Source organism: Tachypleus tridentatus, chromosome 10, assembly GCF_004210375.1.
Source record: "Tachypleus tridentatus isolate NWPU-2018 chromosome 10, ASM421037v1, whole genome shotgun sequence".
Taxonomy (NCBI): Eukaryota; Metazoa; Arthropoda; class Merostomata; order Xiphosura; family Limulidae; genus Tachypleus; species Tachypleus tridentatus.
Window position 1 is genome coordinate 106,431,921 of NC_134834.1, and position 268,110 is coordinate 106,700,030.

At 34.2% G+C, this 268,110-nt stretch overlaps 3 protein-coding genes and 1 long non-coding RNA gene across 8 annotated transcripts; 2 read left to right on the top strand and 2 right to left on the bottom strand.

Annotated features, from left to right (window-relative positions):
* Window positions 1–17,708: 17,708 nt before the first annotated feature.
* Window positions 17,709–62,090, top strand: LOC143228435 (glutamate receptor-like). The gene is made up of 10 exons (XM_076459696.1): window positions 17,709–17,892; window positions 19,448–19,620; window positions 22,149–22,286; window positions 40,208–40,272; window positions 45,037–45,127; window positions 46,355–46,513; window positions 53,877–54,039; window positions 59,066–59,280; window positions 60,110–60,378; window positions 61,709–62,090. Exons 1-10 carry the CDS (start codon window positions 17,709–17,711, stop codon window positions 61,977–61,979), a joined length of 1,728 nt encoding a protein of 575 aa, XP_076315811.1. The 3' UTR covers window positions 61,980–62,090.
* A 23,462-nt stretch (window positions 62,091–85,552) lies between these two features.
* Window positions 85,553–200,599, top strand: LOC143230043 (sushi, von Willebrand factor type A, EGF and pentraxin domain-containing protein 1-like). 3 transcript variants are annotated; one of them, XM_076463000.1, is made up of 22 exons: window positions 85,553–85,857; window positions 132,891–133,008; window positions 144,402–144,460; window positions 149,232–149,441; window positions 154,500–154,592; window positions 157,172–157,294; window positions 159,801–160,085; window positions 161,053–161,202; window positions 165,580–165,756; window positions 168,343–168,522; window positions 171,540–171,713; window positions 173,035–173,214; window positions 173,861–174,037; window positions 174,663–174,842; window positions 175,670–175,867; window positions 176,180–176,359; window positions 177,039–177,215; window positions 180,074–180,253; window positions 180,961–181,008; window positions 181,742–181,783; window positions 192,184–192,256; window positions 198,063–200,599. In XM_076463000.1, exons 1-22 carry the CDS (start codon window positions 85,785–85,787, stop codon window positions 198,352–198,354), a joined length of 3,369 nt encoding a protein of 1,122 aa, XP_076319115.1. In that variant the 5' UTR covers window positions 85,553–85,784; the 3' UTR covers window positions 198,355–200,599. The 3 variants fall into 3 exon arrangements, with proteins under 3 accessions (XP_076319115.1, XP_076319118.1, XP_076319117.1); XM_076463003.1 differs by lacking the exon at window positions 132,891–133,008; XM_076463002.1 differs by lacking the exons at window positions 85,553–85,857; window positions 132,891–133,008 and adding an exon at window positions 141,448–141,687.
* Window positions 196,600–229,417, bottom strand: LOC143230044 (uncharacterized). 2 transcript variants are annotated; one of them, XR_013016200.1, is made up of 3 exons: window positions 229,363–229,417; window positions 221,124–221,175; window positions 196,600–197,856 (listed from the first exon to the last, which is right to left on the bottom strand). It is a non-coding gene; the product is annotated as an uncharacterized LOC143230044 (long non-coding RNA). The 2 variants fall into 2 exon arrangements; XR_013016201.1 differs by lacking the exons at window positions 196,600–197,856; window positions 229,363–229,417 and adding an exon at window positions 226,557–226,796 and having other exon boundaries at window positions 219,739–221,175.
* Window positions 229,418–253,656: 24,239 nt separating this feature from the next.
* LOC143230045 (RNA-binding protein Rsf1-like) lies at window positions 253,657–263,268 on the bottom strand. Of its 2 annotated transcripts, none has more exons than XM_076463005.1 (3): window positions 263,131–263,268; window positions 259,240–259,681; window positions 253,657–254,129 (listed from the first exon to the last, which is right to left on the bottom strand). In XM_076463005.1, exons 2-3 carry the CDS (start codon window positions 259,670–259,672, stop codon window positions 254,116–254,118), a joined length of 447 nt encoding a protein of 148 aa, XP_076319120.1. In that variant the 5' UTR covers window positions 259,673–259,681; window positions 263,131–263,268; the 3' UTR covers window positions 253,657–254,115. The 2 variants fall into 2 exon arrangements, with proteins under 2 accessions (XP_076319120.1, XP_076319119.1); XM_076463004.1 differs by having other exon boundaries at window positions 259,217–259,681.
* Window positions 263,269–268,110: the final 4,842 nt, after the last annotated feature.

The window sequence follows — 268,110 nt, forward strand, 5'->3', positions numbered from 1 at the left end:
AACAGTGGACCAAGATGAGGGAATATATTGAAGGAGACCAAGATGATGGAATATACTGAAGGAGAAGAACAAAAAGACCAAGATGAGGGAATCTATTGAAGGAGAAGAACAAAACAGTGAACCAAGATGAGGGAATATACTGAAGGAGAAGAACAAAACAGTGGACCAAGATGAGGGAATATACTGAAGGAGAAGAACAAAACAGTGGACTAAGATGAGGGAATATACAGAAGGAGAAGAACAAAACAGTGGACCAAGATGAGGGAATATACTGAAGGAGAAGAACAAAACAGTGGACCAAGATGAGGGAATATACTGAAGGAGAAGAACAAAACAGTGGAATATAAAACAGAATATAAAGAACAAGGGAGTTCTTAATATATAAAGCTCTGGAAAAAGAACCAAGATGGAGAAAGTAAAATGAAAAACAAGAAAATATGTTACTCGGCATGTACGAACGTTATATTTGCCTTACTAGACAACGTGAAAGGATTTCAAATTGTGATCAGAAGATTAGAGAAACGGTTGAAAAGGAAACAGTTGTAGTGAAATCAAAGACGCGATTTCGAAAAGAAGTTTAGAAGATAAAAAGTTAAATTAAAAGATGATGAAATTGACTAAATGTTTTATATTTGTATTTTTTAGAAAGATAATGGAACTTGAATTATTTGTTCAAAAACTCAAGTAGAGTTGGATGTGTTACAGAAAATAGAAGAAAGAGCATTTACAATATACCATTGTTCTTTCAACTCTGAACAACATGTTTGATCCAATTGTTAAAACAATATTAGTGAATAAGTCAATAAATCAGGCGTATGGGGTAGATAAATCATGAGGAATTAAAAAAAGAAACAGAACTGAGAGGGACAGAAATGTATGACGGGTTCCATAAAAATGGTGGTTGTAGTGCCATCTGGTAAACTTGATATCTACTCTTCCAGACGAGTGGAATCATTAAATTTGATACCCGATATTTGTAGATATATTGAATGGAACGTTCAAGATAATTTCTAGTTTTCACACTTTTATAGATCAACTAGTTTGGTTATTAGTTTTATGTGTTTGATATAACTTTGTGTTATTTATTAGGAGTTATAGTTAAAAGTAAATAATAAATTATAACGACATAATATCTAGTGTTAACGAGGCTCAACATTTTGGGGTCAATATATTTTAGACTAGCTATCCGAATAATTTGTCTAATATCAGCTACAACAAATGCGTTATCACAAACTAAACATTGACAATTTATTTTTAATAAAAAAAAAGGCCTCCCAAAAATCTAAATATGTAATTCCTCATGATTTATCTTCCCCATACGCCTGATTTGTTGATTTTTAAATATATTGTTTCAACTAGCTGTAACGCTAGTTGATTAAAATTTGACTATCTGAGTATAATGTTTAAACACCTACTAATCAGTCACTCAGAAGCTTTATAAAAAAACAGAGTTGGTGTAAAAATTACGATAGTAAACATTTACTAACTGAGACGTAACTGTATTTTTCGCTGATGAAGTGAAAGAACATGTGATGTCAGAATTTAGTACCAAACTAGCACACTAGGTGACAGCAGTTAACCATTACTGTTTTTATTCATTACCGATAGTTAATTTTGCTTCGGGATTAAGTAAACATGGGCTGTTTACTAGAATTATCTGAGCTAGCCATTTTTAATTTTGAAGTGATATGTTAGATGGAACACAGCTAATTAATACCACTCACCGCCAACTCTTGGGCTACTCTTTTGCCAATGAATAGTGAGGTTAATCGTCACATTATAATGTTCTCACAGCTGAAATTGACAAGCATATTCATAACGAGATTCGAGCCTGCGACCACCAACCACTCTTAGGCCTAGGTAAGTAGGACTAACTGATCAGGTATGTGTTTATAGTCAAAAACGTTTTCAATTCTCTACAGCAGCGGAGAGCGAAAAGTACATTTAAATAAAATCAAATAATTACTTTTTTCTTTCTCTTTTGATGTAGCCAATATTTTAATGCTTTAATTTTGTGTTGGATAAAGGGTTCATCACATTGAGATAAAAGAATTGCTAGAATATTCTAGATAATGTCACAAAAACCTAATGGCTTTGATGAACATCTAGAAGTAAGACATAACATATGAATACTAGTTGGCTTTTTGTTTGTTTGTTTGGAAATTTCGCACAAAGCTACTCGAGGGCTATCTGTGCTAGCCGTCCCTAATTTAGCAGTGTAAGACTAGAGGGAAGGCAGCTAGTCATCACCACCCACCGCCAACTCTTGGGCTACTCTTTTACCAACGAAAAGTGGGATTGACCGTCACATTATAACGCCCCCACGGCTGGGAGGGCGAGCATGTTTGGCGTGACGGGGATGCGAACCCGCGACCCTCAGATTACGAAGCGCACTCCTTAACGCGCAAGGCCATGCCAGGCCCAAAGGTTTTATTAACTGGATGACAAAAATGGCCAAAGCGTGTGCCAATACTTGTACTCAGGTCAAGATACAGTATCGAAAAAGCTTTATATATAAACTACAAAACGTATGTATGTATTTTCTTAAAGCAAAGTCACATGGACTGTCAACTGTGTTCACCGAGGGCAGTTGAACCCATAATTTTAGTAGTGTTAACTCAAAGACTTAGCACTGTCCCAGCAGGGAAAGAGACACGAAAATATGTCTGTTTGTGCATTGTCTAGGCTGTTGGGCCACTCTCAACCAGACTTCATGGTTTGTAACAAGGGGCATGTTATTGTGTGGGAAGTCGGGGGAGAGATAATCACAACTTCCTCAGCCGCTGACGTTGTTGTTATTGAATATTTATTATCTTTGACGTAAGATAACATTAGTTACATTCATAAATGGCGTAACATCCTCACACCAATAACATTAAATTTCCTATAACATAACATACACGATATGGGAAGGTCACACAAAAGTCTTATGTATCTCAGAGTGAGCACAAGTAGTCTTCATGGAAGGTTTCGATAAAAAAATATTGTCACCACTATTACAATGAAACATAAACTCAGCTGGAGTATTTATTCTAAGAGTTCTCAAAAGGCTCATAAGAAAAGCCATCTCTTAAGTTGTACATACTTCTTACTTTGACTTGTGACTCTTCCATTTTGACTCGTAAAACACTTCTGTGATCAGTTGCCGCCATTTAATTAATTACTTGAAAATCTGAGGAGGGGTACTAATAGCTGGGTGTTGAAAGAGGGTGACAGTAAGCACTAGGAGGGACTCTAATAGCTGGGTGTTGAAAGAGGGTGACAGTAAGCACTAGGAGGGACTCTAATAGCTGGGTGTTGAAAGAGGGTAACAGTAACCACTAGGAGGGATTTTAATAGCTGGGTGTTGAAAGAGGGTAACAGTAAGCACTGAGAGGGACTCTAATAGCTGGGTGTTGAAAGAGGGTAACAGTAAGCACTAGGAGGGACTCTAATAGCTGGGTGTTGAAAGAGGGTAACAGTAACCACTAGGAGGGTCTCTAATAGCTGGGTGTTGAAAGAGGGTAACAGTAACCACTAGGAGGGTCTCTCATAGCTGGGTGTTGAAAGAGGGTAACAGTCAGCACTGAGAGGGACTCTAATAGCTGGGTGTTGAAAGAGGGTAACAGTAAGCACTAAGAGGGACTCTAATAGCTGGGTGTTGAAAGAGGGTAACAGTAAGCACTAGGAGGGATTCTAATAGTTGGGTGTTGAAAGAGGGTAACAGTAAGCACTAGGAGGGATTCTAATAGTTGGGTGTTGAAAGAGGGTGACAGTAAGCACTGGGAGGGACTCTAATAGCTGGGTGTTGAAAGAGGGTAACAGTAAGCACTAGGAGGGACTCTAATAGCTGGGTGTTGAAAGAGGGTAACAGTAACCACTAGGAGGGTCTCTCATAGCTGGGTGTTGAAAGAGGGTAACAGTCAGCACTGAGAGGGACTCTAATAGCTGGGTGTTGAAAGAGGGTAACAGTAAGCACTAAGAGGGACTCTAATAGCTGGGTGTTGAAAGAGGGTAACAGTAAGCACTAGGAGGGATTCTAATAGTTGGGTGTTGAAAGAGGGTGACAGTAAGCACTGGGAGGGACTCTAATAGCTGGGTGTTGAAATAGGGTAACAGTAAGCACTCGTACTGCCACTACTTCCTCCAGAGTCACTGTGACCATCGCACAGTGTACAACATGTTTTAAATATACACATAGTGATTTCTAAAGACTTAACCCACCTTAACATACGTGAACTTCATTTTGAATTGTTTTTTTGTGACTAAAATTCGTTTCTGTTTTCGGTACTTAGGACAACTTTTTCGTCTTCCATGCAATTTCTAAGTTGTTTTTATAGATATTACTTAGCTTATACATGTAACGATTTTTTAAAATAACAACAGGATGTTATGAGAAAATTCGTATATCTCTTAGACATGGAAAATGTTCAGTCTATGTGTATTAAAACTGTAAGTTAATGTTATTACTTGCGTGTTACTAATATTGATAGATCACATTTTATTGTACGTTATTGGTTAATCATCGCAACTTTATCATTGTTATTCGTGACAGTAGCTGTAGCAAACCTCTGTACGGAATACAATAAATACTTAGTAAACCCAGCTGTTACTTAAAATTTAATTGTTGTAGCGTGACGTTTCGTTCGTGTCGAGGGAATTACCAGTATAGAACAATTCATGAAATGCAGTTTTCGAAAAATTAAAGTTCACCTCTTGTGCATAAATACTGAGTAAATACATGAAACTAAATCACTTGTGAAATGAATGACATTTGTGTTTTCCATGTAAATGTCTGAAGTGTAATGGAAGAGCCACTGATAAGTGTAACCATACTTGTTTAGTTTTACTTTACAGAAGGCCCGGCATGGCCAGGTGGTTGAGGCGTTGGCCTCGTAATCTGGAGGTCACGGGTTCGAATCCCGGTCGCACCAAACATTAAAGTTCACCTCTTGTGCATAAATACTGAGTAAATACATGAAACTAAATCACTTGTGAAATGAATGACATTTGTGTTTTCCATGTAAATGTCTGAAGTGTAATGGAAGAGCCACTGATAAGTGTAACCATACTTGTTTAGTTTTACTTTACAGAAGGCCCGGCATGGCCAGGTGGTTAAGGCGTTGGTCTCGTAATCTGGAGGTCACGGGTTCGAATCCCGGTCGCACCAAACATGTTCGTCCTTTCAGCCGTGGGAGCATTATAATGTGACGGTCAATCCCATTATTCGTTGGTAAAAGAGTAGCCCAAGAGATGGCGGTGGGTGGTGGTGACTAGCTGCCTTCCCTATAGTCTTACATTGCAAAATTATGGACGGCTACCGCAGATAGCCCTCGTATAGCTTTGCGCGAAACCCAAAAACTAAGACATCTCGTGAGTGACTTTGATCACAGTTTAATAACATAAACAGACTAGTAGGAACGTTACAAAAAATTACTTTAGTCGAAACACAAACATACTTTTGCGTGATAGCATCGTACCACATATAAACTAATTCTACGTTAAACACGCTCACGAACTCACCTTATACTAATTTTGTTGTGTAGACAAACATTCTTATCGTTTAACAACTACAACACACTGAAAAGTGGAATCTAATACGACTTTCAATATTCTCTCTGAAACATATACATTTTAAGTTAGGTTGGAATAACTTAAGTACATTACCTTATCACGACATGAATACTACCACTAAAACTAATGGCTAGAAAATAATCCCTTAACTTTTGAACTTTCTTAACTGTATATCATTCCGCGCTATGAAACTCAGAACATTATCATAATTAGTATGATTTAATTAATTAATTATAATAAATGAGGTACACATCCTTTGTTCAAATTATAAATTTTAAAACAATGGATGTTATGATAGACAACAGTATGTGACATACTTATAACATAGTATACAATGGGTGATATACTTATAACATAGTATACAATGGGTGATTTACTTATAACATAGTATACAATGTGGGATGTGCTATATACTTATAACATAGTATACAATGTGTCATATACTTATAACATAGGATACAATGTGCAACATACTTATAACATAGTAAGCAATGTGCTAAATACTTATAATATAGTATACAATGTGTCATAAACTTATAACATAGGATACAATGTGCAATATACTTATAACACAGTATACAATGTGTCATATACTTATACCATAGTATAAAATGTGTGAAATAACCGATCAAAAATAATTGGGAAAGTACTACCCCCCAAGCTCATGTTTCATAGATAACTTAAAATAAATACATTTTGGAATTCTGGATTGACCAATAAAGATACAGGAAAGTGATGTTGAAGCAGATAGATGTCGCTCAATTCTTTTGTGAGCCAATCAAAATTAAGATCATAATGAAATGAATTCGTGGCTTATTCATAGAATAATTATTGGTAACAATTAGATACGTTAACTTAATTTAGTCTCCGTTCATTGAAGAGGTTTTTGATATAACATAAAATAACTGGATTCAGAAACGATTTATCTTTGATACTGAATCGAAAACTTGTACTTCCATGATATATTTTATAATTTTGGTTATAGACTAGAGGATTCCACATTACATCTTTACTTTAGATTTATTATACCAGCACTTGCTGTCTCCCGCTGGTACAGCGATAAGTCTATGGATTAACAACGCTAGAATCAGTGGTTCGATTTCTCTCAGTGAATACTGCAGATAGCCCGATGTGGCTCTGCTGAAAGAAAAACACAAACACACAACACTTACTACACTTATAAGGTTTCACAGCACCCTTCTCACCTCCTTGTTGCACCCCTGTCACTAAAATCGAAATGTACAGCCAGCAATTGAACTGTACAGCCAGTAATTTGGTAAATGTAATTTAGCTTTAATGATACCTCCTATTTCGAAATATCAAGAGAAATCGAGCGTGCCGTGACGTGACACACGCATACAGAATTCTTTTTATAAAGGTTAGACAGGCTAAGCACGTGTCTTTTGTCCGGGTTATGAACTTAAAAAAATGGGAGGTGATGATATGATAATTAACACAGAAATTTCACACATATTATTACAGTGTTCACTATCACCTCACCCAGAGTTTTCTAAAAGCTTTGAAAACTCACAATGTATGTAGTTAAAACATGGTATACGCTGAACGATGGCCAGAGTGTCTTTGTATGAAGAGGTATCAGAAAGGTAGTGGCCGTATGGGTGATTTCTGTTACCTGCTTTAAACACCCAACTCTTACTGTTCATCCCCAGTGCCTTACGAGATTACTTAACCGACGTTCGTTCGCAGCAAGTGTTTTTCGGGCCGAAGTTGAAAGGTCATAAGTCAAAGTATCAAGTAGATATAACTCAACAAATCGCCCTTCATATCAGCCCTACAGCGACTCTTAGAATAGATACTTCAACTGTGTTTATAATGGTAGTAATATTTTCATTTCAGATTACTAGTGCTCTTTCTGAAATATAAAAGATCCTCCCAATACCATGTGTATGTTGTGTTATTAAAATGTAACTCTCTGAAATATAAAACATTCTCCTAATACCATGTGTATGTTGTGTTATTAAATGTAACTCTCTGAAATATAAAAGATCCTCCCAATACCATGTGTATGTTGTGTTATTAAAATGTAACTCTCTGAAATATAAAAGATCCTCCTAATACCATGTGTATGTTGTGTTATTAAATGTAACTCTCTGAAATATAAAAGATTCTCCCAATACCATGTGTATGTTGTGTTATTAAAATGTAAATCTCTGAAATATAGAAGATCCTCCTAATACCATGTGTATGTTGTGTTATTAAAATATAGTAATTTGTTTTCTGTAAGAATGTTACTCCATCTAACGTTAAATTGTGTCAAAGATAATAAATGTTCAATAACATTTGTAATGGAGTTTTATGGGTTTGTGATTCCCTCATCAACATATCCTCTGCTCCGAACTATCATCCCCAAATGTTTGGTTGAGATTGGCCCAGCAACCTAGAAGTAGTTAGGTAGCGAATAAACAGACAGACACAGAGATTTTATGCTTAAGAAAGACAAATTAGACATTACTATTAGCTCTATTATATTTTTAACATTGTGATCTTTTTTATAGTCCACTGGAAATTTTAAAGAACTGTAAAAGTGTATAGTAATAGTATTTAACAAAATTCTATTCGCCATATTCAATGCCGATGACGCGTTTTGCTTATTACAGAACTGATCAAGTTGAATGGGACACAAAAGATACAATAGTTTATCACAACAACAATTATTATGGTGTGCACAACTTTTCCAAGCTAGTGAAGCATAGTCATATAGATATGGCGCACATAATATGGTTGAAATACTATTATGATACTATTATTATATACTATTATTATATACTGTTATAATGAAGAATGCAGTGTTTAAAACATATTTAGATTAATTATAACAAGTATAATTAATTATAATCATGTTTTTATCAGCTTGTAAAATGTGCTCACACTATTATAACACAGGTGTATGATGTTTTTATTGTCTTAAAATTTTTATATGTTCAACAGTAATTTCTGTACGATAATTCTGAAAGTGATATCCATTTTTCTCTATGACATACAGATAGTTCATAAAATATCTTATGTACCTTTACATAAGTAGATCATTTTCACTGAAATCGGGTCGCATTTTGTTATGCCTAAAGTGTTGACAACCACTGACTATAGATTTCTCTCGACCAATCGCGATGTGGAACTCTTATCGATCGTTCTAGAACCCAAACATAACAAACGTTATAATAAAAACAATTTTCATTTTGTTCAATGGTTTGTTTGTTTTGTTGTTGTTTTTTGGAATTTCGCACAAAACTACTCGAGGGCTATCTGTGCTAGCCGTCCCTAATTTAGCAGTGTAAGACTAGAGGGAAGGCGGCTAGTCATCACCACCCACCGCCAACTCTTGGGCTACTCTTTTACCAACGAATAGTGGGATTGACCGTCACATTATAACGCCCCCACGGTTGGGAGGGCGAGCATGTTTGGCGCGACGCGGGCGCGAAACCGCGACCCTCGGATTACGAGTCGCACGCCTTACGCGCTTGGCCATGGCAGGCCTCTGTTCAATGGAATAATAACTTCTTGTAAGTAACAGTTTTTCGTCCCGATGCGGCCTAGCATGGAAAGGTGGTTGAGGGCTCTTCTCGCCATCTGGGGGTCACACGTTCAAATTCTGGTCACACCAAACTTTCTCACTCATTCAGCCGTAGGGGCATTATAAAGTCACGCTCAATCTCACTATTCGTTGGCAAAAGAGTAGCCCAAGAGTTGGCTGTGGGTGGTGATAATTAGCTGAGCTCCATCTTCTCTTATACTGCTAAATTAGGGACGGCTAGCACAGATAGCCCTCGAGTAGCTTTGTGCGAAATTCAAAAACAAAAAACAAAACAAACTTTAATGTTTCTTTCATTAACAGTATTGGTCCGAGTTTTCAATATAACTGTTTCTATTATCTTTAATTTTATTAATATTATGTGTCTTGTAATAACGATTATTTTAGATTGTTAGCTTAGTATAATGACTTAGAATTCATCTAAATCTTTTAAGCTGGGAGCAGGTGTGAGATGTTCCCTTGTGGCTCAGCGGAAAGTCAGTGCTAATAATCGGGTCTCCGTATTCGTGGTGGGCACAGCACGTATACCCCATTGTATAATTTGTCCGTAATAAAAAACAACAACATTGAAATGTTATTGGTATTACTGCTGAAAATATCACTAATGGCACAGGAACACTACTTCCGTCATTTATAGTTGTTACCGAATTAACATTTAGCTACGATAAATCCAGGTAAATTCTGCGATCTTGTAATGCTAAAAGTAGGATCTGGATACCTGCAGAGGGGCAAAGTACAAATAGCCCCTATTTGGCGTTGCGCTTAACAACAAACAAACGTTATGACATATGTAGGTAACTTGCTGTGATGACAAGTTAATGTTAATTACTATTCCAATGAGTCTTCAAAACATAAACTTTTAGATGTATTAGGCACGTGCTTGTCTTCAAATGATGTGCATCAAGATGTTATTGTAGTAAACAGATGCTGCTGGTTTTTGCATCAATGATTTTCGCAACTGACATCATCTGAAGACATAATGGAAATTACTTTCTCTACTTTAGATATTTTCAAAAGATATAAGTTAAAACTTTTTCTCTGAATCAAAATATCAACATAATAAAAAACGGAAACTGCGTCTTGGCATAAAACACGTTTCGATAATTTATCAGAATAAAATTATGTTCCTACTTTAAAATCATTCCGATAACATTATCACATTAATTAAAATTGTGTTCGTGACATACGATCGTTCCGTTTCTAGAATCGGGTCAAAATTTCTTTCTGAATGTATTCCAATAATATAATCAAATTGTGAGATCATGACTCAAACTCCAAACTCCCTCTGGTGGCTCAGGTGGAATATTATGGAATTGCAATGTTATAATCCGAGATATGATTCTCCATAGTGTGCAAAACGCAGATAACCCATTGTGTAGCTTTGCGCTGAAAGAACAATGACGCCAAATCGGATATATTTTTTGTTTTAACTATTTTTGCATGAACTAACGTTTGATAATGTATTTTAGAAAATCCTTTCTTATTAAATTGCTACAATGAGTGTCCTTAATATTACATGGAATATATCTGAAGAGTCTCTTGCTGAGCTTACAAAATAATTTGTTTAAATGTCGCTGTTGAATATATTGGAATTAGCGAAATTGTGCAACAATGACTGTAAATTCTCTGTAATATCTGGGCCGAGCATGGCTTTGTGGTTAGCGTGCAGGCCTGCGTACCGGTAGGTCCTAGGTTCAGGCCGCAATATGCCACTGAATACATTGTGGGCTTTCAGCTGTGAAGGCGTTATTAATAATAATAGGCTGTAGTCAATTGTAACTAGTTACTCACCTGTTGATTAATAATTATAAATAAAGGATGAGAAATTACTGATTGTTATCGGTCTTTAAGGTGATCCTTTAAGCTATTTGATAAATCACTGGTATTTTCCACAATAAAAAATATTGCATTTTAGAAAATATGGTACAAACTTTACTATCTACTTTTAATTTCTAGAATCACGATTTTTGCTGTTGGTGTGTTGTTTGTTTGTTTATCACTAAACACAAAGTTACATTCACGATTACAGAAACTCAATATTTGGTATGAAAAGCCCTCTAACGCTGAGACATCTGGGTGTGTGTGTGTGGAAAGACACAATGTTTTCAGAACATATGTAATCTAACACTGCTTGATTGCAAATGTGCTATGAATGTATTATTTTGAAAATAAAGCATTGACTTGAAATATTAATTCCGTTGTGTTTTTTTTATACTTTTTATAGCAACTAAACGTTAAAAACAAAGCAGAACACTAAACGAAATGTAATTATTATGATGTTTATTGTGGATTATATAGTATAGTAACGAGAGTAAACAAGATATGTCAAGTCTTTATGAATATTCAGAGTCAACAGGAGTTTTCAGGATGGTGACTGAGCAAACTGAAGCGATTATTTGCATAGTCAGTAATTAAATGTGTAATGTGTTATAGATGGTCAGTTCCAGGTCAATTTTTATTTTTCTTTAATTTTGATCAAATACGCACTGGTTATTTGCTGTGTTCATCACGCGGGAATGAACCCCAAATTTTAGCGTTGTAAATGTGTAGAGTTATTGCTGCTACACCGAGATATTCCAGGTTAACACTCCTACGAAAAGTGGGGCCTAATAGGCCCCAGAGCAACTTGAAAGGTTATTAATATTAGGCTAATAAATTTGTATTTAAATGAAATTGACATTTCATTTGATAAAATCAAATGTGGCCTATTAGGCCCCACTTTTCGTAGGAGTGTTAAAAAGAAACTCAAAAAGTAAAGAATTCAAGATCAAGTGCGAATATAGCCTTCAAAGTACCACATAGTGGGCTTATAACCTCAAAAAAACAACATCAGATGATCATATAATCTGATAAGTATACCACATCAAGTATGAGATAACCTCATGAGACTACAAAGTAAGTACATACAAGTCAAAAGACAAGATGAGGTGTAACTTTGAGACTAAATTTGTCAGGTTTTCGTCAAGTATAGTTTCAAACTATGTTTTCAGAGCTTTTAATAGGAAAACTGGTGTTGTTTTCAAACCCAGGATTTTATAAATTATATTATACATATATAAAATGTAACTTTTGGTTACATTTCTAGAGCTTTCGCTGCAATTTTTAAAATAAATTTAAATTCCCAGAAGGTTTATTTTAACTTCAGTAGATGCTAAAGTGTAAAATAAAAGCTAATTCATATCACGATTTAGCAGATATTCTAAAATGATTTGAGATTAAATAACAAATGTATATGTTTCTTTATGACTCTACTTCCTTAGACTTACGAAAATAAAGTTTAATTCAAACGTCAAACATGCTCGCCCTTTCAGCCGTGGGAACATTATAATGTGACGATCAATCCCACTATTCGTTTGTAAAAAAAGAGTAGCCCAAGCGTTGGCGATTGGTGGTGACGAATAGTTGCCTTCCCTCTAGTCTTACATTGCTAAATTAAGGACGGCTGACGCAGATTCTCCTTGTGTAGCTTTGCATGAAATTCAAAAGAAAACAAACGAAAAACATTTCGTATCTAAAATTTACACTAGGTGTCACTCTTGTAGAACTTCATCTTTTCTTCCTCATTAAGTTTAGATTTTTTCTTTTAAAACTGAATAAAAACTTTAAATAAAGTAGCAACTTCTTTGTACAAAAGGATACTACATTCTGTGTGAATACGAGACCATTATTTCTTTTATCTTTTACCAATACAAGAGTTTAAAGTTTTTAAAAAAGCACTCCCGACATAAACTTCTTCGCCTAAAGGTTTCTTCACATTATTTTTGTATATTAAGTATTTTGAAGTGCATTAAAAATAAATGCGTGGAATTTATACCAACAAACATACAAAAAACAAACGCCTTGTGTGTATTTTACAACATACATGTTTGTAAGTTTGACACGAGCTTCTAACGTAAATTGCTCGGTATGGCCATGTGGTTAAATCGCTTGACTAGTAATCGGGATGGTGTTGCGGGTTCAAATCCTTATCGCACCAAACATGTGACGGTCCGTCCCACTATTCGTTGATAAAAGAGTAGCCCAAGAGTTGGCAGTGGAATGTGATGACTAGCTGCCTTTTCTCTAGTCTTATACTGCTAAATAAGGGACGGCTAGAGCAGATAATCCTCGTGTAGCTTTGCGCGAAATTCAAAACAAACCAATGTTAAACCTTTTAGTCCAGACAGTTGGTGCAGGACTGTGCTTGGCACGATAATATTAATTAATTTGAAATTTTTAGAGCTTCAGTCTTGTTTTTGTTTTGGAATTTCGCACAAAGCTACTCTGGGGCTATCTGTGCTAGCCGTCCCTAATTTAGCAGTGTAAGACTAGAGGGAAGGCAGCTAGTCATCACCACCCACCGCCAACTCTCGGGCTACTCTTTTACCAACGAATAGTGGGATTGACCGTCACATTATAACGCCTCCACGGCTGAAAGGGCGAGCATGTTTGGCGCAACGGGGATGCGAACCCGCGATCCTCGGATTACAAGTCGCACGCCTTAACACGCTTGGCCATGCCGGGCCGAGCTTCAGTCATCTATTTAAAGCGACATAAAGTTTAAAGTATTACCACTTTTCAGTGGTCGTAAATACCATAGTTATAATAAACGTACACATCAACAGAATGGTTTTATACCTGAAAACAGAAGTGACCATCATATTATCAAAAAGAGCAGTGGCTTTACGATGTTAAAAAGTAGTTTTGTTACATCTAAATTACAATGTCACGCCAGAGTTCAGTAGAATAAAATGGTGACAATAAGAAACACATGTTTCATAACATGGGGTTTGAAACAAATATATAAATATATGTTCGTTACACCTCAATAAGAAACACATGTTTCATAACATGGGGTTTGAAACAAATATATAAATATACGTTCGTTACACCTCAATAAGAAACACATGTTTCATAACATGGGGTTTGAAACAAATACACGTTGATTACATCTCTATAAGAAACATATACTTTGATTACATCTCTATAAAAAACATATACTTTGATTACATCTCTATAAGAAACATATACTTTGATTACATCTCTATAAGAAACATATACTTAGATTACACTCCAGTAAGAAACATATACTTTGATTACATCTCTATAAAAAACATATACTTTGATTACATCTCTATAAAAAACATATACATTGATTACATCTCTATAAGAAACATATACTTTGATTACATCTCTACAAGAAACATATACTTTGCTTACACTCCAGTAAGAAACATATACTTTGATTACATCTCTATAAGAAACATATACTTAGATTACACTCCAGTAAGAAACATATACTTTGATTACACTCCAGTAACAAACATATACTTTGATTACACTCCAGTAACAAACATATACTTTGATTACATCTGTATAAGAAACATACACTTTGATTACATCTCTATAAGAAACATATACTTTGATTACATCTCTACAAGAAACATATACTTTGATTACACTCCAGTAAGAAACATATACTTTGATTACATCTCTATAAGAAACATATACTTATATTACATCTCTACAAGAAACATATACTTTGATTACACTCCAGTAAGAAACATATACTTTGATTACATCTCTACAAGAAACATATACTTTGCTTACACTCCAGTAAGAAACATATACTTTGATTACATCTCTATAAGAAACATATACTTAGATTACACTCCAGTAAGAAACATATACTTTGATTACACTCCAGTAACAAACATATACTTTGATTACATCTGTATAAGAAACATACACTTTGATTACATCTCTATAAGAAACATATACTTTGATTACACTACAGTAAGAAACATATACTTTGATTACATCTCTATAAGAAACATATACTTTGATTACACTACAGTAAGAAACATATACTTTGATTACATCTCTATAAGAAACATATACTTAGATTACACTCCAGTAAGAAACATATACTTTGATTACACTCCACTAAGAAACATATACTTTGATTACATCTCTATAAGAAACATATACTTTGATTACATCTCTATAAGAAACGTATACTTTGATTACATTCTAGTAAGAAACATATACTTTGATTACATCTTAATAAGAAACATATACTTAGATTACGCTCCAGTAAGAAACATATACTTTGATTACACTTCAGTAACAAACATATACTTTGATTACACTCCAGTAACAAACATATACTTTGATTACATCTGTATAAGAAACATACACTTTGATTACATCTTTATAAGAAACATGTACTTTGATTACATCTCTATAAGAAACATATACTTTGATTACATCTCTATAAGAAACATATACTTAGATTACACTCCAGTAAGAAACATATACTTTGATTACACTCCAGTAAGAAACATATACTTTGATTACATCTCTATAAGAAACATATACTTTGATTACATCTCTATAAGAAACGTATACTTTGATTACATTCCAGTTAGAAACATATACTTTGATTACACTCCAGTAACAAACATATACTTTGATTACATCTGTATAAGAAACATACACTTTGATTACACTACAGTAAGAAACATATACTTTGATTACATCTCTATAAGAAACATATACTTAGATTACACTCCAGTAAGAAACATATACTTTGATTACACTCCACTAAGAAACATATACTTTGATTACATCTCTATAAGAAACATATACTTTGATTACATCTCTATAAGAAACGTATACTTTGATTACATTCTAGTAAGAAACATATACTTTGATTACATCTCTATAAGAAACATATACTTTGATTACATCTTAATAAGAAACATATACTTAGATTACGCTCCAGTAAGAAACATATACTTTGATTACACTCCAGTAACAAACATATACTTTGATTACACTCCAGTAACAAACATATACTTTGATTACATCTGTATAAGAAACATACACTTTGATTACATCTTTATAAGAAACATGTACTTTGATTACATCTCTATAAGAAACATATACTTTGATTACACTCCAGTAAGAAACATATACTTTGATTACATCTCTATAAGAAACATATACTTAGATTACACTCCTGTAAGAAACATATACTTTGATTACATCTCTATAAGAAACATATACTTTGATTACATCTCTATAAGAAACGTATACTTTGATTACATCTCTATAAGAAACGTATACTTTGATTACATTCCAGTTAGAAACATATACTTTGATTACATCTCTATAAGAAACATATACTTTGATTACATCTCTATAAGAAACATATACTTTGATTACATCTTAATAAGAAACATATACTTAGATTACACTCCAGTAAGAAACATATACTTTGATTACACTCCAGTAACAAACATATACTTTGATTACACTCCAGTAACAAACATATACTTTGATTACATCTGTATAAGAAACATACACTTTGATTACATCTTTATAAGAAACATGTACTTTGATTACATCTCTATAAGAAACATATACTTTGATTACACTCCAGTAAGAAACATATACTTTGATTACATCTCTATAAGAAACATATACTTAGATTACACTCCAGTAAGAAACATATACTTTGATTACACTCCAGTAAGAAACATATACTTTGATTACATCTCTATAAGAAACATATACTTTGATTACATCTCTATAAGGAACGTATACTTTGATTACATTCCAGTTAGAAACATATACTTTGATTACATCTCTATAAGAAACATATACTTTGATTACATCTCTATAAGAAACATATACTTTGATTACATCTTAATAAGAAACATATACTTAGATTACACTCCAGTAAGAAATGCGTACACATACGTTGATCATACCTTAATAACACACATATACACATACGCTTATTACGCCCAATAAGAAACATATGCGTAAATGTTGAATACACAAAGGCAAGTCACGACGTTTTCAAGGCATGATGATATTATGGTGAGGTATTTGTACAATGTTTTTTATATAATCATAATAACGTTGTATTTATTTATTTCACACATGAACCGTGTCGCAGTGTAAAAGTGTTCATTTTCATGAAAGCCAAGCACGAATTAAAATATATTCACTTTAGGTGTAACATCTCTGTTCTACTAAGTACAACAATGTGAGTGTACTTTTTGTTTGATCAGCGCTCCGAAGTCTGTTTCACACTTATATATCAGAAAGACTACATCAAAATCAAACTAATTTTATGTCCAGACAGCTCCATGTTCTATTTCAATGGGCTTCTATGTAAATATCGATATTAAAGAAGCCCACGGCTGCTGTATTCTTAAGCTAAACTAATCTAACTCAACACGTCATTTTTAACAGGGTCTAGTCGTCTTCCTAATGTTATTTACCCCTTCTGTGTGTATGTACACAAATATCAGGGTGAATCGTAGTTTATCTAATTTAATAGAAAACCTAATGTTTGAATTGTATATATCAAACTAAAGTAAGAATCTGTCATTGAAAACGCAAGTATTCTGTCCAACTGGACAAAATAGTTGTAAGTCCATAAGCATATTGCTGGTCTATCTACCAGCGGAACTTGTATACGTAGAAATAATAATAATCTTCAACATATTGACTGACTTCTGAAGCATGCTCATTAAGCGTTGGTTTGCAGTCACGACCTGATGTTTCCTGCTTTATAAAGACTGCCTTAAGTAACGGAGGAGAAGTAACCATGCTGCGAATTGAAATCTGGTCATGTTTCTTGAATGTATTTCTATATCTGTGTATTGGAGATCTTCTCAAAGATGATGGCGCCTCATGTCAGAATGATCATGCATTACGTCAAGTTGTTTCAGATATAGTAGAAAATCTTCACGTTCGACACGTCGAGGTTATTCATGGAGGAGAAAGTAAAAGTAGGTATTGGTGTCCTTGTGTGAAAGATAAAATAAACGTTTCTTGAATAGATGTATGGTGAAGCAGAAGTCGTTTTGAAAATATGTATAATCGTAATTAATCGGAGAAAATTCTGAAAACAAAAAAGTTGAAATATTCCGATTGAAATTAATTAATAGAATACAGGTTCTATAAACTACTGTAGTTATGGTAAGGAACAGAATACAGGTTCTATAAACTACTGTAGTTATGGTAAGGAACAGAATACAGGTTCTATAAACTACTGTAGTTATGGTAAGGAACAGAATACAGGTTTTATAAACTACTGTATTTATGGTAAGGAACAGAATACAGGTTCTATAAACTACCGTAGTTATGGTGAAAAGAACATTGCAGAATGAATTTATGAATACTTAACAAATTACACAAGTGATTCGGACTCTGATTTATGGGTACTTGATCAATTACACAAGTGGTTCGGACTCTAATTTATGGGTACTTGATCAATTACACAAGTAATTCATCCCCTGATTTCTGAGAAAAGTTCTTCAGATTTGCTTGCGTATAATAAAGAAGAGTTTCGCAGAGATGTAACCAGAGTTTGTTTTGGTTCTGACTCTGCTCTGGTGGTCACTTCTTCACTGAACTCAAGCTCTTCAGAGTAAGTTCCGTATTAGCGACTTGATTATGCTACTGGTTGAGTCAACCGTTTACCACTAAACCATCATTGTTTCTGGAATCATTGATGTCGGTCGTTAATAAAGATATTTTTGACGTCTCCTGTATAAGTTTTTTCTTTTTGCTCTGCTCAAAATTCTAATTCATATAATGTATTTCATCATCTGTATAGTGCCTAATCTCTCATTCGCAAGAGGATTTATAGTGCAAATATGTTTCACTTGTGTAAAGAAATACAAAAAGTAAGAACATTAAACAATATTAAGAAGTTAAAAATATCTGAAACTGAATAACACAATTTATACCTTGTTCATTATATTAAAATATCGGGCTCGCTGTATGGCAACAAATATTGGTCTTAAGACTAATTTGGTAATCCAATTCAAAACCGCACACAGCTTATCAGTTAAAAAACGAACAGTTATTTTTAACTAGTCTCAACTGTTGTTGTTTTTTTTCATGTACACCTACAGCCTGAAAAGAATATAATATTACATTGGCCCTACTATAGCACAAACTTAGTTTCTAGTGAACCCTTTTATATCTTTCAATGGTTATTTTGAAATCTGAGTTTTGTCTGTATGTACAGTTTTGTACAGGTTTAAGTACCTAACTTTGGATTATGAATGTTTTGTGAAAAATACTCTATAAGCCTAATATAAATTTGTATTTGTTTAGAATTAGTTTAAATACAATTATATTAATAATAACATTAATAATAGAACGTTAACCAGAATAAAATAATATTTACATTTGAAGTGTAACCAAACCTATATTTTACAACACGAACTAATAACTAAAAGAATGGAATAGTTTAGTTTAATTTAGGTTTCCTATGGAGTGCGCTAATGTAATGGAATATTTGATTTAATGATATTTGGTCTTCTAAAACACAAGGATCTAAGTTTATCTTGCAAAATCTTCACGAAAACGGAATAACAACGTCCTTGTTCAACGTGGATTCTTCTGATCCCTTGATTCCAAGTCATCATACAGGTCTCTACTGGCCAAACCAGCGTGTAATTCTTGGAGTCTTCGACAAGGAAACAGTTACTGCTTCTCTATGTAAGGTAAGAATAATCTGTTTGAAAAGTTCCAAACTAGGGAAACACTTTACACCAAAGGTATGTTTGGAAAGTAAGTTACACCAAACACTATATATATATATTTGAAAAGTATGTTACACCAAACACTCTCCACGTTTGAAGAGTACAATGCATCCGACATCTCGGAAAATGTAGCACCAAACACCGCCTGATTGTGAAAAACACAAACCTATAGTCTCACTTTCTGCGAACGAGTTGCATATGCTTATGCCTTGGTGTACTGCAGCAAATATCTTTAACAGATTTAAAATTTATCATGGGTAAACTTATGATTTATCGAATATGTCGTAGCAATTTCTGGAAAGGATAATGGTATAAAAGCAGAGAATACAACGTTTGGATGAAAGAAGCTTTAATATTCTCCATGAAAACGAAAATCCTCACAAAGTAGAACGTCTGAAACAGAACTAGACTCCGGAAGAACATCTCAATTCAATTTGGAGTAACATTTTCATCCACGAAAATATCCTTTTCACCCAAAAGTCATTGCAATCAATGGTATAAGACATACATTTTTAGAACAATTAACGACGTAATACTATAAAAATGAAATAGAAGAAGGCTCCTAAGTGAAATGTCTACATGATTCCAGCCAGCTACGTCTCCAAATTAACGGCTGAATGAAAACTAAAATTATAGAAGTTTCATTTGCCATCTATCCAATTTCCCTGTGTCATCAATAGTCGTTATATGTTTGGTCTGCTTAAACGTAGCTTTGAAGGCTGAAGTTCGTGAATCAATGGATGTTTTATCTAAGAATGACCTCATATTGTAAATGGAAGTGTCGAATTTTGTAATCATGCTCATCAGAACGAGTGTCATAGATGACAGAAGAAATAAATAATGATTCCGAAGACATCATGGATCTTGGAACGTTCTTGCTACAAGTTTCGATTAACCTCTCTATGTTGCTTAAAATATTTCCATACTAATGGTAGCATTTACCTGCTATTTATTTATTATATAGAGCTTGCATTCTAGCATGCCATTAGTGTACATCTTCAAAACAGGTAAATGTCTCGTCATCTAACGGGAAAGTTGCTTGTCGTCTTAAGATCTTTTATCGTGTCGCAATCGTCTAAAATCATGACAGTTTAGGAGTCGTGCGGCCCGGCATGGCCAAGCGTGTTAAGGCGTGCGACTCGTAATCTGAGGGTCGCGGGTTCGTATCCCCGTCGCACCAAACATGCTCGCCCTTTCAGCCGTGGAGGCGTTATAATGTGATGGTCAATCCCACTATTCGTTGGTAAAAGAGTAGCCCTAGATTTGGCGGTGGGTGGTGATGACTAGCTGCCTTCCCTCTAGTCTTACACTGCTAAATTAGGGACGGCTAACACAGATAGCCCTCGAGTAGCTTTGTGCGAAATTCAAAAACAAACTTAGGAGTCGTGTTGATCATGGGTTCTTCCTGCGACCTTCTTTACACAGAAATTGTACGCATCTTCTAAACTCAGTGTTAAAAAAAATCTCTGTATTCAAGTTTTCTTCAGTAGTTTCATTCACGAATATTCCTTTTATAACTGTGGCAAAATTTGTTCACTTTTTCAAATCTTATTTTGTATTCTCTAGTTTGTATTCACTATTGAAAATTACGTCACGTGTTGAGAAATGATGAAGAACAGTAAGGTAATATGTGTCGTAATTACTTGTTTCATTTTGCAATGTAGGAAATTTGAACAGACCGTGTGGAATCAACTGCAAAATAACAGGTGAAATAAAATTGTTCAACACAAACTTAGAAAGTCCCTGAGTCGGTAGCCACCTACCGATTGTGCTGGCTGAATATTATATAATTAAATTAATATGAAGCATACGTGTCACGTACAAAGTTTAAAATGTGGTATCAGTTATTTCTCTAAACCCGTTAAACCCATACTCAGCCACTCACCTAACGAATCTATATATTGAATACCTTATCAATACTTTGTATTTAATGAGCTGCCTCTACCACGTTCCAGTGGCTACCTGGAGGAAATGTCTTCCAGGTTGGGAAACCCGGCGTCAGGCAAAAACGAATGAGCATATTATCGGTATTGCTTAGCTGCATATAACATTATATATTAGGAAGCTAACGAACGAGTGAAAGATTGTGGATCCACACGAAACATTATCACCAATAACATAAATGTTTTATATCAAACCCAACTGAACTTATGATCCAATAACATAAATGTTTCATATCAAACCTAACTGAACGTATTACCCACTAAAATAAATGTTTCATATCAACCCAACTGAACGTATTACCCACTAAAATAAATGTTTCATATCAAACCCAACTGAATTTATCATCCACTAATATAAATGTTTTATATCAAACCCACCTGGACTTATCATCCAATAACATAAAGGTTTTATATCAAACCCAACTGAAATTATCTTCAACTAACATTAATACTTTTATTTCAAGTTTAAACAAAATCATTTAGTTAGCTTACAGTTATAACATAAATACTTTGAAATAAATATTATTTTAAACAAATTTTATATAGCTAAAACAGAAGTCAATTTTGTCAAGCAAAACCAAAATGGTGCTCATTACAAATGATGGTCTTCAAGGAACAATCAAAGACGTCGTGACAGAAGGGGATAAACTCCTCCTTGTGTCAGAAGAACCCCGAAAGAGATCGGTAAGTATAATAATTAATCCTTATTAAGTTTCAGTGATAAAAAAAGAACGCAAAAAGTTTGTCCTTGAAGTATTGTAAGTGTAACCATTTCTACCGATCAAATATGGTGTCCACAAAAGTTCTGTTATTACCGTCTTATTTATAATTCATAATCGATGTCTTAAAGTTCGATTTTTTAAAATTAGGCTTAAGAACAACTAAAGCTGTATTTTGAATGTTATCGTAAAGTATCTGTATACTAATACAGGGCCTACTCGTTTAAAATATTTATAACAAAGTATTTGTGTTGTCTTAACATCATATTGCACTTGTTCTTTTATGATAAAATATTTATACGGTTTTAATAATTTTATTATTTGTAAAATAAGGTACCTATACAGTTTTATTATCACATATTGTGCTTGTTATTTTTATTTTATCTTTTACTTTACGAGAAAATATTTATGTAGTCTTAACTTCATATTCAGCTTGTAAGTTATTGACTCTTTAAAACAGTTTGGGATGCACTTTATTTGAGTTCCAGTCTCGTATTTCTATTGACTATCAAATTTATGCTGTTCCAAAGTTTGTTTGGTTTTTTCGTAGTTACTCATACGTTAAATGGACATTTAATGTTTGAAAGACAAGCTTATATGCTTGCAATATGAGTGTTTTAGAACTGGAAGCTGTTCTAAGGGACTAAACAACATATGAGTGTTTTAGAACTGGAAGCTGTTCTAAGGGACTAAACAACATATGAGTGTTTTAGAACTGGAAGCTGTTCTAAGGGACTAAACAACATATGAGTGTTTTAGAACTGGAAGCTGTTCTAAGGGACTAAACAACATATGAGTGTTTTAGAACTGGAAGCTGTTCTAAGGGACTAAACAACATATGAGTGTTTTAGAACTGGAAGCTGTTCTAAGGGACTAAACAACATATGAGTGTTTTAGAACTGGAAGCTGTTCTAAGGGACTAAACAACATATGAGTGTTTTAGAACTGGAAGCTATTCTAAGGGACTAAACAACATATGAGTGTTTTAGAACTGGAAGCTATTCTAAGGGACTAAACAACATATGAGTGTTTTAGAACTGGAAGCTATTCTAAGGGACTAAACAACATATGAGTGTTTTAGAACTGGAAGCTATTCTAAGGGACTAAACAACATATGAGTGTTTTAGAACTGGAAGCTATTCTAAGGGACTAAACAACATATGAGTGTTTTAGAACTGGAAGCTATTCTAAGGGACTAAACAACATATGAGTGTTTTAGAACTGGAAGCTATTCTAAGGGACTAAACAACATATGAGTGTTTTAGAACTGGAAGCTATTCTAAGGGACTAAACAACATATGAGTGTTTTAGAACTGGAAGCTATTCTAAGGGACTAAACAACATATGAGTGTTTTAGAACTGGAAGCTATTCTAAGGGACTAAACAACATATGAGTGTTTTAGAACTGGAAGCTATTCTAAGGGACTAAACAACATATGAGTGTTTTAGAACTGGAAGCTATTCTAAGGGACTAAACAACATATGAGTGTTTTAGAACTGGAAGCTATTCTAAGGGACTAAACAACATATGAGTGTTTTAGAACTGGAAGCTATTCTAAGGGACTAAACAACATATGAGTGTTTTAGAACTGGAAGCTATTCTAAGGGACTAAACAACATATGAGTGTTTTAGAACTGGAAGCTATTCTAAGGGACTAAACAACATATGAGTGTTTTAGAACTGGAAGCTATTCTAAGGGACTAAACAACATATGAGTGTTTTAGAACTGGAAGCTATTCTAAGGGACTAAACAACATATGAGTGTTTTAGAACTGGAAGCTATTCTAAGGGACTAAACAACATATGAGTGTTTTAGAACTGGAAGCTATTCTAAGGGACTAAACAACATATGAGTGTTTTAGAACTGGAAGCTGTTCTAAGGGACTAAACAACATTTGAGTGTTTTAGAACTGGAAGCTATTCTAAGGGACTAAACAACATATGAGTGTTTTAGAACTGGAAGCTGTTCTAAGGGACTAAACAACATATGAGTGTTTTAGAACTGGAAGCTATTCTAAGGGACTAAACAACATATGAGTGTTTTAGAACTGGAAGCTATTCTAAGGGACTAAACAACATATGAGTGTTTTAGAACTGGAAGCTATTCTAAGGGACTAAACAACATATGAGTGTTTTAGAACTGGAAGCTATTCTAAGGGACTAAACAACATATGAGTGTTTTAGAACTGGAAGCTATTCTAAGGGACTAAACAACATATGAGTGTTTTAGAACTGGAAGCTGTTCTAAGGGACTAAACAACATATGAGTGTTTTAGAACTGGAAGCTATTCTAAGGGACTAAACAACATATGAGTGTTTTAGAACTGGAAGCTATTCTAAGGGACTAAACAACATATGAGTGTTTTAGAACTGGAAGCTATTCTAAGGGACTAAACAACATATGAGTGTTTTAGAACTGGAAGCTATTCTAAGGGACTAAACAACATATGAGTGTTTTAGAACTGGAAGCTGTTCTAAGGGACTAAACAACATATGAGTGTTTTAGAACTGGAAGCTATTCTAAGGGACTAAACAACATATGAGTGTTTTAGAACTGGAAGCTATTCTAAGGGACTAAACAACATATGAGTGTTTTAGAACTGGAAGCTATTCTAAGGGACTAAACAACATATGAGTGTTTTAGAACTGGAAGCTATTCTAAGGGACTAAACAACATATGAGTGTTTTAGAACTGGAAGCTGTTCTAAGGGACTAAACAACATATGAGTGTTTTAGAACTGGAAGCTGTTCTAAGGGACTAAACAACATTCCTTAAGTCTTTGGTACTTATTTTGTATATCGAGAAATAACTTATGTTAGTATGTTATTTATGGCTGGATAGACTTCCTTTAAGAATCACAGATTCACATACATCACCGATATGTGTTTTAGAATTAACCTCTTCTTGGTTGATCACCTGTATCTGTTTTAATCTCTTCTTGGTTGACCACCTGAATCTGTTTTAACCTCTTCTTGGTTGATCACCTGTCTGTTTTCAGTAAAAATATGTTTTAATGCAAGTGATATTTATAAAACAGATGAAAGTTTTTTGTTTGTTTGTTTGTTTTTTTGAATTTCGCACAAAGCTACTCGAGGACTATCTGTGTTAGCCGTCCCTAATTTAGCAGTGTAAGACTAGGGGGAAGGCAGCTAGTCATCACCACCCACCGCCAACTCTTGGGCTACTCTTTTACCAACGAATAGTGGAATTGACCGTCACTTTATAACGCCCCCACGGCTGAAAGGGCGAGCATGTTTGGCGCGACGGGGATGCGAACCCGCGACCCTCAGATTACGAGTCGCACGCCTTAACACGCTTGGCTATGGTTATATTATAACCATAAATTTTTAAGCCATAAACAAAACACATTAAAATTAAACAAAACATGCTGCATATTATTAAAAACGATCCTAGGGTACAAGCTACAACGTGGGAATATAAAATGTGTAGTAGGTTTTGGAGGTGACTGCGGAAGAAGGGCCCACATTGCGGTGGGGATACACTGTCTATCAGTCTTAACCTCCAATCAGAAATTGATTTAAAAAATTAGAAATTTAGAAATTAGGAGAGCAAGATATGGGTGTTCAAGCCCACAACGTCCTATATCTATATCACCCTTCACTGCATGCAGACAGTTGTTGGAAGGTAACTGCTCTCTCAAGTTAAAATAATAAGAAAAAATAAATATGAAAAGATAAAAAATAAAAACTGAAAATAAAGTACTACCATTTGGGGTTAAGTAAGATAAAACTTACCTCTTGAAGTTAGTGTTCCTGACCCAAATATGGTAGAGGCACTAATTAGCACGTCAACAGTAAAGTGATAGTTTACTGTGACTGTTGTGCTTTTATAAGCGGCTCAAGGTGTACATCCGCATTAAATAGTATAAAGTTCTTAAATGACCTTATTTTTTACTTCAAGTTTCTAATCTTCTTATGTTAGACTAGCGAACTGGAGGTTAAGACTGATAGAATGTGTATCCCCATCGCAATGTGGGTCGTATTTATCAGTTACCTCCAAAACCTACGATAAATCTGATAATTTCACGTTGTAGCTTTTCCCCGAGGATCTTTTTTAATAGTATGCAGCGTATTTTGTATAACTTTAATGTGTTTTGTTTATGGCTTAAAATTTTATGGTTATATTATATATATATCAGCACGAAACCTTTGTTGTTACTAAAACATCATGTGAAAAGTGGAGGTCAGTGTGGTATGTACAAAATATGCAGTATATAAAATAAATATGGAGTCAGAGGATAAAATGGTTGTAAAAGGCAAACTGTATTATATAAATATCTACAAACATAAGCTCGGTGCATTATAACAGAAAACACGCAAAGAGCATCGATATTTGGTATGTGACCTCTTTACTTGGACCAGAAACCGTCCAAGTTGTTTGGTGACCGGTTTCAGCGTCCATGTAATCCCGTGTGGCTTTGTTGATGTTCATGTCAGGGCTCCGGAAGGCCACGCACGATACTTTTCTCAGTGTTCAGTCACCTTCTTTAAGTTAGAAATAGGTTTTCACTGTACTGACTGTATTATTTTCTTGTGAAAAGACGAAATCGTTCTCAAATAGAAGCAATTCGAATGGAATGACCTGGTAAATCAGAACCTGCCTCTGTCTGTCGGGGGTCAAAGTACCATTATAAGTGGGCCTGGCATGGCCGAGCGCGTAAGGCGTGCGACTCGTAATCCGAGGGTCGCGGGTTCGCGCCCGCGTCGCGCTAAACATGCTCGCCCTCCCAGCCGTGGGGGTGTATAATGTGACGGTCAATCCCACTATTCGTTGGTAAAAGAGTAGCCCAAGAGTTGGCGGTGGGTGGTGATGACTAGCTGCCTTCCCTCTAGTCTTACACTGCTAAATTAGGGACGGCTAGCACAGATAGCCCTCGAGTAGCTTTGTGCGAAATTCCAAAACAAACAAACAAAACCATTATAAGTCTCCGACTCCTTCAGCTGAAATAAAAAAAAAACGTTTTTTCTTGGTTCCATCATCCTACTGTTGTCCATTTCACTCTTTTGTTTTATTGCCTCTTCTCATCAAAAGGTTTCCATCAGCTATACCCTTACTGTGACAGTGTTGGGGTGACGTGTATTCTACTGTTCAAATTCTATAGTGATGTAGCTGCCGCTTTTATAGGTCTTGCGCTGATTTAGAAATTTCAGACTGGTGGCTGAGAACCCAGTTAAATTGTTTCACGTTAAAGTGACACTGCATGAAAAATTATCTCATTTGTACATAAAATATATTATTCTCTCATTTGTATTATATGGTCACTTTGTCCTCTGTTTCCATAATTATTTCTAATACTGTATCTTGATATTATTACAATATTACAATATCAATACATCATTCCTTCAATGTCTTGTTATACAGTGTTTACAGCCTCTCAAGGCCTTTTCTAGATATATAAACTGTTTGTTTGTTTCAAATACTAAACAAGCCTCTGATTTTCCTATGTCAACAAAAACGTTTGGTTACAAACCTATAACAATACTACTTTTCCAATACAGTCGGTGATATAGTAATTTATAAATATCATTTTTTTTTTGTCTTTCAGAACTGCAACAGATTTTCCATCAAATCTTTGGTGTGGAAAGCAGACGGCAGCGCTATTTTTACTAATGTTTGTACCCTTCCAACGCATAGAAGCTGCAGAGCACAAATGTTCTTTCCACCAACTACTAGAAACTTTCGAGGGCGTGTCTTCACCGCCACTCGTTTAGTACGTTTCTGGAATATAACACTAAATGTTCATTTACCACCACGTATTTAGTAACTTTGTAGAATATAACACTAGATGTTCATTTACCACCACTTATTTAGTAACTTTGTGGAATATAACACTAAATGCTCATTTACCACCACTTATTTAATAATTTTGTGGAATATAACACTAAATGTTCATTCACCACCATTTATTTAGTAATTTTGTGAAATATAACACTAAATGCTCATTTACCACCACTTAGAATATAACATTAAATGCTCATTTACCACCACTTAGAATATAACATTAAATGCTCATTTACCACCACTTATTTAATAATTTTGTGGAATATAACACTAAATGTTCATTTACCACCATTTATTTAGTAATTTTGTGAAATATAACACTAAATGCTCATTTACCACCACTTAGAATATAACATTAAATGCTCATTTACCACCACTTATTTAGTAATTTTGTGGAATATAACACTAAATGTTCATTCACCACCATTTATTTAGTAATTTTGTGAAATATAACACTAAATGCTCATTTACCACCACTTAGAATATAACATTAAATGCTCATTTACCACCACTTATTTAGTAATTTTGTGGAATATAACACTAAATGTTCATTCACCACCATTTATTTAGTAATTTTGTGAAATATAACACTAAATGCTCATTTACCACCATTTTTAGAATATAACACTAAATGCTCATTTACCACCACTTATTTAATAATTTTGTGGAATATAACACTAAATGTTCATTCACCACCATTTATTTAGTAATTTTGTGAAATATAACACTAAATGCTCATTTACCACCACTTAGAATATAACATTAAATGCTCATTTACCACCACTTATTTAGTAATTTTGTGGAATATAACACTAAATGCTCATTTACCACCACTTATTTAGTAATTTTGTGGAATATAACACTAAATGTTCATTTACCACCACTTATTTAGTAATTTTGTAGAATATAACACTAAATGCTCATTTATCACCACTTATTTAGTAACTTTGTAGAATATAACACTAGATGCTCATTTACCACCACTTATTTAGTAACTTTGTGGAATATAAGACTAAATGCTCATTTACCACCACTTATTTAGTAATTTTGTGGAATATAACACTAAATGTTCATTTACCACCACCTATTTAGTAATTTTTGTGGAATATAACACTAAATGCTCATTGACCACCATTTATTTAGTAATTTTGTGGAATATAACACTAAATGTTCATTCACCACCATTTATTTAGTAATTTTGTGAAATATAACACTAAATGCTCATTTACCACCACTTAGAATATAACATTAAATGCTCATTTACCACCACTTAGAATATAACATTAAATGCTCATTTACCACCACTTATTTAGTAATCTTGTGGAATATAACACTAAATGCTCATTTACCACCACTTATTTAGTAATTTTGTGGAATATAACACTAAATGTTCATTCACCACCATTTATTTAGTAATTTTGTGAAATATAACACTAAATGCTCATTTACCACCACTTATTTAGTAATTTTGTGGAATATAACACTAAATGCTCATTTACCACCACTTATTTAGTAATTTTGTGGAATATAACACTAAATGTTCATTTACCACCACTTATTTAGTAATTTTGTAGAATATAACACTAAATGCTCATTTATCACCACTTATTTAGTAACTTTGTAGAATATAACACTAAATGCTCATTTACCACCACTTATTTAGTAATTTTGTGGAATATAACACTAAATGTTCATTTACCACCACCTATTTAGTAATTTTTGTGGAATATAACACTAAATGCTCATTTACCACCACTTATTTAGTAACTTTGTGGAATATAACACTAAATGCTCATTTACCACCACTTATTTAGTAATTTTGTGGAATATAACACTAAATGTTCATTTACCACCACCTATTTAGTAATTTTGTGGAATATAACACTAAATGTTCATTTACCACCACTTATTTAGTAATTTTGTGGAATATAACACTAAATGTTCATTTACCACCACCTATTTAGTAATTTTGTGGAATATAACACTAAATGTTCATTTACCACCACTTATTTAGTAATTTTGTGGAATATAACACTAAATGTTCATTTACCACCACTTATTTAGTAATTTTGTGGAATATAACACTAAATGTTCATTTACCACCACCTATTTAGTAATTTTGTGGAATATAACACTAAATGTTCATTTACCACCACTTATTTAGTAATTTTGTGGAATATAACACTAAATGCTCATTTACCACCACTTATTTAGTAATTTTGTGGAATATAACACTAAATGTTCATTTACCACCACTTATTTAGTAATTTTGTGGAATATAACACTAAATGTTCATTTACCACCACTTATTTAGTAATTTTGTAGAATATAACACTAAATGCTCATTTACCACCACTTATTTAGTAATTTTGTAGAATATAACACTAAATGCTCATTTACCACCACTTATTTAGTAATTTTGTGGAATATAACACTAAATGCTCATTTACCACCACTTATTTAGTAATTTTGTGGAATATAACACTAAATGTTCATTTACCACCACCTATTTAGTAATTTTTTTGTGGAATATAACACTAAATGCTCATTGACCACCATTTATTTAGTAATTTTGTGGAATATAACACTAAATGTTCATTCACCACCATTTATTTAGTAATTTTGTGAAATATAACACTAAATGCTCATTTACCACCACTTAGAATATAACATTAAATGCTCATTTACCACCACTTATTTAGTAATTTTGTAGAATATAACATTAAATGCTCATTTACCACCACTTATTTAGTAATTTTGTGGAATATAACACTAAATGTTCATTCACCACCATTTATTTAGTAATTTTGTGAAATATAACACTAAATGCTCATTTACCACCACTTAGAATATAACATTAAATGCTCATTTACCACCACTTAGAATATAACATTAAATGCTCATTTACCACCACTTATTTAGTAATTTTGTGGAATATAACACTAAATGTTCATTCACCACCATTTATTTAGTAATTTTGTGAAATATAACACTAAATGCTCATTTACCACCACTTAGAATATAACATTAAATGCTCATTTACCACCACTTATTTAGTAATTTTGTGGAATATAACACTAAATGTTCATTCACCACCATTTATTTAGTAATTTTGTGAAATATAACACTAAATGCTCATTTACCACCACTTAGAGTAATATAACACTAAATGCTCATTTACCACCACTTATTTAGTAATTTTGTGGAATATAACACTAAATGTTCATTCACCACCATTTATTTAGTAATTTTGTGAAATATAACACTAAATGCTCATTTACCACCACTTAGAATATAACATTAAATGCTCATTTACCACCACTTATTTAGTAATTTTGTGGAATATAACACTAAATGCTCATTTACCACCACTTATTTAGTAATTTTGTGGAATATAACACTAAATGTTCATTTACCACCACTTATTTAGTAATTTTGTGGAATATAACACTAAATGCTCATTTACCACCACTTATTTAGTAACTTTTGTAGAATATAACACTAAATGCTCATTTACCACCACTTATTTAGTAACTTTGTGGAATATAAGACTAAATGCTCATTTACCACCACTTATTTAGTAATTTTGTGGAATATAACACTAAATGTTCATTTACCACCACTTATTTAGTAATTTTGTGGAATATAACACTAAATGCTCATTGACCACCATTTATTTAGTAATTTTGTGGAATATAACACTAAATGTTCATTCACCACCATTTATTTAGTAATTTTGTGAAATATAACACTAAATGCTCATTTACCACCACTTAGAATATAACATTAAATGCTCATTTACCACCACTTAGAATATAACATTAAATGCTCATTTACCACCACTTATTTAGTAATCTTGAGGAATATAACACTAAATGCTCATTTACCACCACTTATTTAGTAATTTTGTGGAATATAACACTAAATGTTCATTCACCACCATTTATTTAGTAATTTTGTGAAATATAACACTAAATGCTCATTTACCACCACTTATTTAGTAATTTTGTGGAATATAACACTAAATGCTCATTTACCACCACTTATTTAGTAATTTTGTGGAATATAACACTAAATGTTCATTTACCACCACTTATTTAGTAATTTTGTAGAATATAACACTAAATGCTCATTTATCACCACTTATTTAGTAACTTTGTAGAATATAACACTAAATGCTCATTTACCACCACTTATTTAGTAATTTTGTGGAATATAACACTAAATGTTCATTTACCACCACTTATTTAGTAATTTTGTGGAATATAACACTAAATGCTCATTTACCACCACTTATTTAGTAACTTTGTGGAATATAACACTAAATGCTCATTTACCACCACTTATTTAGTAATTTTGTGGAATATAACACTAAATGTTCATTTACCACCACCTATTTAGTAATTTTGTGGAATATAACACTAAATGTTCATTTACCACCACTTATTTAGTAATTTTGTGGAATATAACACTAAATGTTCATTTACCACCACTTATTTAGTAATTTTGTGGAATATAACACTAAATGTTCATTTACCACCACTTATTTAGTAATTTTGTAGAATATAACACTAAATGTTCATTTACCACCACTTATTTAGTAATTTTGTGGAATATAACACTAAATGTTCATTTACCACCACCTATTTAGTAATTTTTGTGGAATATAACACTAAATGTTCATTTACCACCACCTATTTAGTAATTTTTGTGGAATATAACACTAAATGCTCATTTGCCACCACTTATTTAGTAATTTTGTGGAATATAACACTAAATGTTCATTTACCACCACTTATTTAGTAATTTTGTGGAATATAACACTAAATGTTCATTTACCACCACTTATTTAGTAATTTTGTAGAATATAACACTAAATGCTCATTTACCACCACTTATTTAGTAACTTTGTAGAATATAACACTAGATGCTCATTTACCACCACTTATTTAGTAATTTTGTGGAATATAACACTAAATGCTCATTTACCACCACTTATTTAGTAATTTTGTGGAATATAACACTAAATGTTCATTTACCACCACCTATTTAGTAATTTTTGTGGAATATAACACTAAATGCTCATTGACCACCATTTATTTAGTAATTTTGTGGAATATAACACTAAATGTTCATTCACCACCATTTATTTAGTAATTTTGTGAAATATAACACTAAATGCTCATTTACCACCACTTAGAATATAACATTAAATGCTCATTTACCACCACTTATTTAGTAATCTTGAGGAATATAACACCAAATGCTCATTTACCACCACTTATTTAGTAATTTTGTGGAATATAACACTAAATGTTCATTCACCACCATTTATTTAGTAATTTTGTGAAATATAACACTAAATGCTCATTTACCACCACTTATTTAGTAATTTTGTGGAATATAACACTAAATGCTCATTTACCACCACTTATTTAGTAATTTTGTGGTATATAACACTAAATGTTCATTTACCACCACTTATTTAGTAATTTTGTAGAATATAACACTAAATGCTCATTTATCACCACTTATTTAGTAACTTTTGTGGAATATAACACTAAATGCTCATTTACCACCACTTATTTAGTAATTTTGTGGAATATAACACTAAATGTTCATTTACCACCACTTATTTAGTAATTTTGTGGAATATAACACTAAATGCTCATTTACCACCACTTATTTAGTAACTTTGTGGAATATAACACTAAATGCTCATTTACCACCACTTATTTAGTAATTTTGTGGAATATAACACTAAATGTTCATTTACCACCACTTATTTAGTAATTTTGTGGAATATAACACTAAATGTTCATTTACCACCACTTATTTAGTAATTTTGTGGAATATAACACTAAATGTTCATTTACCACCACTTATTTAGTAATTTTGTGGAATATAACACTAAATGTTCATTTACCACCACTTATTTAGTAATTTTTGTAGAATATAACACTAAATGTTCATTTACCACCACTTATTTAGTAATTTTGTGGAATATAACACTAAATGTTCATTTACCACCACTTATTTAGTAATTTTTGTGGAATATAACACTAAATGTTCATTTACCACCCTTATTTAGTAATTTTTGTGGAATATAACACTAAATGCTCATTTGCCACCACTTATTTAGTAGTTTTGTGGAATATAACACTAAATGTTCATTTGCCACCACTTATTTATTAATTTTGTGGAATATAACACTAAATGTTCATTTACCACCACTTATTTAGTAATTTTGTAGAATATAACACTAAATGCTCATTTACCACCACTTATTTAGTAACTTTGTGGAATATAACACTAAATGCTCATTTACCACCACTTATTTAGTAACTTTGTGGAATATAAGACTAAATGCTCATTTACCACCACTTATTTAGTAATTTTGTGGAATATAACACTAAATGTTCATTTACCACCACCTATTTAGTAATTTTGTGGAATATAACACTAAATGCTCATTGACCACCATTTATTTAGTAATTTTGTGGAATATAACACTAAATGTTCATTCACCACCATTTATTTAGTAATTTTGTGAAATATAACACTAAATGCTCATTTACCACCACTTAGAATATAACATTAAATGCTCATTTACCACCACTTAGAATATAACATTAAATGCTCATTTACCACCACTTATTTAATAATTTTGTGGAATATAACACTAAATGTTCATTCACCACCATTTATTTAGTAATTTTGTGAAATATAACACTAAATGCTCATTTACCACCACTTAGAATATAACATTAAATGCTCATTTACCACCACTTAGAATATAACATTAAATGCTCATTTACCACCACTTATTTAGTAATTTTGTGGAATATAACACTAAATGTTCATTCACCACCATTTATTTAGTAATTTTGTGAAATATAACACTAAATGCTCATTTACCACCACTTAGAATATAACATTAAATGCTCATTTACCACCACTTATTTAGTAATTTTGTGGAATATAACACTAAATGTTCATTTACCACCATTTATTTAGTAATTTTGTGAAATATAACACTAAATGCTCATTTACCACCACTTAGAATATAACACTAAATGCTCATTTACCACCACTTATTTAATAATTTTGTGGAATATAACACTAAATGTTCATTCACCACCATTTATTTAGTAATTTTGTGAAATATAACACTAAATGCTCATTTACCACCACTTAGTAAATATAACATTAAATGCTCATTTACCACCACTTATTTAGTAATTTTGTGGAATATAACACTAAATGCTCATTTACCACCACTTATTAAGTAATTTTGTGGAATATAACACTAAATGTTCATTTACCACCACTTATTTAGTAATTTTGTAGAATATAACACTAAATGCTCATTTATCACCACTTATTTAGTAACTTTGTAGAATATAACACTAGATGCTCATTTACCACCACTTATTTAGTAACTTTGTGGAATATAAGACTAAATGCTCATTTACCACCACTTATTTAGTAATTTTGTGGAATATAACACTAAATGTTCATTTACCACCACCTATTTAGTAATTTTTGTGGAATATAACACTAAATGCTCATTGACCACCATTTATTTAGTAATTTTGTGGAATATAACACTAAATGTTCATTCACCACCATTTATTTAGTAATTTTGTGAAATATAACACTAAATGCTCATTTACCACCACTTAGAATATAACATTAAATGCTCATTTACCACCACTTAGAATATAACATTAAATGCTCATTTACCACCACTTATTTAGTAATCTTGAGGAATATAACACCAAATGCTCATTTACCACCACTTATTTAGTAATTTTGTGGAATATAACACTAAATGTTCATTCACCACCATTTATTTAGTAATTTTGTGAAATATAACACTAAATGCTCATTTACCACCACTTATTTAGTAATTTTGTGGAATATAACACTAAATGCTCATTTACCACCACTTATTTAGTAATTTTGTGGTATATAACACTAAATGTTCATTTACCACCACTTATTTAGTAATTTTGTAGAATATAACACTAATTGCTCATTTATCACCACTTATTTAGTAACTTTGTAGAATATAACACTAAATGCTCATTTACCACCACTTATTTAGTAATTTTGTGGAATATAACACTAAATGTTCATTTACCACCACCTATTTAGTAATTTTTGTGGAATATAACACTAAATGCTCATTTACCACCACTTATTTAGTAACTTTGTGGAATATAAGACTAAATGCTCATTTACCACCTCTTATTTAGTAATTTTGTGGAATATAACACTAAATGTTCATTTACCACCACCTATTTAGTAATTTGTGTGGAATATAACACTAAATGTTCATTTACCACCACCTATTTAGTAATTTTTGTGGAATATAACACTAAATGTTCATTTACCACCACCTATTTAGTAATTTTTGTGGAATATAACACTAAATGTTCATTTACCACCACCTATTTAGTAATTTTTGTAGAATATAACACTAAATGTTCATTTACCACCACTTATTTAGTAATTTTGTGGAATATAACACTAAATGTTCATTTACCACCACCTATTTAGTAATTTTTGTGGAATATAACACTAAATGTTCATTTACCACCACCTATTTAGTAATTTTTGTGGAATATAACACTAAATGCTCATTTGCCACCACTTATTTAGTAGTTTTGTGGAATATAACACTAAATGTTCATTTGCCACCACTTATTTATTAATTTTGTGGAATATAACACTCAATGTTCATTTACCACCACTTATTTAGTAATTTTGTAGAATATAACACTAAATGCTCATTTATCACCACTTATTTAGTAACTTTGTAGAATATAACACTAGATGCTCATTTACCACCACTTATTTAGTAATTTTGTGGAATATAACACTAAATGCTCATTTACCACCACTTATTTAGTAATTTTGTGGAATATAACACTAAATGTTCATTTACCACCACCTATTTAGTAATTTTTGTGGAATATAACACTAAATGCTCATTGACCACCATTTATTTAGTAATTTTGTGGAATATAACACTAAATGTTCATTCACCACCATTTATTTAGTAATTTTGTGAAATATAACACTAAATGCTCATTTACCACCACTTAGAATATAACATTAAATGCTCATTTACCACCACTTATTTAGTAATCTTGAGGAATATAACATTAAATGCTCATTTACCACCACTTATTTAGTAATTTTGTGGAATATAACACTAAATGTTCATTCACCACCATTTATTTAGTAATTTTGTGGAATATAACACTAAATGCTCATTTACCACCACTTATTTAGTAATTTTGTGGAATATAACACTAAATGCTCATTTACCACCACTTATTTAGTAATTTTGTGGTATATAACACTAAATGTTCATTTACCACCACTTATTTAGTAATTTTGTGGAATATAACACTAAATGCTCATTTATCACCACTTATTTAGTAATTTTGTGGAATATAACACTAAATGCTCATTTACCACCACTTATTTAGTAATTTTGTGGAATATAACACTAAATGTTCATTTACCACCACCTATTTAGTAATTTTTGTGGAATATAACACTAAATGCTCATTTACCACCACTTATTTAGTAACTTTGTGGAATATAAGACTAAATGCTCATTTACCACCACTTATTTAGTAATTTTGTGGAATATAACACTAAATGTTCATTTACCACCACCTATTTAGTAATTTTTGTGGAATATAACACTAAATGTTCATTTACCACCACTTATTTAGTAATTTTTGTGGAATATAACACTAAATGTTCATTTACCACCACCTATTTAGTAATTTTTGTGGAATATAACACTAAATGTTCATTTACCACCACCTATTAAGTAATTTTTGTAGAATATAACACTAAATGTTCATTTACCACCACCTATTTAGTAATTTTTGTGGAATATAACACTAAATGTTCATTTACCACCACCTATTTAGTAATTTTTGTGGAATATAACACTAAATGTTCATTTACCACCACTTATTTAGTAATTTTGTGGAATATAACACTAAATGCTCATTTGCCACCACTTATTTAGTAGTTTTGTGGAATATAACACTAAATGTTCATTTGCCACCACTTATTTATTAATTTTGTGGAATATAACACTAAATGTTCATTTACCACCACTTATTTAGTAATTTTGTAGAATATAACACTAGATGCTCATTTACCACCACTTATTTAGTAACTTTGTGGAATATAACACTAGATGCTCATTTACCACCACTTATTTAGTAATTTTGTGGAATATAACACTAAATGCTCATTTATCACCACTTATTTAGTAATTTTGTGGAATATAACACTAAATGCTCATTTACCACCACTTATTTAGTAATTTTGTAGAATATAACACTAGATGCTCATTTACCACCACTTATTTAGTAACTTTGTAGAATATAACACTAGATGCTCATTTACCACCACTTATTTAGTAACTTTGTGGAATATAACACTAAATGTTCATTTACCACCACTTATTTAGTAACTTTGTGGAATATAACACTAAATGTTCATTTACCACCACTTATTTAGTAACTTTGTGGAATATAACACTAAATGTTCATTTACCACCACTTATTTAGTAATTTTGTGGAATATAACACTAAATGTTCATTTACCACCACTTATTTAGTAATTTTGTGGAATATAACACTAAATGTTCATTTACCACCACTTATTTAGTAATTTTGTAGAATATAACACTAAATGCTCATTTATCACCACTTATTTAGTAACTTTGTAGAATATAACACTAAATGCTCATTTACCACCACCTATTTAGTAATTTTTGTGGAATATAACACTAAATGCTCATTTACCACCACGTATTTAGTAACTTTGTGGAATATAACACTAAATGCTCATTTACCACCACTTATTTAGTAACTTTGTGGAATATAACACTAAATGCTCATTGACCACCATTTATTTAGTAATTTTGTGGAATATAACACTAAATGCTCATTTACCACCACTTATTTAGTAACTTTGTGGAATATAACACTAAATGCTCATTTACCACCACTTATTTAGTAATTTTGTGGAATATAACACTAAATGTTCATTTACCACCACCTATTTAGTAATTTTTGTGAAATATAACACTAAATGCTCATTTACCACCACCTATTTAGTAATTTTTGTGGAATATAACACTAAATGCTCATTTACCACCACTTATTTAGTAACTTTGTGGAATATAACACTAAATGTTCATCTATCGCCAGTTATTCAGAATCTTTGTGTAGTTTAACACTAAATATTCCTATAGTATTTATCGCTCGCATACGAGATGGAAATAATATTTTTCTCTCTCACAAAATGTCATGAGTTTGACGTAGGTTTCCTGCGAATTGGGAAGAAATAATAATTTTTTTTTAAGAATTAAGTAATTGTTATTGAATTTTAAACATGCAAGACACGTGTTTGCAAATCGAAAATCAATCAGAAGATATATTCTATTGAGATCCTCGTGAAAAAATGCTAAAAGTTTCAAAATTTAATGACTGTTTATATACTTAAGTGTGATAGCGTCTTATTCTAATATTATTATACATTTGTTACAACGATGTATAAGCTTATGCTTTATATTGGTGGGACATACTACATGCTTCAACAGAACATTGGTCTGTGTTCTTTCCGATATCTCAAGAGAGATCGACGTTCTGTTGAAACGTGAAGTAGGAATTCACCGCTCCTCAAACAAATATATTTATGTTTCTTACAAATCATTGTTTGCCAAATTATTAACGACTGTTTATGTCACTAAATGCAATAAAATATCACAGCTATCTACTGAAAATTCAAGGCTTGTGCCCCTTTGTTATTTATTTCTTAACATTATGGAATATTGGTTAATGTCGGTTTGTACGAACTAAAACAAACAAATGCTTAGAAGACGAACCTATATTTTGCTAACAAATATGAGTTGGTTTAAGCCATCAGATGTATTGTTTACAGTTTGACTATCTCGTAAATTTTAGAATTATTTAAAAACTGAGAAACTGTTTTCTTAAAATAAATACATTACGACAGTTTGTTTGTTTTTCAACAGAAAAGTTACACAGAAACATTAACTATCCAAGTGCTTAAGGTTCTATCAGAAGTACTGGACTTCAGGCAAGTTTTCCCTACCTTTAGTTTGAATAATAATATCTTCGTAACTATCTTGAATTTATACAAACTGGATATTTTAAGTTTGGAATAAACTAATGGAATTTATACAAACAAAATATTTTAAGTTTGGAATAAACAAAGTGAATGCATACAAACTGGATATTTTAAGTTTCAGATAACCTAATTTTGTTTGTTTGTTTGTTTTGGAATTTCGCACAAAGCTACTCGAGGGCTATCTGTGCTAGCCGTCCCTTATTTAGCAGTGTAAGACTAGAGGGAAGGCAGCTAGTCATCACCATTCACCCTTGGGCTACTATTTTACCAACGAATAGTGGGATTGACCGTAACTTTATAACGCCTCAACGGCTGAAAGGACGAGCATGTTTGACGCGATAGGGATGCGAAACCGCGACCCTCAGATTACGAGTCGCACGCCTTAACACGCTTGGCCATGCCGGGCCTCTAAACTAAGTGAATTTATACAAACTAGATATTTAAGTCTGAAATAAACTACGTGAATTTATGCAAACTGGATATTTTAAGTCTAGAACAAGATAAGTTAATTTATACAAATTGGATATTTTAAGTCTGGAACAACGTAAGTAAGTGAATTTATACAAACTGGATATTTTAAGTCTGGAACAACGCCAGTGAATTTATACAAATTGGATATTTTAAGTCTGGAATACATTAAGTGAATTTCTACAAATTGGATATTTTAAATCTAGAATAAACTAAGTGAATTTATACAAACTGGATATTTTGAGTATGGAACAAATTAAGTGAATTTATACAAACTGGATATTTTAAGTCTGGAACAACGTAAGTGAATTTATATAAATTGGATATTTTAAGTCTGGAATAAATTAAGTGAATTTCTACAAATTGGATATTTTAAATCTAGAATAAACTAAGTGAATTTATACAAACTGGATATTTTAAGTCTGGAACAACGTAAGTGAATTTATACAAACTGGATATTTTAAGTCTGGAACAACGTAAGTAAGTGAATTTATACAAATTAGATATTTTAAGTCTAGAATAAATTAAGTGAATTTCTACAAATTGGATATTAAAAGTCTGGAATAAACTGAGTGAATTTATACAAACTGGATATTTTAAGTCTGGGACAAGGTGAGTTAATTTATAGAAACTGGATATTTTAAGTCTGGGACAAGGTAAGCTAATTTATAGAAACTGGATATTTTAAGTCTAGAACAAGGTAAGTTAATTTATAGAAACTGGATATTTTAAGTCTAGAACAAGGTAAGTTAATTTATAGAAACTGGATATTTTAAGTCTAGAACAAGGTAAGTTAATTTATAGAAACTGAATATTTAAGTCTGGAACAAGGTAAGTTCAAGCACTACTTATTACATTAAACTGTTATTCTGTTTTGAAAGTATTCTTGTAAACTTTGCAATTTTAAGGCACGTTATTACAGAATAATTATCAAACAAATATTAAAATATAAAAACATAAACAAGATAGTATAATTGTTATTAGAATTAAAATCAGTTTCGAACACGTTAACCAGAGGGCCTTTAATACCCCACCCTGTTCCCAGTATTTTACACCATATTCACTAACAGGTTTTAACACAAACACAGGTAGCTCATAACAAAACAAGCTAAACCTAATAATACTACTGAAAGTTCTACTCTTAAACTTTAATTTGCGACTCTTTATTATGAATAAAGGTTTACACTTTGTCCAGAATATTAGTCTCTGTTTTGTTTGTCATAACTGACATTCGAATTTTAGTAACTGTTTCTCACATTTACTAGGTCACGAAATTCAAAAACCTTAATGCAATGTTAGTATGTTTACTTATTTCAAAAGATTCTGCTAACAATGAAGAAATATCCTCTCCAAAGTTAAAGGTACATAAGCAGCAACGTATTATACATATTAATGTAAATGTCATTTGTTAAAACTACCAGAATAAACACTTTTTTTTTCCAGTTTTTAGAACCACGAACTATCCTGCGTTTTATATAATACTCATACTTTTGTGAAATGAATTCTTAAGAAATATAAACATTTCCCTAAACCAGTCAATAAATTATTATATTTCTACTTGGCGTTTTGTAAGAGGAAACAAAGGTTTCTAGGAACAATAAATAATATTCACTTAATACATCAGTGGGTGTAAGGATTTACACTACAAAACATTAGTAATATTAATGCGCATTTATAACACTTAGACATGGCTAGATGGTTAGACACTTGTCTCGTAATCTGAAGGTCGTGGGTATGAATACCTGTCACACCACATACCCTCGTTCTTTCAGCCGTGAGGGCGTTATAATGTCACTGTCAATCCTACTATTCGTTGGTAAAAGAGTAGCCCCAAATGCAATTAAATGAAATATTACATTCGGCCCATTTCCTGTTATTAATACTGTTAACATTATTATCACTTTTCGATAATTCAGATTTGGAAAAAAACAAAACAGGTTATTTTCAATTATATAACCACAAGAAGTCTGAAGCATTAAACAAAAACAACGTTAAAAGTCGTCAATACGTAAGTAAGTTCCTTCCCGGAAATTAAAGTACGACACCCAACCTTCAGTGGAATCTCTGTTCAGGTTCTTACAGCTTCTTCCTAAAATATCCTTTCAAAGACTAGCTGAAGATGAGTGGTATTTTTTTATCATTATTACAATAACCAGTAAACTGAAAATTCAAATACATATATTGAAAGGATGATCAAAGTTGACTTACTGCTAATGGGTAGAATAAAGACGGGTATGTGGAATTTGAAAAACGCACCCTGCCCCAAACTATCAAATTTCTACAAATATGGTAAGAAAATCTTTTTTAATTGTTGCTACGTATTATACTTTATTTCGACAAGTCTTCGATTTATTACGTTACGTATTTTAACGCATTACTATTTCAAATAACCTGAAATTTGAATTTCAATTTAGTAACCAATTAAACGTTAATATACATTAAATTTATGGTATTTGCCAACAAGATTGAAAAAGATAATTTTTTTTAACACAAATATATTTTAATATACAATCATTAAAACAATACAATTTATAATAACGGTTACTACTAGTAGTTATTACAAATGATGTTTTATATTCAACAGTTTTAAAAACTTACACACAACACTGATTTTTATCAATGGTCCACAACAAATAAATTAATTCTGAGTTGATATACATCTCGCTTAAACAAGCTAGTTCGGTTGGCCTCACACCGGTTGCTAGTTCACTTCTTAACGAGAGAAATATTTAATGTCTTCGTAGAAATAATAACGTTCGAAGTAATTCACCGAAGTTGAAAGGTTTGTAATGTTCGAAATCTACAAACGTTCCTGGTCAAATTATGTATTTTTCCCATTAATAGGCATAAGTCACAATTATAGTTTCCTAGGCCTATGGCACACTGATGAATAATAATACTAATAATATCTAGTTTTGGAGCGTTGCTTTTATACAAATTACGTGAGTTTCTCGAAAGTTCTCTTGGCAGTGGTACTGAATTGTTTACAAGTTTCGAGAACAAGCGTTAGCACTAAAATAAATATTCAACGGTAAATCTGTTACATTATTAATCAACATTTGAAAAAATGCTGTTGTTGTTTTAACGCAAAGCTAAACAAGGAGGGTCTTGTACACCATAGAAAATAGAGGAATCCCCAGATTTTAATTTGTAAGTCGGTAAACAAAACGCTTATCCGTCAGGGGTCGTAAAATAAAGACTACTTCCGCTAAAATCAAAATAATGGATCATTCCTTTCTCACTGACAAGCAATGTATGAAAGGAGAGCTTTATTATTCAGCCGGGAGGAATAAGTTATTGAAAGTTAATACTGGAGGCTAGTGAGGTTTTGTTAATGGAAAATACCCCTGGCAAATGTCATATGTTTATTTATTTGTTTACTTTTATAAATGCAAAAATAACATATAACTGTTTACTTGGTATTAAACAACAACGGCATCAACCCCCTCCTGATGATTTAGCTGACATGAATTCAATATTATATATAAAGTAATTCATGATGACAATAAACCAATGTTAAGTAAAATGTATTCTATAGACGGCTGGTATGAGGAACCTGAAGATGATCTAAGAAGGTCGAAACGTTGTTCTGTACTTCATTCTAATTAAAATTTTAGTACCTATGCCAGCCGTCTTTAGAATACGTAAGATTGAAAGGACCACCCTACATTTTTTACCACACTTGTTAGAGTATCTGGTAAGTTAACCAGCCTAAAAAGTAAGGACTTTTCGTTGAGTTCCCAACCCCTGTATTCTAAAAACATAATATATTACAATAACACAAGTAGTTTGTCAGAGTCAATGCTATCTTAAAGTGTTGACAGCATTCTAGGTCCGGGTTTATCAATGGAAGAAAATGAAAACGTAAACTTTGATTATCTGCTTTCTCGTATATCGTAACTTTTAAAATCTTCAGTGAAGACTGAGTGAGACACCTGTTTTATGTGATTCATATACAGTTCATTTTTATGAAAATGTTTCATTGTCTTGGCCTATGCCTGGTAAAGGAGAGGTCATGTACCCTTTGAGTATGTTTCAGAACTGTACGTGCGGCATTAACCTATCAAATTACTAAACGTATTCTTCTATCTTTATTTATACCCCCAATATATTTTCGTATACTCTGAATACTATAACTACTTCAGAACAAAAACAACAGAGACACAGTAATTAGCTCTTAAAAAACTTAAGAAATGCCTGTAAGTCGCACCTATTTGATAATAATTATAAATTTTCTGTTCACAGCATTGTCTTTCCAGACCCCTTAGCTGATTCCCATGGAACTAAAGGTAGTGCAGGTGTGTGGGGAGGCGCTGTCGGACAATTAGCTCGTAAGGTAAGCTAAGCCAATGATGCTAGGGTACACGTTTTAATGAAACATAAAGATTTATTAGTACTGCAGACTGTTTTTATTTATTTCTTTGATCGTTCTATTTTACCACTTAATTATTACGTGTAAGAGTATTATACAAATCATCCTCTTTCCAAAACATGTATTTGAAATTCGAGTGTTAAAGTACGTGCAGTTGTGAAAGTAAAGTGGTAAAATTGAACTGGATATGATTCCCTGAGGAAATATTTTGTTACTCTTCTGAAAAATTATTTGCAATTTATGAGAACCGTGTTACATGTTACAGCTTTTGTGATGCCTTTTGAATTACTTCCTTTTATCTTCAACTCTGCTTATTCCAATAGACATGATTAGGCACCGCCCTCCAACAAAATTTTCGTGTTAACAATCTTCTGCGAAATATGTTGAGGCATCTTTTCTATCATATGTTTTGACAAATCATTCATAAACATTCAATTGCACGTGGACTTCGGCTTCCAAAGCAAATTTTAAACAAACCAAATGCATAGAAGCCCATAAGTATGCAGTCTGGCGAGTTTATAGTATTCACACGTGCCACACGTTTTCTTATACAAATTTAGAATTTTGAAAAAAAAATTTTTTGTTTATCTTAAGTGCATGTCGTTTTTTGTTTTTATTTAACATTAAGTTGGTCAAGTTGTAGCTTGATTGTGTTTCTCTGTTATTTTTGGATATAATAAAAACACAGCCAAGAAAGCTAAATTCGAGTTATTATGCTACACGAACCTTCTGTTAAAGGGAATCTACATAATACACGTGTGAAAAACAATTTCAACTGATAACACCAAACCTGGACGGCCAATTTATGTACTATGGCAACATTAATAGTAAGATTATAACATGTTTAATTGGTTTTTTATAGCCTTAAATGTGTGTGTTGATCTTTCCTTACACATGTTATTTGCCACGTTCCATATAGTCGTATTTGAAATTGGTGTACCCTAGAACTGACATAATTTTACTCTATAAATATCCTTTTGCTAAAATGGATATGACACACTCCTCTAGATAAATATATATCTGTAGTAAAACTACACTGTTGAATGAGGGAGAATATTTTCTCAACAACTACTGGCTTCTGGCAAACTTCTTACACTATTCAAGTAGATTCCATTATAATAAAGGTTTCCATAAAGGAGGCTTAACGCATGCAAAAGGTATATAACTAATCATTTCATGTTTTTTTTACAGGAACGTGATATCGCTGGCGTCCAGTTGTCGTGGACTCCACAACGAAATGAAGTTATCGATTTTACTGAGTTTTACCAGCTTGCTGGACTGACATTTGGAAGTAGAGCTCCACGACAGATTTCACAATCTGGTGCATTGTTTCGTCTATTTCGTTTCGAGGTAATCTCTAAGTTCATGCATTGTATAAAAAAGTGACTTAAATAAAGTACATCACATATTAAAAAAAAATAAACTAGAAGCAGGTACTGTATTTTCTGTATTGGTTTAAACATGAGCTAATAAAATTCAACAGTCCAGTCAAACATTTCTTACAAAACAGAAATCTAACCGTGAATTACTTAGGTAGTGAGTTTATATCTCAATAAATCTCACTACTGGCACTACTTTTCTGTTTAAGGCCCAGCATTTCCTGGTGTTTATGGCGTTCAACTTCCCGTCACACTAAACATTCTCGTTTTGTCAATGCGTCATAGTGTTCCGATCCATCTCTCTATTAATTTTTAAAAGAATAGCCCAAGAGTTAGCGGTGGGTGATGATGACTAGCTGCTTTTCCTCTAGTCTTACGTTGCTAAATTAGGAAAGGCTAGTGCAGATAACTCTCGTGTAACTTTGCACGAAATTAAAAACAAACAAACAAATAGCCAGTCCCATTGTTCGTTGGTAAACTAGTATCCCAAGAGCTGGTGGCGGTTGGTGATAACTAGCTGCCTTCTCACTGCTCAATTAGGAACGGCTAGAGCACATAACCTTTGTTTACGTTTTTACGAATTAAAAGAGGAACCAAACTTCAGTTCGAATTTACTTTTAAACTAAGGGGACGAGCGCGGATATTTGGGGGCCTCCATATATTTGTTATGTTAATTGTGACTATTAAGTTTCAAATTGACTCTTGAAAGTTACACACAAAAAATTCTACTGTCCCTTCGAAAGGGTACTCGCTTCCGTGTCAAAATCGAGGACACGTGCTGTCCATTGGCACCCGGTTCTGTCACCTATGATAACAACATTCACAAGGCCCGGCATGGCCAGGTGGGCTAAGGCGTTCGACTCGTAATCCGAGGGTCTCGGGTTCGAATCCCACTCACACCAAACATGTTCTTCCTTTTAGCCATGGGGACGTCATAATGCGACTGTCAATCCCATTATTCGTTGGTAAAAGAGTTACCCAAGAGTTGGTGGTGGGTGGTGATGACTAGCTGCCTTCCCTCTAGTCTTACACTTCTTAATTAGGGACAACTAGCGCAGATAGCACTCGTGTAGCTTTGCGCGAAATTCAAAAACAAACAAACTCTCCTGGATTCTTGGTTTGGTTCGTGAGTGTCGCAAACGAATACCACGTTAATTTTTTAGTAGAATTCGGCCTGCTAATTTTGTTGTAGATAGTGCGGGCTATGTATTTGTTTGTATATGTGATGTGTTTTGTTTGTTCCTTATATCATATAGGTTTGTTTTGATACGTTTATATTTTCTGCATCATTTATAACTAACACCGATATTTGCATTACAACTACGCTATTTGGTTTGTTCGTGTGTTTCAGAACATTGTTTTATATTGTGGTTTGGAACACAACGCATCTTAGCCGTGATTCACAAATCGCCGCTGCGTCACCGTAGTGTTGACAGTTGTAGTATTGTGTTATTGTTAGAGTTGCATTTCTTCGACATATGTCTTTGGTACCATAATACGATGTATGTTGTGGGTGTTTTCTGTGAATACTTTTATAAAGCGTGTTGAAGCTTGTGTCCGATGTGAAATGATTCTTCTGTATGTGGAATGTTAATGTCGGTCAATGTCTCTTTGTCATCTTCCGTGTCTATTACATTTAAACATTCTGATTGTTTCTGGGTAAGTATATATTTAAACATTCTGATTGTTTCTGGGTAAGTATATATTTAAACATTCTGATTGTTTCTGGGTAAGTATATATTTAATCATTCTGATTGTTTCTGGGTAAGTATATATATAAACATTCTGATTGTTTCTGGGTAAGTACATATTTAAACATTCTGATTGTTTCTGGGTAAGTATATATTTAAACATTCTGATTGTTTCTGGGTAAGTACATATTTAAACATTCTGATTGTTTCTGGGTAAGTATATATTTAAACATTCTGATTGTTTCTAGGTAAGTATATATTTAAACATTCTGATTGTTTCTGGGTAAGTACATATTTAAACATTCTGATTGTTTCTGGGTAAGTATATATTTAAACATTCTGATTGTTTCTGGGTAAGTACATATTTAAACATTCTGATTGTTTCTGGGGTATTCTGAGTATATATTTAAACATTCTGATTGTTTCTGGGTAAGTATATATTTAAACATTCTGATTGTTTCTGGGTAAGTATATATTTAAACATTCTGATTGTTTCTGGGTAAGTATATATTTAAACATTCTGATTGTTTCTGGGTAAGTATATATTTAAACATTCTGATTGTTTCTGGGTAAGTATATATTTAAACATTCTGATTGGGATTGTTTCTTGGTAAGTATGTATTTAAACATTCTGATTGGGATTGTTTCTGGGTAATTATATATTTAAACATTCTGATTGGGATTGTTTCCAGGTAAGTATGTATTTACGTTTTCTGGTTGGAAGGCATCCTTGAGCTATTCTTACAGCGCGGTGTTGAGATCTTCAGAATCAGTGCTCTTTATTAGGATACCGTCCTCCGCTAGTCGTTTCATTTGTACAATGTAACTTAATGAATGTACAGTAGTCGCCTTAAATTATAATAGCATTTTTCGGTGGTGTTAATTGTCTATGTTAATATGTAATTGTTGTTTTTGTTTTCTTGTGACAGTGATGAAATTAGATTGATCTTTATTTACGTTTTCGTGTTTCCCTTTCTTTGGAAACTGTCATTATCCTTATTTTCAACATTTTCCTATAGTTTCTCCGGTGATTTGCTTACGTTATATATTTATTGTGGTTTATTTTTATGGACAGAGTTCATTCCGAGTGGGGAAATCTTAAGTGGAACCCGGAATGTTTATTAGGGCCTCGTCAATCAGTTTCGTTTTGACTGCACTCAGTGAGAGATGACAGATTAAGTGATATTTGATTATCACTATTGATGAATTCACAGTATAAATTTAAACACTACATAAGATCATATTTACCTGATCCCTTTCAGAGCAGTGTCCACGTAGGTACTTACATTTATATCTGTGTGAATAAATGCATTTTCTCTTTATTGGATGTTGCAAAGTCCTGCACATGGCGGGAAGTTCCATGCATATCTATCACATTAAATTAGTTTTAACACGTATCGAGGGTATTTGCACCATGGCCAGGTGGTTAAGGCACTCGACTCGTAATCCGAGGGTTGCGGGTTCAAATTCCCGTCACACCGAACATGCTCGCCCTTTATGCCGTGGAGGCGATATAATGTGACGGTCATCCCTCTATTTGTTGGTAAAAGAGTAGCCGAAGAGTTGGCGGTGGGTGGTTATGACCAGCTGCCTTCCTTTTAGTCTTACACTGCTAGATTAGGGACGGCTAGCGCAGATAGACCTCTTGTAGCTTTGCGCGAAGTTTAAAAAAACAAAACAAACATGTTCTGTTTGTTACGTCATTTACCTTTATTCCAATTTAGTTTCGAATAAGGCCCGGCATGGCCAAGCGTGTTAAGGGGTGCGACTCGTAATCTGAGAGTCGCGGGTTCGCATCCCGGTCGCGCCAAACATGCTCGCCCTTTCAGCTGTGGGGACTTTATAATGTGACCGTCAGTCCCATTATTCGTTGGTAAAAGAGTAGCCCAAGAGTTGGCGGTGGGTGGTGACGACTAGCTGCCTTCCCTCTAGTCTTACACTGCTAATTTAGAGACGGCTAGCACAGATAGCCCTCGAGTAGCTTTGTGCGAAATTCAAAACAAACAAACAAACAAAACAAAGTTTCGAATAATATATAAGTCCTTAGATTTTTGCTAATGTGCTATTCTGGAATTGTGCTCCTTGTAGGTATAGTATTGGTGGGTGTTTTAGTTGATTTGTGAAGACAAGTGTTTGTGAAATGTTTTTTTAATCCTGTATGTTATTTGTTGCTGTGGTTGTATGTTATTTGTTGCTGTAGTTGTAAGTTATTTGTTGCTGTAGTTGTATGCTATTTGTTGCTGTTGTTGTAAGCTATTTGTTGCTGTTGTTGATACCAGTGAACTTTTTTAGATTGCTACGTCATTCGCGACTTGCAAAGCGAACCCTTCGTCTGGTTCGTTTAGGGGCATGTTGCTGACATACATGATGAAAAGTATTGGGCTAACCATCCCTCACTGTGGGACACCTGCCTCAGGAGTAAAATACTTCGAGTAGATTCTCTCTATATTAATTCTACGTTTTCTATCTCCCAAAAGTTGGATAATCAATTAATAATACCACGTGGTTCCAATTCATTTATAAGAAACCGAAATCCATTATTATGCAGAGTGTCGAATGTCTTCTTGATATCGATGAGGCAAGCAACAGTACATTAATTTTTGGTAAAGCTATCAATAAACATTTCTGCTAATACTACCAAGAAATATGTTACTTGTATTGATTTTCGGAATCAGTTTTGTATATTAGGTAATTTACCTGTTATTTATCAATATGTTGTTAATCTATTGCTTACTATACCTTCAAGAATCTTTCCAACACAACTGGTCTGGCTGATAGGACAGCAGCTGGTTTATTCACTGATTTTTTTCTTCCTTGTGGAACATCAGAGTGTTACCTTTCTTCCAAGAGGTCGGGAAGTATCCTGTTTCAAGTAGTAAATTATATAATGTTGTTAGGCCTGGCATGGCCGAGCGTGTAAGGCGTGCGACTCGTAATCCGAGGGTCGCGGGTTCGCGCCCGCGTCGCGCTAAACATGCTTGCCCTCTCAGCCGTGGGGGTGTATAATGTGACGGTCAATCCCACTATTCGTTGGCAAAAGAGTAGCCCAAGAGTTGGCGGTGGGTGGTGATGACTAGCTGCCTTCCCTCTAGTCTTACACTGCTAAATTAGGGACGGCTAGCACAGATAGCCCTCGAGTAGCTTTGTGCGAAATTCCAAAACAAGCAAACATATAATGTTGTTACGTGGCTGAAAACTAGTTGTGTGTCTTTTTTTTCCAGGAGTATAACTTGTATTTGGTTTTCCCCTTAGTGCTTAAGTGTTGTGATTTTATAACGTGTACTAGTTCTTCCATGGTGATATCTCGTGTTATTTGGCCTATGTTCATATTATGTTGACATTATGATATCTGCTTTGGTTTTGTTAATGATCTTTGATTTCGTGCCTCTTGGAAGTAAGGTTATTAGGTTTCTGTGTTATAGCAGACTACCAGTTTTAGGCGCAGTGGTGTTTTTTGAATTTCGAGGGATATTTAGACCGTTCCATTCACTAAATTAATCTATACAATAAAAAGTGTGTTTTTGTTTTTGAATTTCGCACAAAGCTACTCGAGGGCTATTTGCGCTAGCCGTCCCCAATTTAGCAGTGTAAGACTAGAGGGAAGGCAGCTAGTCATCACCACCCACCGCCAACTCTTGGGCTACTCTTTTACCAACGAATAGTGGGATTGGGATTGACTGTAACATTATAACGCCCCCACGGCTGAAAGGGCGAGCATGTTTGGCGCGATGGGGATGCGAACCCGCGAACCTCGGATTACGAGTCGAACGCCTTAACACGCTTGGCGTACAATAAAAATAAAACTGTAAAACCCAAACTTTATCTTTCTAATATTTATGAAGTTTCCTCTTCTCCCTAAGGTAAATGGCGCAAGAATGAACACAGTCCTCCAAATAAATGACCTATACAGTGGCATTCTAACCTCTTCAAGCTTACATTCAGTATTTCTGTAGTACAGCTTAAGATCGTATTTGCTCTGTTACTAGCAACGTTACATTGTTTGGACGAATCTCTGTTTCACTAAATATGCTCGATCTTTCAGCTGTATGATCGTTATAATGTTACGATCAATCCCACCATTCGTTGGGAAAAGAGTATCCCAAGAGTTGGAAGTGGGTGGTGATGACAATCTGCCTTCCCTCTTGTCTTTAACTGCTAAAGAAGGGATGGTCATTGCAGACAACCCTCGTATATCGTTGCTCAAAATTACAAACAAACAAGTCAACAATAATCGAACATGTTTTTTCTGTATAATCCCTCAAATGCTCTTCTCAAATATATTTTAATTACCCTTAATATATTTAAAGAAATCCTTATAATTAATTTTCTAAATTTTTGAACAACCTTTTATCATATAGTTTTTTGAATTCTTAATTTTTTCTTTGATCAACTAACTCTCTTGATTTTTTGTAATTTTCTAAATCTCCGCTCATCGGATCACCGTAGTTAGTTTCAGCTTTGTATATGTATATATATACACCTCCACCCATTCTTTTCTTTGTGTATAAAAACATGCCTATCTTGAATATTTAAGAATTTATTTAAGATAATTTTCGAAGTGTGGTTAGTACCTACAATTAATTCAGATAATCATCTTACCTTTTCAAAATTTGTTTCTTTTTTTCAAACTTGGAAAAACATAAATTTCCTTATTTCTTATCTGCATGTACAGTAAAACACTAAGTCTAATTGAGAAATGACCACTTTTGTTCAAATGCCCACCCATTCATAGCCATATCAACCATTTCTTCATCAGAAATTAACAATAAATCTAAAGTAGTATTGTTCCAGTAGGTTCTCTTACAAACTTGAGTTGTTTCCCTGTATCCCTCATTGTTTAACCTACCATTCCCTATTCTATTTGTCTGAAAATCAAATCTTCCTTTTCACCTGATTAACAGCTGAATTCCTTTTTCGTTTCAGAGTTTCTCATCTAGAGGTTTCTAACATATTCCAACTAAAACCAGTTTGCCCCTGAAGAAGAAAGGTCCATCTTTCCAAAGTGCTGGGGTCATAGTTTTTTTATTCATTTTAACTAAACTCCTATTTGTTTTATAACTACTAATAGAAACCTCTAAAGATTCAACCTCATTTCTATTAGTTTTGATATCATGAAGTTGAAACCGTTGTAACTTATGGTTTTACGTACAATGCTAAAATTAGGAGATCGATTCCCTTCTGTGAGTCTCCCGTTAGTACAGCGTACGTCTACGGAGTTACAATGTTAAAATCAGGGGTTTGATTCTCCTCGGTGTGCTCAGCAGATAGCCCGATGTGGCTTTGCTATAAAAACACACACACACACACCCCTTTCGGTGGACACCGCAGATAGCCTGATGTGACTTTGCTATCACAAATCACCCACGAATTAAAACTAAGTTTAACCGTCATATTACAATACCATATTATCTTCTCACGTGTGAAGGGATGTGCTTAATGACAGGATTGTGAGTCAAGTGCCAAAACTAGCTGACAATACCAGACATTCAGCGATATTAATTCATTAAAAACATTTTAGTTTTATTTAGAAAATCATTCGCTGCGTGACCTCTTCCTGATAATCTAATATTATTCGTATGATGTACTGATATTTTTTATAATAAATTAAATAATGAACATAACAGATTTTAAATTTTTTTGTAGGTGTGGATAACGTACTTTTTGTGCAGCTTAGTCGCTGGAGGAGTGGCAGCAGTAACTTGGATATTTTATGAAGTCAAACTCAATCCGACAGATGGCAGCACTTCGCGTTTCTCAATTCTTCGACTGTCGTTGGAAGCTACGTTGAAGATCTCTGTGTGGCAGGGTATCGTAACTCTTATAAATGTTTGTCTGCTTGTTAAACTTTAAATATCGCTCAAAGCTACTCGAAAGCTGTCTGATCTTTCTTTTTCCACTTTTAAAGTGGTAGACTGGAGAGAAAGTGGCTTTCGTGCAACACTTGCCAGATCGAATAGTGGGATTTGACTGTCACTTCTATCACGCACTAACAATTCCAAATACAGAGTGCGATTTTAAACTTTTTTTGAGTCACACACGCTAGACATAGTGACTGCAATAACATCACCATTACTGTATTTGTGTCAGGTTAAAAAACTCGTTAAATGTTCTACGCAATTCTTAGCTGTGATGTGGTACTGTACAGAAGTGTTAAAACAAAGTCAAAAAGTTAGATTTCAGGCTACTTTGAAAGAACAATGGAAGGTAAATCACAGGTGAAACATTAAATGTTATTAATCATTAGTACATTAGAAACTCAGTGGAAGTGCTTAAGTTCAACAAACAGTGAATATGTTGTGTCACCCTTTTGCTTTAGTAACTGTAGACAGTTCTTCAGACATTCTTAACATATTTAATCAAAGTGACCTTTGGGATTTTACTCCAAGTGTCACTAATACACTCCCATAAAGTTTCTCTGGAAGTAACTTTTGACTTTTTAAGATTTTGATCCAGCAAATCTCAAATCTGCTGCTTTTGGTTGAGATCAGGGCTCTGTGTGGTCCATTGTATTATTTGAATGACTCCAGCAGCTTCTTTCTTAGCTAAGTAATTTCTGCATAGGTTGGATGAGTGTTGGGGTCATTATCCTCTTGGTAGTAGAATAATTTACTGATAATACACAAACCACTGGCGATACCATGACAGATCAGTATCTGATAGTACTTGAGCTGGGCCATTATTCCATTTATTTTGCAAATATCTACTGTCACCTCAGCAGACAAAAACATAACCAAATCATCACACTGCTTCCCTCCATGCTCCATGGTAGATGCTATGCATTAAAATAACCACCTTACCAAATCATCACACTGCTTCCCTCCATGCTCCATGGTAGTTGCTATGTATTAAAATAACCACCTTACCAAATCATCACACTGCTTCCCTCCATGCTCCATGGTAGATGCTATGCATTAAAATAACTATCTCTTTTTCACCTGATGTACAATCTACGCTTTGAACCAAATATTTCAAACTTGGACTCATCCATGCATAACATACTTTTTCCATTCATTAACCGTCCAGGTTTTTGTATGTTTTATCAAAGTTAAGTCTTTTTGACAATATTTCGAAATCGAAGTAAAGGTTTAATAACTAGTACACGACTAAATAATCCATTCTTGAGTCTTCTTAATACTGTAGTTATCTTTGGTACATGATCGTTTATCTCATGTTTGAAATCAATGAGCAATGGAGTCTTCCTCCTGTCCTGAAGGCTGCATAAACAAAGATACTTAACATCAGCGTCTTTGAGTTGAGGTATTCTGCCTCTTCCTTTCCTATTTTTACATTTACCTGCTTCAGTCTCACTATCTATGGTAAACTTAAAAATATTTGTCGAGCATTTCAAGTTTGCAGCCATTTGGAAAGCCCAACCAGCATTGCATAAAGCTTCTTTGCGAATTCTTTGCTCTACTGACAATTCTCTACGCTTTTTGGGCCGTTGCATGACAACAAAACATAATGTATGATGTTAAACATTGTGTTTGTCAAGTATAATACTATTGAATTGATTTCTCCTAAACATACAGGTACCATATATCTAGCTTCTTTCCATATAGTTAAGACACTGCATAGAGTACCATGACAGTTATTTCAGACCCTTTAATTTGATCAGTATGTTCAATCAAGCAGAACCCTTATGACATATCCTTGAAACATGTATATGGGAATTCTAAAACATGACAATTATTTTCACTGTGACTCATTCACTTGTCAACAGGGATCAGAGAAGCATTAACATAAGGTTGAAATTTCATTATGTAATGGTATGGAAGAATTAGCATCATAAAATATAAATAAAGAGAAAATATTCTCTTGTTCTAACACTTTTTCACAGTACTGTAATCTCCAAGATTGGGCTATCCCTTGTACTTAAAGACATTGAGAAACATAACAGTATGTATCAACTTCAAGCACCAGGACCATCCAGAAAGAGACTTGCAATAATTCATAACTTAGTTATGGTAAGCAAAGTCGAACATCTTGTAACACATGATAATCCACCAACCAGCCCTAAGCTGCAATATAATTAAAAAGGATCTCCATCTGGAAACGAGGTCAACAGGGTATGTGTTCACCAAGGTAGGACTTCCAATCATACTTTTCGTTTAACCATTGCAGACCTCAAGTAGTAGAGCGAATGAAATAAATATTCATGTTATTACACAAAAACGCATAACAGTGATGTTGTCAGGTGCACTGTGTATGGCTTTCCATGCGACTAGGCCAACTATTTAAATGAGCGCTGGGAAACTAACGCCCTGCTGAAACTAACGAATTGTATACAACCAAAGAGAAGAGCAGTGATCTTTGGACATAACATCCTTGCGCCAAATCCTTTTACAGTAGAAAGTGCTTAATAACAAACAAGAACAAGTAACGTAGTCAATACTTTATAGCAGCAGTAATGCGTCAGTTCACAGTCGGTTTTTGTATAGTTTTCATATATATATTTATTTATTTATGTATTTATTTAATATTATGCTGTTCTATTGTTATGCATGAAATCATACATTATTTTACCTCTTCCTTCGTTAAGAGTTACATGATAAATAAATTCAATACTATGTTAATGAATTTCCCATAAACCTGTGCCAGAAAGTTTGTCGTTTTTCACACATACAGGCGTTTGTGCAGTTTTTATATCAAAGTATACCTCAATTTTCACTCATTTCTTACTGGTTAGATAATGATTGGTTTAACTATTTTGGTTATTATGTATATACGTATTAAAGATGTTAGCTTATATGCTATTTAATCATTTTCTAATTTATAACCAAAAATCTTAGCATCAATTATATTCCACACTTTTCGGGCATTTTTTGTGCTTACTAACCAAATGTCGGCATTCATTTACGTAAATGATAGGTTTCACTAGTGAGTCGGTGCTTGAAATGAAGAGGGATGAGGCAGAATGCCGTCCTGTTTCTTTTCAGGAGAGCCCAAAACCATCTTGCTACACTTTACTAAACAGTCACCATCACGGAATGGAAAGGCTTATTATAAAATGCAATAAATGTTTACAGTGCCAAGGGACTGGGGAAAAAACTATATTTCTTTCTTGAAATTTTCTGGTAAGACCAAGGCAAAAATGAAACAAAATAGCACACAGATGAAAGGAATGAATCCTATCGCTACTGGTTCGGTCGTTGTGACCGAGTTCGTGACCACAAAGTAATCATCAGAGCTTTTTTACTATAAGTTGTTACAGTATACACCTGTTTACAGTTGAATTTTTTGACCTTTACACTGTGTTTAACTAATAATCCTGTCATATAAACTGTAAATCACTCGACGAATGTGCAGCTCACTTTACCGTGACCCAGCATGGCCAGGTGGTTAAGAAACTCGACTAGTACTCTGAGGATCGTGGGCTCGAATCCCCATCGCACCAAACATGCTCGCTCTTTTAGCCGTGGGGGCGTTATAATGTGACGGTGAATCCAACTATTCGTTGGTAAAAGAGTAGCCGAAGAGTTGGCAGTGAGTGGTGATGACTAGCTGCCTTTCCCTTAGTCTTACACTTCTAAATTAGGGACGGCTAGCGCAAATAACCCTCGTGTACCATTGCGCGAAATTCAAAAACAAACAAACAAGCTATGCGTGAAATTGAAAACAAACTAAACCAAACCTCTTGAAGAATTATTATTATTCACTATCCTACCAAATATAACCACTTCTCAACCTAATAAGTTTGAGTTTTTACATTTTAGTTACTTTTATAATAATAAATAAAGAATACACGTGACACACAAGAAATATAGTACCCAGCTTCAAACATTTCACAAATCTACCCAGTTCCTCTTTTCCTTTACTTTAAGCACTGCTCGTGACTTACCTAAAACGCTGATAACATCTGTAGAAATGCCTTAGAAAAAATACTGACAGATGTGTCTTAGTATTCTTTGTAATAAAACAATTAAATCTTGGAAAACATAAAAATAGCAGCTTGCTTAACTCTGGACGGATTTAAGTGGGGCTATATGGGCTGTAAACTCCATAAAAAAGGCCGTTATAATTAGTTTTTGTTTACCGTAATTTTCAGTCATGATCATAAGAGACCCGACATAAAACTTCAGGCCCAGGTCCTTTGGATCCTTAATCTGAGAGTTATTCACTGCTTGTTTCAAAATATGTGAATAAATGAACTGAATTTTTAAGTAAAGGAGGTGTTATTTTTTTTTCTATCTTGAAATTAAACATTAATTGATTCAAACACAGATACTGCATCCCCAAGTGGCACAGTGGAATGTCTGTAGACCTATAGCTAGTCCGTTATGTATCTTTGTGCTTAACTTAAACAAACAAATACCGTATATAGCTTAGCTTGTTGACAAATGAAAACCTGTGTTTATACTTTACCAAAATTACTTTAATAGATACGACGATATATTAACAGGAATTTCTTTTGGATATGTTATACATTCATCAGGTTATTAGTTCAAAACTAGAACTGAGTCGTAACTTTTGGATATGTTATACATTCATCAGGTTATTAGTTCAAAACTAGAACTGAGTCGTAACTTTTGGATATGTTATACATTCATCAGGTTATTAGTTCAAAACTAGAACTGAGTCGTAACTTTTGGATATGTTATACATTCATCAGGTTATCAGTTCAAAACTAGAACTGAATCGTAACTTTTGGATATGTTATACATTCATCAGGTTATTAGTTCAAAACTAGAACTGAATCGTAACTTCAGTCACAGAACTCGCAAGAAATATGTTCCACAAAAAACACAATAATGAATTTTATAAGTATTTCTACCGGAGATATTCATTATAGTAATTCACGTTGTATAATATTTGTTTGTTTTTTGCTTATATAGGAGTACAGAAGCTCCCAAAGAAGACAGCTCCTAAAATAGTATTTCTCTCCTGGACAATAGTTTGTTTGATTCTTCTGAACGTATACTGTGGTAATATCCTCGCATTTCTCAGTATCAAAGAAAGTGAAATACCTTTGGACACAGTTTCTCAAGTTCTTCATAGAAACGTTTCAGCATATTATTATCCTGGCACTTCAACTGAATCATTTTTACGGGTAAAATTAGTTGTGGTCCTTGCATTCCACCTTTCATTAACTGCTTGTGACTCTTGCATTACACCTTTCATTAACTGCTTGTGACTCTTGCATTACATCTTTCATTAACTGCTTGTGACTCTTGCATTACACCTTTCATTAACTGCTTGTGACTCTTGCATTACACCTTTCATTAACTGCTTGTGACTCTTGCATTACATCTTTCATTAACTGCTAGTGACTCTTGCATTACATTTTTCATTAACTGCTTGTGACTCTTGCATTACATCTTTCATTAACTGCTTGTGACTCTTGCATTACACCTTTCATTAACTGCTTGTGACTCTTGCATTACATCTTTCATTAACTGCTTGTGACTCTTGCATTACACCTTCCATTAACTGCTTGTGACTCTTGCATTACACCTTTCATTAACTGCTTGTGACTCTTGCATTACACCTTTCATTAACTGCTTGTAACTCTTGCATTACACCTTTCATTAACTGCTTGTGACTCTTGCATTACATCTTTCATTAACTGCTTGTGACTCTTGCATTACATCTTTCATTAACTGCTTGTGACTCTTGTGCATCTGTTTTTGTTGTTGTTGTTAATTGATTGTGACTTTACGTTACGATTTCTAACTGACTGCTTGTAATTCTCACTACATAAATGTTGTTACTGGATTGGAATATACTACTTTTCTATTGTAATTTGCTTAACAACGAAGCACACAGCCGTCTGTTATGAATGTGTGTGTGTTGTGTTTAAAGTTAGCGTAAAATACCATATTGGAAATGGTATGATCTTTTCTTGTAATACGACTGGTCATCTAATTATACTTATGCAGGAAACACCCTCTACTGTTGTTCGTGAACTATGGAAAATAAACAGAAATAATAATAAGGAAATACGAACTCTTCATCAATACCTGGAGCTCGTGACTTATGGAGGTATATTTTTTGCAAGCAACATCAACCTACAAATGATATTTCAATCATTTGGTAATCAATCCGGAGGTTTCTGTCCATTTTATCTTGCAAGAGAAATTTTAAAAGAGGACTTTATATGCTTTGGACTTCAGAAGAACAGTCCTCTTCTTGAGCCAATGAATTATGGGTAAGCACTAAGGAAAATAGTTATACTTTGAACTTTAACTGTAGTTGTTTATTCAACTATCTGAACGTGTCGCTTCTCTAGTGCAACTTGTAGACAGTTGTTTCCCTTTCGTATAGTTCTTCAGCAGGTACGTTGTTATTAATCATTGTTATCAGCTGTTGAACAACATTGTTATTAATCATTGTTATCAGCTGTTGAACAACATTGTTATTAATCATTGTTATCAGCTGTTGAACAACATTGTTATTAATCGTTGTTATCAGCTGTTGAACAACATTGTTATTAATCGTTGTTATCAGCTGTTGAACAACATTGTTATACATCATTGTTATCAGCTGTTGAACAACATTGTTATACATCATTGTTATCAGCTGTTGAACATCATTGTTATCAGCTGTTGAACAACATTGTTATTAATCATTGTTATCAGCTGTTGAACAACATTGTTATTAATCATTGTTATCAGCTGTTGAACGACATTGTTATTAATCGTTGTTATCAGCTGTTGAGCGACATTGTTATTAATCGTTGTTATCAGCTGTTGAACGACATTGTTATTAATCGTTGTTATCAGCTGTTGAACAACATTGTTATTAATCGTTGTGATCAGCTGTTGAACAACATTGTTATACATTATTGTTATCAGCTGTTGAACAACATTGTTATTAATCATTGTTATCAGCTGTTGAACAACATTGTTATACATCATTGTTATCAGCTGTTGAACAACATTGTTATACATCATTGTTATCAGCTGTTGAACAACATTGTTATTAATCATTGTTATCAGATGTTGAACAACATTGTTATTAATCGTTGTTATCAGCTGTTGAACGACATTGTTATTAATCGTTGTTATCAGCTGTTGAACGACATTGTTATTAATCGTTGTTATCAGCTGTTGAACGACATTGTTATTAATCGTTGTTATCAGCTGTTGAACAACATTGTTATTAATCGTTGTTATCAGCTGTTGAACAACATTGTTATTAATCATTGTTATCAGCTGTTGAACAACATTGTTATTAATCATTGTTATCAGCTGTTGAACATCATTGTTATTAATCATTGTTATCAGCTGTTGAACATCATTGTTATTAATCATTGTTATCAGCTGTTGAACAACATTGTTATTAATCATTGTTATCAGCTGTTGAACACAGGAATTTCTAAAGCTTAAATTAAGAACATTTACCTTTCATTACAATAAATTATTTTATAAGTTACACTGTGTAAGTTGTTGGTATAAAGACTATTTTTTTTGGGGGAGACTAGTGTGTATATATACAGAGATGGAAACTAACTAAAATTTTCACATCATTCCATATAGAATTCAATCCTTAAAAAAAGGAGGAATAATCCAGTTTTGGCAGAAGAAGATAATGGACAAGAATATAATCAAACAGGGATTGTGTGATCCCAGACATAGTGGTGTTCAAACCCAAACAAACGACTTAGTGCCTCTCTTATTGAATGATGTGTTTGTAGCTTTTGAAATTCTCCTGTTTGGCTATGCTGTCTCAGTAACAGTTTTCTGTATAAGCTGTTTGATTGAAGGTTATCGAAAATATGTTTTCAAAATATTAAGACGTCTTAACTGATCGTTAAAAAAAGCACTACATATTTTAAGGTAAATAAATACCGGTGAAACTTAAAAATAACTGTAGCACTTATAGGAATACACTTAGCTGCGTATGCGCAAGAACACTTCTACAAATACACTTGTCTTGTACGTTAAACTTTTATATATGTTGCATAAAATGAATGTATGACTTGATTTTTACACTGTTTGTTGCATATTTTGTCAATTTATTTATATTACCTGGTACAAAAAATGTAAGCAAAAAATTATTGTCGTATTGGACAGGTGGTGGTTTATCTTATGCAAATAAATGTTTGTGTTTCAGTGTGGTTCCAGCGACGCACAAATATCAGTTGTAATGCATATAATGTAACAGCATAAAACCACAAGCAAGGTAAAAACCAATAGAATTGATTTAAATATATATGTAAAAACGGCTGGTATGGGTAGAGAAAACTCTATGTAGAGGAGCGAACAAGTTTCGACTTTCTTCGGTAATCGTTAGCTCCTCTACACAGTGTTTTCTCTACCCATACCAGCCGTTTTACATATATATTTTCTCTACAATTGGGTTTTCTCGTCATCACAGATGTAGTTTTCTTCTTTCCGTTGTATATAAATGTTGATTAATTTGCCCAATTCGGTCCAAAACGTATGGCTATCTTCGCTTTTGAGACTGTCGACTGTCTACTTTTTGGTCGTCATTACAGATGCTGTGGCAGTAGAAAACGAGTAGCCAATGAATATACATAATAATGTAAATATTTATGAATGTTGTGTTATATATGGTGGCCGAACTGTCAAAACTAAAAGTATATAATTAAATAAAGTAAAATCAAATTACATTTGTCTCTAGAACGTTTCCACAACCTCCTTATTGATGTTCATCTTGTGATTCATCCACATCTGGCACAAACTGTTACCCAAAATACGAAGCTGGAATCTTTTGGTACATTTGGCCTAATCTCAACGTTCTACATCCTGTTGTTGGCGTTTTACTTACAGCTCTAGAGAATGAAACTGTATTTTGAAATAGGTGCAAAATTATTGTTTTGTTACGTTGTTTGTATGGACATTATAAGATTCTTTAAGTTGAGAAAAAGAATCAAATAATATAGCCCTTGCATATAAACACACATATTCTGATATTGTTTGTCACCATAGGTGCTAAGTCAAACAGCTACAACCGGCGTACTAGAATAAATAAATCTGAATGTTAATATAATATTTCTATTATATAAAATCAAATATATTCATATATTTAGGTTTGTAACACGTTTTTGTCATATTTTAAACATTTTATGTACTTTTTTTAATTAATTATTGAAACCCTGTAAGTTCAAAAAGTCCTGAGTCGGGTAATTACAAATCCATCAGGTAACCAGGTTTTCAAGTATCCGTGCTGACCCCTGCATATTCCTCACGCCTCAACACACTTCCCTTACAAGACCTAGAATTTTTAGGATTCGATTTCTTGACACATACATAAACACTATAAAAAGACACAATTTTTATGGATTTTTTTCAGTGCTCTTAATTAATTTAAGAGCGAATAATGTTAAAAAGTAGCACCTATCATTATTCGATATTATCTGGCGAACCAACTGTTTAATAATTATATATATATATATGTATATATGCTAACAGATTTATTTTCCGTTTTTATCGAGGGTAAAATAAAAAAAGAGACTCAATGACGTAGAGGCTTAATGCTGATCAAAACTACGTTGTTGAACCTTGAATAGGCTTAACTGCAATCCTCAGCACAGGGTACAGCTAATGAAAGAATATGTTAGGCCTCTACAAACTAGGTTCTCTTTTCTATTTTCCGTTAATTAAAAAACAACAACATTAGCACACATATAGATGCTAAGTTTATAATTCTAACACGGCAGACTCGCCTAAAGGTTATACCGTTATATGTAAGTGTATCCATTCCATATTTGTTACACTCTATTACGTAGTATAATAATACATTACGTTGAGATTAAAGAAAACGTTAAAAATAAAAAAGAAAATAAAAAATACACCTTCATATAACAGTCTCCGTCACACCAAACATGCTCGCCCTTTCAGCCGTGGGGACGTTATGATGTGAAGGTCAATCCCACTATTCGTTGGTAAAAGAGTAGCCTAAGAATTGGCGGTGGGTAGTTACGACTAGCTGCCTTCCCTCTAGCCTTACACTGTTAAATTATAGACGGCTATCGCAAATATCCCTCGTGTAGCTTTGCGCAAATTCAAACCAAACCATACAACAAAGCAACGCATAACTCCAGTGTTATTCTTGTGAATGGCAAACAGCGAGCCATTGTTAAGACTAAAAGTATTGTGCTAATAATAGTATGCCTAGCATGGCAAGGTGGTACTGGTTCAAACATGAGCTAATAAAATTCAACAGTCTAACCAAACATTTGTTACAAAACAGAAGTTTAAGAGTGAATTATTTAGGTAGTGAGTTTATATCTTAATAAATCTCACTACTGGCACTACTTTTCTGTTTAAGGTTTGGCATGTCCTAGTAGTTTTGGCATTCCAATCGTAATATAAGGGTTGCGGGTTCGAATTCCCTTCACGCCAAACGTGCTTACCCTTTCAGCCTTGTGACTGTTACAATGTAACGGTTAATCCCACTATTCGTTGATAAAACAGTGACCCAAGATTTGGCGCTGGTTGGTGATAATTAGCTGGATTTTCTCTAGTCTTTTACTGCGACGCTAGAGACGATTAGTGCAGTTAGCCCTTGTGTAGCTTTGCGCGAAATTCTAACAAAACACATAGTTGTGTCAAGTTCGGCTTGAAGCATTTATAATGAGTGACCTGTTTTTTATTGGCTAAACAAGTAGCTTCGATAGAAAAACGTTCTTACTGATTGAGACACAATCTTTTAAAATCCACAACAAGTCAGACTGATTAACAAATCATCAACATTACAAATCGAGACCCATAAATTTCAACGTCCCTAATCACCTGATCATGCTGGACCGTAATTTTGTATATACTATAATGCCTTCAGTATTCAATGGGGATCTGTTTACTCTCATTCAGCAATACTCTTACCTTTAAAAATTCAGTAAGCAGGTGTTTACCAATGCCCCATCTTTAAAATATTAAGAGTATCAGAATACACGTTTTCATCAATACTACTATTCTCAAGGCCAAGCGTGTTAAGGCGTGCGACTCGTAATCTGAGGGTCGCGGGTTCGCATCCCCGTCGCGTCAAACATGCCTGCCCTTTCAGCCGTGGGGGCATTATAATGTGACGGTCAATCCCACTATTCATTGGTAAAAGAGTAGCCCAAGAGTTGGCGGTGGGTGGTGATGACTGGCTGGCTTCCCTCTAGGCTTACACTGCTAAATTAGGGACGGTTAACACAGATAGCCCTCGAGTAGCTTTGTGCGAAATTCAAAAACAAACAAACAAACAAAACTATTTTCAAATATCTGTACACTTCAGTGTACTCGTGTTTAATATCACTCATATCTTTAAAAATCCAGAGGCTTCCATATACTCCTCTTTAACAATGTTATTACTGTCATTGTACTATTGTTTTATTCAGGGGTATTAGAAAAATCATGTTTACAAATGCTACTATCTTTTAAAACCCAAGAATTTCTTTATACTCTTGTTTATCGATGCTATTATATTTAAAAATGTATTGGTATCAATGTTCTGTTATTTATCAATGTTGCTATCTTTAAAAATGTATGGGTGTCAATGTTCTGTTATTTATCAATGTTGTTATTTTTAAAAATGTATGGGTGTCAATGTTCTGTTATTTATCAATGTTGTTATCTTTAAAAATGTATGGGTGTCAATGTTATGTTGTTTATCAATGTTGCTATCTTTAAAAATGTATTGGTATCAATGTTCTGTTATTTATCAATGTTGTTATCTTTAAAAATGTATGGGTGTCAATGTTGTGTTGTTTATCAATGTTGTTATTTTTAAAAATGTGTGTGTGTCAATGTTGTGTTGTTTATCAATGTTGTTATTTTTAAAAATGTATGAGTGTCAATGTTGTGTTATTTATCAATGTTGCTATCTTTAAAAATGTATGGGTGTCAATGTTCTGTTATTTATCAATGTTGCTATCTTTAAAAATGTATGGGTGTCAATGTTGTGTTGTTTATCAATGTTGTTATTTTTAAAAATGTATTGGTATCAATGTTGTGTTGTTTATCAATGTTGCTATCTTTAAAAATGTATTGGTATCAATGTTCTGTTATTTATCAATGTTGCTATCTTTAAAAATGTATGGGTGTCAATGTTCTGTTATTTATCAATGTTGCTATCTTTAAAAATGTATTGGTATCAATGTTCTGTTATTTACCAATGTTGCTATCTTTAAAAATGTATTGGTATCAATGTTCTGTTATTTATCAATGTTGCTATCTTTAAAAATGTATGGGTGTCAATGTTGTGTTGTTTATCAATGTTGTTATTTTTAAAAATGTATTGGTATCAATGTTGTGTTGTTTATCAATGTTGCTATCTTTAAAAATGTATTGGTATCAATGTTCTGTTATTTACCAATGTTGCTATCTTTAAAAATGTATTGGTATCAATGTTCTGTTATTTATCAATGTTGCTATCTTTAAAAATGTATGGGTGTCAATGTTGTGTTGTTTATCAATGTTGTTATTTTTAAAAATGTATGGGTGTCAATGTTGTGTTGTTTACCAATGATTTAACAATGTACGGGTGTCAATGTTATGTTGTTTACCAATGCTCATATCCTTAAAAGCCCAAAGATATTAGCGTAATTTTGCTTATAAAGCTACTTTGTTTAAATATTTTCGTGTATTAGTATGATCCTGTTTGATAATGCTACTGTATTTTAAATTCAATAGATACCAATGTACTCATTTTAAAAATGCAAGGCATCAGTGTGTGTTCTTAAATGACTATTTTGAACACTACATATATTGAGTTTAACAATGTGCTGTTGTTAATGGATGTATTCAGTGACGATTCTGCTGTTCTATCGATGCCACTATTCTAAAAAAAAGTCGATAGATGTCAGTGTAATCTTGCTTTTTAAATTCAAAAGATACCAATGTAACACTGCTTAACTTGTTGACGATTATATGCAAAATCGTATGGCTGAGTTAGTATAGTATTCGAGTAACGTTTCGACCTTCTTCGGTCATCGTCAGGTTAACGTTTTAATGGAAGCTGACCACATGTTTGAAGGGGTTGTGTAACTGTGTGTCGAAATGTAGAGGGCGGTATTAGATGTTTGAATATATAATTTTATTTATTATATTAATATAGGTATAAAGGCGTTCCTTTATATTGGTTTATTTTGGGTTTAAGTTGTTGTATAAGTAAGGCTTCTTTAATTTTACGTTTGTTTATGTTTGTTTCTTTATTTAGTATTTGAGTGTTTTCTATGGTTATGTTGTGTTTATTTGACTTGCAGTGTTCGAAAACGTGTGAAGGTGACTTTTTATGTTCTTTGAATCTGGTTTCCATTTTTCTACTTGTTTCTCCAATATAGAACTGTTCGTATCTATATCTTAAAAGATATATGGGTATCCGTGTACACTTGTTTAACTAGAGTAATATTGTTATCTGAGTTAGCAGTGAAAGATTAGAGAGAAGGCATCTAGTCGTCATCAGCCGCGGGGGCGCTATAAGTGACGATAAATCACACTATTCTATGGTAAAAGAGTAGTCTAAGAGTTGGCGACGGGTGATGACGACTAGAAAAAAAACAACATAGTTTTATATTAACAAGCTATTGGCCCAACACGTCCAGTTAGTTAGGCCAATAGCTTGTTAATATTAAACTATGTTGTTTTTTCTTTCAGCTGTAGTTCATGCTGGACAGAGGGAGAATAGTGTTGTAAATAAACACGTGAATCTTGTTTCTATAAATAGTTCATAAACAGTAATAGTTAAACTTGTGTAACTAACTAGAAAACATAGGTCACATTTTAATATCAGCCACGTTTATGTTGGTTTTAGAATAATCATTTGAGAAGTAAAGTACTTTTGTTGATTTTAAAAATATTATTTTGTTCGTTATTGAATCCCAAACCACAAAACGGGCTGTTTTTGATCTGCCCATCGCGAGTATCGTATCCCAATTTTTAACATTATAAGCCCTCAGACTTACCTCTGAGTCATCAGTTGGCTACATATAAATTTACATTTATAAGTCAATTACTTCAGAAAGTGACTGTAAATGAAACAAATATATATGCTGACACAAAGATGTGTGTGTGTGTGGTGTTTTTATAGCAAAGCCACAACAGGCTATCTACTTTGTCTTGTGCGAGGAATCGAAACTCTGATTTTAACGTTGCAATTCGGTAGGCTTACCTTTGTCCCAACAGGGGACCACAGGGTTTAATAACCAAAACTTTGCAAATTTCTAAACAATTGAGAATCACTTTTATTTACCTTGTCACTTTGAACACGGTTCTAATTTTAACAGCTTTCCACAGACTATAAAACGACCAAGTCTGTTTACTGGGAACTTTTACTGTCGGGCAGAGATCTGACTTCAGGTACTTTGGATGTATATCACACCAACATTTAGTTACTGTTGAGTGATGCCTGACTCTCATCGATTAATACATGTTTAGATTGGTTTGGTTTGTTTTTTTAAATTTCGCGGAAAGCTACAGGAGGTCTATCTGCGCTAGCCGTCCCTAATTTTGCAGTGTAAGATTAGAGGGAAGGCAGCCAGTCATCACCATCCACCGCCACCTCTTGGGCTACACTTTTGCCAACGAATAGTGGGATTGACCGTAACATTGTAACGCCCCCACGGCTGAAAGGGCACATATTTAGATAAAAAATGTACAAAAAACTTATCTGGCCAGTTGTATATGTTTAATCACCCTATAACCGAGTTGTAACCCATAAATCTGAAATGAATCTCATTCAATATGTATAAAGACAAAATTTGTTTTTGTTCGCACTCCAACTCCTCTAAGCCTATTATACCAGTCTCAACCAAACATTTTATATGAACACTATGAACTATGGAGAATGTGCTAGGGGGGAGGCAAAATTGAACTTAACCCAATTTCTGATTTTTGAAGCCTGTTGATTAATTATTCAAAGCCTATTGAGTCAATAAAATAATCTCAACAGGTTTATGTTTTAGACAATGTTGACTGTACTAAAGGGATTCAAGGCCAAAAGGCTAAAATCATGTTTTTATACTCTCAGTGAGCAGAGTACAGTTATCTTATAATTATATAAATAATGTTAATTAAATGATTGTCACACTCCATCTTTTGGGGGATCGTCTAATAAACAGCCCTTGCTTGTGAATAAATAGTTTGTTTAATACGGACTGACAGCAGAATTATTCTACATTCCTCTTACTTTTAGGGCTAGTTGGTTAAGGCATTAGGCTCGCAATGTGAGGGTTGCTGGTTCGAATCCCCTTCACATCAAATATGCTTGCCCTTTTAGCCGTGGGGGCGTTATAATGTGAAGGTCATTCCCACTATTCGTTGGTAAAAGAGTTGACGGTGAGTAGTGATATCTACAGTTAACACAGAAAGTGTTCGTATCACTGCGTCCTGAGTAGTTTTTTGCTCATAAATTAAAAACTATCAAGATTAGGCTAATACACGTATAATGTATTATACTAACACGCATCTATTTAATTTTTTTTATGTAAATTAAACGACAAATAAACTGTTTATAAACAAATAACCAAAAATTGGAGGAGCAGAAAGTATTCGTACATTTCAGAACGTGTTAAAAAAACTGATATTCGCGTAAAAATTTTGTTTAGTTTGGCGAATAAACTACATCATACCATTCCAGAACTAGACACTGGGTTCATAATTATTGGAATTTAGCCAGCAAAAAATTTACTTCCGGCAATTTAGCGCCGTCTCCATCATTATCTGCTTGGTCAGAAGATCATCATTATCTCTATCTTATGTAAATGCTACAATGACTCCACCCCACAGCATTAATTGAACACTTTAATTAAACTCCCTTCTGAGCGTGGCACGAGTTGATAATACTTTACGTTTCTTTACCTAAAATAATTCAAACATACTCAAAGTGACGTAGTGGTATATCCAGGTTAAAATGAATTAAATTCAGAGTTAGATCGGACAGATACCCCAGATAACAGGAGATATGCTTAGGATATTAATTACAGGTTTTTTTCGACCATTTATTATGTGAAACCTGTACGTAATCGGAACAAAAAATGAATTCAGGATAAATAAGATAAAAAGATAGAAATCCAAGGTATATTCATATACCAGAGCTAATTGCCCACCAATTGTGATGCTTGGCATGACTTTGTGGTTAAGTGATTCGACCTGCAATCTGATGCTGGAGGGAAGTCAAACACTGAAGTGGTTGGTATGCAATTTTAATAATTTTTAAGAGCTATTCATTGTGGTATAAGTATTTTTTCAAGATGAAACGCCATGTTAAACTGCAACATTGACTTATTTTTACATTAACTACATAAACTGTAATATTCACCTTCTTGTAATATAACGTCAATAACAAAAAGAGGCTCAGATAGCCTAGTTGCTTCGCACCACAAAAAGCCAAACCAACCAACCAACCAATAAGAAAAGAAAGAAGAAAACTAGTGCAAACCTAAATAACTCTTATTCATAGGCGGGATTACGGATGGCAAGGGGGAAGAAGTTGCTCCCAGTTTTTCCTATGGGAAATAGGGACACAAGACGTGAACAATTATCGAATCAACCTTCTTCCCTCCTCTTCCTCTACATTTTAGTCACAAGTCCCGCAACCTTCTTCCCTCCTCTTCCTCTACATTTTAGTCACAAGTCGAAACCTTTTTAGTCACATTTTAGTCACAACCTTCTTCCCTCCTCTTCCTTTGCATTTTAGTCACAAGTCTCGCAACCTTCTTCCCTCCTCTTCCTCTACATTTTAGTCACAAGTCCCGCAACCTTCTTCCCTCCTCTTCCTCTACATTTTAGTCACAAGTCCCGCCTTTACTTCCAATAAGAAGAAAACTTGAAAATTATGGATTGTTATGATGGAACTTATTTATAAAATGAGTTAGTATTAAAAGTTATGGAACTCTTTTAACGGTCGTTGAAAATTAAGATAACTATTGTAACAGGCTATCCTATCGTAGAAGCTGGGGTAACAGTAGTTACAAAAGATTTATTTAAAAACTCAGCGCATGCAATGATGAGAGAGAACACAAGTCAACCAACCCAGGAAAATTTCAAGTAAAACAAGGAATAAATGATTCCAATTCTACATCAAAATGATATATACTTTATTAACATTCATTAAAACAAAATATGAAGGCTTATAATGAATGAAAAGTAGTAACATCAATTATATAAAAGTTTATACTTTCAGTGACTTGGATTAGACCCGTAATGTCTCTAACCCTATCAACATTACTAATTTAACTTTAACGACTTTTGCATTATACGTCATATTTCCACTTTGTAATATTATTAGTTAAAGGACAATTTAAACTTACATGAAGTTAGTGTAGTGCAAGTCTTGCACTTATGGACAAACTAACACTTTTCGTCTGTATGTTTCAAAAACTTAGCTAAAAGAACTTGAGCAACTGGAAAGTCTGGAACCTTCTGGAGCAACCTTGAGGTTTGGAACAATCCTGATTTGGGGGTGACCACACTATCGGTCCAGAGACATCCTTTTTTATATTCGGCAGCATAATCCATTCTAACTCATAAGGATAGACTTTGAGGTGATTTGTCCAGCAATTAAAGCGGACCTCTCTTAGATCAGTGATTGGTGCCCAGTGACCAACGGATGTCAAATAACGTTAAAGGTTACTGGTAAAATTACCTGTGTATACAGTTTTTCATCCTCAAAACTTTGTCTTAAATAAACATTATCTTCCAACAAAGTAGCATCAGATTATATTTCACATTCGTGAACACAGTCGTTTAAACTTACATATTCGTCTAGTTAAAATCACTTTACGTGAGAAACCTCTCCATTATCACTGATATGCAGACAATGGTACTTCTTCTTGACAGGTGTGGTCAACGTTCGTCTTTAATTAGCATTTCATAACTATTATCTTGCAACATGTCAACAGTCCATAGTTTACCTTGGTCAATACACGTGTTTATTGTAAAGTGACAGACAGGTCGGTTCGTGAGAAAGAAAGCTAAAACGTTGTTTAACATTTTGCAACAAAACCATAAGTTCAAAGACTGTATTTAATCCGTGAAAAAGTATAGTTGAACTATTTGGGGCTATTTTAAGGTGCTTCTCTGCATTTATTGGGCGAAATATAGAAAGCCAAGATAATATCTACTCACCCCTATATCAAGGACACATCATGTATTGTGTCCCCCAGAGGTACATAAGTCTGTCTGTGTAGACTTAAATCGTTAGAATGCAGGCTTCAATACTCATGGTGGGCAGAACACGGATAGCCCATTGTATTGCTTTGTGCTTAACTTCAAATAAACAAAAAAAAAAAAAAACGAGACGAGTTTTAGTTATGGACCATATGACACATCGGTGGGACACAGACAATCATGTTTCAGTGTCAAATGTTTTTTCTAGAATATGAGTTTGGGACACTGCGACTGTCCCTCAGCAACTCTCGCGTGTTTTTTTTTTTTATATATATACTTATTTTATTATGTGGCAGACAAAGTATCAAATATTGTTGACAGATTTCTACTAATTTCAGCACATCTACAAATTCACAACTAATTTCATAGATAAATCTATTTGTGTAGTGCTTGCTATTACAATGTTTGTTTAGCGAATCCTTTATCTTTCGTCGATGTTTTTCTGTTTTGTCCCATATTCTTATAAGCTGAATGTTATTTTCTCTATATTTAATATTTTAAATTTACTTTAAAAGTTTAAAGATTATTTGGAGCTCTATAATCCAATCAAGATGTTTCACCATATAAACAAAAATATTTTCGATGAACTTTGAGAACAACACTGACGATATATTTCACTGCAATTCACTTTCTAAACATACAAAAATCTATAAGCAATAAATCTGTTACAATACGAGCTTGGTTGAACTGGAGAAACTTTGAAAGAACAAGTAAAAACTGGTAAGGTGAGTCAATGGCTTAAATGATACAATCAACAATTTAAAGAAATAGAGTCGACGTTTAATAAAGCACAATAAATATACTCTTCAAAAAAAGAAACGCAAAAGGCAAAATTTGAGACATATTGTTAACAAGTTTATTCCGGGTAGTTCTGTATGACATGTGTGAAACTTTACACATTCACTGCTGAACATCCAAAGTCTGCAAAGGCGAAGTCCACGCTTACTAGTTGAAGTTTAACGTCACTCAACGTCAATAACGAGTATCCCCCCGTGAGCATCAATAACTGCTTGGCATTTCCTGCCCATGGAAGCAATGAGATGACGAATCACATCCTGTGGAATGGCTGTCAACTCAGCCTGCAAAGCTGCTGCAAGCTGGGGTAGAATCTGCGGTTGAGGTTGTCGCCGTCGCAGACGTCGATCCAACTCGTCCCAAAGATGTTCGATGGGGTTTAAATCTGGTGATCTGGAGGACCAGGGAAGAACGTTGATGTTGTGGTGCCTCAAGAAGACAGTGGCGAGTCGGGCTGTGTGCGAGGACGGGCGTTGTCATGTTGAAAACCGTCGTTGACGTTCACCATAATGGGTTGCACATGGGGCCTAAGAATCTCGTCGACATATCGTTGAGCCGCAGGATTCCCTCGAATGTGCAAAAGGTCTGTTCTTGCATTGTAGGCGATGGCAGCCCACATCATGACGCTGCCACCACCAAATCTGTCAGCATCCTGCACACAGTGCACTGCAAAACGTTCACCTCGGCGACGGTAAACACGGGTCCTTCCATCCTGCCTACGACGCATAAAACGTGATTCATCGCTGAACCAAAGATGCCTCCATCGTCGATGAGGCCATACCCGATGTGCCCGAGTCCACTGCAGCCGTGCTTGACGATGTTGCTAGGTGAGGATGACGCCTCTGACTGGACGTCGAGGTCGGAATCCTGCATCTCGTAGACGGTTGCGTACGGTCTGATCGGAAATCCTACGCAGCCCTGGTATGGTTGAGGCAGTAGACATCGCAGTGGTGGTCCTATCCCGAATGTGACGTAATCGGATGTAGCGATCTTGTGTGGGCGTGGTCACACGAGGTCTGCCAGATTGTGGACGGTCACGAGTTGATCCATGTTGTTGGTGACGATTCCATAGCCTTGTGATGGTGCTTGAGTGGACATTCACAGCTCTGGCAATATCTGATCGAATTTCGCCTGCTTCCAGCCACCAATGGCGTTGTTGCGTTGTGCTTCAGTCAGTCTTGGCGTAACTGTATTGCGTGTCGGTGGCTTAACACTGAGCTATGGAAACCGAGAACCCGTCACTTTTATAGGGATTTTGCACATGTTGCACTTGCAGAACATGCAGATCTCTTAAACAAATTTATTGGACACGCATGCGTTTTGGCGAAAAATCCGATGTTTTCCTCCGTTTTCAAAGTGCACAACTTTTATTGTCATTGTGGTCTGACAATCAGTGCCTTAACACGTGTAACATCACATACTCTGAGCTTGTAACGTTATTACATATATTTCTCTTTAAAATAACAAAAATATCCGTTTTGCGTTTCTTGTTTTGAAGAGTATATTTAAAAATAAATTGCTTGAGTCTGAAAATATTACGAATATTATTTCATTTAATAATTTTACTGCACAAATATAAAACAGCGTGGCACTAAAAACACTCTCACATACATCTTACTATCGCTTCCTTACGAATACAATCTTTCGCACCACTTATAAGACCTTTAAATAGGCACAAAAATCACGTGATTACATTTACAGACATCTTTACGAATCTCTCGCCACCTGTTAACAGCATTTTCCTCTGGTTCTTCATCCTCATCTAATACTTTAAAATTATGTCATTACATTTAATTATTTTAGTAGATATTATTACCATTAATGTTTGCAGGTTGTGATAAAATATTTTTAGTTTTTTTTTCTTCTGTTGAATCAAGTGTATAATTTCAATTTTATGACATAAAAATATTGGCTAGTTATGACACAAGTTGAAACACAAGCAATTAACACAGCATTACATCCACCACTATACTGGTGCAGATATGTAGATGACACGGTTGCGGGATTCAAATCTACAGAACACATACTTAATTTTTTCAATCACATTAACTCTACACATCCCAACATTAACTTCACATGTGAACAGGAAGAAAGCAATCAAATATCATTTCTTAACCTCAAAATTACAAGAACTGACACACAATTCAAAACAGAAATCCACCGAAAAATCACCCATACTGGACTATACATTCCTTGGGACTCAGCACATGAAACAAAACAAAAACTCAACATACAAAAACTCCATATAAAATAATACGACTCTGGTATAAGAATTTTAAATATTTTGGCGTTTAAAAGTAACTCAATTTTCCTGTTATATTTTTTAGTATAAAACAAAACTGGTTTTAGTTAAATGTTGCAAAGTAAAATAATGCATTTAACATACTTTAGTGGAAGTACGAAGTAAACCGGTGACTGATTAGTCAGGGTTTCGTCATAATTCAAAGGAATTATGCTTGTTGTTTGCTTAAAAAGTTAAAACCCAGTTTGCTTGATAGAGAGATTAAAATAACTAAAGCCAGAGTAAACTAGAGTGCTCAAAAGTGCCCCAGTTTTACAATGCAAAATTATCTTACAGACTTGTGAAGCACGATTATTATTTGGACAAAGACTGAGCGGGTCCTAGTAAATTACCAGTTCATGGTTCTTAAAGTTTCCCATACACAGGATTGTAATTTCTGAAATGATTTGAGGAAAGGCAGCTAGTCATCACCACCCACCGCCAACTCTATGGCTACTCTTGTTACCAATGAATAGTGGGATTGACCGTCACATTATAACACCCCCACGGTTAAAAGGGGCGAGCATATTTAGTGCGACCGGGACCCTCGAATTATGAGTCGAACGCCTTAACAAGTTTGGCCATGCCCGAAATAAATGTAAAACCCAAGTTATAAGTAACTGCTAACTATGCATTAAATTAAAACTAAGCACAAGTTTATAAAATATTTAAACCTTAATGAAAGCACACAAATCATTCTGTAAAGTGAAAATAAAACCTTAGAATTAAACCAACTCAATTTATTCAATTCTGTTTCTTTAATAAAAAAAACCACAACTAAATATATCTGGAATATCCTTTTAATAGGTAAAATCTTGTATACTGGCAAACATCGTTTTGTGTACAAAAGCAAACACACACAAAGTTCCGGTTTGCGCACAAAATGCACACGAAATCAATGTCCGGTGAGAGTCAGTCTCTATGTTCTTCTTTGTGGGTATTTGGATATGTTTAATTTTTAAAATACCCAGGAGGGTCAGGTGCACAAGACCTCTTCCTCCATCTCTAACTTTCATGTCGGCTACTAGTAGGAATTTGTTGTTGTTGTAGATTTTGGACCAGAGTATCCCACAGTACTCCGGCCCTTTTCAGGGCAATGTCCATGTATTGTTGTTGTTGCAGATTTTGGGCCAGAGTATCCCACAGTACTCCGGCCCTTTTCAGGGCAATGTTCATGTATTGTTGTTGTTGTAGATTTTGGGCCAGAGTAATCCACAGTACTTCGGCCCTTTTCAGGGCAATGTCCATGTATTGTCTTGATTTGCCCTTTTTTTACTTTATCTATTTATTTTATTATTTTTTAATTCTTTTATTTCTCTTCCTTTTTTAAATATTTTCTATTCGTTTATATATATATATATATATATATATATATATAATTATATATTTTCCCTTTTCCCGTATATATTTATCGGAAAAATTAAAAATATCAATAATAAAAACGAAATAAAAGAAAGAAAATAATAATAATAATAAATTATAAAGATAAATTTACAAAGATAAACGCGCCTCTAACGGACAGTTGTAGAGTTACGACATGTTGAAATACATGGAATTCACTGGTAAGTTACAGTACAACTGAGTGTATTTTCAAAATCTTCTCGTAGGTAGGTGTTTCTATACAGACCTATAGCCAAAATGTATATTTAAATTTAACAAAATAACTATTGAAATGGAACAGTCTTAAAACGCATAATATAATATTATAATTGATAAGAAAATACAAATGTGTTACAATATAGTTTTAGAACTTGCTATATAACACAGGACTGCTGTTTTTCATTTTGGCCTTGTATCTTAAAACAGTTTATTTAACGTATTAAAAAACGCAACTTTTTTATTTTTCTGAACAATATTTGACCATTGCTATAAAGAATAATAGAAAATTACTTCATGAAAGTTAGTAAGAATTAATTGAACTCTACAATATAGCTATGTCAATACGCAAAACAAAAATTTAGTGATTAAGTCAGTGTTGCTCTTCACATGCATAAGTTTGTATTTATACGCCAATAAAAGAGTTCTTGCAGTTTGTCAGATTGAAACAAAGATGTAAATATTCACCCTGTATATAATAATGGTTGCTGAACAAATAACAATGAAAAAGTGCATTTCTCATTGTTCTAAAGTGGATCAGATCAGAGATAAGTATTCAGCTATTTCAACATAACTTCTAGTGTATATATTTTTTGCACAAGTGTTAAACCGGCAGAGCATAAAGTATCAACAAAATTACAACCAATATAATAATATTGTTGAAGAATGTTAATCACTCCTTGTCATAGTTAGTAATCCTGAAATTAATTTTAAAAACAAATAGACACGGTATAAAATAATAATAAAAAACATAAGTAATTAATGTTGCCTGACATTTTGTAAAGTTTTTATTTCGCAACATACAATGGAAAATCATTTGACGCAAGTTTGAGACGCAAAGAAAAAATATTTAAACTGAAGTTTTGATAAATGGTATAATTCATACTCTAACAACCGTGAGTCTTAACAATAGCCTACGAAGTAGTTTCCATTGTAAAAAAACTCAATCATAAGGCTGTCACGTCCAAAGAACACTACTCTTCTATTTAGCTGTCTATAATCCATCATATGAAGATAACTAATTGAAACATTCTAACGATTAACATCTTTTCAAGTATATAATTCAAAAACTTTAATCTGAAACCATTGATGGTCCCAAAATAGACACTCTGTGAGTAGTCATAAGTATAAACTTAAAATTAGTGCAAAACTTATATATATACACACGCACAAATACACAAGCCAATGGTCATGTGACTACTTAGTTCATATAATGAACTTTATGGAGTCCACGCCATCTACATATTTCTGACTTGCTAATCTTCCTTCATTATTTAAAATACGGTAAATATTTTAGTATATTTCATTATTTCTACAATTTCTCAGATAATTCTACCTGTCTTACGGTTTGTTTCAACCAAAACAACATTTTTTCCACTTAGCAGCAAGAAAGAAAATAGTAAAGGTTTTTAATTGTGTTCTTACAAAACTTTGATCATTTTAGTATTCTAATTATTAATATCTACTCAAGCGTCTTGAAATTTTACTTTTCAATACTGTGATAATAACTGTTTTCCAGCGTCTGTTTCAAGAGTTCTTTAGTACAGAAGTTCATGGGCGTTGTGTCTGACAATTTTCCTGGTACGTTTTTGTGTAGAATAGAATGAGTACCCGTTTCATTCTGGAGCTGCTTGAGGCATGTGACTATTGAACTGGAGTGTCAAGGGAACAACTTGGGTGTTGGTGATTTGTCTCACCTTTTTACACAAAGATCATTTTAAATTATGTTTATGTTGTATATTGTTGCCTGGTGCACGTCGATGGCTTTTGCCAGTGACATTCGTGTTCGAGAATTCTCACCTGTTCCAAGACAGCGCACTTAGTCTATGGTGGTTGCCTTGTTTCAAGTACCTTTCCTGGTGGTCCTGAATTCCCAATTTGATCCACTTTACTTTGTTTTCCAATGCTATTAAATACAAGAGATACCCCACGTTGTAAATCTAAAAATCCCTTATCTGAACAACTTTTATGATTTGGGTATATGAATATCTTGCACCAGAAAGAGTGTTATACGCTTTTTTCCAAAACATTTAATTTTTACTGACATCACACAAATTAAGAATATCAAATAATGTTAAAATGTAGTTCTGATACATCCCGTTCCATCATAATATTTTGCGTCAGGGAGGTTTGTTACATGCTTTTTCCAAAAGCAACCAATTTTTAATAACATCACACAACTTAAAAACGTAAATCAATGTCGAAACGTAGTTTTGATACATTCTGTTCCACTTCAACTTTATATTAGCTGTAATTGTAACGTGACTTGTTGATTTGCGTATTCGAAATACACTTTAATATAACGTACTCAATCCTCTGTAAAAAAAAACAAAAACATTTGGGATGGATTTTGTGAAGTAATAAAGTGCTCGTGATGGCGTTTCTTAAGAGAATATCAAAGTATTTGAGAAATTTTCTGACACTATACGAAAAGAACTTCGATGAAATTTGCAAAACACAATAACAAATTACTTTTGATGATCTTACTGATTTTGCAAATGTAAGATGGTTAAGTAGAGGAAAAGTCTTGGAACGATTTACCTCCTTATTTCCTCAAATAAAAGAGTATCTTGTTGAAAAAGGTAAGATTGAAAACTTCCCTGAAATTGAAACTTTGTCATAGCAGTGTGATTTGTACTTTCTGTGCGACATGATGGGTCACTTGAATGATTTGAATACGAAGCTTCAGGGAAGAGGTAAAATAATAAGCAAGCAATCACAGTCCATTCATGAATTTCAATTAAAGCTAAACATCCTTGCGGAACAATTACAAAAGAATGATTTGACCCATTGTGCAAAGTTGAATAGGTTTCTAGAAAATAATAAGGACTATGATTTCTCTGATGCTAAAGATGATCTCTATGTAAACTGGATCAAAAATCTATCTCAAGAATTTGAATCACGGTTTTCCGAATTTAAAAATTTGAAATTGATATTTGAATTTTTGCATGATCCATTTCATATTGACTTAGGAAATTTCAGTAAGGCAATTACGTCTTTATTGTCTTTGGATAAGTGTGGATTTGAAGACGAGATGCTTACCCTGCAAAGTGTAGAACAAAAATGTTCTATCAGAGAGATGTGGCTCACTATTCTGATAAATAAGTCTTTCAAATTTGAAGATAACAATTTCAAAATTATTTTCCATGTTTGGATCCAGGTTAGCATGTAAGTCAAAATTTTCTTGGCTAGATTTCCTCAAGTCCAGATGTAGATCTCGGCCTACTGACATAAATTTAAAGGCAGAACTAAGATGCTCATTGAATATAGATATTATGCCAAATTTCACGAAAGTTGATGAAAACCCCCATCAATTTTCACACTCAAGGTTTGTTGAAAGGCAATTATTTTGATTAAAGCAATATCTTTATTTTCTTCATTTTTATAATAGCGTAGCTAACGTTGTTTTCATTAGCCACAGTTGTAGCCACTATGAACAAGAAGTTACCTTCCCTGCGAAATATTATTGTCGAGTTAGTATTTATAACAGCAAACAACTTGAAACATCTGTTAGGGTGTAAATTAGGTTAAGTTGAGAAAATGTAAGTTTATTTTAATTTTTTACTCAGTTTATAACATATCGAAAGAGGGAAATAATTTATAGACTTGTATTAATTGTTTATTTTAACACCGTATTTTATTAATTAATATCTTCTTAAATTTATCTGCTCAAAAGCTTATCTGTTTCATGGGACGGGAGGGGGGGGGGTCAGGAAACCACGACGTCATCAGAAGACTATATCAGAATTTAATAATAACAATTGCTGAATCTCTGTTTTCACATATTTCACCTATCACAGTAAGCCTACGTTTAAAACCTTAAATGTATATAAATGTAAACGGGAAGATGAAATATATATATATTGGTTTCGACCAGCTTAAGGATATGTATTTGTTGCAAATAAAGTGTCAAAACGTAGCATTTAGTATCAAGAAAAAGATCAAATAAATAATGGTTAAGTTGGATATATAATGTTCATGGTTACGTTCTCAGATTGTTTGGACTTCTTTGTTTTAGGCTAGTTTTTGCTGTTCCCACCGCCGGGAACATAAACTGAATTTAACATTATAAGCCCTCAAGCATTCCTAGTGCATGTTTTGAGTTACCGTACTTCATCAGTCATAATAAAAGTCTCTTAAAATTTTAAACCTTTACAATAAAAGGACTGTCATATAATTTAGAAAAGAACCGTTGTTCCAACCTCTAAAAATTGTTCTATTGTGTCAAATTTTAAGGAAGAAACGACACAATTAATTATATTCCCTGGAAACTATTGGGTATACGAGCAGTAGAACACATAGAAACATGGAAAGGAATCCAATTGTCCCCACAAGCGCATGGAATTTATCACTACGCACGTATAGACAGTTTATCTCTGATCTGTGTCTTACAACAAAAGCTTACCGTTATAATTACATGTATATGATAGATATCGCTATAAAAACATTATAATTTAAAATATGCACACTAACAATAGGTTAACGAACGCATCACAATGCAAAACATGCCTGTTCACATGAGTTGTGTGTAGGAATTCCATATTTATTACAAGTGCATAAAAACTATGTACTTTCATAACATAACACACTAACACAATGTTTTGAACAACGAGGAACCTATTGGTTCATCTTGGGTGTCCTATCTTCTAAACCAAAATATCAAATAGATAACTTTTTTAAAAAAATCTTAAAGCCATCCCTTATCATTCACCTAGTTATCAAGTTTTCTCTTAAACTCACTTAAAATAGATGTTTGATAAGTACTGGCTTGACAATAAAGTTAAGTTGGGTTTTCTGAAGGTGTTAAACAGAAGAATATTATTCTCAAAACTCTTTACATATAGGCTGTAAGTACTTCTGCAGGTTATAAACAGAAGAATCTTATTATTAACATTTATTACAGATCTACTATAACTACTGCTGGAGGTAATAAACAGAAGAAACTTATTCTCCACACTCATTACAGGTCTGTTATAAGTACTTCTAGAGGTTATAAACAGAAGAATCTTATTCTCAACACTCTTTACAGATCTGCTATAAGTACTTATGGAGGTTATAAACAGAAGAATCTTATTCTCAACACTCTTTACAGATCTGCTATAAGTACTTCTGGAGGTTATAAACAGAAGAATCTTATTCTCAACATTCTTTACAGATGTGTTATATGTACTTCTGGAGGTTATAAACAGACGAATCTTATTCTCAACATTCTTTACAGATGTGTTATAAGTACTTCTGGAGGTTATAAACAGAAGAATCTTATTCTCAACATTCTTTACAGATGTGTTATATGTACTTCTGGAGGTTATAAACAGAAGAATCTTATTCTCAACATTCTTTACAGATGTGTTATAAGTACTTCTGGAGGTTATAAACAGAAGAATCTTATTCTCAACACTCTTTACAGATGTGTTATATGTACTTCTGGAGGTTATAAACAGAAGAATCTTATTCTCAACATTCTTTACAGATGTGTTATATGTACTTATGGAGGTTATAAACAGAACAATGTTATTCTCAACATTCTTTACAGATGTGTTATATGTACTTCTGGAGGTTATAAACAGAAGAATCTTATTCTCAACATTCTTTACAGATGTGTTATATGTACTTCTGGAGGTTATAAACAGAAGAATATTATTCTCAACATTCTTTACAGATGTGTTATATGTACTTCTGGAGGTTATAAACAGAAGAATATTATTCTCAACATTCTTTACAGATGTGTTATATGTACTTATGGAGGTTATAAACAGAAGAATCTTATTCTCAACATTCTTTACAGATGTGTTATATGTACTTCTGGAGGTTATAAACAGAAGAATCTTATTCTCAACATTCTTTACAGATGTGTTATATGTACTTCTGGAGGTTATAAACAGAAGAATCTTATTCTCAACATTCTTTACAGATGTGTTATAAGTACTTCTGGAGGTTATAAACAGAAGAATCTTATTCTCAACACTCATTACAGATGTGTTATATGTACTTCTGGAGGTTATAAACAGAAGAATCTTATTCTCAACATTCTTTACAGATGTGTTATATGTACTTCTGGAGGTTATAAACAGAAGAATCTTATTCTCAACATTCTTTACAGATGTGTTATATGTACTTCTGGAGGTTATAAACAGAAGAATCTTATTCTCAACATTCTTTACAGATGTGTTATGTGTACTTCTGGAGGTTATAAACAGAAGAATCTTATTCTCAACATTCTTTACAGATGTGTTATGTGTACTTATGGAGGTTATAAACAGAAGAATCTTATTCTCAACATTCTTTACAGATGTGTTATGTGTACTTATGGAGGTTATAAACAGAAGAATCTTATTCTCAACACTCTTTACAGATGTGTTATAAGTACTTCTGGAGGTTATAAACAGAAGAATCTTATTCTCAACATTCTTTACAGATGTGTTATATGTACTTCTGGAGGTTATAAACAGAAGAATCTTATTCTCAACACTCTTTACAGATGTGTTATATGTACTTCTGGAGGTTATAAACAGAAGAATCTTATTCTCAACAATCTTTACAGATGTGTTATATGTACTTCTGGAGGTTATAAACAGAAGAATCTTATTCTCAACATTCTTTACAGATGTGTTATATGTACTTCTGGAGGTTATAAACAGAAGAATCTTATTCTCAACATTCTTTACAGATGTGTTATATGTACTTCTGGAGGTTATAAACAGAAGAATCTTATTCTCAACATTCTTTACAGATGTGTTATATGTACTTATGGAGGTTATAAACAGAAGAATCTTATTCTCAACATTCTTTATAGATGTGTTATATGTACTTATGAAGGTTATAAACAGAAGAATCTTATTCTCAACACTCTTTACAGATGTGTTATATGTACTTCTGGAGGTTATAAACAGAAGAAACTTATTCTCAACACTCTTTACAGATGTGTTATATGTACTTCTAGAGGTTATAAACAGAAGAATCTTATTCTCAACATTCTTTACAGATGTGTTATATGTACTTCTGGAGGTTATAAACAGAAGAATCTTATTCTCAACATTCTTTACAGATGTGTTATATGTACTTCTGGAGGTTATAAACAGAAGAATCTTATTCTCAACACTCTTTTCAGATGTGTTATAAGTACTTCTGGAGGTTATAAACAGAAGAATCTTATTCTCAACATTCTTTACAGATGTGTTATATGTACTTCTGGAGGTTATAAACAGAAGAATCTTATTCTCAATATTCTTTACAGATGTGTTATATGTATTTCTGGAGGTTATAAACAGAAGACTCTTATTCTCAACACTCTTTACAGATGTGTTATAAGTACTTCTGGAGGTTATAAACAGAAGAATCTTATTCTCAACATTCTTTACAGATGTGTTATATGTACTTCTGGAGGTTATGAACAGAAGAATCTTATTCTCAACACTCTTTACAGATGTGTTATATGTACTTATGGAGGTTATAAACAGAAGAATCTTATTCTCAACATTCTTTACAGATGTGTTATATGTACTTATGGAGGTTATAAACAGAATAATCTTATTCTCAACACTCTTTACAGATGTGTTATATGTACTTATGGAGGTTATAAACAGAAGAATCTTATTCTCAAGAATCTTTACAGATGTGTTATATGTACTTCTGGAGGTTATAAACAGAAGAAACTTATTCTCAACACTCTTTACAGATGTGTTATAAGTACTTCTGGAGGTTATAAACAGAAGAATCTTATTCTCAACATTCTTTACAGATGTGTTATATGTACTTCTGGAGGTTATAAACAGAAGAATCTTATTCTCAACATTCTTTACAGATGTGTTATATGTACTTCTGGAGGTTATAAACAGAAGAATATTATTCTCAACATTCTTTACAGATGTGTTAGATGTACTTATGGAGGTTATAAACAGAACAATGTTATTCTCAACATTCTTTACAGATGTGTTATATGTACTTATGGAGGTTATAAACAGAAGAATCTTATTCTCAACATTCTTTACAGATGTGTTATATGTACTTCTGGAGGTTATAAACAGAAGAATCTTATTCTCAACATTCTTTACAGATGTGTTAGATGTACTTATGGAGGTTATAAACAGAACAATGTTATTCTCAACATTCTTTACAGATGTGTTATATGTACTTCTGGAGGTTATAAACAGAAGAATCTTATTCTCAACACTCTTTACAGATGTGTTATATGTACTTCTGGAGGTTATAAACAGAAGAATCTTATTCTCAACACTTTATCAAAGTATAAGTACTGATACCCTGCAGTAAAAGTAAAAGCAGAAGTATTTTACTTTACATCAGTCGAATGTATGAAACCCTTAAATAAATAAATAGAAGCTGGAATATAAGCTTTGTCATACAGTAATAACAATGATATCCAATCTTCGGATTTTAGAGTTGGAAGATTTCTGTTTGTTACTCACAATCAGTTAAATGACGTTTTTTTCCTGTTAGATTTTATTAAAAACGTTACGCGTATATACCGTAAACCAAACAACGCTTCGTGTTCCCTTCACTTTTGTCCAGAGCGCGTGTCACGTGATCGACTTTCTTCTTCACATGACTTGCGTGTTCTACCAACCTTAACACCTCACCAGTCCCATTCCCAGCCAGGTACTCGGTCAGGTAAGAAGTCTAATTGTACCAGCCCTGGTGTTCCTCGTGTTCGTGTTGTGCTGGCGGTAACACGCGTGAAGTACTGCGTTTATCTTTAGTGCCTTCCGCGTTCATTGTTCTGTACAAGTGAAAAGTAAAGACATATTGTAGCACTGTTTCATTCATACCTTAACTTATTTACACTTTTTGTTCAGTATTCTAACTGATATGGATATCAGTCTACTGCATAGCATCATCTTTCATATTATTCTGGGATGTTTATTCTACCAATCAGCGTGCGGTAAGTATAGTGAAATGTTAATATTTTATACTATTTGACCAATTAAAGTTGGAATATGTTATTAATATTGTCATTATTAAACTTAGTTGGACAGCTAAATAAATAAGGTATGTTATTAATTAGGCTACCTTTTAATTCTGATCTTCACATAGCTTTCATTTATGAGGAGTCGCTTTATATAACTTGAATACTTACATATATAACTGGTATCAGATAAACAAATATTAAAATAGGATATGTGAAAGTTTGCTGACCTCTTACGCCACACATCCTACAATATTTGAAAAAGCTTTATTTTAAATTGATTTTGTGAACACTACTTCATTTGAGCTACACAAAGGGCTATCTGAGTTCTGCCCTCCACGGGTATTGAAACCCGGTCCCTCGCAGTATCAGTCCACAGACATACCGCTGTGTCACTGAAGAACCAATCGCTGTGAGCTAACCAAACAAGACAGAAGTGTATTGGCTGAGGCACGATCTTTTTAAAACTTTATACACGTATTTAAAGTGTGATTTCAAAACAGTGAATTCAGTTGAACATCGCACATTATTTATGTCGTTAGGTTACGTAAAATATTTGTATTTAAAGGCGTACAACCAGGATTTTTAAGATGGGAAGTTAATCTTCAGTACACCAATATATAAATGAAATATTATAGTTGATAAAAACTAACATAGTATTTATGTGACAGATTAAAATACTTAATTTTAAAGTTGTTAATATAATATTATAAGAGACTGTTTTTTTATTTGAGTTACTTTTCTATAATTATGTATTTTATGTATCTTTGACATGAAGAGGACAAGGTTTTATATCTTTCACGGGCACAGCATCGCCAAGTGGTTAAGTCACTCGACTCGTAATCCGAGGGTTGTGAGTTTGAATCCCCTTTCCACCAAACATGCTCGCCTTTTAACTGTAGGGGTGTTATAATTTGACTATCAATCCCATTATTCGCTGGTAAAAGAGTAGCCCAAGAGTTGGCGGTGGGTGGTGGTAACTAGCTGCCCTTCCCTCTTGTCTTACACTGCTAAATTAGAGACGACTAGCGCAAATTGTCCTCGTGTAACCTTGCGCGAAATTCAAAAACAACCAATCCTTTACGTAATATTTAGCTATTATTCTAAAACATGCATAAAGATAATTTAGTGAAAATGAACCAAAATCACTCGAGCTTGATTGGTATTTTAGCTATACCAGTCAGCAGAGTAGGCTGGTTATATGCACCAAATGAACACTACTCACACTTTGAGAGATTGAAGCAAACCTGTAGATGTTTTCCGTGTATATTATATTGGTTAGCCAGCGAATCGCAAAGAAAGTTCATTTTTTATTGTACGAAAGTAGTTCAGATCAGAGATAAGTATTCACCTATTTGAATCTGACTTTTCCTAGTCTGTATTGTTGTACTCAAATTTTCAGGTCTTTTGACTAAGGGATGTTAGAAGCCCACGCATTCGTTAGAGTGCAACTACGTTCTAATCCAGCATATGTTTGAGGAACACGACAATTATCATGTTTATGTTCTAATGTATCTCGATACGGCTGGTATGGGTATTAAAACTTTTATTAAAATAAAGTAGATAACAGCGTTTCTACCTTCTTAAGTTATCTTCGGGCTAACAAAGTGTTAATACCCATACCAGCAGTCTTGAGATGCGTTTTTACTTCAAGTGAGTTTCTCGTCATTACGAATGTTTGTTTGTGTTCGTTTAGAATACGAGAATCTTTCTTTGTTTTTTTACGATGTACAAAGAGTAAGGTTTCTCGAGTGATCCTAACCCTTTTTAGTCTTTGGAATTTTCATATTTATGTTGAGTTGTAGTTATTTTATTTATGGGGTTTTCATTATGGTTTTCCAACTCTTTGGCACATTTTGATGCAATTACCCAAATAAAACAAAATTCAAATCACAAGAAACTGACGGAAATTTGGAAAAGGACTTGTGTATAGCCATTGAGATTAAAGTTTTTATCCATTGTTTCATTAAAGGAGGTTCTAGATTATGTTGGCACCAGAAGTGTGAAAACCTGTTAAGAACAAAGTTATTTCAGCCAACTGTAAATTAGCAAAGAAAGAAAGAAACTGGATGTTTTAAAATTCGGACAAGAAATGGGCTTAATAACTCCAGTTTGGAATCGATCGACCACTGGAGTTTTTGTTTAAAGTTGAAGAACTACTTGCTGTTTAAGCCATCTGTTTTCATAAAGTGTAGTAACACCAATCTGCACTGTTTTAGCCATCTGTTTTCATAAAGTGTAGTAACACCAATCTGCACTGTTTCAGCCATCTGTTTTCATAAAGTGTAGTAACACCAATCTGCACTGTTACAGCCATCTGTTTTCATAAAGTGTAGTAACACCAATCTGCACTGTTACAGCCATCTGTTTTCATAAAGTGTAGTAACACCAATCTGCAGTCTATTAAGAAACTAAAGGCCTTTACCATTTCTATGGCATTTTTGATGTTAATAAAGCTATCGATTATTTTGTTATTAGCAAAATAATATCTTACTGATTTTGTCACTTTAGTTTATGATATAATAACTCACCTTTCGTTAGCATAATACGAGAATGTTTTACTGAGTATCTTATGATAACAAAATAGTGATTCATCGATTCTATTACATATTTTAACGAAAGGTGGATTAATGAATTTGTTACTTGTTATTACGAAGGTAATGCGTTATTTACTACGTTTCTTTTTGTGAACCAAGTAATGTCTTACCGATTCTTGCTGTGAGAAAAACACATTGAATCTTTTACTTGCTGTATAATAATAGCAATAACTTACATATTCTGTTACTTGTTAACAAACTAATAACATACATATTGTGTTACTTGTTAACAAAGTACTAACTTACACATTCCTTTACTTATTAACAAACTAATAAGATACATATTCTGTTACTTGTTAACAAAGTACTAACTTACACATTCCTTTATTTATTAACAAACTAATAAGATACATATTCTGTTACTTGTTAACAAAGTACTAACTTACACATTCCTTTACTTATTAACAAACTAATAAGATACATATTCTGTTACTTGTTAACAAAGTACTAACTTACACATTCCTTTACTTATTAACAAACTAATAAGATACATATTCTGTTACTTGTTAACAAAGTACTAACTTACACATTCCTTTACTTATTAACAAACTAATAAGATACATATTCTGTTACTTGTTAACAAAGTACTAACTTACACATTCCTTTCCTTATTAACAAACTAATAAGATACATATTCTGTTACTTGTTAACAAAGTACTAACTTACACATTCCTTTCCTTATTAACAAACTAATAAGATACCTATTCTGTTACTTGTTAACAAAGTACTAACTTACACATTCCTTTCCTTATTAACAAACTAATAAGATACATATTCTGTTACTTGTTAACAAATTACTAACTTACACATTCCTTTACTTATTAACAAACTAATAAGATACATATTCTGTTACTTGTTAACAAAGTACTAACTTACACATTCCTTTCCTTATTAACAAACTAATAAGATACATATTCTGTTACTTGTTAACAAATTACTAACTTACACATTCCTTTACTTATTAACAAACTAATAAGATACATATTCTGTTACTTGTTAACAAAGTTCTAACTTACACATTCCTTTATTTATTAACAAACTAATAAGATACATATTCTGTTACTTGTTAACAAATTACTAACTTACACATTCCTTTACTTATTAACAAACTAATAAGATACATATTCTGTTATTTGTTAACAAAGTTCTAACTTACACATTCCTTTCCTTATTAACAAACTAATAAGATACATATTCTGTTACTTGTTAACAAAGTTCTAACTTACACATTCCTTTCCTTATTAACAAACTAATAAGATAATATTCTGTTACTTGTTAACAAAGTACTAACTTACACATTCCTTTACTTATTAACAAACTAATAAGATACGTATTCTGTTACTTGTTAACAAAGTACTAACTTACACATTCCTTTACTTATTAACAAACTAATAAGATACATATTCTGTTACTTGTTAACAAAGTACTAACTTACACATTCCTTTTCTTATTAACAAACTAATAAGATACGTATTCTGTTACTTGTTAACAAAGTACTAACTTACACATTCCTTTACTTATTAACAAACTAATAAGATACGTATTCTGTTACTTGTTAACAAAGTACTAACTTACACATTCCTTTACTTATTAACAAACTAATAAGATACATATTCTGTTACTTGTTAACAAAGTACTAACTTACACATTCCTTTTCTTATTAACAAACTAATAAGATACCTATTCTGTTACTTGTTAACAAAGTACTAACTTACACATTCCTTTACTTATTAACAAACTAATAAGATACGTATTCTGTTACTTGTTAACAAAGTACTAACTTACACATTCCTTTACTTATTAACAAACTAATAAGATACATATTCTGTTACTTGTTAACAAAGTACTAACTTACACATTCCTTTTCTTATTAACAAACTAATAAGATACCTATTCTGTTACTTGTTAACAAAGTACTAACTTACACATTCCTTTACTTATTAACAAACTAATAAGATACATATTCTGTTACTTGTTAACAAAGTGCTAACTTACACATTCCTTTACTTATTAACAAACTAATAAGATACCTATTCTGTTACTTGTTAACAAAGTACTAACTTACACATTCCTTTACTTATTAACAAAGTAATAAGATACATATTCTGTTACTTGTTAACAAAGTACTAACTTACACATTCCTTTACTTATTAACAAACTAATAAGATACCTATTCTGTTACTTGTTAACAAAGTACTAACTTACACATTCCTTTACTTATTAACAAAGTAATAAGATACATATTCTGTTACTTGTTAACAAAGTACTAACTTACACATTCCTTTCCTTATTAACAAACTAATAAGATACATATTCTGTTACTTGTTAACAAAGTACTAACTTACACATTCCTTTACTTATTAACAAACTAATAAGATACATATTCTGTTACTTGTTAACAAAGTACTAACTTACACATTCCTTTACTTATTAGCAAACTAATAAGATACATATTCTGTTACTTGTTAACAAAGTACTAACTTACACATTCCTTTACTTATTAACAAACTAATAAGATACATATTCTGTTACTTGTTAACAGTACTAACTTACACATTCCTTTACTTATTAACAAAGTAATAAGATACGTATTCTTTTAGTTGTTAACAAAGTACTAACTTACACATTCCTTTCCTTATTAACAAAGTAATAAGATACGTATTCTTTTAGTTGTTAACAAAGTACTAACTGACATATTCTTAACAAAGTTCTGGCATACTGAATGTATTTCTTGTTGTTAACAATGTTCTAAATTATAGAATCCGTTTCATGTTGTTAACAAAGTTACGGTTTACTGAATCAGTTTCTTGTTTTTAACAAATTTATGGTTTACTAAATCCGTCTGTTGTTGTTAACAAACGTACGGTTTACTGAATTCGTTTCGAAAAAAAATATATCATGTCTTTAATTATAAGTAAATATAAATACATATTTTTTTTCAAAAGCGTAATTTCGTACAGGTCAATATGTATGAGTTGTGTAGCACGGAAATCATATCTTTGTTGTTATTGTTAGCAAAGTATAGGACTGTTGAGACCGATTTAATATAGTAATACAGCAGCAATTAGCTTTAATAAGGTTGAAGAAATGATTCTAGTTTCTTCAACAGCATGTTCAATACGGTGAGAGTAAATACGATAGTCAACCCACATGGGGCAAGTACGTCGTAATTGCTGAGAATTCGTAAACAAATACTTTGGTTTGTAGGTCACGAAAGAACTTTGAACTGAAGTTATTTTAGGAAGGTCTGTTTACTTTTCTGAATGAAATTTTGAAAATACGTCCCGGTGAGAAGCTGACAGGTACAAGGCTTAGAGTAAAACGGTTTAAATAAACAGACGCCAAATAGTGTTTAATTGAAAGACAAACACAATTAATTCTGAATAAACGATTCACGCGAAATGTTTAAAATCTGTGCATTGTTTTAACTAACTTAATATTTTGTGATCATGTAATGGTAATTCTTAACAATAACATAAGTAGACATCTGTTCTATCCGTGTATATAATCTGAATAAAACATTACAGTTTCAAATAAACTTTTTTATTTTAATTCTACTTTTAAAAATCATTGGAGATAAAGGGGTAGAAATGGTAAAGTTTGAGAAATATATCGTCTCCAGAAATCTTACACAAGATAGATACGTAGAAATAATAATAATTGGTCTGTTGTGTTTGCATATAATATCGAAGTTGGGGGAACTCTCAATAGTTAACATTGTTTAATCTCGATCTGGTCTTGATAGTTTGGTGAAAATGTCATGCAAATTATTCTTGTTGACAAGTTGAAACTACATTTATCACAGTCTGTACTTTTTACTACCGTTAAAACATCCTATAAGTTATTTGTTCGTGTCAGTTTAGGATATATTAATTACATTTTGGACTTTTCATAGATGTTAAAATACCATTTAAGTTATTATTTTATCTAGTTAAAGTTATATGAAACCCTATTTTAACTGTACTAGAATTAATAAGTACTGTTGACATGGTGTCAAAATAGAGGTTTATAGCTTAAGAAAATAGTGTAGATACTATTTCGAACCTAGGTTGTTTACGCTTTATTAGAGTTCTTAGTTGTAGGCTTGGAAATATAATCATTGTGTTCAACTTGTTTTTGTACTTTTTTGATGGTCCCTCTTTCTTTTTTTTTTAATTAAGGATTTTTAATTATCTTGCAGTAAATAGACGTATTCTAAGTTAATGGAGGAACTTTGCTTAATAATCCAGTTCTGTTAGCTTGTTAAAATTCAAGGTGTTATGTGCCTGTTTTGAAGGTCATAACGTTTACTATGGTGATCATAGCGAGAAGTTCTGTACTACTGTATGAAATCACCCTCCAATTACAAATAATTGTATTCGCTCCATATCGATGGAAAACACTGGTAACATTCTGCTATTGTTTCACACGCGATCTTAGCGTGATAGTTTAGGACTGATTCCAACAGGAGAAAGAGTTAGTACAGGACACATAACCAAAATCTGGAATTTATTAAAACTCATCAGTAATTATATCCTTTAGTCGCAACAAACGCGCTAAAACATTTGGAATCCTAAATGTGTTATAAGTGTAAGAGTCAACTATTTGATAAGACAGGAGTAGCCCAAGAGGTCGCGTGTTTTGTTTTATCCACCATTGTGCCCAAGATTGAACAAAAAAAAATGCAATCTTGCAAACTAATAACTGAATATTTTCTACAAAATTATTATCAGTGCTATAAGTGTAGCTGTCAGTTTGGCCACTCAATCCTTTTCTTGGCTGAACCTTTTTCTTCACACCCAAAGGGCCCGGCATGGCCAGGTGGGTTAAGGCGTTCGACTCGTAATCCGAGGGTTGCGGGTTCGAATCCCCGTCACACCAAACATGCTCGCCCTTTCAGTCAATCGCACTATTCGTTGGTAAAAGAGTAGTCCAAGAGTTGGCGGTGGGTAGTGATGACTAACTATCTACCCTCTAGTCTTACACTGCTAAATTAGGGACGGCTAGCACAGATAGCCCTTGTGTAGCTTTACGCGAAATTCAAAACAAACAAACAAATACACCGAAAGTGTTTTTTATCAGATTGTCTGTCAGTTCGAAACTAGGAACTACTATAAGCAGATAAACTTTTTTTGTGTAGCTTAACGTAATTATCCTAAACAAGCAAAAATTGTAACCTGGGTTAGAGGTTTTCTAAACTGACTCAATTTTAAGTTCATAATTTGTGTCAATTACTTTTGTCCATAACAATTTAAGTTAGTAAGGAAACTACGTCTGTCACGAATGCTTACAAACGAATATGTAACAGCAAAAATGATTACTGTGTGTGAACATTTTATCTTCTAGTAAACTTTCTATTCCATCCACAATACAATAAAGACCTTAGAAATTCCAATTCCATTTGTTATTTATTAACAGCTTTAAACGGGTTGCAAAGTGTTGTTGTGACAATGTGTATTTGTATTGTTGTAACAATATGCACTATATATCCTTTCTTTATGCTTCTAATTTCAATATTATTCAGGTTTGAGGAAACAATGCACTGTAACTAATTATATTTGTCATATGACATTAGCGTTAGGCCTATTATATTTTTAACAGCGAATTTTTGTAATCGTCCCTTAAGGATTTTCGAGAATAAAAAAAACTACAATAATAATATTCTCACCATACTATATTCTTCATATTCATTGCCAATGACCTGTATAGCTTAATTAAGATTTCAATAGGCTGCCTGAACCACAAAAACATAATAGTGGTCGTAACACTATTTATATAAGCCATTTTGTTACTGTTATTATGATGTGGACACTTTTTCCAAGCTACCGACGTCAATAATGGATATAACGAACACAGTGTAGTTGGAGTAGTATTGTTACGCATTCTGCTAATTATTAAAAAAAACGCTAAAAATCTAGGTAAATAGTATAGTGTTAAAAATTTTGTTTTATGGCAAGTAAAATTAATTATAATCATGCTTCGCCTGCTTGACAAAATAATTTACATAGTATAAATTACATAGTATTAATCTCCTTATAAGTAAAAACAAAATAAAATATATTTGGTAAAATATGATGATAACTGGATTGATTTTTACTTCTTATATAAGAAGACATTTTACTTTGATCACAGACTGCTATTCATGATTCAGGAGGTTAAGTACTTAATTTGAAAATAAATATACTGTTTTTGTTGCATCATAACAATTTTGAGTTTACAAAAATGGCCGCTAGTTATTTATTATAATTTATTTATCTCCTTATTTCTCACACGCTTCTTAATGGTCTGCCAAGAGCTATACTACTTACGACATATAGCGAAATCTGTTACAAAGAAAATAAGTCGACCAGCTATTTATTGAAGGCCATCCACTTACACGTACATCTCGTAGGCAAGATCGTCACCATAGCGACCAAACTTGGTGAGAAAGTAGAGCGCCCTCAGGTGATAGATACGAGGGAGAGGAAGGGTTCGCTTATCGACTAAAGAATTTGTACAATGCACATTAAACGGAAATCCCACATTGTTAACTATATGTTACCGGCACATGAATAAAAAGTAGTATTAATAATACTATAAACTGATAACTGTTAACCTCAACAATGATGTTATTCTTTCATCTCAAACGTAGCGTTATATTCTCCGATGCTAACAATGAAAACAAAGCAATAGTGCATTAATAGACTACAACTAAGTTTATGCCATATGCATTCTTTATCGCGTAATCAGTTTAAAAACGTTCAACATAAACTATCCGATCTTGGAAAGTTAGCAAACACGTACAACAATATTTTCACCCATTCCAACGACCATAATACTGAGAGAATGGGGTGTGTATGTGCCTGTATGTTGGTTTAACCTTTTGTTATCACGAGGAAGAATAGGGCACAACTACAGAAACTAGTATATTAACCCTTCAATGTGTATTCTAGAAATGGGTTAAATTTTTTTGGGTCAGAATCTCAAGTAAAGTTCAACATTTCCAACAGTAATTTAGCAAGTATGTAGTAATCTGTGAAATTCTTATAGATTGAATTATACATTCGGATAAAAAAAATAGAAAGAAATAAAAACATTAAATTGTTAAGAATTTGTAAACGTGATTATAAAGAAATCGGCCCAGCATGGCCAGGTGGTTAGGGAGCTCGACTCATAATCAAGGGGTCGCGGGCTCGAACCCCCGTCACAACAAACATGCTCGCCCCTTTTAGCCGTGGGAGCGTTATAAAGTACGGTCAATCCCACTATTCGTTGGTAAAAGAGTAACCCAAGAGTTGGTGATGACTAGCTGCCTTCCCTCTAGTCTTACACTGCTAAATTAAGGACGGCTAGCGCAGATAACCGTCGACTAGCTTTGCGTGAAATGCAAAAAAGCAAACAAACAAACTAAAAACACTTGTATAAATATTTTACGACAAATGAAGGACCTTTGCTTGATTTTTATTTCAGCGAAGAGTTGACAGTAAAAAAAATACATTAACGTTTGCTCAATTAGGAAGTGTAATTGAACGACTTTTATCTTGGAAAGTGTTTCACTAAATTTATTTTACATATATGTGAATAATTTAATGAAATAAGGTAACACTTTTTTTAAGGACCAATTAACAAACATCAAAAACAATATTAACATTCATAATAAAGTCAGCTACATTTGTTTCTAAAATAGGCTGGGTTGTGGTAAACAGATAGAAGAGTGGTTATTGTTCATTCCAGAAACATATGGTTCAAGTACTTATTTAACGTTGTTGTGTAGAAACTTAAATATTAGTTCTGGTATGATCTTACAAACGCTGTTTACAACGATTGTTGGAAGAGGTAACAACATATTATCCACTGTGTTCGAAGTACTGGTAGTGAAAACATTTCAAACAAATCAGTAATTAAAGGGTTAAGAATGTTCCTTATAACCAGCAGGGATTGAACAAAAACATTGGAAAAGTTTCTCCCTTTTTAAAAAACTCTTAAGTTCTGGTCTTTAAAATGGAAAACAAACAATGTGATTTTAGTAATTTAATGGTGCATAAAACTATTCTGTATCATGATCTTGTCTGTATAGGAATATTGTATTATTGTTTTGTTTGTTGTTTTTTTCAGAGAGAGATTCTAAACTTGACCCGGCATGGCCAAGCGTGTTAAGGCGTGCGACTCGTAATCTGAGGGTCGCGGGTTCGCGCCAAACATGCTCGCCCTTTCAGCCGTGGGGGCGTTATAATGTGACGGTCAATCCCATTATTCGTTGGTAAAAAGAGTAGCCCAAGAGTTAGCGGTGGGTGGTGATGACTAGCTGCCTTCCCTCTAGTCTTACACTGCTAAATTAGGGACGGCTAGCACAGATAGCCCTCGAGTAGCTTTGTGCGAAATTCAAAAACAAACAAAAGATTCTAAATTATCGGTCTCTAAATATTGGTCAGATTCTCAAAGACGCATTTTGTTTGATGTTATATTTAAATAAGATAGGTCAATTTGAGGGAAATGAGCGAGGACCGTTAAGCGACACCACCCGAGTCTAATGCAATGTGAGAAACTTCTAATTTGATAACATTGTTTTAACTATCTTACAAAAACTGAGTTGTAAAACACACGTGTAATCAGGTGTACTTCCGCAATGTCTTCAAGTGTGGTTTCAAGAGTAATATAACCAAAATTAAAAGTAATAAATATTTTTTATTTCTTACTTTTAAAATCCATATGTCGTAATGTGTTATAGCCCACAGAGTGAATAATTCTTACCGTGATTCGTGGCATACGCACGTTTTACTGTCGTCAAGACAGTATAAATTATAACGTTAAGCGTCTCTTATAGAACGTCATTTTAGTGTCTACTAACTAACTAACGGACAACATACTACTGTATTATGGTGTGAGTGGTTAAAACAGGTCACCCTTACAAGCGTATTTCGGCCCCCTTTCGAGAAAATACGTTTACTGATTAAGGTTACCATATCAAAATACACACGGTATTTATCTTTAACTACATGGTTATTAACTGGTGTTACCATATCAAAATACACACGGTATTTATCTTTGACTACATGGTTATTAACTGGTGTTACCATATCAATATACACACGGTATTTATCTTTAACTACATGGTTATTAACTGGTGTTACCATATCAATATACACACGGTATTTATCTTTAACTACATGGTTATTAACTGGTGTTACCATATCAATATACACAGTTTTTATCTTTAACTACGTGTTTAATGACCATTGTCTTCTTGTCATCATGGGGTTCTTGAAGATAATTGAAGTGAAAAGACGTAAATACGTTCGCTGATCGTATTTATGGTGTATTGTTCAGAACTTGTGCATTGTATTTTGACTTGATTTCCACATATGTTTATACACACACGTATGCTTTGTTCATTTTCTTGTTATTAAAGTCTTAGAACAAATTAGTAGGACACGTCACCAACTCTTTATCCCTTGAAGTTACATAAAAACCCCTGTTACCAGTGTGAGCCGGATAGACGTAGTATTCTGATCAGGTTTCGTGGCTCATATCTAGCCCGCGGGCCATAATTTCTCTGTCTCTGATATAAAGCAATCTTGACAATTATCCAAATACGTGTTAGGTACCTGAACAGGAGCTTATGCTAAGAGGCAAGAACATAATCTTGAATATTGTCCAAATAAAGGTAAAATGAGAATGTTATCCAAAATGATAAAGGTAATATCGAAGATAATGGATTTTTAAATAGTGTCTAATATTATTTTAATATGATGTAAAATAGAGTTGAAAGTTGTTCAAAGGATGTTAAATGGTTAGTGTTGAAGGATACGATGTAATATATTATTTAAAAAGATGTTAAATGATCAGTGTTAAAGGATACGATGTAATATATTATTTAAAAAGATGTTAAATGGTTAGTGTTGAAGGATACGATGTAATATATTATTTAAAAAGATGTTAAATGGTTAGTGTTGAAGGATACGATCTAATACATTACTTAAAAAGATGTTAAATGGTCAGTGTTAAAGGATACGATCTAATACATTACTTAAAAAGATGTTAAATGGTCAGTGTTAAAGGATACGATCTAATACATTACTTAAAAAGATGTTAAATGGTCAGTGTTAAAGGATACGATGTAATATATTATTTAAAAGGATGTTAAATGGTTAGTGTTAAAGGATACGATGTAATATATTACTTAAAAAGATGTTAAATGGTTAGTGTTGAAGGATACGATGTAATATATTACTTAAAAAGATGTTAAATGGTTAGTGTTGAAGGATACGATGTAATATATTACTTAAAAAGATGTAAAATAATGTTAATAGATATTCAAACTAATAGAAAACAGCCCCTCTTCAGTGGCATAGCGGTATATTTGCGGACTCACACCATTAGAAACCGGGTTTGGACACCAGTGGTGGGGAGAGCACAGATCATCTTTTGTGCAGCCTCGTGCTTAACTTGAAATAAACAAATAAAAATAGAAAGTAGTATTGAAGGTTATTTGAAAGGTTGTAAAGTAATCTCGTGAGTTATTGAAAAGAATAAAAATAATATTATCAAATATTATCTTATAGAATATTCTTCAAACAGCTTGTGCTCGTGAGTCGTGTTTTGTATAAGAGATCCAGTAATCGAATAATACACCAAAAGGATATGTTAAAAATGGTTTTAAAGTAGTGTAAACCCATGCCAAAAAGTATCCAAAATTAAATGAATAATAAATACCAACCAGAAATAGAGACAAAGTATAGTTGAAGAATACCAGTATAGGTAAAAACAAGCCTTCTGAACCAACTAGTTGATGGTTCGAATGATATGATAAATAAAACAGTGTGAAGCGAATGAGTTTCGTTGAGATGGATTTGTGGTCACTCCTAGTTATTAACAAACAACACCAATTTCACTTCGAACATAAAACTTCTTGACGGCCACAATAGACCAGCGTGATCTCGCTCTGTGCCTCGGGTTTGAATTACCCGTACCCGGTAATGCAGTTCTCAAGTTCTTACAATAAACAGGTTTAACAAGTCGTGACTAAATGTAGGCCGTTGTTGAGTTCAAGCCTGTAGGCCTTCCTTGAGAACCTAACGGTTGTTTGTTCGAACGAAGGGCAGTGCCCCTAGATGTCGCTTTCTCTATTATTGTGTTTGTGTGTGTGTTTTCTTATAGCAAAGCCAAAAAGGGCTATCTGCTCAGCCCACCGAGAGGAATCGAACCCCTGATTTTAGCGTTGTAAATCCGGATACATACCGCTGTACTGGCGGGGGCTTCTCTATTATTACAAGTGATTGAAAACAAAAAGATGCGAAAGTTAACCCATTAAACAAATTATTTATGGGAATAAAACGATACCAGTTGTTTTGCTTACAACTTGTTTTTAGATATTTAGTTATTTTAATACCGAAACACGTTTTACTGCACTTACAAATATAGGATTGTAAATTGTTATTCGATTCAGTTGATATCTTTTAGCCTTAAGAGTTTCATTTCTTATATTTAAAAAACCAAAAGGTGTATGATATTTATCAGTTATATTTTATCTTCCATAAGACTGACCTCAGATACCTACGTTAATATAAATACAGTTTAGCGTGTATAAAACGGTCATTCATTTTATGTGTAAATAATTTCTTATTTACATGGGTGTTTAAATTTTTCGGCTTTACCATTTTTAATATTTTGATTCAAACTACTGAATTATGAAATATTTTATTATTTAATATATTAAACAAGATAAGCAGTTTGTGTTTATGACAAAGGGTTTTGAGAACTTCCAAGTGAATAATCGCAAGAGAGCGTATGCCATTTATTTTAGAACACATTATACACGTATGTCTAATTCACAATAAATCATTGTGTTTGTGTTATTTTATGTGAAAAATTGTGACCTGATTTACGTTGGAATTTGTGTATTTTTATATATATTTCTATCTGTCGGTTCGTTTACGCGTGTTGGTTGCTTTATCCATTGGTCTCCTATTTAAAGATAAGTGTTTCTCATAAATCGCAGAACTTGTGATGTCTAAGTCAATTTCTTTAATAAAATATATTAATCCAGTTATAATATGTATCTCTTAAAAATAACCTGAGATCTGTATCTTTTTATTATATTTTTTGATAAAAGATGTTGTTGTTTTGAACTTAGCACAAAGCTACACAATGGGCTATCTGGGTTGTGTCCACCACGGGTACCAAAACCCGGTTTTTAGTATTGTAAGTCCACAGACATACCGCTGATCCACTGGTGGAGGCTCGTTAACCGAATATACTATAAACTGATAATCAGAATCTTCCAACAGGATGCAAAGTTATATCAAACACTACTTTAAAAATAATGTTTACTTTATATTTGTTTGGAAAACTGTTATCTTGAAATTTATTCAAAAGGCTATAACGCAATATTGAAGATTATTCAAAAGGATATAATGTAACATTGAAGATTATACAAAAGGATATAATGTAATATTGAAGATTATTCAAAAGGATATAATGTAACATTGAAGATTATACAAAAGGATATAATGTAACATTGAAGATTATTCAAAAGGATATAATGTAATATTGAAGATTATTCAAAAAGATATAATGTAACATTGAAGATTATTCAAAAGGATATAATGTAACATTGAAGATTATTCAAAAGGATATAATGTAACATTGAAGATTATACAAAAGGATATAATGTAACATTGAAGATTATTCAAAAGGATATAATGTAATATTGAAGATTATTCAAAAAGATATAATGTAACATTGAAGATTATTCAAAAGGATATAATGTAACATTGAAGATTATACAAAAGGATATAATGTAACATTGAAGATTATTCAAAAGGATATAATGTAATATTGAAGATTATTCAAAAAGATATAATGTAATATTGAAGATTATACAAAAGGATATAATGTAATATTGAAGATTATTCAAAAGGATATAATGTAATATTGAAGATTATTCAAACGATCATAAACTAATCTTGAAGATTATTTAAAAGGATATAGAGTAATTTTGGAAATTATTCAATAGGATATAAGGTAATCTTGAAGAGTGTAAAAAAAATATACACTCTTATATGCGTGATTTCTCCAAGCACGTTCCCTTTGCTGTGGTTTCGCTAGATAATAGATAGGTACAGTGGGAAACGTATGGTAAATAAAGATTTTTTTACCGAAATCTTTGTTTTGGTTTGTAGATTCCTTTAATTAATTATTTGAATTTTTAATAGTTACACAAGTTTTATTATTTAAATATCGGTACATTGCGTTTCTTCAAGATCCGAGTTCTTTATTTTGTTTGATGGTAATTGTTTTTCTAAAATGTGATCCGTAAGTTTCTTACGTCAGAGCCCACCCAGTATTCATCTTTAAACCATGAACTGTGAGTTATGAGTTACTTCAGTGTCCACATATTTCTTTATTCCAGGGCCCGGCATGGCCAAGCGCGTAAGGGTGCGACTCGTAATCCGAGGGTCGCGGGTTCGTGCCCGCGTCGCGCCAAACATGCTCGTCCTCCCAGCCGTGGGGGCGTTATAATGTTACGGTCAATCCCACTATTCGTTGGTAAAAGAGTAGCCCAAGAGTTGGCGGTGGGTGGTGATGACTAGCTGCCTTCCCTCTAGTCTTACACTGCTAAATTAGGGACGGCTAGCACAGATAGCCCATTGTGTAGGTTTGTGATTAACAACAAACACAACTAAATCTTTCACTTCGGTACCTGTGTGTTTCATTACCTCAGGATCTTAACGTTTCTTTTACTTCCGGGATTTGAACGTTTATTTTACTTTGACGTCTCTGCATTTCTTTAATTCAAAATCTGAGTGTTTCAAATTCCGTGCTCATTTCGTGGTATTTTATAAACATCTCCCAGTGTTTACGGTTCATGCGATGAAGTTAGTACGTACGATATTGATAATTTATTTGTATGGTATGTATGGTCGTTTTCGTTTCCTTTGTAGTTAGAAAACGTGAACGTTCTTTACTTGCGAACGAGGTCAAAGCTCTTGTAGCTTATTGAAAGGGTTTCAAAGAATGAAACACTTCCACATCACCCTCGAGTGAACAAACTTTGCTTGTTATCCTATCCATATACATATATTCAAATATTCTTGACGAATCAGATGCTGAATGAGTGTTTCAGTGGCACATTGTATGCGAAGTTTCTTAACCGTCTATAACAAGCGTGCATTGTTCTATTGAAGTAAAACGAACAGGTATTACTCCTATTTGTTTTTTAAATTAGGTTTTTGTGAGTATATATGTATATGTCAACAAAGTCGTATTTTAAACAATGCAGAAGATCCTTGTTCGCGATATGTTTTCTCGTGTATTGTTGGGGTTGTTTATGACCGTGACAATTCTGAGCTACTGCTTTGTTAAACTCCCATTTAAAATCCTGCTTTCTTCTTCCTCTGATGATCTTCGTGCCCTCTATGAGCTGCTCTAGTAACCTTTTTTTTCAGCTTTTGAACAGATTAAAAACAAACTCGTGTAGACAGAAAGTACAAAGTCCTTAATCTTTTTACATCTGGTTTTATTATTAGGATATTCTAAGCTGTATAGAGAAGAAACGTTCTATATTATTTTCTAAAGGTTTGTGTCATAAACATATATAATTTGTTAAACTTTTCTATTTCCTTGTTTTTTTTTCATTCAGTTCTCACTCACCACTTTCTTTGTTGAATTTCGTGCACAGCACCGCTGTCTGCCCCTAATTTAGAAGCGATAAACTAAAAGAAGAGCAGCTAGTCAACACCAGCCACCACCAGTTCTTGACTACTTTTTACCAACGGCTGACAGGGCGGCCATGTTAAGTGGCAGGATTCGAACCAGCAATCTGCAGATTGAAGTCAAATGCAAACTTAGGTCTCCACTTGATAACAGTGCAGATTTATCAATGTCACAAATACTTCTTGCGTTGATACTGCTAGTGTAGAGGCAGCATCTGTAATAACGTGTCAGTGCAGTCTTCATAGACAATAACATATTATCAAGGAATCATCACTTGTTCTGACGTGTCATGTGGATGGAATCTGCACTGGCAACAATGTGTCATGTGGAGTCATAACTGGTACCAACTTTTGACTTCATAGTTTGTTTAAAAAGAGTATTAATGTACAATATATACGAAATATATGTATACAAAACTTTCCTATCATAAACGTAGTAGAAGACAGGTCCACGAGTCATGCCCTTCTGAAGCGAAGTCATGCTCATTCCAAGGGGTTATACAAACTTGTACCAGCTAGTATGATTTGGGTTTATCTCCCTGCAATATGTAATTGGAATGTTCTCTGACGTAAGCAATGCCAGAAATGTGAAATACAGCACCGCAACGCTGATCCAACTTGATATTGTAGAACCATTTTGACCCTGGTCACTACCCTTTTTACTTCCAACCAGCTGTCCTGCCCTAACCAAAGAACATCGTAACTGGCCATTTGAGAGAAGACCCAGACTCACACTGTTAGCATTCGAAAGTATTGTTTATATGTTTGTTTGTTTAGAATTTCGCGCAAAGCTACACGAGGGCTAGCTTGCGATAGGCATATCTACTTTAGCAGTATAAAACTAGAGGGAAGGCAGCTAGTCATCACCACCCACCGCCAATTCTTGGGCTACTCTTTAACCAACGAATAGTGAGATTAACCGTCACATTATATCGCCCCCACGGCTGAAAGGGCGAGCGTGTGTGGTGAGACGGGGATTTGCACTCGCGATCCTCAAATTACGAGTCGAGCGCTTTAACCACTTGGCCATGCCGGACCTTTGAAGGTATTGTCTGCAGAACGTTTCCGGAGCGTACTGTATGACGGATACTTGATTTTGGACATTAGAGATCCTGAATACGAAACACACAATTAGCTACGTTTCATCAGAAGAGAGAGTAAACAATACACTTACAATTAGCTACGTTTCATCAGAAGAGAGAGTAAACAATATACTTACAGTTAGCTACGTTTCATCAGAAGAGAGAGTAAACAATATACTTACAATTAGCTACGTTTCATCAGAAGAGAGAGTAAACAATATACTTACAATTAGCTACGTTTCATCAGAAGAGAGAGTAAACAATATACTTACAATTAGCTACGTTTCATCGGAAGAGAGAGTAAACAATATACTTACAATTAGCTACGTTTCATCGGAAGAGAGAGTAAACAATATACTTACAATTAGCTACGTTTCATCAGAAGAGAGAGTAAACAATATACTTACAATTAGCTACGTTTCATCAGAAGAGAGAGTAAACAATATACTTACAATTAGCTACGTTTCATCAGAGAGAGTAAACAATATACTTACAATTAGCTACGTTTCATCAGAGAGAGAGTAAACAATATACTTACAATTAGCTACGTTTCATCGGAAGAGAGAGTAAACAATATACTTACAATTAGCTACGTTTCATCAGAAGAGAGAGTAAACAATATACTTGCTGGCTTCTTGGTGAATTAAGAACGTGATCTATAAGAATTGGGTATGAAACAATGAAGAGACCGAGGGTTGGGTTTGTGAATAAAGGTGAGATAGATGAATGGAATCTAAGTTTAAAAAGTAAGTTAAGATTGTAGTGAATCGCATATTTACCTCAATAGCTAACAATTCTTACCTTTGCTTGTTTTTATAACCCTAACTGTATTGTCATAAATGTTCCTTAAACCGGTCTTCCAGTCGGTGGTTAGTTTGAGCTACTTTAAGGCAACTCACTGAAAGAAACACAATATAGAAGAAATACAGAATCCAAAACAGTGACATTCCACTTCTTCGGGTTTTTTTTTTTTTGTTGTTGTTGTTGTGCTGCACATCGTACATTCACATTTGTGAAGAATTGTTTTTTCATTCTTGTCTCTCTCCCAATAACATTTCTTACTTTTTCAGAACCATGTCAAACATTTAAATCACAGAATTACTGCTCTGTACGTAATTGTGCTTCGAAAGCATTTTTGTGATCACGTAGTAATGCTTGAGTAGCCTACCAGTAACACAATGATAAGACATTTAGAACCAGTTTCAGTTTTAATCGTAGACCAAGACTCTTGTCCGTATTCTTCATTGCTTTCAGACGTTTTCCCAAAAGTTTATAATTTTCAGAAGAACGACATTTGTATGTATGATGTTTTGAGATCTTGGTGGATCTTCACCAAATCTGGTCTCGAGGAACACTAGATTTATCGGAAAATGCATACATATAGTTCGTTTTTACAGTTATATATAAAGGAAACAACTTTTCATGTCTTCAGATAACTTTAATAAACCATAGGATGGGTACTCCAGCTAGTTTGTACGTTTTTGAATTTCGCGCAAAACTACTCTGCGCTAGCCGTCCCTAATTTAGCAGTGTAAGACTAGAGGGAAGGCAGCTTGTCGTCACCACTCACCGCTAACTCTTGGGCTACTCTTTTCCCAACGAATAGTGGCATTGATCGTCACATTATAACGCTCCCACGGCTGAAAGGGCTAGCATGTTTGGTGTGACGAGGATTCGAACCCGTGACCCTCGGATTACGAGTCGAGTGCCTTAACCACCGTGCCACTCCAGTTAGTAGAGAATATAAAGCAAAAGTACAAAGAATGTTGCGTAATATTCTATCAACACTGTAAGTTAAATAGTTTCACAAGCATACAAGATAAGATAGAAGAAACTGATAAATATGGATCCCTTGTCCAGTTTACATTGGTCGAACGTGTAGAAAGTTGATAATCAGGGTCAAGGAATATAAAAAATGCGGTAATAAAAAATACAAAGTGCATAAATCTGTATCAGCAAAACATGGGGCGGAAACATTTCATGTTATAGAGTGGAGAAACACCAAGTGGGTAAATCAGGTTGAATCTATAAGTGGATTAATTATCAGAGAAACTACTAAAATCTTAGAAAATAAGATATCGTAGTAGAAAGAGAAGTTGTTCCAGATCTAGATATAATAAAGTACTGTTTTGTAATTCTTAGAAGTTTAAGCCTAGGTGGCGCTATAGGAATGTAAATTACTAAGTGAATATATAGATCCCAACCACGCCTTTACCATTACTGTTGAAGATAATGTTATAAGATAACGAAATATGTATTTTTAGGACATGCCTCTGCTTTAATAACTGTTTATTGTGTTAATTTTAACGTTGTATTCTTTTTAGTTACAAATATAGATGTTTTTCACAAGTGTTGTTTAAATTATTTACGTTTTCTACTGCTTATATTACACTACCTGCAAACAATAATAAGCTATCTTCATCTTATATCAAGAAACATGCGTGTGTGTGTATATTGCGGCTAAAAACACAACCTGCAGAACACACTTTGCGTTTTTAACAGGAGTGATAGTCTTGCGATTTCCCACCCTCTGTAGCTTGGACTGCTTATTTGTTTATTTTTCATTTCACGCAAAGCTACACGAGGACAATCTGCGCTAGCCATCTTTAGTTTAGCAGTGAAGCAGGGAAGGCAGCTAGTCATCATCATCCACACTAACTCTTGAGCTACACGTTTACCAGCGAATAGTGGGATTCACCGTACCATTATAGTGCCCCCACTGCTGAAAGGGCTAGCATATTTAGTATAACGAAGATTCAAACCCGCGACCCTCAGATTACGAGTCAAGCGCCCTAACCACTTGGCTATACCAAACCAGCTCGGCCTCTTGTAAATCAAACTACCAAATATTTTCAATGCATATGCTCTATTGGACTTTTTCTTATTTTCAATGCATATGCTCTATTGGACTTTTTCTTTACATACCAAATTTCAAGACAATCGATTAAGATATGCCTGAAATATAACATATCCAAGTTTATAGAGTTTCTTCATTGTTATGGAAGCTTTATTTGATATAATAACATGCTTAACTTTATGTATGCTTTTTTAAACTTGGAAAACTGACACTACTTAACATTAAAGATTAATTTATAAATATGCAGTATATTACTCAAGCGTACCACACCTTTAACGAGAAAATGGAGGCTTCAGAGTCCAGATAAATAGTTTTCTAACCCTTATCAAGTTCTCATAAGTTGCTGTTTACTGAGAGTTTGTACCTCAGATTCCTCCACTGTCTTGTTCTTTATAAAACCTGACCTATAGATTGCACATGAACATGTTAAATATCCTATAACCCCTGGTACATTTATAGTTTTATCACTGAACTATTCTATTTAGAAGGTTGTGGATTCTGCATTATACTTCAGAAAAAAAGGAAATTATTATAAGTAGTGATTTTTGATAGTTGTATTTGTAGTGGTTCGGATAAGGGGTTTAAGGCCAGACGTGATCGAAATCAAATTATTTCTCTTCGACCTGCTCATGATATATGAAGAGTGCTTTACGAAGGGAAAAGAAAATACGAGAATCCATATGTCTAATACTGAGGAATGTTTGGTGGGGATCGACAGATCCAAAGAGGAAAAGAAAATACGAGAATCCATAAGTCTAACACTGAAAAATGTTTGGTGGGGATTTATAGATCCAAGAAGAAAAAGAAAATACGAGAATCCTTAAGTCTAACACTGAAGAATGTTTGGTGGGGATTGATAGATCCAAAGAGAAAAAGAAAATACGAGAATCCATAAGTCTAACACTGAAGAATGTTTGGTGGGGATTGATAGATCCAAAGAGGAAAAGAAAATACGAGAATCCATAAGTCTAACACTGAAGAATGTTTGGTGGGGATTTATAGATCCAAGAAGAAAAAGAAAATACGAGAATCCATAAGTCTAACACTGAAGAATGTTTGGTGGGGATTTATAGATCCAAGAAGAAAAAGAAAATACGAGAATCCATATGTCTAACACTGAAGAATGTTTGGTGGGGATCGACAGATCCAAAGAGGAAAAGAAAATACGAGAATCCATATGTCTAACACTGAAGAATGTGAGGTGGGGATCGACAGATCCAAAGAGGAAAAGAAAATACGAGAATCCATAAGTCTAACACTGAAGAATGTTTGGTGGGGATTTATAGATCCAAGAAGAAAAAGAAAATACGAGAATCCATATGTCTAACACTGAAGAATGTTTGGTGGGGATTGATAGATCCAAGGAGAAAAAGAAAATACGAGAATCCATATGTCTAACACTGAAGAATGTGAGGTGGGGATCGACAGATCCAAAGAGGAAAAGAAAATACGAGAATCCATAAGTCTAACACTGAAGAATGTTTGGTGGGGATTGATAGATCCAAGGAGAAAAAGAAAATACGAGAATCCATATGTCTAACACTGAAGAATGTGAGGTGGGGATCGACAGACCCAAAGACAAACAGAAAGTCTGGGGGGAGGGTACCTATATGAAAAAGTGCGTATATTTACAAGCCCAAAAAAAAAACCAGTTTCTTAGTAATTACACGTTGGATGTTTTGTGAACTTGACGATGGGGACGTTGGCCCTCTCATAATGAGCTTTATTGCGTATCGCATGAAAAGTGTCGTTTCGTTGAATGGTTTCACGTTATTTTACAGAGAGCAGGACCAAATTTGGCTTATAATTAGTGTGCTGAACTATGGATTTGCAAATACAGTGTTCGTGTCTCGCTACAGCAAAATATCACGCTCAGAATATTTTGGGAGCCGTGGGTCCTTTATAAGGCTGACGATCAAATTTCCGTTAGTCGGACAGACCAGATTAGCCCATGAATTGGCATTGGATCTGTCAGTTCAATATTGGGAAAGGCTATCACAGAGAGCCAAAAGTAGCTATTGGTCGAAATCTATGAAGTAACCTCTACGCCGATGACCAATGGGAAACTAAAATGTTTTGATCTTCATAATTAATGAAGAAAAGGAGTTTTTACAAAAATCGTTGTTTATGATCCACCAAGGAAACTGTTGAAGCTTTTATACCAATTATGAGCTTTGTTTAATTAATTGTGCTATTTTGAGTGCGTGGGAACATGATTTTTTACTTGTTTTTACATGTTATATGTAAACGTGAGCATTTGCGTATTGTGGCTCATAGGTTGTAGTTTATTTTCCTCCTGCTATCTGTATTTTAAAGTTGCTATCATTTTGCGAAAGAAACTTTCTGATGGTCAATTTTTTGTGAAATATTTGATTTTGTAAATTTTGAAATGTAACAAACGGGCATGGATAGTGTTATCGGATAGATAAATTAGGCATCCGTTCCAAGCAACAAACTATGAGAAGTGCAAAATCAGTATAATTATACGATTGAATTTAATTTTCAAAATCAATGTTAATAATTTCACGTCTCTTGGTATCTTCTTCTACTTAATCGCATGCGCTGTGGATAGCCAATGGAAGAGCGGCTACTGGTCGTTCAGTTTCTTTTCGATACAATAGAAATTTCTCGTTAAAACATTAATAATTTATAAGTGGTTGAAATGCCCATACAAAAATATGTCTGATGGAAAGCACCATCTTTCTCTTGCTCGGTATTGGAAAGGAATGTTGCCAAAAGAAGTACAGTTCGAAAACAATTTGAAGCGAAAACAATTGCTGCCAACATACAAAGTTTTAAATTTGTTGAAAATATTGCTGTAAAAGTGAGCCTTGTCAGCAAGCAGCTGCAAGGTAGTGACTTGACCATGTCTTGAATTATTCTTCAATTACCAAAACAGATTCCTTCACCAAACTGGTTTCATGAAGGCTTTACAATTGTATTAGTGGTCGTTTGCAAGATAATTACTTTGCTATGTCTCGAATTATTCTTCAATTAAAAAAAATATTCCTTCACCAAACTGGTTTCATGAAGCGTTTGCACGTATATTGGTGTTCGCAGGGAAACTAGCATAATAAATAGAAATTAATGGAAAAATATATAAGAGAAGCACATTTGCCACTAGAACAAGACACAGTATTTTTACATAAGTTGTGATGAACCTATTTATGAACCCCAGTAACAAACAAATATTCTTACAAAAGTTGTGGTGAATATGTTAATGAACCACATTATACTTAATGAAGTTCTGATAAGCTCATATACGAACCATAGTAAAACTATTTTTATGGAAGTTGTGAAGGACCTATGATTGATCCACAATAAAATCTCAAATTCAATTTTTTTTCACTAAAACCATCAATACAGCCATTTAATCTCTGGAAGACAGGCTTTAGCAACCTTACAAGACACCAGACACAATTCCTCGTTTGGTTTCCTGCACTGTAACGCTGACTTATCAAAAATTAGTTCAAATGACTTGCTGACACAGTGTCTTCCACGTCAACAGATTGCAAAGCAAGTGGTTTCGATGCAACAGAACTGTGTGACGAATTTAGGGCCCTCTTAAGGAAAATTACTCAAACGAATTGGAAAGAAACAAGTAGAATTATTATTTACAAACATATTTGTCGCACTAACACTTCTGCTTACTTTACTGATCCAAGTTTATTAGAGACAAACCATAACAAAACACAAGACTGAGTGGAGAGAAATCAATATCGATTGAACAGGAAAACTGGTTTGAAGCCAGAAACATGCATGAATTAATCACAGTTGTAAAACTCTGAATTAACACAATAATCACTTGTTAAGTGTTGTTGTAACATTTCATCTTATTTTAATGAATAGATAAATAAATTTGGTTTTATCTTTAGTCTTATCTTTGAATTATTTAACCATTAACTCTGAGGTCTAATAACGACAAAACTTGGCTTTTGGTGCTTAAGGTGAGCACACCAAAAATATCCCATTGTGTAACTTTGTGCTTAATAAAATAAAACAGACGTTTGTACTCTAACGATTTTGTAACACAAATGAAAGTTATTTTTGTTTGTTTTATAGTTTCAAAATATTTTTGTGGGAACAATAGTAGTAATAATAGTGGCCAATGACACTTTTTGTTCACGTACTCATTGCATAGGTTTATCTCATAGTAATTACAGCTAGTAGCAATAATAGTGGCCAATGACACTATTTGTTCACGTACTCATTGCATAGGTTTATCTCATAGTAATTACAGCTAGTAGTAATAATAGTGGCCAATGACACTTTTTGTTCACGTACTCATTGCATAGGTTTATCTCATAGTAATTACAGCTAGTAGTAATAATAGTGGCCAATGACAATATTTGTTCACGTACTCATTGCATAGATTTCTCTCATAGTAATTACAGCTAGTAGTAATAATAGTGGCCAATGACACTTTTTGTTCACGTACTCATTGCATAGGTTTATCTCATAGTAATTACAGCTAGAAGTAATAATAGTGGCCAATGACACTTTTTGTTCACGTACTCATTGCATAGGTTTATCTCATAGTAATTACAGCTAGTAGTAATAATAGTGGCCAATGACACTATTTGATCACGTACTCATTGCATAGGTTTATCTCATAGTAATTACAGCTAGTAGCAATAATAGTGGCCAATGACACTATTTGATCACGTACTCATTGCATAGGTTTATCTCATAGTAATTACAGCTAGTAGCAATAATAGTGGCCAATGACACTATTTGATCACGTACTCATTGCATAGGTTTATCTCATAGTAATTACAGCTAGTAGCAATAAAATTGGCCAATGACACTATTTGATCACGTACTCATTGCATAGGTTTATCTCATAGTAATTACAGCTAGTAGTAATAATAATGGCCAATGACACTATTTGATCACGCACACATTGCATAGGTTTATCTCATAGTAATTACAGCTAGTAGCAATAAAATTGGCCAATGACACTATTTGATCACGTACTCATTGCATAGGTTTATCTCATAGTAATTACAGCTAGTAGCAATAAAATTGGCCAATGACACTATTTGATCACGTACTCATTGCATAGGTTTATCTCATAGTAATTACAGCTAGTAGTAATAATAATGGCCAATGACACTATTTGATCACGTACTCATTGCATAGGTTTATCTCATAGTAATTATGAATAATTTATGTCTGTGTACGTGCGCAGCACTAGCTATATTCAAACACACTGTCAGTGTGAACATGCTTACTATAAAATAATTGTGAGAAAAAGTAAGTTGTCATTATTTTGTTATTCATATTGCTCACCCTGCACACAATAATGATATATCAACTATTTCTCAGACTGATCTCACAGTAAACAATAATCACTTATCTACTTCTTACAATTATTGTAAATAGTACTTACTTACCTACTGTTTGTTTCCCACATTATTCTCACGGTAAAAAAGTAGTTACTTACCTACTGTTTGTTTCTCACATTATTCTCATTGTAAACAGTAGTTACTTACCTACTGTTTGTTTCTCACATTATTCTTACTGTAAACAGTAGTTACTTATCTACTGTTTGTTTCTCACATTATTCTATTGTAAACAGTAGTTACTTACCTACTGTTTGTTTCTCACATTATTCTATTGTAAACAGTAGTTACTTACCTACTGTTTATTTCTCACATTATTCTCATTGTAAACAGTAGTTACTTACCTACTGTTTGTTTCTCACATTATTCTCATTGTAAACAGTAGTTACTTACCTACTGTTTGTTTCTCACATTATTCTCATTGTAAACAGTAGTTACTTACCTACTGTTTGTTTCTCACATTATTCTCACTGTAAACAGTAGTTACTTACATACTGTTTGTTTCTCACATTATTCTCACTGTGAACAGTAGTTACTTACCTACTGTTTGTTTCTCACATTATTCTCACTGTAAACAGTAGTTACTTACCTACTGTTTGTTTCTCACATTATTCTCACTGTAAACAGTAGTTACTTACCTACTGTTTGTTTCTCACATTATTCTCATTGTAAACAGTAGTTACTTACCTACTGTTTGTTTCTCACATTATTCTCACTGTAAACAGTAGATACTTACCTACTGTTTGTTCCTACATTATTCTCATTGTAAACAGTAGATACTTACCTACTGTTTGTTTCTCACATTATTCTCACTGCAAACACTAGTTACTTACCTACTGTTTGTTTCTCACATTATTCTCACTGTAAACAGTAGTTACTTACCTACTGTTTGTTCCTACATTATTCTCACTGTAAACAGTAGTTACTTACCTACTGTTTGTTTCTCACATTATTCTCACTGTAAACAGCAGTTAATTACCTACTGTTTGTTTCTCACATTATTCTCACTATAAACAGTAGTTACTTACCTACTGTTTGTTTCTCACATTATTCTCACTGTAAACAGTAGTTACTTACCTACTGTTTGTTTCTCACATTATTCTCACTACAAACAGTAGTTACTTACCTACTGTTTGTTTCTCACATTATTCTCACTGTAAACAGTAGTTACTTACCTACTGTTTGTTTCTCACATTATTCTCACTGTAAACAGCAGTTATTTACCTACTGTTTGTTTCTCACATTATTCTCACTGTAAACAGTAGTTACTTACCTACTGTTTGTTTCTCACATTATTCTCACTGTAAACAGTAGTTACTTACCTACTGTTTGTTTCTCACATTATTCTCACTGTAAACAGTAGTTACTTACCTACTGTTTGTTTCTCACATTATTCTCACTATAAACAGCAGTTACTTAACTACTGTTTGTTTCTCACATTATTCTCATTGTAAACAGTAGATACTTACCTACTGTTTGTTTCTCACATTATTCTCACTGCAAACACTAGTTACTTACCTACTGTTTGTTTCTCACATTATTCTCACTGTAAACAGTAGTTACTTACCTACTGTTTGTTGCTACATTATTCTCACTGTAAACAGTAGTTACTTACCTACTGTTTGTTTCTCACATTATTCTCACTGTAAACAGCAGTTACTTACCTACTGTTTGTTTCTCACATTATTCTCACTGTAAACAGCAGTTACTTACCTACTGTTTGTTTCTCATATTATTCTCACTGTAAACAGCAGTTACTTACCTACTGTTTGTTTCTCACATTATTCTCACTGTAAACAGTAGTTACTTACCTACTGTTTGTTTCTCACATTATTCTCACTGTAAACAGTAGTTACTTACCTACTGTTTGTTTCTCACATTATTCTCACTGTAAACAGCAGTTACTTACCTACTGTTTGTTTCTCACATTATTCTCACTGTAAACAGCAGTTACTTACCTACTGTTTGTTTCTCACATTATTCTCACTGTAAACAGCAGTTACTTACCTACTGTTTGTTTCTCATATTATTCTCACTGTAAACAGCAGTTACTTACCTACTGTTTGTTTCCCACATTATTCTCACTGTAAAAAAGTAGTTACTTACCTACTGTTTGTTTCTCACATTATTCTCATTGTAAACAGTAGTTACTTACCTACTGTTTGTTTCTCACATTATTCTTACTGTAAACAGTAGTTACTTATCTACTGTTTGTTTCTCACATTATTCTATTGTAAACAGTAGTTACTTACCTACTGTTTGTTTCTCACATTATTCTCACTGTAAACAGCAGTTACTTACCTACTGTTTGTTTCTCACATTATTCTCACTGTAAACAGCAGTTACTTACCTACTGTTTGTTTCTCACATTATTCTCACTGTAAACAGCAGTTACTTACCTACTGTTTGTTTCTCATATTATTCTCACTGTAAACAGCAGTTACTTACCTACTGTTTGTTTATCACATTATTTTCACTGTAAACAGTAGTTACTTACCTAGTGTTTGTTTCTCACATTATTCTCACTGTAAACAGCAGTTACTTAACTACTGTTTGTTTCTCACATTATTCTCACTGTAAACAGTAGATACTTACCTACTGTTTGTTCCTCACATTATTTTCACTGTAAACAGTAGTTACTTACCTACTGTTTGTTTCTCACATTATTCTCATTGTAAACAGTAGTTACTTACCTACTGTTTGTTCCTCACATTATTCTCACTGTAAACAGCAGTTACTTACCTACTGTTTGTTTCTCACATTATTCTCACTGTAAACAGTAGTTACTTACCTACTGTTTGTTTCTCACATTATTCTCATTGTAAACAGTAGTTACTTACCTACTGTTTGTTTCTCACATTATTCTCATTGTAAACAGTAGTTACTTACCTACTGTTTGTTTCTCACATTATTCTCACTGTAAACAGTAGTTACTTACCTACTGTTTGTTTCTCACATTATTCTCACTGTAAACAGCAGTTACTTAACAACTGTTTGTTTCTCACATTATTCTCATTGTTAACAGTAGTTACTTACCTACTGTTTGTTTCTCACATTATTCTCACTGTAAACAGTAGTTACTTACCTACTGTTTGTTTCTCACATTATTCTCACTGTAAACAGCAGTTACTTAACAACTGTTTGTTTCTCACATTATTCTCACTGTAAACAGTAGGTACTTACCTACTGTTTGTTTCTCACATTATTCTCACTGTAAACAGTAGATACTTACCTACTGTTTGTTTCTCACATTATTCTCACTGTAAACAGTAATTACGTATATATTACTTCTCACATTATTTTTGCTGTAAACAGTAGTCACTTATTTTCTATTTATCACATTATCCTTATTATAAAGACTTGAATGCTAACATCAGGAGTTATTTTTTCATTCCCTGTAGTTAGATTGTCAGTAACCTGTTTTAATTTACTTTTATAATCCTGCAAAATCAGAAACGTTACCTATCTACAGTTACAGGCAGTGAACATGCATTGTAGTTTCTGATGTGGAACTTGTGGTCTGGAGAACACACGGCTGATGTTCCTCTTGTTCAGCGTGTGTGTCCAGTAAATAAACAACGTATTTCTACAACCCTGCACGTGTCCTGGCCCCCTCCCCAGATGCCTTTTATAGTTTGTACATTATACTTGTATCTTTTACGTACAACGGTTTTTGATCTTGGCCTTACATAATTTGAATTTGCTTGTGTACTCCCTCACATTATACGCAGAACTGTAACAGGGTTAACATAAAACATACAGTAAAGTATTTGATTTCAGACTTTCTTGGAAACTAGTGGGGGTCAAAAATAAAAGCTAAGTCAATCTAACATAGTTGTTAACAATAGGGTATATAGCTAACTGCAAAAATTAGTGAGCACGTGTCTCTTCTGTTGCTAGACGAATCTAGGAGATGCAGACAAGGGTAAAAACGATACTGGTAAAAAAATAATTAACTTACATAAATAGGTAAGCAAGTCAAAATGTATCTTGTCAATAAAAGCTAAGGTAAAATTTAAGCCGATTGTTGAAACCATGTGAACCAACTGAAGTAATAATAAAGCTATCAGTAAAATGGTTTTCTAATCGATGACTTTCCCATTATTGTTCAACACTTCCTATTAAACCCTATAGACTTAGTATTGTTGTTCTACATTTGCTATTATACTCTATAGACTACCATTATTGTTAAACACTTGCTATTATACTCTGTATACTTCCTCGTTATTGTTAAAACCTGTGTCCCCCAGTGGCACAGTGGTATGTTTACGAACTTATACTGCTAGAAACTGGGTTTCGATACCCATGATGGGCAGAGCAAAGATAGCATTTTGTGTAGCTTTGTTCGTAATAACAATATATATCAACAAGTTAAATCTTGCTACGAAACTCTATAAACTTACCATTATGGTTCAACACTTGCTACTAAACTGTATATACTTACCACTATTGTTCAACACTTGCTGTTGACAATAGAGCGTATGGATATCAGCATATAACTGAACTTACGTAACTACATGAAATTTGGATTCTGATGATGAATATCTTTATTATGAATGGTTTAATTTGTTATAGAATATCTTTATAACAATAGCATACTTATGTTAGACTGGACATTATAGCTTGTGAAAGAATACCTGTACAACTGTAGCATATTTACTGACTATTAATTCATAACAGTATGTGATAATAAACAAATAAAATTCGTATTTCAGAATTTGTTACTTCGTTCCATTCATAAAATACACCACGTTTTGTTTTACTTTTTACCTGTTCGTGCAAAATTCTTTGTCTTTTTCTTTCGAAGGAAATGACTTCTTTTTTCCGTTGTATTTTTCGCCTTTGTCTTTATTACTGCCACACGTGCTTGGCACCTCGTGCAATGTCTATAGACGTAAGTTCCACTGGTCTTAACACACTCGGTTTCTTCAAGGATTAGGGGTTTACATCTATTCTGTAGTGAATAGCATTCCAAGGAAAGCGGGTAACCAGTTAATATTATTTTTGTGTTAATGTTTTGTCATGTCAGGTTGTCAATAGAACAAACAAAAGACATGTCTAATTATTCTTTCGGTATTTCATAGATTCTTTGCAGTAGTTGCAAAAATGTCAATCAATATATCTCATGAGCCCGGCATGGCCAAGCCTGTTAAGGCGTTCGACTCGTAATCCGAGAGTCGTGGGTTCGAATCCCGGTCGCACCAAACATGCTCGTCCTTTCAGCCGTGGGGACGTTATAATGTTACGGTCAATCCCACTATTCGTTGGTAAAAGAGTAGCCCAAGAGTTGGCGGTGGGTGGTGATGACTAGCTGCCTTCCTTCTTGTCTTACACTGCTAAATTAGGGACGGCTAGCGCAGATAGCCCTCGAGTAGCTTTGGGCGAAAATCAAAAACAAAAACAAACAATATATCTCTTGTGTTTTATCTCTAATCAGATATTGTTTTGAAGTAAGAAAACCTCTTACTCCACTAATTAAAATCAGTATTTTGGTCTTCTTTCCAGTACAGACTCTGGCTACACCTACTCACTGGTCACATTCTGGAAAACTTTTGCTTGAGTGTGTTCACGTGATACACCACAAGACATACATGGTGTTTCTATACTACAGTCACTTACTTTTTTAATTTGCTTTTGTTTTACTTTTTTTGCTTTCACTCGCAAAAATCCAGTTTTATGTACAAATTTAGAAGTCTTCGTCATGTGTTAATATATTGAATCTTAAGTTGAGCCAATGGTTCTTAGGGTCAATGGGCTTCAAGACTCTATAGAAGTCCCTAGGAATTTACGTAAAATTAATTAATAGGAAACATAAATTAAACATACGTAATTTGTAGAAAAACTTGAGTGACAAGTAAAACAGAAAAATCACAGGATTTTTGGTTTTAAGAACAAGCCATAAAAAAATATGAAATACAAATTAGTTTGACATATATATATATATATATTTCCAACGCGAGTTTTTACCTTTTGAACAAGTACGTGAATTCGTATTTGGAAATAAACCATCTATGAAAGCAAAGGAAAATATGTTATAATATATCAACCACACTACACATTCTATATCCAGTACCAACAAGGCCTTTTATATAATAGCGGGTTTCTTCAGGCTGGCTGGAGGTACAACAGACATAGTAATGGTTTGGGCAGTTTTTACGAACAACCACTGTTGGAGTGTAAACCAGATAGTGCAAGTGAATGGTAATTATTATCACTTATGTCACAACAAATATCAGTATTAAAGTATTCTAAAGACAACTGGTATGGATATTAAAACTGTAATAAAGTACAGAACAACGTTTCGACATTCTTAGGTTATCCTCAGGTTGACAAATATAGTTTGTTCTGTACATTATTGTAATAAAAGTGTTAATACCCATACCAGACGTCTTTAGAATATATTTTTACTTCCAGCGAGTTTCTTGTAATCATGAAACACTAGTGCTGTGTTCAGTTTTGTTTGTTTTTTGAATTTCGCGCAAAGCTACTCGAGGGCTATCTGCGATAGCCGTCCCTAATTTAGCACTGTAAGACTAGAGGGAAGGTAGCTAGTAATCACCACCCACCGCCAACTCAAGCGATACTCTTTTACCAACGAATAGTGGGACTGACCGTCACTATATAACGCTCTCACAGCTGAAAGGACGAGCATATTTGGTGCGACCGAGATTCGAACCCGCGACCCTCAGATTACGAGTCGAACGCCTTAACCCACATGGCCATGCCGGGCCACTGTGTTCAGAGCCTGAATATTTGTTTGTTTTTGCATTTCGCGCAAAGCTACACGAGGGCTATCTGCGCTAGCTATCCCTAGTTCTGCAGTGTAAGACTAAAGGGAAAGCAGCTAGTCATCACCATCCTCTGCCAACTCTTGAGCTACTCTTTTACCAACGAATAGTGGGATTTATCGTATCATTATAACGCCTCCAAGGCTGAAAGGGTGAACATGTTTGGTGGCCTGAAGATCAACTTTGGACGAGGCGGCCAGACTAAAATTAAAACTAAATAATGTATATTATTTTCGCGCTTAATATTTCTGGAAGCACAGACCGATGTAAAGTATTTTCTTCCAATAGACAATCAGATGCCCAGTTACTGATATTTGTCTTTATGACCGTTCATCTCCCACCCCTCTTGTGACTTTCATTTGGAGCCAGCTCACGTCTAAGAGCCAATGAGATTTGACGATATAAGTATATGTATATAGTGTAGAAGTCAGTTACGTCCCGCGTCCACCTGGCTCGAATTTCCTGCCAATTAGCTTGCCAGCTGTGCTAAGTTGCGCAATAAATTAAGATCTTATCGGTTTTTGTAACATCCGACGGTTACTTTCAAACTCTCCTATGTTTTAATATGGAAATACATTTTATGTTAACATGTAATAGCATAATCCTTAACCCTTGAGAGTACATTCCGTTTAAGTGTGTAAGGCGCGATTTCACGAACAAAATGTATCCACATTTATAAATTCAAACGAAACGGAAAAAAAAAAAACAACTTTCGATTCTGTGAAATTTTTTATGTGCTTGTCGTCTATTGTGCAAAATAGTGTTAATTCAAAAATAAGTTAAATAATGGATGCATAGCCTTTTCTTCGTATTTTATCTTTTTCTCATCTTTTTAGCCACGGCATTCTAGCTCATAGAATGGCTCTGAGTTTTACAAGTACAAACTTTTATCTCATAACTGCATTATCTCTTGACCGATATTAGATCTAATTTTAGACTCAGGAGGTGAAACTCTTTCGGTTGGTGTATTTATTATGAGGTTATGCTGGTAGAACTACTTATGAGTAATAAAATCTAATTGGGCTGTTGGTCAAAATATTATATAGGAAAAAAACAGTGTTTTGTGAATCTAAACAGTGTACCTTCCAAGTGTTCTAACCATCAATTTTATTGTTGTTATTGTTTGTTTGGTTTGGTTCTTGATTAATTAGTATACTGATTAATCACGTGCTGTCCACTCTTGTGAAAACTAAAGCTTTTAATATCAGTATCATATTATTGACCTCTAAGCAATAGCTAAGTTATTGGTCCGGCATACCCAGATGGTTGCGCCACTTTACTCTTAATCTGAGAGTTGCGGGTTCGAATCCTCGTCACGTCAAAGATGCTCGCCCTTTCAGCCGTTAGAATTTTTAATGTGATGGTCAATCCCACTATTTGTTGGTAACAGCTCGGCATGGCCAGGTGGGTTAAGACGTGCAACTCGTAATCTGAGGGTCGCGGGTTCGCATCCCCGTCGCGCCAAACATGCTCGCCCTTTCAGCCGTGGGGGCGTTATAATGTGACTGTCAATCCCACTATTCGTTGGTAAAAGAGTAGCCCAAGAGTTGGCGGTGGGTGGTGATGACTAGCTGCCATCCCTCTTGTCTTACACTGCAAAATTATGGACGGATAGCGCAGATAGCCCTCGCGTAGTTCTGCGCGAAATTCCAAAACCATGGGATATTTTCACATAATAATGGTTCCCACAAAGAGTAATAAGATAGGTCCAATGAATAACGGGAGATTCATCAAAATATTTACTGCGAATTAATTCTCCACTCTATAACTGAGTTTGCGAGAAATAGAGGTATATGAATCCAAATGTACAATCACAAAAAACAATCTCTATTCAAATAAACACAGCGAAGTCAACGCTTTGTTTGCCACAATGGACAGCTTGCGATACTGAAAAGTTAGTATTGAAGTCGTCTCTAACTTACTCAGATGAGTTCTGTTGAGATCCTGTTCTAGACTAACTAAATCTTATGTTACCTACTGAACTCGTGACCTATTCGAAAGAACTACTGACTGGTCATCCACACTGATCTCCGGAAATCTTGCGAGTGTCAGTAAGTGTCAAAGTTCATATATTGCGGCCATGGGAAGATAAAAGATTTTAGGTAAACAACACAAACCTGTAGATGACTAGAACAACAATAACTTAATTGCATTCTTGAACAATGTGTGTTGTGGAAAGCGCACACATCTTCATGAATAACACAAGTGTGTGTTTTTCTTATAGCAAAGCCACATCGGGCTATCTGCTCAGCCCACCGAGGGGAATCGAACCCCTTATTTTAGCGTTGTAAATCCGGAGACCTACCGCTGTACTAGCGGGGGGCAAGAATAACAAAACTTCCAAAAATTATTTTAATCACACAAGTAAGTAGAAAATCTGCTTCTCTTCAAGCCAATACCTTTAAAGCCACTACTATAATTCACATATGCATATTGGTCAAGGAGTATTGTAGGATAATTTACTTTTAACACCATGCTTTAAGCAAAAATAAAGATAGAAACTAAAAGGAACATATCAAATATGACATATCACATGAAGATATGAAAATATGACCAAACTCTTTAATAGAATATATATTTAGTTGCATATGGAAAAACCAAAACCCTTGATTTAACAATGATAGTTAAAATAATTTGAATGCCATCAAGACCTTTTATTTATAATACATGTTATTTAACTCTCTTTTTAAAGTACTCTTTCAGTGCACAACAGTTCTCTTTAATCAGTTTATCTCTTCCTCTTATTGTGACTGTTGCTTTAACTGTCTCTGCAGCCAGTCCTCTTCATGGTTATGTATGGTCTCCATCCACTTTGTTGCTTATTCCTATCAATACATATGGTACACTTGGTTTAATGATGACTTACTGATTATCACTGTTGTAAGTATGGTTAGGAGCTCTATTCTCAGATGTTTCTTAGACAAATCATAAGACTTCTTAATTGGTGGTGGTCTCGTAATGGTAGACTGCCAAAACTCTTGCTACAGATAAAATGGTCATTGCTTCACTGGTTCCACTTTGGAGAGACGTGCTAGTCATGTGGTCAACCCTTGGGAAAACCTTACCTTTGGAAAGATCTTTTTAGGTCTCAGTATGTAGTGGATCCACTGAACTTCTACACCCTTGTACAAATTAATTGAAACAAGACTGATAATTACGATTTTTTCATATTTTTTTTGCGTTTTATTTCTGAGAATCCAAAAATTACTCACAAATTAATACATGATATGACCGCCTTTATTTTTCAGAAGGTCATTAATCCGCTTTGGCATCGAGTCCACGAATTGACTGCAATCTTTAATTTTTGGATCGCGGTACCACACCTCAATTATGGCCTCAATTAGCTTATCTTTCGTAGTACAGTCTTTTCTCCGAAGTCTTTCTTTACAAATCGCCCAAAGATTTCCAATAGGATTTAAATCTGGAGAGTTTCTAGGCTAGTCCAGCACCTTTATTCGCGTTGTAGTCATAAAATTCTTCACAAGTTTCGATGTGTGTCACGGAGCCAGATCTTGCTGAAAAATGCCAGATCCATCTGGAAATATTTTTTTTTTAATTCTGGAACGACTCTTCTCTGCAAAACTTCAATGTACAGTAGTCCTCGCATCATACCTTCTACGATATGTAACCCTCCGACGCCATAGTAGCTGAAAAAACCCCAAAACATCTTCTTCAAGGGATGTTTTACGAACTGATTGATGTTAGATTCTTGAAGTTTCTCACTTGGAGATCTGCGAACATGCAGACTTCTTTGACCCTGTACGAAGAAATGAGTCTCGTCACTGAATAACACTTTCCTCCATTGCACTTGCGCCCAGTTCTTATATTTCAGACCCCATTGATACCGTTTTCTCTTCATTGAGTTGGTAAGAAGTTGTTTTTCACTGGTCTCCTTGCCCTTCTAACGCAATTTCGAATAACGTAATATTCCTCAAACTTTCGTCATATATCGCAAAAATAGATCGACCGTACTGCAAAACACAGCTATTGACGCCGTCTGTGTGAAAAAAATGACTATTAAAGGAAATAAGAGGGACCAGCGAGTCTACACCGGCCGCCATGCTGAAAATATTGTAAAATGACCATTTGTTTCAATTAATTTGCACAAGGGTGTAGTACTTATTTGATGCCTATGGTGTTTTATTGATGCAACTCATCTGATGGAGGACCTTACTAGCTAGAATTATTATATCACTGATGGCTCTGCTGCATCCTCTTTAACTCTCACAAGAGTTGTCCATGGTATGAGACATGAAGTTTAGTTATCTGAACTCTAGGTTCATCCAAAGTAGAACTGTGGCAGTAGGGTTCTTGGTTGGAAGCCTGAACTGCTCATACTCAATTTTAGCCTTTGGAGATGCTTAGCCTCTGGAGATTTGAGAGCTAGCCCATCAATGCTTACTAGGTATTCCTAGTATCTGATATGTTGCCCAACAGTGTATCATCATTCATCACTTCTGCCAATCCAAGAACTCTGCTAGCTCCAAATTTCTTGAAGACCTTCATGACATGGTCTCCACAATATCTTATTGTGCAGGTGTATGGTCAATTGAAAGCTCAGACACACAAATGAAGTATAACTCGTTAGTTAAAAAACAAGATAGTTAGCAAGTTCAATAATTTGATCTTATATGGCAAATATTAAAACTGAAAACATAAGTTCCAACAAATTAATATTGGCTAGAAGTTCTGCTAGGTGAGTAGGTTCTCAAATAGTGTGATTATCTATTAATATGTTCCAAAAATTACGTTTCAAACAGAGTAATTAAATGTCTATCTTGGTCACAACATTTATGCAGGCTTAACACCATTGAATGGCTTCATCCACAAGCTTTCATTGTACATAAACTTGGCCAACACAATTATCCGTGTTGCCTTTTGCTACAATTCCTTTGGAAACAACTAACACAGATTACCATGCAATCCAGCCTCATTCCTTTCATGAGATATGATTGTTACAAAAACAGAGCTTGGGGTTCCAATAGGAAAGAAATGGAGTTTGAGACAGCAGAAATTGGTTCTCACACATAGGTTAGCAGACACTAACCACTAACTTTTACCTTTGAAAATCAACTCACACTTACGTCATCTTTACCTCGCAATTTCTCCAAGGTACAGGGTTACTACTATCTAGGTGCAATTACAAGTTTCACCAGATGGACGTTGCTATATGCTACCCAGTAACACACTCACAGCCTGCATCTTTATGCACTTTTACTGATATTTTGTATGCTTATAAAATCTTTCAATTTCCATGTCTTAAAACATTCTATCATAACTGAATAAATTAATTTTATTGAGGCTACTTTCTGTGAATTTCAAGTATTATGATACATTCACTTACTCATAAATTTTTAGTTTTGATCCAATTCAAATATCTTGCACTACTCCCAACACTGTTTCAACATATTATGATTTTTTTTGTTACTCATATCTAGGAGAATTTAACTAAACTGAAACTTTTCAGCTAAAACTATGATCAGCCAGATATAAAATTTGTTGTTGTTTGGTATTAAGCACAAAGCTAGACAAAGGATTATCTGTGTTCTGTCCTCCACGGGTATCAAAACCTGGTTTCTGACGTTATAATTCTGCAGCCATACCACTGTGTCACTGGAAGGAAGGGTGATTTAACATCTGTATATATATATATATATATATCTCCTGTTCTGAAACTGTTTGAGAGCTTGGAAAGCTAGTGTTGCTAAACCCTTTCAGACCCATCAGTCCCATGAACATTCACTTCATCTTATGATAATTAAGTAGCTATGAAATACCTTGCAAACATTTATCAAAACATTCTGCTAAAATGCTACGAAAGCACAAGTTTCCGGCCTTCAAATAATTATATTCAGTTCACTGATGTTCTTGGTACAACATGTACTCAGTCTAGCCATTATAAGTTGTGACAATAAAGTGACACATAAAGTGTAGTCCACACAATTTGTCAGACAACATCACCTAAAAGCTTAAAAAGCAAGGATTACTACTTTATTTCAATAAGTGATCCTACAGTTGATGACTGTCTATCTTTATATGATTGGATTTAATCCTAACCACATCAATCAGGGCACTGGAGGCAACAGTTGCAGCTGCCTCTTGTCTTTTCATCTGTTGCATTATCATATAATTCATAATAAACAACTAAATACGTGCTTTCGGCTCTGTTCTTCTCAACCTCTGAGACCAAGAAAAAAACATACTATTTTCACTCTTCTCTGACTCGTCAGTCTCTCTCTCTGATTTCTGACCAAGCCGGTGTACAAGACGATCATGGGTAACTCATGTATGCAGATGGTTTATGTGGATTACATGATTTTGTACATTTCTCGACAACTGTTACTTATATATTAACGGACAACTTCCGTGGATCACAAAAATTATTTTCCAGACAGAAATTGTCTTCTTTCATCCTTACAAAATCATGTCCAGTCTCCTAGCTGATATCCATCCTTCGCTCTTTTCTTGTAGCAAATTTCTTGATATTTAGCAGCTTTTCCTAGTTGTAGGCACGCAAACTCACATGTGTCATCCAGAATGTTGAAACTCTAAATATTTTTACAAACAGTGTGGAACACTTGCTCTTGGAGGACAGAAATGTATATAACATCTACACAGAGAAATATTTCTCACCCAGACATAGGCATATTCAGAAAACAACCTGTTGTTTTCTGTTCAGTCGATCTGTGTGCCTTCATGATTCGATTATGGTAAAGAAAGTTGGCAGTCACATACCTTATGATCTGAATTATTCATTTTTTAAAACTATCATACTTCTGTTTATAAGGTGAAACTTTAATAGCAACACAGCTTCTTGCACTATTGTTCATACAAGTGCCACAGGTTACCTGCATCTGATCCCCAGTCTGAACTTTACCTCACATTGCATCTCAAAGAGCACCCATGTTATATCTGGATCCTTTACTTGCTTTTTCAGAGATCCTGAGGTGTTGAATTTGTTCGTTAGAGGGATCACCTACTGTATTCTATGATGCCATCACGACAGAAATTATTTTGACTCCAATATAATGTCTAAGTCCAGGATATTCAATGAAAGGAATGGCTCTCATCATGTAGTGCCATAATTTATAGGTATTTCGTTGGTGTGTTCCTAATCTGAAGCACTCCAGGACATGGTTTAGATGTTCTTATCCTATACCGTTTAACGCTGCGAACATAGCTTACTTTGCTTCAATTATAAGGTCCCATGTTTGTAGCCAAATCCCCAGCTGTCAACCAACAAATGTGTCATTGACATCGTGGGGACAGAGTTTCAGGGGTCCCAACTTTTCGATAATTTATTAGCTCCTGCCAGCCTGGCAGAACAAATAGTTGCACTTAGCGTGTCATCCATCTACCCTGCTCAGTCCTATGTTTTTTCGAAATCCGTAGCCACTCTAGGAGGAAACTTTCCATCTTGAAGAGAGACACTCTCTTTCTCTGCTTCTTGGATCACAATGTTTACCAATATGTACTCACCTGCCAGTAAGATATATTATGTACTAATTATGTCGATAACTATCATCTTTAAAACTTATCTGAAATCAAATAAATCAATATTTATCGAGGATTTTAATTATTGTAATAAATATGAGCATACGAAGTTGTCTATGTTTGATATATTTTCTAAGAACAGATTGCAAGAAGAAGAATACACCTCATTTGGTGGAGATACTTAGAAAATCTTGAAAGACTTCAAGTTAAAATGTTAGAAACCCTGGTCTACAGAGTTGTTCTGTTTGACTAAAATTAACTAATTTAACCCGATCGATAGGTCTGAGTGTTTTTTTTTTTTTGTGTTTGAATTTCGCACAAAGCTACTCGAGGGCTATCTGCGCTAGCCGTCTCTAATTTAGTAGTGTAAGACTAGAGAGAATGCATCTAGTCATCACCACCCACCACCAACTCTTGGACTACTCTTTTACCAACGAATAGTGGGATTGACCGTAACATTATAACGTTCCCACGGCTGAAAGGGCGAGCATGTTTGGCGCAACGGGGATACGAACCCGCGACCCTCAGATTACAAGTCCTGTGCCTTAACACGCTTGGCCATGCCCGCCGTCTGGAGAATCCAACAGATTCTACCTTTTTACCTGTTGTGTCCTCAAAGAGCCAATAGATATATTAAAACAGCACTATTAATGATTATGTAACGACTTTCTAAAATGTTTGCGATACTTTAAAGTATCATCAAAACATAAGTGATTGAGTTATTAAGCGAAAAAAGCATTACATAAATTAACTTTCAACTCTGTGAAGCTTGTTCGAGGGTTTCTCAGTTTGTTTTAAGATCATAAGGCTACATCTGGTGCCCGTGAATGAATATATCTAGACAATGTTTTTACCGTATATGAAAACCAGTTTAAATTAATATACTATATATAAGGTAATATAAGCAGTTCTTTTCTTTAAGGAACAATTAATCACGTTATGAACGTAGGTCTGCATAACAACACTGATATAAGGTACCAAAACAACACTCCTAGAACAAGATTAGACCAAGGTTAACAAGTTAACGTCGAAGAATAATACGATGAATTTCTAATTAGATGTTTGATACTAGATGGCAATAGTGTATAAGCACGTCTGAAATACTTATTGAAATGTTTTAACTTTACAAACATGTATACACTGTATGTACATATATACGTAATATATATATATGTGTGTGTAATCTTGACGTCACAAGTTGTTGAAAGTAGCTAGCTGAGCCGATTTTGATGATACTTGGTAGAGGTACTTACATGAACTCACCAAAGATTGGTTTTGAACGGATAAGAAAATGAGCGAAAAATGCAAGTTTGGTAACATTTCTTTAGCGTAACCACTTTGGCACTATAATTAGCACTGGCCACTAGTTCACAAAACGATATCTTATTCTTATTTAGCTTGGTAATCATTTAATATAGTGAAGCAGATACGTTTTAGGGTTTAGCTCCAATATATAACATAACCTAATGTCTGAGATTCAAAACTGGATTTCATTTATAAATTTAAACCTTAGGGATCAGGACAAGCCTAATGTTTAGTAGATTATGTTACTTAATAACATTGTTGCCGTCTATTGGTCTTTAACGACCCATTTGTTTCAGAACATTCGATAAAGCAACAGCGGATTCTTAACTTTCACAGTACCTAGAAATTTCCTAACAACAACATCAACCAAGAAATTCATAGAAGATTCCATAACGTTACAGTATTCAAGATAATTTCATGATCCACTAATTAATTAATTAAAAAAAAATATCCCCCATTACACCCGAGTAATATTAACAAGAGACGTATAACTAACGAAACCTGAAGTCAAGATAACCATGCTAGTATAAAGCCTCGTCAGTTTTTTAAAGATTATTCATAAAAATATTTAGTAAATAAATAAAATTTTCGGTCCATCTCATTCCTCAGGCAATGTCAGTACATTTATTAAATGAGTTTACCATTAGTTGCTTTCTAAAAACATGTACTTCCCGTGACGTGTTTTTAGGAGGTTTTTTCCCCCATGAAATGATGACGTAATATGCATGTAAAATGTGTAAAACGATCTCAAGGAAAGTTTCTTTATGTATCTTAAAGCGTAACTGTGAACAAAGAATACAAATATGATAACAATACCTCTGCATTGGTTTACAATCTAATGTCAGTACACTAACACGAGAAGAACATTAACACAATAATAACACCATTTATTGTTCTTTTTCTAAAAACGTTACAGTTTGCTGTGCAAGCAAAGAAATGCATTTTTGTTTGATTTCACTTTGATATTTGTGATTTTTCGTAATAGACTTTTAAAAATTTCTTTGAAGGCAATATATAATTAACGGGCTACGCCTAAAAACCATTTAGTTTGACTCAAATCTTAAAAAAAAAAAAAAAAACACTAATGTGGTAGATAAAAGTCCGTGATACAGTTAGTTGAATTGGAAAACACGTTTTACGATGTGTTTTAAACCTGTATTAAATGCAAGAAATTCCAAAAAATAATTCGTAAAGGACGAATTTTGAACTACCTTTGTTCTACATGATTGTTTGTTTTGGAATTTCGCACAAACTACTCGAGGGCTATCTGTGTTAGCCGTCCCTAATTTAGCAGTGTAAGATTAGAGGGAAGGCAGCTGGTCATCACCACCCACCGCCAACTCTTGGGCTACTCTTTTACCAACGAATAGTGGTATTGACCGTCACATTATAACGCCCCCACGGCTGGGAGGGCGAGCATGTTTGACGCGACGCGGATACGAACCCGCGACCCTCAGATTACGAGTCGCACGCCTTAACGCGCTTGGCTATGTTCTACATGAATGGGCCCGTCATGGCCAGATGGGTTAAGGCGTTCTACTAGTAATCCGAGGGTTGCGGGTTCGAATCCAATCACGCAAACATGCTCGCCCTTTCAGCGCCGTGGGGCGTTATATCGCGCTCATCCACTATTCGTTAGTAAAGTAGCCAAGAGTGAGATGATGGTGATGTTCAACACTAGTCTTACACTGCTAAATTAAGGGCGGCTAGCGCAGATAACACTTGAGTAGCTTTGCGCGAAATTTAAAAAACAAACAAACAAATCTACATGAATGAATGAAAACTATGGATAATTGTTTAGCACATGCAACTGTTTACTTGAATGTTCTTCTCTTTGACAGAAGTTTAGTTTAACTTGTTGTTAGAAAATTTTCTAAAGTATTTTGTTTGTTTTTGTTTGTTTGGGAATTTCGCACAAAGCTACTCGAGGGCTATCTGTGCTAGCCGTCCCTAATTTAGCAGTGTAAGACTAGAGGGAAGGCAACTAGTCATCACCACCCACCGCCAACATTTGGGCTACTCTTTTACCAACGAATAGTGGGATTGATAGTAACATTATAACGCCCCCACGGCTGAAAGAGCGAGCATGTTTGGCGCGACGGAGATGCGAACCCGCGACCCTCAGATTACGAGTCGCACGCCTTAACACGCTTGGCCATGCCGGGCCAGTACATTTTGAAAATATTCAAAAATACTACATTTTAACTTTGTTCATCTTGTAATAACGTAAACCTGTATCTACTAAAGATGGGTTTTTATCGCTTTTTACCTGACAGGCTTTTGTTTTGTTTTGTTTTTGGAATTTCGCACAAAGCTACTCAAGGGCTATCTGTGCTAGCCGTCCCTAATTTAGCAGTGTAAGACTAGAGGGAAGGCAGCTAGTCATCACCACCCACCGCCAGCACTTGGGCTACTCTTTTACCAACGAATAGTGGGATTGACCGTCACATTATACACCCCCACGGTTGGGAGGGCGAGCATGTTTAGCGCGACGCGGGCGCGAACCCGCGACCCTCGGATTACGAGTCGCACGCCTTACGCGCTAGGCCATGCCGGGCCGTCTAAAGTATTCAATAGTAAAGTTTCGTTATTGTTGAGTTAAAAATTAAAATACATTAGGATGCATTTACTTTAATATCAATAAGGCTTTATAAAAACAATGAAAAAGCTGTTATGGCACAAAGAATACCTCTGCCTACAAATATTACCAATGTCCTTGTGACACTACCCTAAATTCCAACCGCAGATTTGTTGTGTCATATGAAGCGTGTATTTTGTGCTGAGTTATCAAATGAAATTTACTTTAACTTGACAAATATTGCACTTTAATAATAACAGATAACACAATAATTTTTTACGTTATTTCTCGTATTTAGTATATACTTTAGCCAATAATATGTTATTTTGGATTCAATTTTTGTACATAGTTCAGCTGCTAACGTATTTTCCTCACTAACAATAACAAGTAAAACGTAGTTTAGCATTTTAGTTTTACTGTTAATAGTTTGTTCTTTATATTTTTCTGTTTTGAGAGAGAGCGAGCAAGAAAAATAATTTTCTTATCACATCGACTTAAAACGATAATCCAGATACGTTTTAGAAAAAAATTACTTTTTATTACATTAACCAGAAAGTAGCTAGTTATTATATTCTTATTAACTGAAATAATAACGCCTCAATCACCAACCGGTTTGGTTACACTGGGAGAAACCGCCAGGTGGAAGAAGTACTTCCGGTTCGTAAGCTGCGTTGCTCTTGGCTGTTTTTACTATGAAGAAAAAAAAATCGTTTGTTTACTGTTGGAATTACAAAACAGTACGACTGGTCACACAATGGATCGTCAAATTTTTTCTATAGATTGAAGTTATCGACTGTCATCGAGCTTTACTGAATCATACTTTATGACTGAGAAAATTAACTATTTACTAGATGGAATAGTATATATGTATATATAATAAGAACAAATTATACTTGTTACAGTTATGCTTGTCATAAAACATTAGTATTAGGCCTATTACATTTTAAGTATTACGTTTTTTATCTAGCCCTTTGTGGATTTTCAAGAATTATGATAATAGTATTTTAACAGCATTATATTTGTCTTATCCAGATAGGCTGAGAAACAACAAACACAGTAGTAGTTAAAATACTATTTACGTAACTACTTTATATAATCATAGTTACGGTGTCTAAGGCTTTTACAAGGTAGCATTGCACTTACACTTGTTTTGAGACATTAATATTAGGCCTACTATATTTTAAAACATTTATGTTCTCAGTCTAGTCCTTTGGGGATTTCAAATTGGAATTCAAGATATTCCCATATATCGTTTAAAATGTCCTGTTAATATTTTGTACCAGGTATCCCGCATAGCCAATATATCGGTTAAAATATTTTATATAACCAATAATACGATGAATAAGTTTTATAATACCAATATATCGGTTTAAATATCCTTCACAACCACTGTTTCGGTTAAAGCAGTTTCTACAACCAATATATGAGATCAACATATTCCATGCAGTCATTAATTTGACTAAGATATCTCGTACAACCAGAATTTTAAGATAAAATAACCTGTACAACCATAATTTCGGATATCCTGTACAGCCAGTATTTTACGTTGAGATATCCTTTACAACTAATTTTTAGGTTGAGATATCCTTTACAACTAATATTCTAGGTTGAGATATCCTGTACAGCCAGTATTTTAGTTTGAAATATCCTGTACAGCCGGTATTTTGGGTTTAGATATCCTTTACAACTAATATTTTAGGTTGGGATATGCTGTACAACCAGTATTGTACGTTGTGATATCCTTTACAACTAATATTTCAGGTTGAGATATCCTGTATAGCCAGTATTTTAGGTTGAGATATCGTCTACAACTAATATTTTAGGTTTGAGATATCCTGTACAGCCAGTATTTTAGGTTGTGATATTCTCTACAACTAATATTTTAGGTTGAGATACCCTGAACAGCCAGTATTTTAAGTTGAGATATCCTTTATAACTTATAAACAATATTTTAAATTACGACATCTTGTAAAACCAAGGTTTCGGTTTTTGAATAGATGCCTATTAATCCCCTCCAGTGGCACAGCGGTATGTCTGCGGACTTATAACGCTAAAAAACAGGTTTCAATACCTGTGGTGGACAAAGCACAGAGAGCCCTTTACCGTCGCTATGTGTATAATTACAAATAACTCTATCCTATTAATTGAAAATTAGGAAAAGGTATGCGCAAATATCTCTTTGACAGCTTTGCAAGAAAATTCTAATACCTATAACAAGTGTAAAATCTGTGTAAGCACCTTTCAAATATTGTGTTCTAAGGTTTTAAATATACATTAATATTTCTTTACAGCGACACAGTGTCCTCATCCTGCAGTACCTCTATATTCCAAAGTTTCCTTATCTCAGGAAGACAGGATTCCTGGATCTTTTGCCACTTACAGCTGTGACGACGGCTACGAGTTATTTGGGTAAATCTTCATAAATTCATTTATTTGGCATATCTAACTTTCCGTAATAGATTTAATACTAACGTCTTTGAATACCGATTTCTAGAACATGTGCAGTCTTGTCAAGCACTAAGTTTCTTTCCAACTTTTAACGCAGCTGTCTGTCACTAAGTCCAAATTTTAAGATTTAATATAAGTTGTAGCATTAGGTGTATCAGAAACGTCTCATTTCTGAAAGTTAGAACGCATATTTGTGTTATGTATTTTGTAACGAGATTAGGTTCGAGGAATATCTCAACTAATATAGTCACTATCCATTTGTGAAAAGATTGTCACTAATGAATAATGAGATTCGGCTAGATAATCCCTAAGTTATGGTAATGTTTTTTTTCTAAATATTGGTTAGGCACTCTTTTTACAATACCACGATGTTTGAAACAGGAAGTGTTCTACAACCTGCAGACAGATCAGGTTTTGTGTAATTGACGTTCTAAAATTTACCTTCTATTGAAATAAAACTTTTGTCATAGAATTATTATTTGTTAGCCTATGCTAATATCTCATTTATGCTATTCTAAATATTTTAATTTCTTATTATTATTGGTTTTAATATATATATATATTATACATTATTTTATTATATGAATGTTAATTAGTTAAATTATATTAAAGTAAGTAACTAAGAGAACATAGAACATAAGTTTTATCAATATAAAATTACTTACCGAACATTAGGTTTTTTGTGAAAAACTTAGCGCTTGTTTCATGTCCCTCAGTGGCTTAGCGATATGTCTGCAGACTTACAACGCTAAAAACCGGTGTTCGATACCCGTGGTGGGCAGAGCACCGGTAGCCCATTGTGTAGCTTTGTGCTTAATTCAAATCAACAACAACAGCTTATTTCATAATTTGTTTTATTCAAATGTGTTGTCCCACTTTATTATAGAACCACACTAAGCAGTGCTCATGGAGGAATTTGGCTTTTATGTTGAGATAATAGTTACTATTGTTTACCAGTTTATTGTGAATTATTCAGTTGTAAGAGAAATGAAAATCACGATTAACGTAACCAGCGCTAACCGAGAAGCCTAATTGTTTAAATAAAGTACGTGTAAGTGGTATAAATAGTTCAAAAGATTGTTTTATTCATAAGAAATAAGTATTTCAGAATATACTTACTTAATCATCATATATGATGATTATATTCCAACAATATTGTAATGTTACCTTCTCATGTCATTTTTAAGCATTTGAAAAAGGTTTTAGGTCTAGCTTTAATACTACCTGTAGTTCAAATGAATACTTTACGTTCATATTAGGATCATATTCGTGCAAACTTATATCTGACTATTATATCTTCGTCAATGCACAATCTCACTATTCACTGTAATAAACTAACTAGTTAACAACAGCAAACAAACAAGCGAAATCATGCACCAATAACTCAATAAATTACTAACAAACTCGCCATCGCACCGCCTAACGAGCATATTTTGTATGTTTCAAATTGTTTCTTAAAGTTTGGAAAGTTCCAGACATTAAGGCCACACCCATCACGTTATGTTAAACTGAATTCTGGTTAGACGACAATATAAACTCCTATATTAAAAACATAGGCGACAACAATGAAATTTGTTTTAGCAGATTTAGTGCCGCGCCATCTAACGGATTAATTTTGTGTTCAGGTACTAGACCGACTCCCGCATTGTCCTCATAACTCTTCTGTTTAAAGAGTAAATAAACCCCAAAAGAAATATTTTCATTTCTTACTTTTAAAGTTCATGTTATGCTGTGTTGTAGCCTACAGAGTGTATAAATCTTCTCGTGATTCATGGCATGCACATGTTTTAGTGATGTCACTACAATACAAATTTCAACTTTAAGCGTCCCTTTTGTGACATCATCTTAGTATTCACAAATTACTGACAGACAACACGTAGTTGTATGAGTGTTTAAAACAGGTGGCCCCTCCAATACATGGAGTAGACTGAAAATTTTAAACAACTGTTTAGTTCAACAATATACCTAAGTTTATTTTTCAGTCATAAAGTCTTAAATTAAAAATATAAAAGTCGACTCTTGTTTCACAATAACGCGCACTCTCTTGTGTTAGACACACAGCTGACTTTTGAACGCTTAAGTTCAGCTAAAATTATTTATTATTGGTGTTTTAACCCATTTTAATAATAGAACTTTCACAACAAACTTTTGTGTGAAAGTATTGTCAATGCCAATCAAACGCTTTTCCATGGTTTTTGCCATCAACAAAACTAAAACCTAATTCGTGAAATGTTAGTTGTTTTCGCCTGTTTGTAGCGTCCGCCCTCTTGTGGTCATTGACATCAAGAGGATAACATTTTGCTAGTGTGTACTTGTTCATATTTTTTTTTGCTCTTAACCTCTTTGGACCGTAGCTAATTATTAGTTAAACAACATAAACTGTATCGTATAGCGTATCAACTTGTGTTTAAAATCATCTTTCGTAACGGTAACGCCTACATCATATCGTGCATTCAGTTGAACGGTATGAGACACTTTGGTGGCTGTAATATTTACGCCCAGATTGAAATACGCCCATCACACTGCTGGTTTTTAATCTACTTTCATTTCAAATTATCTAATTCTGAAAATATCCTAAATAGTAACTTACTGTAATTTTTTGCAGCATTTTATGTTGAGTCAATTTCAATCACTTTTAACATAATAAATGGTAATTTTCGCATAACTAAACCTTGCATTAAAATATGACTAAATAATTTAAGTTTTTACATTTGCGTAGTTCAGAAAGTGTTAACAGTGAATGGAATGTTTAAAACTAGTCGCACCCTTACTATAATTTGTCAATCACATTTTTACCCAAGTCCTTCGCTGGTACAGCAGTAAGTATACGGATTTACAACGCTAAAATCGGGGGCTGAGCATATAGCCCGATGTGGCTTTGCTATAAGAAAACACATACATACACGTATTTCTCCAACAAAGCTCCCTTATTTATTTCAGTTATTCTACATAACAATAACTAGAGGTAATGCTATCAAAACCAACATAGAACTTAGTACTAGTTTAGAATTCGCGATAAAATACTACCACTAGACAATGTGGCATTTTATAATTCAAGCTCGTGGGTTGCCCTTAGAGTTTTCAGTTAAAACAGGAGGTTCAAGGATGCAGAACAACATGGTTCATCGTTCAGAAAGTGAGTCTGCTGTCACAAATAAAAAAAATATTTTATTTCACACAAAAGTCAATACAAAACATAAGGGTAATAACTTATACTGAGTCTGTTCAACTGGTAAGATAAGAATGAAAAAAAAACTTTAAAAGTTCCTCTCACCAATTCAATACGATTATCCTTGTAAGCTACTACACCAAGTGTGAAGCCACACGTAAAATACCAAAACAAGCTGACCAAATTACTTTAAAATCCAAAACAATCCTAAAATTTAGACTGGAATTTCAAGTTAAAGCGAATCTTGTTTTATGTATTACACAACCAGGTCCGGGCCTGGCATGGCCTAGCGCGTTAAGGCGTGCGCTTCGTAATCTGAGGGTCGCGGGTTCGCGCCCGAGTCGCGCCAAACATGCTCGCCCTCCCAGCCGTGGGGGCGTTATAATGTGACCGTCAATCCCACTTTTCGTTTGTAAAAGAGTAGCCCAACAGTTGGCGGTGGGTGGTGATGACTAGCTGCCTTCCCTCTAGTCTTACACTGCTAAATTAGGGACGGCTAGCACAGATAGCCCTCGAGTAGCTTTGTGCGAAATTCCAAAACAAACAAACAAAACAACCAGGTCCGTTTGTTTACAACTCCAACATCTTCTGCGGTACGAGCGTAAAGGGTATGGCAGCTTGACAAAAACTATCTCACAAAGTTACGAATTATCTTTCTTCTAAGAAAATGTGGCTAAACGTCAATTAGTGAATTGTTAGTGTTATGAGCACTGGACATAAGTAAAACTGAGCGACTCCCTTGTTGGGCGGTTCTTTTGAGCTATTTCATAAAAATAATGCCATATCTGGTCACGTAATAACGATACTAATTTATTTCTTCTATAAAGTGTCTGCAAGCTACATTCACTTTGGCATAAGTGGAGGGTTAAGTTCACAAACAGACTTTCCAAGACTAATGGCTCACACGCCTAATTTACAAATATAAAACTGGCAAGACTGAACTAAATCACCCACTCATTTCTCAATACCTTTTCATTCATTACCTATTGATCACTACTTCACTTTACAACCCCCCCCCCCCAGTGGCTCAGCGGTATGTCTGCAGACTTACGACGCTAAAAACCGGGTTTCGATACCCGTGGTGGGCAGAGCACAGACAGCCCATTGTGTAGCTTTAGGCTTAATTACAAACAAACCTGTGCTGAGCTCTACTTCAAATCAGTTCGTCAGCAAAATTTTTAGGCATAACGTATGATTCAAAATTAACATGGAGAAAACATATACTCTTCAAAACAAGAAACGCAAAATGGATATTTTTGTTATTTTAAAGAGAAATATGTGTAATAACGTTACAAGCTCAGAGTATGTGATGTTACACGTGTTAAGGCACTGATTGCCAGACCAAAATGACAATAAAAGTTGTGCACTTTGAAAACAGAGGAAAACATCGGATTTTTCGCCAAAACCCATTCGTGTCCAATAAATTTGTTTGAGAGATCTGCATGTTCTGCAAGTGCAACATGTGCAAAATCCCTATAAAAGTGACGGGTTCTCGGTTTTCATAGCTCAATGTTAAGCCACCGACACGCAATACAGTTACGCCAAGACTGACTGAAGCACAACGCAACAAAGCCATTGGTCGCTTGGAAGCAGACGAATTTCGATCAGATGTTGCCAGAGCTGTGAATGTCCACCCAAGCACCATCACAAGGCTATGGAATCGTCACCAACAACATGGATCAACCTGTGACCGTCCACGATCTGGCAGACCTCGTGTGACCACGCCCGCACAAGATCGCTACATCCGGTTACGTCACCTTCGGGATAGGACCACCACTGCGACGTCTACTGACTCGACCATACCAGGGCTGCGTAGGATTTCCGATCAGACCGTACGCAACCGTCGACGAGATTCTTAGGCCCCTTGCGCAACCCATCTAGTGAACGTCAACGACGTTTTTCAACATGACAACGCCCGTCCTCACACAGCCCGACTCACCACTGTCTTCTTGAGACACCACAACATCAACGTTCTTCCCTGGCTCTCCAGATCACCAGATTTAAACCCTATCGAACATCTTTGGGACGAGTTGGACAGACGTCTGCGACGGCGACAACCTCAACCGCAGATTCTACCTCAGCTTGCAGCAGCTTTGCAGGCTGAGTGGGCAGCCATTCCACAGGATGTGATTCGTCATCTCATCGCTTCCATGGGCAGGAGATGCCAAGCAGTTATTGATGCTCACGGGGGGCATACTCGTTATTGACGTTGAGTGACGTTACACTTCAACTAGTGAGCGTGGACTTCGCCTTTGCAGACTTTGGATGTTCAGCAGTGAATGTGCAAAGTTTCACACATGTCATACAGAACTACCCGGAATAAACTTGTTAACAATATGTCTCAAATTTTGCCTTTTGCGTTTCTTTTTTGAAGAGTATATGTGCCAGATTACGAAAAAAGTTAGCCCTACATGACCAGGTGGTTAAGGCGCTCGACTCGTCCTTTGAGGTTCGTAGGTTCGAATCCCCGTCGTACCAGACATGCTCGCTCTTTTAGCCGTAGGAGCGTTATAATGTGACGGTCACTCCCACTATTCGTTGGTAGAAGAGTAGCCCAAGAGTTGGCGGTGGGTGGTGATGACAAGCTGCTTTCCCTCTAGTCTTACACTGTTAAATTATTGACGGTTAGCGCAGATAGTCCTTGTGTAGCTATGAGCGAAATTAAAAAAAAAACAAAGACGAAAAAAGTGTGGCAACGAGTAAAGTATTTTGAAAGACTAACAGATAACACAGGAGTCTCCACATATAACACGGGAGTCTCCACGGATAACACAGGAGCTTCCACGGATAACACAGGAGTCTCCACAGATAACACAGGAGCTTCCACAGATAACACGGGAGTCTCCACAGATAACACGGGAGTCTCCACAGATAACACGGGAGTTTCCACAGATAACACAGGAGTCTCCACAGATATCACAGGAGCCTCCACGGATAACACAGGAGCCTCCACAGATAACACGGGAGTCTCCACAGAAAACACGGGAGTCTCCACAGATAATACAGGAGTCTCCACAGATAACACAGGAGCCTCCAAGAAAACATTACGAAAATTTATAAACAATATATCAGATCAATAATAGAATATACATACCCATATTGTAAGAAATTGTGAATAATACAAAATTCAACAATACTCACAACAGCTTTTAGGATACCAAAAACCACAATCTCAACATTGCTACATAATTATGTAAGCCTACTTCCAATAAAGGTCAGATTGATAGATTGCTCGTTCTGCCTAGGCCTGGCATGGCCAGGTGGTTAAGGCACTCGACTCATAATTTGAGGATCGCGGGTTCGAGTCTCCATCACACCAAACATGCTCGTCCTTTCAGTTGTAGGGGTGTTATAATGTGACGGTCAATCCCACTATTAGTTTTTAAAAAAGTAGCCCAAGAGTTGGCTGTGAGTGGTGATGACTAGCTGCCTCCCCTCTACTCTTACACTGCTAAATTAGGAACGGCTAGCGCAGATCGCCCTTGTGTAGCTTTGTGCGAAATTCAAAACAAACAGACAAACTCGTTTTGCCACTTTAATAAAAATGTGTACAAAAATGATCTGTTAACATAAATAGATTGCTATATCATAAATGATGTTGATAGAGCAAAGTGCCTCTTACCATTAAGTCTCTACGTTAGAAATCAGACCACCTGCACTAGACATTAGAATTACTTTAGCAAGAGTTAAATATCATTATGAAGTTAAAAAATAGTATTTTAACTATTAATACGCACTGATGAATATCTCTTGTGGACAAGTATTAATACACACTGGTGAATATCTCTTGTGGACAAGTATTAATACACACTGGTAAATATCTCTTTGTGAACCTGGCGATGACCGAAGAAAATCGAAACGTTGTTCGCTCCTCTAATAGTGCTTTCTCTACCCATACCATCCGTTTTTAAATATATAATTAATACACACTGGTGAATATTTCTTATGAACAAGTATTAATACACACTGGTGAGTATCTCTTATGAAAAAATGTAATTTGATTTCGGAACTGTTTGTGATCTGGCAAAACCAAATGTTTCTTTTTGACTTTCGCACAAAGCTACTCGAGGGCTATCTGCGCTAGCTGTCCCTAATTTAGCAGTGTAAAACTAGAGGGAAGGCAGCTAGTCATCACCACCCATTGCCAATTTTTGGGCTACTGTTTTGCCAAATAATAGTGGAAATGACTGTAATAAAATAACGCCCATACGGCTGAAAGGGCGAACATGTTTGGTATGGCAGGGATTAAACCCGCGATCCGCAGAGTTCGAGTTGAGCCCCATAATCATCTGTTGGTGCCGGCCTAGATCACAATCAAATGGAGCGAAATATTACGCTGCGAATTGTTTGCGACTGTTTATGAACAAATAAAGAGAAGATTTTAAAATTACATTAAATACTACTACTACTACTATATTTAAGGACATGCCCTAAAGAGGCGAAGAAGTTAAAATGCACTGTTTGTACTAAGATAGTATCAGTGGCATTTGATAGTTATTAAATCAGTACTTCAGGATGGAGGAAAAAGTCAAAAGTGCACCTACTCTCCCATATCCTCACCTACCTAAACACCCTGTACTGAACGTGCTATACATATAAAACTCATATTAAAGTATCTAGAAACTTGTTAATTTAATGTTTTTGCTGTTTCTGCTCGGGACAAAAAGTAGGGCTAAAAACTGGGACAATCCCAGTTTTACTGATACATTTGGTAACTCTAAGACAGGCAGCCCTCTATATAGTTGTTGACAAAAGTTTTCTGAAATAAAGTTTTAATTAGACATTAGACCTTCGAAATAAAGGCGTGTTAAAATAACGGTTCAAACAATCTATTGTTTACCACTCTTGGTTACCCAGTATTAAACCTGTTGGTTTCATTACTTCGATAACTTAGTTTTTATGTCGGATACACGAGACTTTATACTGTAAGAGTTATTTAGTTTATCCAGTGATCTAATATTTTGTGATGATTTAGTTTTCACAAAAGAGTTAAGTTTAACTATTTTAAAGACGATGGTTATACTAAACTTCGTTACCTAAGTTGATAAGAGTCGTACGATGTTTGTGTGTGTAGTTCTGTTATGGTATTACTGTTGACGTCATATTTCTCAAAACCTCAAAGTTGTTTTCGCTGTTACATCATAGCATATGGTAGTTTGTAAAAAATTCTAGGCCTCAGTTGTACGAGATATACAAGCGAATGCGAATAAAGAATAAGGTTAGGTCAGAAGAAAGTCCGTTAGTGGAAGAAAACAAGAAGTTAATCAGCGTGAAGGAGAGTTAGCCTAACTAGTGATTTCTGTATTGCAACAACAGAGATAACAAAAATAATTTATTTTGTCAATTGGATTGTAATTTACTGAAGCAGCCTGTGTGGACTTTTGACGAAAAGAAGACAGTTATTTAAAGCTCGGATACAATCGTGGTAACAAATAAATGGAATCAGAAGAAGTTAAGTTAATGAAAGGAAGGTTAGACTTTATGATTGTTAGTTTAGTAATAATGAGCGATATTTTAAAGTGAATTTCATAGTATAATAGAGATAAGGAGAGTAACTTGTCTTGTTAAATGATGTTCTAAATTAATTGAACACATCTATGTAGACTGGCGAAAAGGAGACAGTTATTTAAATACAACTGAGATAACTCACTAACTAACGTAAGTGAATGCATCATAAGTTGTACAGAGTAGATAAATATAATTCACATTGTTTGTTTGTTTTTGAATTTTGCGCAAAGTTATTCGAGGGCTATCTTCGCTAACTGTCCCTAATTTAGTAGTGTAAGACTAGAGGGAAGGCAGCTAGTCATCACCACTCACTCTGGGGCTACTCTTTTACCAACGAATAGTGCGATTGACCGTAACATAATAACGCCCCCACGGCTGAAAGGGCGAACATGTTTGGCGCGACGAGGATGCGAACCCGCGACCCTCAGATTACGAGTCGCACGCCTTAACGCGCTTGGCCATGCCGGGCCTATCATTCGTATTGTCAATTGGATTCTAAAGTAACTGAATCAGTTGAAATAAACTAATTGAAAGGAAAGGATGTTTTTTAGAGTTTTAGATAAACCTGTGATTTCCTATTGTGTAAATAATTTTTGTACATACGTTTGACTCGTTTTGAGTATATATTATTTTAAAACAAGTGGATTGTGTGCCGTCAGTTTATTGCTCAAATTTATCACCAACAAGTCGCAGACACCTACTATAGAAGAATCCCATTCCACCAAACATATATTCAAAACCCTGACATTGGTTCGTGATATTCTAAGTATTAGTTGATTTAAGCTTTTTAATTTAGCCTGTAACCAATAGGCCTAAAATATATATGAAAAACTCAAGTAAACTACGGACGATTTTTGTTTACATTTTTCTTATTTGATCATTTTAAATTCAACACCAGAGGCTTTCAAAAATAGCATTTCAAGTCTAAAATGTCACTGCCCAAGAGGCCTAAATTTAATTAATACCATAATTTAAAAGCAGGGCCGGGCGATGAGAGACAAAGGTTTCTCTGAAACGCTACTTATATATGCACGAATAGACAGACTAGTTAAGAGGAGATTGCAGGAAATATTTTAGATCGATTGGTCTATAATGTTCTGCAAGCTTTAAAATGTAACTTTTTAAGTTACATAAATAACTGTCGAAAAAATTTTTGCCAATCTGCAAGGATATAATTCTCCTTGGTATGCATCTCGCTCTAAATAAAGATGTATTATTTATACTATGGACTACCAACACATTTTTAAAAATGTATTCTATGCAGGAAGTAGGTCTCACTGTTGACGATACTGATACTACAAACAAATAGAATATTTGTTTCGCACATTGGTTTTCACTGTTTCAGTGCTTAATAATATTAAACTTTCACGTAATTCTTCCATGAAAATTTGTGGTGCATGAAAATAAATAAGTGAAACCTTTCTAACTAGTATTTTGTGGGATTTTTTTTTTTTTTTTGGTAATATTATGTTTTTCCTCTTTATGTGATTATTTTCCGAGTCATTTTTCCTGCACAGACGATACACAACGGTAAGAGAAAAGCGGATTCACGCGTCAATTAGGCCTAGTGGCTGTGACCGTTTATACGGTTAGTTACAAGCCTGTGTTTTTTGTCATTACGACCTCACAGGTCATAAACCAAGGCTTACTCTATCTAAATATAATTCCTTAGGTAAATAGCTTTATTAGTTATAGTTGAATAGCTTTATTTTTCACTCGAACAATATTCAAATGTCTATAATATAGGTGTATCATATAGCATATACCATGCAATATCACAATTACATTGCTATAACACATGCGAAAAACCACTATATATAAAAATCCATAATAATATTGCTTTTAAATTTCAAGTAAATTCTGTGCAAATTGATATTTACCTTATATCTTAGTCATCAAATTGTTTATTTAAGTAAAAATTAAGACTGATTTTTAAAAAAATCAATATTCTGCACTTTATATACGATTAAAACTACACGATACCGCTACTGGATATTTACCACAGGCTTTAATACAGTTTATAAATATTTTTAGTTTAAGACATCTTGCAACCCACTCAGAAGTTATTATGACGAACTTGTCCTAATTTATACATCATTTCACTTGTTTCACCTTCCTTATTCTTAAACGATCATAAATATATACATGTATGAACCCCCAACGCGATTTATGCAATTAAAATTTATTATTATTGTAATATAATCGAGAGATATTTATATACACGAAGTCTGGAAGAAACACCAATTATTACCATGAAATAAGGAATAGTTTTACCACAAATTTTGTTAAAACCACTGTAACTAAGAAAATTTTAAAATAATGTAATTTGCATTATTATTTATGTTGCAATTACCATGATAAGGAAATAAAGTTAGAAACTGAAAAAGGTTTGTTGTTATCCTGAATTTTATATCTTTTATCATAATTAAATAGGATTAAAACTAGTGTAGTCTGTATTTTTAGTTTTCACAACGTTTTACGTACGTTTTCTTTTTTAATTAGATGTAGTTCAAACCCTAAGTTTAATATTAATTATGCAACATGATTACGTCAAATGGATGATATTTTCTAAGTAATCAGAAATATACTTACAATTTTTATTAAGTTATCGAAACGTATCGCTTGTTAGACACAATAAATGCCTCATTCTAAGTTAATTTAATGTCATTACTTACAGTGAATCTACTCGTGTATGTTTGCCAGACAGAACGTGGCAAGGAGATCTGCCCTCCTGTGGTAAGTGGCGTCATCTCGTAGTTTATTGAAAACCTTTTACTATTAATTTAACCATTATTGTGTCTGTTGTGTCGCTGTCGGCCTCATGAACCTTAGTATTGTGCGAAAGGCCTCATCGGCATTAGATATAACAGACATAGAATTGTTGGCATATTATTATACATTTTAATTTCTTTTCTGATTAGTTTAATTCACTTAAGGTCTTAGAAGTATGTAAAGCGTAATATTTTGAAAAACTGGTATTAAAGTGTTTTTATTACATGAAAGTTAACTTTCTGGTCGCCCGGTTGCTATGGGTTTTTAAATGTGTACATTATTTTAACCTTTGTTTTGCATGTTTCATCTACTGATGTAAATAGTAAACCACATGATATTCAATAAGTATGTACAGGATTAAATTGTAAGGCTATTAAAATAATAATAATTAAAAATATTAAATGGATTCGTTTTTATATACTTACCTTATCCCATTACCTTTTGAAAAAAGTACTTGTGCTTACGTTTACTACTTTTCTTTTAAAGAATTCAAAATAAAGAACTGACAAAAAACACAAATGTGTAAGGCAGTAGAAGGTAATTCATCTATCTATAAACAGCCCGTAAAACAAAGAAAAACTAATAATTTTAAACTAAATATAGTTCTTTTCGCGCCTAAAAGTTTATACCCAAACATTTAAGTAAATTTAAATGGAAAAAATGCACTCCAAGTCACTAGATAAAACATTCAAGTGCCTTATAATGCTTACAGAGAAGTGATTATTAAGCAGTTTGACTTGTATGAGAGTACACTTTACAAACTCGTATTTGCAAGATCGACCGTCTTCTCACCAAATATTACAAACGTTTTTAAGTTACAAATTGTATTTGAACTAACGTATACTTAATCCACAGAGTAGAGTTCTAGTAAAAATATACAGAGTTTTCAGGGATCAAGTTTAAATACATTGAACTTGATGTTTAAGTCTTAGAAGAAGGAAAAAGAGAGAGAGAGAGAAAAATGCCCAGAAATGGTCTTAGGAAAGCTTAGTGACATAACCCAGGAAAACAAGGATTTTGCTTTCCTTAACACAAGTTAGTTCTAAACACTTATCAAAACACAGAGGAATGAAAGCTGGGTACCAGAATGGTGCTTTATCGGTGATAGTTGGAAAATACATAGTCAATAAGTGCTTTGTATGTAGGGATAGGCCGAGAAAATAATGACTGCCGTATTCAACTATTTCTTACAAATAAATGTTACAAGCTGAGTTACAGTCTTACTTAAGCACTTAATTGCCATTATGAAGTGTTTCACAGCTTGTGTAACAGTAGTAGTAGTATTTTCTTTTACGAAAAGTGTTTTTGTGGGAAAATAATAAAACGGAAAACTACTACGTAGTAATGCATCTAGTTTATCTTATTTCAGTGTTTCACAAATAATTGCATTCCTAGTCGAAAGATGGCAGCACAGTCTATTCTCACATAACGACCGTTTGGGACTTCACAAACAAATACATCTGCTGAAACAATTTCACCAAAAGTAAATAAATAAATAAAGAATAATCTGTATCAGTATTCAATGTAAGAGCAATTGTTTACGTAATTGACAAAACTGTGTATACGTTATTGGTGTTCGAGTTTTAAAAAACACCAGTTTCTTAATTATAAATATATAATATAGAGGTCTACTTTACTTCAAACTTTCACTGGAGCAGAGATTGAAAGTTGTGTGTGTATATATATATATGCCATACTTCACGGCCTGAGATTTGTATAACGTCCTTCTCCTTAATCAACATTATCCTAGAATGTGGTGGAGTCGACTGTATAACATGCAGCATGTTGAGTTTTGTAAATATACCCTTAACATCAATCCAGGTTCTATTGTGTTTTTTCTTATATTTGTGTGTTTTCTTATAGCAAAGTCACATAGGGATATATACCATGTTCACCGAGCGGAATCGAACTCCTGATTTTAGCGTTGTAAATCTGTAAACTTGCCACTGTCCCAGCGGGGAACTACTTTCTCTTGAGTACTTTTACTATCTTGGAGGAATCATTCCAGCTTCATTGGCCCCCATTGTAGTCTAAAATTAGAGAAACTGATACGATATGAATTACCAATGCCTACTTATATATATTACAATTGATTTATAAAAATAAAACACATTTTTTAATTATCGACCTACTTCAGTGAAATTGAAATTTCAGGAAAACAAGTAATAGAGACATTTTCCAAAAGTTAAGTATGATGTAGGTAGTGATGAATACTTAAAAATCATACAAATTCCCACATAAGTATAATTTTTGCACTTTTTCTTTACTTTATCAGAGTGTATTCATTACTAAGTCTAATTATTCTACTAAAATTTAATCATATTTAGGAATTATTTAAGATTTTATCTCACTGTATTATCACTGTCCCTAGAGATTTACAATATAGCTTCACTTTTTAGATGTTTGTTTAGCTATTCTCTTGAACTTTATTTACTGTTATGACTGAGTCAACCATTGGTTTGTGTTGAACTGTAACTTAATCATAAATCTATACAATTAATATTTTGTATTATGCACACCACAGAATCGAAACTTGAATATTAGCACTTATTTATAAGCACTTAAGCTCGCCATTAAGCCACTAGGACATTGGATCAATATAGTTATTTTATAGACTTCTTATTAGTAGTACTGTAACGAACATTTTATTCTACATTGAGAAAAGAAATGGATACCAGGATTCTTAACCAAACATACTAGTTATTATAACGTTCATAAATTGAGCTGAACTATACTTACAGTTCGAAAATGCCGGGACAGAATTTCTACAAAATCTCTAAACGCCTGACTCAAAGGTATAACATTGACACAAATAGTTAAGAAAAATAACTAGAAAGAAAAATCTAACTATAAGTCATCACAAAAGTTCCTTAATTAATAATACAACACTTATAACCTCTAATTTATTATAACTCAACATTTTTATGCATTGACCGAGGTTAAAGCGATGTCAAGTCTATAGCTCTACGTTTCCAAGTGCCTCATGTAAACATTCCTCAGTTCTTTCTGTTATACATACTTTTATTTGCCACCAAACTTCGAGATTATAATTCATCGCGGGACGATTATTGGGTATTGACAAAACGTCTGAAGAAGTTATTTACATGAAAGTAACTAAAAAAACTAAGTTTTGAATTTTAATTGATTGATTTTTGTCTAGTATTAAGCACAAAGCTAAACAATGAGCTATATGTGTTCTGACCACCACAGGTATCGAAACCCGGTTTGAGCCCGCAGACATGCTATTGTGCCATTTGGGGGCATGTTAATAGAATCTTGATTAGATATTCATGAACATCAGGAGTTACCTTTTTAAGACTTATCTTTTTCTCTAACTCCCAGGTATTTTAAGTGTAAAGTGTATAGTCCAAATAATGTTTCTATTGCCACATAGCGAACTAATAATATATTAATGATATATACATTTTAGTATTATTTTATGAATCATTTACACTACTGTAGAGCTCCGTTTTCAAGACTACCATTTTTATAAGTTTTCCATCTCGGGTGGAATGTCATATATTAGTTTAGATATCTGACACCCACTGTGGGAAACTACATTAAAATATACCCTCCCCTCAATGTTAAACTGGTTACTAGCAGCTCAGTATTTCGATTCACTTCCGTGTGCACTTTCTACAACTGTTTATCAGTGAAGGTACCAGGGAGGTCGCATGCTTGAAATGTCGCTGCTCCCTCATCACGAGCTAATACTTTTCATTAATCTAGTTTTAAGTTTCTTTTAGATTTGACCTCGTCATATGTTTCATTGTCCTCTTTTCCTCTGTATATTTCTGTCTTCTCTCCCTATTTATTTGAAGAAAAATGTAAACAACTTGTACATTCACCACCTGTTGAAAATTATGTGAACCAGTGGTATTTCAATTTTGGAGAATTTTGTTTAAGATTAGCTATACACTTTATTAATGTTTGCAACTTATTTGATCCATGAAAAATTTGACAGTAGCAGTTTTAAAACAGTTAGTTACAAGTCATTCATGTTCTAGAAAAATACTGAGAGAACACCAGCAGTGATAATATTTGTTTAAAAGCTTGTTTATAATAAAGTACAAAGTTTATAACGGTGTAAGTCTGCCGACATACCGCTGTACCACTAGAGGACATTTGTTTAAAAAGGCTTATGGATCAGTAATGCTGGATTAAAATTTTCATGGCTTAATTAACACCAAATCAAATAAAAATAATAATAATAACACAAATTTTCACAGTTGTAAGCAGAGGTAAACGAAAACATGATTTATATTGAACCTAATCAATTGAAAAACGTGTTGACTTATTAAGTTTCGTAATAATCGGTTATACTTAAAAAAGTATAAATATTTTATAATTATTATTTATCTCACACAAGACACTCCAGGTAAAGCATGTGGATGAGTGTGTTTGCAAGGCTGTCCTGTACTACCTAAAGTTATTTTATAATAGGTGGCGCATTTTCGTAACACTCCACTGGTACGGAAGCTATTAGTAAACTGTGAATTTTATGGATCAATTGTATCCTAGTGTAGACGTCACAATCCGTTGAAGATGAAGTTAGCGTACACTAACAGGGAGAATGCTACTACAATAGAAGTTATATGTTTAAAGTGCACATAGTATATTCAAATCCACGTATTGATGTGAGCAATTTTTGTTTGGAAAACATAAATAGTTAGTAACTGGTACAAATACTGTTATTATTAAATCAAGTTAAAGTGCAATTTATTTTCTTATACAGCTGTAAATGTTGCTTATGGAAAACCTGCTAACCAGTCAAGCTCCACGAGAGGTGGAAATCCACAAAATGCTAACGATGGAGACACGACGACACTTCACGAGAATAAATTCTGCACAGAAACAAAGAAAGAAAACTCACCCTGGTGGCAAGTGGACTTGTTACAAGCATATGAAGTAAAAGTTGTGAGAATCATCACTAGAGGGTGTTGTGGTAAGTAAACCATTCTCTATTCTGCTTGATAGATTTAAAGAAGGATGTTTTTCAAGGAGGTAAACTTATTTAAAGTGAAAGTAATGTTTACCAGAATGGAGGTTGTCATTAGTAAATTAGTAAATCAGGATTTGTTTACAAATCTTTTTTTATTTTAACTTTTATGACCTTTATAGTTGCTCAAAGTATCAAGTATCCTTTAAAAACCAATAAGTTTTAAGGTAAATCTATATTTTAAACTACAGAGTCTTCAATACCATACTCATGATAGACAGACTTTGGCCAAATTTGGAATATTGTATTCCATCTTGTGTTCGTTGCCTTAGGAAGGACATTGACTTGTTGGAAAATATTCAGAAGATGATTACTAGAATGAATCAAACTAGGAGGGTTTAAAAAACAAAAAAAAAGAATTAGAGGGGATATTATTGAGATGTTTAAGAATTTAAAGGAAACTGATATTGTTGATGTGTGTTTTTTTTTCATGCTTAACAGAGAAAATAGTAGGAGCAGGGGACCTGAATATAAATATTAGTAATCTAGGAGTATCTTGAGCTACAATAGTGTTATTTTTGTAACAGGGTGGTTCATCTTTGGAATGGATTGCTTTCAGATGTTTTATAGGTAGTAACTTTAAATGAGTTTAAGAAAACGATTGACTAGTATATGAGTTATAAGGGCTAGCTTTGAGACTTTTTAAATTTATTTATATCATAGTTCTGGTTAGGTTTAAAGGATGGGACAACTGAGATGTACCAACATCTATTTTTATCTCAAAACATTGTTAGGTTATAACTATCCAATACAGGTACATAGAATGATTATGCATCATGTTTCATAATTCAGACTTTATTAACTGAAGTTGGTGGTAACATCTATATGTTATGTACAAAGTAAAGAATTTTTTTCATGAAAATTTAAGATTGATTTAGAAAGTTACTTTTATGATGGGTCAAATATAAATTATTAACATGTATTTAACTTTGTATTTTAGTTTGTGAAATAACAACTTTAGAAAATCCTTTAATTTTACTTGTAATTTTACATAAGATGTATGGTATAGGATGCAAAACAGGTTATTACACATCAAGTAGTTCAGACAAAACAACTGTATTCTCCACAGATACATATTCTGGAAACTCATACGTTCTAGAGCCTTTAGTTTAAAGATTAAACAACTATATATATGTTATAGAAGCAGTTCTACGGTGAGGTCCTCTGAAGGTTGTGCAATAATATGATTTATAATAACATATTATGTTTGTAGGACCTTTTTAAATGTTGTGTGTTATCTATCTTACAAACATTTCTTGCTAGATTAAAAAGATTTTGTGTATATGTGTGTATATATATATACGTATACATATTAAGGCTGTACAACTGTGTATTACTGTAAAAACATGTAATTTGGAATTACATAACTATATAACTGTTTGAATAGAAACATTTCCCAGGACCTTGCAAGTTGTACTGTCAAAGCTAAATAACTGTTAGATACAGTTATCTCTTATTTAGTTCTGTACTAAAGTATAACTTAATTTCTTCATTAATATTAATTTCTCAAAGCAATATTTTGACTAAATCCTAACACAATAGTTCTTCAACCAGTCAACTAACTTTCTGTCTTGAATCCTACCTAACAAATAAATAAATACATTAATTTATCTTGTCTCTTTTATTCCACCTGCAACAAATCACAACACCTGTCCTTCCACATACAAGGTTACCAAATTTCTAGTTGTTTGGTGATTTAACTTTGTGTTTGACCTATCCTTAAATTACCACACCACTGCTTTTCTTTATAGTGGAATATTATTTGGTGAGCAAGAAATATTACAAAAACACATTCATAGTTGTGGTATCCTTTTAATTAGATATGTATAATGTAGTAATATCATCCATTGACTGTTTTACCCCAGGTTTCTTTGTGTGTGTAAATGGTCTTTTCAATATAGGTGGCACTGAAGTATTAAAAGGCAGGCTATCATTAAGATATGTGCTTTAAATATAATTATTGTTAGACCACCTGTCTTTCTGAAATCTGCTTTCTTGCAGTTAAGGTTTATTGTCTTCATTATATATGCAAAAATGGCTCGTTTGGGTTAAGAAAATATTTTACATAGAGCCATTTGTGCATGTATATTTCTCTACAAGTGGGTTTTATCAACATCACTGATTGTCTTCATTATTTTATATTTATGTCCTTGTTGGTACTGAAAGTTCATCCTCTTGTGCTTTAATTGCCAGTAGTGCATGTGAATTTTGTGGTCATAGACTGTGAAACTAAAGCAAGTCTAACCTCACATCTGTGATCCCATATGAAGTCAATTCTTAATATGAATTCTTCCTTAATGTTAATTGCACACACATCTTGTTTTGTAAAGAAGCTTCCCAACATGACTTCTTGCTAGAACTCTGTGACCAATTGCTGTTCACATGAATCCATCTCGCTTTAACTCTAGACAATTTCCCAGTTTTTATTACCAAATCTGGTCAAACAGTGGTATCTGTGGAACCTGTATCAATCAAAATGTTGCATGGCTTCCCATCAGTGAACTTGGCTAATGGACTTCATATGTTAGTTCCAGCAGATGGACTGTTTTCTTCATCAGGTTATTATCTCCATGATTAACTATTAATGGTTGATTCATCACACTCCCAGTCACGATGTCCATGTTTTATCACATTTACAACAGCTTCCTTTTTGTTATCCTTCATCAGGATATTATCTCCATGATTAACTATTAATGGTTGATTCATCACACTCCCAGTCATGATGTCCATGTTTTATCACATTTACAACAGCTTCCTTTATGTTATCCTTTGATAGTAGTTTTTTCTTGCAATAGTTTTTTGTTAAACAGTTACTGGCATTATTTAACTACAGTTGAATCATCTATGTCTTGTGGTTTACTTAATTCATTCTGAATAAACATTTGTTATTAATCCTTTGAGTTTTTGTAGACATTCCATTAGAAGGAATTGTCATTTTCACATTATCTTATTTAGGAATCCAATCATTCTGGACTGTACATTTTTTGTTTAGCTGCAACTTTAACTGATTCAAGTTCCACCATGAATTGATCAGTGTCCATTAAACATACACATCTGTTACCTTGCTTTACTCTAGTTTGTATATCCTAATCCACTATGACATATTGGAATTGGTCATGTGCTAATGAATCATCTTTTCATGTGAAACATTCTGAATAAAATAACTTTGCAACTCCTTCTACTTGAGCAAGATATCATCTTTCTTCTATACTTTACTATAACCTTTGTTTTAGATGCTTCCATCTGAAGTAACACTCCAAATCCATTTGAGAAAGAAGAGAGCAATGTTAATAGTTATTACAATACTGTTTGAAGGTTGTTTAATGTTCTTAAAGTTAGTCTATTTAACTTTGCAGCAAGAGTTGTAACTTTTTGTTCATTATTTCATCCATTTTGTTTAGAAGTTATTTCAAACTTTATCTGATATACCTTTACATTATAGTGTGCTCATTTCTCAACTGGGTGTTGTTTACTGAACAGGGATATTAAATTATTAACTTGGTGAGATTGAATCCTTCAGTAAATATTCAGTAGTTTTTGTTATAATCTCACTGCACACTCCATGTAGCTCTTTATCCACATTTTATAAGGGTATTTCAGGTTTGCTATTTAAATATTTTTCTCAGTTGACCTCCATCAAGTGTTACAGTTACTAGTGTTACTAGGTGTTACAGTTTTTCTGTAAATTTACTGTTTCATTCCTGTAATTCATCTCTCAAATTTCTATCTCTTGCTTTATAGTCTGTTAATCTACTGTCTCTTTCTAGTTGGTCTTATTTTAATTTTCTTTCTTTCTTCTAGATCATCTTTCCTCTGTTTCATCATTTCCAGCAAATTTTTGTTCTTGTTTTGTGTCTGTATGATTAACTTGAAATGTATTCAGAGTTTATTTTTTATCAGTTATTTCACTCTTGACACCAGTGTGGTAATGGTTTCTATTGTTGAATGGATTCTCTTGGGTTATTCAGTAAAAAGAATAGTGGGTAGCCAAGTGTACTTGGCTGTGTACTTCAGTTGACTTAGATGATGCTCAACTTTTGTCTCATATGTATGTCATTTTCTCATATCTCTTTTTGTTGTTAAAATTCAAATTCTAACTAAACAACCTATCAAAGTGTATTCTAGCCTAACTTGTGTTATATCCAGGCTTAAACTGCTCTAAAACTTTCAGGAAGGCTCTGATCATTAAGCCACACCCAGTACCTGATGTTAAGAAATCCTAGTAAAGCAACAGTTTAGACATTTATATATATAAAAAAAAACACTTACCTACATTGTTATTACTTATCATTATTGTTAACTAAGTATATGGATTTAAGACTATCTTAAACTTCCTAGGCTGGCTAAACTTTGTGGGATATTATTGGAAGTATGGCTCTCTGACAGTGCTAGTACTCAACTGATGAATCAGTGCTGCTTAATCATTATAAGAATGGTATATTAGAGTATTTCTGTTCATTACTGGGTTGATTTGTAACTCTGCTCTGTATGAGTTGTTTTGATCAGAAGTTAATGGTAATATGGCATCTAATTCTTTCATAAATATTTTTATCATTTAGTGGTTACATAATTATTTTATAATAATGATTTGTCTCTCAGTATAAAAATTCCATGACCTATATCACATTTTGTTACGTACCAAACTTAACATTTTTTAATAATATTACATTGTTCAGTTTGTAGCAACTAATAGTTCAAGCTGTTCAGAGATTCTCATATTAAGTCAGATGTTAAAATATTATCATTGTGGGTTTCATTACCCAAATAAATATGCCATTGAGTACAGTTTTCTAATAAACAGTTACATGATTTCTTTAAGTAAGCACATTTTGAGTAAAAATATTCACATGAAGAAGTTCTCTATTGAGTTTAAAACTTTGAGATGTGTATTTAGATTAATTTTCTCTAGTTTAATTCATTGTCATGTGTCTGTTTCCTTCTGATTCTTGACTGATTGTGAGTGGAAATCTTTCAGGTTTGAGATTTTATTTTTATGTTTCTTAGGTCACAAACCCTTACATGATCTAGAAATTAGAATTGGAAACAGCTCTACAGTCCAGGGTAATCGTTTATGTGCGTGGTATCCAGGAACAATAGGTAAATATTGAATATAGAATAATCTTGTAAGCAAAATAGCTTTATATATGAATTAGTAATCATTATAAAATTCACCTCATTAAGCTTAGAGAGGTGGCTAGTAATTATTTAATAAGTGCTTTTAACTCTCTGGATAATACAGATAATAAAAGTGCTGGCTACTTCTTTCAGTAGACCTTGAAAGAATTGCTTAAAACTCTATGACATGAGTTTGTGCTTCAGAGGAAAAGCAGAAAAACTCTCAAGTTGTCTTATGTCCTTAATGGGAAGCCATAACGTGAATAAACTGAAATGTGTCTGTATGTCCTTAATGGGAAGCCATAATGTGAATAAACTGAAATGTATCTGTATGTCCTTAATGGGAAGCCATAACATGAATAAACTAGAATGTATCTGTATGTCCTTAATGGGAAGCCATAACGTGAATAAACTGAAATGTACATGTATGTCCTTAATGGGAAGCCATAACATGAATAAACTAGGATGTATCTGTATGTCCTTAATGGGAAGCCATAATGTGAATAAACTGAAATGTATCTGTATGTCCTTAATGGGAAGCCATAATGTGAATAAACTGAAATGTATCTGTATGTCCTTAATGGGAAGCCATAACATGAATAAACTGAAATGTATCTGTATGTCCTTAATGGGAAGCCATAACATGAATAAACTAGGATGTATCTGTATGTCCTTAATGGGAAGCCATAACGTGAATAAACTGAAATGTATCTGTATGTCCTTAATGGGAAGCCATAATGTGAATAAACTGAAATGTATCTGTATGTCCTTAATGGGAAGCCATAACATGAATAAACTAGAATGTATCTGTATGTCCTTAATGGGAAGCCATAACATGAATAAACTGAAATGTATCTGTATGTCCTTAATGGGAAGCCATAATGTGAATAAACTGAAATGTATCTGTATGTCCTTAATGGGAAGCCATAATGTGAATAAACTGAAATGTATCTGTATGTCCTTAATGGGAAGCCATAACATGAATAAACTAGAATGTATCTGTATGTCCTTAATGGGAAGCCATAACGTGAATAAACTGAAATGTATCTGTATGTCCTTAATGGGAAGCCATAATGTGAATAAACTAGAATGTATCTGTATGTCCTTAATGGGAAGCCATAACATGAATAAACTAGGATGTATCTGTATGTCCTTAATGGGAAGCCATAACGTGAATAAACTGAAATGTACCTGTATGTCCTTAATGGGAAGCCATAACATGAATAAACTAGAATGTATCTGTATGTCCTTAATGGGAAGCCATAACGTGAATAAACTGAAATGTATCTGTATGTCCTTAATGGGAAGCCATAATGTGAATAAACTGGAATGTATCTGTATGTCCTTAATGGGAAGCCATAACATGAATAAACTAGGATGTATCTGTATGTCCTTAATGGGAAGCCATAATGTGAATAAACTAGAATGTATCTGTATGTCCTTAATGGGAAGCCATAATGTGAATAAACTGGAATGTATCTGTATGTCCTTAATGGGAAGCCATAACATGAATAAACTAGGATGTATCTGTATGTCCTTAATGGGAAGCCATAATGTGAATAAACTGAAACGTATCTGTATGTCCTTAATGGGAAGCCATAATGTGAATAAACTGAAATGTATCTATAAGGACAAACCAAAAGCTTTTACAGTGCCATTCGTTTTCTTCTTTTTTTTGAGAAGTAAATAGATCCAGAACATAAAGACTTGTTTGTTTATGGAGAAGCTGAAAGAAGTATATGAGGTAATCTTTTAAGAAACAGATATGTTTGCAAAATGACACAAACTTGTTTGTTTAAACAGAAATCGACAGGTCCACCAAATGAGTTTGTTTCATTTAGCAGAAACTAACAGTTCCAGTTAGGACATGGCCTTGCTTCTCTAAGTAGAAAAAGGCAGGTCCATAGTGCAAGTCCACAATGTGGTCCTTAGTATAAGTCATCAGTTTGAGGATGCTAGAGTAAGTCATTGAGAAGAAATCAACAGATCCATGATGGATGTGTCTTTAAGCAGAGGTCACCAGGTTCAGGACATTAGTCCAAATCATTAAGAAGAAACGTGTGTTTCTGAAGAGAAGCTAACAAATCATCTACATGGTTTTTGTATCTTTAAGGAAAGGGTAACAGCTCCATAAACAGATTTAGCAAGATTGGTTTTTTCTTTTTTCTATAGTTATTCAGTTGTTTTTGTTATAACAAATGCAAGTTATGGAAGTATGCTTCTTTATATCACCAACACTTCAAGCTAGTATTAAAGTAATTTTTAAATATTAATTAACTATGCTGTTGTGTATGTACCTAAACTTTATGTTTACAAGTTGAACATGGTATTTTATTTTTATTTTTTTCAGTATTTGTTTCGTATGTTTGTTTATGCCATGACCACATGGATGTAATTTAATGCTAAGTTCAGTCATCTTTAGGTTATTTACACTTTTTAATTGTGAAAAGGTAAGTCATATACTTTTACAATTCTTATCTCATTCCATGAGAGTTATATGAGGTAATTTATTTCTTTGATAAATTATTGAAGCTGACACTTACCTGTTTTTGTTTTCTTAGAGGATGGCACGACTAAAGACTTTCAGTGTGCTTATCCCATTATTGGTCGTTATGCTTTTGTTCAGATGGTGGGCATTGAAGGGTCACTGTCACTTTGTGAGGTTATGGTATTCACAGTACAAGGTAAGTAAATTTTGAATTCTGTAGTTTTATCAGTATCTGTTGTAGTGTTTTAACTAAGAAAAAACTAGAAATTGGGAAGAAAATCCAGTTTATTGCCCAAGTTACAAAAGTTTTATGTCAAGAAGTATGTCAGATTCTGTTCTGCTTTACTCAAAAGACAAGACATATAACTAGCGGAGAACTATCTAATATGTGTAGATTCAACTACATTTAAAACAACGTGTTGTAGGAGATGAATATAAATTAACAGTAAACGTTTCTATATTAGTCTTACAGGATATCAAACTTGTAAAAATGAGAATGAAAAACTTGTTTCCCAGTTTAATTTCCTTTATGGATTATTAAATTATTTCAAACAAACTAAATATGTGTTGTTACACACCACATTGGTGTATAATTGGAGAGGCAGAGCTGCTTTGATAATATTTGAATATGAAATTATACACCACCTTTTACTATACATAGGTTTTTGACTTCTGTGTCTTGTCATTATGCATTTTCATTACATTTGAAGATATTTTTGCTTATTTTTTTGTGGGTTCTGACAAATTTTGACCACTCACACAATATGTGAGATTCCCATTTTGTAGTTAAATATTTATTATTCTTTATATATATATATATATATATACACACACGTGTGTGTATATAGTTATACAAATATTTATATGTGTATGTATACATTTCCTGTAGGAGAAGTTAGTGTTTTTTTTTATAATTATGCAGCCATGTCTCTGAACTAATGTTTATGTAATGAACTACTACATACAGTCATGTGAAAAAGTTAGGTCACCCTATGAAAGCCTGTGTATTTTTGTAACATTTTTGGATATATAGATATTTAATTTCAATTTTAACATTACTGAGAGATTATAGGAATATAACTAAACAATAAAAACTGAAGAAAAGATATTTCAAGATCTTCTGTAAATGTCATGCTACAAAAATTCATATTTGAACTGAGGTAAAAGTTAGGATACCCTACTTCCTAATAGCTAGTGTTACCCCCTTTGACTGAAATAACTGCAGTGAGACACTTCTTGTAGCCATCTACCAGTCTCTGACATCGGTCTGAAGAAAGTTTGCCCCACTCCTCAATGCAGAATTCTTTCAGCTGTAAGATGTTTGAGGGGTTTCTCGCATGTACAGCCCGTTTCAAGTCACCCCACAGCATCTCAATGGGTTTAAGATCTGGGCTTTGCCTCAGCCATACCAGGACTCTCCATTTCTTTGTTTTCAGCCAGTCCTTGATGGATTTATTGGTATGTTTTGGGTCATTGTTGTGTTGCAGGGTCCAGTTCTGCTTCAGCTTTAATTTTCGTACAGATGGTCTCACATGATCCCCAAGTGCCCTCTGATACACAGTAGAATTCATGGTGGATTCTATGATTGTGAGCTGTTCAGGTCCTGCTGCAGCAAAGCAGCCCCAAACCATGACACTTCCACCTCCATGCTTCACAGTTGGTATGAGGTTCTTTTCCTGGAATGCTGTATTTGGTTTACACCAAACATGTTCTCTGTTCTGGTGTCCAAATAATTCAATTTTGGACTCATCTCCAATGAACATTATTCCAGAAGTCCTGGTCTTTGTCTACATTCTCTCTGGCAAACTTCAGTCGACCTTGATGTTTCTCTTAGAGAGCAAAGGTTTCCTCCTTGCACACCTCCCATGCAAGTTAAACTTGTGTAGTCTCTTTGTGATTGTAGAGGCATGCATGTTCACATCAACAGTAGCCAGAGCCTGCTGTAGGTCCCATGATGACATTTTAGGGTTTTTGGAGACCTCTTTTAGCATCTTGCTGTCTGCTCTCAGGGTGAATTTGCTTGAACGATCAGACCTGGGCATGTTGACTGTTGTTTTGAAAGCCCTCTACTTGTTGACTATTTTCTGGACAGTGGAATGGCTGATTTCAAAATCTTTTCAGATCTTTTTAAATCCCTTATCAGACTCATGAGCTGCTACAATTTTCTTTCTGAAGGCCTCAGACAGCTCTTTTGCTCTCACCATGGTGCTCACTCTCACTTCAACAGTCAGGAGCCCACCAAACTAAATGTCTGAGGTTTAAATAGGGCAAGCATCATTCACAATGCTGAGTAACGATCTTCTAATCATGTCCACCTAGTGTGATACACCTGTGTGTGAGTTGAGCCATTTTATGTGGGTATAAATGTGGGGGTGTCCTAACTTTTTCCTCAGTTAGAATATGAATTTTTGTTGAATTACATTTTACAGAAGATCTTGAAAAGTCTTTTCTTCAGTTTTAATTGTTTAGTTATATTCCTATAATCTCACAGTATTGTTAAAATTGAGATTAAATATCTATATATCCAGAAATGTTACAAAAAATACACAGGCTTTCATAGGGTGTCCTAATTTTTTCACATGACTGTAGTTGTTTAGTAAAATCTCTCTATTTTTGTGGTAGATAGAAAAAAATTGAGAGTGTGCTGAAAGTTTACAAAGAAAAACAAAACTTTCAATTCTTATTTTAATTGGTTTATACAGAAATTTCTGCTGAGCGGTGTGCCAATCAGCTAGAACCTTTAAAGCTGACTATATTTAACCAGACATGTTATGAGTTTCAAGGTGACAAAGGAGGAACGTTCACAAATGCAGATCAGTATTGCCGGGCACGTGGGGGCTTTATTGTACACTCCACGGGCAATGTAATCCATAATTTCTTGTCATCTGAATTGGAAAGAAAAAAGGATAATTTGAAGTCTAACTTAGTATGGCTTGGTGCTCAACGAGAGCATGGTATAGTGTCTCAGAAGTGGCATTGGGTCAACAGTGAGTATGATAAATTTACTAACATGTAAATCATTATTACTGTGAAATATTGAGAAGCTAAATAAGTATCTGAGGTATGATTATTTTGAACAATGAGATTGTAGAAATGCTATTGATTTTACTAACTTTATTCGAAACCATTGAAAATGTCATTACCAGTACATTAGTGTTTTAAAACTTGTGCAACAATTAGTTAGTTTCTTTGTTGTAAGGCCCGGCGTGGCTAAGCGTGTTAAGGCGTGCGACTCGTAATCTGAGGGCCGAGGGTTCGCATCCCCATCGCGCCAAACATGCTTGCCCTTTTAGCCGTGGGGCCTTTTAAATTTAACGGCCAATCCCACTATTCGTTGGTAAAAAAGTAACCCAAGGGTTGGCATTGGGTGGTGATGACTAGCTGCCTTCCCTCTTGTCTTACACTACTAAATTAGGGATGGCTAGCAGAGATAGCCCTCGTGTAACTTTGTGCAAAATTTAAAAAAACAACAACAAATTCTTTGTTGTAAGTATAAAGAATAAAGACAATGAAATTAAATAACTGAATTTCTGAATGAAATAAATATTTGTAAATTGTATTTTAAAAGTAAAACATTTTGGTAGTTTTGGTTAGAAAAATACTTTTCATTCGTTATACTGAAAGAAGATATGAGTTATTTTCACTCCTGTCATTAAATACATAGTTACACAAAACATAAGAAATGTAGAGGAACAGACATTTTAAAGTGAATTTTTTTATAAAACTAAAATCTAAAAAGTTATACATGCTAAACTGTAAAAAAACATCATCTTACTAACTCTGGAGTGTTATTTGAGTACTTGTAGATATTTTTTGTGACAAAAATAATTATAGTTTGTTTAGCTTAAGGAAAATTTTCTATTATAAAAATAATTTAAATACGGATGCTTTATTGCAAATAAATAGACTTGTTTTGTGTTGTAAAAGTTTATTGTAATACTTATTTCACAATAGATCGGACAATAGTGAATTTTCTCTGGGCTCCTGACCAGCCCAACAACTATAATGGTCAACAGAATTGTGTGGTTCTAGATGGTGGAAGGAAGTGGTTATGGAATGATGTAACATGTGATCTAGATTATTTACCATGGATCTGTCAGTACAGTAAGTAGGTTAATTTGTAAGTTTATACTTAGAATTCAAAAATGTTGATATTTTTGATAAGTTATTACATGAGAGTAATATAAACAATTTATATTTAAAAAAGATTATGATAAATAACTGGCAGCATATATTTTACAAGAGAGTTAAAACTAGTTACTGTGTGGTTCTGTATGTCATTTAAACCTAGTTACTGTATGGTTCTCTATGTTGTTTAAAACTAGTTACTGTAGAGTTCTTTATGTCATTTAAAACTAGTTACTCTATGGTTCTCTATGTTGTTTAAAACTAGTTACTGTAGAGTTCTTTATGTCATTTAAAACTAGTTACTGTAGAGTTCTTTATGTTGTTTAAAACTAGTTACTGTAGAGTTCTTTATGTCATTTAAAACTAGTTACTGTATGGTTCTCTATGTTGTTTAAAACTAGTTACTGTAGAGTTTTTTATGTCATTTAAAACTAGTTACTGTATGGTTCTCTATGTTGTTTAAAACTAGTTACTGTAGAATTCTTTATGTCATTTAAAACTAGTTACTGTATGGTTCTCTATGTTGTTTAAAACTAGTTACTGTAGAGTTCTTTATGTCATTTAAAACTAGTTACTCTATGGTTCTCTATGTTGTTTAAAACTAGTTACTGTAGAGTTCTTTATGTCATTTAAAACTAGTTACTGTAGAGTTCTTTATGTCATTTAAAACTAGTTACTCTATGGTTCTCTATGTTGTTTAAAACTAGTTACTGTAGAGTTCTTTATGTCATTTAAAACTAGTTACTGTAGAGTTCTTTATGTCATTTAAAACTAGTTACTCTATGGTTCTCTATGTTGTTTAAAACTAGTTACTGTAGAGTTCTTTATGTCATTTAAAACTAGTTACTGTAGAGTTCTTTATGTTGTTTAAAACTAGTTACTGTAGAGTTCTTTATGTCATTTAAAACTAGTTACTGTATGGTTCTCTATGTTGTTTAAAACTAGTTACTGTAGAGTTTTTTATGTCATTTAAAACTAGTTACTGTATGGTTCTCTATGTTGTTTAAAACTAGTTACTGTAGAATTCTTTATGTCATTTAAAACTAGTTACTGTATGGTTCTCTATGTTGTTTAAAACTAGTTACTGTAGAGTTCTTTATGTCATTTAAAACTAGTTACTCTATGGTTCTCTATGTTGTTTAAAACTAGTTACTGTAGAGTTCTTTATGTCATTTAAAACTAGTTACTGTAGAGTTCTTTATGTCATTTAAAACTAGTTACTCTATGGTTCTCTATGTTGTTTAAAACTAGTTACTGTAGAGTTCTTTATGTCATTTAAAACTAGTTACTGTATGGTTCTCTATGTTGTTTAAAACTAGTTACTGTAGAGTTCTTTATGTCATTTAAAACTAGTTACTGTAGAGTTCTTTATGTCATTTAAAACTAGTTACTGTAGAGTTCTTTATGTCATTTAAAACTAGTTACTGTATGGTTCTCTATGTTGTTTAAAACTAGTTACTGTAGAGTTCTTTATGTCATTTAAAACTAGTTACTGTAGAGTTCTTTATGTCATTTAAAACTAGTTACTGTAGAGTTCTTTATGTCATTTAAAACTAGTTACTGTATGGTTCTCTATGTTGTTTAAAACTAGTTACTGTAGAGTTCTTTATGTCATTTAAAACTAGTTACTGTAGAGTTTTTTATGTCATTTAAAACTAGTTACTGTAGAGTTCTTTATGTCATTTAAAACTAGTTACTGTATGGTTCTCTATGTTGTTTAAAACTAGTTACTGTAGAGTTCTTTATGTCATTTAAAACTAGTTACTGTAGAGTTCTTTATGTCATTTAAAACTAGTTACCATAGAGTTCTTTGTCATTTAAAACTAGTTACTGTATGGTTCTCTATGTCATTTAAAACTAGTTACTGTATGGTTCTCTGTGTTGTTTAAAACTAGTTACTGTATGGTTCTCTATGTCGTTTGAAACTAGTTACTGTATGGTTCTCTATGTTGTTTAAAACTAGTTACTGTATGGTTCTCTATGTTGTTTAAAACTGGTTACTGTATGGTTCTCTATGTCATTTAAAACTAGTTACTGTATGGTTCTCTATGTTGTTTAAAACTAGTTACTGTATGGTTCTCTATGTTGTTTAAAACTAGTTACTGTATGGTTCTCTGTGTTGTTTAAAACTAGTTACTGTGTGGTTCTCTATGTCGTTTGAAACTAGTTACTGTATGGTTCTCTGTGTTGTTTAAAACTAGTTACTGTATGGTTCTCTATGTCGTTTGAAACTAGTTACTGTATGGTTCTCTATGTTGTTTAAAACTAGTTACTTTATGGTTCTCTGTGTTGTTTAAAACTAGTTACTGTATGGTTCTCTATGTCGTTTGAAACTAGTTACTGTATGGTTCTCTATGTTGTTTAAAACTAGTTACTGTATGGTTCTCTATGTTGTTTAAAACTGGTTACTGTATGGTTCTCTATGTCATTTAAAACTAGTTACTGTATGGTTCTCTATGTTGTTTAAAACTAGTTACTGTATGGTTCTCTATGTTGTTTAAAACTAGTTACTGTATGGTTCTCTGTGTTGTTTAAAACTAGTTACTGTGTGGTTCTCTATGTCGTTTGAAACTAGTTACTGTATGGTTCTCTGTGTTGTTTAAAATTAGTTACTGTATGGTTCTCTATGTCGTTTGAAACTAGTTACTGTATGGTTCTCTATGTTGTTTAAAACTAGTTACTCTATGGTTCTCTATGTTGTTTAAAACTGGTTACTGTATGGTTCTCTATGTCATTTAAAACTAGTTACTGTATGGTTCTCTATGTTGTTTAAAACTAGTTACTGTATGGTTCTCTATGTTGTTTAAAACTGGTTACTGTATGGTTCTCTATGTTGTTTAAAACTAGTTACTGTATGGTTCTCTATGTCATTTAAAGCTAGTTACTGTATGGTTCTGTGTGTCATTGGGGTAAAAAGGGTAAATTTCATTACACTGCCTTGCTGTTATTGAGCAAACACCAAATATATATTGAGTATATGTATGAGACAATTAAAATTGAGCTTGCTTTATTGTAATACTATTATATCTTTATAACTATAGTACACTATGAGGTTTTGCAATGTGAAATTTACACAAGACTGTTATCAATTCAGTCTACCATTTGATTTATGTTTTTCACAAGTGTTACACAAGGTATACAACCTAGTATACCTTTGGTTTTGTGTTTTTCAAATGAATGTTATACCAGGTGATATAACAAATATATAAATTGATTTGTGATTTTTTACAGAGTATGAAATCAGATAATACAACCTGTTATCATTATGTCATACACCACCACCAATTTTATGGAACGTAACTTAAATGATTTTTTGAAAATCTAATATATTTTTTGTCTGTAAAGTGAATCAACTCTGGTCATCAGTAAAGCCTGCATGATTTTATACTGTGTTATGTAAAATAATAGTTTTTTTAATTTTTATGATGGTTAAAACAAAAAATAACTGTTTTAGAATCACTAGTGTTAAACAGTGGTGTACCTACAAAAAATTCCCCCATACATAAAAAGTAAATAGACTCTTACATTTATTTCCCTATGACCCTGGGACCTCATTTTATAAAACTTCTTTTGTAAGATGTATGCAAGCAGATTAATTTTAATCGTGGAACAAATATACTACAAGTAATACTGTGATTATTAACACTTTACTTACAAATGAAGATTCACATTGTGTGAGATGTTTGATTAAACTGTGATCCATATAGAATGGTTCAGGTGACCCCAACTGGTAAGAGAAGAAAGGCCAAAAATTCTTCAATTTGTTATGACCATGTGAGGATAAAGTTTTGCAAACAGCTTTCCTTTACATTGGTCATCTTACTTACAAGCTGTAAATGTAGATGGCATAAGTAATCAAACTAAGTTTAGAAATGCTCTGATGTTTTGTCTAAGTATAGAGAATCCTGTGATGGAGAACTGGAGAAATGAAAAAAAAATAACACTTTATTACACGGATGATGATTTAACATGAAATCTATGAAGGTACATGTATGAAAATTAGAAAGAATTATAATGAGTGTCTTTTACCTTCGAGTGATTTTACCACGTTATTTGAGTGATTTTACCACGTTATTTGACATTGTTGGATCTAAACTTGCCTCTGTGGCTCAGCAGTAAGTCTGAAGGTTTATAACATTAAGCAACCAAGTTTCAATAATTGTGGTAGACACAACACAGGTATCCCAGTGTGTAGCTTTGTGCTTAACAACAAACAATCAAATCATCTTTATTTCCAGCATTGGTTAGAAGCAAGGTAAAGATATGTTATTAACTCTTTATTTTATCTGGGAGTTAAGATGCTATTTGTATGAATACTTACAAGTAAGTCTGTGGTTTTAATTATGTTAAAAGGTCCATCAAACTGTGGCACCCCTGACAAGAAAGAGAACTCCACTATTTTAGAGAAGAGTTTTAACTTGGGACAGAAAGTTACTTATGTATGTCCTATTGGTAACATGCTTATTGGTGACAGGATACGGACATGTGCTCCTGATGGTTTCTGGACAGGCTCAGCACCTTCATGTAAATGTACGTTTCCTTTAATTTTTACATTAGCTCAAACTGTTTTTATAAGCCTTTCTGTTGTTTTGTTATTTTGGTTGTTCCAAAACTAAAATATCTAGATGAATCCAATTCATTTAAGGCACCTGTTCTGTTTATTACATTACAAGTTGAAATAATTTTAAACCTGATGTAAAGATTATGTAGCTTCTCAAAATAAGATATCTTATTTTTTATTTAATATTTATATAAACTGGCAACCTTGAAAATTCAAAGTTTTTTTATAAGTCACAGTTGAAAATGCTTGCATTTGTTGTAGACTTCAGTTACTGATGTTTGTGCCTTTCTATATTTTTCTAATACATTCAGATACTTTTGACTCTATATAAGATTGTAAATTTTATTTTAACTTGAATAACTCTACATGCAATATCACTGTGTTTATAATCACTGGTATACAATAAAAATGCCTTTTTTTTTACTATACCAAATCTAGAAGCAAGTCAACTTTTTAATTATTAATATATCTATTGCATTTCTTTACTGTGATTCTTTTTGTATGTTCACATAGTTACTTAGACCAGTAATGCATAATGTAAACATCATTTAACAAGCAGCAACGTTGTTGATAAAATGAAACTTGATGTAGTTGAATGCAAAGTAATCTAACTAAGCCTGCCTCATCTTGTGTCATGAAAAGCATTCCCTATCATATTGCAACATTGTAATTCAAATAAAGTATTTGTATAAAAATGAAGTAAGCTATTGTTTTTTAGAAAGGCATGATTGTAATTGTGACAGACAATGTTTACAAATTTCTTTTGTTCCAGCAATATATCTCTAACTTAAGCTTTCTTCAATATGTTCCAATCTATTTGTGAGCCTCTGCTGAAGTGGAAGGCATGTTGATTTATATATTTGAAAATAGTGGAGAAAATTTTTATTATATGTTTACGTCAAGAGGTTTTGATTTCTCAATGCTGAGATATGTGTAGTTACATCACACATGACAACCAAGGTTGATAACTGTCTAAAACAGTCAACAAACTACACTTGTATAAAGCTACAAAACTGAAATTGACCATTTTGTTCAAAACCATTTCGGCTTTTTCATTAGGAGGTTATGACACGCTATATCATTAAATGAAAGTTCAGGAGTATGGTGGAGTAAACTCAAAATGAAACTTTAAGATGTTTTGTGTTTTAATGTAATTAAATAAATAATATTTGTGTTTAATAAATGAATATCAACTGTGATGTTTAAAAATCCAAATGTGATAGAATAAGTTTAAGTATATTTTTTTAATTCACAGATGTAATATTTCTCTTGGGGAATCAAAGAGTTTAACTAAGTAATTTTTTATTTTCCTTCTTCTCTGGTTAGTCAAAACTTTAATATCAGGGACTGATGATTGGAGAAAGTAGTTTAATGCAGCACAGATAAGAGTAAAGTGAATAAACCTATACGAGGGCTGTTAAAAAAATACGCGGACTGTTTGAATTGCGTGGCTCCAGTTGGATCCAGGGGAATCCACTTGGTGTCGCTAGGTTTGCATGGATCAGCTGATTATGACGCCATTTCCCGATTGCAGATATCTTCATTTGTGTAATAGCTACACGGTTTTAAGTGAAGTGCGATTTTTTTGTTTGGCGGATTTAAAATGAATGACCTGAAGAATTGACGACTTGCTGTGAAATTTTGTGTTAAACTTGGAAAATCTGCGACTGAAACTTTTGCTATGCTTAACACGGCTTACGGTGATGTTGCTATGAAGTGTACGGCATGTTTCAAGTAACATGAACGTTTTAAGGATGGCCGACAGTCCATTGAAGATGATGAGCATCCTGGACATCCTTCCACGTCAACTGACGACCCACACTTCAACAAAATCAACACCCTGGTGCGGGCAAATTGACGTCTGACTGTCAGGGAGCTTGCTGAAGAGTGTGGGATATCAGTTGGATCTTGTTACGAGATTTTGATCGAAAAATTGAAGATGCATCGCGTTGCTGTGAAATTCAGCCCTCAGAACTCGTGAGTTTTTGACCAAACACTCGATCACTGTTCTTCCCCACCCCCCTACTCACCTGACCTTGCTCCTTGCAATTTTTTCTTGTTCCCCAAACTCAAAAGACCCTTGAAAGGAAGAAGATTTGAGACGATTCCCGAGATTAAGGCAAATGCGACGAAGGAGCTGGAGGACATTACAAAAGAAGCGTACCAAGACTGTTTCAACAAATAGAAACACCGTTGGGGAGGAGTGTACTTTGAAGGGGTCCCAGACCTGTAACTTCTAAATAAAGTACATTTTGTTTTATGACGTCAGTCCGCGTGTTTTTTTAACAGACCTCGTACCTACAGGAAAGCATGAAACACGAGTGAGATTCATAAATAGTTTACTTGGTTCATAAATTTCTTTTTTATTTATTACCTAACAAAATAAAAAAATTCTAAAGACATAGAAGTCCAAAGTTTAGTTTTTAAACTTATTTACTTTCTATCTTACTCATATTGAAATGTTTAGAGATGTTTGTATGGGATGTGACACTTTGTAGATACACTTAACAAGTACTCTTATTGCCCATTAAATGTTTCTCATAAATCCTTGCCAGATGTTGACTGTGGGCCTTTGTTAAACATTCCAAATGGATACATTCAGTACCTTGACTCTCGAACTACCTTCAATGCCACTGCGCAGTACTCTTGTGACCAGAACTTCACCTTAGTTGGCACTGACACACGAAGATGTTTAGGAAACGGGAAGTGGGAAGGAGAAGAACCTCAATGTTTGTGTAAGTGTTGGTTTTGGTTTCTTTTTTACTTCCTAAACCATAGGTATAAAAGTGTTGTTTTTTCTTACCTGTTGCTCCCAATGTGCCAAGTTTAAGCTTGGCTAGACTAACAAAGATATACAAGATAAGAAATCATGGTGCGTGTTGTTGTTGTTGTTATCAAAAACTATATACAGGGCAAGTAGGTACAGTGGTTGTTAGTGTTGATTTTTAATTTTTCTTCTATAAACTACAAGTATATATTACGATTTGGTTACAGTATCTCTAAGAATTGCTTTTGCTATGCAGACAGGAAAATACATAGTGCTGTGGCTTTGTGTGTTACATTTAAGTTGGTGTGCATTAACAAAGATATAGAGGGTAAGAAGCCACAGTGTCTCTTAGTGTTAGTTTTGCTACAAGGGATATACAGGGTAAGAAGTCTCAGTATTGTGTCTTATTAATTTGTTTACAAGGATATAGAGGTCAAGAGGCCATAATGTCTATCAGTGTTTATTTTGTTACAAAGATATACAAGATAAAACACCAGTATCTGTTAACTTTGGTTTGTTACAAAAATAATTGTAGTAAAAAGCCATGGTGTTTGTTAGGTTTGGTTTTGTTACAAACATAGCTGTGCATGACACTTATATAATGGAGCACCACTATTGCCACTGTTATAACCAGAAAAATACAGTGATGCAATGATGCAATATTTATAAGTATAGCAGAACTTGTTCTACTTTATTAACTTACGTTTTTCATAATAATTTTTTTCTCTATTGGTAAATAATAAAATGTTATTATACAATAACATAATACAGACTTATCAGATCAGCTATCCATATCTGTGAATCACATGAAGAAAGCAGCTAATAACCATACAGCCTTCAATACCTTTATTGAAGTACATAATGAATAGAATGTCATAAATGAACAAATGTGATGAAGATAATAATAATAAATGAATTAATATGAGATAAAAAAATATTTAGTATTAGAAGATATTATGTTTCTTACTAGTTGTTCAGTTTTATTATTGTTTTAGTTTATTATATAATCTTTAGTGGCATCAACTTCTAAAAACTGTTATCCATTAATCCAATTCTTCTTGCCTTCAAAATGTCTGTCCCTGATGAGAAAATGTGCTCTAAAGCTGCATTCATTGGAATGAACTTATTGAAGTAAATACACAGAGGTTTAAAAGATAGTGAAAGAAATAAGTTTGTTTCCATAGCTTTTTTCTCTGGAAAAGTGTTATTTGATCATTTTACTTTGGAACAAATACTTGTAGATTTTGCTTGTTGTTTAAAGCACATAAAGAAGTTTCCGTTGTCGTTTCTCTTAGTGCTTGAAAATGATGAAAAAAATCTCTTCGATCAACATTTGCTGGACTTTCACCATCACTATTTTCCATCTTCTCTGAAAGATTTCTAATCATCATTTGTTTTACAGTTTAATTCCTGGCATTTGCTTATTCAAATCAGTTTAAACCATAGGTGTGAATGTCAGCTGTGAGAACATGGTCCTTATTGACAAAGGCAACAAGAAATCACTTCTCAATTCATAGAATCAAAGCATAACAATTGGCTTGCAAGTCTAGAGTGGTATGGCACAAAGACATTTTAATTTTGTCAAACATATAGCAAGTGTTGGCAGAGGTAGTTACATACAGGCCTTTGTTTCACTTTGAAATAAATTCAGCATACATGCTATAGGTTGCACAACAATTACATATTATTTGATGAAGTTTATATCTGAAAGGTTGAAATACGCCATATATTTTATTCATTGAACTATCTCTCTTTGTTATTATGCTTTCCTGCCCCCCAGTGGCTCAGAGGTATGTCTTCGGACTTACAATGCTAAAAACTGTGTTTCGATAACCGTGGTGGGCAGAGCAAAGATAGCCCATTTTGTAGCTTTGTGCTTAATTCAAAACAACAAATATTATGCTTTCCACATAAACAAAAGCATTGTATATTGAATTCCAACATGTATGACATGGACAAACAAATTTTTTACCCAATCCTTGTTGCATAATGTCATCTACTATAGTGCTGTAGCTCTGTTTGTTATTAAATATAAAAAGAGGTTTTTATATGATGTGATATGGCTTAGTAGTACTATCATGGTATGGTATTGCTACATTGGTATCTTGTAATAATAATAATGATTTAATTTCTTATCCAATGCTCCTTTAGTCATAGCCAGCCATTCAAAGAACTTATTGCTTCTCCATATTGGTCAAAAGGTAAATGAAAGAGATAGGATTTCTAAAGACTCTTAAAGATGTGACAGACTTTGCATGTTACAGCATAATAACATAGACAGAAAAAGCACAATCATCAAATTGTGTGTGAGAAAGATAGAAAATAACAGTACTAGTATTGGTATGTTCTAGCATTGACCCACAAAACCAGTAGATTTTATGTCCTTTCTTGAATTTCCTTTTTCTATCATTCTCATGCATATCCTTTAAGCTATGCATTCCTGTAGGCATTATGTGTTAGATTTTTATAAGGTAAGAAGCTATAATGTCTGTTAGTGTTCGTTTTGTTATAAAGAAATACGTGGTAAGAACTTAGTTTTGATCTTATTGTATAAATATAAAAGGTGTAAGAAGCCACAGTCTATTTGTATGTGTTTGTGTTGGGTTTTGTCGCAAGGATAAAAATGTTTGTCTTTAAATGTTGGATTTAGAGAGTTTAAAATTATTTGTTTTTTACACAAGATTGTTATAAATTTCAATGTTTGTACACTGAATTAAAAACAAAACCTATTAACAAAAAAGTATCCCACCTTTTTCGTAAGTAAAAAACTTTAAGATTGCAATATAAAACTAACATAGTGCATTGATATTTACAATAATGGTTACCAGTTTCTAAGCATCAAAAATACTTTCAACTTTTATTTAAGTTGACATGCATGGCAGTGCAATTTAGATTGAAGCACCTGTAGGTGTGTATCTGACTGTGAAATTAAATAAGATGTTTTAGTTAATGGTTTACACATTCACCTTTGTTTTTTCTGCATAGTTAACCATTGTCCAAAACTTGATAGACCACCAAGTAGTTTCTTGGAGGTTACAGGGCAGACAGCTGGCAGTCAAGCAAAATATAGTTGTGAAAAAGGGTATAAACTTGTTGGAAACAAGGTTCGGAATTGTGAACTTGGTGGCATATGGACAGGCAGAGATCCTCAGTGTAAATGTAAGTTTAACTGTTTTTATGTTGTATGTTTATTGATGTGCACTAATTCTGATAAGAATGATATATTCCTCAGCCATCAGTAGCTATGGTGATTATTTAGTGTGTACTTTGAGGAATACTCAGCTTGTTATTAAACTGATTTTATTTTAGACAAATAATTAAATTACATTGTAAATAAAGTTTGTTTTTTTTATTTATCATTCATGTCCCCAGGTAGGTCAACAATAAGTTTATGGACTTAGAATTTTAAAATCCAGTTTTCACTTCCCCTCAGCAGACAGAAAGCTGATTGTGTAACTTTGCACTTAGAAAACAACAACAACTTTTAATGTATTTCATGAGGCTCATTTTGCATAAAATAAATATATGGACTGTTATAGTAACAAGGAACTCTATTCAAAATGTATTTATATTTTATCACACTTTTTAAAGGAATAATTTATTAAATGTTTAATAACTGAAAGATTGACACTCATACTGTGTGATTGTTTGACAAGGATTATGTTCTGTACCCATCTCAGTCGTAATAAATGTGTTTGAGATCTAGTTGTGTTGCTAGTTTCTTGTTCTGCTTTGGTTTCAAGTTCTTCCTTTTTTCTAAATATTCATTCATCTTTCCCTGAGTATATTATTTTGAAGTGTTCGATGTTAGTCTTTTTGCTATAGTCCTTGCTTGGATGGTCGTAAATTCTAGGACAAGTGTGGACAAGTACTGATGCATCACCAGCAATGTTTTTGAAGGAGATATTCTGTCTGTAAAAAAGAAAAAGTTACATATTTATTTTTTTTGGTTTAGAAATCACTTTTAGGCTTACATGAGGATAAATGGGTCACAAAATGTTTTTAATTTTTCTTACTAATTTGATGGTTCTCATGGATTCTGTAGCATGTAAAATCAACGTAGTCCCTTGATTTTTAAAACTGTGGTCGTACTATTTTACATATGGAGAATGTTACTTATGAATTCTAGTAAAGTTCAGTTATGTTTTCACTTTTATCAACGTAATGAGTTTAAATCAGCTATATGCATCAAAATGTTTCATCTTATTTGCCTTTTATTTAACAAAAAAAAGGATGTTGGTTTGAACAACATAAACATTTTATAAAGTTCTACGGATTTCCTGTTCTTGTTAATCTGAAAAATTAGTATAAACAGTAATCCACACTTAAGCTTACATAAGGCTTAATTTCAGAAATACAAGCTAATCATAGTACTAAGACTCAAGGACCCAGACTTTATAGTTTTATAAAATGTTAATACTGTTTAGAGAAATTCATTTGTTTTTGTGAATGGGTTTTCAAACTTTTTTATTTTCTTCAGTTATTGACTGTGGGAAACCGAATTCTTTAAGCAATGGGGACCTTGTGCTCCTCAGTCAAACCACAACGTACTTAAGTAAAGTTCACTACTCGTGTCATCAGAACTTCAGTCTCGTTGGAGACAAGGAACGAACTTGTCTTGACACAAGGTTGTGGAGTGGACAGGATCCAGTCTGTAAAGGTAAGAAAGTAGAAACACAAGGGTTTTTATGCATTCTTGCTACCATACGTATATATATATATTTGCAGATTATTTTTATAGTTCTTATTTTCTGTAACAATATTATTGCTGATAATAATTAATATCTTATTCACTGTATTATAATGTCTTGTTGGTATTTTTTATGCACAAATAGCATTTTTCATCTGTTTGTAAAATGTGTATTTGTATATCCTGATCACAGGGTTGTACAGAAATAAATAGGCAGTCTATTGTAAGCTCATTTACCATTACTTAGATTAAATTAGTATGTTTAATCATGTATTTAACATTGGTCTATCAGTATAACTTTCAAATTTCTGTAGAATGACACTGTAACAGTGTTTCATGTTTGTTGAGAAATTGATCTCCTACATAATATTTCATATATTGTAAAAGGTTTTCAAGTGATAAAATTTCTTTATTTTTGTTAGTTGCTATTTACATGTTGTTTTTATCAAAGTACTACATCATATGACTGCAAGGAAACACAAAAATGAGTAATTTTGGTGTAACAGTTTTTTTTCTGTTGTTATACTTTGAAGAATCAGAGAGAGATTGGATATCATATATAGTTATTTGATAGTAACAATCCTGAGAAAAGGTTCAAATTATAAATCTTTTACAGTAATTGACTGTGGAGAGCCAGACATACATCCTGGATCATATGTTGAAGGAGATGGATTTACTGTCCATTCTGTCATTGATTATTTTTGTGAAACTGGTCATATGATGATAAGTGCATCTTCTCGTAGAGTGTGTGGACTGGATGGAAAGTGGACAGGTGAAGCTGCTGTGTGTCATTGTAAGTTTATAAACAATTATTAATGTAATATAACATTAGCCACATTTAATTATATCTTTCTTAAAAGTAGTCAGACAATACTTAGATTAAATAACAAAAATGTTTAAAGACAAAAACCAACATTTAGTGGTATGCAATAGATATATAAAAATGAGTCTTTCCCAGATCTTAAAGTACCATAAACAGTTTAATTAATAATTCATTATATAAAGATAAAATACCATGAGACTGGGTACCATGGTACCCATAGAGTACCTTACCATGGTACTCATAGAGTACCCATTTACTCATACCCCATTCCCAGTCTCATGATATTTTATCTTTATATGATAAATCATTAATTAAACTGTTTTTATTGTATTTTGATACTGGGGGCAGGCTCGTTTACTTTCATAATTATTGTGTATCATTAAATATTGGTTTTGTCTTTAAACATCTGTGTTATTTAAAATTTACCCAAGTGTTGTCTTAATTTTAATAATTAGACTAAACAGTATAAACAAATGAAAATACAATAAAAAAGATACTGGAGAGGGTACAAAATAAGTGTTATCTAGTTCACAACAGGATGCATTTACTATCTTTCATTGACTTCAGAGTACATAACAAGTTAGATTTTCTGCAGATGTTGACTGCGGTCGAGTTCCACCCATACCCCGAGGATCAGTCCACTACGCCAATGAAACTACTTTCCTTTACAGTCTTATATCTTATAAATGTAATTTTGGATATCGTCTGGTCGGTGAAAGTGTGCGAAGATGTCTGGAAGATGGTCACTGGAGTGGAACCACCCCTTTGTGTGAAGGTTAGTGGGATACACTGCAGTACTGTATTATGATAGTGGGATACACTGCAGTACTGTATTATGATAGTGGGATACACTGCAGTACTGTATTATGAAAATCAAAGTAAGTGTTAAAACATTATACATTTTTACCAAGCAATGACCTCCTAGGTTATGATGTAATTTCCTAGCTCACAAAACAATGTAAAAATGTACTCTAATCTCTGTGGACATTAAAGGAAAAATTATCTTACTATTACTATTTCTCTTCATCTGCTTAGACATTTCATATATACATACTCCAAAAAAAGTACAATTTGTTTAGTAAGCTATTTATTTTGATGAAAAATATATTCGATATTTCAAGTATCTGATGTAATTCTTATAAAAACTTGTAGTATAAAATGTCCTTGATATTAACTTCACATTATGTTGAAGAGAGTTAATGAATGTTTAATCTTGAAAACATGCCATTTTACAATAGTTGATGGATGTATTTCACATTAGCTCCAACTTGAGAAAGATGTTTTGTAGTTTTAGTCATTTTTGGTTTTTATTTTTTAGTGGTATAGCTTTAGGTAGAGAACTTTTATCTGCTATAAATATGTCTAGAAAACTTCTTATTTACAACTGTAAACAACAAATATATGTGTATTCAAAAGTTTATTGTTGTTTGAAGAACTGTAAGCAGCTTAGCAATTTATTATTTAACCACAGCATTAGGCCTGATGAAATCTTCCATCAAAGTGTTAGCTAGCTTAGTCAAACATTTTTCTTTCTGGAATTCTAATCACAAAGATTTAAGTTCTGTCAGTATTTTAATCATCATCTGTACTTATTATTTCCAGAAATTCGTTGTCCTGTTCCACAAGTGCCACGTAATGCTACAGTTGTTTACAGTGGCAATGACAGATCTTTGGCTGCTTCCTTTAAGATAGGAGCTAATGCTCAGTATCGATGTATGGAAGGCCACGTTCTAAGGGGAGTGTCATTACGAAGATGTCTGCAGACAGGAGAATGGAGTGGAGAAGTGCCGTCATGTGAATGTAAGTAACCACAATATTTTAATCCTTAATTACAAATCCAATAATTGAAAGAGATAAAAATAATTGGTAACAATAAGAAATACAAACATAAATATTGTGAAGTTCAAACAATAGTGATACATTTACTTAACATTGTTCAACAAAAATGCATTTCTTGTGATCGTGAGAAAACAACCAGATGTATTTTTAAACTCTGCTAGTGTACTTGATTTGAGGTGAGTGCTGTGTTCTAGATTTCACTGATGACCATCAAGGTTTTGTTTATTTAATATTATAAATATAAATACTACATTTAATCGTTTTTATTTTTAGTTGTAGATTGTAGATTTCCTCTACCAGTAGCACATGGACACTGGCTACTTCCCAACAATTCAACATTCTATGGCATGTCAGTGGAGTACGAATGTGATGAAAATTATGAAGTGGATGGACCAAGCCGTAGGCTTTGTTTAGACAATGGAACATGGAGTGGTCAAGATCCTCAGTGTATAGGTGATTAAAGATTGATACAAATATTAATAATTAGAAATCTGATTTTCAGAGTAAAGTTTGATAGTAAACATTAGAATTCCAATAGTTCAGTTTCTTACAGTTTTATATTTCTTCTTCATGAAGAAGTATCTCTATGGCAACACAGTCCATCTTCTGAAATTGAAACATTCACTGCTGAGTATGCTTTAGAGAATAGGTTTTTGTATAATTAAGTTTTTCTCATTCAATTACATGCGAGTCTAGTTTGGAGCAAATTCTTTTGTAAACCCTAATGTACGAGCTCGTTAGTAACAATTGGAAAATATATTTGATTTAAACGATTACTTGCTCTGTATTATTGTAAAAAGTCTGTATTGTGCATTATTTCAGTCAATATTTTTATATGACAAAGACCTTATGATACAAGACTACAAACTTAGTTCTTTTGGCTAGCATTTTGGTACAATGTATTTTTATTAATTTTGGGGTTATTGTTCTTGTACATATGTTACATTTTGTATAAACAAAGTAACTGACATTAAACTTTTTCATATTTTTTTTTGATCTCGTGATTTAATATTTTGGGGGTAATAAAAAAACATTAAAAGGCCAGTTCTTTTAAATAATTAGGCATGAAAAGTATCTATGACAGTGAAAAATAATAACTCTGTTTCACAGAAATATTTATGTGATGTTTCAGAAATCTCTTGTGGAGTACCTGATACACTTGACACAATGACCTTTGTAGATGGCAGTGTTTTCACTGTTGGACGAATGGTTGTGTATTCATGTATTAAAGGTTATGAAGTGATAGGTGAAAGTATACGTTCTTGTCTAAAGAATGGCCAGTGGTCAGGACAGACACCATTTTGTCAATGTAAGTATTCTTCAAGCTGACAAGATATTATATTCTTAAATATTAGATGGTAAAATTAATTTATGATCACAAGTTTATCTATATCAGTGGTTTTCAAGATTTATCGTGACTAGAATTCCTAACCAATTTTATTCAAATCCCTAAACCTCTCTTTTAAAACAAATTTACGCACAGCTGGTACATTTCTCACTCATGTGCCTCCCTATGAGGTGGGATCATAGTCTGAGAACTGATGATCTATATTACAGCTGGTACATTTCTCACTCATGTGCCTCCCTATGAGGTGGGATCATAGTCTGAGAACTGATGATCTGTATTACAGCTGGTACATTTCTCACTCATATGCCTCCTTATGAAATGGGATCATAGTCTGAGAACTGATGATCTATATTACAGCTGGTACATTTCTCACTCATGTGCCTCCCTATGAGGTGGGATCATAGTCTGAGAACTGATGACCTATATTACAGCTGGTACATTTCTCACTCATGTGCCTCCCTATGAGGTGGGATCATAGTCTGAGAACTGATAATCTATATAACAGCTGGTACATTTCTCACTCATGTGCCTCTATGAGGTGAGATCATAGTCTGAGAACTGATGATCTATATTACAGTTGGTACATTTCTCACTCATGTGCCTCCCTATGAGGTGGGATCATAGTCTGAGAACTGATGATCTGTATTACAGCTGGGACATTTCTCACTCATATGCCTCCTTATGAAGTGGGATCATAGTCTGAGAACTGATGATCTATATTACAGCTGGTACATTTCTCACTCATGTGCCTCCCTATGAGGTGGGATCATAGTCTGAGAACTGATGACCTATATTACAGTTGGTACATTTCTCACTCATGTGCCTCCCTATGAGGTGGGATCATAGTCTGAGAACTGATGACCTATATTACAGCTGGTACATTTCTCACTCATGTGCCTCTATGAGGTGGGATCATAGTCTGAGAACTGATGATCTATATTACAGTTGGTACATTTCTCACTCATGTGCCTCCCTATGAGGTGGGATCATAGTCTGAGAACTGATGATCTATATTACAGTTGGTACATTTTTCACTCATGTGCCTCCCTATGAGGTGGGATCATAGTCTGAGAACTGATGATCTATATTACAGTTGGTACATTTTTCACTCATGTGCCTCCCTATGAGGTGGGATCATAGTCTGAGAACTGATGATCTATATTACAGTTGGTACATTTTTCACTCATGTGCCTCCCTATGAGGTGGGATCATAGTCTGAGAACTGATGATCTGTATTACAGCTGGTACATTTTTCACTCATGTGCCTCCCTATGAGGTGGGATCATAATCTGAGAACTGATGATCTATATTACAGTTGGTACATTTTTCACTCATGTGCCTCTATGAGGTGGGATCATAGTCTGAGAACTGATGATCTATATTACAGTTGGTACATTTCTCACTCATGTGCCTCCCTATGAGGTGGGATCATAGTCTGAGAACTGATAATCTATATAACAGCTGGTACATTTCTCACTCGTGCCTCTATGAGGTGAGATCATAGTCTGAGAACTGATGATCTATATTACAGCTGGTACATTTCTCACTCATGTGCCTCCCTATGAGGTGGGATCATAGTCTGAGAACTGATGATCTGTATTACAGCTGGTACATTTCTCACTCATATGCCTCCTTATGAAATGGGATCATAGTCTGAGAACTGATGATCTATATTACAGCTGGTACATTTCTCACTCATGTGCCTCCCTATGAGGTGGGATCATAGTCTGAGAACTGATGACCTATATTACAGCTGGTACATTTCTCACTCATGTGCCTCTATGAGGTGGGATCATAGTCTGAGAACTGATGATCTATATTACAGTTGGTACATTTCTCACTCATGTGCCTCCCTATGAGGTGGGATCATAGTCTGAGAACTGATGATCTATATAACAGCTGGTACATTTCTCACTCATGTGCCTCTATGAGGTGAGATCATAGTCTGAGAACTGATGATCTATATTACAGTTGGTACATTTCTCACTCATGTGCCTCCCTATGAGGTGGGATCATAGTCTGAGAACTGATGATCTGTATTACAGCTGGTACATTTCTCACTCATATGCCTCCTTATGAAGTGGGATCATAGTCTGAGAACTGATGATCTGTATTACAGCTGGTACATTTTTTACTCATGTGCCTCCCTATGAGGTGGGATCATAGTCTGAGAACTGATGATCTATATTACAGTTGGTACATTTTTCACTCATGTGCCTCCCTATGAGGTGGGATCATAGTCTGAGAACTGATGATCTATATTACAGTTGGTACATTTTTCACTCATGTGCCTCCCTATGAGGTGGGATCATAGTCTGAGAACTGATGATCTATATTACAGTTGGTACATTTTTCACTCATGTGCCTCCCTATGAGGTGGGATCATAGTCTGAGAACTGATGATCTATATTACAGTTGGTACATTTTTCACTCATGTGCCTCCCTATGAGGTGGGATCATAGTCTGAGAACTGATGATCTATATTATAGGATGGAGTTAAAGAGCTTGTTTAGATGTTTTCTGTCATCAAATATAGTTTTCTCTAATTTCAAAACTTTATATTAAATACAATTTTAATTTGACAAATGTCTAAATTCATAATGGATAGGCTTGTTTTTTGTTAAATTAAAGATAAAAAAGGGAGAATAATTTGTATTATCCACGTTATGTACTTCTTTAATGTTTATAAAGGTTTTTAAGATGATAATACATAAACTTAATGTGAACATCCACTTCTTATCATTCATATCTATAGTTTATATTATTTAATCTTCTCACACTCTTCAGCTTAATCTGTATTGTTTCATATTTCTCTAAAGTGATTGACTGTGGCCAGCCCACAGTGGTAACCAATGGAAGAGGTTTTCTGATGAATGGAACAACAACATATAAGGCAATTGTTGAGTACCAGTGTCTGCCAAATTTCAAAATGGTTGGTGATCCTGTAAGACAATGTTTGTTTTCTGGTAACTGGAGTGGCCAAGCACCTAGATGCATTGGTAAGTTTTTTAAATTGAATTTAATATATAACCTAAGCTTATAGTTATTTTTAGTGGTGAAGGCTCATGCATGGGGTTAGTATATGGCTAGGGGTCTAAAATATTGATGTTTAATTACTTACACTGAGTTTATTAAACAAGTGAGGCAAGTTTAATAAGTTTATTTGTTTATTAAAACAAATGTTTTAAGCCAAGACCTGAAAGATGTTAAATGTTATAAAACATTTTACTTCAGGTTTAGTATAAAGCCAGAACCTGAGAGATGTTAAGTTATAAGACATTTCACTTTAGACTTAGTTAAAAGACAGAACGTTACACAGTGTTGTTAAGTGGTAAATTATTTTACTTTGGTCTTAATATAAAGTCAGAGCCTAGTCAGTATTTCTATTGTAAAAAAAAATTCAGACTTTTCTGGTATGTAATTACAAATATAATTTTGAAAAACGAGTGGAACATATAATGCAGATCAAGTTGTAGTATACAGACTAAAAGTATCTTTAAAGAAGATATAGTGGTTCATTGTACTGTAGGCTTGACCCTGCATTTCCTGTTATATTATGGTTGAAAACCACACACTGTGACATGTTAGAATTGTTTGATTTTGCTTCCCATGTCAACAGTTATCTTGAAACAAAAGACTTGTTATAAAAATTATAAAAACATCAATTTTTAAGTGAAATTTTATCTTTTTGATTTCTTATTTTTAGATATTCCTCCAAGTCCAGATCCAAATGAAAATCTTGTAAATGGAGAACGTAAGTTGTTTTTTTTCAAAAGTGTATTACAGTGATGAAGTTTGGGCTACAATAACAATAGTATGTACATACAGGTATAAGGTCTTTTTAAAAGTCTGCATATCATGTATAAATTCAAATATACCATCAGAAACATTGATCGTCAGCTTTCTTTGTATAATATGTACTTACCATGTATCAAAATACTTTACCTTCTGCTAGTAGCAGTTGATGTCATTTCTGGTCCAGTTTGTGATGTAGAAATGTGTGTATGATAACTGATACTTTGAGTTTTATGTCATAGATTTTACTAAAACATTATGTTGCTCTTTGATGTCTTTAAACAAATGCTAATGTTTATACCTTTAAAGTAAATTATAAACATTACAAGAATTCAGGATAAGGTATTGCAGAGAAATGTTTAAGTAATCCATTCCACGATCATTGTCCCAGTGGCTCAGTGATAAATCTGAAGACTTATAATGCTAAAAGTTGAGTTTAAATACCCATGGTGGACACAGAAGAGATAGCCCATTATATTGTGTTGTGCTTAAACAAACTTGAGATATTGTTTTTATTGGTTTTAATGAAGAAGGATCCACAGTTTAAATGGTTGTCAGTATTTTAATGGAATGACAAATATGGGCTCTTGATAAAGATACAAAAACAGTCCAATCATAATCTTACTTATCTTTGAAACAAAATGTTTTATTTACTCTCCCGTGACTTTTAAATTTTTTTTTTTTTTTTTCAGTTTCAGATAGCCAGACTGATGCTGACCGATCCAAAACAATAGGTATCAGACAAGTTCCTATTACATTTAGTCAGTGTAGTGTTTTAACAGTAATATTAGTATTTCTGTGTGATATCATATGAACAGATTCGATAAAAATATGAAATGCATCAGTGGTTCCATATGAGTTTTGTATATCACATTAGCATTCTTTCAAAATAGGTACAAAACTATAAAGAAAGTAAAATAATTTGCTTTTGAAATTAATTACAATTTTGGAAATAAAAACAAAATCAAATATGTTGAGGCAAAAGCCAAGTAGCTTATGATATACAGTTAACATTCCTATTTATAAAGAAAAAAATTGAAATTTAAAACGAATTAACTGTATTAAAAGCAGCCACATATTGTCTGCTTTTGCTGATAGTTTTAATTATGCTACTAAGAAATGTAACTTTTAAATTTATTATCATATGCACATAGGCACAGAAGGGGACATTTCCATTATAGAGGGAAGCACCCACCCTGACTTCTCTATCTATTTTGATATGTTAATAATTTCTCCAACTGTAATTGAGTTCTTGATCCAAAATAGTGGCACAATATAAAGTGATAAAAGTTCTAAAATGAATTTGGTAGTTGGAGAGAAAGAGTCAAAATTAGAAATTAAAAAGATTAAGGTAAAACAGGTTGTATTAGTTGTTCACTACTAGTATTTGAACGGATACCAAAAATCAAACTCGGATACCTGGATAGATAATTTGGGCAGGTATCTAAGTGCTTGAAAATTTTCAACCACTATCAACACAACAGTTTCTAACATGCATAAAATAAAACAACATGAACCGTGATGCTACACAGTTTTAGTTTATTTCACCTTCAGTGTTATACTTTTTTATCAAGTGAAATCATTTCTAAAACTTCCAATAATAAAAAGTTATGAGTGTTTGAAAGGAAAAGTAAAAAAAAATAGTATATGATATAATTATAAACGAAAGAAGAAAACAATATTACCATGAAACTTTCTGTGGTCGTGATGTATAGTGTTATAGCATAGGCTTGCAAAATATAGGTTACTGTGTTTGTGCATAACAGTGACACTTAGGTTGTCTGTATGACATTTAGAAACAGATGTTATAGCATCTGTAGCTCCAGTCATTATAACACACACTGAGAAATTAAAAGACTGCTGAGTGTGCCTGTCCTATTAGAAGAATTAACACAATCAGTAATTGGAGATTACCTCAAATATTTCTAAGAGGAAACTTTGATAATTCCCCATTAAGATTTGTGTGCAAGTGTCTCACTTAAATTGCAGTGAAGTGAAACAACGACTCCACAGTAAGGATCACTGCATTATCTTGAATTATGATGGGCAGCAGCTAGCTACAGTTCAAACAAGTTAAATTAGTCATACAGAAATGTATAAACTTCTGTAAGATCATGTTTGTATTTATAAAATAATTTACAGTATTAACTATGACAAATCACGCAGTCATCAGGTTTGAAAGTTTCCTACGAGTGACAGGCCTCGTTTCTGTCCACAAATGTTGATCGTACCAGACAACAAAATGGAAATAACCACAAACTTGACTCCATGTAGAGAATCAACCAATAATCATTTTACAAAGAAAAATTTAAAATGAATTATTAGAAATTTGCTACTTAATTGACTCTTTGTCACTGATGTTCATCATTACTAATGGACGAGGTAAAAGTTAGTATGATGTAAGTAGATTTTGAGGGTACAATAAACAGTTTAATAACTTGATTTATAAGGTACCCAGTTTTTATTCACTGTTAAACTTAAATATCGGTGTCACAGGACTGCTAATAGAATTTAATCTGACTCTCTATCACTATGATTGTTTCCATTTTCATCTTTACTCTTCATGTTTTGACTTTCTGATTTGTTTGTGATTTTTGCATACTGTTTTCTCTTAAAAACAATAATTTGTTTACCAAATGGGATTTCATTCTACACCTTTGTTTACCAAATGGGATTTCATTCTAGAAAATTTTAGAGATGTACTCTAAAAGCACGGTTGTGTCTATAATGGCAAGAACAATACAAGCAAGCAGAGCTAATTTAGAAAATTCATTTTTTCCTTTCCTTCAACCACAGAAGGGGATCAATGCTGAGGCCCTGATGCCTTTGTTCAGAGTACTAATTAACTTCACTGTTGATTGCCCCTCGGTGTGGATTCCTGTATGTAGTGAGGGGACATCCCAGAGAAGGTTCTGTTCTTTCAGTTTACCTCTTCTGGGACCTAAATATCCACCCACGTGTTTGCCGTGCGTTGTGACCTGTGAAGGGGAGGAGAGAATCCTGGTTGTTGAGGGGTCAAACCCTAACACACCACTTTGGCCTTGAATTCCTGTAGATGGGTGGCCCCCCTTGGGTCAGTTGGCTGATCCACTTGGGCTAGGGTAAACCAAGTACCAGTGTTGGAAGTTCTCGACAGGTGTTGTGGACATTGTGTCTGATGCTGGTGTTTGGGTATAGTGCTCAACAAACCCTAGTGTTGCTGCAGTGTCCTTGCTTGACATTGTAGTTGTGCCTATGGCTTCATGGTGGGTGGGGTCAGTGGGCACCGAAATTTTCTTTTTCCTATGGATCCTCCAAATACAAATTTAAATAAAATAGTGAAAAAACAGTCAATAGGTAAACAACCACGCCTTGAAGATTCTGAGCAGCAATCTTCAACATCTGTAACACATGTACCTACTTTATTATCCTACATTCTCTTTCAGAGAAACCTTTAGGGCAAATATCCCCCTTTTTTATTCAGAAGGGACTAGAGGGACTTCCTGGCTCTCTAAAGCCAGTAAAGAAGCTTCAATCTGTAGACATATTGGTTGAAACATCCACATCTCAACACAGTGAACTCCTCTTGAATTCAAAAGCAATTGGGGATGTACCTATTGAGGTTACCCCTCATGCTACCTTGAATTCATCATGACGAGTTATTGTTGAGGGTGATTTGAAGAACATCCTTGAGTCAGAGATCCTCGTGAGCTTCTCCACTCAGGAGTTTTTGCAGTGAGGCATATCTCCACTCACAAAGATGGAGTTACATTGCCGACCAACATCCTCGATTTGACATTTACATTTACACATTGACATGAAAACAATTCATAATATTACTGATCCTGAGGCTCGTAAATTGCTGTCCACAACTTCATCTCAGACATATGCTGCTGCACTTCATTCCACAATTACAGTGGGAGTGCAGACAGATCTCCCTGTGCCTCCAAGAGAATCATTCTCAAAACAAGTGAAAAGCCTTTTGACCTCCATGGTTAAAAAAGTTGATGAATCAACTTCTACACCCATCTCTTTCCCTTCCATACATTCCAATAAACCCCAAGATCCACACCCTTTGGTTCCAGGTACAGGCATTTCTTTGGTTACATCTTCTTCTCCACTCCTAGTTACAAAACAATCATTTGTTCGTGTCCTCAGTCACTGGATTCCCATTCCAACAACAAAGACCTGCTCAATCTACCCAGGGCAAGATCCATGGAAGTTAATAAACCTCCCCTGCATAAGGACAGTAAGAAAAAAAGACATGGTCGTAAACAGAAAGGTTCTCCAGCCAATTTGCCTACATATCATTAAAAATGGCCACCTTGATACAATGGAACTGTCAAGGTTTATGTTCTAATCTGGATGACATCAAAACACTGATTACTTCCTACCGTCCTGTATGTCTTTCCTTACAGGAAACACTTCTGAAACCTGCTGATACAGTCACCTTTTGGCAGTTTTCTTGGTACAGAAATGATAGGCTGTGTGATGGGAGGGGTGGCACCTTTGATAAATCAGCATGTGCCCACCCTGTCTTTGCCACTCAACACATGGAGGCTGCAGCCATCCATGTTCCCTTGGTTCATACCATCACTGTTTGTTCTCTCTACCTGCCACCTGTAGAGACATATGATCAATCAGACCTTGATGCTCTCATTGAACAGTTGCCGTCTCTCTTTTTAATCCTGGTGGACTTTAATGGACATCATCCCCTCTGGGAAAGTGCTGGTATTGATAGGAGGGGTTGTTCTGTAGAGTGTATGCTCTCTGATCACAACCTTTCTCTTTTCATTACTGGTTCTTTTACTTATTTTCACTCACCTAGTCAGTCCTTTACTGCTATTGATTTCTCAGTTTGCTCTCCTTCATTATTCAAAGCAGTGATCATTTTCCTATAATTTTGAGAGAGACTGGCTGTGGTCGATGCCACCCAACCTGTGTGCCCCAGTGAAAAATGGATCAGGCAGACTGGGCCACTTTCACTGGTCTCGCAAAACTTGATCCTGCTATCGTCTGTCAGCCATCAATAGATGACTTGTGGCAGCAGTAACTGACTGTATTTTACAAGCAGCTACTCAATGTATTCCTAAGACTTCGACATGTTTTCCACTATATCCTCGTCCATGGTGGAATCCTGCCTGCCACATGGCACGGAAGGTTCAAAACAGGCCTGGGATACTTTCCATAGGTATCCCACACTTTCAAACCACATCGCTTTCCAGCGGGCCCATGCACATGCTTGATGGGTAAAATGTCAAAGCCAGAAGGAATCTTGGATTAAGTTCACAACTGGCATATCTTCTACCACCGGTTCCAAAGTCATATGGGACAAGATTCAAAAGGTCAGTGGGCAACACTATTTTGTCCCCCTCTCGATCTTACTCTTTGATGGCCAGGAAGTAACTGATATCCAGAACATCGCCAATACTCTAGGTGAAAGCTTTTGCTGGGTATCTAGCACTTCTGCTTCTTCCTCCACCTTCTTAGCCATCAAGACTCGGGCAGAACGATCACCTCTTTCCTTTCGAGCTGATTGTCTCTATGACTATAATCGTCCCTTTACACTGGTGGAACTGAAACTGTCCCTTCATCAGTCTGGCAGTACATCAGTTGGAACAGATGATGTACACTATGACATGCTGCACCATCTATCTCCTGCTTCTCTTGATATTCTTCTAATTGTTTTTAACCAGATTTGGCAGGAGAATGTTTTTCCTGATGCCTGGCACCAGGCTATTATCTTATCTTTCTCTAAGCCTGGGAAGGATCCCAAGATTCCTTCAAACTACTGTCCAATTGCTTTGATGAGTTGTCTCTGTAAGACTTTAGAGAGGATAGTTAATGCTCGTCTTGTTTGGTTCCTCAAATCAGACAACCTCCTCTCGCCTACCCAGTGTGAGTTCTGATGCCAGAGTTCCACCATGGACCACCTGATTCAACTTGAAATGTTGATCAGAGAAGCCTTTCTCAAGCTACAACATTTTGTAACAGTATTTTTTGACCGTGAGAAGGCTTATGACACAACATGGAGGTATGGCATTTTACTTGACCTCCATACATATAGGTTACATCGCCATTTAGCCATTTTTATTAAACATTTTTTAATGGGCAGGAGTTTCCAAGTTCATGTAGACTCAACACTTTCCCGTTCTTTTCTACAGCAACTTGGAGTCCCTCAGGCTGTGTTTTGAGCATCACACTTTTCAATATCAAGATTAATGCCATCACTGAACAACTCCCTCTCACTGTCATAAATGGACTCTATGTCGATGACTTTCACATTTCATGTCAGTCGTTGAACATAAGATATATTGAGTGGCAGCTACTAACTGCCCTCAATCATGTACTGAAGTGGACCATGGCAAACAGCTTTAATTTCTCTTTCTCTAAAACCGTTTGCATGCACTTTTGCCACCAATGGGGTATTCACCCTGATCCTTAACTCGGTGAAGTTGCACTGCCTGTGATCTTTGAGACCAAGTTCTTGGGACTTATCTTTGATTGTAAGCTGACCTTTATATCACACATTAAGTAGCTATGGGTCAAATGTACAAGAGCATTGAACATCCTCCGTGCCCTCTCTTCCACCACTTGAGAGAGGATCAATGTTCTATGTTAAAGATATATCCTGCTCTTATTCGATCAAAACTCAACTATGGATCACTAGTCTATGGCTCTCCCAGACCCTCGGCCTTAAAAATGCTTGACCCCATTCATCATCATGGACTTTGGCTCTGCACTGGGGCTTTCCACACCTCCCCAGTTCAGAGCTTATACATAGAGTCTCATGAACCTTCTTTGCACCTTTGCCATTTGCAACTGTCTTTACTATATGCTTCAAAACTTTGGTGTTCCTCACCAAAGCATCCCACCTGCGGTTGTGTTTTCCTTCCTTGGTGGGCCATACTTTTTCAGAACAGACGATCTGCCATTGTTCCTTTTGGCCTTCATATCCAGGCACAGTTGGATGAATTGGGTCTGTCATTGGATAACATTGCAGTATCCACTGGTCAGCCCATCCCACCATGGCTTATTACAGTCCCCAAATGTGATCTTTCTTTAAGTCATCTGAACAAAGCAGATACTCCCGATTGAAAGTACCGTCTTCCATTTAATGAACAATCTTTCCATTCCTATTAATACGGATGGTTCCAAATTAGGTGATTCTGTGGGCTCTGCCATGGTTTGTTGTGGTTCAGTTGTTGCACACAGAATCCCCTCTACACCTTCTGTGTTCACTGCTGAACTGTACACTATTTCTCTTGCCCTGGATCATATGGAAACTAAGCAATACTCCAACTGCACTATTTATACTGACTCGCTTAGTTCTCTAGTGGCCTTGGAATCGCTTCATGTTGGTTTACACCCTGTTCTTGCTGATATTCAAAACCCACTGGCCCATTTCTCTTTAACATCCACTTCTATCCAGTTTTTCTGGATACCGGGCCACGTTGTTATTCATGGGAACGAGCTTGCAGACACGGCAGCTACCTCTATCTGCTCTGGCACTATCACTGCTGTGTCTATTCCATACATGGACTATGGTCCTGTATTCAAAGCTCGGTTCCATGCCAGCTGGCAGTAGACTTGAAGTGAGCGATGCAAAAACAAGCTTTTCCAAATAAAACCCTATATTGGACTTTGGCTTTTATAAGGATCGGAAAGAGGAAGTTATTCTAACTAGACTTCACATTGGTTACAGTTTTTTAACTCATTGTTTTCTTTTATCTGGAACTGATGCACCATTGTGTAACACTCAGGTTACAATAAGCCACATTTTACTTTCTTGTTGTCATTACGACTCTCAATGATGACACCATTTTAAAAATGTTTGGTCCTAAGGTTTTTCCGTAACATTGGACAGTGTTATTGGTGATGGTGACACTGTCCACCTTGATAAAGTTTTTAGTTTTTTAAAGGCCATTAATCTTTTTAATATCATTTAAGTTTTTTAATTTATACATTTAACCTTTTTTAATGTGGTTCCCTTTTAAGAATCACAGTCTCTCGAGTTTAATTTGAAATTAGAAATTGGCCATAACTTTAAATAACTCGACACCAGGACTGGAAAGGTCAACTTCAGGTGACTGACGCTGCTGTTTGAACTACCAGTTAGTCATCCTGGAAAGTTATTATTAAAATTTTGCTACGCATCTTTTAAAACTTTTATTACTTTACTTTTTGACAATGACCATAATGACACTTAACTTGGAACCAGGACTGGAAAGACCAACTTCAGGTGACTGACAATGGTTTTTGTGCTTACCTGTTAGTCTTCCTGACAAGTTATTATAATTACAGTTTTGCTACAGAAAGTTTTCTACAACTTCTCTTACTGCTGTAGACTAGATGTAAACATTGGTTTTATGCTATTTATGGTTTTTTTAAACTCTGTTTTGTTTTACCTTAATTTCTTTTTATGAATGTTACTATATTTACTTTAATTTTAACTTTTTACCAGATGATTGGCACAGATAGCCTAGCTGCTTTGTGCCATAAAACGCTAAATCAACCAACCAACCACTGTTGATTGTGTGTTTTTATGTTGCTCGTCTCAAAAACAGTCTATCTTTTTTTGGGGTTGACTTTCTGTGTCCACATAATCTTCTGCTACAGAAGAGTACTCGTTCATGAAGTGATCTGTTTCCTTTTTCTGTTGTATTTAATAGTAAAGAATGACAACTCCTTAAACTTGGGATTATGGGCACTTCCATTTATGAAGTATCATCAAAGCCAGATTGGTACTTGAGCCGATTTAAAGCAACTTTATAAAATGGTTGTTAAATCATCATGTTATGGAAATAATGGCATGACTTTCTCCAGACCTCATTTTTGTCACTTTGGCAAAGGGTTTCAAAATTTTTGTAAATTCTCTTCTCAATTACCATTTATCATTATGAAGATTTTTGACCTGGTAGTGACCCTCAATCGTTAGTAGCTTGGACAATGGTATCTTTCAGTGAAATAAGCCTCTTCAGCATTATATATTGAGTTTCCTCATGCTATCACATCCTTTAGTGGTGAAGTGGGCAGGTTTTTCTCTTTTTACTTCTTCTGAAGTAAAATTCATACAGGATCATATTTACAGAAAAAAGTCAGCCAATAAATATACATTAGCTAGCATGTTAGATACTGTCTTAATTTTTAGTCCTGCAGTAATCGATAGTATGTGTGAAAACATGGTAAACTGTAAGAATTCATTACCATGTACAACTGTAAAAATATTCTGAACATCCCAATCTTCCACCACAACTTGTGTTTGGAAGTAATTTCTGCGGTATAGTGTTTAGACATCACTTTCATTCCCAAATTAAAAGACCTGATCTCCTTCTCTGTTATCAAAAATGTGACCAAGCACTGTGACTGCAAGGTATGCATTGTTTGTTGTTTATGTCCAATGGTCAGTGAGTACTGGAAAGCTCCATAACTCGTCCCTTGTTTCATTGCACTTAACATCGTACAAGTGAACAATATTTTTGCAAATTGTTACATTAGTTGCAACATGATAGTTTAGTTCCACAAAGCTCAAAAAACTTCTAAAATTCTAATAAATAATTCTACACAACAAGTCTGTTATTTTCCCCTTTATGTTGCTCTGAGTATTGTGAACTTGGAAAAAGCCTCCTGTGTTGGTTGTTTTGTACCTGAAGGTTGGGTATTTTCTTCCTTAATTTTTCTGAATCTTTAACAGTTAATGGTTTGTCAAAAGCAAAGTGCTGCCACCGGAAAGTAAAAGAAATATGTAACATATGGAGTATTTCACCTTACTTTAACCAGAATTCATGTTCTGGATCAATTCAAATTAGTTTTACACTTGACGTTTCTTTTGAGAAACCATTTGATATTTTGACCGTAAACTTAAGATTGCTAAAAAGGATCACGAATAACAGGTGTAATTCTAAGTTAAAGAAGAAAGTGGCATAGAATTTAGCTGTTGTATTTTGTGGGGTGTCATCAAGTTAAAAGTATTCAGTGAGAAGTTTATGAATAACTCATCTTTAGAATTAGTATATAATGAACGATATATTGCTTTTTGTGGCTTAAACATGTTAAGCAAGGTTCTCCCTATAATTAATAAAAAAAAACTAATTGATGCAAAGATTTTTGAGCAAATACAGCATGGCTTTATCTCTAGACCATTGGTTGTATCTAGGTAATTAATCCTGTCCACCAAACTGACCTTTTCAGAGGGCAGTGAAGGAGGTTAAGGAAAAAAGAATTATTGCAGACAGTGAAACTGTGCCATATCAGTCACTAAACTCGTTTTATGTTAAATAAACAATTCATTAAAAGTTATTTAAAGAATAGATCATTAACCATTAAATTATTAAACTCTACGACAAGTTTTAAATGAAGCCTCTTTCCGAAGCCACATATCTCAGCATTAGCAAGTAGTGTGTGTGTGTGGCATAATAGATTATCTATGCCTGTTTCAAACTTAAACCTTTTCCTTCAATCAAATATTCAATATTTCATTTAGGCAATTTCAATACCACAAAGTGCAAGACCCTCTAGGACTAAAAATGAAGGGTCTTTATGACTTTGTCCATCTTGAGATCAGTTTTTAGTAACAATGCTCAATCTTCACATTTTGATATTGTCCTACCCTTGATCCAAGGTCAGATATGTTTTATATATATATATTTGCTCTTTAATTATAGTTGTATTCATATCTGTCATTATCTCCTAGTTTTGGACTCTGGCTAACAAGTTTATTTTTAAAAATTAATATAAAGAAAAACACAAAACAGAAAATACAAGAATTAAAACTGAACAGAAAACAATTTGCATAAGTAAGAAAATGAAGTAATAATATTCCTTTAGTAAAATATCAACTTATACAACTTTAGGTTAAAGTCTTGTACACAGTGAAATCACATTGAGGTGTCCATTCGCAGCTTTTAGCACCTTAACTTTTGTACTTGAGGATAAATATGCTCATCCAATCAAAAGTGTATGCTGTAGTCTTAATGAGAAAATGAAGTATCTGAAACTCTTTCATGTTAAAACTTTACAATCATTTCTTTAGGAATATAAATTTATTAAAATTGTTCATAGTGTGTGTGTATATATATATATGTATATTTATGTAAGTTGAAACCCTTCAAAGTTAATTCTTTTATCACAAACACTTTTTTTTTGTTGTTTGCAGGGATTGCTGTGGCTGTTGGTATTGGTGCTGTCTTAGTTCTGATTATAATTATTGTGGTTGTTTGTATCAAAACGTAAGTATCAGTATTAGGGTTAAATGAATCTGACGAACTAAGTGCTTATGAATTTCATTCCAACATTTAATATCTGTGTTTTAAAAAGGATTTCTTATTTTGTAGTTAAATCAGAAATCATACTTTTTTCTCATTCAATTATCTAAGAAATTTCTTTCAATTCCAGCAAATGTGCATAAAGAGCCATGTAATGGGCAAAAGGCCTTATCAACATTGTATGTTGCAGTATAAGTTTTGGTACAACCACATTTATTTCTGTTTAGTTAATTAAATTTTCTTAACAATGCTAGTGAATTATTTGTTTTCTGAAAAATATTGTTTAGTTGTTTATTTCTAGAAGATGAGGAAAGTATGACAGTATGATGTAAACAATGGCATCATCATATTATTGATTTTGTAATGGTCAGGATGAGTTATCTTTGTAGCTCAGTTAGAAAAGTGTCAGGCTCAGAGTACTAGTAGGAAGGATCCATATTCATCAAGGCTGGCTTGTTAGCTTCCTAATTCAGTGTATTTATATTCAACTGCTGACGGTACTCTCAGCTTCATAAATATTAAATAAACTAACTGCTGCATGAAGGTTTGACTCGGTGTGTTTTTCTGACCATATTGTTGGTAGGAGGTCACTGGATTACACAGGTTGTCAGCTTGAGGTGGTTAGATTATGCTGTATGTGCCTTCTCTTGATAGAAGCATGTTTTAAAAAGTTAGCGTTAAGGATACGTGTTTTATGAAGTGTGTTTTTATGACTATTTTTGGTATGATATCACTGGGTTACAGCTTGAGATGGTTTGATCGTGTGCTGTAAGTGCCCATTGTTGATGGAAGCAATGGTATAATGTCACTGTGTTACAGCTTGAGGTGGTTTGATTGTGTGCAGTAAGTGCCCATTGTTAACTGAAGCAATGGTATAATATCACTGGGTTACAGCTTGAGGTAGTTCAGTTGTGTGCTGTAAGTGCCCATTGTTGACTGAAGCAATGGTATAATGTCACTGTGTTACAGCTTGAGGTGGTTTGATTGTGTGCAGTAAGTGCCCATTGTTGACTGAAGCAATGGTATAATGTCACTGTGTTACAGCTTGAGATGGTTTGATTGTGTGCAGTAAGTGCCCATTGTTGACTGAAGCAATGGTATAATGTCACTGTGTTACAGCTTGAGGTGGTTTGATTGTGTGCAGTAAGTGCCCATTGTTGACTGAAGCAATGGTATAATGTCACTGTGTTACAGCTTGAGGTGGTTTGATTGTGTGCTGTAAGTGCCCATTGTTGATGGAAGCAATGGTATAATGTCACTGTGTTACAGCTTGAGGTGGTTTGATTGTGTGCTGTAAGTGCCCATTGTTGACTGAAGTAATGGTATAATGTCACTGTGTTACAGCTTGAGGTGGTTTGATTGTGTGCTGTAAGTGCCCATTGTTGATGGTAGCAATGGTATAATATCACTGTGTTACAGCTTGAGGTGGTTTGATTGTGTGCTGTAAGTGCCCATTGTTGACTGAACCAATGGTATAATGTCACTGTGTTACAGCTTGAGGTGGTTTGATTGTGTGCTGTAAGTGCCCATTGTTGATGGAAGCAATGGTATAATGTCACTGTGTTACAGCTTGAGGTGGTTTGATTGTGTGCTGTAAGTGCCCATTGTTGACTGAAGCAATGGTATAATGTCACTGTGTTACAGCTTGAGGTGGTTTGATTGTGTGCTGTAAGTGCCCATTGTTGACTGAAGCAATGGTATAATGTCACTGTGTTACAGCTTGAGGTGGTTTGATTGTGTGCTGTAAGTGCCCATTGTTGACTGAAGCAATGGTATAATGTCACTGTGTTACAGCTTGAGGTGGTTTGATTGTGTGCTGTAAGTGCGCATTGTTGATGCATGCAATGTTTTTAAATGTTATGATTAAGTTACAGTTAGGACAGATTCGTGATTTAACAAGGTATGTTTACTCTCTCAAACAGTATATGGAATATTAAACTATTCTATAAGTAGTTCAGTAATGTTTATATTAAGAAAGTATTTAGTTTTTAATTTAAAGTGATATATTAATTAAACTATCTCATCATTATCTGTAATCTTGACATCAGGAAAATTAGAATATTGTACCAGTTCCTCAAAAATGAAATGTCATACCTTAAAAGAAACTGAATTGATATGAACGTCTGATAAAACATTGCTACCTATATCCATCGGAACTAAACACACACATATATATATATATATGAACTAAAGAGCATAGCTAATCAAACATAATGCACAAAATATATTATTTATAATGATGAGAATGCATTGTTTCCTAGAAAACAATACTCATATTAAGTCATGATCCATTCTTCTCTTAAACGACACAACGTAGAGAACTGACTTATGCCAGACTAGCAGGGACTGTGTATGGCTGAGTATAATGTTGTTGCCTTTTTTGTTTTAAGTTAGACATTTGTATTATTGTTTCTTCAGAGGGAGGTTTTATGTCATGTGATAGAGGTGTGGCTTAATGACTAGAACCTCTTTAAAAGTTTATAAAATGATTTAAGCATTTGGAAATTTGTTCACTAGCTAGGATTTAAAGGTTCTTCTAAAAGTTCCATGTTTTATCAGGTGGTATTCAAGCAGTGTCTAGTGTGTTTTTTAATTTTATTTTAACAGATACCATTTGACAATGTTTGAATAGTAATCACACATGAAATGCCACTCGTACAAAATTTGATCTTTTGATTTGTATAATGCTTATTACTTGTACAAAAGATGTTGTATGTATATAAACAAAACACAACTATCAAACCAATACATGTAGCATTATGGTGGAGCATAGGAAGCGACATTTAGTGACAGCATTGCTTTTGTAAAAAACTGAATACCTAGTATGCAAGATGTAAGAAAGTGTTATGGTAATATATGCTAGCCCTAATAAGTATCATTTTGAAAAAGGAGTGCCAGTGTAACTACACATCTTTTAATGAACAGCAGTTTTAAAGAAATTTACTGATAATAGAATTCTATCATGCAACTTTTTTGTTGTAGTTGAAAATTCATTTTTATTTACTAATCAAACCGTTCATGTTACTTTGTTCTGTTTTGCTGCTTATCTATAATTTTAATAAAACTATAGGTTTTAACCTGTCTAGAATATGCTTTTCAAAATGTTAACATTGACGTCCTATACCACAAAATTGCAACATGATTATGTTTCATCAGATTAGCAAAGATGTCTTCTGTTACAGTGTAGGAATATGAATTCCAACACGTCAGAAAGAATGTTTTTTTGTGTGTTTTTTTTTTCAAGTTTTAGAAGGACCACAGTTCTTTTACAGTAGGTGTCTACAACTTGTTGGTGATAAATTAAGAAAATAATTGGACACCACACAATCCATTTGCTTTAAAATAATATGTTGCAAAACAAATTGGTGTACCAAAATTCTTTACACTATAGAATATCACAGTTTTATCTAAAACTCCACATAATTATATTTTCTTATTGAAAGTTCACACAGGTTGATTCAATTACTTAAGAATCCAATTGACAAGAATTGTTTTTCTCTACTTTTATCACAGGAGTATTTGGGAATAACTCACTTATGTTACCCCACAAGTTACCACAGTTGTATCTAGAACTTTAAATAATTGTCCTCTTTTCGTCAGTGTCTACACAGGTGGTTTTAATTAATTTACAACACCCTTTGACAATATAAATTATTCTCCTTTATTTGTTAAACTGTGAAACGTACTTTTAAATCCAGGCTAAACTAACAATCATGTAGTCTACGTCACTTTCACTAACTTGACGTTTTTTGAGTTACATCACTTAACTTCTTTTCTTGATTTCAAGCTTCAAACAAAATGACAGGAAGTGTTTCTAGTGTTCTCTACTTAATTAAAAAGGTTTACTAGTTCTATTGAAAATAACTCATTTTGTATGTAGTGTTATAATATAAACATCAGGTTATTGCTGTTGGAATTTCACAATCTACAAGTTAACTTCTCACCAGACCTCTCTTATTTCATAATGTAATCCTATTTGTACTTACAACTAGCTCATCAAAATCTCAAAAACATTTGACAACCCATGTTTTTATGATAAGTTAAGCTCTATTTCTGACTGAGATATACTGTTCTATAAATTAGATTATTAGCTGAAGCATCCATGTAATAACTTAGTCATGTTATGTAGTTATTAAGAACTGTTATTTTTATTATTCGTAGTTTGCTGTGAGCACCAATAAAGAATGATTAAACAAAGTGTATAACTTTCTTAAATGTTTTACACTGTTCATAAGAATAATAAATTAAATAAAATTCTTTGGTTCAAAGTTAGACATTAATAAAATACGAGTTGTGATCAAAAAGTTCTAAGACTTCACTTTTATTCCAAAGAATAATGTACATACATCATTATTATATGTTATCTCCTTCATAGTAATGTCCCTCGGCTGATACACACTTGTTCCAATGTTCCTGCCATTTTCAGAAGCAATGCTGGAAGTATTAAACTGTTATGTGACTACTTTCTGTTTTCACATTATTATGAATGGTTGGAATGTCATCAAATCTCTTTCATTTCAACATAATTTTGATTCTTGAGAACAGAAAAAAAAATCACATGGGGCAAAATCGGGATAATATGGGAGGATGTAGTATCACAGGAATGTTTTTTCTACCCAAAATTCTTGAACAGACACAGCAGTGTGTGAAAGCATGTTGTCATCAGGAAGAAACCAGCAACCATTCTCCCATAGCTTGCAGCAGTTTCTTCTAACTTTCTCTATCAAGCGAATTAAGACCTTTTTATAAAAGGCCTGGTTAACTGTCTGACCATGAGGTACAAATTCATGATGAACGATACTTCAAACATAAAAAACATGATCAACATTGTCTTCACATTTGATCGAGACTGTCATGCCTTTTTTGGATGTGGTGATGATGGAGACTTCCACTGCGATGACTGAAGTTTCATTTCAGGATCATAATCATGTATCCATGACTCATCACCAGTAATAATGACATTGATGAAGCGAGGATCAATTTCTAGCCTTCTTTTCAGATCCTCACGCACTTTTCAATGGTGAAACTTTTGGTCATCCATCAACAGCCTTGGAACAAATTTTGAGACACTTGACATGTGCAGAGTTTTTCAATTAAAATCACTTGACACAATCCACAGGAAATGTCCAGTTTATCAGCAGTTTCACAGATAGTTAATTGTCAATCACATTGAATTTCTTTTTTCACCTTAGTGACTGTTTCATCAGTGGACAATATCAATGGTTGCCCATAACATAGGTCATCTTTAACAAATTCCTGGCCATCTTAAAAGCCTTGTATCCACTGATAAACGACAGCTTTACTTAAGCAGTCATCATCACCAAAGACAATACCTAATATTTCAAGGATTTCTGTTCCTCCTTTACTATTTTTCACACAAAACGTGATGCAAACATGTTAGTTTTTGGTTTTGTCCATTTTTATTACAACAAGGGCAAGAGATACATCTGTCTTTGAACACGTTTTTCACAACATGGATATAAGGCCTGGAGAAATGGCTTGTTCATGGGGTAGATCACTATTTGTACACACCTCGGTGAAGCTCAGTGCCTCTGTACTGGCACCTGTAACAAAAGAAGTCTTAGAACATTTTGATCAGACCTCATAGTCATTGCTAATATACTCTAGTTCTAAGACCTTATGTTGTAGCCTTTCAGATAACATACTGATTACGTTTTTTTTATTTTTATACATTTTGTCACATACGTTCACTTGATGTTTAACCCTAAAAAAAACCTGTTCATGTCATTTTTCTGTTTTATAATTATAGGAAAAAAGCCAGACCAATTAAGAATACAGAAAATGTTCCTGTCCACAGACCATCAGGAAAAGAAGCATCTGTCTTATCTTATTCAAACTTTGGTGTAGAATTAGATGGTGGAGGAGGTCCAAATAGTTTAGGTGAAAGTGGAGCTATAAGACATAATCCAAATGGTCTAGTTACTTTTAATTCAAACCATCAGCCACCTATTTATGCTAATGTTACAGTGAATGGACAGAGTTTCAATTCATCTAATACAACTGACAAAACAGGTGCTGTGGCTAGTACAAACAATATCTAATGTAACTGAGATATACTTCTTATAACTGACCATGTTCAAATGGTAACCATGACTGGGCCATACATATACTTTTGAAAGAATGCAATTTAAAGAAGACTTGCAGAGGAATTCCTGGCCTCACAGCTGTATCAAGTTACACACACTACTAGAGTCTTAAGATTTATTGACTGCTTGGTAAAATGGAAGTTTATTTTAACTGTTTGAAATTTTCATGTTCATTTGCAACAAGCCACTGATTTGAAAAAAAAAAAAAACGTTGAATGTAATTAATGATATAAAAGGTTACTATTAAGGTTGAAGTATCAGCACTTACAAAAATATAAGAAACACCTGAAGGGATCAACTTATAAAGATAAGATGGAGTCTCTGGCAGCTGAAAACAGTTACCTTAACTTCAGACTGTTTCTAAAGATGTATTGCAAATATAGCATTGCATTAACTACTAATGTAGACACAATGAAAGGAAGCTTACTAGATTTTTGGAATTATTGAAGTGTTAGGATACTTTTACATTGTTGTTTTAAAACATGTTGAAATCAAGCAGGACACAGCAATCTAGCAACTTGACATTCACCAGGGTTTGGTTTTCAAAATATAATCACAGTATTTTAATAAAGATAAAAATTCCACCATTTCTGTATGAAAGTGAGAACTTTAGCCCATATATCTATGATATATTGAGCTGTGGTCATAGCAACAACAGTTATAAAATGGATTAACCTTCCCTTTTCAGATATGTTTGACCTAACGCCAGTTTCCATAATGTTACAAGGTAATTAAATATATTTTAAAATATATTTTCTTATAGTAAGAACTTTGTATTAATTTCCAAAACGTAATATCCTGTAGCTCAACAGTAAGTCTCAGCTAACAAAAGCTAAAATTGGAGTTTTGATGCTCATGATGGGCAGAGCACAGATAGCCCATTGTGTAGCTTTGATTAATAAACAAGTATTCCAATACTACTATAAAAGAGTAAAAGTTAACGGAAAAAAGTATTTGATCAATTTAACTGTTTCAATTTGTGTGAAATCTCACTGGGTTAGTATGACTTGAAATATAACAGACACCTAAATTCTGAACATGATAAAAGGGTTAATAATTTGATGTTTCATTCATAGTAGGTTTATTGTTCTTACTCATGCCTTATAAAATCAAGAATACAAACAATTGAAGAAAGTACATAAATGAAAATAACCACAGATAACAAAGAAATGGGAAGTTTAAAACTAGCGGTACACCACAAAGTTGAATATTTATGAAGTGATAATCATATAAACATTATATTCAAACTATATTTTAATAAAAACAATATTATTTATTTCTTTTACTAAAACAAATGTCTCCATATTTTCTGTGCAAGCCTAACCTGAATAAGCCACAAATGAAAAAAGTTCTACCCCTTTTAGAATTTCACAAAGAAATTTTGAACTAAACACCTTGAAAATTAATTTTTAGGAAGTTTTAAAATACACAAATTTAAGCTGAAGCTTAAAACAGTTATTGTGAAGCGTAACGTGTATTTTAAGTCTCCTTTTTAGTTATTATAGACTAGCATAACTTGAATGTATCAAGGCACGTATAGTAAGAGTTGCCTGTGTTTATCGAACCTTTTGATGTCCTTATTTATCACCTTGCATTAAAGCACAGAAAATGGATAATTATCTGTTTGTTATGATAAAAAATAACGATTTATGCTGAAACTAAAATGGTGTTTAAAGGGATTTTTTGACAGCTTACATACGTATATATAATATCACTTGAAATGCACATTAAATATAATGATCTAAAATCAGTTATTTTATTTGTAGCATTATAACCAAACCTTACAAAGAAATTAATTATATGCACTTTAGTTTTATACAACTACTTGCATTTAAAGTTAATCAAATTACTTGAGTTATTATCACTGTTTTAGATAATTGGAACAAGTGTAGTGAAATACGAGAACTTGTTTTTGGTTTTATTGTTTTTACGTATTTAATTCTGCAAAAACTGTATATACTTTTTGACACTTGTAAAATTCATGTAAAAATTGTTTATATTTTTTTTAAAGGGTGTTACAAATATTTGTATTAGAACAATATATTTTAGATTATTTTTTAAATAAATTAAAATATTAAAAAGTTATCAGGCAAAGATAGAACAAGATAAGTTATCTACAGATGGAATATTTTATGAGTTTTACTCTGCATATATTTTTGTACCTCAAGTCATAAATAAATTTAATTTTTTTCACTGTAAATTCAATGATTGAGTTTGATGTCATTAAACTTGCATTCCCTGCTTTTATTTTTCATGTGGCCCATCATGACCAGGTGGTTAAGGCTCTCGATTTTTAATATGAGGGTCGCAGGTTCAAATCCCTGTCACACCAAACATACTCGCCCATTCATCCGTGGGGGCGTTATTAATGTGGCGGTCAATTCCATTATTCGTTGGTAAAAAGAGTACCCCAAGAGTTGGCGGTGGGTGGTGATGACCTTCCCTCTCGTCTTACACTGATAAATAATGGACGGCTAGCGCAGACGGCCCTCGTGTAGCCTTGCGCGAAATTCAAAAACAAGCAGAAATTATACATATTACTGCTTTTCGTAACACTCTACAAACAGCTGCACAGTACATATTGCTGATCAAAGACTAGCGTCGCATCATGCAGATGTAATAACGACGATATGACGGGGATTCGAACCCGTCAATCGAACGCCTTAATCACCCGTCCATGCCTGTGTGTATTTTTTTTAAAATAATTATTGCAGTAGTTTAAATAGCGGTGACAAAAAAGGAGACATACACCCGACGATTTTGAGAGGAATAATCTGGTAGCTATTTATCAAAGGCTGGTTAAAACATATACAAGATTAATATGATTTCCAGTCTAAAAGCATTTTTAGTATTTAGTGAACACTTTCAACACGGGCTTCGTCAATTTGACCAACCATGTGACCTATTTCTACTCGTTCAAAATTTGTTAAAAGATGTGATGCTGCTCACTTTTAATTTTGTGTATATCTTCACGTAATTTGTCGCTCTTTCGTTTACCATTACAAGTCTTTCATATAGAAATATTTTTATTAAAGTATTTTTAAGAAACTAAAATATTTATATTTCAGTATATCGAAGTTTTTCTTCTGTTGCAACAATCAGAGTGGCTGAATAACAGCGGTAACTGACACCATCTGATCCGTTGCCTTAGAACAAATCTCCAATTCTTCATGAAAGCAATCAAGACATTCAAACAAAGTTGTTTTTATTTCCCCTGGCAATGTGAAACCAGCATTCTTTGCCAGCTCTTGTCATCCTTTTACTATTTATGGCAGTGTCCATCTTGTAGTTGCACAATGAATAGTCCACTCCACAGTTTCATTGCGCTGATCTTCAAAAACAGTTTTAGAGCTTGGAGCTTCTCAATGCACTTTTCAAAGCTGATTCCAAATGTTTCCAAGCAATGTTGTATGAAATTAATTTCTTATAGGATTCCACCCCAAAAGAAAGGTAACTCAAAAAGAGAAAAATCACATACAGCAGACAGCAAAGTTTGAGCTTAATCCTCTTGTGTCCACATTTCTTTTTAGATCGCATAGTACTCCATGAATTGAGGTTAGTTTTCCAAAATTTGCTTTTTGGATTCACAGCGTCATGACGAGCACTCCATCTTGTCTGGGAAAGTATTTTACCTGTCATGCCTACATTTTCCATCCTCATTTCCCATCAATGAGATGATACTGAAGAGAAGGAATACTCTCCAAGGTTCCAAAAGTTGCAAATGAATAAATGTTTCCAATTGAGTGCACTCTGCAAAGAATAATAGAATGATTTGCGCAAGGCATAAACAAAGCTTTGGGATTAATCTCGCTGATCTTTGACTTTAGAAAGAAGCCCAAGAATGATTCCTTTACTTCAAGTTTGTCACATTCAATGTGGACATAGCTGATCACTTCACACATCTGATCAGTGTGGGACAAATCAAAAGTGTTGCCAAAAAAATCCCAAAATACTTTGCTTTCTTGATATCAACCACAATTTTCTCCGTGACGCAATTCCCCAAAAGGCAAATGAACTCGTTCTGAATCTATGGAGATAAATACGAAGCCACTCTCCTCATAGGTGGAATAGAATGCTTAATCTTTATAAAATGCTCTTTCAAAATTGGATCTTAATGTAACAGCAACTCTACCAATTCCATAAAGTTTTCTTTGTTTGCTGATGACATGTTCTCTTTCTGATCATGAAAAGGAAGATTCTGGTTAGCCAGAAACTAGGTTAGGTCCAAGAGATGATGTAAAATATCCCTCCATTTTTCATTCCTTGTCTATTGCTACTTGATGAACTTGATAAATGTTGTTGTTTTTTAATTTCAACCCTGCTCCAAAGGTCTTCTATTACTCCAGATTTAGCTTTCACTGTGCTTGAAACCCAGTGACAAAGCTGAATTTTCTAATTCCCTTGTCTTCAAGAACAAAGAGTTTGCAGGAAAAGCAAACTTTCTTTTGACGGAAAATAAACCATCCATGTTCTTAAGACTTTCTTGCCATTTGGCAGAGCTTTATAACACCATGCAGTGGTCAGCTGTCGACTCTTTCCTTTGGATTTCTCTCATTGTATTTGAACTGCATTGAAAGGCCCATTCCTATTTTGGAAGGTTCACTTTCCCTCTTAATAAGAAAAAAATCTTAAGTCTTTTGAAGCCGGAATCGGAAAAGCAGTGACATCAGAATAAATTAAATCTATCCATCTTCTTTAACAGTTTTTCTGTTTCCATGGGCTTCTGCTGGCGTCTCCTTCCCCTTTATCAGTTTCACTTCTTTTAGAAGATGAATTGTTATTTTTTTACTCTCTCACTTTAATCCTCTGGTAAAGATGATTTTTGGATTTGTCTTTCAGATTCACCAGGCTAAATATCTTCAGGACTGTCACTTATTGCTCTTGATGTTGAAGGTGTCGCATACTTCAAAATTGATCCAGACATTGCCTGAGCTACCTGTTCTCCTTTATTCATTTTTCTTTGGTGCAATTAACAGAGGCGTTTTGATTCATATGGATGTTTTCTGCAAAATTTCAAAATCAGATGGTATTATGACTTGAAATACATAAACTGGAGACATTGTCTAATTTTGGGGGATGGGAGTGGTTAAATGCAAACGCAACTCCTGAGAAAGCAGAAAACTATGTGCATTACTTACAAATAACTAGATGACTGACAAAATGAAAATTAACAGTATATCCAGCAAATAAGGAAGTAAAAATTATTACAACAGAAAAGCTTCAAACAAATGGTTCTCAATTTTTTTTCAACCAGATAACCATTGAGTTATCAGGTTATCAATCTAGACAAGTAGAGATAGTTAATTATCAATGATATTGCATTAACACTAATGCAAAATGGTATGGTATAACGCTAGCTATTATAATTGATATAATTATTTATTAAACAGTAGCATTAATAACATATTAAATATACAATGATACTACACTAGACATTATAAAATTGCTGAAACTAAGATAGCTAAGCCAATAAGCATTAGTACTAATTCAATATAGAATAGTATTGTAGTTGTTCGTGTAAATCTGAAACGGTGTTTACTATATTAAGCATGTATGTATTAACATATTTCACTGCAGTCATAACACTGCCACCATTGTAAGATCACCACATAGTCGTCATTCACTTATACACATTGTCACTTCAGTAGTCATATTTGTAGAAAAATCAAGTTTAAAGTTTAGTGCAAAATGTGACTTTCTGCGTCTTTTTACTCATCATCAGTAGTCATGGGGACCACCATTCATAAACACGAGTTTCTATAACATCACGACGATGCATTTAAAAACACTTAAACATCACCATGATACCACATTGTCAAAAATTATTGGACACTGGTATAAGTAATGTGATACTGTTACAAACACAAGCACTTTATCATAATTATGTAATTAAACATACCTCATGTATGTGAAGTCACAGAGTCAAGTGAATCAGACTTGGAATGTCAGTTACAGTTATGCTCAACAAACGTTTACTTTTCGATGCAATTTTTATCAAATATTTAATATTTCGTTTGTAATTTTGTATTGCCAATAAAATTACAAACAACATTTTTAGAGTTGCAATACATTTTTGCAATACAACAAACATTTTTGTTGCAATAGTTTGAAAATATCTTCTTTACTTTGGCGAAATTTTCATTTTGTTTGTAATCTTGTACTGTCATTTCAAATGTCCCAATGACAGCCCCCCTTCCTGGATGTTACCCGAGGTGGATCGCACCCTCTCAGTACGTCACAATATTAAAAATATTTTTCATCTCATATTTCACACGTTATTTTCTCTGCCATAACTCTATACGGGGTTGGTCGATTTGACCAAAAAATTGAAATAAATACAAATAGTCACTTTTTTTCTTTCTAGAAAGACAACATATGTAACATGAAACTATATGTTTAAAGCAGAGTAACAGCAGATACCTGGCCCTACCCAGTATCGAAAAGTACGACACCGGAGCCTGCTCGAAGACCAAGTTGTTCCAAGCAAGCCAGATGGCGTATTTAAAGATGGTAATTGTGTACTGAAAGGTAAAGGCCAGGTGGCTGGGAACAGGGACAGGTACATGGTACAGGATGGTCTCCGCCGTGAGGGACGGGACCCGGAAAAGGCCCGCAACCTTTTCCCAGATCTCCACCGACGTCAGACAGAGGACCAATCTGTGCAAGACAGACTCTACCTGCATGTGACACACGGGACACAACTCAGTTGTACACGAGTTCCACAAGTAGGTACGCTACCTCACCGGCAGGATATTATGCACCACACGCCAGTTGATAGCCTGGAAGTAGCAATCAACATGGTGCAGCGCAAACGCGACCCCAAACAAAGTCCTATGGCAGAGCAGGATGTTATCGTTCGATACCATGGGTACATGCAGGGACCAGCAGGTGGCAGAGAGAACTGGAGTCCGTCAGTACATCAGAAGGAGCGTCTATGTACCAGGGAGGATGGTCAAAACACATAGGTGTCTGCAGGCTCAAAGGAATACCAAAGAGACTGTGCCCCGTGCCAACCAAGAATCTCATGAGGTGGCAACAGGAGTGACCCTTTAAAGACAGACAGCGAAAGGTAACGGAAAGAAGAAGGGAAAAACACTGGTCCTAGATGCATGGGATGCCCAGGCAACCCCTACGAGACGGCAGCATCAAGGAGTGCTGAGACACCGCCTCAGGCTTGCCACCCCACAGGAAGGGGCAGACATGGCACGAGCAGTGCAGTCATCCAGAGGAAGGACGGCCCCCAGGTACCAGACCAAGGGGAGGATACTCCTCACCACCTGTCCAACAGATTAAAAAAGGGCAGTAACGGTAATCATGCACAGCCGACCAACACACTAAACCACCCCTTCCCAAGCAGCCCCAGGACCCGCGAGAACACGAACTCGAAACAGGTGATCGAGGAGGGGGTCCAATCCAGACCAAACAGGGAGTGAGCAGATGAGGCCCATTTGCCAAAACGTTGTACACGAGACTTGGAGATATTTAGCTGGATGGTATTGGCCCGAGAGCAATGATGGACGATGGCCAGTGCTGAACCTAAGGATTTAAGGTTCTCGAGGAATATGTTCACATCGTCTGTATGCGTGACATACGTCACTCACGAACACCCCGGCATCTAGAGGCCACACACAGAGACCGAGTGGTACAGATGAGAGAGCAGGCACTCGATAAACAACACGTAAAGCATTGGGAACAACGAGCAGCCCTGATGAACCCCCTGCAAGATGGGAAAGGAGAACGTCAGGTACCCGTTAACCAAGAGCCTGCTCAAAGTGGTCGCGTACAAGGCTTGCACGTATCAGACATAAACTGGAGTGAGGCCACATCTCTCCAGAACAAACCATAGAAACCCATGGTAAATTCGATCAAAAGCTTTGCTCTGATCGAGAGACACAAAGACTGCAGAGATATCCCAATCCATGATGTAATGTAACAGGTCCCTGAGAAGCGCCAGATTTTGTTGGATACTCCTGCCCTGCACGCCACAAGTCTGAGTGCAGCGGACCAAGGAAGGCATGACTGCGCCCAATCGGGCACACAGGACCTTAGAAATAATCTTTGCGTTCACGTTCAGTAGAGAAATGGGTCGGCCATGAAGAAAGATCTTCAGACTGGGTAGGATCCTTACAGATAAGTGTAATTAGCCCATCCAGCGTTTCTGGCGGCAGAAATCCCGCAGCCAGACAGTCGTTAAAAAGTCGGACGAAGGAGGGTCCGACGATATGCCACACGTGGCTGTAAAATTCCACCAACAGCCCATCCAGCCCAGGACACTTACCAAGTGGCGTGAACCGAATGGTCAACCAACACTCGCCTAAGAAGACTGGTTTCACCAGCTGTTCGTGAAAGGAAGGGTCGAGAGAGAGCAAAAACTGAGTAATGTCATCCCACAACCCCTCGTCCACGGGTGAAGCAGAAAATAAACGGCGATAGTAGCAGAGGCACGCATCCAGAATGTCGGAGATGTCAGATGACAATCGACCATTCTCCAACACCAGACTGGAGATGCGTCTGGTCTTAGCCATCTCCAGTGCCTTGTACAGCAGAACCATAGTGGCAGATCTGGGATCGAGCAACTCGATCAGACTAGAGACGCTCGCCAAACGGAACAGTTTGGAATAGTCCAAATCTATTTCCCTACAAAGTGTTTCAATGTTCGAGAGGACCCAGCAATCCGTTGGTCTGCCACGAAGCAAGGCAGCCAAGATGTCCTGGTTGCCCTGCAAGGCCAGGCGGCGGGTCCGCGAAAGCCGCATGCCAGCTTCCTCAGCAAAGAGGCACAGGCTTCCTTGAGATCCGCCCACCAAGACCCGGTGACAGACTCGACAGAACAGAGCTCCCAAACAAGGGCAAGCAAAGCGTCTCCAACCTCATCCTCGGCAAGGAAAAAGATGTTGAGCCGCAACACACCGGGGCCCCAAAAAACAGGAACAAAATCCCGGAATGTGGTGAGAAACGCCCGATGGTCAAACATGTAAAACGAGAACATCCCAAACTCAATAAACAGCAGACCTGCCAAGGCTCAGTCAAAGGCCAGGTGTCACATAGAACTGGTCAAAGCGAGATGAAATGCCACGACTGGACCAGGTAGTCACAAAAACAGACCCATGCAGTGCCCGCCAGACATCGGAAAAGTCGAAATTCGACAGCACTACACGCAGAGACATTGTATATTGATCACTACAAAGAAAATCACCCCCAATCTTGTCGAGGTGAAGATCCAAAACACAGTTGAAGTCGCCACCAAGAACGATATCGGCCTGTGTAACCATGAACTTGTCCAAGCCTGAAAAGAAGGCCTCCCGCTCCTTAGGCCGGGCATGTGCATAGACATTGACAAGCCGAATCTTACGACCCCCAGTGACAATAACAACATACACCACCCGCCCCTCAACATTACCATGTGATGCGAGCATGGTTCCATTAAAGTGTGGGTGAAAAAGGATCCCCACCCCACGCGAACGTGTAGTGCCAAACGACCAGAAGGCACGGACAGGGTAACGGGAGGAAAAGGAAAAATGGTCCCTCCAAGAGGCAAAATGGGCCTCCCGCAAAAATATAGCAGAAACTGCAAAGCAGTTGAACAGGAAGAATGCATAGAATTGCTTAACAACACTATGCATCCCCTAGATGTTAAGTGTGATGCAGGAAAAACCCATCAACCAATCAGAGGGAAGAAGTTAGTGACGCTGCTGCTTTGACAATGTTGAGGGAGGCATTGGGCGTGCGGCCTCTTGGCGCTACCCAACCCCACCCCTCTTTGCAGCAGCGGCTGCCGACATCCGACCACTGCCACTACACACGAGAAACATCCGGACCGAAGTCCGGCAACATAATGGGGCTGCAAAGTCCCAGCACCTCCTCACTGTCCTCACTCAAGCCAGAGAGTAAGGGAAGACTAAAAAGTCCAGGAAACTGGCGAATTAGCTAGGTGATGGCAACTCGTCCAGCATTGGGGGTCTGCACCTTGGGGGAGGGAGCTGGAACATCCTCCAACCTCAAAGCCTGGGCCGAGGGACCCTCAAGACCCCCAGCCTCAGTAGTTCCAGCAGGGAAAGCCAGGAGCTCCATGAAGACACCAAACACCCCCACAGACCCATCCCAAACATCGGGGCAGAACTCTCCTCAGATGGACCCACTCCCACACAAACAGGGGTGGCAGGATCGAGGTTGCTCACACAGCTCCCAACCCCCACACCACCCGACAGGGAGGCCAGAGCCTCTACAGAGACGAGGGATGCCTCAGAGCCACCCGGGCCATCCTGAACCACCACAGGGGTCCCATCTAAATCCGGTCACAAAGGAAGGACTGAAGCCTCCTTTGGAAGGACCCTACCCACAGCCACATTGAACAACTCAGTAGGAGGAGCTGCCGCTCCAGTCTTCTTCGCCCTCGCGGACACCGATACTGTCGGCGACCTCGCAGCCACCGAGGCATATGTCGCCACACGCTGCAGGCAACACGAGGTCGTGTGGCCATCACCGGAAACACTACACTTGACAGTGCAAGCAGTATCCACATGTCCAATGGCCAGACACGTCCCGCACCACGGGGTCTGGCAGTCAGCCAACAGGTGGCCCTCAAGGCCACAGTGGCAACACAGTTGACGCATTACTGGGTAATGACACATTACCCGGAACCCGACCACAGAAAGGAAGTTCGGAACTAGCGTCTTCATGTGCAAACACACACGTCGGTTCCCCGTACACACAGTCGGCCGTGTCCGGTGCGCCTCATGTTCGATCTTGCGCACTGTTCCTGTGTCGACAACACATCCTTGATCACATTGCGAGTGATCTCGAAAGGAACCGACCAGAGAGTGATCCACTTCACTTTCAGGCCAGCTAGTTCCACTGGCACGTGCTGGTCCCCCAAGGGAAACTCCTCCTGGTTCAGCAGGCGACGGGCGTGGGCGGCCGACGCCAGCGTCGCCACATAACGCCCGTTTCCAATGAGCTATAAGCACTCAGTATGGCATCATTCAAAGCGTCTATCACCGCCGAGGGTAGCGTGGTCGCGGGCACCACAAGGCAAATGGACCGCGGCCGAGCAGAGAGCCAGATGGCCAGATGGCCATACCGACATACACACACACACGCACGAAAACTCGAACAGGAACACACACGAAAAGGCTGCTAAACAGCATGGGACATGCACAACACACAACCAAGTACCACAGTTAAAGCTGAACACAATACTGCACACGGTCCAAAAACAAGACAAACACCCGTGACGGACACGGCAATCAATGGCAGAAAAACCCACGCAGAGACCAGCACACAAAACGTCGTGGTGCAAGTGAGCACTTCGACAAACAATAGCACATCAAACTAAATGTCTGAGTTATAAATAGAGCAAGCCTCATTCACAATGCTGAGTAAAGATCTTCTAATCACGTGCACCTGGTGTGATACACCTGTGTGTGAGTTGAGCCATTTTAAGTGGGGGTGTCCTATCTTTTTCCTCAGTTAGAATATGCATTTTTGTAGAATTACATTTTACAGAAGATCTTGAAAAGTCTTTTATTCAGTTTTAATTGTTTAGTTATATTACTTTAATCTCTCAGTATTGTTACAATTGAGATTAAATATCTATATATCCAAAATTGTTGCAAAGATACACAGGCTTTCATATGGTGTTCTAATTTTTTTTCACATGAGTGCACTTAACATTGCGGTAAATTTCACGAGGTGTGTGAGTGACATGTCCTCTTGAACTTTCTCAAATATAGAGTACTTTTTTATATATATAAAAACCGTCATGTATATGCCAAAAAAATTTCATACACTTTTATGCACCAAAGTTATGTCGCACTTTGAAGTTCTGTCCTTTTTTGGGTCGGGAATTGTTCAATTACACCATATCATTTTGATAAAATCCACTCTTATCAGAATTAATATCATAGCAATTTTTCATTTTATCACAACCCAATTTAAGTCTTTTCAAGGTAAAATCGTGTATGGTACCTTTATTCTTCAGATCCACGAAAGAACTTCCAATCGTTAATTATTTCACTTCTTGGTAGTACAATGACTACTTCCATGTTGTCACTGAAAGTTCAACTTTTGTACCTATGGATTTACTATCATATACTGTGAAGATAACCTAACTTTCCATCATTGTCTCTGGATAAGGTCAATTCCGCATATAAACTTCTTCAGTGTCAGTTAACCACACGCCATATTATGTATAGAAATTTCTTACAGCAATGGTAATTTTTAATGTTCCTCTTTTTGGAAATTTATGTCCACTTGCTATTTGCACCAATCCTCCTTCGTTATCTCTGAAGAGCATTTTCTACCTTTTATTAACAACTCAGGTCGAAAAGTTGTAGCAGCAAAAGCCAACATATTGCATGACTTTCCAGCAATAAGTTCGTGTACTCATGAGCAATTTTCCTCAGATATTGAAATTTTTCTCACTTGTAGTAGATAAAATATTCCAAGATGAATTTTGACCCATAGATCCAGATAATTCCTATATTTTTATGTTTGGTTAGATTTCGCTATTCCTCTGATCTGATCGTGTTTAAAAACACATCCTCAAGATTTTATTAGGTAGTCCAGAAATATACGTCTCTTTTTAACTGCAAAGTTTGGAAAAGTATAAACCAGTGTTGTAAAACATGCTTTATGTAACGATGCTGTTTATGCCCCTGCTATAGAAATCAGAGTTTCTATGATCAATGAACTTCCTGAAAGCTTCTTCTGCAACTCCTGGTTTTGAAAGCGTTTATTGTTAAAAAAGTTGTCAAAGTGCTTAAAAAATGAAAATATGTAGGGGACAGGTCTGGGGAATAAGATGAATGAGAGAAAACCTCGATTCCAAATTCGTTCAATTTTTGGAGCATCAACTTTGACAGGTCTCATAATGTTGATCTTCAGTCAGCTTGTGAGGGACCCACTTATCCAACTTTTTCGTCTTTCTAATAGCACTCAGGTGGTTGGCAATGCTTGATTTGCAAGCTCATGTACTGTTGTGCGAGGCTCTGTTTCAACTGCTTCCCTTCATGTGTTTTCATCTAAGGATGGCTTCCTTCCACGACCCTCGTGGTTTTCAAGTTTTCATCTACATGTCGAAACCTTTGGAACCAACACTGAAGTGTACGTTCAGTAACAAATACATGGCTGAATACCTGGCTGATATTTCGTGTACTTTCAGTAGCTTTTCGTCCAAGTTCGAAGTTGTAGAAAAAGATCAGACGAAAGTCCTTCTTGTCCATGCTGCCTTCGTGGTTGCAAAACTTACTCTGAGTAGAGTTGAAACATTAGACAATTAAGACACCTTACGAGCAACAAATGCTGTATTAAACCAACCAATGATAAGTTACTCAACATTCAGCTTCTAAATGTCATCTTGAGAATTTCGACTTTTATTTCTAGACATTTTTCCCCACAATTTCCAGTATTATCTGTATTTTTTATTCCTTATTAATTTCAGCCAGGTGGGTAGGGCGTTCGATTCGCAATTTGAGAGTTGTGGCTACAAATACGTGCCCCACCAAACATGTTCGCCCTTCAACTGTAAGGACATTATATTGTAAAAGTCAATACCATTATTCGGGCTACTATTTTACCAACAAGAGTTGGCGATGGGTAGTGCTGACTAGCTGCCTTCCTTCTAGTCTTTCACTGCTAAATTATGGGCGATTAGTACAGATAGTCCTTCAAGCAAAATAAACCATATTGATTTTAATTCACAATTCCTCACAATATGTCCTTCTAATTTAAAACACCTATTGTATTGTGGTTTCTTTCATCTACTCAGTTTAATTAATTAATTTAATTTAGCAAGAGTTGATGTTTTAACACTACTTAATATAACAATTCTGTAACTTCCAAGTGATGATCTGATGGGTCAGTCTGAGACTTTAATGGATTATAATTCCATTGCTAACTGCAGATCTTCCATTAAAAACATACATCTATTCTGTTTCAGTTTAACCTTCATATTGTTGTCTGCTATACAGTCCATAAATCGGTCACATACCAACAAATCCACCATTTCACTTACTAAAAATAAGAGTATTTGAAAAAGTTCACGACTGATTGATTTAATAACACAATTTTTTGTTTGTTTTTCTGAGTTAAACTACATTGGACTGTCTGTTGTCCCCACCATGGAATATCAAAACTCCCTTTAGTATTTAAGTCTGCAAACTTACCTCTGTAAATAACTAAAAATAGTGTGATTTTGTGTTTTGTTATAGCAAAGCCACATTTGGCTATTTGTTGTGTCCACCTAGGAGAATGGAATCGATGATTGTAGCTTGTAAATCCGAAGACTGACCGCTGTGCCAGGGGAAATACAAGTGGAGCAAGTCTGATTCTGTTTTGAAGTATTATTAAATACACTCATTAAGTCCCACCTTATTGAATACACCTGTTTTGGTTCAAGTTGCACAATATAAATTCACCCCTTGTCCCTCCAAAAAATTAACACTTTGTTGTTAGTTGACGTTGCAACGTATTGAAAATGTAAGACTAAATCTTGATGTATCAGATAGGTGGCAGAACTCTCCCAGAGGATTTTGTCCCCCATGCCCAAGCCACCGAGGAGGGCATGCCACTGCTTTTAAACTTTGGTTATTGTTACTAATATATGGAAAGTTATACCCTTGTGCAAATTAATTGAAACAAGATGGAAAATTATGATTTTTTTCAATTTTTTTTGCGTTTTATTTCTGAGAACCCAAAAATTACTCACAAATTAATACATGATATGACCGCCTTTATTTTTCAGAAGATCATTAATCCACTTTGGCATCGAGTCCACGAGTTGACTGCAATCTCTACCAACTGCGGTACCCCACCTCAATTATGGCCTCAATTTGCTTATCTTTCGTAGTACAGTATTTTCCTCGAAGTCTTTCTTTACAAATTGCCCAAAAATTTTCAATAGGATTTAAGTCCAGAGAGTTTCCAGGCCAGTCCAGCATCTTTATTTGCATTGTAGTCATAAAATTCTTCACAAGTTTCGATGTGTGTCACGGAGCCAGATCTTGCTGAAAAATGCCAGATCTATCTGGAAAGATCTTTTTTTTAATTCTGGAACGACTCTTCTCTGCAAAACTTCAATGTACAGTAGTCCTCGCATCATACCTTCTACGATATGTAACCCTCCGACGCCATAGTAGCTGAAAAAACAACCCAAAACATCTTCTTCAAGGGATGTTTTACGAACTGATTGATGTGAGATTCTTGAAGTTTCTCACTTGGAGATCTGCGAATATGCAGACTTCTTTGACCCTGTACGAAGAAATGAGTCTCGTCACTGAATAACACTTTCCTCCATTGCATTTGCGTCCAGTTCTTATATTTCAGGCCCCATTGATACCGTTTTCTCTTCATTGAGTTGGTAAGAAGTTGTTTTTCACTGGTCTCCTTGCCCTTCTAACGCAATTTCGAATAACGTAATATTCCTCAAAATTTCATCATATATCGCAAAAATAGATCGACCGTACTGCAAAACACAGCTAATGACGCCGTCTGTGTGAAAAAATGACTATTAAAGGAAATAAGAGGGACCAGCGAGTCTACACCGGCCGCCATGCTGAATATATTGTAAAATGACCATTTGTTTCAATTAATTTGCACAAGGGTGTATATACCATTTTTCATTAAATATTCCCTAACCATAATTTGAAACACAGTATTCAAAACCCTGTTCGTATATGAACACATGGGAATTTCATTAACATATATACGAGTGAGAGTTACAAGAGTATCTTTACCGACAAAAATAAACACCATTAATTACTTGACCACATAGAAATGAGCACATAAAAATTTTACTCGGTACTGTACAAACGTTATCAGTCTAGTTTCCTTAGCTATTCACACACACAGTTCAGTTATCAGTCTAGTTTCCTTAGCTATTCACACACACAGTTCAGTTATCAGTCTAGTTTCCTCAGCTATTCACACATACAGTTCAGTTATCAGTCTAGTTTCCTCAGCTATTCACACACACAGTTCAGTTATCAGTCTAGTTTTCTCAGCTATTCACACACACAGTTCAGTTATCAGTCTAGTTTCCTCAGCTATTCACACATACAGTTCAGTTATCAGTCTAGTTTCCTCAGCTATTCACACACACAGTTCAGTTATCAGTCTAGTTTTCTCAGCTATTCACACACACAGTTCAGTTATCAGTCTAGTTTTCTCAGCTATTCACACACACAGTTCAGTCACAGAATCAAACAAAGCTTATCTGACTAAAGTTCTAACAATGAGCTGTGGAGACATTAATTACACATAAAGTATTCTTCTCTTTAACCAGAAACCCCTAAACGTAAACAACTATTGTACTTTTGTAGAATTAAATTTTGTTACTTCACGTTTAGTTCTAACTGAAGACATCTTTCACAATATCTGAATATCGTTTGTTTTTATTCTAAATTATTTTTCGTCTAATTTATCGTATCTTTTGATACTGTGAAAAATAAACTGCTATAAATAGAACTACAAGTTTGCTAAAAGTTTTTTAAACGTATTTTATCTCATTTTTGATTCTATATTTCTTTGTTTAGGCACCCGCTTCATAACTCAGTTACATACTCATAACATTCCAGGTTAAAATCAATCCGCTAAGAAAAAATATTTCCCATAAGCGTATGCTACATTTACGTGAATGGATAATTCACAGAAAATGGAGTCAGACTTAAAGTAAACTTTTTAAACTGTAATATATCTAAATAAAGATCTTGTCATATGATTCGAAGAAGAAAACTGTAGAAGTAATTTGAGGTTAATCTGTTTAACCTCATACATTGTTTAAAAGTGAGGTATCTACGTTCATTTATCTAAAACACCAAAAAGAAAGGCCCGGCATGGACAGGTGTTTAAGGCACTCGAGGGTCGCGGGTTCGAATCCCTGTCGAACCAAACATGCTCGCTCTTTCAGCCGTGGGGGTGTTATAATGTTACGGTCAGTCCCACTATTTGTTGGTAAAAGAGTAGCCCAAGAGTTGGCGGTGAGTGGTGATGACTAGCTGCCTTCCCTCTAGTCTTACACTGCTAAATTACGGACAGCTAGCGGAGATAACCCTTGTGTAGCTTTGCGCGAAATTCAAAACTACCAAAACCGAAAAGGAAAACGTAATATTATACATTATTTAATCTGCCTGGAAATTGTAATGCGTGTGTTCTGGTTTGAAAAAAGGATTCTCTTTACTTTAATTTGAGTAAAATAATTATTTCATTTCCAGTACATAGAATAAACAATAAAAGTATACATTAAACATGTATTTACTTTCTTTATTTCTCCAATATACAAGTTCTAAAGTCAACATGTATCATATACGTTACACGGTTTCTATATTATACGTACATCTGACAATTCTTACACGTACAAGAACATACAAGAACTGCACATACGTTCAATGTAATAAAAAGTATTTCACTTTTCCCAACCGTAAAAGTAAATGAAAATTTAAGGATCAACTTGTGAATGAACTAACACATCTGCAGTTAATAATTACTAAATCATAACTAGGTGGCGTTACGACCACTCTTGCAAATTTCGCACAAGGTCTCAACCGATGCGTACTGCATACAGAGGTTGAGTATCACACAAATACTGGTTATGAAAATACCAGTACCTGATGTAATACTCATCTTCTGGCTGCTATCCCATCATCCCTTGGGAACCGATAAACCACAGACTGATTGTAAACTGAAACTAGTAAAAGCAGTTGTAATTTATAACAGTAATCGTAACAAGCAAATTGGAATTCTCGCAATTAATTTATAAACATATTTTATAAGGTTTGAATACCACATGCATGTATATCTACTAAAGTTATACTTGGAAAGCACTTAAACGATCACGAAAATAATATGAACAGTGATTTTATAAAAATATCCAAATAATTGTTTAGAGGAATGTCAAATATAATAGTTCAAGTGCTGCTTGTAGTTTACTTTGACAACCAAATATCCAATTTATTAGGACTTTTTTATACGAAATGCTTATTATCCCATACAAGGTCAGTTGTACTTAATGTAGTGAAATAACGATTAAAATTTACGTTTAAAAAACTACTTGACAGTTAACCGAAATAATTGTGTTTCCATACGTGAGTGTTAAAATTAAATTGTACAAGAAAAATTTGTTAACTATACACAACACGGATTATTCTCTGGAAATAAACGAAAATTGAAACAAACAGAAGAAAATGTTTATATTACCTTCAACCTTGTTAAATTAATACGTTTTAGTTTTTACTCGTGGATGAAAAATCCAAGTAGAGCATTATTATTCACTTAACTAAAACATTTCATTCATTTTATAACTTAATAATAGTTAAACTTCAAAAAAGGCATTCTATAAATAATCAAAGTATCACAGCGTTTCTTGGTGTGCGACACTGATTCTGCTTTCCCTACCTACGAAAGTAAAAGGAAGCAACAGGTTTTAGTCTCAAGCAGTGATTGAGTAATTTTCACTTTTTATAGTAAGCAGAATCGTGAAGGAACTGTGAAATGGCTCTAATATACCTCTAGTGCTTCTTTAAGTACGTGTTGTTTTCCTATAAGCAAGAAAGAAGTCATGAATATGTCAAGAGACAGGCAGAGTCGTGAAGGAATTATAAAGTGGTTCTGATGTGATATGTTTTATCATTAGCGCGTTACGTATTAACCATGATGTTGTTTTCCTTTCTTAGAATCGACACAACGTGTGGGTAATAGATCGTGGGTGATACCAATAACACTGATTCATGACCATACACACCTGCAGAGAACCAAGTAGCATAAACGTTCTGTTATAAGAGGGATATTGAGGTTTCATTTGGTTTGAACATTGCAAGATTGAATGAGATCAGGTTCTGTCTTGATTTTATAGACCTGCGTCCAAAGTACAACATAAAACGACACGGAAGCAATATCATAACACTGACTTAGCTGAACACGACAGTTATGATTCATAACACTGACTTAGCTGAACACGACAGTTATGATTCATAACCCTGACTCAGCTGAACACGACAGTTATGATGATATCAGCTTTAATAGTGTGATTGGCCTGCATGTTTTCAGCAACGAATATCTTAGATATAAGGATGAGGTTTTGGTCTGTTTTGTGAAATCATACATTGGTGCCTTTAGTGAAGGATTCGTCCTTATAAATAACAATACCTGTCCACACTACGTTCGGGTCACGATGTAGCTATTTCAGAGGAAATCTACTGTTCATATCGTATAGCTCCCTCGATCTGCGACACGAATTCAATCGAATATGTGTGCAGACCCTTTCAGCATGTTTGTTTTTTAGAATCATTGTCTAGTCTATGACTTTTCACGAATAGCATTTCTTCTTGTAGAGGAATAGGACCACCCGACAGATATAGTTACCATAAAAATATTCAGGCTATGTTAGACAGTGGTCAATACTTTACGAAAACTATACAGATGTAGTAGCGCCAGGAAATGGTAAGTGTTTTATGAAAAGCATGTACGGACTATGCTAGGTGGTAGTGGTAACCAGGGCTTCATGAAAAGCATGTACGGACTATGCTAGGTGGTAGTGGTAACCAGGGCTTCATGAAAAGTATGTGAAGGCTATGCTGGATAGTGGTCACTGCTTCATGAGACGTATGTGAAGGCTATAATAGACAGTGGTCATTGCTTCATGAGACGTATGTGAAGGCTATGCTGGATAGTGGTCACTGCTTCATGAAAAGTATGTGAAGGCTATACTGGATAGTGGTCACTGCTTCCTGAGAAGTATGTGAAGGCTATAATAGACAGTGGTCACTGCTTCATGAGACGTATGTGAAGGCTATGCTGGATAGTGGTCACTGCTTCATGAAAAGTATGTGAAAGCTATGCTGGATAGTGGTCACTGCTTCCTGAGAAGTATGTGAAGGCTATAATAGACAGTGGTCACTGCTTCATGAGACGTATGTGAAAGCTATGCTGGATAGTGGTCACTGCTTCCTGAGAAGTATGTGAAGGCTATAATAGACAGTGGTCATTGCTTCATGAGATGTATGTGAAGGCTATAATAGACAGTGGTCATTGCTTCATGAGACATATGTGAAGGCTATGCTGGATAGTGGTCACTGCTTCATGAAAAGTATGTGAAGGCTATGCTGGATAGTGGTCACTGCTTCCTGAGAAGTATGTGAAGGCTATAATAGACAGTGGTCATTGCTTCATGAGACGTATGTGAAGGCTATGCTGGATAGTGGTCATTGCTTCATGAGACATATGTGAAGGCTATGCTGGATAATGGTCACTGTTTCCTGAGAAGTATGTGAAGGCTATAATAGACAGTGGTCACTGCTTCATGAGACGTATGTGAAAGCTATGCTGGATAGTGGTCACTGCTTCCTGAGAAGTATGTGAAGGCTATAATAGACAGTGGTCATTGCTTCATGAGATGTATGTGAAGGCTATAATAGACAGTGGTCACTGCTTCATGAAAAGTATGTGAAAGCTATGCTGGATAGTGGTCACTGTTTCCTGAGAAGTATGTGAAGGCTATAATAGACAGTGGTCACTGCTTCATGAGACGTATGTGAAAGCTATGCTGGATAGTGGTCACTGCTTCCTGAGAAGTATGTGAAGGCTATAATAGACAGTGGTCATTGCTTCATGAGATGTATGTGAAGGCTATAATAGACAGTGGTCATTGCTTCATGAGACATATGTGAAGGCTATGCTGGATAGTGGTCACTGCTTCATGAAAAGTATGTGAAGGCTATGCTGGATAGTGGTCACTGCTTCCTGAGAAGTATGTGAAGGCTATAATAGACAGTGGTCATTGCTTCATGAGACGTATGTGAAGGCTATGCTGGATAGTGGTCACTGCTTCCTGAGAAGTATGAAGGCTATAATAGACAGTGGTCACTGCTTCATGAGACGTATGTGAAGGCTATGCTGGATAGTGGTCACTGCTTCATGAGACGTATGTAAAGGCTATAATAGACAGTGGTCATTGCTTCATGAGATGTATGTGAAGGCTATAATAGACAGTGGTCATTGCTTCATGAGACGTATGTGAAGGCTATGCTGGATAGTGGTCACTGCTTCCTGAGAAGTATGTGAAGGCTATAATAGACAGTGGTCACTGCTTCATGAGACGTATGTGAAGGCTATGCTGGATAGTGGTCACTGCTTCATGAGACGTATGTGAAGGCTATGCTGGATAGTGGTCACTGCTTCCTGAGAAGTATGTGAAGGCTATAATAGACAGTGGTCACTGCTTCATGAGACGTATGTGAAGGCTATGCTGGATAGTGGTCACTGCTTCATGAGACGTATGTAAAGGCTATAATAGACAGTGGTCATTGCTTCATGAGATGTATGTGAAGGCTATAATAGACAGTGGTCATTGCTTCATGAGACGTATGTGAAGGCTATGCTGGATAGTGGTCACTGCTTCATGAAAAGTATGTGAAGGCTATGCTGGATAGTGGTCACTGCTTCCTGAGAAGTATGTGAAGGCTATAATAGACAGTGGTCATTGCTTCATGAGACGTATGTGAAGGCTATGCTGGATAGTGGTCACTGCTTCATGTGAAGTATATGCAGGCTATAATAGACAGTGGTCACTACTTCATGTGAAGTATATGCAGGCTATAATAGACAGTGGTCACTACTTCATGAGAAGTATATGCAGGCTATGATAGACAGTGGTCACTGCTTCATGAGAAGTATGTGAAGGCTATGCTGGATAGTGGTCACTACTTCATGAGAAGTATATGCAGGCTATGATAGTGGTCACTGTTTCATGAGAAGTATGTGAAGGCTATAATAGACAGTGGTCACTGTTTCATGAGAAGTATGTGAAGGCTATGCTGGATAGTGGTCACTACTTCATGAGAAGTATATGCAGGTTATGCTGGACAGTGGTCACTACTTCATGAGAAGTATATGCAGGCTATGATAGACAGTGGTAATTGTTTTGACATGCTCCTTCACTACTGATTTGTTTAATTATGTGATTCTTAAACATTAAAATAAACACTTCATGCATGTCAAGATTCCACGTTGAAATTTTATCCTCTTTAAGGTAAATACATCTTGTGGAAAACTAAGTACAGTTTGTGTTTGATAGGAAAATAGTAAGTAGCTATAAGTTAATTTTTCTTTTAGTATTAAACCTTATATATACAGAGCGTAGGAAAGAGAAGAAACATTTCTATTTGGATGGCTTCATAAAGTGATTGACTTGTTCAGTTTGCTTGGTATTGTTTTTGTAGCAGTAGATTCCTACTAACAATTTGCTCTTCACATTTAAGCATCAGTAGACAGTGTGGTCTGAAATAGACAGAAAGAAGCTCTATTGGCCTAAGGTGAAATAGATTCACCACTATACTTCGTTATTGCTGTATAACTGTGCTTTAAAAGGTGATCCCTAGAAACGTTCTTACAGTATACTTATTAATATTATAAAAGTAATGGATTGTTAAACAGAACAACTCTAACAACCACAACCTTTAATTTTAATACCAAGCCATTCTTTCAAACTGAGTGGCGTCTATTGGTTCACACTAGGGATAATGGCGTCTATTGGTTCACACTAGGGATAATGGTGTGTATTGGTTCACACTGGGTATCCCGAAATAATCCTGCCTCATCACAATTGATTACCACTCACCACTAAAACTAGAAAATTATCAATGAAAATTTGTGTTAAGTGATGAGAAAGGTGTATCGACTCTCATGCAAAGAAGGAACGTAGCAGATGTTTAGTGAATGTGACATTTTCATACCTCGAGTACAGCTACTGAATGAAGGTTTCCTTCTCTCAAAGTATCTGGTCACCTAAAAAATAAAAATAAAATTATTTCTTGATTGGCGAAGAATAATTAAGTCTTACTTAAACTTTAAAGAAACAACCACCGTACCACTGAAGCACCAATGTTCAATAAACAAGCCAGTACCACTGAAGAACCAATCTTTACTAACATACTCTGTACCATTGAAGTCCCAGTATTCTATCTGTAACTGAACAAGACAGTGCCGTCGAAGCACTAATGTTCACTCTAACACGAAACAACCCTACACCACTGAAACACCAATCTTCACTCTATAACTAAATACCCCTGTACCATTGAAACACCAATGTCCATTCTATAACTAAACACCCCTGTACCATTGAAACACCAATGTCCATTCTATAACTAAACACCCCTGTACCATTGAAACACCAATGTCCATTCTATAACTAAACACCCCTGTACCATTGAAACACCAATGTTTATAGCATTCTCTTTCTCTGACTTTATAATTTTTATAACATGTCACCTAATTTCTCGGACCTGTTTTTTGGCCATACACGGTTAACTGTAACTAAATACAGCCCCTGAATTGTAACTTGTAACAACATTTAAAGCAATCCTGTACAAATACCTATCAAACTCCTAATGTTCCAGTAGGATAAAAATTACTTAGATATCAAAACTGTGATAAAAACGTAGATGTTTCCGAAGCGGTGAAAATGTAAACGAAATCTAATACTGTGTTTGACAGGGATGACCATGTTCTGAAAAGTAAATATAATCTTAAACATTATCTCATTCTTAAAGACCATATATTCGCGATAACCACACTTATACATAACGACTTTGTTTTTTCAACATACGGTAAGAAAACGTCAAAAACTACGTTAATTTCTTAGTTGTACGTAAACACGTAGAAGCTTCTATTCGCATGTTTGCAAATCAATATGGCGATTTCGTAATATTAGATATTTGTGAACTAAAACTTAAGCTGTACTTAGGCTACAGAACAACCTTATACTTGTAAATACTGGTGATGATCTAATTTTAAAGCAGCTGATGCCACTTTCAAGAACTTAATATATATTTTACTAGGCTGGGGATTTTTCTTGGACAAGTACTTTAACAGAACGTTTGAGCTTACAGACAGTTACATTAACTAAGTCTCTTCAACATTTTTAGAAGTGCACTTTACTTATCAGTACTGAGAGAAATGTGCATTATTCACTGACGTCCAGTATAAAAGTAAATCATTAACCACTGGCCTAAAAATGGTAGCACATAACCGACAATTATTCTCCGGAAACGCATTGTGAGTATGTAACAAGTAATGTAGAACCAAAATATATGGCAAACAATGTAATTCATAAAACAAACAATGGAGAATGTAATCCCAGAAATGAATTTCCAGTACTTCATTAACAACATAGTATCAAAATATAATAGAAAATATTTAGCTGACGATTTGCAGTCAAAACGCTTTGCGAGTATATAATTAATAACGAAGTTCTGGAAACACATCTTAAACATGCAATCCTTCCCAGTTCAAATAGGTATAACAACATGGTATTCTACTTATCCTTGAAAGTTCACAGAAAATTGTAGAGCTGGCATATTAAACAGTTTAAATAAGGAAAGGTTCCTAAAACATAAGTGTTATCTATGTAACTGTTCTTTACTTTTTTTGTCATTGAACTGCGCGTTATACATAATATAGCCAATTGTCAATCGCTGTTATTTCAATATGACTTCACGAGTTTCATTTTCAGGCCCGTTTCTAGGTTCTCTTCCTTGGGGATTAGCACATTTGGGGGTGTACGACAGTAAGTTACATACAGTGACCAGTGAAGACCATATTTGTTGATTAAGTATCACAACATAAGTTAACGTCATAGAGGCGGAAGTACAATAATTAAACAACATTCAAAGAGTTCTCTACTCTCGTCTTATCAGAGTCTGGTACAGCCATGTGGTTAGTGCGCTTGACTGACAGTCCGAGGGGTGCAGATCCCGTCTCACCAAACATACTCGCCCTTTCAGTTGGTAAAAGTGCAGACCAGCAGTTGGCGGTAGATGGCGATTACTAGTGACCTTCCCTCTTGTCTTAATAAAAAACAAAAACAAAAAAACCTAAAATATGCTAAGAAAGATTTGGAAAGATTTCTGCTCATTTTTAGTAACCAGAAAAATTAAACAAGCCCAAAGAATATTTCTGCTCATTTCTTAAATTACACAAGTCTAGAGACGTTATCTGCTCGTTTATTACTCGCAAAAACAAAATAAAAAAACACACTAACTAAACAAGTCCATGGAAGACTTCTGTTTATGTTATTCTTGCCATAAAAGTTAAACAAGTTTAGAGAAGATACCTGCTGAACAACTAGGAAGACCTCTGTTCATATCTTAGAAACTTGAAACATTGGAAAAGTCTGGTATATCTATGTTCATTTCTTACTTACCAGAGGATATAAACAAGGTTAGAGAAGCTATCTTGTCATTTCTTACTAATCAGAAAACTAATCAAGTCTAGGAAGGATCCAGAAATATATAAATAAGTATTGGTAAGATTTGTTTGTTTTGTCTGTTTTCGAATTTCGCACAAAGCTACTCGAGGGCTATCTGCGCTAGCTTTCCCTAATTTAGCAATGTAAGACTAGAGGGAAGGCAGCTAGTCATCACCACTCACCTCCAACTCTTGGGCTACTCTTTTACCAAAAAATAGTGGGATTGACCGTAACATTATAACGTCCCCATGGCTAAAAGGGCGAGCATGTTTGGTGTGATAGGGATTCGAACCCGCGACCCTCGGACTACGTATTGGTAAGATCTCTTCTCGTTTCTTACTAACCAGAATAAACTAAAGAACTTTGAGATTATCTGTGCTGTTTTCTTACTTAATAAAAAAAACTAAAGATCTGCAGGGAAGGTCTCTGCCTATTTCGTATTAAAAAGAAAAGGTAAACAAATATAGAGAAGGTCAGTTCTTATTAACCATGAAAACTAAAGAAGTCCAGAGAAGTTGTCTGCTAATGTATTATTAGCTACACAAACTAGACAGATTTTGGGAAGACCTCTGTTCATGTTTTACTAACCCGAAAAATTCAGCAAGTAAATATAAGATCTATACTCATTTGTTACTAACCAGAAAAACTAAATACAGAGTAGTCATTTTATGAACATAGTTTTGGTTAGTGTAAGCCAACAGGAACACAAAGAAGTCATGTAGTAACTCCTTATCGATCAAAGTTCGAGTATTCTAATAACGAGAGAAAACGTTATCCTGTAGTAACCCTTTATGTTCCAAAACTCGAGTATTTGAGTACAGTTAAGAGTAATAAAACTAGATATTTCAACTAATACTGTCAATGGAAGCAACTACAAAGAAAGAAGAGATAACTGAAGTTCTGAGGGAAACAATTCCTACTTTCTTAGCCAAGTTGAATTAACTGGTAGAGGTGTATGTATTCTCAAGACAGCTGGTGTGGATATCAGCACATTAATTAAAATAAAGTACAGAACAACGTTTCGACCTTCTTAGGTCATCTTCAGGTTAACAAAAATGGTAGAAGTTTTATGAATTATTCATAAGCTGGTCTTACAAAAAATTGTAGAATTACCTCACGTAACCAACACTTAACCCTCAAGTAACCAACACTTAACCCTCACGTAACCAACACTTAACCCTATTTAAAACCCTTGATGTAATGTTATCTAACCTAAGACTCGTATGATCTTTAACTTCCCAAATTTTTCTTAACAAACTCGAAATTAATACAATTATATTGTTCGACTCTTCCTCCATCTATGAACTATTCAAAATGAGTAATACTGTATAATATTTTACTAATAAAAACTGAATTTAATAACTCAGTCCTACTACAACCATCAAATACAAGTCTTCCTTTGTCATCTCAAAAGAGTCCTACCCACTTCTTGACATTTCCTTTACCTGTAATGTACTTAAATAAATCTTTGCTGTTAAATTTACATTTTTAACCCACAGCTTTTCGTACATTCTTTTTGATGTCCTAATCTCATGATTGACCTTTATCTTCTGTAATCTTCTACATTTTCCGTCATGTCAGTCAATTTAAATTTCTTAAAGTTGTGGTTCTTTAATTTCATCTCTTATATACATTGTGGATAAAACTGTTTCTTTTTTTGCTTGATGTTTCTACACGATGAAAGGATTTATGTCCCAATCAAAACATCAAGCCTGACTTATCTTGAATAAATGTACAAATTTTGACAGGGTTAGGAGTTATATTCAGCTAAGACAATTTATTTTACTTTTTTCTAGTAGAGTAGTTTCTTGGAATGGGTTGCCTTCGGATGAAATGGAGACAGAAAATTTAAGATTAAGAGAAAGCTTCATAAATATATGAATGATAAGAGATGACGTTTTTAAAAATAGTTTGCGTTTAGTTTATAGGATGGATCAGGTTACTTGTTGCCCCTAAACATTATGTTATTTTATAAGGAATTATATATCCTAGAGAAAAAATTAGCTTATAATGGAAGACCAGTCAGGCTTGGTAAATTCACGTTCAAATAAAACGCAGTACATACCGCATGGTTTAACAATAGGGTTATCCGCTAATTTCACACACCACAAATATCAGATAGAAAACTTTCGAGCATCAGTTAAAAGTTATTCAATAGTCCAAGTAACAAGATATCTAATTATTGTAGAACAACGGATTTAAGCTCGACTTAGATCTAATCAGACGCTTTCCTCTGCTCTTATAGTTCAACTCAGGTAAGAAGTAGAGGGCTGCTCGTTAAGTTTTATACAGTAAAATAATAATGCTACTACTACTAATTATAACAATAATAACGAATGACTCGAGTGACAATGTTCCATGAAAGTTGACTATTATAAAAACAAACTAAACACGATGAAGACGTAATCAATGTTAAAAAAATACAGTATATGACACTTTGATATAAAATCAAACATCTAAAACATGAATTAGAGAATATAGTTACCAGATCTACGTCTAAGGAACGTTTCATTTATTGTTAGTCACCATAACTATGTTTAAATAACGTTTCACTTGCTTTTAATCATCAGAACTGTGTTAAAAGAACGTTTCACTCACTGTAAGTCATCAGCACTATGTTTAAAGAACGTTTCACTCACTGCAAGTCATCAGCACTATGTTTAAAGAACAGTTCTTATTGTTAGTCACAACAACAATGTCTACAGGTTTGACTAACGGATAGTCACCAGAACTATGACTAAATAACGTTTCACTTACTTTTAGTCACCAGAAATGTGTTTAAAGAACGTTTCACTTACTGTTAGTCACCAGAAATATGTTTAAAGAACGGTTTACTTATTGTTAGTCATCAGAACTATGTTTAAGAACGTTTCACTTATTGTTAGTCATCAGAACTATGACTAAATAACGTTTCACTTACTGTTTCTCACCAGTGCATGCCTCCAACTTCCTTAGATTGAGTTGTTTTTGACAGCACCGGAGATGCTTTTAGTAACTCATACCTTCAGCGTATCATTGAAAAATCTGCATGTCTATCCAAGCAACCATACTTTTCAACTCCGTACACCACTAGAGAACGTTCTATTAACATTTTTGAATATGTAAATCATCAAGTCACATGACAATCACAGTCGACATAAAGTAAAAGTAGTGGTGAAACGGAATGTATCATAACTAAATTTTGACATTGTATGGCATTCGTTGATTGATTTTTGGGAAAATTATGCAACAGCTTTATCAAACTTAAAATTTTCATACACTTAAATAACAAAAATGTGTTCAGACTGGGATTCAGAACTTCCAAGATGGAGTTTACTTCTTGTACTTTGTGATATTGAGAAACAAAATAATATGAACAAACTTGGTGTCATACAGGAAAAAGAACACGACGTTTCATACCCCAGATATGGCAAAAAAAAATGTGGCATCTTGTAACAGAGGAGAGTCGAAAAACACAAAAATTAGTGATAAATCAAGAAGAGTCGGCTGCTGAAAATAAAACCAACAAGACATGGATTCAACTGCCGCATATCTCAACAACGTAAATACCCTATTATGCAACTCTGCTTTAAAACAAAAACAAGAAAATAATTTCAATATATTGAAAATTAACGAAACACTTTTTTGTAACTAGAAACCAACGAATAAGATAACTGACAATAATGTCAGCAAGATGCTTTGTTCACATGTAACGTTTAAATGTACCAAGGTTTTCACTCGACGTCTCACAAAATAATTTTACTTTGGAAAAACCAATCATATTATTGACTAGTAATTAATGGAAAAAATAAAGTAAATCCCAATAAAGTAATTGGTGGATAGTATATCCGAAAAAAGGCTACCTATTAGCGACCAAGTGAGAGACAGAAAGATGAAGAAAAAACAGCTCACCTAACTAGAAAACATCAGTGAAACATAAAAGTCGAAATGAAATTGATATGCTTTAACCCTAATTTGGATTATGAGCGTATATATTTATTGTTGCCGTGCACCTAAACTTAGTGAAACACGTGTTTTAAAACAAGTGGCTGTGAAAACAAAGTAGATGTTTACGGTTTTGCTCAACAGGTGTGACTGGTTTGTTAGGAGATGCTATGGCAACGAGTGTACGCCACCAGATGGCAAGAGCAACGTTTTATGACTATATTCAGACAATCAGCGTGAATACGGTCAATACGGTTTTTAGATGTGAGTGTCTTTGAGTTACCTTCAATCAGTCTAGATCAACCTAGCTAAGTATGTTGATAGCAAAATACAGTTCAAAACTACCTGGACTTGTCTAATGATAAAACACAGCTCAGAAAGAATAACGGTTGTTTTATAATCAAGCACCAATAAAACACAGCTCAAAACAAATAACCGGTTTTCTACACAGGCTAATAATAAAAACAGTTAGTTTTATTTGTAGTTAAGCACAAAGCTACACAATGGGCTATCTGTTCTGTACCCATCGCGAGTATTGAAATCCAGTTTTTAGGGTTCTAGGCCCTAACACTTACCATTGAGCCACTAGGGTCAAACAGCGCAAACGAACAACTTTAATAATGCCAACGATAAAAAGTTGTTTCCCGTATGAGAAATCTGCTATTTTATCTCACACTCTCAAAATTTTATTAATGGTTCAACTTGGATTATTATTAAATATATTACTGTTTACAAAGTATTGTATTATATTTATATATTTTTCAACTTTAATACAAACATAATTTACACCGGTAAGCTCCACCTATGAGACACAACCACAACTCTCAAGTTTTAAGTTAAGTCATGCTGAACCATTATACTTAAAATGTGACCCATGCAAGTTCAGTAATATTGAGTCATCAGATTTGAAATATGACCCTGGCTAGCAGAGTCATCATACTAGGTCATTGGACTGGAATAATACCAGTGCTAGGTGGAGTCATGCCGAAGATTATAATTGAAATATGACCAGTGCCAGTAGTCATACTGAATTATTATATATGAAATATGACTCTCTTGTAGTACTCAATCATTATACCAGGAATATGACAAGTGTTAATGAAACCATACATTTTCGAGAAACATTAAAGTTATGCGAAGTACTTGCTTCGTTTTCGCTTGATGCATTTGTTTCAAGATATTGTATTGGTGACAAAACAAATCCATATGACTGAAGTTAGGACTGTGAACTTGTCTCGTGGGTTAGGGACAACTTTACCTAATATGTATTCTTCTTCCTTCTTACGACTAGTTCGACGGGTTCCAGTAGCTAGTGGTAGGAAGCGCCCAGAATAACACAGGAAAATCCGAACCGTTTGATGTTTTACTTTATAATAATACGTAACTATTAAAGCTTTTCTGTTACTTATAAAAATAATTAAAAATGCTGATCAAGTGCAGCTCTACTCATTGTTTTATTATAATTATTACAACTACATCTTTATGAAAATTAACACTATTCTATCAAATCTCTCAGGAGCACTTCAAACTTTTTAAATCGTTATTTTTAATAATACGTAAATATTTCATAGGAAATATTAGTTGAGTTTTCATTATTCCAGAACCTTCGTCATTGGTATCGTCATGTCAGCCTGAATATTTAATATGAAATATAACCATATATATTCCAAAATTTAACATGAGACCTCACATAGAATTACAAAAAAATGCACCATTGATAGTAAGAAATAATGCTCTCTACATATTAGCAACGAAAGTTGATAATATTTCATTATAAAAAAGGGAAGCCTAAACAGACATACCTGCTTTCTTGCTCTGTTGAATCCGAACATGAAGTGCTCGGGACTGTATAGGCTGAACCCGTCTTTCTGGTTGCTCCTCCCTAAAGACTTTTGGAAATTCAACCAATAAGCGAGAGACGAGAATATTAGCAGATATGCGTGTCACGTGCACGAGGCGACAATATAGTACACAGGCTAATATATTTAAGAGTCAGGTGACGCTTCATATAGAAATACCTAAAACGGAGAATCTATATAAAGAAGAGACTGCGCAGTTAAATATTATATAAATAATACGAAAGACACCTTTACCTCCTTTATCGTCTCGTGTCAAGTAGCAGCCCACTCGTTTAAATGAATAATCATATTATAAACAGTATGCCACATCCAAGCAAAACTAAGCCACCCCTCTAAACAGAAATATCACTGGATGGTTAGAAGGTTCAGGAATCGGGTCCGTAGACGAGGGGATTTTCGGTATGATATCACTCGCAGTTTTCTATTCTAACACCAACTAGGGATTGAGAGCATTGTCAAATAGAATCAGGGCTCAATCCCCGTGTGGCAGTTTCAAGGTTTTTAGGTTATTCTTTTAACTAATGCTAATGCACTGAAGTGAAACAGTTCCACTGTAGCGGTCATGGTTGACAGATACACTACAGAGAAACATGGTTCACTATAGTAGTAATGACTGCCGACTACACTAAAGATAACGTTGCTTCACTGTAGTAGTAATGACTGACGTCTACATGATCTGAAATGTCTCGGTCCTGGCTTTTTCTTGTTGGATACTCTAAGTCTGAAACGGGAGTGTCCGTTTCGCTAAACATGTTTTGTTAGGTAACGTATGAGTTAACAACTTTATTGCTTACAACAACAACAAAAATTCAAATGTGAATATGCCTTTCTCCGTAGATTAAATGGATAAATCTTATACATTCTGTCAGTTTGAACGTCACCCAAACATATATTCTCACTAAATTAATGAACTTAAACTAGCTTTCAGCATAATGTTTTTCGTATCTGAAGTTCCAAGGTTCGAGCCTCGATATGCCACTGAACTGGACTACCTTAAGCGGAATATCGGTCAATTTTACAAGTTCGGGCTATGCTTGAACCCTGTAAATGGCCGTCTACCCATTTTTCGCACAAATTATGTAATGGTGAGGTTGAACTTACCAAATTAAAACGTTAATTTGGAATAAATAGTCTGTCCGTGTTAATGAATAGAAACCAGTTTCCATTTCTAATCTCATCTAGTCTGGTTACAGAGGTCGATAATGTCATATGGGAGCCTCCATACGTCATTATTATTCACGTTCAGCCATGCTACATCTGACGGTCATGAATACGTGCAATAACGTAATAACCGTTGCAAAAGGCTCCGTCTTAAGGCTGACTTGTCAGAAACACACCACTGCTCCCCAACTGCTTTCCATATGCCATGCATAATGTACAAAGACAACAGTTTTCCAATACTTACTTCAAAAGTCCAGTTGCTAAAAAAAACCATATCCACAAGGAATATGAGAATATGCATCTCATTCACCAGCTGCTATGAGGATGCCACAGACGGGTCTGTCATGATAACAGATGGTGTCGCTTTTCCAGACAGAGATTCAACTGTTTGTTCTGAACTATATTTTATTATTAACGTGATTAGAGAAATACCGCTTTTTTTCTGAACCGAATTAGCACAATTACAAAATAACAGTTATTTGTTTTGGACAGTTTTAGCCATTGATTTTTATGTTTGTCGTATCTCTCCTGTTATAAAATATCCCACTTTGCTTCCTACGTTTGGGTTACGACTCATTTAACGTCTTCTTCTTGATAGTATTTGTGTGCCAGTTTGATCAACACTTCATTAATTTATAATTCCCTTAAGTACAAAGGATATCTCGATCTGGGAACTTTTAAATCTCTGATCTGAACTCATTTTCATTTTGAGTGTACGAACATTTTGTGTCTTAAATGGCTGTTACACAATTTTCAATAGTATCACAACACCTACACAAAGTCAAAAAGTAGTTTTGATACATGCCGTTCCACCGTGACTATACCAGTTGTCATGAGACTTACTGATAAACATATTCAAAATCGTTTGAATGTAATATGCTTAAACGTCTGAAGTAGAATGAAGTCAGAAAGTCGTAATAAAGAAACAATAAAGCAAAACATATAAAGTTGTTGTCTCAATACGTAGGATGTTACACGACTTTTCTCTACGTTAAAACCTTTATTTGTACATTACTGCCGCCTGAAAGTTCTGGTAAGAAGATTGAAATCCAGCAAATAAAAGTATTTTAACGTAGAGTAACGCCCGTGGTCACTCTACACGTTAATGTACCTATGCCATGAGCCTTTAAAACATTGTTTCTCAATTATATCATATAGAGAGTTCTTTTGTATTACGTACTGGTATTAAACTTTAATATTGAGTTATTTCAAGTTAAATCTTTTTATCAAGAAATTGTTGGCCTGATATTACTCTACAGAATGTTACTTGCATTGAAGTATAAGATTTATAGTAAGATATACAAAATGTATGTAATTTAAACAAGAATATTTATTAATAATGCTACATACGTTTGGGGTATTTTCAGGAGTTGAAAATACACTTGACCTATACCTGCAAGTCTATCAAACAGTGAATTAGAAAAAGATACGGTTATCAATAATTTCTAAGTGTGTACTGACTGTATCTTACTAGATATCCAGTGTGTACTGGCTGTATCTTACTAGATATCCACAGTGTGTACTGGCTGTATCTTACTAGATATCCAGTGTGTACTGGCTTATCTTACTAGATATCCACTGTACTGGCTGTATCTTACCAGATATCCACAGTGTGTACTGGCTGTATCTTACTAGATATCCACAATGTGTACTGGCTGTATCTTACTAGATATTCAGTGTGTACTGGCTGTATCTTACTAGATATCCAATGTGTACTGGCTGTATCTTACTAGATATCCAATGTGTACTGGCTGTATCTTACTAGATATCCACAATGTGTACTGGCTGTATCTTACTAGATATCCACAGTGTGTATTCGGATGCTGTATTACACAACATATTCTGTTCAACGTATCTAGGTCCGGCATGGCCAAGCGTGTTAAGGCGTGCGACTCGTAATCCGAGGGTTGCGGGTTCGCATCCCCGTCGCGCCAAACATGCTCGCCCTTTCAGCCGTGGGGGCGTTATAATGTGACGGTCAATCCCACTATTCGTTAGTAAAAGAGTAGCCCAAGAGTTGGCGGTGGGTGGTGATGACTAACTGCCTTCCCTCTGGTCTTACACTGCTAAATTAGGGACGGCTAGCACAATTAGCCCTCGAGTAGCTATGTGCGAAATTCAAAAACAAACAAACAATCAACGTATCTTATCAGTGGGTTTTTGTACTATATAGCAGGTTCAACACACCACTGATGTGCTAAGTATTCCCACTGGGATTTTTATTATACAACTGACTGTATTCAACACATAAAAGATATATAGAATGTTTCTCATGGAGTTCATTATTAGATAGCAGGCTACTCATAAAGTGCATCTCGTGTATTATACTGTTCAACACACCAGCGGCACATAAAGTACTCTTTTTTTACAACTTTCTATTCAAGAACCTATCGAAGAGACATGCCTCTCATGGAGTTCATCTTTATTTTATATGTAAAAATAATGATAATGTAGTAATGGCAATGTAAAAAATGTACAGAAACAAGGAAGGAGCGAATACACAAAACCATTACAAAAATCACTACACAAGTAACTAACCAAAAATAACTTTTATCTAAAACTAAATGTTGAATTCCTGTCAGTTAACCTGAATTGTACTATACAGTCTTACGGTGGCTAACAACTATAAGCTTACAAGATTGACTTACTGGATTCTTATATAGTTAGATTTTGTGTATTCATCCCTCCCCAGTAGCGCAATGGTATGTCTGCGAACGTATACCACTAGAAACCGTGTTTCGATTCGAAACCCTTGGTGGGCAGAGCATTAATAGCTCAATGTGTAGCTTTATACGTAATAGCTTGTTCCTGTACATGTTTGCACTGCCATCCCTACATCATTACTTAATTTTTCATCACTTGTTGCCTCCTTGGTAAGTTGGTAAGTAAACATTTATTTTACTTTTATAATTCATAGTAACATATGTTATCAATATGATATTAGTTTTATCAGTTTCTCTAATTTTGAATTACACTGGGGACAGTGAAGCTGTAATGGTTCTTCAGGGACGATACAAGTACTTCGGAGAGGTATGTGCTGTTATACAGAACATCAAGAGCTCAGAGTGAAGTTTCTCAGACACCCCAAACCTTGAAATGAGTTCACGAGTTTCCTTGATAAGTTCTGCTTTATGATTAAGAAGAGCATATGTTTTTGGTCACAAGGTGTATTTATTCCCAGTGTTTCTCTGAACCAAGAACATCAACAATTACTCTCTCAACTAGTGCTCCAAGCCAGTACTGCTGTAGCTGTCCATGTCATTTCTCTTGTGGACATCTTTTCTCACAGCAAAGTTCATAAGATTTACACAAATTCTCTACAGACTTCCAGCAACCAGTAAAACAGATACGCTCTGTCAAGCGTCTTATTAACATCTAAATGTCCAGCCGTTGACACATTGTGGAAATAATAGAGTGTCAGAGAGTTTAGAGATTGTAGAGGTACCAACTTTAGTAATTATTTTCTGACAACTGGTGTCCTCTTGTAGGCATAATTAATTCCTCTTTGTCGAGTATATTATTCTCTTCATGGTGTACAAAGCAACTGCTTACCACGAGGATATGTTATTTTATTCTTAAGACACTGAATAATTGGTCTTAAAGACATAAACCTTGCCTGAACATATTTCATTTGAGTGTTGTTCGACATTGGTTGTTCCTCATAACTAGTGGATGTCTATGTTGAACTAATCTCTATTGTGCATTAGCTTGCTCGTCTTTACTATCTCCTGCTTCCTTTTTTTCAAAATATTTACATTCTTTGTTAAGATGTAGTCTTCGAGATAATGCATAAGTATTAAATGGATAATAATGGAAATTACTTAAAACTCGAACGTCACTTTGTAGCTTTTACCAAGTTCCACAATACTTTCTTTCTCTGGCGTTACTTGTCTTGCTATTGTATGGAATCACATATTTTATCCATGTTGCACTTGTGATATCACTGCTCTCAGTACAAAATCAAAATCATTAGCATATATATCTAAAATGAGTAGATCTTCGAAAGTTGGATATGCTAGTACAAGAGTAGTGGTTAATTTTTACTTCAATTTGTTAAATGCTTTTTCAAAAGTTAGTTAGCCAACAAAACTTCTTTGGAGAGTACTATTAATTAATAGGATTTTTTTTATTTTATGTTATTAAATGGTTTTTAAATCAGTGATAAGTTGACTTGTGTACAAAGCACGAAATGCATCATGTTGGGACTGAAGACACAAAATGGTTAGTTGTCAGTAGGTTGAAAACACGTATATAGGTTGCAGTCACAAACAGTTGTTTATTTAGTTTGTTTTAAATTTCGCGCAAAACCACATGAGAGCTTTTTTCGCGCTGACCGAACCTATTTTAGCAGTGATAAACTAGATTGTAGGTAGCTGATCAACACGGCCAACCGCTAACTTCTGAGCTACTCTTTTACCAACTAACAGTGGGATTAACTGTTACATTATAACACCCCCACGGCTAAAAGAGCTAGTATGTTGGATAAAGAGGATTCGAGCTCGCAACCCTCAGATTGCGAGAGTAGCACCCTAACCACCAGGCCTCAAATTGGGACAGTACTGGTAACATGGGTCTCCCCCTAACTTTGACTCGTAGCAATGTGCCCCTTAGAATGAGAAGTAGTTTTGTATGTCTGTGATGGAAAGTCACTGTTTCAGTTTTAAATGTAATGGACATAGTTAACATGGCAAATAAAGTGCCCCCAACTTTAAATATTGCACCACCTATGATTATAATAAAGGGTATGGTTTTTAACATTCTGTAATTTCAGGCGACTTGATTAAACAGATAAGATCGAAGAGCTACTGATAACAAGATGAATGGTTTTACTTTAAATATTCATACCGAGACTTTAATTTTAAATACACAGAGTCGAATAGTGAGACAGAAAGATTTAGTGAAGTAACTGAGTATGATTTCCTGTGGGATATGTGTGCATAGGGTGAGTTTTCTATGATGTTGGCTGAAAGTGGTAGTTAACCAATGCTATTAGCTATCAGGGAAGAAAGATCATGAAGTAGTGCCATCTGGTGAACAAAGAAAACGAAATTATGTGCCAAATGTAAACTTTTTTTTTTTTTTTTTTACTAGATGTTTGTTCGTTTGCTTGAAGCCAACTACAAAACTATACAATGAGATATTTACCTGCCTGACGAGGGAGACTGAGATACAGATAATTATGTGGAAAGTTTTAATAAACTAGATGAGAAGATTCTGAAACTGAAAGTGACTCTACGCCCTGTCAGATAAACAAAACATCTATTATGACATCCTAATAAATATAGGTGGGATTGGTCGTTAAAGGTAACTGATTCAATGGTTTGGATAATTTTATGAAAGGAAGCAATACTCTTTGTTTCCTGAACATATTAAGTGGGAAGATACATCTAAATGTAAAAATTAAATATTGTGATTTCTACTCGATTATCTATAGCTAAGATAATCATGAAATCAAAAATGAAGTTATCAAAAAGGCATTGTGACTTCTTACTTTATAAGGCATACAGTGCATTTTCTTATGTGAAATTTCGTTTAAAGAACACACTCCAACAATCGAGTTGAGAGGTGAGAACTCTACAAAATGTGTCCCCTAGTCCACAAACGCTCATCTTTCTCTGGATGTGTGTGGGATTGTAACAGTAACAAAACAAGTTTTACTCTTAGTAGACTTTTACATCAAAAGTCTTGGTTTGTTTGTATTTTACCAATTATTATTCATTTCATGAAATTTAAAATAAATATAGGTGAAACTGAATGCCCCTAGATGACCCAACAGTTTCTATACAGATTATCTTTGACAGTAAGTTAGACTTTACCAAAACTGGCCACATATCAGATGTAAGTTGTATAAACTACTAAATTACTTGACAAAATGGCAAGACACATTTTGGCAATATGTGGCAATATATGCGTGTAAACAAACACATGAGTGTGTGTATGGTAAAACATATGTGTTGAGAACATTACAGTCTTTCACAGATATTTTAAACACATTAAAACTATAGAAGCAAACGTACATAAAGAGTGGCAAAAAAATTATAATACAAAAAAAATAAGAAGACAAACAGAGCTCCAGGAAACGGCTTGGGACCAAAGGTTAATGATTAATGAATATGAACTTAATTTTTATGAATGTAATGGAAAATATAGAACTACTATAAATTTCATTAATATGAAAGAGTATTTCAAGATGAAAGTTACGACATTCTGTAGGTTGTGAACTTTCTTTCAAAAGATAGAAATAACAAAGACTCAGCTACTGATAGAGAAAGTGTAAAAAGTTTTAACTGGTGTTTTTCAGAAGAAAGTGTTACCTGGTGATTCTAACAACGAGGTTCTACCTATTTGTTCTCAATGTAGTGTATAAAATACTTATACTTTATTAAGTTCATGTATCTGTGTGAAAATATCAGCAGTAAATGAAATTCACAAGTAATGGCTTAGATGTCATAACAGTTATATATACCTACTACAACCAGTGTTTAATTTGATTGATATAGGAAAAGTTTCAGTCATACAGATAGATCCAATTTTATAAGTAAGCTTTTCTACTGAAATTTACTCTAACATTGTTTCATTACAAAATGCAATTTTAGGCACGAAAATACCAACTGTAAATGCAATAAGAGGAAGTGAAAAGTGTCACCAATATGGTGAAACCTTGTAATTCATAACTACAGTGTCTCAAAATAATTCACCTCCCAGCAAAATTGTTGTCTGAACTTCAAATCATGAAACTTTCAAATATGACTTCATATTTAGAATCTGTACACTGTCTTGTCCAACCTGAGAAAGATATAAAAAACGCCGATATCATAACTTCATATTTAGAATCTGTACACTGTCTTGTCCAACCTGAGAAAGCTATAAAAAACGCCGATATCATAACTTCATATTTAGAATCTGTACACTGTCTTGTCCAACCTGAGAAAGCTATAAAAAACGCCGATATCGTAACTTCATATTTAGAATCTGTACACTGTCTTGTCCAACCTGAGAAAGCTATAAAAAACGCCTATATCATGCAAGTTAAATTTTCAAAGAAAAGTAGAATATCCTCCATATCATAGGTATTCAATCCCTTTACTATGTCAATCCTAAATCAGTTCAGGTTTGAAGGGTTACAAAATTAATGTTTGTATGTAATCAATGTGGTTTATCTTGACTTCAGAGTAGATGCATCTGTTCAAGCCACAACTCACACAGTGATACGACAAATCAACCATGAAAACTAAGAAGCTTTCCAAGCAAGTTAATTGATGGATAAAATGACAAAAAATCACAGATTAGGAAGAGGTCACAAGAAAGTTTCAAAGCCACTGATTATCTGCTTGAGTATGGTGAAGCCTATCATTAAGAAATGAAATGTGATTCATACCGCCACATTATCGTCCTTCCAAACTAAGCAACTGAGGAAGACAGAAACTGGTTAGAAATGCCACTGTAAAGTCAACAATGACTTTGAAAGATCTGCAAAAATCTATGTTTGAGATAGAAGTCAAGTGTTCATACATCAACAATATCCTGATCTATACACAAAGCTTGCCTCTATAAACAAGTAGAAAGAACAAAGCCATTACTGAAAAAAATCATCTTAAATCTCGAATTACTTTTGCAACAAAGCATACAGATGATGCTGCAGACATGTAGCAAAACATTTTGTGGTCAGATGAAATAATATTTGAGCTTTTTGGTCTAAGTTCAAAGCGTTAGTCTTGTGCAAATCCAACACCACACATCACCTGCTTAAAACCATCCCAAATGTCAAGCATGGGATGCTTCTCATTAGCAGTGACTGGGAAGCTTGTCAGGATTGAAGGGAAGATGGAGGGCACAAAATACAGGAGAATCCTAGACATAAACTTGCTTGAGTCAGCCAAAAATCTAAAATTGGGTTTAAAATTCACATTTCAGCAAGACAACGATCTAAAGCACAAAGCGAAAGCCACTCTGTGAGGTTTTCAAAAAAAGAAAGTAAATGTACTGGAGTGAACCAGTTAAAATCCTGATTTGAATACAATACAAAATTTATTATAAGACTTAAAGATTGCAGTTCATCAACGTTCCCCCAAGGATCTGTCAGAATAAAAACATTTTAAGGAAGAGTGCGTGTGTTTTCTTATATACCAAAACCACATGGGGCTATCTGATTACTTCACCGCGGGAATCGAACTCCTGATTTTAGCGTAGTAAATCTGCAGACTTACCGCTGTAATTTTATGGAAGAAAAGGTAAATATTACACCACGCTATTGTCCAAAGCTGCTAGAGATCTATCCAGAAAGACTCACAGCAGTAATTGCTGCTAAAGGTGCGTCCACCAAGTACTCACTTTGGAGACTGCAAACTTACACAATCAGCAAACTCAATTTCTATATTTTCTTTGCAGGTTCTGCTGACATCCAACCCTCTTCACACATAACAACGTTAAGCTTGAACATTAGAGTTTCAACAAAACGAAGCTCATTAAAACATTTTTTCTTTCTCATCAAGTCACTGTAACTTTGGAAATTGAGTAAAAGTTTTTTAGGAAAAATAATTATTGTTGGCAAAGGCTAATGGTCAAAGGTGAGATTAATGTGTATAATTCGAGTCTGGAAGTGGGCTCTATCTACATGACTTTCAAATTTTGTATGCTGGGGATAAAGCCAAGGCAATTTTGATGTGCACCTTTCAGTTAGTTGTCCAGCAAATAACTGACCAAATGCAAACCCAGTACATTTGAAGAGCAGAAATCAAGTTTCTTTGTATGTGTGAGATACAATTTTCATTTCATGTATATATATATCTATGAGTTTATTTAGTGTAATAATAATAGCCTCGCATTTTTAAACATAGGAGTGTGGGATAAAGGGTGTTGAGATGTTTCGAAAGAAAGCACTAAACCATGAACCCTTATTTGATTTTCCACAACGACTAACTAGTTTTTTTTTAATCTATGTTTAGATTTTGTTGATATCCCCTACGCTTTTGGATGCTACCCCACAAAAATTGCCGTTACGACTTTAAGGTTACGATTGAAAAAAATATGTCCATAAAATTAAAAAAGATTAAGGCTTAATTTGTATTACGTTATACATATGCATATTGTTTAAATAATATTCGAACAATTTTTCTATTGTGCACCAGTATATGAGAATAAAAATATGATCAGTTTTATTATACTATTTTTTATTTGCAGTGACTTAAAATTCATGATTGTAAAGGCTCTTTGTTTTTCTATTAGTAAGTTAGTTTTATTGGTTTTAGACTGTCTGTTCTTAAATTGAGAAAGGTACCTCCTTATTTAGTATAGCACACACTTGCATTTTTGCTTCTTTAATCTTACGAGTACAGGTGAAAGTCAAAATGCAAGTCATTACCTTATCAAATGCCATTCAACATGGTATCATGTATATCATCTTAACACTACACTATATAACATAAGTTTTGTTCCTGGATAGTACTTGTTATTTCTTACACCCTTGTGCAAATTAATTGAAACAAATGGTCATTTTACAATATTTTCAGCATGGTGGCCGGTGTAGGCTCGCTGGACCCGCTGATTTCTTTTAATAGTCATTTTTTCACACACATGGCGTCATTAGCTGTGTTTTGCAGTGCAGTCGATCTATTTTTGGGTAATATGAGGAAATTTTGAGGAATATTACGTTATTCGAAATTGCGTTAGAAGGGCAAGGAGACCAATCAAAAAACAACTTCTTACCAAATCAATGAAAAAAAAACGGTATCAATGGGGTCTGAAATACAAGAACTGGACGCAAGAGAAATGGAGGAAGGTGTTATTTAGTGACGAGACTCATTTCTTTGTACAGGGTCAAAGAAGTCTGCATGTTTGCAGATCTCCAGTTAAGAAACTTCGAGAATTTCACATCAATCGGTTCGTAAAACATCCCTTGAATAAGACGTTTTGGAGCTTTTTCAGCTACTGTGGTGTTGGAGGCTTACATATCGTAGAAGGTATGATGCAAAGACCACAGTACATCAAAGTTTTGCAGAGAAGAGTCGTTCCAGAATTGAAAAAGAGATTTCCAGATGGATCTGGCATTTTTGAGCAAGATTTGGGTCCATGCCACACATCGAAACTTGTGAAGAATTTTATGATTACAACGCGAATAAAGGTGCTGGACTAGCCTAGAAACTCTCCAGACTTAAATCCTATTGAAAATCTTTGGGCGATTTGTAAAGAAAGACTTTGGGGAAAATACTGTACTACGAAAGATAAGCTAATTGAGGCCATAATTGAGGTGTGGTACCACGATCCAAAAAATAAAGATTGCAGTCAATTCGTGGACTCGATGCCAAAGCGGATTAATGATCTTCTGAAAAATAAAAGCGGTCATATCATGTATTAATATGTGAGTAATTTTTGGATTCTCAGAAATAAAACGCAAAAAAAAGAAAAAATCGTAAATTTCCGTCTTGTTTCAATTAATTTGCACAAGGGTGTAGAAGTTCAGTGGATCCACTACATACTGAGACCTAAAAAGATCTTTCCAAAGGTCTAATTGCAGTCTACCATTACGAGACCACCACCAATTAAGTTTTGTTTGGTTTGTTTGGGAATTTCGCACAAAGCTACTCGAGGGCTATCTGTGCTAGCCGTCCCTAATTTAGCAGTGTAAGACTAGAGGGAAGGCAGCTAGTCATCACCACCCACCGCCAACTCTTGGGTACCAACGAATAGTGGGATTGACCGTCACATTATACACCCCACGGCTGGGAGGGCGAGCTAACCCGCGGATTAACATCTGATGCCGGGCCTCCACCAATTAAGAAGTCTTATGATTTGTCTAAGGAACATCTGAGAATGGAGCTCCTAAACATACTTACAACAGTGATAATCAGTAAGTCATCATTAAACCAAGTGTACCATATGTATTGATAGGAATAAGCAACAAAGTGGATAGAGACCATACATAACCATGAAGAGGACTGGCTGCAGAGACAGTTAAAGCAACAGTCACAACAAGAGGAAGAGATAAACTGATTAAAGAGTATTGTTGTGCACTGAAAGAGTACTTTAAAAAGAGAGTTAAATAACATGTATTATAAATAAAAGGTCTTGATGACATTCAAATTATTTTAACTATCATTGTTAAATCAAGGGTTTTGGTTTTTCCATATGCTACTAAATATATATTCTATTATTATATTACGGAGCAAGATTTGGCTCCATGCCACACATCGAAACTTGTGAAGAATTTTATGACTACAACGCGAATAAAGGTGCTGGACTGGCCTGGAAACTCTCCGGGCTTAAATCCTATTGAAAATCTTTGGGCGATTTGTAAAGAAAGACTTCGGGGAAAAGACTGTACTACTAAAGATAAGCTAATTGAGGTGTGGTACCGCGATCCAAAAATTGGTAAAGATTGCAGTCAATTCATGGAATCGATGCCAAAGCGGATTAATGATCTTCTGAAAAATAAAAGCGATCATATCATGCATTAATTTATAATTTTTGGATTCTCAGAAATAAAATGCAAAAAATTGAAATCGTAATTTTCCGTCTTGTTTCAATTAATTTGCACAAGAGTGTAATTACTTATCTTGTAAAAGTAGAGAAAATGACCATTATTACCTTCAAACTTTGCTTTCGTGACCTGGAAAATGAAATTTAGAAATTAACCTATTTTTTACGTAAGAGCGGGCAAATTTGTACATTTCCATCTACACAAGGTTTGAATAAAACATGTGAAACAAGATTTACACACATTTATACTAAAGTTATACAAAAACGAACAAAATGATGTTTAGAAGTGAGTAGTTTTTCGAGATTTGTGACTGCAATGTAAATCACTTTCACGTATCAACCCCAAATATAGTCTCCCATCACGTTTTCGTTATACCCTCCTTAGTAGCGGCGTTCAAAGACCAGTACGTCTTGGTGGAAGTGCTCATCTTGCTCCTCTGAGTATGCTACCATGTTCTCCTTGAATTTATTAAGATGAGCGTCAAGGATATGGACTTTTAGGGACATCCTGCAGCCCATTTTACCATAGTTCTTCACCAGAGCCTCAACATGTTCCACATAATTTTCGGCCTTGTGATTGCCCAAGAAGCACTGCACCACTGTGACATAACTGCCCCTACCTTTTTTTCCTTCCTACTGATCTTCTTGAGGAATTCTGTGGACCATAGAATCTTTTTTATTTGTGGTCCAACGAAGACACCAGCTTTGACCTTTGCCTCAGACAGCTTAGGGAAGAAGTTTCAAAGGTACTTGAAAGCTGCAGACTCCTTATCAAAACTGTGACAAATCATTTCATAAGACCCAATTTTATGTGCAATGGCGGGAACAACACCTTCTGGAGGTCCACACTTGACATTGTGCCTCCCAAAGAGAACTCGGTAAGTTGTCGCCAGTACTTCCTGTTGTAGTGCACTGCGATGTCCCTGCTGTCCCAAAGGCAAAGATAACAGGAAAACTTGGTAAAGCCTCCTTCGAGACTAATCAGGAATGCCACCATTTTGAAATCTCCAATAACCTCCCAGCCATACTCATCATACTTCAAGGCTTCCAGCAAGGTCTTGACGCTGTTGTATTCCTCTTTGAGGTGCACCAAATGAATCAGGGAAAGAGACAAATTCTTATTCCTGCTATGGAGTAGCACAGCTTTGAGGCTTCTGGATCAGTTATCAATGAAGAGGCGCCACTCATTCGGGTTACAGGCAATTCCAATTGCCTCAGCACTGAGTCTATCTGGAATGTTCTGGAAAATGGGTAAATATGAAAATTTCATTACCCAGGTTACAAAAACAAAGTTTGAAGAGAAAAATAGCTCATTTCTGTTTACTTTAGGCATAAGCAATTGGGCAACAACACTTTCTGTCCAGGAACAAGAAAAGTAACAATTTTATTACATAATGCTATAGACACTAATTTTGAAGTTCTAGAGGCTATGCAAATGCAATATGCACAATGGAAAAACGTAATTTTAGTTTTCACATGAACATAACCTTAAACTACGACTTCAGTCTTAGTCAGTTTAACGTGGGCAATTCACATCTCTATTTTGAATATAAGTGTGTTTGCAACAAATCTATTGTTTTTTTCTTCTATGTAATAAAACATGCATATTTGACTTAATGCCAACATTCATTCTCCATAATTGGATCAATCCAATGAGCCAACACCATCTTTCTTAAAGGTTATTTTCATGCTCATTTTTGTTAGTTTTTCTTTCGCAATGAAAAAGCACAAGTTTGAATTTAAACATTGAAAACCATATATGAATAAATTTCAATTCAAATGTTTATGTATTAATATGGAAGAATTTCAAGATTAAAGGGAAAATATTGTACTTTCAGCTTTGTTCACGTGTTATTAAATTTGTTCAGTTTAGCTCGAAGTTGTCTTTTTTATTATATTGCAGTATTGAAAATTTTCATTTTAATCAATATTAAAGTTTTTGCTTTTGTAATTGTAATTTTTTGTATTACCCAGGTTACTGTACTTGGACTACATTGCAAGTTAACAAAATGGATTTTAATAAAAGTTTTTAGTTTTCGGCCTGAGAGAAGAGAGTAAAAACACATGTGGTAACAATTCATGGGTTTTGTATATTCTCTAGTAACACAGAGTTTTCGAGATTTTTCACTTGTTTATGAGCAATCACAGAGATAGTATATGGTTCAAAAAGTCGTTAACGTTATCTTTTTATTGTTTCTTAGTTTCTTCTCCTTGGTAGGTAACGTCTTTTATACCTGAAAGAGTATTTTTCAGTATTGTATAAGGCGTTCAAGTTAGATGAATGAGCACTAATATATAATTTGTTAGTCAATTATAGTATTGGCTAAAAGTGACAGTCGTCCACTTCTTTCAAGGAAGAAAAATCACGAGATGAAGCCCTCTAATAGACAAAGAAAGCGAGTTTTATTTTCTAAAAACTAATATTGAGGTCAAGAAAACAGATTTAGCATTAGTTAACTGGTTAACAAGGAATATCAAACCTTAATAAGAGCTTAAAGGACTAAAATAGAGAACGGAAAGAAATCTCGCAATTTTGTTGTAAAAAAGAAAAAATCGAATGGAAGTTTATGAAAAACAACTGGATGATAATATTCAAGCAAACATCATAGATTTTCATTTTTAAATATGTTAAAAGTAAGCAAAAGATTTTAAATGTTAATTGTAAAGTTTTTGCTTAGAAATATGATAGCGTTGAACTTTAAACGTTATCATCTGGAAAACTAATGGAACAGACTCTCATGTATTACTGCTCTGATAAGTGATAGAAAATTAAGATTAAAAATTGCTCCAGGCCCAGACAAGGATTCCCTATGGTTTCAAAGGAAGTTTACTATCACGTACATCAATTTATTTAACTTTGATAGGTCGAAATCCATTTGGCGTATACATAAGTATTGGAAAGTTGCTAATTCTACTCATATTTTTAACGTGACTGACAATAGTTACCCTGTCGGAGTTAGGTAAGCTTACGGATTGCGAAAAAAGAATTTTTATAAATAATTCCATGAAATGTGTCATATAAGAAAGCCACTATAATTTCGCCAAAGGAAAAACTTACCTTATTAATCTGTTTCCTTCCGAGGATATTTCGAAGATATAAAGGATGTGGGTACGATATTTATGGACTCACCTAAACTTTTAATAAGCAGCTACAGTAAATATTAAGAGACTAGTTTACATGACTCTGAGTGCTTCGGGGGATTAGTGCTTAGGTCTTTGTTGTTTTTTCCTTAATTATATTAATAATATTTAAAAGAAATTAGTAAGTTTCTTTGCTAATGCAAATTTTAAAGAAGTACAAAATATCTTAAATGAATTGGTATCTAGACAAATATTTGGTTATTTAATTATAAATAACAAAGTAACGCATTTGGGTTAACAATGATGGAAACCCACTCATCCTGAGTGAAGGTTCGTTTTTGAATTTCGAGCAAAGGTACACGAGGGTTACTTGCTTCAGCCGTCCCAATTTTACAGTGAAAGACTAGAGGGAAGGCAGCTAGTCATCACCACCCATCGCAAATTATTTTACCAACAAATATTGGGATTGACTGCACATTATAACACCCCCACGGCTAAAAAGACTGAGTACATTTGGTGTGAAGGAAAGAACCTTAGATAAATCACTCAAGCCACCAAAGTAGTGCTCTGTTGCTAATTACACGTACATTAAATTTCCGAAAAGGTGATTATATTTTAATTCCAACTACTAATTACATCTAATTTGGAATACTATACACAGGTTTGGTCTTTAACTGACATAAAAATGGTTCAGAGAAAGGCTGATTACGGGAATGCGTTAAGATTTCTTAATTTATATTAAGAAAAAAGCGAGTAAGAAGTGATTATAGATCATTTTGTTATATTGAACTTCACCTTATTATTAAAGTTTGATAAAGGATAAAAATCTCCAATTTCTTTAAACAAAAATAGGACACAGGACAAGTTATAAGACAGATTTTATTTTCTCACACGTAAACGCTACATTAAAATGCAATCTTCTTTCTTATGAATTCAACATACATCAAACTACAATTAAAATGATCACAACAAAAAATTATGTATTTATTAAACTATAACTAGAATAACAACTACTCACTTTTTTGTTCAATTTTTTATAACTGATAATATTTATCATGATTCTGATCTCATTAACCCAAGGGGTCCCCAAAGTGTTTGATGAGACCTTTCCAGGGTTCGGTTAGAAATTGTTAATACAGAAGCATTATTGCATGACTTATTAAATATTGTTGGTCAATTAGACATATTTTGTGCAGAAAGCAAGAGTCGTATAATCAAGGAAATAAAAATACCAGCTGTAAATTAATTGTAGAAAAACGCATGAGTTACTTACGAGTTTGGACATGAGAGTCGTTTACTCTCCGCCCACCCAACTAACGGTTATAATTGAACCTATCAGGAAGCACTGTGAGCGTGACCTATTCTTCAGTATGTTTTAGGTTCATTCTTGCTTACATTTTTGATGATTACCAATAATACTTTTTCTTGATTATTTTAATTACTTACTGGTGTTTGCTGTATTCGGAAGTGGAGGTGTGAGTTTGTTTAGTTTAAAAAGGACATTAGGTTGGTGTTTTATGACACAAACCAGCTTGGCTATCTGCTCCAAACATCTTGTAAACAAGTTAAAATTAAAGGGCATTTAGTAAAATTCATAAAAGAAAATTATGGTAAAACAAAACAAAGTTAAAAAATTAGCAAAACCCAATGCTTGCATCTAGTCTACAACGTTAAGAGAAAACTACAGTAATACAAGTTGTAAAGGGTTTTTTGTAGCATGATTGCAATTATAACTCGCCGGGAAGACTGGGAGGTAAGTACAAAAACCACCGTCAGTCACCTGAAGTTGGCCTTTCCAATTTTGGTTCCGAGTAATTTGACGTTATGGCCATTTTCTAATTTCAAATCGAATTACACAGACTGCGATTCTTAAGAGCAACCACATTAAAAAGGTCTAATGTATAAATTAAAAAACTTAAATGGCATTAAAAAGATTAATGGCTTTTAAAAAACTAAAAACATTTCCAAGGTGGACAGTGTCACCATCACTAATAACACTGTCTGACGTTATGGATAAACCGTCATTGAGAGTCCGTTTTTTTAGCCCGTTGATTAAGTCCATTTGATTTTAGCCACGGCCCCACTAACCATAATGGCAGCTGCAGATCCTAAAAACGAAGTGCCAACAATATTCATTAGATTACTTGAAACTTCGATTTATACCTTCGCTTACAAATGAAACGAAGTCTGTGTCTCCTATGTGAAAAGGATTTTAGTAATGATGCTATGACACCTGCAAAGATGAAAGACCACCTTCAAAGAATTCGTCCCGATAACAAAAATAAAGATGTTTTTAGAAAGTCGAAAAAAAATATATAAAAATCGACCAAACAATGCCATTTATGAAAGCACCTGCTCAGGTTTATAATGGAGGAGAGTTAAGGACATCATATAATATTTCTCTCAGTATAGAAAAGAAAGGAAAACCTTATATTATTGCAAAAATCATAATACCATCAATAAAAGAAGTGATTGAAACTGTTATGTAAAAACTCTGGTCCAGTTTTAAAATGCTTGCCTTTAAGCGCAAATACAATTCAATGAGTTTGTGAAATGGCTGAAAATGTGGAAATACTTTCGTATCTGAGCTTAGGCATTGCAAGTTTTCCATCCAACTTTATGAATCAACTTTTAGTATTTCAAACATTCTCATGGCTTATGTGAGGTATTTTAGTCAAATTCAAAAACAAATTATTGACGAGTTTTTGTTCAGAAGGTATATTAATGGAAAAAGGGTGACGATTTTTCAGTGCTTGGAGGAATATTTAAACAACATTCCACTCAGCAATATAACTGCAGTTGCCACAAATGGAGCACCTCAATAATTGGCTGTTACAGAGGATTTGCTACCTTTCTTAAGGGAGAGATTCCTGATGTGTGTACTACTCACGGTGTATTACACATACACCACCTTGTAGCAAAAAAACTCTATTACGAATTGCACGATACTCTAAAGGTGTGCATCAGATCGATAAATAAAATTAAAAGCACATCCACTTAATTCGCGACTGTTTGCTATGTAAAAAAAAATATGAATTGGTGAAACAATTACTATTGCACACTGAAAGGAGATGGCTATCAAGAGGCGTTTGCTTGAAAAGGCTTATTGAGTTATATGACTCAACTATGGAGTTTCTTACAGATGTGGATTCCTTTTTATCTGATGAGTTAAAAAGAATCTTTTCTATTTGGCAGACCTATATTCACGTACAGACCTGTCTACAAGGTAAAGATTTTAACAATTAAACTCGAACAATCCTCTTACGCTTCCAAGTCAAAAAAGCATTTTAAATCTTTATTGCAATGAAGATATTTCCAGGACTTTAGAAACTTACGGCAACTGCAAGATGAAGACCAAATTATTTCTGATGGTAACTTTGAGCAAAGACTTTAAAATGCACTTTGAAGACTTAGAGAAAATGCACGTACTTAACCGGATTGTTGCGCCATTTGATTCCGAAAGAGAAGAGGTAATTACTGAATCTAATTTACATGATGGACTCATTGAACTTTCCGTGGATCTCGAAGCTAATCACTGTTCAAAAATACAACCCTCAGCAACTTCTGGAGTAATGTAAATATTGTTAATAAGTATTCTAAACGTTTGGCAGTGGTGTACCCATTTATACTTGCATTTTCAAGTTCCTATATGGTTGAAGCTGATTTTAGCCATGTAACAAAGCAGAGGAGCAAACTGAACATAAAGAGTGTGGTGAGTTAAGACTAAAACTCACCAAATTACAACCAAATATTAGGGGTCTTCTCAAAGATCATCAACCACATCCCTCCATTAAAGATATCTGACGATCAATAAAAAGGTAAAGGTAATTTATCATAATATATTATGCATTAAACCCTCCCTGGATGAAGGTCGAAACGTCGTTCTCTACTTTATTTTAATACAAGTTTCAATACCCATACCAGCTTCTTTGAGAGACATTTTTACTTCAAGTGGGTTTCTCGTTATCAATCCAAGTCTATAATTTGATCAATGTTCAAAGTAAAACACGAAGTAAACATGAGCAGAATTTTGGTCACACCCACTTGGAGGTTGCACCGTGCCCAAAATCAACACGTGTTGTAATGTTATCAATCCAATTCCTTTATTTTCTCACATTTTTATCACCCATTCCGACCATCTAATTTTTTTTTTATATCCTAACTTTTGGTGATACCAAGTATCGAATGTCACTTGTCTCTAGGCCTGTCCTTCTCGTAGATTTTCTTAATAGTAATTACACGACATTTCTTGATATCTGTACCATAACTTTTCTTTCATCCAGCCAGGATTGCCGCCTTTTATTTGGCTAAATTAATGGCTAATGCATATTCAGCGTAACTATTTCTAATCTTATTATTATACTCTAGAACACAGAATTTAAGGTAACCCTCATAATGTTTCCTCCTTTTATTCTTCAGGTGTATTTTAAAAATCGTAGTACTTCAAACACAACCCTAAATGTTAATAAGTAACAGTTTGAAAACAATTCAAAGATAAATCATAACTTTTTCTTGTTTTCAGTTCAAAGTTTTAACAGAGCCGTACAAGGTTAAAGCAGTGGCAGCGTTTGTCTCCAAGCAGGAAACACACCTGAGGTACCAACTGCTTTGTTAAAATTTCTCTGTGAAGCATAGAACCGTCGGGCAAGATATATAGAACTAAAAACTTCGCTAAAATTAATTAGATCATAGTTGTAACATCTAAAAAATCCACGCAGTTAACGTTTTATAACACTATTCAACAAAAATTTTACTTTTTCTTGTTCAAGGACAAAAAAATGTTATTTCCCAATTGCTTATGCCTAAAGTAAATAATAAAAGACCTTTTGTGACCTGTGTAATAGAATTTTCAAATTTACCCGTTTTCCAAAACATTTCAGGTAGATTCAGTGCTGAGTAGCTGATAAACAATTTTCTGAATTTAAGAATTTGCAAGAACCCTTTAGAATTTTCTAGAACTTTCTATAGTAATATATGTACAGGGGCTCACCACTTCTGTTTTGTTCTAGGTGCCTAAGTGAACACATAGACCTATATGATTTTATCACAGATGGCATCAAAAAGCTGGAAGCATTCTGCTATGTACATGACCAATTTATCAGGACGAACGAAAAAGTACTCTGTAACAGCATCTGCTAAAATGTGCGAAGCCTAAAAGGCGTATTTCATCACGCCGGTCGGGCATCAAGACAAACCCTGGACACCTCATTTTACCTGCGAGCATTGAAAGAAAAAAACAAAAAACTCTGTAAGGTAAAATGGGCAATTTTTGCTCGCTTGAATAGTAAGATTTTATATTATACAGCAGGGTCACTGCAATACAACAGGAAGCACTGGCCACAACGGACCGAGTTCTCTGTGGGACTGTGGGAAAGTACAATGTCAAGTTTGAGCCACTAATGGACTTGTGTTATTCCAACCATGGCATAGGTCAAAGCTGGTGTCTTCGTTGGACCACAAATAAACAGGATCCTGGCATGCACAGAATTCCCCAAGAAGTTCAGCAGGAACTTGAGGCTCTGGTGAAGAACTACGGCAAAATGGGCTGCAGGATGTCCCTGAAAGTCCATATTCTTGACGCTCATTTTGATAATTTCAAGGAGAATGGGAGCATACTTCGAGGAGCAAGGAGAGCGCTTCCACCAAGATATACTGGACTTTGAACGCCACTACTAAGGAGGGTATAACGAAAACATGATGGGAAACTATTTGGGGTTGATACGTGAAAGTTATTTACATTACAGTCGCAAATCTCGAGAAACTACTCACTTTTAACTTTAGCATAAGTTGATTCACGTTTTATTCAGTCCTTGTATAAATAGAAATGTACAAATTTGCCCGTTCTTACGTAGAAAATAGGTTAATTTCATTATCCAGGTTACGAAAGCAGCAAAGTTTGAAGGAAATACTATTTTCCCTACTTTTACAACAAACAACTAAGAAATAACATACTATCCAGGTACAAAATTTGTGTTACATAATGTAACCTATCATCTTACAGACCTTAAGGTTGATAACGAAATGAATGCACACGAGTAATCATGCACCCTCACGCGATATGACGAAATGTTGTAACTTCGCAACTGAAATAGGTGCTAATGTATTCTTAGTTCGTCAATCTTTAAATGTTTATTGCTATGACCGCCGCTATTAAATAAACTAAGTTAAAACGCTTATAGTCAAGATAACGTAATTCAATGACGTGCTTTCAGTTTTATAAGGTAGAGGAAGAAAAGTTTTTCCTTTCTGATAACGTTGCACGTCTGCAAAATTATAATGCTAGTCGTATCATCATACTTACGGTTTCATGATTTTTATACCGATGTTCTTACATGCTGTTTACTAAGGTGTGTAAAGTGCTTGTAGTTTCGTAAACGTAGTTTTAAGTACTAACATTTTCTAAGGTACTGTGCATTCCTACAAGTACTATAGGACTTATGATCACTGCTTTACCAAATTTTGTATAACACTGATGTCTGACCTTTCACAAGGTAGTGATATTTTTATCAATGCATGTGCATTACTCAATACTGTTGTAATATCGCAACATCTCTATAATCAAGAAATTCACTCAAAATACGGTAGCAATACACTTACCGTATTAATTTATACGCAACACTTTTAGTTATACGATCTTTAATTGTAATAAAGCGTTTACGATTTGTTCTTGCTTGTTGACTTTCCGTCTTAAAACTATGGTTTCGTGAAAGTATTATTCTTATAAGAACTTAATGAGATTATAGCAACAATAGCAAGTATGTATACTTTCCCATTATTTCATGAAAACTGGTTTTTCGAACACATTTGCTGTTCAAATGTTTGCTCCGCCATTATGGTAAAACCAAAGTCTACGAGGGTGTTTCGTAAAACTATGCTTCTAAAAATGGACTAATATTTTAATAATCTCTCCCCTATTAGAAAAAGTGAAACGTATTGTAGCGCTGTCACATAAGTATGCTTTCGACACGTACTGTTAGTTATATCATTCCATACTTAATCTACAAGCGTTATTTCCCTAAATGTTTAATAAGCATTTGTAAATATCACCTTTCCTGTTCCCACACATTTCCCCTTGTGCAAGTTGTTCAAGATTCCTCGCTCTCTACTTTTCGTAGTTCAAAAAGAAACTAAATGTTCCAATACGATCAAAAAGGCAGTCTTTTTCGTACTTTTTTCTGCTTGTTGCAGAAAATCTTTGTAGGAAACCTTATCCATCAAGCAAAAACCATATTTCGGTCGCATTAAGTGATTCTCCCCTTTATTAATTGTCCATAATATGCAACCATACATCTAAGACGGGTTCGATCTATGTTAATAATAGAAAAAAATTCCAATTACAATTTAGTCTTCGTAATGAAACGTTAAAAATAATTTATATTCCTAATGTAAACTTTTTCTAACATCATAATGTCTTATACTAAACATACGTTTACTTAAAAATAGTTATAACCCCCACACGACTGGAAATTTAGCTCAAGCGCTACCAAAGAAATTCCGAACATGAATGACTGTCTCATATTCCGTTAACCATGGTACAATACTTACAAAAATTAAATAGACGTTACCTTAGCGTAAAAAAGCAGTAATGTTTAATAAAAACCTATGGTAAATGAAATATATCCAGAATTTTAAGGCTTTCTAGCACTACATCATGGCTGCCATGGAAAGGAAACCAAAAACTTATAGCAAACATTACTTACTGAAATGAAACCTACATTTAATTTTAAATTTAGCCAAACAAAATTGGGAAGTTTTGTCATTTATTAAAATTTAGTACATCCGTTGATGTACAGATGTTAAGGTGTATGTGTTCATGCAGTTTAAATTTTGGAATAATTCAAAAACAGTATTAAAAAAGTGTTAATATGGAAAAACATTAATAGTTAAATCATGCCATAGGACCTTTCTTGCTATACTTTATATTCATTGTAAAGGCAAAATTCATAAACTTATGCATTAAACTTTGTCTCGTATATTAATTTTCCAAAGATGCTGTTAAAAAATTTCTCAGCAACTTCACATTAGTAGGCTTTACTGTTTAAATATTGCAAGTTAATATTGGAACACTACTTCCAACTTCACTATTCATCAGTCGTGTAAACTGATTATGAAACATGCACAAAATATTGTACACATCACTTGAACGTTTAAAAATTAAGCAATCCCTAAATCCAAGTATTATTCATTAGTGACACAGAATAAAAGCAAATTTTACATTGAGCTTTATGAACAAATTCATGCTCTTCACGTTAGTGGGACACAAATATAACTGAAAATAATTACTATCAAACTGATTTTGTGTCCCAGCAAAAGTTATCCCCTTCTAAAAACACAACTGCCATTTTTGTAGTAATTAATATCAAATTGTTTATATTTCAAACATTTCAGAAACTGTTGGCGAGTTACAGTATCATGTAATAAAAGTTCTAACATTAATTTCACACAAGACTATGTAGTTGTGACAAGTATAACCTCAGTAAAAAACTAAATATGCTGCAAAAGTAAAGAGACAACTTCACATCCAGACAAGTCGAATTTTATTACTAATTTATGTCAAAGCGAACAGGGCTGTTTTATACATGAACATAAAAAGAAATATCAATTAAGTCTAAATGCATGACTATTACCATTAGTGTGGGACTTGTAAAAACTGGAGTTTATCATTAGTCATACAGGATAAAGTCATGCAAACAGACTTAAGTGTCAGCTTTCACTGAAACTGTACATCAAAAACACTTCCAAGCTTGGCCATTATGTTGACTAATACAAGAATTCTGGTAATTTTTTTTTAATTGGTAGATATGTGAATTTTTAACTTCATAAACATAACTCAAAGCTAGAAGACAGCAACATCAGATGACACTCAAAGATCAAAAATTGGTGGTGAAACAAGTCAGTTGCAGAAATATACAGCCCTTGTAAACAAGGACATTCACAGACGCGATGACCATACTTCTGAATCGACTTGGTGCAGAACTTCTACTCAGTAGACACTGTTTGAAGAAAGGAGTAATTGCATTGGATTACTGAAGCAATGTCATTATGGTTCTCCATTTGCATGGAAACCCAACATTAAAAGCAGTGAAACTCATCAAGACAAAATGAAAATCAGATGGAAAAAATGGCTTCTAGCAAATTATTTCAGTTGAATAAAGAGAACATGTTCATCAGGACACTGTCCACCATGTACGTAAAGAAGACTTACAACACTTGTAGTCTTTGGGCTACATTTCGTAGAGAATATACATACTTGCAAAACAGCCAGCTTTGTACTAGTCATTCAACCAAGATTCTGGTAACCAGGAATGTCAAAACAAATCAGGCAAATCGTCACATGATCTATGGTATGGAAATTGTATGCTACATGAAGCACATTTGATGGCAGGGTTGCAGAATAGATATGCACAAATCTACAATGTGTAGTTGGTCAACACTTGAAGATTTTACTGTAGTGCTGACATGAATAGTCATGCCAACCATTCCCCCACCCACTCAAGAAATTACAAAAAGTTGCCACTGTGGCATTCCAAATTTTTCTTAATTTTAATCAACTAAGATTTATCATCACAAGATTCAGTTCAAGTTCAACTTTAAACCCAAGTTCTGTCTGAGAGCTGCTTCAACTTTTGTAATAAAAATGTCAGTACTACATCCAATGGAACAGGTATGCTACTTTAATTCACCTCTGTAGAGGAACCCAGAGGCATGAAGTATGCAACTGTAAATCCACCAGGGATACAATCAAGACAAGCTTTGGTTTAATTACCTTATCACCCACACACCCTGGTGCTCAAGATTTCCAGAAGGTTTAGAGCTTGTGCCCCAAAGGTTTTGGATATCCTCATACCCTGTTTGATTCAGGCTTAGCTGTCTTTTGATTGTCCATTTGTACATGAATATTGCAAAGGATTTATGGGTAGTATGCCAAACAGTTTAATTTTTGCCTTGTACAGACAATGCACTTACATGAATCAAATTTATAGACTACTTGCAGCAATTATAGGCCATCATAAAACCCCCGAGTAATTCCTATTATTTTATTGTGTGCTATCTTGCAGCTTAAAAGTTCCATTCATAGTGACGAAGTGTGAGATTCAACTTACCTTTCTGCAGAAAGCTTCAAACCAATTACAACTTAAACTGCTTAGTAACATCAAAATGTATTGACAAAAGTAGATCAATAAATAATTCATAAGACTGCAGTCTGGTTATTCATTGTGTTGGTCCTGGAAAACAAAGCATGAAGCAGAAAAGATTAATGAAAATATACCATGGAGGCATCTGGAAAAAAAAGAAAGAAACATTAGGCAGTACTATGCATCACTATCTAAGAGAATTCATTAGAAAATCATTTATCTTTACTGCTAAACATGAAACTGGATAACAGCAAAAAGTGATGTGATGTCACCTACAAGGAAAATAAAAAATTATGCAAAAACTGGATATTGTTCTGATTTGTGTACCCAAGAAACTAGGAGCTGCAAGATATATGTATACTCTGGGCACATATAACTTGTGCTATTTACAGCAACTTCACTAAACCAGATTACAAAATACAAGCCTTAATTCAATTTAAATTCAAGATTACAATTGTGTTACCTCAAAGATGTATCTTCCATCTTTATTACCTCTTCAAATCAAAAATCTACCACAATAACAAATAAGCAGTTTCAATTAAAACTTGCATTAAGTGAAATTCACAAAAGGTAAAACTAAACCCACAAGTTATTCTCACAGCCCATTGTATGAAACTACAGTGTGAATTTCATAATTCAAAATAAAAAACACTAACTGATTATATTTGTAATAGTGGATTATTCAGAATTCTGGATGGTTGGCATAAATCAGAACAGTGAAAAGATCAGAAGTACTGGAAATTTTTTTTTATAAAAGTAAAAAGTTTAATTGCTTAGTATGCAATAATTGATGTTCTTAGTTAACCCATTCATTTCCCAGCTGTTTGTGACATTCCTAGATAACCTGATTTTCAATAACTGAACAGCTTACCTGAACAATGCTCAACTTCAGTTTCTGTACTACCAAGCTTAATGGTACAACTTTATACATCCAAATATTTTGTCCTTAAAGTTTAAGAGTAACAGCCATGAATTCAACTTATGCAATACCCACAATTTTAAATTTACATATAGTATACCCCAAGCTATCAATAAAAACAGAATTCAAGCAAAACATTATCTTGCATCAAAAGACTTCAACCAGGATAACTTTACCTCTAAAAGGTAATCAGTATTTGTCATTTAAGTTTATACCATTTTAGAATATAAATTATATCTGTAGATGGGTTTAAGGGGATAGAGAATGGACAATAAACAAAATTAAAAAATTAGCACAGGATCACAATTTATGGATTTCAAAGAATAGTAAGGAATTTTTGAAAAGTACAATTAATCCTTTTAATTTAGTAGGTGAAATTCATCATTAACTTAACACAGAAGAAATGAGAAAAGCATTCAAATGATTTCATTGCAGATAGCATGGATTTTGAATTGTTTTTAATACATTTGTTTACTTCGATAGTTTTCACAACCAATAGGTGTGACAATGGATTTGGTGTACTTTAGCTTTCCAACCCTTTAATAACATGCCAAACTAGCCTTCTCAAAAAGATTACCTGTTAAAGCAGGGAGGTAGAAAACATTACTGCAGTCACTAGATTAATATTACATGTTGTGTACCTGTTTTTTTACCATTCATCATTTCATAAATAAACTTGATAACCACTTAAAGTATACTTCACATGATGAAGTTTTGCAATGTTTTGGTTATTTGCTGAGCTTGGCTAATAAGTTAACTTCTTCCTTTAACCCTACCAAATGACAGCTCTTCCTACAGTCACATCAGATTTGTAGATTCATATTCAAGATATTATTGATTTACTATTTTATGAATTGTCAATGTTTGGAGTCAAATTACAAAGAATTGAAGTTATAGTATTTTACAGTGGTTTAAAATGTACAAAAAAATCCTAAATATCAAATTCATGCATCGCATATTCAATGGAAGTTCAAAGCGGATGTTTGGAATACCCAAATAAAGTCCATACTTTCTTACAAATACAACACAAATTATCAATACTAATGACAAGCTAGAATACAAGGTAAGAACATTGTCTTTTCTGTTTTCTGAGATATCACTACATTTACTGAATCAACCAAGGCAGCCCATACCCACTATTTTTGAAAATGCTTATGTGCACCTTTGCTCATTGACATGAACATAACCAATCAAAAGCTCAGAATGCCCACAAGCAGTTCTCACTATGTAAAATCTGTATGGAAACTTCATGATGACAAACTTGAAGTAAAAATATTCAAGACATCTGGTATTGGTATTAAAGCTCCAATTAAAGTGCAGAACCTTTTGTTAATTATATACATAATTAAAATGTAACCATTTTAGAAATTACTAGAACACATCCAAGACAGGCCATTTTGTAAAAGCAAATTTATATTCTTGAATACTAATGTGTGCACATGCAGTCACTACAACTTGTTATTAGGCATAGCTGAAAGGTTAATAAAAGAAATGTATAATGTTATGATATTTAGAGTATTTAGACAAAATATTTGTTTACAATTTATTGTCATTCTTGAACACAAAAGCAAATTATATCCATTTCAAATTTATGGTAGGTATGAGGCTAGTAAAGTTGGTCAAATCTTAACAGAAATAGTTTTTTTTTTCTGAAAAGTTAAATAATTACCTGGAGATAAATTTCAAATTCTTTTTTTTATCCATTATAGTATTTTTAATACTGAAATCAAAATCACTTTGCATGTTGGATAATGAACATTTGAAAAAAAAATGCATGAGCAAATTATTCAAAAATTCTTATAAACCTAACAATTTTTGTATAAAAAGCCTACTTTTAAATCAGGTATACACACATTCCCTGTACTTGATATTACTGACACCAAAATCAATCTTTGGCTGAAATTCACCACTATTTAGTTGTCAAGGCAACCACAATGCAACAAATTTTGTTCAATTACAACCACTGATTACAATGTTATAACAACCTGCATATTTTACCTACAGAAAATTTTTAAAATACTCATTTAGCTGAGCTGAAGTAATTTAAGCTAGGTAAACAAAGGAAAGACCCAAAATTTGTAATACAATTTACTGCCATTAAAACTTGCAAGGGTGACAGTTGACAAAGTATGAACATCTTTAAAATTTAATACATTTAAATTTATCAAGAATATTTGCACAGAACTTGAATATACACAGAAGTTAATGTTAATCAAACAATACTTAAAACATTGCATTCACTGATTTGTGACAAATCACTACAGTTACTTTATGCTATAAAACCAAAAGCTTACCTGATGTCTTGCCACACAAAATTTGTAGCTTTCAAGCAAATTAATTTTACTAATAAACTGAAACAAAACTTAACTCCAATGACTTTTCTAGATTTTCTGAACTTACCACTACACAGTTGTTCTCTGCATGAGTTAATCTTCTCATTTTCCAATGAAATAAATTACTTCTCAGACCAACTTATTCAATACATTGAAGAAAGCAGTTTATAATCTTTCTATCCGATGTATTCAAAACTTTGCTTATGCACCTACTTTGTAAACAGTTTCATTAATAGTTGTTAAATCACTTGATGTGGTCATAATAGGATGAGATTGGAAAGGCTAGAATAATAAACTCAGAAAGATGGAAAACATGAGAAACAAGAGTGATAACTATTCTTAAAGGACAGTCTCTTAAAGATATAAGCCTATACTTTGGGGATGGGCAAAAAAACTGACAATGTGTGCATAAACAAGTTTGAACTATCTTGTTCATCTATTTGAGTTACACTAAATACTGTTGAAACAAGTTATTTTTACTTCGTAATTGAAATACGATACACAGTTTTGCACTTAACACGTGCTTACCAGTCAATTTTAAATAAGTAAATGCTAACTTGCATTTTCCATACCAAAATTCAAGTACCTATTAAGATATGTTGGCAGATTAAAACCCCTATGTTAATTTTAGGCAACGTATTTGCATAAGAGCAAAAAATGACAAATTCTAAAGGCACTAATGATTTGCTCACTTGTGAAAATTAATATCTGTTACCCATTGGGGATCTGCTACGATAATTTGATCCAGAACCATAGCCTCCTTCATTATATCTGTATCCACCACCTCTACGACTAAAGCCACCATCTCCCCTGTACGAGTCATATGATGGTCCTCGTCTGTCAAATCCTCCACGGAAACCTCTTCCTCCTTGGAAACCTCCTCTTCCTCCCCCTCTACCACGTCTTTCTCTTGCCATATCAACCCTGATTTTTGTTCCATGAATCAGTTGACCATTCATGGAATTTACTGCTTCATCTGCATCAGCACGATCATCAAATTCAACAAACCCAAAACCTGGAGGATTTCTTGCTACCCAAACATTGACTATTTTCCCAACCTTACTAAACTCCTCCTCTAAATCTTCCTTCTGAATGTCTTCAGTAAGGCCTCCTACAAAAACACGTGTTCCTCTTTCTCTTCTTTCCATTTTGTTTAACTACAAAATAAAGGATAAAATTTAGTTAATATATATACACATGTATTTACATACATACAAATCGGTTCATAACTTCTAGTTGTATCAATTCAATATGCCAATATATAAAGAAAAAGTACTCTTTCTAAATAGTAATAATTCATATACATATGATATATAGCTGAAATGTGGCTGTTACAAAATACTAGTCCACTAAAACACAAACAAGACAAGCTCACTTATATTATAGGATCTGGTAACATGAGTTCATATCCACAATGTCAAGGCATGACTGGAATGTCTACATATTTTGAAACTACACTACTTTGACTAAACATTTGTATTTAATTTGTAGTCATTCTAGAACAAGATAATTTATATTTCTTAATTTAATGATGGGTACATGGTCAGTCAAATTGAGACTTCACATGGGTAAAGAAAATAACTTTCTGAAAATAAACGTTTGAAATGTATTTAGGTTTTAGAGATTACAAATGATTTAAGAGTGCAAATACTTAACATGTGCAAATCAAATGCATAGATGAACTTGTGTACATTATATACCAAGCCAGTTGCAAAAGGTTTTAGAAATTTTGCACATTAAAAAAAAAATATTTAAGGGTCACAGTTCAATAGCCAAAACATTCATGAATTACTATACCAATACTATAAAATTCCACCAATTAGGCTTAGTAACTAAGCTGTATTTAGACAAAAATATGAACTAGCTAAGTAAAGAATGCACCTCCTTGAAATACTGGTTTGAAAAAATGTGGTGGCCTTTTAACAAATTAAAATGGCTGAGAAAACCACTATATCTGGGACATTTTAAGCTGTTGCTTGGTTATTAAAGTCTTATTAAGGTAATTGCATACAAAGGAAATGTTTTCAGAAATGAAGAGACGAGCTCAAATTTCTAAGATATTATTTTAATTGTATATTCTAGCTTGTCAATTTTGGTAAGGAGTTCATTATTTGTACAAAATATTAGAATTAGTATTGTGGCAAACATCTAATTGTAACCAACACTAAGCACACCACAATTCACAAAAATCAAAATTTTTTATCATATAAAGATTAACTTTTCTACAATTTGATAACAAACTTGAATTCATAAAAATTTTAAATGAAAGGCCATAAAACAATGACATGGCTTTTGCATCATGACCCATCATAAGAGTTCAATCAACCCAAATACTCTGACATTCACTGGTAAGTAAAGTTAACCTTTCAAAATGGGCTTGGTATCAAATACACAAGTTTGTATACACAGTTGAACATGTTAAAACTTTAAAGCAGTATATGTATCATCACAGAAGTTTTCTTAATGTATTTTTTTAAAGATTTGTGTGAATATAAATTCACCATTAGTCCAAATACAAAATCATTTAAATAATTAAAAATACTAGTCTTCATCCCACAAATTTTCAGTGTATCCTCTTAAACCTCTAAATACACATTTTCTCTACCCTAACAAGGTTGGCCAAATTGACCAACATTGTGACCCGCAAAGTTGGGAAATTAATATTTATGCTTTCTGCATTTTAGAAAGACAAAACACAAATTGATATTTAGACTAAACTTAACTCATTTATTTCTGTTACACTGACATTCAAGCAATGTCTGGATAACATTACAGTAATTGCAAATGGTGCCAAGAAGTTTCCTTACCTATGAATTTAAATTTCACTTATGAAGTCTGTCTTTGCTGTTTTACTGGACAAGAATTTTGTAAGATATTCACATTATAACATTAAACAATTCAATAAATTGTTGAATCCAAGTCAATAACAGCCTTTAACCAATAAATTAAATTGTAAGTTTAGTAAGGTAATAACATCAACTTCATGCAGTTATAAGTATAGTAACACTCTTCCATGCTATTGTTAGTTATATTTCCAATGACAACTCCAGCTCATCTTATGTGGTAGGTTCTTTCATTCCAAAATTTAATTAAACTATCTAAGGATGTAGTTTATAATAAAATTTAGTATAATCGCTTGTTTTTAAAATATTAAATTATCAGGATTCACAATGATGTTTGAACACTCAACTTTGAGTTAGTTTTCGTAATTTTCGTAAGTTACACCCATCCTTACTAGGTAAGTATCAGAACTGACATTTTACGTACATGTTCAACCAACAGAAATAACAAGTCCTAAAATTCACATCAATTTTGATTTACGCTAGACGTCTTGATTTGCCAAGTATAAATAATTCCTTTACCATAACTTATTTTAGAAAGTGAAATTAGTTACTTATGTATTGTTTTAAAATACATCTGAAAGACTTTTTTTGCAAAAGTTAAATAAAATTAAGAGACTGATGGAAATGAGTGCAGACAATCAGTTCACGCAGAACAGGTTATGGAAATCTAAAATGTCTTCCCACCAACTTTCTTTTACAATATAAAATTGTATTTTATACAAACCGTGCAATAAAACTTGTTTACAAACATTGAATTGTAAACAGCTAAAGAATCTCTAAAACACGGTAACAAATTATTGAAAGGTATGCTCAACTTATTTCCGATTTCATAATTTCCAGTTTTGATTTCAATAACTTAATGAAAAACAGGTTTTGCTAACTTAAAACGAATATGCCACACTTCGTGATGACACTAAGTAAATTCATAATTTCAGTTAACATAATTTATTAATTTATGGTATCGAAAAAATTAAACTAAAATAAAATGTGCCTAAAATATAATTAACAAGAAATAAAAGAGAACTCCTACACACGGTTTAATCAGTTTTGTTACAAGTACGATCGATCTACAAAAAAACATTCTCAAATAACGTCGCACAAAGCTCCATTCTGCTTGAAATTAAGATGGCGTCTTTCAAATAAACCTACAGATAAGTGATGGAAAAAAATATCCAGCTGCATCGCCTAGAAAATCAGTTTTTTTAACGGTTTTTCCAACTTAGTAACACATATAAACACATAATTAAATATCTTAAGCATAAGTGTAACAAAAAGTTACGTTAAAAATTACATATAGGACAAAAGTTAATCTAATCCCGTTATGGCGACTCTGGGATGTGGTCGTTTTGTATCACAAAGCTACATTTGTCATACTTATTAATCACAGCACAATATACATACAGTGGTTTCATTTAAACTTCTAAATCACAAACTAAGTCCATACAAGATATCTAAATAATCTACTCTTTACATTTAATATTTTTTTAGTTCTCTATGCATACTTTTATTTAACAATTCGTACAACTGGAGTAGCTCATGACGGCAGTAAAATAACTACCCGTGTCCGCCATTTTAACGTAACAAAGTGTTAGGTAAAATTGTGCCTTAAAAGTAGAAATGAAGTAGTAAAGACAACATCAATAACTAATAAAGAAACTTTTATATTACATTGTCTTCTTTTAAATTCTACATTAAATCACTAAATTATTCACACATATAATTTGTACATAACAATTTTCACTGTAAAAAATCTCTCAACTTACCACAAGCTCTTCTTCACTATCAACTTCAACGTACGACTATTCACTTACGTTCTTTCTTCTACGTCTTTGTCGAACTGGTTTAAACCGCCTTAAAGTTATTATATTGCTACGCATAAAGTAGATCCGTGGCTTCTTTTCCAGTAAAATACATTATTCCAATTCAAGTGTTATTATAACCAGTACAGCACACTAATAGATAAATCGTTATTATAAAAAAACAGTTATTTTATTTCCTTTTACATTAAAACAGTGGGTTTTATACAAAGAACTACATTTTGACAAATCACTTACAATAATATTACACCAACTTCAATACGTGCCGATATCCTGTTGCGAAAGTTTAACAAAATATAACGATTTCCCAAGAATTAATTTTACAAAGAGATCATAAAAACCAAATTATTGAAAAAAATATGTTTTACATTTTGAAATCTAATGGGAAATAAGGCGTTTATTCGTAAAAATCTTAAGTACAACATATCAGGAAATCTTATTACTGCTGCTTTCAATTGGTCAATACTCTGGTGGAACAATGGTTAATTTATGGACTTACAACGCTAGCATCCATTGTTCGATTCCTTGTACGGTACATATTGTACCTTTGCTCTACAAACAAACAAATTCAATTAGGTTACCTAATTGCTTAATGGTAAGTCTGGTTTTATTATGCCAAAAATTAGGTTTAAATGCAGAGCGCAAATAGATAGTTTTGTATTTTCAAGACGGCTGGAGTGGCTATTAAAACTAATTAAAATGAAGTACAGAACAACGTTTCGACTTTCTTAGGTTAACCAAAAGCAGTTTGCGAGACAACAAGGAGTGCTAAGAAACACAGTTCACCTATTTTCAGCCTCGATCGCAGAATTAAGGTTAGGGTCTACTAGAAAAGAATAATGGTATCACTTGGAAGATATGATAGTTACAGAATTATTTGAGGTGAGTCTAAATTAACATTAAAAGCAGATGGGGAAAGCTGTGAAAAGGAACAATAAGTAGAGATGGCTAAGTTGATCGGCGGTGCTAGATTAAAGGATGACGAAATAGTCCTTGAAAGGCAATTGAGACCAAGACTGTAATAACATCCCGCTGTATTATCTAGCGAGGAAGAAGACGTCGTGGTCATTGTCAAAGTTCTCGATGTCATAGTCGGAAGGTTTCTTGGTCAAGCTTGAACGGTAGAGGTATCGGGTGAAGAGTAATTGAGCATGTTGTAGACCAGGTGCTGAACGCAAGATTCTGCAGTAGTAAGCTATCTGGACTTTTGTCTTTCTTGACGATATGAGTTTGAGTCTGTTGGCTGGTTGTCAGTAGAGGACGGTGTGTTGGCTGTGATGATACATGTGGTTTGGATCTGGGCTGTGATAATTGTTAACTTCAGGATTGTTGGTGTCTCAGTAAATTTGGCGCTGGCACTTGTTGTTTTCTCTGACGCATGTGTCCGTCTGCGTGGAGTTGTTCTTAGCCTGTGGGATAGATAAAGCTACATTAGTCGCAAGTCCCAGACTGCATCTTGTCCCAGACTCGAACTACAAAAAAAAACCTGGTTCTGATCATGTAAGTTTTAAATGAGATTTCTGTTGTAAAATGTATTTACAAAAATTATTTCAGCGGCCCCTTCTAACAAACAAACAAACTAAAACATTAAATAGCTAGCTTTCAACATTACCCCTTTCCTGGAATGTGTAGTTCCTTGAACAATCTTGTAATGATTTTGTCTTCTGAGCAACATTGAATGAAATGAGATAACTCCTTGTTCCTTATTGTCACTGGGGTGTGTCTTCCGAAGTTAGTGATTGAGTGAATCCACTGGCGGCTCTACTGTTGATGACCCTTTTGATCGGAACCTTGGGTTTATTGGTAGATTGACTTTCTTTCTGCAAGTTCCTATCTGGAGTCATCCAGTTAGTCAGTCTCTCTCTATCATATTTCCAAATATAATCACATATTTTTTTAAATAATGGCCAGGTTTTGGAAGATCATGGAAATAATGGATTATTAAGAAGTGTTGAGGATGTAAAAGTACCAACTGAAATAGTTGCTTCTTTCCACTACAGTATTCCAATTTCTCCATAATAAGCCCTTTGTAAGCATAACAATTACTACTGCGCTTGCCCCCCGCTAGTACAGCTGTATGTCTCCGGATTTAAAACGCTAAAATCAGGGGTTCGATTCCCCTCGGTGGGCTGAGCAGATAGCTCTTTGTGGCTTTGCTATACGAAAAACACACACACACACACCTACTGCGCTCAATAAATCTTTGTCTTGGGGCTACAGTGAGAACCTGTTTTCAACAAAGGTATTTCTGCATTATTCTTGATCCAGTGAATGGCATGATACATACACCTGTGCCCCCCGCAAATACAGCGGAATGTCTACGGATTTACAACGCTACAATCAGGGGTTCGATTCCCCTTGGTGGGCTTGGCAGATAGGCCCGATGTGGCTTTGCTATAAGAAAACACACCTGTTTTACTTCATGCATATATTTATTCTACATGATACACACACATAAAAATTTGTAACATTTGTCTGAGTATCTTTCAGTTGCTTATTGCATCAAATCAGTTCTTCATCATCATTTATGAGGGTTACATCTTGGATTATTTTATGTTATTCTTTACTATTTTGTGTTCCGATCTTTTCTCGTTGTCTACACATTCTTTAACACATAGTCTGTGGAATAATGCATTAGAAGTTACATGTTTCCATCCAGAATGATGCACAATATTAAATTTATATCTTAAGGTTTCCGGAACAATTTTCTTACCTATCTTTCTAAATTACAAAAAAAACATTAGACAGTTCAATGATGCATGACATATCTGAAGTGTGAACTTCGAACATTTTTATAATGAAAGAAATTACTTACAGTTTGAAGAACATTTGGCAGATATTTTCAGGTTGTACAATATCTCTCATATGCAGCATTTATTACTTGACTATAGTAGACAATCAGATATACTTTTCCAGGTTTTACTTTTGAAAAACTACTACCATTTCAACATCATGAGTGGATGTATCTAAAATTAATAGAAAAACGGTAAGTTCCTCCAAGCATTTTAAATGTTTGTTTCCAATCAGCAGTCCAACAAAGTTTATTCTGTGTAGAGAAGAAATTATTTCACAAAATGGTCTGATAGAATAGTGATTGTAAGAGTACAGACTAAGAAATACTCTCACCTTATTCGGGTTCTTTGGCGTTGGTCATTTCTGGACAGAGTGAATCTTTAATGGATCTGTAGACACTCTTAAGCTGACTGTGTCCTGGGAAAGTCATGATGATGAAATGATTCACACTTTTTGAAATCAAGCTTAAGGATCTCTTTCCTCAACCGTTTCGGAATCTTTTTAACCTGATCATAAGCATTATCTAAAATCATTCCATATTCAAGTATGTCATCCAAGTAGATTAGTATAATGTTCCAGAGCAGTTCATATTCCACTAATCATTCGAATATAGCAGTTCCATTAAATGATCTAAATTGTGACAGAAAAAATTGCTTCAATCTATTTCTACAGCAAAGGATATTTTCTTTCTATAAACTTTGTCAGCTCACTTTTGCCATTATCTACTCTACAAGTTAGATGTTGAAAATCATTTTCTTCTACATAGTGGATTCAAACTAGAGTCAACTTTTAATATTTAGTAGAAATACCTTTATGTGGTTTCATTCACCTTTCAGTAATCAACACAGAACATTGTGGATTCATAACTCTTTTTATTCACAAGTATGATAAGTTAAGCCCAAAGATTAATACTTAGTTCTAACACTTTTTTTTCTTCTAGGATTGTAACTCTTTGAAAATCTAAATCCAATTTGCAACTGCGGTATTAATCTTATGAGGTATCCTACATTTTTGGCCTGTAGCATGAGGTTCACTGAAAAAAGCATTTTGATATTCCATGAGCAACTCATGCAATCTGTCATATTCATCAGCTATAAGACCTCTGCAGCTGTAGTTAGTATAGCTTCTGTAAATGAGATGGCTACCTGTCCTTATGTAAAGGTTTTACATTAGACTTTCTACATCCATCCTCAAATATGACTATTCCCGTATTATTTAATATATATGTACTACGTGTTCAATTTCACATCTTCTAATGTTCTATCGAAATTTGACTGGAATTTTACACTTTACTGTGTTCATAGTCCTAATGATGTAATCTTTATTCTTTAGATTTATGAGAATTCCACCAATCATTAATCCTTTAGGATGAATTGTTCAGTGGTCGAAACGTTGTTACGTAGTTTATTTTAATTAAAATTTTAATACCATACCAGCCGTCTTTAAAATACATTTTAATTTTAATTGGGTTTCTCGTCATCATGAAAGATTGATTCTGTCCACTTCTCACAGCAATAATTGTGTTTTTGCTCTTTCTTTAGCAGGTTATTTTGAAGTATTTGGTGAATATAATTCAGTATCCAGTACATATAACAAGATATTATTCAATTTCATCTTTTAACGTTTTACAAGTCTCAACAGTTGAAATCAGCTATAAATGGTTAAGCTTATGTTAAATAAATAAATATACTTATCTGTATAAAGCAGCTCAATCAGCGCATTAGCAAACACAGATCCAAATACTTTATAAAAACACATCGGTTGATTCAACTATCCATTTTAAAAATAGCTTTACAAACTTCACAACTATCACCTATTTATAATCTAGCTTGGAATATACTAGAAATAACTCTGTGTCATGTCCTTTAAACTTTTTAGGCTCTCTAGCTAAATATACAACATAAAAAATATAATTTGCAACAGTGTATTATTTGTGTAATAATACATTGCCAAAGGAATCTCCACAGAGACCGAAAACCTTAAAGTTCAGTGGCTGTATAATGCTTTTGCTTTCTGGGTACTTAATTTTTACAGAGATATGTACGCAAATATATCTGTTAAGTTTCAACTAGTTTGCAAGGATGGATTTCATTAAACCCTACAGTGAAAATGTTTACCGGTCGTTCCTCGCTT

Excerpts from the sequence above, each read along its gene's own strand:
- LOC143228435 (XM_076459696.1), top strand. The coding sequence starts at position 17,709 with ATGCTGCGAATTGAAATCTGGTCATGTTTCTTGAATGTATTTCTATAT. Across the intron at positions 45,128-46,354 it reads TCGGACAATTAGCTCGTAAG|GAACGTGATATCGCTGGCGT; the intron begins GTAAGCTAAGCC and ends TTTTTTTTACAG. Across the intron at positions 60,379-61,708 it reads CTTGAGCCAATGAATTATGG|AATTCAATCCTTAAAAAAAG; the intron begins GTAAGCACTAAG and ends CATTCCATATAG.
- LOC143230043 (XM_076463000.1), top strand. The coding sequence starts at position 85,785 with ATGGATATCAGTCTACTGCATAGCATCATCTTTCATATTATTCTGGGA. Across the intron at positions 85,858-132,890 it reads ATTCTACCAATCAGCGTGCG|CGACACAGTGTCCTCATCCT; the intron begins GTAAGTATAGTG and ends ATTTCTTTACAG. Across the intron at positions 181,784-192,183 it reads TGACCGATCCAAAACAATAG|GGATTGCTGTGGCTGTTGGT; the intron begins GTATCAGACAAG and ends TGTTGTTTGCAG.
- LOC143230045 (XM_076463005.1), bottom strand. The coding sequence starts at position 259,672 with ATGGAAAGAAGAGAAAGAGGAACACGTGTTTTTGTAGGAGGCCTTACT.